Source organism: Vanessa atalanta, chromosome 24 (genome assembly GCF_905147765.1).
Source record: "Vanessa atalanta chromosome 24, ilVanAtal1.2, whole genome shotgun sequence".
Taxonomy (NCBI): Eukaryota; Metazoa; Arthropoda; class Insecta; order Lepidoptera; family Nymphalidae; genus Vanessa; species Vanessa atalanta.
Window position 1 is genome coordinate 5,436,924 of NC_061894.1, and position 288,358 is coordinate 5,725,281.

Sequence of the window (288,358 nt, forward strand, 5' to 3'; positions counted from 1 at the left end):
TAAAAGCTATTTTTAATAAATCTTTTTTTATTTTATGGAAAAAAACCTTACATTTTGTACAAGCCGAGCCGTGAGCCATACTGTTGAAATATTATTTATAGCAGCAGAAGTATATGAATTGATACTATCAAGGTTTTTTAGATTGAAAACTGGCTCATTAATACATTGGTTCGTACTGTTGAAATGATTACAAAGCATTAGTCTTATATATTCTTTTACTAGTATACCAAATTGTGTTTTTAGGGAGAGTGGTTCATCTAATTAAATTCTGATATTATTATTTTTTATAGAAGTGGCAAAAAATGTTGACGAAGCTCAATTAGTGTGATGTACATTATTCTCTTAACTAAAAAAATAATAAGTATTTACCGGTATTCAGTTAATATAAATAAAATAAATTTGAACAAATTTATATTTTAATTTTGAAGTATGTTACTGTCCAACATGATGTGCAATGCCTCTAACTTATTTCTAAAAAAAAAATCTGTTTTGGCGCGTCTCTACTAGGACGACAATTTTACTTTGCTAGATTTTTTTATATGAGAGTTTTGTCTATGGATTGGATAATATCAGATAAAATATACGATCACGATTATTTGGAGTTCTCGCGTGTACCAAGAGTCGATTTCATCGTCTCTGCCGAGGGCACGGTCCTCGGCTTGCAATGTCATAGCCGTCACCTCAACTATACCAATGTACGCTTTCCGAGGGGCGCTGTTGTCGATATATTTTATTTTTGGATCGAAGTTCTATACGCGGCTTATAGAGTTAACTGGCAGAAATCGTCCCTTTAGTAGCGTTATGTCTCTCCAGGCGAGCTTCGCTCTCTTTCTCTTTATGTCTGTCTCCTCCTTCCATTGTATTCGATTTTGTGTAATATTATAGAGACTTATTTTTTGTTATTGTATTAAAGCACACAGGATTTTTTTAACAAAGTTTGTCATTGACATTTAATTATTCTCAAGCGTTGTTAACATATTTCTTTGTGTTATTTAATATAAAATATATATCGAAAGCAACTTCGCCCCAACACACACTCCGTCACGCTACTAATTTTTTTTTATGAAGATAATTTGAATACAGACATCTAGTTATATGCTTAGTTTTCCGCTGTCTCAGTCCCAAACAATGTCGATGTCAAAGTTTATTACGAAAAGTAATTATAAAATTCAGAAATAAAGCTACGGTTAACATTTCGTCTGCTGGTACTGTAGCGGAGTGTCGAGTGGTGTAAATTCGTGAACACAGCCGAGTGTATACTCATTACAGTTTTAATTTCTGCTAAAAAGTAATTCAGTTGGTTGTTTTTTATAGTACTAATAAACATAATTATTTTCAAATATTACACTATTTGATTACAATACCTGATCTGACATAGCAAGGACTAAATCATGGTTTATCTTTATTATAAAAAATCAGCCAAAGTAATTCTAAGCAAACATAGGGAAATTTAAATAAATTTATTAAAGAACTTTCACGTTTCGGTATCTGCATATAAGTTTAAAATAAATAATTGTAATATACAAATACACCAAGGGTTTAAGGTAAATAAATAAAAATTCACAATTTTAAAACAACATTTATTTTTACATACATTAAGTCGGATTCAAAGTACCTGAAACATACTGATTTTTGTGTACACATCAGTTATAGATTATTAATTTCTTGGACAGTAAATAATACATTCCCTTTGCGATTTTCTTGAAACGATAAAATTATAAGCGTTTGTTATTAATAATAATCAACTCGCAGTAAACACTACTATACACGTAAATATTAAAAATTTCATTTTTAATCTTTAGGAATTTCAATAATTAGGTATATTTTTTTAAATTAAATTGTTAAAAATATAGATTTTTTTTTCAGTATATATTTAAACGTAGGTATTAAGAGTAAATACACGATAATCCGCAGTCCGTCGGCAACGAATACAATGTATAGTGCTGTTCACGAATACGTAACGAAAGTGTTCGAGCTATGCTACGTAAAATTTTTATTATTAACTTTTTTTTATAAAATAAAACTACCAAAAATTGAGAGAAAACACGTTTGTGCTACAATGGAAAAAAATCTATGAGCACTATGATTTAAATGCCATCATTTTAATATCTAGAGCGAAACGGATGTGAAGGGCATGCGGACAGCCACTCTCGGCCTACGAGTAAAACGTTACCAAAAATATTTGCGGCGAGCGCTGCACTTTGAGAGTTCGAACAAAAGTTATACGACACCGTCCTCACATACATATTGTGCGCAAGTACATTCACTTATCTACTATGAAAGATATATTAAAAAAGGAGGAATTGTTCAATACTATTTGGTTGTTGGCAACGGACATCAACTACTTATAGTCAAGGAGTCGATCACGCAAACTAAATTTACTTTACGCTACGCAGTACGCTAAAAAGTTGCCTGCCTCGAAGATTTCATAAATAAACGTATCGTTTCCGAACACCGAAACTGAGACTTACTTCATAAAGTTTTACATCTTAGTGCGATCAATACTCGACGTCGACGCTGGCAGTAATCATCTACATATCGAAAAACATACAAAGTATTCTAAACTACTTTATACATACATGACTCACTTGTTATTGCGCTTTCTTAATTGTACGAGGGGCGGGGTGTGTAGCGGGGAGGGGGGGGTCTCTCGAATGACGTCGACAGATACAAAATAACGTCACAGATAATATTATGATTTTCAAACGATATATTTGTTTCTTGGGTTAGTTTACAACTAGAAGTAGTAATTGTTGCGGATTCAATGAATGTGTATAAATCTTTTCGCTACCGCGTATTTTGAGATTCAAGAAGTTCAAAGACAAAAAGCGGTTTTTTTTTTAAATATTTTTTTTTGTTCTTTAAGTATTATTTCGTCAACTATATTCCATGCGATCACGTTATCTGTTCGTACGCGACTAACACACAGTATGTTCCTCTTGACATCCACCCTCATATTTTTAACTGGCCAAATACAAAAAGTTAAAACAAAAAATATTGTAAATTCTACAAAACCTCCATATTGACGTTCGAGTCTATATAAGTGACCGTTATAAGTACTGCTAATATACCTAATGTTAGCGGAGGAAACTACATAGAGCTGTTACGACGTTATTCAACTGTATCGTCGAATCGAAGGTCAAAGATTGACCAAAGATTCTACAATCACTAGGAAATTAACCGGTGTAATCTATATGCATTAAATGTCATTCTACAAAACGAGTCCCCAAAAGAGATCGCTCTTGTGCTGTCATTAGTAGTCACTATAAGTACTTTTAACCAATAATGTCATTGACATGACATTGACATGACATTGACATGACATTGACATGACATTATTGGTTAAAAGTACTTAGGATTCGTCTCGTTTATCTCTAGCCGCGCGCATCAACCAATGAGGGGCGAGTATTTTGCACCCTTAGAGTTTGACTCGTGGAATGGACTAAGTAATCTAACTATTCCCGGTATACAATAAAAAAAATACATAATTAATTTTGTAGGTTGCAACAGCTCTATGTGCACCCTGAAGAACTTTAGGTAGATTACCTCAAAGCACTCCAGCCACTGCTTACATTTGGTAAGTTAAAAACGAGGACCAGCTAATATGTTCACATCCGACTATCAGTGGACAGTAGATCTGCTAGGAAAGGATACCTTCACGAATCGACAGTCTACATTAATATTAAATATTTTTTTGTTACTTTTGCATTCATTTCAATATCGCGATAAGTCTAAAACTTAATTAATTAGCTACCAAATATTATTTTTTAAGTTACATAAGTATATAAGACGCCGTGTTATTTCACAATGATTTCTAAGACTGTGTTATTCGGGAGTCGCTCTTATTGCACATAGTCATATTAAATATATAATAGCTATATAAAAGTATTTAAAGAACCTACGAATACCAGAAACAAGTGTACAAAATAAATAATTAAACACACAACTGTAAAATTCTTTCTTACATCCTTAGTAACAAAAAAAAAAAAAAACGAATTGCTTTTATTTAATTCTAAAAGTTCGTTTACAAACAGAATTTTCATATATAAGAATTATTAAACAATGGAATTTATTCGTAATAAAAGTTTTTATATAAATATTGACAAAATATAAAGGAAGTTTGAGCGACCCCGGCTCAATCGCGTAATGTAACATACTCGTTTAACATACACTATAATTCCCTACTTACAATTAAAATTTTTAAAAACAAGAGATAAAAAAGAAATACGTTTCATAATTAATATATATATTTAAAAAATAATATAACGACACTTTTATCATTACAAAGCAAAATAGCGTTAATTTACAAATTACTAGGAAGGATCAGCTTAATTGTAAACATATTTTGTAATTATATATATATATATTTATATTTTTTTTATATGGTAACATTATGGTGTTTCCGCTAGCAACACTTCATTATGGCACATTACACTAACCAACGCTTCAGCATTGTATATTAAGGACCATATCATTATAAATATAATTATTAATTACAATTAAATAGTTTCATATTCACGAAGCGTGTTAGGAAATGCGAAAAAAAAAAACAAAAATTAAAACTAACCTAACGAATTCTTATCAATAATAAAAGAAATAACGAAAAATAGATCTTTCAGTGTATTTTCTAACAACGCGTATTGTAAGTACATAAACCAATTCTATAAATAAAATATATTTTTTTTATTTATATTAATAATAATTATTTATTTATGTTAGGGCGATAATGTTAGTAACATTTGTACTTAGGGCTAAATATGTCCTAAAAATATATGGGAAATATATTATAAATTAGAAAGAAATGAACAATTAAAGTCAAATACTGCTATGATTGATATTATAGGCACCGTATCGGATACGGGCGGCGAACTCTTTGGACCTTAATATTAAGAAATTTTCATATAATAAGAACTATTCTACAAGTTAAATATATCAAAAGCTTTTCTGCTTTTTCTTGTTATAGTCAAAATGTGCGTTAAATTAAACAACCTAACAAGTCATCTAATAATAAACAAAAAAAAAAGTAAATAAAAAAACTATTACACAATGGAAGACACTTTATAAAACTAAATGTAAAATAAATCTAACAATGCATCCGCAAAATAACGACAGAGGACGCGTATTTTAAAATAGAATAGAAAAAAAAATCTCCGAGTTCAAAAATATACAGACAGAAAAAAGAACAAAGTTCAAAATCGAATCATTGCTTCAAAAAAAAAAAAAAAAACAAAATATGCGATACAAAAATTGTATATTTAACTATTAACGTATACCAACACTCCAATAAACGATTACGAAATAAAATTTGGTCTACACTTGGGTACCACTTTTTCTTTTTTTTTTTAAACGTATGTGCAAACATATTATGTCTATGGTACGTATTTTCAGTTTCAAAATTAAATGTCAAGATATATTTTAATGTCAACGATAAAACAAATAAAAAAAAAAACGTTAACTGTCAACAAGAAGTAAAACAAAATGTTACTATATTGTTTAGTAAAAGCAAAACTGTGCTTTTTCCGTATGAATACTAAATCTAGCCTCCGGTTAAAATCGCTTTACACAATGATCCTTAATATAAAATGGCATTCTAACGCTCGCCAACCGCTTCATTGCTTTTCTAAATACAAATATAATTAATTGTATGAACTCGTTTAATTTCTTCTTTGGTGTTACTTCCGAAATATAAATCATAAAATATTTTTACACATATAGGTACAAGTTTGTAACACGATACCGTATAATCCGCAAATTTATAAAATGTTTATACTATAACGGTGCGACTATTTATTACAAAATGTCGAATAAAAAATTGACTTTCGCGCCTTTTTCGTGGTACAGACTAAATAGTAAATATATTTTTGACGTAAACTATACATTACTTTTTTTTTTGCAAGACGGAGGTGCTAACTAAAACTGCCTTACACATCGAGCCGATGTATTCCATTTTAGAAAATCGAAGTTGCCAGCGTGCTGAACGTTCGGAAACACCATGCGAAAGGAAATCACAGTGACACTGGCCTCCCGGCGGTCGATTTTGTTAACACTAGCAAATGGTACACTGGCCACGCGACTGAATATATATATTATTAAATAATTCTATTATAGTTACCGGCATGTATAAAAATGTAGAATAAAAGTTTTACATACATCTCATAATTGTATTAAATACGTATTCTTTCATGGTATTGTGCATTTGTTTTTTTTTTCTATTCGGTTACAAAATATACGTGCTATATTGCTACACGAAATAATCACCAAAGTATCCATAATTAGAAATAATGCGACTATAACGCCACTTCACGCTGTTCAATCAAAAATAACTCTTTACGTCGTATCGACTTCACAACTTACAATATAATAACCAAAATTTTAGGCAATTGACATAAGATTTCGATTTGTCGTGCGTACATAGCCATACGTAAGATAGATAATACAGGATGTTCTATTAAGAAGTGATGATTATTTGTAAAGGGCCGTGTCTTATCTATCTATATATAGCTTCTAGTAAGTTCGATTGGAAAGGAAACGCTGTATATAGATACAATCAGCGGTTGTACTGATTACCTCGCGACTAGAAAGAGACACTACACGTGAGTGAGGGCTGCGAGTACTTACTACCGTACGACAAATGTAAGTTTTACGCCAAGTGCCGGCAGTCGGGCCTGCTCGAGTCTGTCGCGTGGCGTGGGGGGGTTGGGGGGTCTCTGCTGTGTCGCCGACTGTCAAGCCAGTGTCGGCGCGCATCGCTCTTCTCTTTTATCTTCTGGAAAATTCAAAATAATCATCCATTGTATTCACTTTGGACTCGTATCGACTAATTAATTGCTATTATTATCGACTAATTAATTAATAGTAGGAAGTATAGGAAAAAAACATAATACACTAAGTTAAGATTACAAATGAGGAAAAATGTGAAAATTATAGAATTTTTTTTTTAACAATAACACTTATTTGAAATTAAGAAGTAGGATAAAGTGCACAAATTCGTTTGCAAACAGCTGTATCCGCGTTCATTGAATGCTAACGGTATAATATACAGATATATTGTTGAATAAATATTACCATCGATAATTAATACTAATATATATTGCCGTTGTAAGAAAATTTATCAGTACTGTGCTTTCGTAGAGAACATTTTTATAAAGCTCACTGGGTATGTTCTAGATTTTCTCTATGATAAAATTGACTGCATCAGTCTGGACATACAATGAGAAATCAACATTCAAGATCTCTTGAATGGTACTGGATTCCTTTGTATAACTTGTCTTTTGACCAACTCTTAAAGAACTTGAATCTCAAGTTCATCGATTATGTTAACATATATAAGGAGTCATTAAAGGCTGTGACTTCAACATATTTAAGGTATCACACGATGAGCGCTGTTGCATAAGGGTGAGTACTAATACAATAAAAGAGAAATGCTTCTATTTCGTCACAAAGGAACTGACGGTATCACTATTTATTATAAAATATTTTTTATGAATTTTCCTCCAATCAGCGGCCTTAATATCTACGCTGTGCAGCACGCGTGACGATACGCAAATATCTGCCAAACGATTCCTGCCCCTCCACCATGAGACTGTGATCCAACAATCCAACAATATATCTACCAATATAGGTACCCTGTGATCTTTCTCCGGACCATTTCCATATTCAACCATCCATCTGACTCAAACAAAAGCAGAATTCATCAGAGCACTCATCTCCACTACACCTGTGCAGAACATCTGTCGTATATTCTTTTCGTTCTTACTTATTTGCTCTTAAAAAGGTCAGTTAACGTGTACACTTTTATTGCATGTAATTATGTTATCTTCAAAAATGTATCCTACTGTTAGTTATTTACAGCTTTTTGATAAAAAAAAATATCCAACCTGTAACTGCTTGTGTTAAGCTAATCGTTTCTTGAATATAGCAACTATTTTAGACAAACTGCACTAAAAGTCAAGTCAAGTTTACACTTAAAACTTTATAAAAATATCTTTTGGGGAAGAAATTAAGAACTAAAGTGTAATAAGCAAAAACAGAGAATTCGATCTCGAAACTTTTTTTTTTAATTTGGTAAAAACCGCCCTCACGAACTTAATGAAAACATCTTAGGTATTATTTAATCTGTATTTATGTTACCCTTATATGTCCACAATTGTATATTATTATCCGTCACTTTTTTTGTATAGACGGACGTGTAAATGGACCACCTGACCTCAAGTGATCACGACCGCCCATAGACAATGGCGCTATAAGAAATATTAACCATGCTTTACATCGCCAATGCGCCACCAACCTCGGGAACTAAGATGTTATGTCCCTTGTGTCTGTAGTTACACTGGCTCACTCATCCTTCAATCCGGAACACAACAATACTTGATACTGTTGTTTAGCAGTAGAATAACCCAATGTAAGGGAGAAAATATCAATAGAAAGTCACTTCGGAGACTTTTCAAGCTATACACATTACTGATATCGATTTTGCTTAATTATTATGAAAAAATAAAAACGAAGCCAGTATTTGATTTATCTTTAACACATTCGGCTAGAACTATAACGAGCCCGAGCAGGAGCGCGATACCCACCGCCGTCCCGTTAGAGCAGCTCGTACTGCCGCAGGTGCATGCGCTGGATGATGTCGCGGCAGTCGTTGAACACGCGCTTGATGTTCTCCGTGTCCACCGCGCACGTGAAGTGCGGGTAGCAGTAGTGCTTGCCGTCCCCGCTCGCCGTGCTGATGCGCTGCAACACGCGGGGGGTGAGCGCGGGGCACGCAGGGGGGGGGGGGGGCGTGGGGCGTCGCGTGCGTGCGCGGTACTCACGAGGAACTCGTCGCGGATGAAGTACTTGGCGCGCGCGACCTCGGGGTGGTCCCGCGCGTCGGGGCAGGCGTCGGGCGGCGTCTGGTAGCGCGCGAACTCCGCGAAGTACTCCTCCAGCCGGGACTTGCCCGCCAGCACCTTCTCCGCCAGCAGGTCCTGCTTGTTCAGGAACAGGATCACCGATATCGTGCGCAGCCACCTGTGGAGCGGGACGCAAACACCGACGTCATCGTTGCGCGAAATATTGTCAGTATTGTAACTTCTATTCATTCGTTTAATACTTATTCCTGCTCATATTTCTTCATAGCTATCTTTATATTATGTGAAATTTTGCACAGCTGAATAATGTTTCTAGTTGTAGTTTAAACGCATTGTAAATTGTAATTAGTTACTGCATTTGATACATCTACTTTAAAAAAAATTTAAATGACTCGCTTACATAAACCAACGGGTCTTACGAGATCATTTTTTTATCGGGAATTTAAGTCACCGACTGGCCATCCCATTATGTCTTACCTATATATAAAAAGGCAAAGACAAAAAACAGTAGAGTTACTTTTCTTCGTCTGCTTGTTAGCTGATTTCTTTTCTAAGTAGCTACTGACGAGCTTTATTGTTATCAATAAAAAAAAATGGAAGGAAAAGAAAGCTTTTTTAAATTTGCAACAATAATCATATTGTCGAATTTCGACCAATGTGCGTACAAGTACTAGTAAGTTAAAAAGTTTATTTATACAAGAACACAGTATTTTTTGCACCTATTGTTCCATATACTCTTGAAGAGGTCGAGCGACTCTCTGAGCCGGTTCTGCGTGGGGTCCTCACGCAGCACCATGTTGTAGGAGGAGCAGGCCGTCACAAAGATAATGGCGGTCACGTCGTTGAAGCACTGGATCCACTTGCGTCGCTCGTCCCTCTGACCGCCCACGTCGAACATACTGGAAGAGAGAATAATAAATGATAAATTATGCAAGATAATAAGATCAAACTTTTATACAAAAAAAAAGTACTCAAATATTATGAGGGGTGACACGGATATAAAAATTCGGATCTATATAGAAATGGATACGGATATATGAATAATATTTTACCGGTTTTCGGTTAGTTTTGGTAACGGATATTAGACCCAAAGGAAAGTTTTCGTTTACAATTTCGAAATAATCTGACTTTGACCTGATTTTATTTGGCGATTATTTAGTATTAGGTATAATCAAAGAAAAAACAACTAATAACATTAAAATACAATTAGCTACTCTACCCTGAATACTATCATACCAAATTAAAACTTTCATAAACTATTAATCATTTTCATCAGGTAAATAATCGGAAACCGAATTTCGACTGTGTATAAAAGGACGGCGATAATGGCCCGTAATTGGTGAAGATTTATTATTGTATGTAGTGAACATTGGTTAAATTGATCTCAACACAAGCCGAGGTTGTCTATGAATTCAATGTAAATTTTTAGTTTCAATACATAATATTATGTATTTATTTGTGATTCGGTCAGGTAAATACCCAATATACCACTTATAGTAAATAGGTCCAAGATAATGCTATAGACCATGTAACCGAAGACGCCGCGATCCGAGGGTAGTGTCACTCACTGGAAATTGACTTTGTCGACGACGAACTGCGTCTCGAAGATGCCCGAGGTGAGCACTCGGCAGCGCAGGATGTCCTGCTCCGTGGGCGTGTAGTCGGCGCGCTTTATGATGTGCACCTGGTCCAGGAAGCTGGGGGGGGGGGGCGGTCGCTCGTCAATATTATTTTAATATATCTTGAGGTTTAGGTTTTACTTCACATTAATAATTAAATAATTTAAGACACACTAGGACCAATTATTACTAATTACTTTAAAAAAAATCAATTTAGATTATTATCAAAGTAACTAGGACCTAATGGTCATTATATTAAGGTTGTTTTTACATACTACTTGGCACAGTCGATGAGTTGGTACTCGTTACTGCGCTCGTAGGTGCGCTGCACGCCGTGGTCCTTCCACAGCTCCTCCGTGTGTTCGTAGAACTCTGATGGGTAATCGAAATCCGGTTGGGACGCTACATCCTATAACGAGTTTACATAATCATATTTATTACATATATTACAAACTATTATATTTTTGTTTTCAGGCATAAATAACCAAAGTTATAAATGTTATGTTCATTTAACTCGATATCGCTTGGACATTAAATTATCACGAATCGCCCGCGGCAATACTCGCATTATATAGGCTTGGTAGTCAAAAGTTAGGTATAAAAAAATAGCCTATGTTCTTCCTTGGTGTTGAAACTTGGTTCATACAAAATTTCATCAAATTCGGTTTAGTGGTTTGTCCGTGAAAGAGCAACAGACAGAGAGACAGAGGTACAGATAGTTAGAGAGAGTCACTTTTGCATTAATAATATTAAGATGTTCCGTACCTGTATATAATCGACGCGCGCCTTGTTCTCCGGCTTTTCGAGAGGGATGGGCGGAGTCAGGGTACTCATCGCACCAGTAATTGTCTGGAAGAAGAAAAAACTCATACCTAGAGAATACTGCCGGTATAGTGATCTTGCCATCTGTGGTCAAAAATACAATCGGGAAAATAAAATTATTTGAAATGTTATCTGGCAGGCGAAGAAATGGACTACTTGATGGTAAGTGTTCACTTTTGCTTGTAGACACTGCCACACCAGGATCAAAATGTTATTTTTAATATTCTTAAATAAACAGATATCCAGAAACATATTGTCCATCTATCTTCTCTATTTTACTCAGTGTTAAATTAAATTAGATTGGCTTATTTATAACGTATGAACATAATTATTTGCAGGCCGAATCACAAACAACATTTAAGGATTACTGATTACTATATATAATTTTAATTGTAGTCTATTTTGTAACTTTGGTTTGTTTGTAGTCATTACGAATACAGTTATTTTTTTTTTATACTATACAGCATGCTCTTAATCTATATCCTTTGATCTTACACCGGTTCACATACAAATTATATGGATTAGAAATCATAACTAAACAAATATGGATTTGAATAAATAATTTATTTCATTAAAAATTTTTTTTTTGTGATATAATCTGCACTTTCTTGACAAATATATAAGTCATTATATATTTTTAAAGTGGTTATGGTGAGGCTATCCTCCCAGATTAAAAAACCTACCCGGCTCTAATAACGTTACAATAGTATCTAGATTATAAGAAATTCAACCGACAACTAAAAAAAACACCGTAACAATTATTAGTAATACAATTTAAGTATACGTTTTTATGTTTCTAAATCTTTAAGAGATATTCAGACTTTATTACAAAGTAAATAAAATTAGCAGAATCCAAAAAATTCATAAAGCAGTCCTACCTTTGGCGTCGTTAAAATTTAATTGCTTACTATCAATAATGTCGATTACATTTTTTATCGACTTATTTGATTGTATCATGAGTACATCACTAGAAACTTCAATTCACATACCTTATAGTACCCATGAAATGTGAAAACGAATAAACTGTATATTTAAAAATAAAAATTCAATTAAAAATAGATGTTAATATTTATCAGCAGATCACTCGTGTTAACATTATTACAAAATTACAACACTCTTTAAAAAAAAACACTATTGATTGAATTAAATATTGGGAAAATTGAATAATATAAAGTCAGGATCTCCGCTTTAAGCGATGAAGTGACGTCGCTAGAGACGGAAGTATCGCCATTTCTTTTGCCATCGAGACCCACATTTCCCACTTAAAGCGCCCCCCCCCAACTCATACAACCTAATTCCAGTGAGATAAATAATGACCTCTGCTGTACCTACTATTCATGTCTAAAGAACTGCAAATGGCAAGTCCTCATTAAATACCACTCACAAGTATCGCATCTCGTATATTCTTCTTGATATCCTCGATCTTCTCGCGTCGCTCCTTGTCGGAGAAGCCGTTCACGTGAAGGATTCGCATCTGCTTGACGATCGTCGATTTCCCTGACTCACCAGCGCCGAGTAGTAGCAAGCGATGCGTTGCGCGATATAGCTGAAACATTTTATTTTAATTTTTATTACGAATCAAAATTAAGTCTTTTACAATGAGTTTTAGGTAACTTAAGGATTTTTTCATTTCGCAATTATTTTCGCAAGCACACGTGTCAGCAGTTGTCCCTAATAACTCGACAACGTGAGAGGTCTAGTACTTAAACTCAAGTCAGATCTTATGATGATAATGTCGTCGTGACCGATTTAAATCACGAGGAGGCCAATCTCAAGGGAGGGAGGGCACAAGAGTGTTCGGAAACACAGGTGCACTCTGTATTCCTTCACCTTACCTCACTCTAATCCGACACGACCGGCTTCCGAGGCTCGAGAGTACACTTCCAACTTCTAGACTTTAGGCCATTACTGAGAATTTTTCGATTGTAAAATCTGATTTTTTATGTTATACGAACGTCCTAAATGTGCCTTCAGTGTGTGGCCTCTCGGCTTAGGACCTTCACAACGTCGGGAGTTACCCGACACAGCAAAGCAACAGTGCCAATCTCCAAATCCAGGTGGTCACTGACAATTTCTTGACAGAAAACCTGTACGACATTTACTGGTCCAATTCAGGACTTCAAGATCTACTATTTATATGATTAATTATTAAATTATAATAAAATATATGAAGTATAAAGATATGTTATATAACTGATGTCAGCGAAGTCGTACGTTTCGTATATTATAAACTCATCAGAAGATCTCTTACCTGCTTATCTTTTTGCAGTTGGCGGGTAATTGCGTCACTGCGCCGCTTCTGTGATTTGGCGTCATCCTCGCCACTCTTGGCGCCCGGCGACCCGAAGCAACCCATGGCAGACCACGCCGCCCACCTGGAAAGAGATAAAATCTTTGTTTTAATAAAATTAATTACTTCATTGCATGATAACTATATTAAACTTATTTCATATTCTAACATGATTATATTTGAATATGAAATACCAGACTCATTGTCACAGGCCGTCTCAGCTACAAAGGGTACCATTGAAAATCTGTGGTGGGTTTTGGAAGCTAACTTGGGAGCTGAATCGTGCACCTATTTGGGACACGCTTCAGTTTAGATAAGTAATGTTTTTTGTCGTAAAATATTCGTGTGTCAAAAAATACTTTGTCTTAGCCTCATATTTTTACGAGAATATATGGAAATAAATATATTGATTTTATTTATAATCGACATCGCGCCGGCGGCGAAGGGAACCTGAAACTTTTTTAGAACAACGTATACTCTATTGCGACCATAACAGGAAAAAAGTCAAATAAACAATATTTGACAACTAATTGTCGCGATCTAATTGGTCGAAATCTTGATCAATCTTGATTAATATTCACTATGGATTTGCGAAAAATTTGTGTTTTGAGCTTCGACAAAAATGTTTTATCGGAATTTTGGAATTAAAATAAGTAGTTCAATGCAATAGTGTTGTATTATAAATAAAGATATATTCATATAATCATAAACTCTTAGTAGTGCACAATATAGCTGAGTTATTATCATGAAATACGTAAATCTAAGGTTTGTTTATCTTTTTCTAATTTCCATTTGAATATGCTATAGTTAAATAACCTCCTTGTACCTCTCCTTAAAATATGGGTCACTTTGCAACCAAATAGGCCATTACCAAACTTTTTCTTACAAAGAAAACGATTTAATTTAACATGAACGTGCTATAGATAACTTCTTACTTTCATGTACCTATGTAGTAATAGTTATGTTGAATAACTTTCGTTTTCAAACAGTCGTAACTACGTCGTCAAATACCATGGAGGTTATGAAGATCCATGTACGACCTCATCCGTCTGTCCGTGCCATTGAGCTCGACGTGTTATTTGTAGGCTAGGAGCTCATCGAAAAAAAATACTGTTTATACATTTCTCGTATTTTTTTTTTCATTCCTCTAACTATTCAATATCTTAATAAATTTAAATAAATCTCTTTATCCTTTGATATAAACGTTTTTTGTTTGACCCTTATTCTGCTCGTGTGAAGTCGAGACGAATTGCTAGCTCAGCAGAACTTTGGTAAGTTGAAATCCGTTACAACACGAATAATAAAAACCTTGTTCCCTTACCGTCAAGCCTCAATACCTAAAATAGATAAAATCTGAATTCTCGATACTACAAGCAGTCGCTAATTCCCTTCGGCAATTTCAATATATCGTCCTCTAGAATACGAAAACAATATATTCGACATCTGAATCTCGATCAACGATTACCACTACCCTTATAACTTGATGATTTAAATTAATAATCTCTATTGTTTAAAGAAAAAGTATGACCTTACGAATATTACAGACACATTACTACTTAGAAGTTAGAAGTATGTTTTACAAGTGTGTGTACTTAGTAAATATTAGCACAAAATCTAAACCAATATAAAACCACGACGTTTTTGTGTCTCCATTGAAGTTCGATTTATTGAGTTTCTATTATATGTACCCACGTATCACAATAAGCTCGAAAACTTCTCGACGTTTGCCCCGTCTCACGACCGGGATGTTAATGTTACATAAATTAAAAATGTAACGGTATATTTAAAGGCATTTCTCATATTAATATATTTCTCTCCAGCTAAGCGTGAAGTTATTTACTAGTGTGACGTCATATCACTTGAAGTCAGAATTCAATCGACGCCTTTTTCCTTTACCGGCTCATCGATCTGACTTAGGTTATTGAGATTTACTTTGAAAGCGTATACGTGCAGTATGAATACGTAACGTCTCAAACACGCTTTTATATTCAAGTGATGTCTGTGTTACTTAATTTTATAAAAGTTTTTCAATCTAAACATCTATTTATGTCCTATTACGATATTCAAGAAACGATTACGGATAGTATTGGTTACCAGACGTAATTCAATAAGTGAATAAAATATTTTCAACTCGTTAAAATTGTTAACTATTGAATATATAACATACAGTTAGATATTCCCTCAAAGCGCCACCAACCACACGATTTAATATGATACTGATGATAATTACACTAGCTCACCAAAACCCCTCGAATGACGATTTGATGTAACCCACATCCAGCACAAAGTCCAGAACCGGTTTAATTTTTTTTGTTGTAAAAAACTATCAAATTTAAATTAAAACTTCAACTAGTAATCCATTGATCTTAATCTGGGATAAAATATATTTACAGTCGATACCACGATTTGATATTTATTTTCTTAAAGCCAATCGTCGCCTCAACAAAAAAAAAGTAATTAAAAAACAAACGACCATAGACGCAACCTCTTTTCAATCGACTAACAAAAAAAAAATAGTAATTAAAATCAATAACTTCAGTTTTTACATTTCTTATAACACTAGATAAATTAGATTACACGAACGCGACCTCCTTGACACCTAACGACGCTGAAGGCCGCAGTGTTAAGCTATTAAATACCCATAAACACCACTGAGTTACAATAAGGGCTACGACATACATACATACAAAAGTATTAAAGAAAGCATAAAACGCGACCGGCTCTCTGACTAATAGGGCGATTCAGTCAATCGCGTACGCATCGTAATGCTGCAAATATGCTAATGGACTCATTATGAACGCCTTTTGTTGTATGCAAAGCGATTTCGGTAGCTAATTCGATCTTGCCTTTGGACAGTCCCTGTGCTCGAATATCGTTAAGTTTCGTCGTCTCTCGTCTGGTAATCGTACACACGAACACGTTTACATGTGTACACGTACGTACACGAGTCGATTCGTTTTGAATAAGAAGACTTTGTTCACGAATACGTTGGATATTGACAGACGAACTGTTCATTTAATCCTGAAAATAGTATTCAAATAAAAGACGTATGTCATCTAAGATATTCTTATGAATTCGACGAATTGTTCATTGGACATTCTGCTGTAAAGGCCTTTAGCTAATTACTAAATCTGTCTAAATTATTTTGATGGCTATTTTGTATGGGATGAAAACGAGTGACTTCTGGTAATGATTGAGACATTATTTGGTTCTTTATTGACTTATTGTTCGTCAAAATCTGCCACCGGTTGGCTCTATAATTGTGCGTTTTTGGGTCTACTATTTGATTTCATTCAATCGTGTCTGACTTGTAATGGGACAGCCCATTGGTATGAGTGAAGGATCAGAGCCTGTTTCTATGTTAGTCTTAATAGATACTATTATTTTGTCGTATTGGCTACTGTTATTTGAGAATGGCAACATTAGCCGAAACTTGGAGACTGTTCGGGTACATAAAAAGTTCATTAAAAACGATACAGGTTATTAAATCAAGAAATACAAATTCAAATGAATAAGAAAATAAAGTTTTCAACATTTATTTCAGATTAGTTTTTTTTTTATAGAAATATTTAAATACAACAAAAAGATATATAAAATTTTCCATAAATAGAAGCTTAACTAGACCTATTGTCTAGACAAATCATTGCATTTTATAATCAGACACATGATTAATTAATTAATTAATAAATGGACAAAGACAATAGGATATTTAAAGATTATAAATGTATATAAGACACGAACGTATCATTCTTTTATCCACGACTAGCTGAACCTACGGCTTTACCAGCTCGAAATTTATAAGACACAAACTTCCAACCCCCATTTTAGCTCCTTAGGGGTTGAGTTTCGTAAAATCCGTTCTTAACGGCTGTATAATATCGCTAAGAAATCTAGTTGACAAATTCCAAGTTTGTAGGTGTTATAGTTACTGAGATTTTGTGATTAATCAGGGAGTGGTAATTCGCTTTTATATACATATATAAAATATATATGTATATATGAGACAATGCGGTGGACTGGGTTATACAACATTTATAAAGAAGCCAAAAATATAAAGTCCTACAATTAGTCAGTCCCGTCAATCCAGGGAACTTTAGGTGATGTCCCAAACTAAATGAGCTCGTAATCGTTACTTGGCAAACGCTTGCATTCCTCTCGAGGAGAAGATTTGGAGCTCATTGGACTCATGTAAGTTACCTCACGATGTTTTCCTTCATCGCAGAGCACGAGATGAATTATAAACAAAAATTAAGCACATGGAATCTCAGTGGTCCTTGACTTGACAGGGCCATCTACGCCTTTAAAAATACGCATATTAAAATGCTAAAAGACTGTTACTTTGAATCGGACGACTACATGAAGTTGATGACCGAGGTGGCATCGCTGCCTTAACAACAAAATCATGCATAATACTTTCTTAGTGCCTCTCTACATTAGGAAAAGAAGGTCGCCTATTTTTAAGTCACTACCAGTTAGTCAAATTGTTGCCTTCCTGAAACTAAAAATGACTCAACAATTACCACCGGCCACTGGGTTTCATCTCAGTACTTTATGGCATAAAATATTTACTATAATATATAAACGCCCTGTCCGGGTGTGTACCACCCACTCGTCGGTTTTTCGTTGTTGATTTTAAAGTCGAGACAGTTACACGCACAAGAGACATAAAACTCGTTATAATTAATATACTTACCTCAGATATATCTTCAAAATATAACCATAAGCCCTTCGGCTAGGATGTAGAATATCTGATGAGTGGGTGGTAGCCGCTCATTAGATATTCTACCGCCAACAGCAATACTTACTGTTGTCGTGTTCTGGTTTGGAGGGTGAGTTAGTGTAACTACAGGCACAAGGGCCATAACATCTTACAATCCAATGTTGGTGGCGCATTGGCGATGTAAGGAATGATTAATATTTCTCATAGTGCCAACTTCCGTTGGCCGTGGTGACCATTTAGCATTTGCCCGTCCACAGTCAAAACATCTCATAAATTCCGTCGTTTCATCATAATCCACTTGGGGTGATAAAAGTCATTAGAATTATTTAATACAATAGTATTATCACATACCTTTATCTACTTAATCAAATATTAATATAACTGACTGACAGACATCATATCATCAAGCATATCACTAAGAAAGGTTTTTTCAAAATTCATCCCCTAAGTGGCTAAAATTGAAGATGAAAATTTATTTGAAACCCGAGCTCAAATGAGAGTATTACCAAAAACTCAAATACTTCGGAAAATTCGGCATTTCCTGAATAAAGGAAAAAAAAATTTATATAAACGGAACTATCTTCATTAAAATTAGTCCATATTTCGTTATTTATCAATTAAACCAATAACCACTAATTTCACCAAGCCAGATGTTTCACATGAACTCAATAAAAGTCCGGTGAAATATAATAAAAGAGTTTCACCTTTTATTATAGACAAAGTCGAAGACAAAAATATTTATTCAACGACAATACAGAAGCGTTACGACGAAAACGTAACATTGAGAAAAACCGACGAAAGAAACTCAGCGGTATATTTTTTATAATAATATTTACCATTCATTAAATTATATAATTCAATATTTTCAACTCAACTAAACTAATTAAATCAATCAAAGTCGAACGCGTATTCTATATAATATCGATATATATTTAACTTGCACCCAACGAAGCGGGCGGGTGACGGAATGAAAATAAACAAATTTATTATAGCGGTTATTATTAATATAATTAAATATTTCTATAAGCACATTTGTAGTCTATATCTTTTTTTTTAATTGTAAAATTTGCTTTTAGGAACAAAAACACGGCACAAACATACATACAATTTAGGCTTTTCATATTCATTGACTATCTGAAACTATCGAGTTCGCAACAATTTTACTTTTCGCGTTATTTATATGCCCGTAGTCTATTCCAAACACGAGAGGACAATAGACAAAAAAGCCAACATTTGACATCAAATTGACGCGATATCATTGGTCGAGAGTTTGAATTGTCTCTGAGTTTTGAATGTCAAATAAACTGTTTTCATTAAAGTAAAAATATATACAAAATATTTTTTTGTATCAATTTATAAAATGTAATGCCTTATATTCCGTTTAATTATGTTTAACTTTATTCATAATTGTGTAAGATTTCCGTTAATATACGTTTATTGATCTCATTAATAATTATATAATGTTAACTATATGATTTTATGTACGTTAGTCTTTTTTTCAATTTTAATAATTGTGTAATTAGTATCAGTGGAGACTTAGCTGATGTATGTAATACTGTATATTTTTATTATATAAGTCTCATCTCATTGTTTGTTTCCCTAAAATAGAATAAAACAAATGAAATAAAGTGAAAACGTATAAATAGTGTGACACTACATCCCGTTCCTCGAAAATTATTGGTCTTTTGATAAAAACCGGGCTTCGCTTGGATAAAATAACTAAAACTAAACAAATATAAATTCACTAACTACCGTACACATGCACGAAATTATTATTTGGAACAAACTTTCTGAATGCACCCGTAAACGTCAAACATGGCCGCCCGTTGAACTGTCATGTCATTGAATTTTATGGATTTAATATCGAAACATCTTGATTATACGAACTTTACGTATATATGTTGACGATTAAAAAAAAAACAATATTTTTTAACGATCCATAATTGTGGATAGTTTTCGATCGGGTCTATCGTAGATCGGCACGAAATTATTTATATAGTTTGTACTGTATCAAGTGTCGGGACCCCCTTAAGGGTTACGTGGTAACCGAGGCAGGAGAAAATAAAAACAAACTTTCTAACGCCTGAAAATAGACACGGTATCCAAACCACGTACCTCGCTATACACGAAGCTGATAAGCTAGCCACTAGAACATCGAGGCAGGCATGACTTTGACCTAATGAACACACAAAGCTATTTCCGACTAATTGATATATCGACGTTCAAGCTCAGGCTAAACCACAGATGATAAAAACCTTCAAAGATGAAAATCGAATTTTAAAATTCGTATAAGAATCGTAATATTACTTATAATTTCTTTTTGGTTGATTAAAAATAGTAACAATTGAGTTTCTTGCCAGTTGGTTCCAGCGGTATCTATATATCGAACCGATGGTTTCGAGTTTTATAATAAAATTAACCTTGTAAAACTATTAAAAAGGATATTATTCCAAATAATTTATTTATTTTCGTCTCTGATTCCATATTAGGTCTTGGTCTCAAACTCATGGATCATGGAGTAATAGTGCAAAAACCTTTATTAAAAGTATAACCCCACGCCTTATTGCCCCTACTGGTGACAGGAGGGCTGGTTCATTTTTTGTCCAGAGGATCGGAATTGCGATTTAAGGGGGAAATGCTGCTAGCATTCTTGCCACTATGCTACGCTGTCATGAATTGTACAGTGACTATATTTAATTTATATTTAATATACATATAATATTTAGTAATTAAGGTCTTAATGTTAATAAAAAATCAGTCTACTTGAATTAAGTATATCTCGATTTTGATATTTAATATGTAGATTGGTGCCTTCCAAATTTATCACCCCTTATTAAAAAAAAAAGAGTCGTTTACATAAACAAAAAACCCAAGATGCTGGTATTTATCCCGAGGCAATAAAAACCCAGCTACACTAGAACACTTATATCGTATACGATAACGTTACTCTAGAAATAATATCTCAAGTTATATTTCGTCTGTGCTATTGGTGTATCTAGTCTAGTATTTGGATTTACTTTAGCACGTGAGGGGGGCGGGGGGGGTGTGTGGATAAATTTAACTGATAAAACTTTCTCTTTAAATTAATTAGCTGTCACAGAGACCTACCAATAAATCTACCTACGGTATAAAAAGAATAACATTCTCCGTCCTAGTGCTAAAGGGACCAATATCAATAACCCTTACTTTTATTAATAGAAACAATGAATATATGTTGTTTGTTGTTTATAACACTAGTTGTCGCCCACAGCTACGCGCGCGTTTTAGGGGTTGATCGACAGTTGTTAAGCAAAGAAACTAGCCTAAATCCTTCGTTGGGAGTTCAAGGTTGTTTCATAGAAACATCATACATAGTTTTAGTAGTTTAGCCGTGAGAGCTACGGACAGACAGACAGATAATATTAATATATTATAAATAAGACAGTAACTCTGTCAGACTAGATAAGACTTTTTAGTCGTTTAGCATATTAAAATTCGACTCAGAAATGTACTTAGGCCATTTTAGCACCGGGCCAAAGGTTTCCATATTCAAAGCGAGTAAAACCGCGGGAAGGAGAGCTCGTTACGTAATATAACACATGTGGCTATTGAAATTGATGCGCACGCATCGACGATGACGAAACTGATGAAACGTACTGCATCGCTTATCGCCATGTATGGGAAAGTCACGGCTCTCTTATGTCGGCCCTTAATCTTTTTTACGTCACACGAAACTCGAAACTCGAATAATGTAAGTGTTGTGATTTGTTTAAATCATTGTTGAAGTGAAACCTTGCAACACCGACGAAAGCTAATATTGTTTTGAAGTGAAACTTCTTTAGGACTCGACGAAAATGCGTCGCGACGAAAGTACTAACAGAAAAAAAAAATTTAATCTAATTGCACATATACACGTTTTTTTTTACTAGTATTTATTTCACTTTGCGTTAGTGTGTGTGAGCGAATCTTGTAATTGAACTTTAAATCAATTTTGATATTTGATAAAAGTTTGTTTTAAATTATTGCACAAGAAGATTTTTTTGACGGTTTTATCGACATTTTGCGATATTTTTATTACTAATTTTCATTTAAAATTGCGTCACACGGTACATAAAAGACTTATCGTCAAATGTTGCTAAGTGTATGTGTGTGTATCAAAATTATAATTTTATTATTTTATGTCAAATTTTTAGGCAGCAATTCAAGACCAAATAAATGATTATAAATTTGAAATGGAATTAAATTTCGAACAACAAAAACTAACTATCAGTATTTGGTCATAATGTATCCACAGTCTAACTAGTACGTATACCATTTAAACCTCATTGAGATAGCGGAACTATTAAAGAATGCAAGGAAAAAGTGGGTCCGGCGAAGGCGTCACCACATATCATACCATCAAATTGGACGGTAACGTTACTATGTGTTTATAGCGTAACATGTTTCTCTAATCCCACATCGTAGACGACCAGAAATGACACTACGACATAAAAAATAAAATTAATGAATTTCAAATAATATGCATATGACTACGAAGATATCTTTTAAAATTTAAATCTCTATGTTTAAAGTTTAAACTGTGACACAAAATCCTTTGAATAATTTTCCCGCGTCGCAGTTCGAAAGTGACGTTCATACAAAAAAACACCCCGAAAGTATACGTCAAAACGCATGTTACATTAAAATCCTTGTCATATGTAGTGACTTCGTAAGATATTCTCTTTTTAAATACGAAAAATCGCTTAAAAATAAAACATGCCGAATTATATCACTGTACAGAGTAGATCTCGATCAATTCCAATGAAACGCTTCAAAAAGATATCGTTATGAATATTCCAAGCCTCTGATCAAAAACATTATTGATAAAAAAAAAAAAATGTGAAGCATAAAAAAAAAACAACAGCGTAACATCTTATCTAAAAATACTTCCGATTATTCCGCGGACTCTTGAATGAAGACATCCATTAATATACCGATAAAAATAGACTTATTACAAATACAATATGTTTATCTTTAAACATCGTTGCCGTCCGTACGAAAAGGAATTCTTTATGCCCCTTCCGCTTTGATGTTTAAATTATGCATTTCCAGAAATAAAACTCACTAAAATAGCTCAAGGAATACAATCAAAGATAAAAAAACGAGGGTCAAGAACGGAAACCAGAGGCATGTCAAATTGGCAAAAACTATATATTTTTTTCTTTATAAATCTTAACTTTTTGTGTAAAGTGATGATTTAATAAAATACTAACTATACATCTCGGGTTACACCAATAGAGTAAGGATCTACATAGTTTATAAGGAAAAACGTGGGAAACCAAGACAAAATGTTAATTTTTGGGGCCAGGCACCTTCGCTTACGTAACAGAACTCGCCAAAGTTTCAATCAACAATCGGACGAATGTTTTAATGGTTTAGCAAAACATAGAGGACAAACATACATTACAATTTATTAAGGTTTTATTTTTATTTTTGTCAAGTTAAGATAACACCAAACGAGCCCAGTTCGAAGGTATTACAGCTAATGGTTTTATAATGTTTTACAACTGCGTAAAACAAATTCCAGAGAGCATCTATCTTCTTGTATAATTGGGGCTTAGTGAGCTTTGAATGTGTATTCCGTATCCAAAGGTATTATACCTTATATATATGTTTACATATATGCCAATATTATAAAGTCAGAGTGTGTTTGTTTGGATGCGCTGATCTAAGAAACGACCAGTGAAATGTTTGAAAAAAATATATAATCGCTACGGTAGCTTATTTATTGGGAATGGTTTCTAGACTTTACGACTTCAAGGAGCGGAGACGTAACATTAAACTCGGGGAAAAACTATATGACACAGCTGGAGAGTTAGTATTTTAGAACGTGCTAATTTCAGAAGTTACAAGACCGTAGAGCGTTGAAGGCCTAGTGATTAGAACACCAGCATCCTAACCGAATGATGTGAGTGAGTGGCTGAATTCACATGCTTAATTTCTATTTGTTGCCGATCTAGTGATCGGCGTTGAAGGAAAGTTACGCGTTGGGTAAAAATATGCCACATTAAATACGCATTAGAACAGCGTCGTGAAACAACACTGTCATAATAATTGAACGCGAGTAAAACCGCGAGACAAAGAAAGTCGCCAATAAAATATTAAATTGATACACTCCCATTCCTCGGGATGCCAGTTAATCCGTTGCCCTTGTGCCTGAACTCTCTTCGGTTGTATAGGATTTGCTTCTTCATCTTCCTTCCAAGAGTACACACACTTGTGCTCTATATTATGTCCAGCATAGTGAGCTGGTCTCGTTTAAGAAAAGCTCAGCGTTAGGAAGTCATAATTATTTTATACGCAGGCAAACTAGCTGGTAAAGTTTCCATCGGATGGTAAGGGGTCACAATCATCTGCATACATTAGTCATCAATACGCTATATAAAATTACTGTACAAAAGGTACCACTCAGAGGGGTTTTGACAAAGTCCATACTTATCGTAATCTCGGGCCGCTGAGAATGCGTTATTGATAGGTCCGTGATCGAATAGGCGATGTCACTTTGAAGTGGCGAAGAATTTACGATAAATGTTATCATTCAATTTATTTGTAGTTTATTCGCCCCACTAATATATATAATAGATTTGCGCAAATTTAATTTTAAGCAATAATAATTTTAAATCCATATTGCTCTTAATTTTGTAGTGAATCAGTCGTGACCACCTAGGAGACAGGAATAACTTTTTTTTTTATGGCATTTTTGGCGGACGAGCATATGGGCCACCTGATAGTAAGTGGTCACCACCGCCCATAGACAAAGGCGCTGTAAGAAATATTAACCATTCCTTACATCGCCAATGCGCCACCAACCTCGGGAACTAAGATGTTATGTCCCTTGTGTCTGTAGTTACACTGGCGCCATCACCCTTCTAACCGGAACACAACAATACAGTTTACTGTTATTTGGCGGTAGAATATCTGATGAGTGGGTGGTACCTACCAACTTTCAGAGGACTTTAGTATATCTTGTAAGATTTTTCTAGTGAAGATATTAAAAAACGTAATAAAAACGATAAAAATATTGACAATTTAAACCACAAATATTCTTTATTATTATTAATATACATCCCGTAAATGTACCACTAATGCTCAAAGACTCTCTTGAAGATAAGTTTTTACGGATACACGTGTGGTAGAATTTCATCGCCAAATACGAGATGAATTATGATCATTATGAAAGGTTTAATTTAAAAATAAAGGTTTAATATAAACATAAAATGTTCGATTACGACTCATACACATAACTCCATTACATTTCAACCAATAAACGGCTGATGGATTTTAAAAGTAAAGCGAATTTGGTCACAGCTTTGTATCAGGCAGTCATCGTTGTATTTAAGCGTTATCGTACACGATAGTACATTCAGCACACAGCCATACGTACGTATACAGCCTACACCTTTGATTATCGCTCGCTTACGCGCATTCTACGTCATTATGATAACATAACGAAGATGTAACATCCTGTACGAGTTAACTTAGGTTACTGGCATTGTACAAATAAAATTATACATCGGTAAGGTGCGAGTCGGCCTCCTGCATCATGGGTTCAGTATATCCACTTTTTACGAAAATGATTGTTACATATTATCGTGCTTGAAAATTTAAGGCCTGTCTCGTCAAGTGGATGCAAATGAGGAGCGCATTTACATAAATAAAAAAAAAAACTTCTCTCGGTGTTTGTTTGAGAGAGAACCTGGTCCCATTTATTTGGTCTCTAGATTTTTTATTTTTAATGTATCTTGCTGTAGTTTCACGTATGTATAGGTACTAGACATACAACTTCCGTCAAAGAGACGGAATAGGATTAGTAATAGTTCAACGGTTAAGTACGGAACTCTATAAATAATCTGATTACAATTTGGCGTGCTCGTGTTATAAAACTTATCATTTAACGCCCTTGGACGATATTCAACAAGTTTTTATACGTTTTATGTTATTAAGAAAAAGCTGCTGAATCCAATTTAATTCAAATTAGATGTTTAATATTTTATTTTATATGTCAGATTGTGATGGTCAATCGTATTATGGGTTTTGGATGTAATTCTGAGTCAGCAAATTCTCATTTGATCAAGCTCTTTCCGACTTACTCGGTCCTTTGGCTTTGTGCAGAGATGTTGGATTACTCTACATCTTCTAACGGATTTTTCACGAGCAATGTGTCGAGGAATTATTTTCACCTTCGGACATCGTGCCTGAATTCCAATTTTCATCTACAGCACTTCGATGCCCGGAAATCCGCTACAGCAATTTTAAGGCATTTTCTGCCCCGTACAACAACTCTGTGGAATCATCATACGCCGGCGGTTTTCACCTTCAACAAAAAGATTCTCATTTCTCAAATTCATTTCTTAAAGGCCGGTAATGCCACGGTATTATAGTCGTCCATGGTCAGTGGTAGTCACTTTCCTTCCGATGAGCCGCCTGTTCGTTTACCAACTATCCCCTAAAAAAATTCTGGAGTTAGGAAGTTGATACAATCTCATTCCTTGGAAAACACGTCAAGGCCCTGGTCCTCGGCCGACTTTTCTCGTCATATTGTATTAATGGATTCTTGCCTTTTCTTGCCCTCCCACTTAATCCCGCGTTCTTAAATGGCAACCATAGACATAATTCGATCAAGAAGATCGTTATTATTATTACACATGGTTTAATATTGATATCACAATTTGTTTCGTAGAAAGAAAATTCACAATACTTTAAAACGTGAATTGGCATAATTATAATCATTAAAAAGGAGGATTTACAGAAACAGTATTCCAAATTTAAACGTTACAAAACAAACCCAGATAACCATGACTGAATTTTCACGTACTTAATTTGTGCTTATAATTCATCTCGTGCTCGGCGGTGAAGGAAAACATCGTGAGGAAACCTGCATGTGTGTGCAATGTGTGTGTTGCAATTTCAACGAAATTCTGCCACCTGTGAATCCACCAACCCGCATTGAAGCAGCATAGTGGACTTTGCTCTTAACCTTCTCCTGAAAGGATAGGAGGCCTTAGCTGTTACTGTACTGTTGGTACCTGAATGTACAAAATTGATAGCATAAGGCGGGCTAGCATTAACAATTCATCCGATTTCTTACACACGACTAATTTTCAACTATACGTCCGTATACAAATATGCCGTAAATAAACTTCAGCATGCCACAATTACCGTGACAAGGTACGTGAAGGTTCACCATTAATTACTCATTTGCCTAGAAAGAAATAATATATAATAATATTTTAATTACGAAAATAACTCTTGTCTGTCTGATGTGTTTTCACGGCTAAGCAATACTAGGACTAAGACAACAGGAATCGGTAAAACTTTTTGTATGTTTGCCGCATGTGTGTGTAGGTAAACATACACGCCATAATAATAATCATCAATCGAATCGGATGAATGATTATTTTGACGATTGTTGTGATGAAATTTTGGCGTGTGGTCCTGCGTACGCCAGCAAATGCTGTGAGCGAAAAATGACTTTATCTTTGTTTTCTGCTTTTCATTAATATTTACGTTCTATATGGGTATATAGAACTACTCACTCAATACGAGCGAAAGCGGTACGGATAGCTAATACTTAATAATTTTAATATCATTTTCTTGGCTTACTTCCTGGTCGTGACAGACTTCTGACTTAAACATTAACGACACATGTGTCAAACTCGATTAGGATTCAAGCAGCCATTCCATTGTGCTTGAAGGACGAATAGGCAAACATATATTTTCACATAAACAATACTAGCTAATCCACATGATTTTACCTGCATTAAAGGCCACATAGACACTATCAAAATATTTATAAGCGAAATACTATCCATCACGACATCTCCGAAACTAAATGTCCGATTGGCTTGATATTTAACATAGTTACTTCTTTTGCTACTTAGACGCTCATTAGGAAATACCAACTTTAAGGGGCTGAAATAGGACTGGATTTGATTGAATTTTTTATCCGTAAGAAATCGTTATGGCCTGTCTAAGGCTAAGGATTTTCCAAATCGAACCGGTAATGTTAATATCAGCTTGTCAACAAACAAACAAACCTATCAGCTTTATATTCGCATCGTTATCGTAATAACAAGTAAACGATTTTAAAATAAAATATTCTAGAACGGAATCGATTGAAGAGAAACTACAACAATGGAATACGTGGGAACCGACATCCTAGAATTTAATATGACCGTGCATACACATGATTGATTTATAAGCACCAGTATTTTTTAGTTCTCATCATTAAACCCAATTATCACAACTAACAAGATGAAAATATATATTTTTTTAAATAATAATAGATTTTCCCTCATTACGGTGACTGTGTTTTAACTAATTATAAAATTGACAATGCATTGAATCAGAAAGTTATTTAAATTTTGTAGGTGACGTTTTGGTAAAATAATTCCTACGGTGTTTCTTTTAAACTTCCTCGATCCAGTAGCTTTCAGTTCATACGGTTGCGGATCCTAATCCCATGTCCATATAGTTATTTGACTTTTTTATAAATACATTTTCAGTAGCTACTTATGTTTACAGTTAATCTTTAAAATAAATAATCTACAAAATTTACATCTACAGAAGTACGAAGGTGGTAAAGTACATTTTCTTGTTTCGAAAAAAACGTAAAGCCATGACTAAACCGTGATGTTGTATCGTATGTCGTGTATTGGACAACGATTTTATACGATTTTATACTCTATTCCAACCATAACGGGAAAAAAGCCAAACAAACAACATTTGACAGCAAATTGACGTGATATCATTGGCCGAGAGCTTGATTAATCTATGATATTCACTATAGATTTGCGAAAAAATTGCGGGTTGTACATCGACGAAACTGGTATCGGAATTTTGGATGAAGAATTAAAGTGGAAGTAAGTGGTTAAGTGCAATAGTAGTATAAATAGTATTAAATAGTATTAAAAATAAAGATATATTCATTACCAACTCTTAGTAGTGCACAACATAGCAGAGTTATTAGCAAATCGCATGAAATATTTAAATCTAAGGTTTGTTTATCTTTTTTCCTACTTCCATTGGAATAGGCTATGGGTTTCGACGATACGATATCGCATCGTGATTGTGGCTTTGTATCGTGTGTATGTATTTTGACCCTTAGACTGCTGAGTCTAAGGGTCAAAATACCAGGTCTTTTTTCTAGTCAAGTAGTTAGCCTATTGGACTGTGAACAGAACGCACTTGTTTGAGCATACTCTTGTGCACGTAGATGTAGAAGGAGTTCTTTCAAGAACATAGTAAATAGACCTTGAGATTTACCGTCCTTGTCTGTAATTCCATCAATAGGGTATGCTGGTGAGGATTGTGCAAGCTTGTCTGGGTAGTTACCACTAACTTGTCGCATACTCTAACGTCAAATAATTAGCTAATTCATATTAACTACAGACACAAGAGACATGAACTTAGCTCGTCAGATTGGCGCTACATTGTGGTGACCACCTACCAAATGTCATTTGCCAAACTACCTACCCACGTACGCACTAAGTCGGGACGAGCAGCTTGTAATAAAATAGAATATGCTCGTGAGGTATATAATACTGATATTATAGCTGATACTTGAAATTAATCCCACGTGAATCACTGCATCGGGTCGTCGTAAACAAACTCACAGTGCTGTTTATTTCCCTTCGATTTGATTGAAAGTAGATCATTGTCGAATAATTTTAGTAATAAAAAGTTTTCTTCATAAATAACATCACTAATGAAAAATGAGAAAATTACTGAACGAAATCTTATAACAAAAATTTTTACCAACCAAAGATATAACCGACTGAAATTTGTTCTTCAAATTTAAATGGGATCAAAGCGGAAGTGAAATCAACCCGGCTATCAAAAAATTAATAATCTTCCAATACGATTTCATAAATAAACTTAATTCTGAGAATTGATAATCCCCTTCCTATTTTTAAATTGGTTAAATGGATGTCGCTCAATCTGTTTTATCTGTTTGAGATTAATATTTCGACAACGTATGAGGGATCGCTAGGAGTTGGCACACGTATGTATTTTTCATGGAATTAGTACTGTGGGTTCTTCCTTACTGGTCTAAAAGCCAGTCCTGGTACGGGCTTCGAGAAAATCCGCTGCAGCACATCAATTTCTATACCGTTCAACCGTTCAACTATCTAAACCTACTAATATTATAAATAGGTAAAATTTGTTTGTTCGTATGTAGCCGATAATCTCCGAAATTAATGATTTAACAAATTTAAAATAAATTGCTTCCATGAGAAGCCGGCAAGGGTCGCTAGTATACATCAAGTTTTTTTTCGTATCATATAAGTATGAGATGGATAATATATACATATATTAATTTCATTACTCCTCTCATCTATTTTATATAATTCCTAGTAAAGTGGGCGGATAACAACGGATTCGTTAGTGTGTATAACAAAATAATTCTTGTTTTTGTTAGTTTTCTACACGTTAGGACAACATTAATCCGATCCGGTGAAAACTTTCTACAGCTAATGTTGGCAATTGCCTGAAGGTTTTATATATATCGTATACAAAAACAAGGTAACGAGGCCCTGTAACGCGTGCTTGGTATGAAACAGTACTAATAGTTGAGTTATTTTTTACTCGTTGTAGGGGTTTTCGCAAGCCCGCCTGGGCAGGTAACATCCTCTCATCAGATATTCGGCAACCAAACATCGATGCTTAGTATAGTTGTGTTCCGGTTTGAAGGGTGAGTGAACCAGTTTAACTACACGCACAAGGGACATAACACCTTAGTTCCCGAGGTTGGTTGCGCATTGGTGACGTAAGGAATGGTTATTGTTTCCTCTTGTGATTATAGGTGGTGGTGACCAATTAACTTCAGCTGGCCCATTTGCCAGTCCGCCTACATACATACATACATTAAAAATGCATATTGTATATTTAAATCGAGCCGAGATGGCCCGGTGGTTAAAACGCGTACATCTTAACCGACGATTTCGAGTTCAAGCCCTGGCAAGCACCAATGAATTTTCATGTGCTTAATTTATGTTTATAATTCATCTCGTGCTCGGTGGTGAAGGAAAACATCATGTCTATTCCACCAACCCGAATTGGAGCAGCGTGGTGCAATATGCTCCAAACCTTCTCCTCAAAAGTAGAGGAGAAGTCTTAACCCAGCAGTGGGAAATTTACAGGCTGTTAATGTAATGTAATGATAAATAATTAAATATATACAAATTTTAATCATATCAAAATTCCGCATCTGAGAAAGTACCTCGGTAATTTCAGACATTTGTACAAATTATACATTACTGACGGGTACTTGAAACATCGCTCGGCTTGGGAAAATTATCCACCGTCTAAAGCTAGACAGAACAGATGTAACGCATTCACGCATACCATCTGTAAGAGCAAGGTTCGCATTTAAGATTATTCCTATGTCTCCACCATGACACGATTGCCATCTCTCATGGCTCATGGGATTTTTATAGCTAACATTATAGCATACAAGACTATCGAGTTTCTTATCGGTTCTTCTAGAATATGCACTTTTTATAGCTTTACATTTCATTGAATTATGTAATTACACCTTTGAAAAAGAATTAAGCTTATAGGCATGTTTTGATTCTATTATGTACTAGTCTTCGACGAAGATTCGCTCGTGTTCTATGGGTTGGTTGTCAGGAATTATTCACGCAATATATTTATAAATTATAGAATATATATTATTCTTATGTATAAGCTATATTATTGTAAAGTTTAATTAAAATCTATTTAATATATTTTGCGTGAAAGAGTAACTAACATCCTCACATACTTTCGCCTTTATAATCATCGTTTTGTTTTTTTTTTTTTATGTTGTAGGTGGAAAGCAAGCAGCAGGCTCACCTGATGGAAAGTGTTTACCACCGCCCATGGACATCTACAGCACCGGGGGGCTTGCAGGAGCGTTGCCGGCCTTTAAGAAAGTACGCTCTTTTCTTGCAGGTTCCCAAGTCGTATCGGTTCGGAAAAACTACCGGCGAAAGATGGTTCCACAGAGTGGTTGTGCGAGGCAGAAAATGTCTTAAAAAACGCGCTATTGTATATTTACGGACATCTAGGTGGAATGTAAATATAAAACTACCGCCCGATCGGAAAGTAGATTCTAAGAAGAACCGACTGGAAACTCAGTAGTTACACTTTTCTATCATTTTAATTACAGACACTCCCTGTTCTGTACACATGTCCCTTGTGCCTGTAGTTACCCTTCAAACTGGAACACAAGAATACTGAATACTGCTGTTTGGCGGTAGAATATCTGACGAGTGGGAGATACCTAGACGGGCTAGCAAAAAACCCTACCAGCAAGTAAAATTGATATTATTGTTGTACATTGACTATTTTTTTATTTTCCATGTGCGGTTTAAGTTATATGGATTCAACTTGCTTATTACTTAACAACTTCGAAGTATATTATTTATGTAAATTCCACTTAACTACTAATTAGTCTAATAAGATAAGAAATTATGATTATGCCAAAGGCTTCGTTTCCATATATAACGTAGTACATAATCCTAAAAAGTTTGTGATCTTTTTAGACGTATGAAAGAAGTCAAATAATATGTACACATATTTAAAATATAATATTACGACTAGGAACGCGACTTCGCTAGTCGTTAAGTATTATTGTATAAAAATGTGTCCTCACTTGGAGTTCACGTATGCTTCATATCGAATTTCATCAAATTCGGCTCAGTGGTTTAGCCGTTAAAGAGTAACTGACAGACAGACAGACAGAATCACTTTCGCATTTACAATATAAGATACTAGATAAGTAAATAAGTTACAATATATAAGGCATATAAGCGAAATAGCATTCATCACAAAATCTCCCAGACTATAGCTCTGAATTCAAAATTTGCTATAGTTACTCCATTCACAACGTAGAAGCTGACTACGAAAGACTTTTTTGAAAATTCATCTTTAGGTTGAATGGGAGGGGTAACTTTAGACGAATTTAACCCATTCAAAGTCGGGACAGACAGCTAGACTAATAGCTAACTTATAGAGCAAGTACATACATTATTTATATACCGATTTCTATATATACATGTACAAGAGCCGAGATAGTCTAGTGTATATAGCTCGTGGGTTTTAACCAAGGGTCAAAGGAAACCGTTTTCGTGCCTTTCCGCCTATCATCCTTTCGTGCTCGAAGATGACGGAAAAACTTCATGAGAAAACCTTAGTGTTTCGGATGAATGAACACAATCTTTCATATATATATTAAGTTCAAGAAATTTTAATAAATGAGGCATATTCTGTACAGGATATCGCAATAAATGAGACGTTGTTTGTAATGCTCAACTGAAACGAATACTAAATCGATATACATAAAACTTATACCAGAAGATGCGATGCGTTTCGGACAAAATATTCAACTTTTTTTATATTATTAAATATTATTGCGCTCCATAGTTTCGCCCATTTTGAATTTAGATTATTAACGTGACAAGCGTGAATTTCGAGTTTTCGTAACATATTTCACGAGCATATTGTGTAAATGATTGACCAACAATGAATACTATTAAGTTGTCGATTCCTCACAGTAGAATCTGTATTTTAAATCGTTAGTAACTTTTTAATACATCTTGGAAAATGACTATTCAAAAATGCCTGTAAGAAACCACTTGAACAAAGTATATGCATAAATATTCTACTGGTCTGGGTTTGTTGTGTGAAGTGTGTGGCTTAAGCCATAAGGGACATAACAGTTCAGTTACCAAGGTGGGGATGGGCATTTTACATTACGGTTAGTATTACTAATGCAGTCTATGAACGCTGGATCATTGAACCTACTTGAAAATTTAAAAAATGTCACTGTGGAGCATTGTTTTGGAAGAAGCTCGAAGATCGACCCTTCTCATCCAGCAGCTGGACAATCAGCTGTTCCTTTAAATACTTTTTTTACATAAATAACGAATGATTCATTCGCTCGTGTAGTGACATTGTATTTGTTTATACAGTTATATTTAGAGTATGCAGAATTAATTTTGTGTCTGTTACTATGTGTCTTATCACTTAAATCATTTTTTTTAATAAGTTGCAGCATATTTATACGAATATTATCTTTGGCAAGTCAACAAAGTTGGTGAAAGGTGTGATAAAAAACTGTAAGATTTTACTACAATAAAATGTGTTAACTATAAATATAGTTTTAATTATTATTAGATATTCTTAAGATTCTTTTTCTACTATGTGGGATAGAGAGCATCCATAGTATCTCTCCATCCCATTCTTTCTTGAACTTCGCGCTTCACCTGACTCCACGTTTACAACAATTATATAGCATGTTATAATTATTATGTACTAGTTATCGACCGTGGCATTGCTCGCATTATAAGAGTTGGTTGTCAAGTTTTGTGTATATGCCATGTCCTTCCTTGACGTTCAAGCTTGCTTCGGTTCAGTGATTTGGCTGTGAAAATATAGACTAGAATATAGATTTCGTACAGGTGGTAATTTATCGTTAGATTATGTTTTAAAATTAGCATTGCCTGTAAATTTTCTCACTGCTGGGCTAAAGGCCTCCTCTCCCTTTGAGGAGAAGGTTTGGAGCATATTCCAACACGCTGCTCCAATGCGGGTTGGCGGAATACACATGTGGCAGAATTTCGTTGAAATTAGACACATGCAGGTTTTCTCACGATGTTTTCCTTCACCGCCGAGCACGAGATGAATTATAAACACAAATTAAGCACATGAAAGTTAAGTGGTGCCTGCCTGGGTTTGAACCCGAAATCATCGGTTAAAATGCACGCGTTCTAACCACTGGGCCATCTCGGCTCGGGATGTGTTAAAATGTCGATTCAAAAGTGCATATAAAACTACTTGAATAAATCCGTTTAATTATTCTTTGGCGCAAATATATTTACGACAGATCACAAAAACATAGTTATATTTTGTTGTTGTTGTTTATGAATGAAAATAACCATTAATATAACATATTTGTACAGTCTATAATCGCTTGAGAATTTGATCTCTTTTCCCGCACACTTCCGACACAGTACCTACCGATTTATTACGTCAATCAATCGTACTTACCGTCTGTCTGAATCTTTAGTTAATCTTACGGTTATATCACTGATACGCCATTGATCGTAATCATTAACAGTACCACCGTAAGCTGAAACTAAAGTTAGAAGATAATATGAAATTTACATGACAGATGAATACATTTTTGGGTATTCTACTCATTTTTTTATCTGTATTTTTACGTAGTGTCTCATAATTCCACTATTAGAAAAGACCCATTTGAAATGAGAGACACGAAAATTCATAACCAGATTGTTTAAAATCAAAGAGACGATTAATAGAAGGCCTTAAAAACATTGTTTAGCGGATAATTAGTGAAAGACAGGCGTTATTTCTGTCTGTCTTATTTAAATTGACTTTAAAGAGAAGAAGACAAAGCTTTATGTAACTCTACGCCCCCGTGAACAACATTTAGAGATAAAACCGTTTAATTTTAAGATTTAGACGAAATGGCAGACATAATCAAAGACGACAAGCTAGTAACGAAATCGATAAACAAACATGACACTTCTAATCTCTGCATCAAAAGTCAAAGCGAACGATTACACGCACTTAGCAACCAGACAGGAATGAATACAAAATAACTGAGACTAGGAATTTAACATAACGGGGTAAAAGTTCTCCTCGGATTTCTCTCGGGGGCGTATACATGGAATCAGGTAGCGAATAAAGTACATCACACGGATATATCAAACTAATTACATTACAAAATAAATCAAACAAATTTGTAATAGTGGTTTGATAGTGGTGGAATGGTGTACCAGAATAATTTAATGGATTGTTTGGATTTAAGGGTATACCAGAGCCCTTTTCTAAATTGTAATTTAAGATTACTTCCTAATAAAGTATAGATTCCTCTATATCATGAAACGGGAAAAGGATATCTTCTCCAAATTTCAAATTTCGCCGTCGATATTAATCACTCCGTCAGGGCATATCGTAATTTCTCTTTTTTCAGAGTTTATATATCAAAACATTAGCAGCTGTTACGTATTTTCTTATCGTATCTGATGGTCAAGTTACATATTTTTCTAATCAATGGTTTTGATCTTTTAATTTGAAACCATATGTAATAAAAAGGCAATCATTATTTTCTTAAATATAAAGCCTATATCTGAATAGATCTTTATTGTTTGAAAGGTCAGTGATAAACACGGTACTAGATTTGCCAAGACCTAAGAAAACTCAGACTTTTTACTACACATACTAAATATGCTCATCAGATTCTTTTATGACGCCATTTTAGAAAAAAAAAACGCTCTTGAGCAACAGCAGATCTGATGAAATCTACAAATAAAAATAACAACCCATTAATATCCCACTGTGTGTGTGTTTGTATGTGTGTGTCATCTTATTACTACGGAGCAATTCAGTAGCTTATTTCACAACACTGTGACACTACAAATTAAAGAAGCTTAACTCCTGGAACCTCACGATATATTTCTTTACCGAAAAACGATACATGAAAAAAAAAAAAACAGACACGTGAAAATTTAGAGCAAGGATTCGAATCGCCGTTTAAGATCCTCGTGATATATCCACTGGGTCATATCGGATCTTGCGTTTCGTCTATCGATAGGTACTGGCATTATCAGATATTGATCATGCCTTTGACGATGCTCTTCTAACCGTGGGATCTTAATTATTACGTCCTTTGTGCTGCAATTAGACAGGCTAACTCGGACTTCAAATTAAACTTGTATGCAACAATATTGTAGAAATATGAAGCATACTAAAAAAAACATTCAATTATTCAGACGTTAAAAACAGTCTTACATGTACATACTAGTCGATAGATACTTTTAGATAGACTTTTTTTAGCTTATCACCGTATATATATCACCGTAGAATTGTAAATACCGTTAGATTGTAATCTATCTCGCGAGATTGTAAACTGCCGAAATATTGTGAACGGTAATTTAAGTAAAAATAAAACGTCAAATATTTCGTTAGTTTATGATATTTCGGTTAGGTTCGTAGAGTTTTTATAATTTGACTTTAATTAGCTTGTGTAGATTATAATATACCAAAAAGTAATGCGTTAAATTATAAGCAGTATTTAACGGTTCACAATCTTTCGACAGTTCACAATCTTGCGAGATAGATTATAATCTAACGGCATGTACAATTTGTTGCTGACAAATATACATTATACATACATAGGTATATCACAAGACGAGCAAGGACTTCAAATGCCAATTTATGTTTATATATTTTTATTGAAAAAGTAAATGTGTTGTTTGTTTTTTTTTTTTTAAATCAATAAAACGTCAATTCTATTTCCAATATATGGATAATTATTCGTTTTCTGGACACAGCAGTCAGGGTGGTGTGACGACGGTTAGTCAAGCGAGTGATATTTCTGAGATAAATAACATATTATGTATTATGAACTAGAACCAAAGATTAATCAAATGATTGTTATCGATCTATTATTTTTCTTATTATTTTGCGATTAATGAATAAAAAAAAACTAACTTATTACAAATGCGGACGTCACTATCTATCAGTTCGTGTTTCGAAATTCTGAGATAGATATAGACGGATCTGAATAAGATATATGCGGACGAAATGGAGCACCTGATCACCATCGGCCATAGATATTGGCGCCTTAAGAAATATTTACCATTTCTTACATCGCCAGTGCGCCATCAACCTTGGAAACTAAGATGTTATGTTGCTTATATATTACAATGGCGGATTAAAATCTTGTAGTTAATAATGCAGTAGTTAAATTTTCAGTGGAAATCACGCCGAACACTTAGCTATTTATGTAGAAGAACGTTTGTTCGTATATTTGTTCTGCAATAAAAATTGATTACGTCAATTTTTTTTTTTTTTTGAGTAAAACTTTTTTAGGTGCAATGAGAAAAAATTTTAAAGTCCAAAACAAATAGCAACTGCAAAACCACTGGGCTTAGCTAGCTACATATAACTTTTTACCATATACGTTTTTATATAGTAATAAATAAAAAAGATTAAAAATACAATGTGTTACTAATGTAGACATAGAAATACATAATCCAAAGTTGCCTTGCATATTAGAAACAAATTATCTAGTTTTTATTATATACATTTATCATTATATATTGCTTAATTTCGATATTACTTTAAGATTTAATTTTAAGTTAAACCAGTAGGTGGAACAACCTTTCAAATACTTAAATAGGAAGTATGCAATTGCAAATTTTTACGAAATATCACATTAAGATAAGGACTCGTCTACAATATTCGAAATATTTACAATAAATTAAAAATTATTTTCTTTTCATGTATTTTAATTAAGAACTATTATCAACCGTGTGACCTTGACTCTATATTATAAGTATAGTATAGACTTGTTGTCCCTCGCAACACTTGAACGCAAGGCAAAAAAAATAGTCCTTCCTTGAAATTTAAGCTTACTTCATTCCAAATTTCATCAAATTCGGTACAGTCGTTTGTTTTGACCATGAGAGCATAAAACATACAGACAGAAATACTTTCGCATTAATCATATTACTATAGATTTTTAAATAGAGTAAATTCTTTGATATATTTAGAACTTAGTTAAGTCGGACAGTTTTCAGTTTGAATTTAGTTATGACATAAATGACAATAAATAAACTTCTGATAGCCTTATCTTTGGTCAGCTGTGAGTCATAGATACTTCATTTCTTTTAGTATTTCTCAAGAGTTTTCTTACTTCAGAAATTGATATGGTAACACGCTTCATAACCTTGTAACATGAGACTATATTGTCCGTCAGCAGGAAATATATGGGCTGGGTAATATCCAGTGAAACTTATTAAAATCATTACATTTAAAATTAATTTTATTATTAAAAATTATATTTTTTTTGTTAGTTTTAGATATAGATTAATGTTATTTTAATTATTAGTACAGAACCACCTATTTCAAATTCTGTTAGTTATCACCTACACCATTGGTTGCCTGGAAGCGATCACTAGGTAGCCATAAGGTCACCAATAATGTATGCTCCTTTTATTTAGGCTGTATCCATGTTTTGTATTATATTTTGTCTAAGTAAAATTTATTTTTTTATAATTTAATTATTATTTGTTACTATTTAGTGAATAAACTTCAGACATAAGAGATTACTTTTTTAAATAAATATATTATCACTGTTGCTATATAACTGAACATAATCATAAATTAAGATTTTATATTACAACTAGCTGAACCTGTGGCTTACCCGTGCGAAACTTATAAAACACAAACTTTCAATCCGCATTTCATCCACAATAGGGGGTTACCCTAGGAATGAAGTTTCGTAAAAACCGTTTAAAAAAAAGTAAAGTTAGCCATGTGTTGGAAAGGAGGATATAGGTGTTAGGGATAAAAAGTACCCTATGTAATATTTATTCAGATCTATCCATCCAACACCCATCCATCTTAACTTTTGCATTTATAATATTAGTAAGATGAATATATAACATATATATAATATGAGTTTTGATGTGTGAAATAATTAAAAATATTTATAAATTTATATGCCATAGATAATTACTTTCGCATTTATTATATTATATATGTTTTTAAGCCGTTGTAAAGGTTTATTTAATTCAATTTAGCCTTATAATTATGAATAATTAACCCAGTCGTTACGACCTTTCCAAGAAGCTAAACAAAGTCAGAAAATAAATTGAGTGGATATTAAATCACATTGTCTTTTTAGAATAAACTGATAACACACTCTTTAAATGACAAATTGTCTCACTGACATCATTATTAATGTTCCAGGTTTGAATCCAGCTTATAACAAATGTAGTTATTTTTAAATACTTTATAGTATGATATTAAGATATGTTGATATATAATATACAAATAACTGTCATAAGTAAATTAACTTTAAACATGCAGTTTAAAAACTAATTTATTTATTATATTTATCATACCTTCTTGTGTCACATATTTTTACATAAATTAAACAAATTTAATATAATTATATCATTTAAGGCCAGACAAAGTGAGTTCATTAATATTATGCGTACATATATGAATATCTGGAGTACATGATTTCATGAAATATTAAACAAATATTAGTATAATTTTCAGTATAGAAGAGTTTTAACTGTAATTATAACCATTCAATTGCTACATTGATCTATTTGTTCTTTGAGATATGCTCTTCATCCTTGTTTATTGTGTGTTTATGTTGGTTGTATGTATCAGGTACGCTAAGCACTTACCAGCAAGTGGGAGTGGTGTTATCCACGGTGTCTTGGTTGGCCTGCGAAGGAGACTCGGCTCCCCGCGCGCCACCCGCCACTGAGGAAGCCGTGGTGCCGCTGTGCCCACTCACTGCGCCCACATCATTCACGACACTGTTATTATCTCCACCAAACTGACACCAATCGCATCTCTACCTGAAAACACCACACTTTGATGCACTTCCAATGAGCACTCGAGTGTTCGCGTATATGCACTTGATTCAGATCGAAGACACTCGCGAGATAAAAGACACACGGCAGGGTTGCAAGAGGAGTACGGTGCAACGATCACGCCCAAAATTCACAAATATATCCCTAAAAAATGGCAACCTTCAAATATAATGACCCGACTCATATCGCGAGTCCACCATGGTATACTGTAATATTTATAAACTTTCACGGGTTAATTATAGACCAGACGTTACTATTAACGTTTGAACATAAGTAAAAGATGAGAAAATAATATTTATAAATAGAATCGGAATATTTTGATACAAATCTATATTGGTCGAATAACACTGCATACACACCCCTGATTCGGGTGGAGTGGATCCTCTTCTTTCTCTTAATAATGTTTTTAATATACAAAATTTAGCACGGATTATTTAATAAGACTACAATTAAATGACCTACACCCTGATAACTACAAAGACATTTTTGTAGCAATGACAGCGATCCGTATCGGCTTCACAGAACCTACAGAAAAAATCAACATGTCGCCTACTGTGATATTACGAAAAGGTGTTTTATCATTGCATATTCTGTTGAATAGAGATAAAGGGGCGTGGTCAACTATATTTTGAGATGATGCAAATGATGTTGATATCAGTAATGGTTTGATGATTGATTAGAAAGCCTAATAAATAATTTAATTCACTTTATATTATATTTAAAACATATTTTACGCATATCACACTGATATTGTTTTAAAATTAACAAGTTAAATTTAATTTAATTTACTACTTAATATACTAATAATATATTTGTTAAATTAATAAATTATTATTGAACTAATTTAACAAATTACTTTATATTTATGAAATTAACTAAAATACGTATTTTTTTATAAAAATAAATTATTAACTTAAATAATTTATTTCTATCATTAATAACTTTATCGATATAGGAAATCAAAGATTTTTATTATATCTGAAATAATTCTAAAAATTGATTTTAATTCTTCATTTCAAGAGATATTTCGAAGACTGTCCAAAAAACTCGGTGTTCAAGTCACTACAACCAAAAACAAAAATTATCTTATGTATCAGCTGTAAAACACTGTATTAGGATATGTCATCAGTGACATATTGTACGAATTAAGGCGCGCTTTGCAGTCGGAAATAACTTGTGGATAACTCTTTCGTGATATCAAACAAATATAGTTAAATTGATGAATATTGTATAACCGCCATGGCTACACATAATAGAACATTAAAATTGATCGCTACAAAGTTGGGTGTTGGTGAAGAAGACAAAGTTATTAAGTATGATTATATTTTGTATTCAAATTAATAACTGTTGTAAGTTAGGTACTAAATGAATTTTATTATAACATTACAGTAAGGCAGCAGAGTTCGAACGGTTGTTGCAAACAAAATCTATTGCAGGCAGTAGCATAACAGATACCAGCAAAATTGTAATTTGTTTAGACCTCGCGGCTTCTATTTATGGTTCAGATTTGGACAACGTATGTATAATTTTTAAAGTATATAAACGTATTAGATAATTTAGACTGATAATTTTATTTGAAAGAGACGCTGCCTCGTTGGTTTAGTTCCTAGCTTGTAAGACTGCAGATCCTTAGGTCCTGGATTTCTTTTTCTTGCCTAGTTCTAGAGCCCAGAATATGGTGATTGACAGTGTTTACAATCTGAATTTTTTTTTTATAATAAGAATTACGAGTATTATAAATACATAATCATACATATTTACTTTTCCATATCCTTGAATCTTTCATATGGATAAATCTATTAAAATGATTTCATGAATATGGTTACAACTTTGAACAATGTGTAATTCAGAAGAGCATCTACTGGCTTGAATTCTAAAATTCCAATTATAATGATTACTTTTTCAATCACTATACATAGTTTTATTATTTTTTTTATTTTTATCTTTTATAAAAAATATCTCATATTAAGTCTTATATTTAATTTAGTAGGTAAGTAACAGCCTGTACATGTCCCTTTGCTGGGCTAAGTCCTGCTCTCCTTTGGGGAAAAGTATTGGAGCTTAATCCACCACACTGCTCCAGTGATTATTGGTGGATACACATGTGGCAGAATTTCATTGAAATTCGACACATGCAGGTTTCCTCGCAAACTTCCTTCACTGCCTAACATGAGATAAATTAATAAGACAAATTATGCACATGAAAATTCAGTGGTGCTAGCTTGAGTTTGAACCCAATCATCAGTTAAGATGCACATGTTCTAACCATTGGGCCATCTTAGCTCATTTAGTAATTAATTTAGTAAGTCTTTGATAAAAGTATAAATTAATTATTTTCAGAAAGCAGCTATTAAATACTCGGGTTTGAAAGGTCCTTCATACTTAAACTGTAAAAAAGTTGTGGAAAATCTTCTAGAAATAAATAATGATAAGCTGACCATACATTTTCTATGTGCATCTATGCAATGCACTGGTGTGCAAACTCTCGCTGAGAATATCCTTGAAGAATACCAGAGACAAGCAAAGACTGTGAGTATTATTGTATTTGTTATTAAATAATGATTAATGCGTTTAACTTTATTTCACACACAAACAACATAGTGTAAGCCTATAAATTATTTAAAAACTACACAATATTAGTCACAAAATTTTATATTTCATTATGCTTATTTTTCTTTGCATATTACTGATTTTCTAATATTATTAATTTTTATTGTTTATTTCTGGTCCAGGGGCATAATCTCACATTCCGGCCAAAAACATTGGGCACCAGTTTAATATCAGTAAATCATATCACATTAATTAAAACTATTTAACCAGCAGTATTTTTTTATATTAAAGGGCCCAGTAGTAGTAATTCTACTTTACTAAGACAGTGGTTATATATGGTTACTTATAAGTTTAACTCCTAAAAACCGAGCGGTGACCCAGTAATTAACTTATTTATTGAGGATAGTGCTAATTTCCATATTCCAATCTCTTTAAGATTGCAATGTCCACACCGATCCACAAATCATTTTATAGGAGAAAATTTGTTGACTTCCATGTTAATTTATTTTTATTAATTGTTTTACGTACAATACATTTACAAAACTTACAAAATTAATGTTACATATACTATCCTAAGTGCATCTTAATCCATATATATAAAAGCATAATACCAGTTACTGATTAATAAAGAAATCTAAAAAACAAACACATACAAACTTGAAATTTGGCAGGCATTTGGCCTTATAGGGTGTAGACATCCACTAACAATGGATTTCTCGAAACTTCACCCCCAAAGGGGTAAAACGGGGTTTGAAAGTTTGTATGAAAGTCCAACAGTCGATTAAAGCTAGTATTTATTACACATGCGAAAGTTTTTGGATTGATAGATGTTTATTTCTCAACCATGATGGAATGAAATTTAGCTCAGAGATAGATTATGGTCTGGAGTAGCATATAAGTTACTTTTTACCATGGATAAATGTACCTTACCTCTGTACCCCTCCCCTGCTTCGATTGAATTACATTTTTTTTTTATTTTATCTGCAATCATAAATGGATTGGGTCATATTACATGTACTTGTACCGTGGCAACCGACTGGTCACTCTATAATTTTAGCATTGTTAATTATAACTTCGTTTGTTTTTTATTTTTCAGGAAATTGATTTGAATTTACCACAATATGTATGTATGGCTGTATATCAAGCTTGCAGGTATGTTTAAAATAATTTTAAATATTTTATGAAATATTATCAGTGGCTATGACAATATGTTAGCCCCAAATAACATGTTTTTGAATAGCTGGTGTATAAATTAACATATTTTTAAATATCATACATTAAAACTCATAATAAATTTTGTTTATTAGATAAATAAATTTATAATTTTTACTAGTTTATCATCATAAAAAATTAAAATATGTGTACAAATTTTCTAAAGTTTAAATTTATTGTAAATTCTGTTAAAGAAAGAATCTAAAATAAACTGTTAACTGTAATTTTTTAGAGTTAAGAAAGTTAAGATATCGAAGAGCAAAATAATAGAAAAATCTAGATTAAAATCAGCACAATGGACGAAACTAGATGCTGATTGGACTAAATTTGTCGATGAAAAGTTCGCCACTGTAAAGAAAAGAGGTAGACCACCTAAAACTATAGAGAAAAATGGTGAGCATTACAAACAGAGTTATTATTTCCAAGTGCCTATACTCAATTTCTCAGGACCGTAGATGCCCAGTTGTGGGAAATTGAATTTGGGAAAAATGCCATTGCATATTTTGTAGTCATTGTTTAGTGTTACCTACCTTTTTATAGTAACATACCGCTGATAAACTGATTTGTTGCTAGGTGTACTGTGTTATTTATTTATTTTAAAATAAAATACTAGTATGTTTGTTAATTTAATAAAAGTAATCCTAAATTATATAAATTCAGATGAAGACAAATTAATGGAGGTGGACAGTCAAATTCCAAAAGAAGAAAAGCAATCTGAACCTCAAATAGAACCTTACGAAGACTGGAAAAAACGAATGCTAGAAACTGCTTATAAGGAATTAAAGGAGCTAGAAAAGCAGAGAAACGAGACGGAAGATAACGACAGAGTGAGAAAGATAAAGGAACAGCTGACGTCACCGAGACGATCGCCGAGAAAGACTCCCCAAAAATTTTCGCCTTACAAAAGTCCAGTAAAAGCCTGTAATGGAATAAGGCTCTTGTTTCCTAAGGAGTTATGATCGTCATTTCGTGCCATATTTTTAATGGAAATGAGAATTGTGTGGACTTTTAAACATTTTATTGAATTAACAATTTGTATTAAATTATTTGTTATTTTACGTAATAAATTTATTTGTAATTTTGAGACAAATAAAAAATCTTTTTCATTAATCCTTTTAATATTCATATATTATCTTTATTACGGCATCTGCGTGGCCACGACTACATTTCATAAAATGTCTCCTTTACAATACTTTGTTATAGTCATTTATATCCGCATCGTTGAATCGAATAACACGATCAAATCTAAAAATGTTACCAATGAAGCAATTCGTTTCGACGACCCACACCGACCAACGTTGGCGTATCCAACGTCTCTGGCGTTTCTGTTTGTATTTACAACCATTCTTATTGGCGTATTAATAAGGACGATAATGCTGTGGACGAACATGTGTATTCCGTATCGAGTTGTAATGTTCTCTGTGGGAGGAATTGCAGGATTTTGCGCCAATGTTTACCCATCGTTTAAACCAATAGTCCAAATATGTTACATCGACGTAGACTTGATGCTGTTAATATTTCTACCTATAATAGTCTTCTATACGTCTTATAGTGTCGACTCGCATTCGTTTTGGAAGTGTTTTCCTCAAATATTGCTCGTTGGCGTACCGGGTGCTTTGATGACGGCTTTAATGGCGGCCTTCATGGCTTATAACCTGATCGAATCGTCCTGGAATTTCCCTACCGCATTTTTATTTGGAGTGATTTGCTCACCAATATATCCAATGGAAGTTGTTAAACAATTGAAAGAAATGTCCAAAGGGAAATATATCGGGGTACTTTTGTTGGGGGAAGGTTTGATAGGAGATGCTACAGCCATGATTGAATTTACAGCCGTTTTCGGTTACTTAGCATTGGCTTTGACAGAGGCTTCTCAAATATCCTTATTGCTGCTTCGCTTCGCCGGGGGAGGGGTTTTACTAGGTTTAGTAATGGGTAAGATAACTGCTACTTTGTTATCTATAACGTACTATGACTTGCTTTGTGTGGTAACTGTGACGCTGGCAGGGGCCTACCTTACGTTCTACATCGGCGAGAAGTATTTCTACGTCTCTGGTTTATTAGGTACGGTTATAGCTGGAGTGATGGTAAGTAAACGAAAGTCGACAGTTGCTGGTGATGTCGAACACATAGTTTCACATTTCTGGAATATTTTATCTCATCTCGCCAATACGCTGGTATTCACAATGGTCGGTGTGGTCATATTTGAGAAGTTAAGCTATGTGATCAGCGTTCGTCAAGTTTCGTTAATATTCGTCACGTATACAACTGTGTTCTTCTCGAGATTACTGGTTTATTCGATAATGACTCCTATTTTAAGGCATATAGGGTATGGAATATCCTGGCAACATTCGATGGCTTGTGTTTGGGGAGGGCTGAGAGGTCCGTTGTCGCTTTGCTTAGCGTTGATTGTTCTCCAAAATCCTGTTGTAGCTGATGCTGGGGAGGTACGAATGGTTTTGCCTTATTTTGTCTGAAACTTATATTGAATATTCCAAAATTTATTCATAGCATTTTTTAACTTTTTTAGATATTTATAATTCAAACAGCAGGTTTAGTTATATTATCTTTAATCGTGAACGCAACGTCAATGCAAAAGGTGCTGAAAGTATTGGGGCTAGCTGATATATCACTCGCTAAGAAAGCCAACATGACAAACAGTGTAAAGCGCATCATGGCTACAAGGGATCGTTGTATCTCCATGCTGAAAATGGACAAGTTCCTCACTGATGCTAATTGGGATCTCGTGCAAGCAGGTGGAAGATTATTAGTTATATTCAAATGTTAGAAATGACAATCAGTAAAAAATTGTAAATTTATTTATGTCTAAATCATCATTATCAAGTATCTTGTCTTTTACCAAAAAAAAAATCAAGTCAAAGGAGTTTCTATGCCAGAGGACTCCATAGTAATAATCAGAATATACTGTAATTAGTAGTTAAGCTAGTTCAAGAACTCATTAGTGGTACATCAACTAACAGAACTCGGCAGAAGTCCTGCTCTGTGTCTTTTTGAGAATAGACTACGACAGCGTTTGACCGATCACCGTAACAGTTGGTACATATATGTAGTTATTCATGACAATGTCTTGATTATTTTTAATTAATCTAAGGATTCGATCGACTAACAACTAAAAGTGACCTTAAAGGTACAACGATCAAGCATCCGTACCAGATTCAGATGTCACGTGATGAAGACAGCGAAGACGATACTTACATGGGCTACCACTACACCACTTGTCCCGACTGCGAGAGGGAAATACCTAACGAGCCGACGAAGAAGGAGTTTGCGGAAATGATGAGGTACGTTAGTCATTAAATTGGTATTGTAAATTTGTTCAGAAATATTCATTGTGAATCTGTGACTAGACTGTGGCAGACTGTAAATTATAGATTATCGCATTTTTTTTTAATAATTATACTGAGTAATGGGTCGTGCTACGCGTTCGTTAAAGGAACGCTTAGGTAAAGTAGCTCGATAGTATTATTACAAGGTGGTACTTTGTGCGAGCCCGCCGTCTGGGTAGGTACCACCCACATATTCTGCAGGTAAACAGCAAAACTTAGTATTATTGTATGCCAGTTTAAAGGGTGAGTGAACAGGCATAAGGGTCATAACATTTTATTCCCAAGGTTGGTGGCTCATTGGCGATGTAAGGAATGGTTAAATACAGCACCATTGTGTATGGTCGGAAGTGTCCACTTACCATCAGGTGGCACATTTACTCGTTGACGATAGAATACGTGGAAGTAACAGACGATGTAAATTGACGTTTCATTTTAATTAAAACTGAAATCCTACATTTGTATCCCACTTTTGTATTGTTTGTGAATGAAAAGGCTGGGCATTTCCTAATAATTTAATTGTTAAATAACTTTACGCTACGTCACTAAATATTATCACCGCTCATAACAGTAGATTCCAAATAAAATATGATTACTTAGGGAAGCAAACCAACGTGTACTTAAAGCGATGAAAATCTCTTATTGGCGTCAGTATGAGCACGGTAAGATAAGTAAGGATGGTGTGAGAACACTCGTTCAGGCGGTGGAGATAGCCGCTGACGCTGATGATGGAAGGATTAACTTGGAACAGTTGGGCACATTGTGGAAACCTAAGGTAAGGATTATTACATCTAGACTCCTATCCGAATGAAGAGCATAGTTTAGTTATCGAGTTCTCGTTATTAGAGCTTAAAGTGAAGAAAAACATCACGAATTGTACCACATGTCTTCGTCGGATTCTTTGACTTGTCTGATATTCGGGCAGCTTGACGATGATAGATTTATTTCTATTATAGATCTATAGTATATTCGATTCGAAGAAGGAATAAAAATAAACTTCCTTTAGTTTAATGTATACCACGTGTTTTACGAATATATCTTTATTCATAATACAACATTGCTCCACTAAACTACTTAAATCCACTTTTATTTTACTCCCAAAGTTCCCATCATAGTTTAATCGATGTTCAAAACGTCATTTTTTCCAAAATCCATAATGAATAACAGCACAAATGACATCACGTCAAAAGTTTTTGCTTTTGTCCTCTTCTGGTTGGAATATACGATATTTGTGAATGCTTACAACTTAGCTTCTTCTTTTCTCTCGTAGGCCCACGCGGTCTGGCTTCGACATAAGCTGGTGGACATGATGATGCCTGAACAAGCGAGTGCTCAGATCCCGCGTCACCAATGGCGTCAGTGGTGCTACAGGCTGGTCTCAAACATTTGGTTCGATGGCTTCATATATATGATGATACTGTGTAACACGCCGGTCATACTGAGCGAAGTTATGTTGAAGGCGCCGGTCTCTTCCGGTATTGTATATGCAATTAAGGCGCTCAACCTGTGAGTTACTTACTAATAATATAATTATTTTATTAAAATAACTGTTATTGACGTGTCACTCTTATTGGTTGATCTCAAATTTGCCCTTGGAATTATACTCAAAGATCGCATAAGGGAATTTTACTTCAACATTTTTCTAACATATAAATTCAATTAAAAAAATCGCAATTCTAATATTAGTATGGATAGGAAGATTAATTATAATTTTAATGTAATTTTAGATTCTTTTACATAATATATGTAATTGAAATGATTGTTAAAATGCTGGCTTTAACCGTTCGTGGATATTTCAAATCGCATTGGAATAAGTTGGACTTCTTCATAATTCTTATGGCAACGGCGGGTTAGTGTTTATTTAAATCTGTTGAGTCGATGACTGGTCTGAGTTTGTGGTCTTCTGGGGGACTTTTAATCTTACTTATACTAGAGCAAGTTATTGTTGAGGGTTAACAGACTTAAATATGGCTCTCAGTGCCTTTAGAAGAACTTATCTATAAAGAATGAAACGAATAGTTGGTACGTCGGCTTGAGAGTCTAGACTGTGACCATGCTTAACCGATCATTATAAACGTTTGCACATAGTTCTCCGCTAGATGGCGCTTTAGCAAATTATATCGCTAAAGAAATCATCATTACAATAGTATACAGATGTATAGTAGATTGTCAGATAAGTTGTGTGCGTGTATTGAATTATGTGTTTAACTGGTTTCTCAGATATATTTAATAAATATTTATGTGATTTCAGATTTAATTCTGGATATAATAGATGCGGTAACAGCCTGGGATAAGTGGAACAACTCTAACTCCAGCGTACTCACTGCTACGAAATTGTTGAGGATGCTGAGATTTATTAGGCTATGTAAGCTGGCCAGGTAACAATCAAAATAACATATAATAATATAATAATATATCTCATTTAATAAAAAAAACTATATACTACTACTACTATAACTATATATGTACCCAAAAGATGTAGATTTCCCCACGATATTTTCTATCGCCAATTAAGAGATGGAATATAAATAAGTGTATTTGCTCTTTGGATCTTCGATTAAGATTCTTTTATTTTATCCCCATTTACCATAGTGAGTGGTGTTACTAATTAGCTAAGAGCCCAGTGGTGAAAACGTGTGCATCTTAACCGATGATTGCAGTTTCAAACACAGGCAAGAACCACGGAATTTTCAGGTGTTAATTTGAGTTTGTAATTCATCTTGTGTGCGTATGCGAAGGAAAACATGGTTAGGAAAAATGCATGTATCTATGAAATTCTGCCGTATTTTTATCCACCAACTCGAATTGGAGCAGCCTGTTGGAATAACCTTAGGCCTTTCCCCAGCAGTGCGACATTTACAGGCTGTTGCTTTACTACAAGAGGTCCTATCCATAAGGATTTGAACAGCCGTTATTGTTTTAAACATGTAATTATTGTCCAGTGCGTTACATCACCAGTGTTTGTTTAGAAGCGTGTGACATTAAATGTGTTTATTTTTTGTAGAGTATCAATTCCGAAAGTAATGGCGTATATAGATAGAATGATTGATATACAATTGGCGTTCGGATATGACGTTGGGAAGGTAAGAATAAAAATAAATACACCCAATATCATAGGCTAGTTGATGGTGAGTGGTCAGTTGTGTATATGGTACCCATGTGACTTGACTTAATTGTAGAAAACTAGTCAACTAATAAGTGCATATTCCTAATAAAATGCTTCAGGGTTTTGTAACGGGTGAGCAGGAGGTCTGCAACCTCCTCCCACAGTTGGTGGACAACAAGCAAATACAGGAAACCTTGTATAACAGACTAGAAGGGGATAGGTAAATATATATATATCAAGATATATATTTTGAGTCAGTGTATATTTGATGCAAAACAAAATATACTTTATTAATAATTACTTAACGAGCAGTTTTGAATCGACATTTTACAACATATTTTATTGGAGAACCGTCACGAAACTCATTAGTTAGCGCTAATTAAAAAGGAGATTTAGTTTTTTATTATATACGTATGGATGGCTCAATAGACCACCTGATGGTAAGTGGTCACCACCGCCCAGACATGGTGGGTCATAGGCTGTAAGAAATATTAACAATTCCTTACATCGCCAGTGCGACAACCTTGTTAACTGAAAAAGAGATATTATATCCCTTGTGTCTGTAGTAACACTGTCTCACTCCCCCTTCAAACTGGAATACAATGACACTAGGGATTGCAGTTTGGCACAATAATATCTGATGAATGGGTGGTACAAACCCAGGCGGTCGTGCACAAAGCCTTAATATCATTTGACGACCTCTGTCGTCGAGTAGTGTGTACACCAGTTTACATGGGTACGCCTCTCCGAGGTCCCAGGTTAAATTCCCGGCCGAGTCGATGTAGAAAAAGTTAATTAGTTTCCTATGTCGTCTTGGGTCTGGGTGTTTGTGGTACCGTCGTTACTTCTGATTTTCCATAACGCAAGTGCGTTCCAAAAATTGGTTGCTTAACATAACTGTATTTGACTAAATCAAATACAGTTATGTTTATTAAATTAGCCTGAGCCGAGATGGCCCAGTGGTTAGAACGCGTGTATCTTAACCGATGATTTCGGGTTCAAACCCAGGCAGGCACCACTGAATTATCATGTGCTTAATTTGTGTTTATAATTCATCTCGTGCTCGGCGTTGAAGGAAAACATCGTGAGGAAACCTGCATGTGTCTAATTTCAACGAAATTCTGCCACATGTGTATTCCGCCAACCCGTATTGGAGCAGCGTGGTGGAATATGCTCCAAACCTTCTCCTCAAAGGGAGAGGAGGCCTTTAGCCCAGTAGTGGGAAATTTACAGGCTGCTTATGCTTATGCTATATGCTTATTAAATTAACTACTAAGCCTCCACAATGTAATGTATATAGTTTAATATTTCCCTTTGTAGATTGACTGTGACCCGTCAGCTGGGATTGTTGCAAAGAGACCGTCCGTGGACTGCCATTACCGTCAAGACGAGGCAGGCTACCACTTCAACTTTAAACATTATGTTGCTCGATGCGATGCAGCTCAAAGAAGAAGGTTAATATGATATATAACAGATAAATGTCATATTTTTTACAACTTACAATTTTTTTTAATAATTCAGAACAGTTGCCAGTTGTTAGCGGAGTACTAGTATATTATATCATCAGATCAGAACGATAAAATGTAGAGAGTAATCTTCCCATTAAGAGGACTACAAGAGCTAAGTGCCCTTGAGAATCGCACGCACACACTTACAAAATCGACAAAAACGGCAAGCCCGTGTACTAAGGGTTAAGCGAGGTAACGAGATTACGCCCAAATATTCTAATAGATGGCGCCAAACCGAGCGACGTAAGATCAATCATAAATCTCATAAAAAATAGATAGGACAACAGAATTATTTTTATTTCTTTCGATGTTAGTTAACAAATGATTATAAAATAAAACTGATTCAATTAAACTTACAATATTTTTATTTATATTTTGTATACAATAAAATAGACAGTTAGTTTTAACCTTTTTTTTCTATTATTTATATTATTATACCACAATTAGTATATTATACTAAATATTGAAACATACCAATTTTTTACATTTTATGAAAGTTTAATGATCTATTTATATAATAAAATCGTAAGTGTTCGAAATCTGTAGTGTAGTGACCGTGGGGTAACATATAGCGTAGTATTTGTTCGTTTTATTAATATTGGTTCATAAAGAAAAAATATATATTCAATTTAAAAAAAAAAAATCTAAATATTTACTAGAAAAAAATGTTGTCAATTCGATTTGGTTGAATCATTGATGAATGAAAGGTTAATCATAATAGGTTTAATCATAAATCTCATAAAAATAGATAGGATATTAGAATTATTTGTATTGCTTTTGACTGTTATTCGAAAATGATTAAAAAATAAAACTGATTTAATTACTTAAAATATTTTTATTTATATTTAGTACTACAAAAAAAAAACATTTAGTGTTAATTTTTTTTTTAATTTTTTTATTTAATTTCACTTGTATGTATTAATGTTATTACATATGTCCTGGAATCTTGGAATAAATATTACACCCACTTTCAGCTGAAAGTTGGCACACATATTTAATCTCGATGACAATGCACGATTCATGAATTGCTGCTATATTCAATCCAATATGGCGGACGTTACAAAAAAATTTAAATTTATGAAATACGTACAAATGACACTTCTATATATTCTAGTTCTCTGGTTCACAACAATTACATTTTTTTTGTTAAGACTTTACTTTTTTTTATTATTATTAAAATTAGTTCATACATAACTTTAATTCTTATTATAAACAATCGATAAAATTAAACTCTTACGCAATATAAATAGCTTCCGTGTTATTGTTTTCGACTTTCTTTATTCTGTAAAAAATAAATATATGTTAGTAATTACATTTTTATTAATTATAAAATTATGTATTTAAAAAATATGTATCTTAATATGTCATAGTAGTTATAATGAAAAAATAATGCTTCGAATTCATGGGGATCGAATGTAGTCACTTGATCCCCATGAAAGTCAATTGATGTTTTCCTTCCTTTGACCAAATACTCTATCGTAATTATTAAGAATGGCTCGAAAAATCTGATTATATGCGAACTGATTGCACATTTTTCTAATAGATGTTTTCAATATTCATAATTTATAAAAAAAAAAATATGTTTACTAATTAAATACTCTAACCTTTTAATATCGTTGTATGTATGTTCGGCGCTTGATTTATATAAACGTTTTTTAGTTTTCCTCACGCGTTTCACTTTATTTCCCATATTTACACAATTAAAATTTATAACAAATAATATAATAAAAAAACAAATGCCTAATTACTACTACACTATTTTAACTTAATATATTTATTTACAAGAAAGAATCAAATTATTATAAGAAAACATGAAACAATGAATTTACAATTAAAATTACAAAAAAATATCTCGTAACGTAATGAATGATGCGGCGAAAAGATCGACACGTCTGTATAGCATCAGGCCTCGGCCGGCATTGTCTGTACACGGCGTTTACGCACACATGCGTACGCATTTTGCTCGAAAATAAGAATATCGGATTTAAAAAAAATCTATTGATTTTACTAAAAAAGTGACACCCAGGTTAAATAGTATATAGCTTGTAGAATAATCTGACAAAAAACCAGAATTATGGAACGTATATAAGTATAGTTATTATTGATTAAAAGATCCTTTTAGAGGTAACTTTGTGATTTTTTTCTATCGTACCAAATTAATTACATCATGTTTTCAAAATAACAAATACTTAGCATGTATCCTGAAGGTTATCATATATTTTTTTCATTTGGTTTACTGCATTGGATATACTTTTTTGCATTATAAAACTTGCATTTAGCTCATGTAGTCCCCTTAAGTAAATACTCTCTGCTGAGCTAAGACCTCTCCTCCTTAAGAGGAGAAGTCTTTGAACTTATTCAATAACACCATTTCATCATTAATTTTATTTAAAGCACCGATTTGCATTGGAATAAGGACTTTAAATCACCAAAAAATCACTAAAATGAGTCAATTGAATTGATATAAGTTTCTTGCCAGTTCTTCTCGGTATAATCTACTTTCCGAACCGGTGGTAACTTTATATTTAATTCAACAGTGTCTGCTACTCGAATAAAGAATATTTTGATTTTGATTATAATCTCAAATTATTAATAATTATAATGAAAATAATAAACGCGTTTAGATGTAATGAATGAGTATTGTGATTGAATGTATGTATTTATGTACGAAAGGAGATTGCGTTTAAAAGAGGGTAACAGCTGTTGAACGGAAGCTGTAGACTATTTCATTTAAGAAAACAAAATTTTTAAATATTATTTATCATTGTCCTACATTATATATGACCTAGGTTTCCTAGACGAAGTGGAATATCGCCTGCTAGTTAATGCTATAGAGGACAAAGTTCAACTGTGTCGTCACAAGGGTAGCCTAGTGGCGCCCTCTTCCCCGGAAGTGAGTTTGAAGTATTTCACGCAATAATCATGACATTTAGTAGTTAGAGTAATGGTTATTGGTAAATTGTCACTCTCATTGAAATTTGAAGAAAGCTTGGAAATTTTGGAAAGTAATTATAAAGAAATGTTCCTATAAAATTTTGTCACGTCAAACATGTGTACTAATACATTACACTGTATGTGTAATGTGTAATTTTATTGACATAAAATCGAAACATAATAGTTGCGCTTTAGTCCTTTTCGTAACTAGAACAACGTTCCAGATGCGGTTTGGTTGAAGCTGGATCGAAATAGAAGGGAACGTATCACAGTCGTTCTAACTTGGTAGAATAATTTGTATGTGAACGGTACCCTGCCGACTTTAGTGTAATAGGTTAGCAGAGGGACAAATAGACCACCTGATGGTAAGTGGTCACCACCGTCAGACATTGGTGATGTACGAGATATTAATCACTCCTTACATCATACCAAAGCGCCACCACCCTTGGAAGCTAAGATTTTAGGTCCCTTGTGTCTGCAGTCACTCACCCTTCAACAACACTAAGTATTGCTGTTTGATGGTAGAATATCTGATGACCAATGACCCTACCACCAAGTAAAGGACTTACACAATACCCTATGACAGTATTATTTGCTGCAGACCCAATGTAACATAACTCAATACAAAGTTATGGTGATATGTCCCGTAACTCGGGAAGTACGTGTAGCTATAGGTCCAGTACCATTGGGGCAATTACTTTTAAAGCATAGCAACCGTTGCTATTGAATATTTGTTGTCGATTTATATAAAATCAATTAAAAAAAACAGTATTATGGACCTACGCAGTAACATTATACTCCATAATACTGATTTATCGATTTCAACATTTGCCAATCCGCAACAAATATTTGAAAGCAACAGCTGCTATCCTCTAACCGTAATAACCTCACTGAACTCATTCCGGTCGTATGCTGACCGTATTTTGGAGAGTGAGGGAATAGGACGTGCTCTTGTGTGCATGATGCACACCACGTTTCCGTGTCATCATTCTCATATTGATTTTAGACTCAACTCCGCGCCGTGTCCTGGCTCCAAGGTAATGAGAGGGTCGCGGATTTTTTCATAGAAAATTCAGAGATTCACAACTACAATTTTAACGACATACTTGTATCGCGGGGTGAGTTTTCGTTTAATAAGACTTTAAACAGATACTGACACTACATTTTGTTTTTATTCAGTTTTATCAGTAAATTAATATTTAAATTATGATTATAGAATTTATTTAATATTGTTAATCTTTATCTTTTTATATTCTGTGTTTACGGTAACACTCATACTCAAAACCTATAAAAAACCAAACATCAAGTCCACAATTATATCTTATTAAAAAAATAATTTTAAAGATCGATTGAACACTTACCATTGGGTGATATTTTGAATTATTTAAAAATATACATAACAGACAAACTAATCAGATCGAAGATTATTATATATAATCATGTATGAAAAGTACTAAACCAGTATACTCAAACTTTGCCTAAATTATCAGCGCGTTTTAGGGAGACGATTTTAGTCTATACATCATACACAGATAGACAGACTGTCTACTGATGGTTTTGCTTGTACATAAATAAAATGCCAATATGTTTACTGTTTCTCAAAAACAGGAGATCAACCGAGAGGCCTGTACATCCTAGTATCAGGACTCTGTGAAGCGAGCTACCTACCCCCCGAGGGAGATATGGACGAAAGCTTACCAAATTACGAATTCAGAACCGATCTGAAGTTTGCAGAACCTAGTAAAGATTATATTGTATCGGGGAATGCGATTGGAGTCTTAGGGGTTAGTTTCAGAATTTAGGTTTATTTTAGAGACCTATATTTTGCCATGGAGCCGTTTCTAACATACCCTAAGGTATGTTAGAAACGGCCCCATAGGTGTTACTATGCCTTAAGGTCATAAAGTTTGACAAATATGCTAAGGAAGATTTGAGGCGTCTAGCTGCTATCTAGCTCTACGCCCAGTGGGTAAAATGACAACAAAATTTACTTAATTATTAGGCTTAATGCAAGATTCGTCTTCGCAACTACGACAAGATTGTTGAGTTCCTTTTCAAAGCGGGTCTGAGTCTTTGTCTGAGAGTGTATTTGTTCCCTACAAGGGATATAATATCTTAGTTCTGGTAATGAAATAACGTTGCATTGATGATTTAAAGTGAAACAAAGGTTAATATTTTTTATCCTTATGGTAGTTACTACTACCATGAATTGTCAGTACTCCTGCCTATTCACAAATTAAATTGAATTGTATGTACATACATGAAAGCAAGATTATCTGTTCATGGGTTCAAATTTTGTTTATATCGTTCTCAGCTTGAGTCCAGTCTTGTTTGAGTTATCAGTAAAAATTACAAGGGGATTATATTGATAAATATAACTATATATCTTTGTTGAAAATGGTGAATGGTACTTTGTTGTAAATTTTAGTCAGCTGGACAGTATTACTTAAACACTTCTTGTTTAAGTAATTGTGTTTTACTTTAACTTGATATAAGAATGTTTGTAACTAGGTGCTCACGAATCGTCCGTACAGCTACACGGTGCGCTGCGACTCGGCCGTCCAGTCTTATTACATCACGATGCCAATAGTTAAAGAAGCTTTCAACCTCGCACCACATCCTATAATGGGGTAGATATCATCTAAATCTATCCACTTTTTGCGACTTTTCGGGGTTCCCTGCTACTGATTACGTCAAAATAACCCTTAAAATCCAACGGTCGCTTAATTTCTAGGGGAGTTAAACGGGATATCGAGATTTTTCAATTGGCAGTTACTGATTTAATAAAAGTACGGTCAGCACAAAAACTTGCAAATTCTCTAAGACTTATATTTTTTTGTTTTATATTTAAAATATAAATTTCAGTTTGGAAGCAGCAATGTGGCGTGAGATCGGCATCAAATTGTCAGTGATGATATTACCCACAGTGCCAGCGTACCACGGCTGGTCGATAGAAAAGATTAGTATGCGTCTGGAAAACGCTTTCGTGCCGTGCCTTAAAGCTTTTAAGGTACGTTGGGTGAAAGAATTTTATCGACACCTTAGGTCGTTGTCTAATTTCAAATTATTGGGTGGTATAGACTTTTATTGTACTCGTGTGAATCCGGGGCGGGTAGCTAGTCCTATTCGTACTGGCCCTTATCGACTTAACATGATATAAAAAATAAAAATTCAATGAATATTTTTCAGATATTTATAGTAAACGAGCTCATGGAAGACATTATTCTGCTGGATGGCATCTGCCAGGACACGGCCACCAGAGAAGTGTTCCAACCACCTTGCTATATCCCAAGGCAAGATATCAATTTTGCATATCAATTATGTATTTTTTTACCAAAATTAAATGGTAAAATTCTTTATTTAGTGGATTAGTCCTGATAATGTCGGTGTATGACATTTAGACTAAAATGCTTAGTCGGCTCTTATAATACGCACGGCCTTTATGGTTTTCTATGAGAAACAAGAACTCTAGAAGTCAGTCAGTGTGCCCGCTTAGACAAAGTTATTCTGACAATAAATATAAAGGTACAAGGTTGCTTAATTTGTGGTTTATCGTGTTCGTCGGTTGAGAGAAAACATCGGCATGTCTCACCCTTGTAGCTGCGTAGTAGCAAAAGCTTTCAACCTTCTCTATAGAAAGAGCTATTGGGTTATTGCAGGCTGTTCCATGTCTTCGTTGTGTTTCCAGGACAGTACATCGTCTGATATTTCCGAAATCATCGCAAATGGTGGTGAGTGGATCTTGCCCCGAGACGAAGCTGTTGATAGTCCCCGCCAAAGACACAGATGAGCTCGACATAATGGAAGATGAGATAGATGATCTGCAATGTGAACTTGTGAGTAGGCTATCTGGATTTGCGTAAATCTTCTCTGTGTAGCTAAACTCTTAAACGATTGGACCGATTTTGGTGATATTGTTTGTGTGTTTTTGTTTGGGTCCACGGGTGGTTTAGATTAAACCCAATAGGTGGGAACTACTACGGGAAGTAACTAAAGATAATGTATACATATTGAACGGCGCCTCAAACTAAACACTTTATTAAGTTTTCGATACATGTTTCTTTTATTTTTATAATTTTCTCTCACAAAGGTTGCCTAAAAGAGATAGCTATACCTCGTGCGGTACTGATGTTACAGTATGATATTACGTTTGTGTGCAATGAAGTTTATAAACATATAATTATTAGGCTTATGGGGTCGGGGGTGGTATTAACTTCTACTAGTATTTTCCAAATAAAAGACATTCCTTTCAATTACGTCCTCTAAAAACACACCCGTTTGAAAGGTAGGTAAATTAAGGAGAAGGGAAAGGGGTGATAGTGTAATAAAATGTGTCCGCATGTCAGGTGTCGAGCGTGTCGTCGCGCTGCCTGTACCACCGCGCGGCGCGCAAGCTGTCGGTCGAGTCTCGCGGCAAGAGCGCTGTGCGCCTGCGCGCCAAGCGCCGCCGCGCCCCGCGCCGCGTCAACTACCGCGACTCCGTGTGGGGGAACAAGATCTGTGAGCCGGCCTATTATAGAATAGTCACTCATTTATATACACAATGGAACATAACACAGATAATTAAAACACAGGAATCAGAAACGAGCGCGATTGAATAAATTGCGATACATATATGTACTTAACAAAAGACAATGTTTTTTTTCTAACGCTTGAAATTTAATAAGTATCAATTTTGACGTAATTTAGACACAAAAACTCAGTAGAATAATAAAATAAAGATTATGTAATGTTCATCAGCATCAGCATCAGCGACTGTCACGGTACCGTCGATGGCCGGCGCTCAGAGTGAAAAGGAAATAAGCTCTAAATATTATAAACCGAGCTTCGTCGATATGGTAAGTTAACAGAACGATTACGATCGAATTTTTTTTTTTTTTTAAGTTGTTTTATTATTTTAGTTTTGTTCTCTCTGAAAAAAAATGAAATTTAATGATGTTCTAATTTCAAAAGATTATTTTTTTTTTAAATAAAACTAGTTTTTTAACGGATTTAACCGCGTATATTAATTATTTTTAACATCCCGACGTTTCGAACACTTTGCAGTGTTCGTGGTCACGGGCAGACTTCTTCTTCAGAGTCTGATTTTTATTTCAATGTGTAATAATCGCGAAAATCTAAGACAACATTATGTGAACCAGTACGGACTGGAAACATCAAATAAAATTCGCCGGTTAATTTTTTTTTCTTTTAAATTAAACACACTATACATATAAGCATACTTTTTGAATATATTAAAATGTACATCAAAATAAAAGTATGTTAAGTGTGTCTTTATTCTGTCTGCTGATCGCTGCTTTCTATGACTTGATACTTGAGTATTTCATCATTGCCAGTATATAAAAATATTTTTATTCTGTTTTATTACAGCCAGAAAAATTGGAATCTACGAAACCAAAAAGTGAGTAAAAAAGAGATATTAGTACATATAAACATTAAACTAATTAATAAATTTTTGTTTTGAACATCACAAGTAACTGGCAATGATATATATTTTATGAATTTGTATACCTTGCTTTTCTTATTATAAATGATAATATATTTCTAAAAACGGTAGACATTATTTAATGTATAAATCTTTTCAGTACTATTCAATCCATTAAAATATTAAACAACGTTTGTTTTGCTTACTTAATTGTCGCCAGCGAATTCACTTGCGTTTTAGAAATTGCTTGTAACATGTTAGGCATGAAAACCTTTTTTTTTTGTATCAAATCTCATTAAATTAGCTTCAGTGGTTTGGCCGTGAAAGAGCAACAGACGGATAGACAGACAGAGTTCTGAGTTACTTTCCCATTTATAATATTAGTATAGATATTATTGATGTTTAAATTTATTGTATCTTCAGATAAAGTACGCTTTAATGAAACTATTAGAAACTTTATTACTTATGTGTAATATGTGCATCAGGTGAGGTGAAACAGCCCTACTCGTTGGGGTCTCCGCACCCATCGCAATCGTCTTCAATGCCCATACAGTTATCTGAACATGAGGTAACTCTGTTCAATTTGCTTTTAACATGACAATGGTGACACTTCTCTTGTATAAAATCTATGGTCAATTTTAATGGAAGTAGGAAGTAAAAATAAAAAATCTGAATAACCTGTGGTAATCGTTCTACGAATGTCGTCTATGTTGATATCGGAACTTTAGAAATAAAATTAAAGTCGATAGTTAACTCGAGTAGTTAACTCGAGTGTATATTGTATTATTAATAAAGATATATTTATCGATAAGTGTTTGTAGTGCATAATATAGCTGACATATATTTAACCAATCGAACAATCCGGCAATTGGAATAGACTATAAAATAATTTTGACAAAATTTAATCGATTGTAAACTATTTTCTCAAAACGAGCAATAATATTTATATATGTCCATCTCTTTCTAACGTGTAACGCCAGAAAGGATAGTTCGAAGTTGTACAATTTCGTATAAGGTATAATAACTGATTGACACATGTGTGTGCGTGAATCTGATTGTTCTATTTGTAAATAATTGGTTAAATAAAATGTCATACAATATTTAAATAATATCCGGGGATTCATAGTGAACTATTGTTATTTAATATTTTCATTTGCAGATTTACAACACGATGCTGAATAAGAACAAAATAAGAAACTCTGATATGAATAGTAAATAAAAGTAAAAAAATATATATATTTGTTTTATTTATTTATGATATATACGCTGTGACACTCGCGTTAGATATCATTGAGTAACTATTCAGCTTCTTGCCGGTTATTATCGGTAGAAGCTACATACAAACGGTAGTTTTATTTTATTCAATATATTTCGGAAAAATGGCGATTCAAATTTTTTTATATGGCCTTGTTTGGTGGACGAGCATATGGGCCACCTGATGGTAAGTGGTCACCACCGCCCATAGACAAAGGCGCTGTAAGAAATATTAACCATTCCTTACATCACCTATGCGCCACCAACCTTGGGAACTAAGATGTTATGTCCCTTGTGCCTGTGATTACACTGGCTCACTCACCCTTCTACCGGAACCTTTAACCGGAACACAACAATACAGTGTACTGTTATTTGGCGGTAGAATATCTGATGAGTGGGCGGTACCTACCTAGACGGGCTTGCACAAAGCCCTACCACCAAGTGAATTTGCTTGTTAAGTTTTGATTTTATCTGTCATAAAATATTATGGCACCTTACAAACAAAATATTTTTTGGTAATAAGGGCTTGTAATTTCAATACAGATTCTATACGCAGTACATACAACATATTCAATATTTCTTGTTTACTCCAAAGTGATATACCGTTAGACAGTGTTAGGAAATTAGGAATATGTCTAATTAGTTGCTAAAAAGAGTAATTGTCTATGAGATGATGAAATTAATAAAATACTTAAACGTCATTGTATTAAAAGCGTTGTCATTATAATAAAATTATTTCTCAAACAATAAACCATTTTATTCTCATAAGCATTACCCGCTTACCGCTACTTCCCTTTTATTTATTTATTTTTCTTTTAGTTGAGACACAAACTGTACAATGTAACAAATAAATAATTAAGATATGAAACGGCCAGGTTTCCACATTTGCACAGAGTATACAATAGCGTGATAAAAAGGTAATTGAATTAAATTTAAAATCTAGATTGTACCAATTAAAAATACAATAACAAAACATCACATGCGAGTAAATAAGTGATGAGATGTATAATATTTTTATTCTTTTCGTTATAATCGGATAAGGAAAGGGTTTCGCCTGAATTCAGAGCCGTCTCAAGCTATACTGGGGCCCTTGGGCACCCATAAATTTGGGGCCCTTTTGGTAGATATTTACTACCATGTTACAAATATATTTGCTTATAGCCAGGCCTTAAGTATAGTTTCCAATAAACGGTGCGGTAATTTTCGTAAATTCGTAGGAAACTGATTGGTTGTACAATCTTATGGCTATTTTATAGTATATTTATTTCTATCATGAAGAGCACTGTCTTTCTACTTTTAATAGCGACTGTCATCAATAGCCTTTTTTAATAAATATGTTAGTTATTTCTTTCAAATATATCATTTTCGAAATTATACATAGTAGTCAACGTGAGCACAAACGTATGAAGGAAGTTGTTGGGCCCTCTCAGGATGGGGGCCTTGGGCAAGTGCCCCATGTGCCCTATAGTAAAGACGGTAATGCCTGTATTATCTTCGTATGATGATAAGTTTAAGTGTGAACTGAGTTTTGTGTGCGAGTTTTAAGAGATATGTAAAATACAATTTACTGTATAGAATGTATTCCTGACACTTGAGTTTCTGGTATGGTTCAACTAGCATTTACAGATTATTCCTCCAGAGTTCTTTGGCATAGACACTACTCATACAGCCTTCTGGCGTATTCTCTAATATGAGATCATAATCAAAGACAATGACAAAAACATAGACAATTTTACTATTTTTTATTAATTATATTCCTAACCTAGAAATAAAGATATTATAATTGCGTACCGGTGGCATTAAGCTCTTGTCGGTCTGTAGGGAATTATTTTTCCCAAGGCTAATATTGTCGCTTAATATAGTAAAATATACACATACTGACGCAATATTTTTAATTGATAAAATAGTTTTTTCAATGATAAAGTTTTTAACGTCAATTATTTTTACGATTAACAAATATTTGTTGTCAATGTAACCTTCATAGAACTAAACACTTTGCGGCACTGGCAGTAACTTACCAAAGATATCATATACTCGTGACATTTATTAAACTTACGTCACATGTATTAGGAAAACCACCAAACGTCTTTAACTATAAATAATACTTAGGGGTGTTTTGTTAAGCAACGCTGTGTCCTCTTCTTTCTAATGTTACATCAATGATGAAAGAACGGGATGGGTAAATCGGTGTTTAAGTCATCACCAACTCTTTGTTTTCACTCTTACGTCGTAAGACCGTTTTTATTTATACTATACACCAAAAGCATCTTGTGAGTTCTTAATAATTAACATAATATTATAATTAACATACATAACAACAATAACATTTAAAGTCTAAGATATTCAATCTCATATTGTTAACAATTTCATTGTACAGAATAGCAAATGAATTGTACGCGATATTGCTATTTTTTAGAAGAGGGCTTAACAAAAGCTAGTAACCTTTTTTTGTCAAATTAGGTCAATAGTTTATGTGACACATGTCATATATAAGACATGCGTATTTGATGAAACCTTTCTAGGTGATAACATATATAGGACCACAGATTATTGAAGAAAAATATTAAAAACAAGACGCTTCATATTAACAGGATTTTGCACCTATTTGCTTGATTGTATGCACTAATAGGCGTGCTCCGTCTTTTAACAGACTTTATTACAGCCAGGTTTCAAAATTCCCGTCTATGTTAAAAATACTTCTTATAGGTAGCGACTGCGCCACTATTCAATAATAAAACATTACAAAATCAACTAATTTGACTTAGGAATACACGGGACGTCACTGAATTGACACAGATATCAAAAATGGAAGCAGAGAGATTAATATATTTAATATTTTTTATTGTTGTACATATTTATAGACTAAAAGGTTAAAAACGTTTTGATTATAAATAATACTTCCTAACTCACGACGACTTTTTTGTTGAGGAAAAAATCTAGTACATAATAGTGCCGCAGTTAGACATAAAACAAAAAAACATTCTAGTTCTTTCTTTTTACGGTCATAACATTTAAAAAATATAAATTGCAAGTTAAAAAAGTATCCACCTTTGAAGGTATCTTGATGCGTATCAACTGGGGAAAGACCGGTTAGGTCAAGCATGACTGTATTGTTAATTTCAAAACTACTAGTGGCTGAATAAGATACGATTCTTAACAAATTTAATAACAAAATGCCGTAAAAAAAGAATTTGACGTTTGTAGACAGTGCATTCAAGCCTGAATTCTCCTTAGTCCTTTCAAATTACATGTTTGATATAATAAGGCATTAATAGTTTAAAATAGAAACCACTGTTATAATAAACATTTTATGTTTTTATTATTTTAAACAAATTAAATATAATAATATCACAGGTACAACTTTTTGTCTCCATTTTTGAGAGGATGGTTGTTTACTGCATAGTAATTACATAGTTTTTGTTGTACCTACTGACAATTTGAGTACCTAACTATAAAATTATAATTCATAGATATCTATTTTTAAAATGTTAACAAGTAACTGCTTCAAATTCTTTAATGTTACACACATAAAACAAACAAATAACTGTTTTGGACCAATTGTGACTAACTTATATTAAAATTAAATAATAAAAACATGTAATTGAATAATTTTTACGACAAATGCAGCATTGTGTAAAGCGAAACAAGCGTTCTAGTGATCTTATAAAACATATTACTTCTGGGTCGCCTCACAAATTGTCCAATACTTTACGCTCGGTATGTTTTTGTACTCAGAACTAAGATGGGTCTGGACTGATGAACCTCGTTTTTTAGACGTGTTGCTCTTTGTCCGTCATCTCCTAACAACAACTTATATTATATTTTTTAATTAATAATAGCAGACATCTTATTTCGTTTATATTTAAATGGTTTTTTGTGATTTAAATTGCTGATTGGAAGCTAGGTACTAATTGGCGTGTTTTAACACAGGCAATAAGCCAGCTGGGTACTTTATTACGCACATAAAAGTACTATTTCATTAAAGTGTGTTTATACAATTATATTACGTGATACAGCACAGTTTAATATCATAAAATCTGGAAACGCTTTAAATCGTAAAGTTCTGCTTTCTATTTACACGACCATATTATGTACCTCGTCAAGGAACGCGATACAAGCTTTTATTGGGTTTAATTATTAAAGGAAAACTAATTAAGATATTTTTTAATTGATTAGTGGAATATTGGAAAATTGAAATAATATATTAAAAATATATAGAACTAGCTGAATATTGCGGAACCCGCGCGAAATTTATAAAGCACAAACTTCTCTAGCCTCGTTTTACCACCTTAGGGGTGGAATTTCGTAGTCTGTTATAAGAAACCTACCTGCTAAATTTCAAGTTTGTAGGTGTTATAGTTTTTAATTTCGTGATTAATCAGTGTGTGATATTTCGCGTTTAGATATATATTGATAAATACGCACAAGACTGATGTTTATTTTATTAGAAACAAAGACAAAGAAAAGAATTATAGAAGAAAAACTTGTAACACCAAGTTTCCTTCTCCGTGAAACAAAAATATAAAAATTTATAAAATCACTCAAAAGTATTAAACTTTTCGACGTCGGTTTACTATTTGCACCCCATGCATGTATGGCAATTAAATTAATATACTTTTATCATGTACTTGGAGGAAAAGATTAACTAGGTACATCATTCTAGCCGGCTTTTTTCGCTAATCTACGTTCTGAACACATGGTAACATCTAATATATATTAATCATATTAAATGCTTCAAAAGGGCTTGTAAGAATCTTATAAAATAAATGTATTTGGTGAAATTGTTCTCAGCTGACGATGTAGAGGTGTAAAATTCGCTAATAATTAAGAAAATATTTTAGCAGTGTTGATTTTGAGCGACGTACTGCGCCCCTCCTGTTCTTCAACTCCAATTTCTAAAATTATTCACTTATAAAGATTTTTATCTGTACAGGAAAATATATTTTTTAAGTTAGTTACGAAACAAAAGACACGTGATTTGTGATTCTGCAAGTAGGTTTTTTTGATGGCCTATGTAGGTACCATACAAATGAGATAATAAATTGTGTGGTAACATTACAAGCAAAGGCTTTCGTAATATTATAACATTCATATCAAAATGTTGGTAAGGAGAATAAAATAAATTAGAATATTGTATTAATTAAGGGGCAAGATCCTGAAGTGTTTTATCGAGTATCACTTAACTGGTACCTCTAACATAGTTACTTTTTGTGGTATAGGTAATGGTCACCAACACCCATAGACAATGAGCCGCTAACTTCGGGAACTTGTGTATGCAGTTACACAGCCTCACTCACCCTTCAAACCTGAACAACAACAATATTAAGTATTTCTGAAATCTGAAGAGTGTACCTACCTTGGACGTTCACAAAGCTACCACCATGATGATGTTGAGTGGTAAAATCTCGGAGCTTTGACTTGAAGGGCTGCCATTTAATCAGCAACAGACTCTAGGGCCGGAGCGGAACGATGTATCGGTTCAGTCTCGTCATTTAAGGTATGAAGAACGGCATCACATACTTTTAAATAGTCAAAGAGCGCCCAAAAACTAAATTATAGCAGACTCTGCTGGATGAGATCTTTATCGAACATTCTAAGGCGTTATAATAGTGATGGATGACCAGTGATTAGAACACCTTACATATTATGAGTAATGTGAACTTGTTGCATCTATATTCCACAGTAGCTCTTTTCAATAGAGACAAAAAAAAACAAAAAACAATACAGTCAGCAGAAACCAATATTCGTAACATAATCCTATATAAATAGCTGTTCGACCTTACAGATTTAAAGTACAAAGGTGCACTTCTACTTGAACAGCAGGACAACACGCTATACTGCATACATACCCAGGCTGAGATGAAATTCCTTACCTCGGATGGGTAGTTGTTGAGGTTGAAGAGATTTACGAACAGCATAGTAATACCTGTGCGTGCTACTACAGTGATACTGAGCGATGCTTAAAATATTACAGCTTCACAACGTTGTCCACACAGTCGTTGTACAACATTAAACAACTTGATAAAATTAATATTTGAAAATAGCTATTCATTAAACCGATAATAGAGGAATATCACTTCGCTTCTCTTCGAAGTATGCCAAAATAGAGGCGTCGCGATGTTTGAGAACATGACCCAAAACGGTGGGCTATAGACACATCATCTTCTAATGCATCGCTGGCGGAATTCACAGCTGTAAACGTGTATTATTTATTATTATAATTATTAAATAGTATTCTAATCATGCAGTTAATAATATATATATTAATAATTAAATTAATTAAAATAATATAACCATAACGGTCTATATGTATAACTACTATTAGTAGTTATTTAAAACACGTGTAACAGTATACTTACTGTTGAGATTAAGATATTAGAAAAATAAGATAAAATAGGTTAGCAGTTCATCATTTACTTCATTAAAAGACAATATAACACCTCGCCTTATTGCCTCCACTGATGATGATGATGGGAGGGCTGGTTCGTTTTTTGTCCAGAGGATCGGAATTGCGATTCAACGGGCGAATGCTGCTAGCATTCTTGCTACCATTCCACGCGGTCAAGATTTATACAGTTACTATTTTTGAATTCATATATTTAAAGGCTTAATGTTAATAATTTATATGTAAATAAATGTTTTTGATTTTTAAATTATAAACTTTTGATGCAAGTTTGTTAGATTAAGCTATAAGGTCTGAGAAAATACACTTGGAAAATAACTTTGTTTTTAAATTATAAGAAAAAAATATACCTACGTATTAATGTTTACAATATTATTCCAACCATAAGAGGAAAAAAGCCAAATAAAAAACATTTGACAGTAAATTGATGCGATATCATTGGTTGAGAACATGATTAATCTACGATATTTGATGGCGATTTGAACGTCGACGAAACTGTTATCGGGATTTTAGAAAAAAATAGTTTATATAAGTAGTCAGTGTTGTATTATAAATAAAGATATATTAATCATAAACTTTTAGTAATGCAAAATATAGCTGAGTTATTAGCAAATCGCTATGAAATACTTAAATGTAAGGTTTGTTTATTTTTATTCCTACTGGAATCGGCTATATGCATATATGCTGTTGCATAGCTTTCGGAAAATTTGTTCGTACCACTAGTAACGGATAGTTGTTCTTTATTTAATTTTAGTTAAAAAGTTACTTTGATTTAGACTAAATGTGTCATTTGGTTACTTAACTGTTGTAGTCCATTAATCCTATCACTTGTCTTTATATAAAAGTGTAGTTACGTAAAAATTTTAATGACGAAACAAATCAATCAAATTTAAACCTTATTGTTTCAATCATTCGGTATGTAATCAATGATTATGCAAAACTGTAGGCAACAAATGGGTCACCGGGAATGTTTATTGTTACAGTAATCCGAGTTGTGGGCGTCCATCTTGGATTTAACGCTTGAACGAACCAATCAGGCGTAAGAACGGTCTGGGCGGCGCGCACGCTTGGATTAGTGCCAGATTTATCTGTTAACTGTTAATTACTTTCGATTTTAAGGGCATACAGTTTAGATTGTAGAGTTGCATAGACACAAACGTTCAGTAATTATTGTTCAATTAAGACATTTATAGAAATTTTACTTAGTATAAAGTTTCATTTATTAGCTAATAATCAATAATTATAAACTGAATAAAATAACACTTTGGTCAAGAATTTTCGATGATAACATGTCATAGGTAGTATGTTATTATGCCGCTGTTTCAAGTGGTTTAAACAGAACGCTATTTTTAATTTAAAATTGTACATGAATCTATTTACTTAGACCGTAAACTATTCATAAGTAAAAAAACTACATGAATTGGACTCAATTGAGTATGATGATATTATTCATTTTAACGACATTATTATAATGATACCTACTTATACAAAATTTGCAACTAATTTATAAGAAATCAAAAGTGATTCAACAACCTCAAACCCGCGAAACATTCGAAAAGTGGCATTACATAAAGATTTAAAGAGAAATTTGCATCGTTTATGATTTTGTATTCGCTTTAGTTGCTGCACTTTAATAAATCGCGCGCTCAATTTGTCTTTTGTTTTATTATTCGTTGATCGGTTTCAATGTTAAAACAAATTTTCAGGGAAAAATACGTACCTAATTAGATTTTATTCCAATAAATATATAATCAAAATCAAAATAACTATTAACAAATACTATTTATTTTTGAACATATACGTGCAGCAAGAACATACAACCTAGTAGGCACCTAGGTACCAATAATTGTTTCATTATAAAGCAATCTGTAATATCAAATTGTGTTTATTCGTTTTAATGTCGATTGCTGCTGATTTATTTTGCAATCGTCATTTTGTTCACTCATATTATAAGTATTTGTTTCTTAATAAACGCTTGACAGGAAATTGTAATTAAAAATAATAGCTATATTTATAGACTAAGTAACTTTTTTTTATGTGATAGGTGGCAAACGAGCAGGAGGCTCACTTGATGGAAAGTAACTATCACCGCCCATGGACATCTGCAACACTGCGGGGCTTGCAGGTGCGTTGTCGGCCTTTAAGAAAGGAGTACGCTCTTCTCTTGAATTTGTTCGCTGTTGTGGATTTTCGGATATCTAAGTGGTGTGGTTGAAACTTGGAATCAACCCGAAACCTTTTCTAGGATAGATAGATACTTCAATTGGCTTTTTATATTCAAATTTATAATCATAATGTAAAAACTTGTATTAGGGGTTGGCTATCTGGATTGGAAGGATCGACTCCTCATCATTAGTGTTCAAGCTTGCTTTATACGAAATTTCCTCCAATTCAGTTTAGTGGTTAGGCCGTGAAAGTGCAACAGACAGACAGTTAATGTTACGTAAGTATTTATAATATTAGTATAAATAATAACTTAACAGAAAGAAACATCTTTTTTATATATTATGGTTTGTTGACATTTATACTGTTCCAAAAACAGGTAGGTAAGGTACTGCGTCATAGACAGAGGCATAAAAAAATGGATCGCATTTCATAAAATAAAAATGTCAATTCACCTACAAATTATTATTAGTAGTACTTATATAAACGTGTGGTCAAATATTATAGATAATAGATATCAGCTATAGGTAAACCGATTATAATTATATCTATCTTCCTTGTTGAATGATTTCGCGCTGGCAAAGTGAACAGCAAGGAAGGAGTTTTTTTTATAACTAAACCTAAACTTAGTAAGGAACATGAATCGTATGGATTTATATATAAACCAATATATATGACAAACATGTGCAATAAATATTTAAACATCACAATTCGGTATTATATATTATACTTTAATATGTCAAGTAATCGTATTAGAAGCAAGGTAATAAAAATAAAAATAAAATGTATTTCTGTGTAACAATAAACAGTTTAAAATTTAAAGAAAACGGCGCTGTCACTCAGCTGACGTCTATTGTTGGGGTCACACAAGGTCTCGAATTAAATGAATTACGCCAGTAGGTAATTTACTTTACTCATGTTTAATAATTCCGAAGCAGATCTATTACCTGAATATTTTATACGTAAATTTTCAGCCTGTCTGTGTGTGTATGACGCTTAAATAAATGAACCTACTTGCGTTAAGGTAGGAAAGTAGATGAAATGAAAGCAATTTCTTTGAAATAGTCGAAGGCCATCTTAAGTTATTCCCACACGTATACGAACACGAGGCACATCGCACATGACAATAGTTAATTAATAGTTAAAAAACACATTAGTTAATAGTTAAAAAAACATATTAATTATACAAATTTAAGTTTAAAAATATACTCGGATTTGAAATAAATATGTTCCAAAATCGAAAACTTAGTCTACTATTAGTAGTTATTACTACTTATGTATACTACTAGTACTATTATTTGTTTATAATTTTGTATATAAAGGTCCTAATAATATATATTTATAATACAGAGGCATAAAACAACTACCTACCCTCATAAACGCATGTTATGTCGACACTGCTTTCAATAATTCGACATTAAGCTGACAACAAAATCAAATACCACTTTCCCTCCATAACTTTAACAAGGCCGCGGAACTATGAAAGCAATGTATTAACACGTTCACAACAATATCCACCGTCTAGATAAAAACCTTCACAAACAAAATAATCTATGACATTATATTGACGAAATAGTACACCGTGATGATTTATTGTACATTGCAACTTTAATATACTCAGTGTATTCGAAAAATTGAGTTCGAAAGGCGTTTTATTGTGTGCAAGGCGTAAAGTCCGTCGTGACGCGGCAGCTATCTCATCAATGATAATGCACGGTTTGGCAACGCCGCTTCGCTCACCTGGCGCTTACCTGCGCAGTGTCAACGCGGGGCAAGCTAGCGGCAGTCGATCCTCCGATCCGACAGGCACGAACGTGTCGACTTTAGTTTTTAAAACGTTTAATTTTATAAATATTTACAAAATATCCATCAAAACTTGCACTTCATCACACACATCGTACAAAGTGAAATCTGTGACTGAAACGAAAACTTTTCAAGCGTGTCCGGGCCTGGGTTGAAAATACGAATCTCGAATCGGCCACTAACGAGCAGCCATTTGACTTTCGAGTTTCGGGTACGAATTCGTGTATCAACCGAATGTGATGTTAATTCCAGATTTTCACTTACGGAAACGGCTTACGTAGACGACTAGCGGTAAAACGCCGCCCGCGCCGCACGCGAGTTAAGTAACCGTCAGGTTTCTAAAGTGCTTTCGGAGTCGTGAATTTTCGTTTGTTCGGGACTCGAAACTATCCCGTTAGTGACATTAGTATGCGAGTGAGCTGTTAACTCGTCTTATAATTGGACAGTGTGGTTGAGAGTGCAGTGAGACAGTACATGGCGCTATGATTAGCGGAGGTTGGGTATGCGCGTTGCATGTCCGGACCGCGGGTCTTGGGGGCGCCGCGCTCGGCTCCGACGAGGAAGAGATCGTGTACCTCGCCTATGTCGTCATAGACGTCCTTACTAACCAGGTAAGACAATAAACTCGATAACACCTTCAATTTGGACAATTACTACTTGTCTGTTGTTAAACACTTTTGAACTTGATTGAATTGTCAATTACTGTCGATGGAACTTCAAAATATAGTAAAATGTGTAAATTGTCTTATAATAAAAATAAACTGAATATGTAATTTTTTGTCATACTCTTCGCTGCATTTTTTAATTATCACTGTAAAAGCAATTTAGGCAATATTTTGCATATTGCGTTTAATGCTTAGAATACATATATAAAATTACGTATTTACAAATTAAAGAATGCCATTTTAAACATTATAAATGAATGACTAAACCCGAAATTTATTGAGGATCCTCAATATTACATAATACCTATTTTAATAACAGAAGCACCAACACAAAAAAACTGGCAATAAATCAGACACCATCGTAATGAGCTTCTTAAAGCGAAATCACAGTCTGTAAAGATAATAATTTAGGAAATGAAGTAAAATATTAACAATCTTTATAACGCCGCACATTTCGGGATAATAAGATTCAACATTATAACTTGAATAGTTTATGTTTTCGAGTTAAACAAATAACATACAATTAGTTGTAGGTTGATATGATGTCGCGTTGCTCAGTATTATTTTATTTTAAGCCAAGATGACGTTCTTGGTAATATTGCGGCCTGAAGGTCATAAGACCCTTCTCATTAAGGAAACAATAGTGACAATCGCATTTCTCAATCAAAAAGATTGCTCAAACGATGATTACTGATTAATGACGCACTAATAAGGAATTAGGTACATGTTTTTGAATTGATTAATGTACTTAATTTAATTTTTTTCGCGTGTAATTTACTAATAAAAATTACCCATGTTTTTAATATTCCATATTAAATTTACTTCTGAGTCGATGATAGATCGATAAGAAACTCTGTTGATTCGTTATATTATTAATAACTTGATTAAACAAAAAAAAACGCATTTTTTATTATAAACATGTAATTATAACAACCGGACGTATTTCGAGATCGCTCTGGACCAAGACTTGGTAATCGTGTGTACCTAAATTTCTTGCGAAGCAAAAATTTGCGTTAATGTTCACAGAAAATCATTTTACTGTAGACAGGTAAGAAAAAACAAGAACGTACTTCCCGAAAAGATTAATTTATATACATCCAAAAGCAAAATTAACATATTATTTGATTATCTGTGTTTACTTCAGTTTTAAAAACTTTTCAATTTAGACAATTAAAATCATGAATTTGCGAAGAAAGATAGAGAGAAAAATTTCTAATTATTATGGTGTGATATATAATGTCAGTAAGTATAGATTTATTTTAGGTATCTATGTTGACGAAATAATCTGTGTTCACTAGGCGCAACTGAGCGCCAATAAGCAAATAATTGTATTGACATTTTAGGTATAAAACATGGCCGTTGCCGCAATTATGACCGCTCGCAACTGACAAGTTCTACCTGCGTTTGAATAATAAAATAAAATTAACAAATACAGCACTTCCTTCAAGTCTCGTTTTGTTTTATAACAAAATAAATATTTGCCTTGCACTGCATCACAGTGAGATAGATCACGTTTGTACAATAGATAAAGTTGTTTGTTTGTTGAAATAAATAGTAAGTTGTAAATAGTTACAACGCACGCTTTATCTTTATTTGTATGAACTTTTAAGCACTTCATTTAAGCTGATAAAAAGTGGCTGAATATAATCGAATCTTTGCCTATAAAAATAGACAATAAGTAAAAATAATTAAATACAGTCAATTAAATTTTAAAATAGACCTTGTTTAGACTGGAATACAAAAATCGAACAAATCATTTTTTAGGATCAACTTGTATAATCTGTGGGGTTGCATTTACGTTTATTTTACTGAAGTAGCGGAATTTGATGACATATAAAGAATATTATATTAATAAAACAGATGTACATACAAAGCTTATTTGACTACGCTGCTCATTATGTACCTAGTTTTGATGGATTTGATCTGAAATGCATGTTTCCTTACGATGTTTTCCTTCACCGTTAAATACTACTGCCATATATACTATTGCGTTCAATAATACCACATCCTTAATTTTTTAATCGATTTTTTTTTATTTTGTTATTGCCCTTATATCATTTTGTTACTATTGTCAGTATGCCTCAGTATGATTAAATCGATGTTATCTTGACAGTAAAATGTAAACCGAAGCATAAACTCATCAATAAAGTTTCACTCAAGCGTTACTTACAGAATCGCTGCATTTTATTAATTAGCTCATACGTAATATTTAAATAAAAGTTTGATTATTTCATAATACATACATTGTTATTTTCCATTTCCTTTTTTTATTATTATATTTTTATTCTTATTATATTTGATATTATAAAGATTAAATGGATGGTAAATAATGATTGAATCCATTAATTTATACCACAGAATAATAATAGTAAAATAAGTAGCACAGCCCCTGATCCTAAAGAAAGACGCCATTTTGTATAAATGCACTTCATACACGTCAAGCTTAAATGCACGCATTACAATTGTTTGTTTATCAACCCGTGGTCAGACAAAACGGTCGCTAATAGTAAAAACATAACGCTATTATTTTTAATATGATGCAATGAAATATTTTTCATCGGTAATAACGTATTAAGTCAAACACCCCTTTTCGTAATTTGAATTTAAACAGTATAAGCTTTAAGCGTTATTTATTTAAAATTAAATTAATTTATTAAATTTCATTCTGTCTGTTCAGCCATTTTGATGTGATTGATTAACTTAAGGGGGTAAATGGGAGGTTTAGCTTTGTATGAACAGAACTCGCAAAATGTCGGGACAGACAGATGGTTAATAATAATAAGTTTATATAAATGGTTATATTCTCGCAATGCTAATGTATTTAGCAAGAGCTGGTGGTTCATACCAACAGGTGGATATTGGTCCATCTGTCTTCTTGTAAATAAAAGAAAAAAAACCCGAAAAGTTCCGTGGCACGACTCACGGAAACATTTAAAAACATCCTTGGAATTACATAAAACTGAAAAATTGTAGTTAATTCGTATTACTAAATAGCACAGGTATTTGTTATATGTTTTGTAAATATAATAGACAGGATAAAATGACTATTTACTTGAGGGAAGGGTTTTGTGCAAGACCACCTGGACAGGTAACAGACCAGAGTGTGAGTGTGAATCAACCAGTGTAATAACAGGGACAATACATTTCTGTTCCCAAGGTCGGTGGCGCATTGGAAATGTATGGAATGAATGCCTATGGTCGGTGGTGACCTCTTACCATCAGGCCCATTTGCCAGTCTGTCTACTTATCACATAAAAAAATACTTATAAGGAGGAGATAATAGGAGTTTGTTTTTACGCCAAACTAACAAATTTACTGATGTTTTTTGTCCAGAAAATTATATTTGAGAATATTTAAGTTATGTACCGAAAGTGTTGCCACAGATAAATTATATTGAATACTTGAGTTGAGATAGAAAAGAAAATCAAATTGATACGGAACCGTAATGCTGCACAGGTTAAGAGGAGTTTTGGAAAGCCTTGAATTTAGAACTTTTTTAAGGTTGGTTCAGTAATATTTCAAAATATCCAATTCAGTAATACCAGAAGCAAAACGCCCTTAAGGTCATGTAACAAGTATTTTTGTTTTTATTAAATTTATTCTAAAGTTCCGTGTTATAAATAAAAGTAACGGTTTTTTTAAAGGTAAAGGTCACCTGTTGAGGAGAAAGGTGCGGAATTCAATACACCGCGACACTTCATTACTCTAAGGTTCATATTATACATTTATACTGTCATGTAGGATTTCTCACTATGCAGGTATCAGAAGCCATTTGCCGATAATCAAGTCAACGATCTTAAAATTCACTTCTCAGCTGGGATCTCATATAACAAATATTACTTTGTCATACATTTCTTTCTTATATAAAGTACATCGAATGCTTTAAATGAGAGTAGCAATATTTTGCTTATTAGGGGTTTCGACTTCGGTTTTTGTGTACGACGAAACTGATACCAGCCGATGATGTAAATTATGCATTAAAATGCGTTGACATCTTTACCTATAAATGTTGTTAACGAGCTGATTACTTAAATAATTCTGTCTCGTTCTTTCGAACGTCAAATCAATAATGATAGAAAAAGATGAATCAATAAACAATGATTGAAGTTTACCGGTGTTAGATTTTAGTGACGTCATTAGTATTCGGATGTTTGGAACTGTTCGGATTATCCTTCTCGGATGTTTTGTAGTCGGATAAAATATATAAAAATTCGCGATAACAATTATTATCGATCGATAATGTTCGCTGATGTGAACAACTGATAAGATTATTGTGTGAAATATTACGATTTTATATGTTTTCTATCACACTTGCTTGACTAATAGAACCCCCACCAGAATGTCTGCTAGTCATATCCGAATTGTATAATCTTCACATTGATTATGAGCCGGATTAAACCGGATCAGAAAGTGTAGTCTGCAGTTCATAGTGATGTAACGTCAAGGGATCAAAATTTCTTAATTATTTCTTTCAACTACCCACATAATTTATTTTTAGGAATACACAACTGTGTTATGAATTTACTAGTCGCTCAACTTGGTTTCATTCACGATAAACATCACTTTCTCAAGTAGTAACGTTCTGTATAAAAAATAGACTATTTAAAATCCAAGCAGATCCGACTAGCAGTTCCGGAGATTAGCGTTTTCAGGATAAACTGGCGTTCAATTAAACTATCTTCATATTCGTTAAGATATAAAAGTAAAATTATATTTTTATGGTATAGGTAGGCTGACGTGCAAATGGGCCATCTGATGGTAAGTGGTTGCCACTGCCCATAGACAATGGCGCTGTAAGAAATATTAATAATTCCTTACATCGCCAACCTTGAAAACCATGATGTTATGTGTCAGTAATTACGCTGGCTCACTCATCCTTCGAGCCGGAACACAGGAATACTGAGTACTGCTGTCTGGCGGTAGAATATCTGTTGAGTAGTAAGAGTATCTACCCATACGGGCTTGCACACTTAGTATATGTATTAGATACTATTAATTGTTTACTTTTCAAAAAATAATGTTTTAATAAAAATTATATTTCTTAAAACCGAAATCTTACTCGTAACAAATAGTTATTATGAATCGTGACTTGTATGGAAACCATTTTTTATACGAAATGATGTAACAGTATGTTGACGTAAATATGTCTATAAGTTACGACGACTGTCTATAATGAATATATTATCAAGATTATTTACACTGTGCTATGATAATAACTCAATATAATACATTAATAATTGTAAAAATAAATTAAGATGGCGATGGCTTTCTTCGTTTATCCTTAAAATAAACGCAATCAATCAAAATTTTCGTGTCAAATTGTATTAATTTGCACGCAATAAATAACCTTTTGTTCGTTTTAATTACGTTATTAACATTATGGACAGACAGACCAAATGTACAGATTATATAAAATTCGACGACGATGTTCATGGTGGCAATAGTCCTGTGACTAGCGGAATAATAATTTGACGTAACCGAGTGATCTTATACAGCGTGATATGAGGTGTGATAATATTGCACAAGTTCACCCCTCCTGGTTTTGTTACGTAATCCTTCACTGAATGATTTATTATAAAAACAAATGATGTCTTGTCTCAGTTTAAAAGAGCATCGGTTTGTATTACATCCCTTGGGCTTAGTCCTTCTCAGCTTAGTGTTATGATCAATCCGTTCGACATTAATCCATACAAAATAATTAATATTGTCATGTCTAGTAAAAAGTATTTTTTGATTTGTAAATAGATAGAGAGTTGCGTTCAACAGCTATGATTAATTATTATTCTAAGCACACCATTAGCATACTAAAAGGAATTTTGCGCCTCAAAGTGTGTGTGCGATGTTCAATTTTTGTTTGCTTTTCATTAAAAGCGAAATTAGGAATTCTATTGTTAGTGACGAAACGATCGTTCCTGAACACGACCGGAATACACAATTAATATGTTGACACGCCTAAGTCAGAACACCTGATATCTTAGAAAAAGCACCGGTCCGACGGATAGTGGAGAAAATAGTTTGTCGTTATAGTTAGTGTGGTAGTTTGTTGCATTGATATTTTACATATGATTAGATATAGTAAGAAACGCCACATTTTTCTTATTTTAGAGTATGAACCTTCATGACATTCAAATTAGCTTTTTTATAAACGTAAAGACAACTTTAATTCCACTATTTATTAGCAAATGAAATTCAAATTCGCTGTCATAGGGAATCCTTCAGGGCATTTCATACAAAAGCAGCGAGTATTTATTGTCTTCGAAGTTGCCGAAATGTATATCGAGGAAGTCAATATGAAAACACGGACGGGTGTGCTTAATGAAACATGACATATATAAATATAAATTGACTCTATTTTAAGAAATTATATCCACAATCAAATTATCGATTATTTAAATATTTTTTATCTAGATAAATATAAAAACTTACTTGCGAACTCAGCTGGCATTTTAAATTATAACCTTTGCCTTAAAACACAATTTAAAAAAAAGCAATATATTCCAAAGCGCGTCATTAGTGTTAGGATGTATCGAATAGAGTATTTTGTTATTTGTTGGTCATAATAAACAGTAAAGGCATATCGAATAATTAATCAAATACGATCGGCCTTCACATATCTAAAAAAAACATCACACATTCCAAACTTCAAGTTCAACCTTAATCAAATGCATGGGTTTTTATTAACTTGTCTCGACTGACTATCGTACTACTTGGTCTTGCTCACTGGATTTCTGTCATGGCGGCTCATATCAAATAACATCCAACTACGTAGGCCATTTTATATAGAGTGATTAGTATAAAACTTAAAGCAATAACTTTGGATTGTAAAACGAAACTGTTGAGAAAAAAAGATAACTTAGAAAACATGAACTAAATCAATTACTCAACAGGCTATCAATAACTAAATATTCAAGAAATAATCGACTTACATTTCTAACATAAGGATCCGCACGCGTTTGACCGTAATTGAAGGATAAACAAACGGACATACTTTCACATTTATAATACATACCATTATTTGTTATTACATAAGTACTATTTACTTTAATAATAATAGCTATAAATAGGAATGCTAGGATTATTTACTCGTTGAATGGCAATTACGTGTCTCTGGGCGAATCACCAGTGAAGGCAATAAGATAAGGTATGATATGTTCTTGCCCTATTACTCGAAGGTACTTTAACCTTGGAGTCATCAGAGCTTAAATTACAAACGGAATAATTATATAATTTGGTAAAAGTTAATTCCGTGATCCATAATATAGTCGGACCTTCTATGGTTTAAATAATACCCGAATCTTAGTTCTTAAGATTAGTGCGTACAAATTGCGAATTCAAAAAAAAAATACATGTGCGTCTCGGGACGCCCGAAAGAAGTGATGACTTAAACTGACCAAAATACGGCTAGCGCTGTGGGTAGAGTGAGAGAGAAGAAGCCTACCTACCGCTGCTGTATGCGTAAGAGAAAGGGAAGTCCGACAGACTGGCGCCGTAACGCGTTACGTAACGAAACGATATACGGAGGGTATATCGTTATCACTTCAAAAAATATATGATTTTCTTTTTCATACGTCCTATTTATATCATATTATTATATATTCCCCTTAAACTTAAGGGGAAGATCTATAAGACCTGCTGTTCTATATGGATCAGAGTGTTGGGCCACAAAAGGGATGATTGAAAGAAAACTGCATGTAGCGGAGATGAAAAAGTTGAGAGGAATGTGTGGTGTTATGCGAATGGCTAGAGTAAGGAATGAGTACATAAGAGGAAGTCTGAATGTGGCACCGGTAACCAAGAAGCTATTTGGAAATCTGCTGTCATGGTATGGGCATGTTATGCCGAGGAATGAGGACTATGTTGTGAGGAAGGTCTTGAGCATTGACGTGGATGGTTGTAGAGGTAAGGGACGACCAAAAAAACGATGGATTGATTGTGTGAAAGAATGTAACTTGTGAGATGACGTCAGACATAGAAGTATGGAAGAAGAAGACATGCTGCGGCGAGCCCAAATAAAATTGGGATAAGGGAAGGAGGATGATGATGATGATAAAATTATCTCATATTATTTCAAGAAATGTAACGACAATGCTTCTAAACTTAATATGATATTATCTCTCTTATTGAAACAACAGTTTAAATATTATAAACCGACGCTAGATTTGAAGTTTGTTTAATAATATTCCGTAAAGATAAAATGTCATGTCGAAGATAAAAGAAAATTTAAAGTTTAGGTATGAAGCTATAACACTATATAACAATTAAAGTTAATTCATTCTATATAATAAGTAGATTGAACTTTTGGATGCAGCATTTGCATATTTTTAATCTGTGATAGTGTAACATTATCGGTATTTTTTATCTGTATCGACGTTTCCCATGATTCATGTAGTTAGATTAGGAATTCGATTACATAATCACAATAAAACATTTCTATCATAATAATATAAAAATATTTTTTATCATATAAATTTTATCCGAGCCGAGATGGCCCAGTGATTAGAACGCGTGCATCTTAACCGATGATTTCGGGTTCAAACCCAGGCAGGCACCACTGAATTTTCATGTGCTTAATTTGTGTTTATAATTCATCTCGTGCTCGGCGGTGAAGGAAAACATCGTGAGGAAACCTGCATGTGTCTAATTTCAACGAAATTCTGCCACATGTGTATTCCGCCATCCCGCATTGGAGCAGCGTGGTGGAATATGCTCCAAACCTTCTCCTCAAAGGGAGAGGAGGCCTTTATCCCAGCAGTGGGAAAATTTACAGGCTGCTAATGTTAATGCTAATCATATAAACTTTATAACAGAGGTATTTTTAATTAAACACATGTTGTTGAGTGTCATATATGACATATATGACATATATGATGAAACTTATAAGTTTAAATCTCAAAAAGTATAATATAGTGAACCGATTATCCATTGGATAAACCTCAACTGAATCTTAACCGAAAGTTAAAACCGGATAAAATTATAGACTATTTGTGCTTATATAATATGTTATATCTTATGTTTTGAGATTGTTTATTATATTTTGTTTTCGACACTGAGAGGGGAAAACATCTTGAGGAAACTTGCATATATCGAACGGAATTCTTCAGTGAATTTCACAGTGACATAGGGTGTTGATTCAAGATTTATAAAGGCATTCGCTCAACTTCTATCTAAAAAAATCAACTCTTCAACTATTTCCAATATGTTTTATGTTTCCTCACTGATTGCTCTCAATGGAATCCACGACCCAAATTGTAATACCTAAGTTTTATCGATGTGTTAAAGGGGCGTCTGAAATGAATCAATTAGTTCTATGTATCTAAATTTAAATACACTATGGATAAATCAAAAACGATATTCTTGCCATATTCAAAATAATTGAAGGAACTTATCGAAGGTTGCCAATATCATTACTATTTTTTATTTAAATATCTTTTAAGTCAATCACAGTAAGAGTACATAAACAAAACATAGGCACTTTAAATTTACCTGAACCCAAGACTGATTTTATAAAAAAAAGACAACTACAGAATTTTAATTTAATTTTTGTATTCGACTACAAGCCAACAGAATAACTGAGTTTATATAATTAATTATATTACATAATTGATCATAAATGTAAAGACTTTTCATGTATATAAAAAAAAAGCTTTTAATTATATACGTCCGGTCATCTACCACTGAAAAGATTTTGTTTTGTTTATTAATATAATAAAAAATAAATTATTAACACAAACAAACAAAAAATATCGTATTTTTTTTTCATTGTAATTACAAAAGGTATTAAACGCGTTTATAATTTAATTTTAAAATGTATCTTTAAGAGGCCGTGCCTAAAATTTGCTCGCTCAATTTTATGTGCCTTCAATGCTCGGCTTTATTTATGTGCGCGCACGCACACTGCTGCATATCGAGTGTAGTGTTCGTGTAATTTTTTTTTTTGATTATACGTCTTCTATAGATAATCCACATTTTTTGAATATAGAGTTTATTGACAAATAACTTTGTATTTGTTAAAATTTTTAGGATGATTATTGATATTGTTTATCTAATTTAAGATAATGTTTATTTATTCTCTTGCCCGGTCACAACTCGATCGGTCACGATTACTTACAAAGATTGGCGGTTAAATAAATATTGTTTTTACAATGCTGTCTTGTTCCTTACTTATAAACTTTTTTTTAAACAGGGTTTAGTTAAACAGATCTATCTCTTTCTGTCCTCATTGGTTGTACATTCGAGAGAAGGAGACGGCATCTTTTGGCATCAGTCTCCAAACAATTTTCAATTTCCTTTACGATGGTCAAACGTCATGAGTTAATTTTAAGAAAAAGTGTTATTGTCTATAACGTCTTCATAATTCACAATTGTTATTGAAGGTAGTCCAGCTACATGAAATAAAATCAATATTTAAAATCAGACTTCATATTAGAAATTTCTATTTCGCGTTCTTACAAGTGAAACTCAAACTTGACAAATACTTTCGTTTGGAAGTTATTGGGTCAATTGGTGTAAATGACTCATTTTGACCCTTATTGAAAGGGATTCAGGACTCAATACACAACGACATGGCTTCGGTGTAACGGATGTACACTTAAAAAATTCCTCATGGTTTCCTCACGATGTTTTCCTCAACCGCTGCGCATAACATGAATTGTAAACACTAATTTAGAACAAGTTGACAATATTCATTGTGATTGATTGATTTGAACCAGCGACCTCTGGTTAAGCTACACGTGATCCGTTGGTCTATATTTACTGTTCAAGTGTTGTATTAAAACTAATATAATAAACAGGATAGCAAAGATTTTACGTTAATTCCTTGCTACTTAATAATCTATGGCATATATTTACTATCGTTGTGTTCCGGTTTGAAGGGTGAAGGAGCCACTGTACCTAAAGACATAAGAGGTATTACGTCTTAGTTCTCAAGGTTGGTGGTGGACTATCTAAGAGATGACTAATATTACAGTGTGAATATCTGAAGGGGATTCCGATCATTTATGAGGTGGACCGTTCGTCAGTAACCAAAAAATATCATCAAATATCACACAATAATTTAACAGCGGTCAAGAAATAAAGTATTCATTAATTAATTAAATTAGTACTTATGTCTTTCAAGTGTTGCTTACTTGCAACTGTAGTTTCAACTTAATCACTTATCCGAGACTGTGCGTTTTTTATTGCTCTGTAAAAGGCTTCCATTATTATTATTTTGATCTTTAGGCGTAATGAAAAACGTACGAATATTTTAACGATATTCCAACCTAATATAAGCCTTATTTGGCTTGTACTAGGCATCAAATTGTTGTGGTTTCATCCGTCATGTGATATACGTACAAACTCGTTTTATAATCTAGTTTGAAGACTATTCACACTTGAATCACCATGGAGTTTTAATACGTATTACTTTACGAGCGTTTCTATTGAGAAGTTAATTTATAATAACCTACAGGTTGGAATATTTTTCTTTATTTACATAAAAAAGAGTGTTATTAAAATTGTACCCAAAACGTTTTAAAATTGGTAATCGTTTGACAGTTTATGAAATCATTTAAAAGCTCAGAACTAAATAATTATATTAAAGTAGGTCTTAGAAACTAATAACTCAATTTATATCGTGTTTTTGTTCTGTCTGTCTAATCTATCGTGTAATTAGTAGTTCTGCGCTAATTATGAAAACCCGACTTCCACGGCGTTGCCTATAACTCTACTTGTCATTTACAAAGAAATAATTCTCAGACGTTGTATACCTAGACACAATTATATATTGGCGGTTTTTTCCCGTTTAGATTAAAAGTCATAGGCATAATGCATACATACAGAAATATGTCGTGACGTAACTGACACTTATTATATATGACCGCTGCCGTACTAAAGGGGGGCGAATTCTACGGTTACAATACGTTATTGATCCGTCGAACTTTGACTATTCCTTACAAAAATAAACTTCCATTGATATGTAAAGTATTTAGGAGTACGATAGCTTTCCCTATTCTATTGGATCTGTGATCGTTGTCTGAGTGCGTTAGATAACAGGCCAGATCATTTTTAATGGCATATGTTTATTCAAATACCTATTTCTTTATCTTCGAAACTACTGATCCAAATTGCAAACAATAATTAGCAATGTTAATTAGCAGAAAACGCTTAAATGATATTTTTATTATGTCATATAGGAAGGCGAAACGGCAAATCACTGCCCATAGATCGATACTGTAAGAAATATTAATAGTTTCTCATATGCGCTACCAAACTTGGGAACTAAGATGTCATGTCCCCTGTGTCTGTATTAACACTGGCTTGTACCTATCAATCATTTATATTTTATCAAAATTTTTAATAAAAAACTCGCTACTGATTATTACCTGTTATAGATATATATCGCCGTGGTAAACATATCTGTACATTTTTATTACCTAATCTTAAATAAAGTTTTCATGTATCAATTATAATTTTCGCTATGTCGAAGTAAAAAGCTGTCTACCAGACAGATATATACCTAATATATAATATAAATAAAATATAATAAAGAATGACTTATATTCCTATTTACCCCTCCTTTTAGGCTTATCACTTGTGTTAGGATTTGGGACGACTATAGCCCAAGGGGTCAGGATCGATAAAAATACTAATAATAAAGTACTTTGGGAATTAGATCAAAGTTAAGGCATCATAATTATATATATGTGCGTAAATAATTCTCTATAACATAATACTGGTATACACATTACCATCATATTAATTATTTTTGTCACTTCAAGTTCTGGCAATACCAGAATTGTGTAGTTTAAAAACGGGTTTCTAACAATAGGTTGGCGACTATAATTTTTATAATTATAATCTCTGATATTTCAAATGTATATCTTACAGCGCTTATAACGAGTTTATGCTACGCAAGATGTCAGTCCGACTCTTTGTCTTACTGCCTGTATTTAAGGTTGTACAACCTGAGGTCTTAGACTCAAATTCCGGGTCGAACCATTAAAAATGTTAAGTATTTGCGTCGACTTCTCAGTATCAGTTGAGAGTCTTCGAATTGACGGTGTTCATACTCGAGGCGCGTCAGATTAGTTATCTCATCGGATCATAAGAGTGCATTCACACAGTTGTGCTCTACAATAAAGTTCCGCGTAAACGACTAGTCTCACTTGTGAATGGATGGCCGAAATCGTTCAGCAGAAGATCGACATTTCTTTTGTTCGTAAGTGGATTCAGTGCAAGTCAGGAGTGACACCTGACACTAAAAAAATATGAATACCAAATAGATAGAAATGTCTGCGCCATTATATTATATCTGTTCTTTATGCATGAGATAACTGTTACTTATCTTAAAGTTAAATTCGAAACGAATTAACGGTATTTTTAACTTGATTTATTTGTAACAGAGTTATCACAATCGAAATAAATTACGAGGTAATTTAAGGCGCTTACCGTTGATAAAATACTCGAATAAACGTTGTAATTTTGATGAGTACCTACTTGCACAGATTATACAAATATTAATAGGTAAGCATTTTTTTTAATGCCACATAGGTTGGCAGACTCAACAATGACATTGACGGTGTAAGAATTCCTCATATCACAAATGCGTCACCGATCTTGGGTACTGAGGTCTATACTGTAAATATTATGATCCTCTGCCCAAAGGTTGCCTGGAAGAGATCGCTGCTGACCGATAAGGCCGCCTGTTGCACCTCTTGCATCTTTGTGTAGCAATATTGTAATTTTTAGTTTTAAGTTTGGGTACAATAAAGAATAAATAAATAAATACTGGCTCACTAACTTCAAACTGAACACACAGAAATAACAAACAGTGCTGTTTGGCGGTAGAAGAATATGATGAGTGGCTGGTACCTACCCAAACGGGCCTACACAAAACTCACAAAGACTAAAATGTGTTATTTATTAAGTTACACGTAGATGGCAGTGAGTGTTTAAATGCTGTCGGTGTCTTTATATATTAATATTATAAACGCGAAAGTAACTCTGTCTGTTACCTCTTCACGCTTCCACCACTAAACCGGTGGTAACTTTTAATTTAATTCAACTCTGTAACATATTTCAAAAGTTCTTTTATGAGCCTGCTTGAATGAAGAATATTTTAATACTAGCGTTCAATTAGTCGTAATTTCGTAATCGTCAAAGGTATATAATATGCATTATACCATCAATTTATAGGAATTCTTAACGACAGATTGATGTATACAGAACCTGTCCTTTGTATAATTAACTACATGACCCTGATTTAAAACCTTCACAAGTTCCAAAAAGGTTGCAGTAAAATAAAAACTTATACATAATTAAGCAAGATCAAAGCTCAAATAAGAATAAGAAAGCTTTTGGCTTTAAAACATCTATCTTTCAAATAGCAGCTTTCTAGAAACTGTAGTTTTGATTGTTTTGAATGTTCGTAACAGTAGTCAGGTGACATTATTAAGACAGAAACTAGAAAAATATAGCAGTTTTTACAATAAATTAAATTAAATTAAATATTGGACAACATCACATACATTACTCTGATCCCAATGTAAGTAGCTAAAGCACTTGTGTTATGGAAATCAGAAGTAGCGACGGTACCACAGACACCCAGACCCAAGACAACATAGAAAACTAATGAACTTTTTCTACATCGACTCGGCCGGGATTCGAACCCGGGACCTCGGAGTGGCGTACCCATGAAAACCGGTGTACACACTACTCGACCACGGAGGTCGTCATAAGGACTTAAGTACCGAATTTTAATGGAATCCATCGTATCGTTTGCGAGTTATTAATCAACAAACATACTAATTTGTAATAATAGTAGGTACCATTTAGGTATATATACACATACCAATATTTATAATAACAAAATCGGAAAAATATAGTAAAATGTAAGTTAAGTAAAGGAATTTAACTTCACCTAATTGAATAGTATAGAAACAGCTTGTAAATGCCCACTGCTGGGCTTAGACATTCCTTTGGAGAAGATTTGGATGTTCTTGGTTGTTCACGATGTTTTCCTTCATCTCCTTGCTCATTGGGACAAATCAGGACCACTATATAAATTGTAAACACTCCACACGAAAAAAAAAAAACCAGAGGTTCTTCTGGGTTTGAACCCGAAATCGTCGGCTAATATCATGCGTATATGCAAGGGTCATTGACATCGACTTTATATTTAGTCAGATGATTCCATATGGAGAATATCAAAAGGCGCACAAAACGGACCACATAGAACGAGACGAAACGACTTAACGACCAATACCTGTCTTTCTTGTAAGGCACACAATTGAACATTCGTTGTATATCTTCTACCGTCGTATCTTTCTAACAGCTGGGAAGTTTTATTTCTTAAACTAAACATACCTTTGATTAACTACTAAAAAAGCTACTAAACTAGGGCACTAAGTTACCTCCTTACTTGAGACGAGATGGCCCAGTGGTTAGAACGCGTGCATCTTAACCGATGATTTCGGGTTCAAACCCAGGCAGGCAACACTAAAATTTCATGTGCTTAATTTGTGTTTATAATTCATCTCGTGCTCGGCGGTGAAGGAAAACATCGTGAGGAAATCTGCATGTGTCTAATTTCAATGAAATTTTGCCACATGTTTATTCCGCCAACCCGCATTGGAGCAGCGTGGTGGAATATGCCCCAAACCTTCTCCTCAAAGGGAGAGGAGGCCTTTATCCCAGCAGTGGGACATTTACGGGCTGATAAAGCTAAAAAAAAAAAGTTACCTCCCTAGGTCCTGTAAATACAATAACTTAGACACTTCAAACCGAAAAGCAAGTATAAGTATTACCGTTTGAACGATAACAGATAACGCTATAAATGTTATCCATGGTATGGTCAGGTGTCTGTGAAATAAGTTTTATATACCAAGGACAAAATTGAGAGACTTCTTATGTTATAGAGATATTTATTTCTTGTGAATGCCGTTTCTTTGATGGTCGTATCATGTATATTTATGACTCCAACAAAATTGTATACTCTCCTGCATAGTTTTAGACCACACGTACTAAGCTGAGATGGCTCAAACCTTATACATCAATATTAACCGAAGATTACGGGTTCAATCCAGACAAGCACCTCCGAATTTTCTTGTGTTTCCGTTTATAAAGTACATGAGTTCTCGTTGAGCAAGGTCTTAAATTAATTAATTAAACGTGAATTTGTGAAATGAAAAACCAAGTATGTATAACAATCACCTCCCAGATCCTCTCTAAAGGAAGTCTTAGTCCAGCAGTACGTCAAGTGGTTGTTACTTTACTATCCAAACAATTCTGACCAAAGACAAGTCAAAGATATTAACTTTTGATAGGATAGTTTGCCGTTCGATTATTGATAACTTTATTTTATTAATAAATACCGGTTATTCGTTAAGTTAATCAATTTCATGAAGTCAGATATATTCCTCGGGTCAATGGTCTTCTTTTAATATAGATATATTAATTTTTTATTTAAATTTTTCTTTTCTAAATATGTTTTCGGATTTTTATATAAACTTGACAAAATTTTATAATAAAACTAGCTACCCGACTCGGCTTCGCACTGGTGCAATGCTGATCAGTCATAAGACAATACTAACGGCTGTGTCCCTGCGTTTTAAATCTGTAATATCTTCGAAAATATGCCTTTAAATTACATGCTATAAGGACCATATTAATCTATATTAAATGCACAATGTATTTAAGGTAATTAATTGAATAAGGATTAATGCTGTATTGCTTAAAATCGCTTCGAAAATAAGCCATTATGTCTCGTAATAAGAAAAGGATAAAACATGGTTATTGTGGGTTATTGTCCACTTTTTTTTCAGGTTTACAAAACTGTAGTAAATTATTTTGTTCTATCTCGTAGGTTGTGACTCCTAACTAAGTCTACTTGTCTGTCTATTGCTTTGCTTTTTCACTGCCACACCACTGAACCGATTTGTTGAAATTTGGTATGAAGCAAGATTGAATTCCTTCTACTTTTTGTGCGTAATGCCTGTAAACAAATCCATCAAAACACAAGCGAAGTTGTGGACGACAACTAGTTGACAATAATATTTAAAAGATATACGCAACAAAATGTACCACGTACCACTGTAAGTCGAGAAACGAAATAGACACCAAATGTACAGAAAAGCAATGCTGAAATTTATTCGTTTAATTTTATTGTATATAATCACAATCTACAAATATATTGTTTACACACACAGGTAAAACACGCACACACATATATATAATGGTTTTCATAAATCTCACCATTACTTTAAGTCCACTTCCAAAAGTCTAAACCTATTGAAATTATATTCAAATATTTGTTTATTTATATTATTGAAATCAAAATTTGAATATATAATTAATAAACAAAACAATAAACATAACGTAACAGCATATATATACAATTTTTTCTCTACTAACAGGTTATTTTTTTATACCAAGATACCAAATAAATGAATATTCAGATGAATACAGATAAAAAAAAACACGCATTTTAACCTCAAATTAGATTCATATTAATTAATAGGTTCCATTTAATTATACGATTGCATTGTTTTTTTTTCCAATTTCAAGGCTAAGAACTTAATTTTAGTTATACGAGCTCCTCGTTTAATATTTATCTCATGTATAATCTGATGCGTTATCAACACCGTGTATTATAAAATAAATAACAACATTATATTGTGTAATTAAAACTGTATACATTTATAGTATCCTTCACCGCAGATCACCGTGTTATATGCAATCACAAAGCACTCGTAAAAGTCAAGCGTTAATTACACCCAGGCTTATATTTGTACATTAAATCTTCCAACGAACTGTAATGTTTGACTTTATAACTATACACTGTATTACACTGTATAATATCCTGCGTAAATTGGACACATTAAATCTGAAAAACGTACAGTCCAGTAAATATACATTTCTATGCCGAATGCCAAAATCCAATATTGTGAGATCGTTTCAATTATGAACTCATTTGTCAGTTTTGTATCATTTGACGTCTCACTTTGGAGTGTAAGAACATAAACAAAAACGGAACCATCTGATTTCCCCTTAAATTCCCCCAGTTCTCCAGACTATCTTATATGATCCCATTTAAATGTTTCAGACTTATTCTATTTGTTTCCATTAATTCTATCTCCTCAATAAATGCCACCCGTTGTAGAGTGCATGCTTCGATAGAGAAAGATTTAGTAGAATAAATACGGTGCTATCTGCCAAATTGTTCCAAATATATTTCAATGTCAGAACTTTGTCTGACACGTAGAGGAAGCGCACACCGATGTTGACCACAAAATACTTCCCTTTTAACATGCAGCATTTGATCCTTAAATTACTTGAATGGTATCTCTCATGTGTGTTCATTCTAGGTCACTGAGAAATCCTGCTCTGAGTTTGGTACATTTCTTCAATACTATATATAAGTTAACAAAATTTACATGATAGTAAATTGTCAACAACGCAAATAAACATTAGAGTGTAAGCCATACTAAATATTCCTTACATTTCCAATACGACACCTACTTGTGATCTAAGATGTTATGTTCTCTCTCGCTCTTCAAACTGGAACAACAATACTAAGTAGAACAACACAACTTAAACTACTTAGTTAGTCGTTGAATACATCGGTCGAAGTTAAAATCAAAGAAAGTAAGCTAACGCAACAGCAGGCAAAGACCAACATCTTAATTCCCAAGGTTAGTGGTGCAGTGGCGATTAATAGGTTACTGGTTTATATTTCTTACAGTGGTATCTATAAGCGATGGTGCCACTTACCAAAGTGGCTTATTTACAAGACTGCCTAGATAGTTAAAAAAAAGGATATCCATTAATAATACTTATATTTAGTTTCATAATGAATTTTATTAAAATATACATAACGAATGTAACTAACCCTGCAACGTTAAATTTAACAATTAACAGTATTCGACATCTGTCGAGGTTATCTCAAAACTGAGGTCTTACAACTGGTATGTTTACTTTTACAGGCCTTCGCACATCGCTCCCTTCGCTCTCAACTTTAATATTCATTAATTAATAACAATCTTGTAATCGTACAACTTACATACGATTTCGCTTGTCAAATTATTTAGAGAAAACTATTTAATTTTAATAATTTTATAATGAAAAACATGCGTGCCTGACAATAGTCGCCTGTGACGTCATCTTGGTAAGCACCGCACGCGCTCATTGGTCAAATTAAATAGGGCGCGCTTCCCCGACTTCCCGTTACAGACTTCCGTCCCTTCAATTGTTTACGTTCGGATAAACTAAGTCAGCGTTCGGATAATTGAGGGCTCAACTGTATTAATTTTTGTAGCTAGGCATTACAAAACAAAACGTCTACACATAAATTTTAATAACGTATAGTTGTACTGATGTACCTCTCACTTAATAATAAAATTATTGTTTTTGGGACGTGATGGACATTGAAAAAAAAATATAGGTGATACATTTAGATGGCGTATTAGTGGTACATAAAATTATTCGTTAACTAACTGCGAGCAGAGAAAAGATTATTCACATGAGATGACGTTACAGAAAAAATAGTATATGCTTGATACACGTACAACTTTATGCAGTGTCTCGAATGTTGGGGTATCTTTATAAGGTCATACCTCAATGGTACCTGTTTGAGTTCAAAAAGGTCCGCTAATTAGCATGTTGCTTGGTCGGACATTTAGACCTCTTATTGTGAGCAATTGCTAAAGGTTTTCGGTTGAAATTTACCATTAAAATGTAATTATGATATCATGATTTGTAAACAGATTATTTTTATTAACGGAAAATTACTTTAGAATAAGGTATTAAGATTTTTAACTTTGGTAGAAATGGTAATTTTGTATTATAGTGGTAAGTGGTCACCACCGTCCACATTAGTATGGTCAATGTGCCATCAACCTTGGCAACTAATGTAATGTCCCTTGTCTAGGCTGACTCACCCTTCAAACCGGAACACAACAGTATTGAGTATTGCTGTTTGGTGGTAAGTTATGGGTGGTGGATAAAGTTATTTGTTAACTAACTTCGAGCAAAGAAAAGCTGATTCACATGAGATGACGTCACAGTAAATAAATATTTGTTACACACGAACAAATGGACAAATAGAGTTATTTATTTTCGTTCCATCTTTTCCTCCATTAATATATTCATTTCCTTGACAGCTTTTATAAATGTCTACAACGTTACGACATATCTGTTGAATAGTTTAATTATAATAATATGGTAATGCCGCCATTATTATGTGGACAACGATCGCGGTAAAATATTAAGATCAAAACGAAAGTAGTTATTGTAAGGTTTCACTGTTTGTGGGGACAGTTTTATTACACGAGTGACATGTTTGTTCGTTACGTGTCGATGCTGGATAGTGAATGTTGAACTGGCACAGTTTCCTTTTTTTATGAAAGCTCGCCACCACCGACCATAGGCAATGGCGCCGTAAGAAATTTCAATCATTCCTTACATCCCCAACACGCCACTAAGTTATTATGTCTCTTGTACAAGTAGTTACACTGGCTCACTCACATCAAATCGGAACACAACCTTAGAAAGTCTTGCTGCTTGGCGGTAGAATATTTGATGAGTGGGTGGTACCTATCCAGGCGGGCTTGCACAAAGCCCAACCAAATGAGTTTCCTAATAATGAGACAAAGATATGTATACAAAATAACCGCCCGCTTCGCTGGGTGTTAAATAGGTATGGGGAGGATCAATGGATTTCAAAAAAATAATGTACAACCAGCCACAGACGATTCGGAGTGGTTTGGTTATAGTAACACACCGATACGTACTGTGGTTTATATCTGAGAGTGAAAAATGTTTAATGAGTTTTTTTTATAATAATAAACTCAAGCCTTGCCAAAACGTCTTAGTGCAGAAAACTTAAATTTAGAAAATAGGTTTCATATAATTATTATTTAATTTTTATTTACAAAATGTATTATTTTCCGCGAGGTAACAAAAATAAGATAAAAAAAATTTAAACTAGATTATATTCGTTATGTCATATTAAACGTAGAAAAATTCTTTCTTGAACAGATCTTGGAGACCTTCAATCCTAATTAATTTAAAAAAAGATTTATGTATAGTTATTTTGTCTTCTATTTTCAAATATTTAATCATTGATAAGAGAAAGAGATGAATGTGTACGTAATGTTTCATCCTTTACCCATATGCGTTTAGGATATAGGTTCCATAATATTACGCCCCTTTTATATCTAATTACACTGGCTCACTCAATATCACGGAAATATTGTAAGCAATTCTTAAAACAAATAAATACATTATACTCGTTTGTAAAACACTATTTACAAACAGTGATTACATCATATTGACATAGTAATCTTTGAAGAATATTGTAATGTATGTTTGCTTATCAAACTATTATCACAAATAAGTTAATTAAAGTTAAAAGGGTTATTTTTAGCCTAAAAGATCTGAATTGTAATTCAACGGGGAAATGCTGCTGCAATCTTGACACCACAGAGCAACTGAGATTTTCTTGCCGTTTCTTCTTGCTAGAGACTGCTTTCCGAAACGGTAACGGTAGTGTTTAAATATTGACGATTCAAATACGCTTTATTGTAAAGTTTACTTGAATTAAATACATTTGATTCGAATCGAAAGCTATTAAACTATATAAACCGCCAAATCTCAGTAATCTGAACAGTAATTCGTTGCATAATAACTCTGAATATGTCATAAGAAATATACATAACAATTTAAACCCTTCAAGTTGACGATAACAGTCATCATTGTAAATGGAGTTTATTTATTAACGTAGCATATAGTCTGGGATGTTGCTCTTATACTAGACATATACACACTTATAACATAAAATAACACAAGTGTTGTCTTGCGTAAGACTTATATACTTCCGCGATTATGCATTGAATATGCCAATACAAGAGCGATACTTTAGTTAAACTAAAACCATATAAATATATTTTAAACTATAATGATTAACAAGAAATCTATAATTATTATTATTACTATATAATATAACAATTGGTGTTTCATGGGTTTTTTTAAGTGTCTTTAAGTTTCATCAAAGGTCATATAGCCTATTCCAATGGAAGAACAAAATTAAACCAAAGATTTACGTATTCCGTGCGATTCGCTTATAGCTCGGCTATATACACTGCTAATAGTTCTTGATTAATATATCTTTATTTATAATACTACACTATTGTATTTAACTACTTATAACCACTATAATTTTACTTCTAAAGCTTCGATAACATCTTCGTCGACGTTCAATATTCTATTTTTCGCAAATCAAAATGAATATCATAGATTGTTCAAGCTCTCAATTTGCTGTCAAATGTTGTTTATTTGGCTTTTGTCCTCTTGTGGTTGGAATAGACTACAGACGCAGATCGCTTTCGTATGATGGCGTAATAATCTGTAAGGTATAATTTCGTATCGCTCTAGTGAAATGTTAAAAACTGATTTTGGTGTGAGTATCATATGTACGTTATTGTTATTATTGTACTCGATAACGGATATCGTTTACTGAAATTTCACAAACGTGTTCTGGTGAGTTTCGACTTTGTTCGTACCGAATAGCTTTGCTATATACAATTTAGATAAAAAATCGAACTCTTAAGTAGGTACTTACTTGATACCCTGGTAGTCTTAGGTCAAATGTATTCGTCGTCCAAAGGTACTTTTTTATAATATAATAATTATCTCTTCCTTGTTCATGCGATCCTGGTAATTTTACATCAAAAAATTATATATATTTTTTTATTTATTATTTCTTGATATTATGATGTCGCCCCAGCTTCGCACAGGTGCTATTTATTAATAAAGAAAATTATATGATAATAATTATATAATTTATACCTTATAGCAATCAGAAATTGTGTAGTCTTCTGCTAGTGAAAAAAGAATTGGATCATTAATTGCCGGGACTACCCCTACATACAAACAAAAAATTTAACCTCATTGTAATAATATTAGTAAACTAGATATAGATTCAATTTGAGTTATATTTTCAATAAAAATTAGGAAATGAACTCACTTTCACCGCTAAGCGGAGAGAAAGCGACAATAACCTTATGTAGGTATTAAATAAAAATCTGTAGTAACACTTGGTCATACATACATACATTAAAAAAGGAAAAAAACATTTCATAATCGCCTGGTCTCGTACTACGCCGTAGTATTAATAAAGATCGCTTAGCTTCTAATACTAGGCTAGCATAAGCGCTTATTCCTATAGTAACAAAGCATATTTCAAAACGTGACACAAACTATGTACTTACAATATAATTATAAATGCCTTAACCCTTACCCCGACGCGGAATAGTTGTTTTTAAAGTGTAATTAACTATGTTTTTCTCACAACTACGGTGTCAAGGTTTCATGACATTGGCTGTAATGGCGGCGTTAAATATATTCTGTAATACACGTGTAATGAACATGGATTTGTGTCTATAAATATTCAGTTTTGTGAAAAAAAAATATACACGATAATTAATTTAAACAACGGCGTTATTGAAACCTCTTCCTCGTTCATGGTACCCTGGTAGTTTTCGTCGTCCAAGGTACTTCTTACTTACTTTTTTATAATATAATATTATTTATAATTAATTATCTTCTTCCTTGTTCACACACTCCTGATAATAATTTTAAACCAAAAAAATAAAATAATATATATTAGTATGTATAATACTTAGTTAACATATAAACACTAGATTATCTTGTAACTAATGCTATAATTAATTTGAAGTGAAGTTTATTTATTTGCATACGTCAGCAAACGTAACTATAACTAGTGCTATACTAATATTTATAGTTAGTGACATATACAGACAATTACAATTAAATAATCGTCATGTCTAACAAGTAACAGATTCAGTTTACAGCAGCTGCTAATCGATGCAATTACAGCGCTTTAATGGCGCTTTATGACATTACTTTACCAAACATGACCGCTTTATTACGCTCTGATTGCATGAAAATAGACCGGTTCCATGGTGTCATTGGCTAAATTAGCGAAACAATCTTTTGATACAGTTGAAAGTCAGTATACGAAAGTTGTATTTCATCGATATTATTAATAAAAAATATTATTCACAATTCTGATATTTTATCTGTGGATACGAGACCCGTCCAAGGGTTCTTTGGAAAACTTCAACGTTTTTTTAAGATATAAATATCATTGGTTTGTATAAAGTCATAATTAGCTGTTATACAATATATAATGAATGAAACCAATATTCTTTCTGACATTAGCAATGAATACATTAAAACAATTTCTAAAAGATATGACGTCATTTATTGATTGCCTCGTTTCATTACTTGGTACAATATTTTTACAGTTAATATTAATAAAAAATACCAACAATGGCTTATGAATATATTAAATATAAATTAATATCGCTTGTACTACATTCGTATTGCAATGAAATCTCGTTACCAGAATGTAATTTGAACGTAGCTGACCCTCACAAGGTTGTATACATTTCCACGAGGGGCGAAACCTTTTTATTTTTTCTTTAACGCTGTTAGCGATATTAATTTAACAAACAAATTTAGCACCTACAAAACTAATTGGATTTTTTTTTTAACCTTTTTCGGCTGTTTGCCATCTTGACTACTAAAATACTATCGTCAACACAAATATCCCAGGTGCACTCTATATTCTCCGCGAACATAGTGGTCACGCGTTACAAACAACCGCCATATTGAACTTAAACATTTAAAGAGTTAAGAGAACAAAATATTCTTATTTAAATTGTCTTTGGTACTAACTAATAACCTTTTTACCTACTTAGGTACAACGGTTGTTTATGAATTAATTTTAAATCTATAAGAGCGTTTCCTACAAACTGAACGTAGAAAGTGACCGCTCGTACAATTACCAAGGTTACCATTAAGTTTGCGTTCCCAAATTTGAAAACGTTTGATTAAGTTGTCGTCGGTGTAAACGAGACTTTAATGCATGCTCAGATTCGTGTGAGAACCGCTGACAAAAAAAAAACATTTCGTCATTACCTTGAAGAACTTATTAACTGCAGATGCGGTCGAATATTGCATGCAATGACGGAGCATAACCGAAATTGGCCGTGGTTACGTTGAATTTCATGAAATTGTACTCCTAAATTAGTCTTATATCAACTCACGTTTGACACTCTCGTTTTACTGGTGAAAATAAATTAAATTGCAAGTAAGTGCTGTCGGGCTATGAGTTCAAAGTAAATGCAGTTTGACACTCTCGTTGTACTGGTGTAAATAAATTAAAAAAATTGCTTTAACTTCAAAATAAATGCATGTTTGCTTTTTAAATTACCAATGCAATTTATAAAATATATATTTAAATTTTATGTTTGAAATGACGATTAAAATGACAAAAAAAATAGTTTTTATCGTCATCAAGATTTTTATAATAATCCGGAAAACTCTCCGTAAATAAGATTGTGTATATTTTTTCATCGTTATTGTTTTTTTTTTTTTTGTTTTCATACTCACAATATATTTTTTTCCGTAAACGATATCTTAACTTCAATTATGTTAATTAGATAAGTAACAACAAAAACCCGTCGAACCAAAAAATTTTACAAGATTATTTTACCTTCCGTAGTAATATATAAGTGTAAATTACAAATTATATATTGATACTAGCTGCTCGTCCCGACTTCGCTCGGATATATTACAGATTCTCTCCATAAATTATTTTCACGAAACCAGCACAACGGAAGCCCTCAAAAAGAATAACTTCGCTCTTCGCTCCTATTGGTCGTAACATGATGGTATATAGCCTTCGTCGATAAATAGCCTCTCTATCACTGGAATTTTATTTCGTATCGTACCAATAGTTCCTGAGATTTGTACGTTCAAACAAACAAACTCTTCAAATTTATTACATTAGTATAGATTTTTCAAACAAATAGTTATATAATTAATAGTTAGAAAAAGTGTCAACAATTCAGAATTTGAAGTTAAAATTTGAATTTAATAATATTCCCTTTTCATATGAATCTTTGTCGCGTCAAAAAAAAGTAGCGTGTTCTGTGAAAATTTTAACCATTTAACTGTCATACTTCATTAGATACAGCCGGACGGACTGAGGAGGCTTAGTAATAGGGTCCCGTTTTACCCTTTAAGTACGGTACCCTAAAACGGTTGCCGTCCTATTTAGGCTACGATTACATCGAATGTAATTATTACTTTATATTTAATAATAAAATTTTAAACAATTACTTGCAAACTTCACATTTAAATCAAGGTTAATATAATTATTTATTATCTACATAATTTTGTTTAAGGTCGACTCCTTAACTTACTTAACGTACAATTTGATTAAGATTCTAATTATTAAATATTAATTTCACAGGTTAATTTTGAAATAATCCTATACAATTTTAGTCTCACGTTTATTTTGTGTAGAAATAATTTAAAATAATAATTTTTGAGCAATAATGACGTTATATAAAATAATAAACTATTATATTATTTTAGCTGGAATTATGAAATATTTTTTATGTTATATTTATTTACAGTATTTATTTATTAGACAATAAAGAATTGTGTAAAATTTATTGTCTAATAAACAAAGCCGTTTGAAAACATAAATCGATTTAATAGCTTAAAATACATATACGTATATTCAAAGGCTAAAATTATTTAATAGTCTGCGGTACGTAAATTATTTATTAATAGATGAAGCTAAACACAATGACGCGGGAAAGTATTGCTAAAAAGACGAACAAATATAGTTTTCAAATGACTGACGGAAACATTTACTATATATACTTTATAGAACTATTCCGTAATACCAAACTTGAAACTTACGGCAGACGATCGTGAAATATATTTACTTTATTTGCTATAGTTTTTTTTTTATGATATAGGTAGGTTAGGTAGTGTAGGTAGTAAGTTGTCATCTCCACCCATAGACAATGGGGCTTTTAGATATATTAGCCATTGCTTACAGCGCACCAACGTTGGGAACTAAGATGTTATGTCTATTATGCCTGTAGTGAGCCAGTGTAACTCCTTAGTTCCCATGGCCGGTGGCGCATTGGCAATGTAAGGCTAAAGTTTCTTATGGCTGATGTAAGACAATCGTGTGTGCTACAAGATATAGCTTGTCAAATTTTACGATTCTAGGTCAACGAGAGGGTATAGGTTTTGAATTCCTTTGCGAATGTATGGGAAGTGCGACCTAAAAGGCTTATTTTCAAAGCTCCAAGGGACCGCAGCCCTCAGTATTTTGTATTATGTTCAACTTTATAATTCTACGCGTCCCTGAAAAAAGGTCTGACGGACGGGTCTTATAAGGGTTATCTCCTTTAGAGGCACGGAACCCTAAAAAGCGACAGTAGCCAATAACAATTATACAAAATATTGCATATGTTCCTAAAGTACATGTGTGTGTATTATCGGTTAATCTGATCTGAAATAGGAAATTACGTCATTGGAAAAAGAAGATTCCAGATATATGACAATTTATTATTAAATGACAAATGTATTCGAAGAAAAAAAAACTAACACATATTAAAAAATAAACATACAGAGATATCAAATCCGAATCAAAATAACACCGGTTCAGAAACTAGATTCTACCGAGGAGAACCAGCAAGAAGCTCAGTAATTACTCTTTTCCACAATTTTAATTGCAGAGTATGTCAGTAAAGTACAATTAAATTTTTATATAACTTGACTAAAAATCAATACCAAGTCCAAGCTTTTTTATCTTTAATTTAATCTTGTATTGAGTAATACGCCTTATTTATCAATGTTCTTTGACATGAGATTTAATTGTATATGTATATATATTTTATTTACCCAATCAACGTTTGACAAATGAAAAATTACGTGATAAACACCCAATCAGCGATTGGGTGGCCATAACGTTTTTTATGTTAAACAGCTTCAGAAACCGGTCTTTTGGGAGAAATATTGGGTATGTTAGAAAGTTAAATATCTAGTGTCGTGTAAAGTAATTTATAATTTCACATTTGATTTGTAGTAATTAGTTTAAAAATCGCGATATTATTAGTTCGAAATTGCAAAAATATATTTACAGAAATTTTGTTATTTGTCAGCCGAGATGGTCCAGTGGTTAGAACGCGTGCATCTTAACCGATTTCGGGTTCAAACCCAGGCAAGCACCACTGAATTTTCAAGTGCTTAATTTATGTTTATAATTCATCTTGTGCTCGGCGGTGAAGGAAAACATCGTGAGGAAACCTGCATGTGTCTAATTTCAACGAAATTCGGCTCATGTGTATTCCATCAACCCGCATTGGAGCAGCTTGGTGGAATATGCTCCATACCTTCTCCTCAAGGGGAGAGGAGGCCTTAGCCCAGCAGTGGGAAATTTACAGGCTGTTTATGTATGTATGTATAGTTATTTGTCAATTATTTTATATTAATAATAAATTTTATTATATTCGAACAAACAAAGTGAAATTCGTATTCATAATATTAGTTCGAATGCACCAAAGGAAAACAGCATTAGCATTTTTTTTTTGGCCATAGGCCAGTGGAAAATAGGTCATTAAAAAAAGTTCGACGAGCAAAGTGTACCAAGAACTGCAAATAAAAATATTATTTTTATATTAAATCTATGTATATATCGGCTTATAATTTGTTTAGTTAAGTGTGAGTCGTTAAGAGCGACCACGACTCACGGACGCGTCAGCATTATCAGATAAAAATTTATTAATATGAGAATATTATTTTGTTTTATCTGATTAGATAACCTAACAGGATTTTCTGTTTATTCTTATTCGAATACACGTTGAAGTGATTTCTTTGTATTCGCATGTATTTTCCGTAAAGATTAATAATATTATATTGTTTTGAAAATCACACAAACAGTTATAATTTATTATTTCTCAGTAAATAATTGTCTCAGTGTCAGAGCAGTTAATCAGGGTTCTATTCTACTAGGGCGTCACGGTGGCATGCGAAAGCGATCCCGAGACTGAGAGGGTACCTGTTACCGGTGGTTTTTAGTGGGTATTCCGGTGTAACACAGGTCCGGTGCACCGGCGATCCCCACTTCAACGTGGGGGAAACGCGAAAGGCGTTACAACACCATTGTCTATGGGCGGTGGTGATCATCTCCCCAGGTGGCCATTTGACCGTCCACGTATATACTAAAAAGAATAGGAAAAAAAAACTGAACGGCAACAATTACGTTCCGATTCGATTACGATAAACTGTCAATTTTTTTAATAGTCCTGGTATTTGTACCCAAAAACTTCGGAATTAACAACTTTATATGATTGCACCAAGACTAGACAGACAATTAAAACTAGTTTTACTAAGAAAAAACATATCTGTGTAGTATATATTTATCTAGTAATTGATTGTTAAGATGCAATAAATAACACCCGAAGTCAAATCAGTGTAACATAGTGGCTGGGCGGTACGATCGCGTGCGCGTGCGCAGTCATTTCCTACGATACACTGGAATTACTTGAAAATTGCGAAACGTAACGAGGCCAGGTTACGGAGAGGTGTAATTTAACAATAACAAAAGTCTAGTCTCGATGTTTCCTGTAACTTAGCGCGGTAATACTACACTTAACATTGAACTATAACCTCAGCAGCTGAAGGATATCTTTTATAATTGCTAAAGTATCTTTGTCTGTCTGTGACGTTGGCAACATTACGTCAAATATATTAGGTAGAATTTTAACGTAGGCTACTTTTGCTAATAAATAAATTTGTTAGAGTTTGGAAAGTTTTGACATTTCTGAAGCCCCCGGGACGAGACAAGATCGAGACTTCTAACTGTTAATTATATTTGTTAGATTTATTGTCCAAATTAGAATTTTAGTAATAATCGACATTTATTTTGACAGCCGAGTTGGTCCTGTGGTTAGAACGCGTGCATCTTAACCGATGATTTCGGGTTCAAACCCACGCAGGCACTACTGAATTTTCATGTGCTTAATTTGTGTTTATAATTCATCTCGTGCTTGGTGGAGACGGAAAACATCATGAAAAAATCTGCATGTGTCTAATTTCAACGAAATTCTGCCACATGTGTATTCCACCAACTCGCATTGGAGCAGCGTGGTGGAATATGCTCCAAACCTTCTCAAAGGGAGAGGAGGCCTTTAGCCCAGCCGTGGGAAATTTACAGGCTTCTAATGTATTTTATTATAAATAAAGTTTCAATACGAATATAAGAACTATAATAATCGATGTAAATGTACATATAAAGAGTTGGCACGAAAGTGTCTGGCCTCGACTTGAAAGGCCCGGGATACGAAACTATTAAATATGCAAAAGTACCCAATTTTGATTACTTACCTTACAATATATATGGACCCAAATACATATATGTATACAATTATATTGTAAAGGATTGGTAACACATGTTTATGTATGTATCTTTTGTTTGAGTGTATGTAACCGAACTCGTCCTAAACGACGACGGATTGGATTGATGTCTGGTCACTATGAAACAAATCATTTTTGCCTACGGATAGTAAACAATTGTCTACGAGGCGTAATTCAGAAGCTACAATTGGTTAGATACTCACAGATCTGAAGACCTACCTACTTGCTTGCTTGCGTGTAGACTGATTTTATTATCAGTTTTTTTAATGATTTTTTCTTCTTTATTGTCAAAAAGTACCAGGGCAGTATAAATGAGGCAGAAACTAAAAAGGGCGCTTTGTATAATTTCCTGTTTGATTTATTAATTAAATAGAGAGAAATTAGGATTCAAGAACTATTAATTATCATTTGTCAAGAAGTAGATACTAGGAGAGTATAAATGGGGCAGAAACTAATAAGGGCGCTTTGTATAAGCGCCTGTTTGATTTATTGATTTCAATAGAGAGAAATTAGGATTCAAGAATTATTATCATTTGACAAAAAGTACCAGGGCAGTATAAGACAGAAACGAGTACAGGAACTAGGTACTCGTATGAAGTGTGTCGAGTTAGCTTCGAGAACCTGTCTGAATGATACCTAGAGAGCTATTAATTAAACTTAATTTACATCGCAACATTCCTAACATACTTCTCGGATACACGAGTTATTTTTTTCAAAGATCCGGTCTCGATTACAGAGAACTTTACTTTAATTAGACATCGATAATTATTCATTGCCTACAATACACATCTAAGCCTATAAATAAATTTATTTTGAATAATTTTTTCACGGCTTTATAAAAGTTACAAGGCAAATTACCGTGATTAAAGTAATATTTCATGCAAATTAATTAAATTCGTGTTTTTAAAATAAAAGTATTTATAATTTAAATTAAACAAATAAATTAATGTATTGTTGAAAGGTAGGTATTGTCATTAATTTTGCTTTAAAGTAATGTTAAAAAGCAGACGGTCATATTATCCAGGGGATGGAATTCGAAGATAAAATTCGATGTGAATCATATCTATTGATATTAAAAACTGAAATTAAAATTCATAATCGAAACAATATAATTAATGTAATAATTAATATCAAAATAATTCCTAAATAATAATCATTATTATCCTTCAAAATTTATAGGAGATACATATAACATTAAACATAGTATCGGATATGGCTTCTAGCTGTTTAATTTCTTCCTTTTCATTACACCATAATAATAAATAAAAAAAAATGCTTAACAAATATACCTAATATGTATTTTTCTGCCTTCGCTCGCACACTAACAACTCTTGTAAGTACAGCGTCACTCATTCTAATGCACGCCGATACTAATTATTATGCTATCGAAACATACTGTTCCAAATTTAAATAAATCAAATTTGTAATTCGAACGTCATAACATGCAACTAAAATAAATATTATAAAATAATATTGACCACATGAGCTCTATGTTTTTCATACAGTATCTGGATACAATGCTGCGTAACATTAATTATTATGCCTAATTATAAAATTAAAGAAGAAATGTTACGTACACAGTCAATTTATATATTAAAAGGAATAAAAACATAATTTAAAATGTCATTAACGTTAAAGATGCATATTAAAAACTTTTTTATATGAATTAAAATAAAAGATTTAAAAAAAAAAGAATTAAATGCATAAATATGGATACATATGCAAATTCTTTAGACCTTCAATTATGCTTATGCTATAAAAAAATAAGCTGCGTTTATATAATTACTGCGTTATTAAAAATAAAGGTACATTTATACGTACGTTTTTATTTTTATTTTATTTTTTTATCAAGGCAACATTTTTTGTTAATATAATGACCAAGTAACCAAAATTATATTTGTCGAAATCGAACGTAAAACATGAAAATGGCTTTACAACGACGAACGTTTTCCCGCCATTGTCACCACCGGTGACATTTGACCGGCGCATGCGCAATGCGTGTCGCGACCTATTACGTACCTCGTTTTACATACAATAGCTAAAGAAAAACGCTGTGGGGCAATACAAAGGAAATCGGTTGAAATTTTTGTCTTTTTGTTATTATTAAATATTTTCTAGTGTAGCTATTCATTTCAGAATATTTTTAATCAATTTATTTAGCGATGTAAAAGCCTGGCACAAGCTTAAGGCTTGATTTAGTTGGTCATTAGTAATATTATTAATTCCTTTAAACAAGCGTTTCCATCATTAGTAAAAAAAAAACAACATAATCAAATCATAGTACATAATAAATATTCAAGATTTATTTTAAAAACGCATCCTGGAATAAATTAATAAGCTGTGTTCAATTTAACTTCAATAAACTAAAAATATCAACAAGTTAATGATATCTACAATCGGCCATGTTGTTTTCAATTGACACCAACATGCGATTGGTCGTTCCCGCGCAAGCGCAGTGGCTGCTATCTGATTCGTTGAACGGAACTGAAATTAGAAACGAGTGAGATCCAATTCCACTGAAGTTCGTTTTAATGAAATAGGTTAAAGCGTATAATTTATGAACTATTATTCCTATATATAATTTAAAATGCCTAGATTATACATAAACGGCTATTACTTTAAACTAATTTTATGGCACTGATCTAAACGTATAGAGCCATCAGGTTTGTTTATATAAGTAATATTTGATTGATTTAAAAATAATTAAAATAAATCAATATCGCCCTAAGATAGACTTATTCCTTAGATATCTATATATATTGCATATTCTATAAATTTTATGAAGCAAAATAGCTTTCGGCTTTAATGCGTATCAGCGCTAAATAATTCTTAACCATTTAACGAAATAGGATGCGATTTTCGCCAATATACAGAGCGATAAGCGAGGAAGTTTTGTATGTGTTATTTATAAATACTTTGTGTAAAATGGCTGAGCTATGACAGTGTTTTATACAAAAAAATGTTCGTACGCTTACATGGTCAACTCTGGTTATCTTTTAGCCACACAACAACCACCACACTAAAACAATAAACTAGAACATTCTAGGTCTTTAAAAGGCCACTAACATTAAGAACTAAGACGTAATATCCCTTGTGCCTGTAATTTCATAAGCCCACACCATCTCTAAACATATACATATTAATATTTCTTGATATAAATGTATATTTAAAGCTTTTGTAATTGTTACAGGTGATAGGAGAACGGGAATACGCAGTGCGACCGACGAGGCGGCCATCAGAGGAACTACAGACAGGTCAGCCCTTGGACATTGTGGTGCAACAAGTGAGTACTGTTTAAGATACTTTAACTTTACATATTATAATTAAATAACTATGTATTATTTCACATGTTTTGTACAAGAATGAACATTGTGATCGATTTTCTAGTTTTCTTAATGAAAGTTACCTGGAAGAGATCTACCGTCTACGTAACCGAGTCTCTTTTGTAAGCGTCAAAGTTAAACTATTTTCCCTTCTGTGTTACATGTACATTTTTGTATACTATGTGCAATAAAGAAAACATAAAACCCGCTGCACAGGTATCTAATCGAGGAGATCACCTACAGCAATGCTATTCAGTTAATATATAATAACATACGACATACAATTTGAATTCAGGATGTAAAAAACTTTGTGTGCATCATCCTTTTAAATGTAGATGTATTTCTAACACGTGTAAGGTTCTGATAGATATACTTGTTAAATTTTTTATGTATTTTGTATAATATTTAAAACGTTGCGTTTTTATCCGATAAATTAATATTTCGATTATTGGATGTTAATTTGACTAAATTTGCGATAGCCAATCAGAAGCGTTCGCCAAATCACAGCGACGACTTCATCATAGTTGAGAACGGCTGGATAACGGCAGGCACTCTGGTCTGAGCGCTCAACGAGAACACAGCCATAAATTGTTATAATATATTATAATTATAGAAAGTAATTACGGTGTATAATTGACTGATCTAACACCCCTTTACACGAAATAAACATAGAACCGCGATCGTTAAGATCCACCTCTTCCATCCACTGTGCCATCTGTTTTATATAGTAACACTGAAAATAATTAAAGAACTTTGTATGTAAATTGTTTTTTTTTTGCAGTTATAATTATGTATGCGCGAATGAAAACTGTTTTAACCTTGAATTGTTTATAGTAAAAAAAAATGCTGCGTTGTAGGTAAAAGTGATTATAAGTTATAACTGAATTAATAGTCTATACTAATATTTAATAAATAAAAAAAATACATATGTATATATAATATATGTATTTTTTTTAAGACGGTGTTGCCTTCATAAATAAACGTTTATGTTGATACCGTTTTATAAAGAATTTATATTACTTGGTGGTAGGGCTTTGTGCAAGCCCGTCTGGGTAGGTACCACCCACTCATCAGATATTCTACCGCCAAATAACAGTACTCTGTATTGTTGTGTTCCGGTTAGAAGGGTGAGTGAGCCAGTGTAATCACAGGCACAAGGGACCTAACATCTTGGTTTCCAAGGTTGGTGGCGCATAGGTGATGTAAGGGATGGTTAATATTTCTTACAGCGCCTTTGTCTATGGGCGGTGGTGACCACTTACCATCAGGTGGCCCATGTGCTTGCCCGCCAACCAATGCCATAAAAAAAAAAAAATTGTTACGTGTGGCATCCCGCGATCGTTTATAAAAGCATGTCGAATACTCTACTTATATTTCTTACTCTTCATCATAATTCGCTTCCCCTTATATCATATATTTATCAAATATATACATCGATTTTAGAGGGACAATTTGGTTTGCGTGTAAAAAAATATATTATTCAAGCTGTTTAAATGACATAATTTTTTTCAATCTCTTTGTTATTCTAATAAGGGAATAGGGATACTATTTATAAAGTCGTGCATACCTACAGTTATACAAGTTTTACAGCTAGAGAATAACGGGAAAACATACTTTTTCCAGCCACAGACAAATATATTATACCTCCATATATGTATATGTTTGTCTGTGTTAATTTACCTCAAAATTTAACAGCACTAAAATATATACCTTCTTTGCATATATGACCTTTTATTAATGAGAAGATTTTGCTGATTCCTATAAGCTGTTCCATGGCGACTTGGCGAAATTAAGAGCCGTGATCATGATAATTTAATGGTGGAATATTTAATATAATCTTAATGTTAAGGTAATTAAGGGTATGCTAAATATATATACTACTATACTATATACTAATTATATAAATATAATATAGTCCTACAAGCATAGGGATACAATTTTTGCGTAGGTACCATCCATTCAATGGTTAATATTTCTTACATAACGATCGTGATCAGTCACGAAGTGGCCCTTTTGCCCGACCGCCAACCACTGCTACAAAAAAGAAATGGGAATCACTACGTCGATTCTGTTCGCAATGACGTGCGACATCAATATATCCGTTACTAAGTATTTCTCCATAAAACAACAATGTATGCATGTAATAAATAATAATTATAAATCAATTTGAAAAGGAACTTTGACACTAACATGCATAAACAACACGACATGCACTATGAGACAATTTTAACCGACATTAATTTTAATTATCATTTTATATACATTGTTTCGACTGTCGCGAAACATGTTAGTAGTTTCTGCCCGCGGGACAGGTGCTAGGTACAATTTTCCGAGATAAAAGATAACCTATGTGCTATTCCAGACTACAGTCTATGTCTGTGCTAAATTTCATTCAGATCTATTCAGCCAAAGCTTAAAATTATAATTAAAATTTCATTTAAACACGAAAATCGTATATCGGAGATATAATTTACAAATATATGTCATATAATTTGTTTTTAAATATATATATTTTTAGCAAGACCTGTAGTATTATTATGTAATATTAAAAGAACAGTTCATATTTTTTTGTTTTTAACTTTTATTTTTTAAAGTATTTTTTGAGATTAATTGTTCGCTGCTACTTTAGGTGTGATGTATACTTTGTCAAATTTGAAACGAATATGTATCAAGATTTCCGTTAGACAGAATTGTTTCAACCGACATAAATACTATAGAAAATCAATGGCATAGTATAATTATAGCGACAGCAATCCTGTTACATAACATTATGAAATATAGTCCAATCGCTAATAGTAAGCGTGGTTTTGGAACAAAGTTCTTCTACGCGGCTTACAGTAGCGTGAACTGGCAAATAGTTATGGCGTCTCCTGACGATATTACCCTCTCATTCACTTTCTCTCGGTCTCTTTCTATTATATACGGTTTTATATGATACGAGTTGTCGCCTGTGCCTTCGCTCTCGCTTTAGGGGGTTGGTTGTCATGTGTTAGCCAAAAAAGGTAGCCTATGTCTTTCCTTGGAGTTAAAGTTTGCTTCATACTAAACTTCATCAAAATCGTTTCATTGGTTTGGCAGTGAAAGAGCGACAGACAGACAGACAGAGTTACTTTCGTATTTATAATATTGAGTATAGAAGTATAGATTATATGAGCTCACTTTTTATTATTATTTAACTTAGAGCGAAAGCAACTTCGTTCCAACCGGGTGACCCGCGACACCTTCTTTGTTTTAATTATCTTTTTTGTGGACCAAAAACAAAAAAACAATCGTGGTTATAATAATACTCCTGCACGTCCCGTTTTGGTTGGTACAAAGAGCGCGATGAAGTCACCGGCGTTAAGTTAGTCACTAGTGCCTTTATAGCTTTTAGAAACAAAACCAGGATAAATATGCAAGTACGTATTTATTTACACATGGAATAAAATTGGACTGTCTGTTTGTAATATTAAAATAACTGCCTATTTTGCTAAATGCATATGTATGTATACACGGAACATATACCAAAATAACATTTGTTCAATTTTTATCTGTGTTTATTCCGGCTAATCTTTGGAACGGCTGGACCGATTTGACGGGACTTTCACTGGCAGATAGCTGATGTAATAAGGAGTAATTAAGGCTACAACAATAACTTATTACTATATACACAAATAGTCGATTATCGTTCTTATTTACTGTTTAACATACATGCGCTACTGGGAACCTAATTTCATGTCGGAATTTGGACGATTGGAATTTCTATGGCACATGTTGTACAGACTGATGTTACTGTGGTGACCAGCGAATATTTTTAATCTATCGTCGTCTCGGTTTGAAAATTGGGTGATCAAAAATAATATTTGAAATTTGAATAGACCTAAAGCACGCAGAGAAAAGATCTACAAGATTCTCTATTAAATAGCATTATTAATGTTCAGTGTTCCTATTAGATTATTTTTTTATATGATACACGTAGGCGCACGCGCATATGGATTATCTGATGGTAAGTGATCACCACCGCCCATAGACATTAGTGCTGTAACAAATATTAAGCGTTGTCAATGCGCCACCTTGGGGTTAAGATGTTATATCCTTTGTGTCTGTGTAGTTACACTGGCTCACTCAACCTTCAAATCGGACTACAACAAGACTACGTATTGTCGCTTGGCGGTAGAATATATAATGAGTGGATGATACCCACACAGAAGGACTTGCATAAATCCCTACAACAAGTAAAACTATTAAAACCGTTTTACATAATAAAAAAAAAGTCTTCTCGTATATAAAAATATATTATATTACTACACAAAAACATGAAGTTCATACAATATTTAATTATTAATATTTTGAATTGTCCAAAAATATTTTGAACCCCAAAAATCTAGAGTCTGTCTTCGATAAAAAGTTATTTATTAAATATTATAGAAGCAATTATACATAATTATAGTTATTAAAACATTTAGCATTGAGGTCTGGAGCAAAAACATTGATGTAACATATCTAGCGTAGTATTATTTTGCAAATACAGTCAGCAAAAAAAATATTACCATTATAAAAAACTGTTTTTTGAATAAATTCTTTAGGATGTGATTCTCTCATTTTAATAGGATGTTGAAATTAAAAGTGTTGTTACTATGCGTGGTATGTTATATATATATTTGCGGCTTGCGTCAAATGACACAAAAATAATTCGTATTCAATAGACTGCGTCATTATACTACATTTAGATGGGAAATATTATGTCGTTTCGAAACAAAGGCTTGACACGATGACACAGCAAATGGATCTGTATAAATATTTTTATTCTAACCGTACATTTATATCAAAACGTTATGTCGAAATTTTTTTTGGAGACTGTACACTTTTTGAGGACGTGTTAGCTAACGGATTGATCGGTTTTAAAATAATTATAGTAATTTATTTGGTGTCGATAAATTAAAAAAATTACATACATATACATATGTAGATTTATATGTTTGTAACTGGTCACATATTCTACCGACATATATAATTACTAGGCATGGGCCGAAATTAGTTCTACATTCGGTTTTATCGAATTTTGGCAACTCGAACCGAACATCGACATTCGGCTGAAATTCGGTTATATTGCCGAATTTGAGATTTAGATATTGCTCTGATCAGTATCTAGGAGGTTATTAATATTTTCAAATATATCGAACAAGGAGATCATTTAATTTTTACCAAATTGTAAGTTAAGGTTTACTTGTTCTTCACGACGTGTCACTTTCGAGAAAGCGAGGCGAAATTGAACCGAAGTTCGGCCGCGTGTACCATAAATTACAAACAAAATTTAGAATTAAATTTATCTATCTATTTTTTTTTATCTATGAATTACTGTATTAAGGGAGAGTGCAGACATAAGATTAAGATATTTCTTAGAGTACTATGGGTGGTAATGGTTACCCATCAGGTGCATCTATTTGCAAGTGTAATTTCTAATTTGAGTTAATAAAATAAATATAAATCTATCCTAACTCTGGGATAAATATGTCATGGATTTAAGTTTTGCTATCAAGAATATTTAATTTTGACTAATAACGAAATCATGTTATTTTTATTATTGACTATAAAAAAATTAAAACGTAAACAAGAACCAGTAAATCGTTCCTTATTACACGTTTATTTATGAGAAAGTTAAAACTGATTTAATTTCGATCGCGGTACACGTTACAGCGTTATGTTTTGGCCCACATGTGTATGGGTTAAGTATATCATTGCGAAAAAAAAAAAAAAAAACTTTCGAAACCTTATAATTATCTGTTGAAAATCAAAATACGAGTGCAACGGTCGCTCATTACGTAAAAAAGTGCTCCACTTTTTTCTTAAACCTTCATTATCTCGAATCAGGACAGTCAGGTTTCTAACTGTTCATGAAAAAACCTGTAAGGAAATCGGCCGGTCGATTTAAAGGCGCCATTTTGGACGCATGTTTTAACTTTTTCGTTCAAGTAACAGCCAGTCATGTTTACCACTAAATATATTATAAATTTAATTTTAATGACTTTTAAAAATATACTTCTAAGAGCATCGATTAATTAATAGATACAATTTATTTATATACATATGTACACCACTCCACTTGATGGTAAGTTGTAGTGGAGTCCATACGTGACTGTATGTCCCTCGACATACAGTCAGGGAGAATGAACTGCACTAATCGCCCTAGGAACTACTTACTAGGACTAGGAACCCAGGTTATTAGATGAGAGGGCACGTGTGCTGGGAAAAAAATATATCTTAAGTAAATATAATATATTTAACTGAAAATAAGAATTGATAACATACAAATATGAATTCAAAAATATATACAAATACGAATTCAAAAATAGTTGCTGTCAAAAAAAAATCTTGACCGCGTGGAATGGTGGCAAGAATGCTAGCTAAAGATTTTTTTGAATCGCCATTCCGATCCTCTGGGCTAAAAACGAACCAGCCCTCCTGTCACCAGTGGTGGTGTTTTCTTTTGATGAAGCTTTTTGCAACATCACTTCAAGGGCCAAGTGTTTCGACAGCAAATGAGACAATAAAGTAATTTGAATATCTTAAGTTAATTATATATAAAGAGATCGAAGTGGAAATATTCACTTCTTGAATATAAATACAAATGTTCATAGGTATGAAAGCAACCATCCGCCATATAAATAAACAATACGCAATATTTATTATTAATAGTAAATATTGCATCAGTTGTCCGTTCAACATTTATATTTATTATATTTATATTCAAGAAGTGACTATTTCTACTTCGATCTCGTATACGTGTAAGTAAATTTTTTTCATTTCATTTATTTAAGAATATTTAGTTATAATGGACATTTATGATATACATACATACATACATATATATATATGTATAAGGTAGGTATATGTGTACCGATCAAGATTACAGATGATAAAAAAAGCTTAAATCTAAGTGATTTATATGTTTATATATACCTACATATATATTTATTTCTTGAAGAAAAACATTTCAGTGGCATCCATTTTGTCGTAATTGACTTTTGATATTGACTCCTTATTACCGTACGCATATCGCCATTAAAATTGGGTTTTCTAAACAGTGATGGTGGGTCACCACTGTTCGTAGATATTGGACGTTTGTACAGTAAGAAATATTAATAATTTCTCAAATATTACCAACGTACGACACTCTTTGGGAACTAAGATGTTATTTCTAGCTCACTCACCCTGCAAATTGTTCATAACGATACAAAAGGGTGGTACCAACGTGCGTACAGACAGATTGCAATCGGTTTAGTTTTAGTGGCTTTGTGTAAACTGTCGAAAAATTACGATACACTGTAACTTTTATAAAATATAAAAACTAAAATCAATGTTAAAGCAATTTCACCGTTATTTTTAACTAGGTGTATTAAAAAAATTAAAGACCTTGTCAAAAACATTGATAAATAAGGCGTATTACTCAATATAAGATTATATTAAAGACGTGGACTTATTATTTATTTCTACAGCATATATATAAACTCAATTGTACTTCACTGATATACTCTGTGATTAAAATGCTTGAAAACGAGTAACTACTGAGTTTCTTGCCGGTTCTTCTCGGTAGAATCAACTTTGCGAACTGGTAGTTTTTAAAAAACTTTAATTATGATTCAAAAGTGTTTCTATGAGCTTACTCGAATACTTTTGACTTTGAAACAGTTATTTATTGGTAAATTGATAATCAGAAGTCCAAAGAGCTGCCGTGCATATCATTTTCCGGTGACTGATCTCAAAATCATCTCAAATATTAATTAAAATATATTAATTATATAATTAAAACGCACAATTGTACAATCAAGGTGATTTTGATTATTTTTGTTTCCTCCAAACTTTTTATATTCAATATGACATTGAGATAAATATATATTAAGAGGTATAAATAATTTGGACTTGATGGTAGGGCTTTGAGCAAGCCCGCCTGGGAAGGTTACACCAACTAATCATATATGTATACGGTATTCCGGTTTGAAGGGTGAGTGAGCTAGTGTAACTAAAGGCACCACAGTTTTCAAGGTTGGTGGCACATTTCTTACAGCGCCATTGTCTATCGATGGTGGTGATTACCATCAGGTGATCCATCTGCTCGTCCGCCTGACTATAGTGTCCTAGCTTCGCACGCCCCTGTAACTCCCAGTCAGCACGATTACGCCATCTTTAACCTTTATTTTATTATATACATAAAGTAATTATATATTTCCTATTTCATATCGTAAATGATCTAGAAATATTTTTTCAGTTTTGTAAAAGGGGAGTTAGGTTGTATTTATTCATCTCTACCTTGATGTTCAGCCATCGATGAATACTTAGCTTTTTTTTAAATATTAGTTTTATTATAATATAATATTACCCAAATGTAATATTTGTATAATTATAGGCATATAATTTTAGGCATAGGTGGTATATCGTTGTCTAAGAACCAATTACATTAATTCTTACTTTCAAGCGTACCTTTGAAGTCGGTTGAAATTTTTCTATAAATATCTTGTTCAAACGTTCATACAATTTATATTTGACTAATAAATCAACGAAAACAAATTAAAGAAAAACAATCGGCAGTTATTACAAAAATTTAATACATTACAACTGATACTAAGTTTTTATGATGTTTTTAAAATATATTTTCCGCTCATAACTGGTTATATCCAGTTTGATCGGTTACTTTAGATTAAGACCCACGTTATTCCGTCACATTTGACGTAACTACTGAATAATGGTTCTAATAAAATAAATAACTTATTTGTTTTATGTTGATACTAAAACGTATCTTCTTCTTAATACGTTGAATGGCATTTGTATCTTTTTGGACCTGCATTATGTAATTTTTCAAATACTAAATCGAAGGCGATGATGTTTAGTGTTATCGGTACTTTTGGGTTGTAATTGACTTTTGATTCGAAAAGTTATTGGAGTAAATATATATTTATTTTAGTTGGTGGTAGGACTTTGGATAGGAACCACCCACTCATCAGATATTCTACCGCCAAACAACAATACTCAGTATTGTTGTGTTCCAGTTTGAAGGATGAGTGAGCCAGTGTAAAAACAGACACTACGGACATAACATCGTAGTTCCCAAAGTTGGTGGCGCATTGGCGATGTAAGGAATGGTTAATATCTTACATTCTTGCGCTATTGTCTATGGGCGGTGGTGACCACTTACCATCAGGTAGCCATAAAAAAAATTAGAACCAAAACACAATAAAATGAAAAAGTTTAAGGAACACAGTTTTGTTTGGCTTGCTGTCGATGTGGCTTCAAGCGCTGATATTATTTACGCATACGTTTACTATTCCTTCTCACACACTAAGACAGATGGGACACGAGCAAATAAACCGGTGGTAGCTTAACATAATACCACTGAACTGCAATTGAATAGTGAGCGAGCCAGTGTAACTAGAGACACAGGGGACAAAGTCTTAATTCGCATTGGCAATGTAAGAAATGGTTCAAATGGCTTATATCTATGGGTTAACCACATTTATATATTATCAATATAATAATTATAGTGGTATTTTTTTAGCATCAGTATTGGTATCCTGAAATAAAACATTCGAAACTCATTGTAGAACACGAGTGTGACATATCAGGTGAGTTACGAAGTTAAATCTTATAGAATTGCAGGCCACATATTTATCATCCTTATTATTCAAAGCCTACTTGAATAAAATATATTTTAATAAATACCTCGTTGTTAATGTACGGTTTATAATTATTATTTGTATATTATTATGCAGACAACGCTGTTAGTATTATAAATGTATTGACTTATAACATTTAACTGTTTAATTAAAATGTTAAATAAGTTTTTGTTACATAAATTGAACCTTGTATCGACGATATACAACGCTTCCGACATGACGATAAAAACCGCAGTCTTCCTGACAAGCATTCCTTTATAAACATATAATATTAGTTAAACCGGATCAGTTCATTTACATTAAACAATTCGGTACACGTTACAGAAGTAAAACGTTCTTGCATCAGAATACCGTACTAACAAGAATATAATACTAAATATTAGATATTATACAAATCACCAAGACCTTCTCCTCAAAGGGGGAGGAGGCCTTAGCCCAGAAGTGGGATATTTACAGGCTGTTAATGTAAAAAAAAATGTAATACAAATCACTACATAGTATAAAACAAAGTCGCTTCCCGCTGTCTGTCTGTCTGTCCCTATATACGCATCCAAATCTTTAAATCTACGTAACGGATTTTGATGCGGTTTTATTAATTTTATAGATTCAAGGTGAAGCTTTATATGTATAATACATGCATAATATAGTAGAGAAACACTGATAATTTTGCAGGTTTCAAATGTCATCTATATGCAAACGCTGGCTGAATCATATGAGATAGATAAAAATAATGTACTACAGCATTGTACAACTTAAGAAGGTCTACAAAAAAGTCCGTGATAGTATATCTCAACTCTTGGAGATAACCCACAATAACCATTTATTTATTTATTAATTCGTTGTGTAATTTCAAAGATCTAAGCATACATAGGGACAGACAGCGGTGAGCAGCTTTGTTATACTATGTAATCATCAGCAGCCTGTAAATTTCCCACTGCTGGGCTAAAGCCCACCTCTCCCTTGAGGAGAAGGCTTGGAGCATATTCCACAACGCTGCTCCAATGCGGGTTGGTGGAATACACATGTGGCAGAATTTCGTTGAAATTAGACACATGCAGGTTTCCTCACGATGTTTTCCTTCACCGCCGATCACGAGATGAATTATAAACACAAATTAAGCACATGAAAAGTCAGTGGTGCCTGCCTGGGTTTGAACCCGAAATCATCGGTTAAGATGAACGCGTTCTAACCACTGGGCCATCTCGGCTCTACTATGTAATGAATAAGGCCAATAAATAAATATGGAGTTAATTAAATATGAACGTAGAATTTCGTTACTAAAGTATATAACTTTTTCTTATTATTATTTATATATATAAAAACGAACAACACTCAGTGATTAATCACGAAACCTCAGAAACTATAACACCTACGAGCTAGAATTTTGGCAGTTAGGTTTCTTATAGGATTTAGATACCCGCATCCGGATTTTACGAAACTCTACCCTAAGTGGTTAAAATTGGGGATTGGAAGCTTGTGTTTTATAAATTTCGCGCGGACAAAGCCGCAGTTTCAGCTAGTAATAATAAAAAGTAACGCAGTATATAGTCGCACACAAACGGAGAACAGCGGCTGAAAGAGCAGTCTTGTCGTTTGCCGTCGTGGTGTACGAATATATCTGTTTTATATTTATAATAAATAAAATGAAGCTTATACACTCAACAAACTCACAACTCAAGAAATGAACACATTTGCTTATGTAAATCTTAAGAGATTTCTAAGAGCTCTAAAGGTAACTTGTATCCGTATGTTTCCGCAACACCTGCTCAAATAAATTCTTCTGCAATTGCGTGAGAATACACGTACTTGTAATAACAGAGTGCGGTTCGAACGCGATCCGTTGTGTTAGTTTGCAAAAAATAATTTTACTCGAACGGGAAATTCATTTTAAACAAAGACGTAAAATAATAATAAAATACATTAATTGGAAGATAAAAATGTAACAGGAGATTAGTTAATACGAAAAAAGGGAAAATGGAAAATTATATTTCGAAAAGTTTCGTAACTCTTCGATCTAGTTACAATGAACTAACTTAACGAGTTTTATTTATTTATTGGCATACCACTTGATGTCCACTCCTAAGGTCTTTAGAACAAAACATAATCCCATAATTGTTGTGTAGAAAAACACCAACATTATTGTTCTTTTTGATATTACATAGATAGTTATATACTGTTGATTAGTTATCGCCCGAGTGTTACGTGTTTTTAGTGTTTCGGGGTGAAGGGGGAGGGGGAGATTGTGGCCTATTATATTTATTATATTAGTCTAAATTATGGAATTCACCTCGAATATTATATACAGTATATTAATATATCTTAATTGTGTTTATTCTTGACAATTCTTCCTTCGTTCGGATTCTTTTTTTATAACACATATTTTTATAATAATTCGCAAAAAAGCGCTGCGCTGGATAACTGTATATTTGGACGACATTATAACATCTCTCCGAGGCGAAAGTACATGAACAAAACAGTGAAAGGAAGTGCTTAATAATATCAGAAAGGAAGGAAGAAATTACGACATTAATAATGAAAACTATATATTAAAATTGATGTACCAATAATGTTTTAAAACTTTCCGTATGTTCCGTCGAAAATTATTTATACTAAAGTTAACAATTCGTAAATAACTCTGTATGTATTTTTGTTACATACTGCACTAAACCTGACATCGCACAACCTTGGAAACTAAGATATGACCTACCAGTCAGTTCCACGGGCTCACTCTTCAAACCAGAGCCCAACAATAATAAGTATTCATTTGAATAGGTGGTAGCTACCTAGACGGGATTGCACAAAGTCCTGCCACCAACTAAACCTTTCAAACGTACTCCAAGTAGGGTTATGTTTATAACCCATATCTTCAATACTTCCTCATAGTGTCACGGTGTATTGACGTGTTTCATATTAACTTAGCCGAGGCTAAAATTAGCCGTATCCGCTATACACACAGCAATGCTATTAACGTAAACGCAGTTACTGTAATCTAGGTAAGTGCTGTTTACAGAAGTGTTACTTTGCGATGCTATAAAATAAAAGCTCTAAACTCAACGGGGTCCTACTATACGCTATACCTGCCGTAGCTTCGGGTAGATTATGGGTACGTATGTGGTATAACATCATTATACTCCTAAACCTTCCTCGTTAATCATTTTGATATATTGTTAGGAAGTGCATGAATAGTTCTTAGGGTTCCGTACCCAAGAGGTTACTAACTTTATTACTAAGGTTCCGCTGTCCGTAAGTCCGTCCATTTGTCACCAGACTGTATTTCATGAACCATGATAGTTAGACATTTGATATTATCACTGATGATGTAGTATTTCTGTTGCCGCTATAAACAGAATAAAATACTTTTTAATGTGGTTTCCCACACAACGGATATGATTTTTTTGCCGTTTTTATCGATAATGGTACGTAATTGTGCGTGAGTCTTATTCGCATTTAGTCGGTTTTTTGGGTTTTCTCGTCCAGACATACAGACTGACAGGTTCATCTTATTACATGTTCGGTATAGGACTTTCATAAATGTATTGATGAATATTATAATGCGTGAAAAACAATCATTTCTTTACCACTCTATCTTCATAGTGTAAAACAAAGTCACTTCCTGCCGTCTGTATGCTTACATCTTTTAAACTTTGCAGCGGATTTTGATGCAGTTTCTCAATGAACAGAGTGATTCAAGAGGAAGGTTCATATGTATAGCGGAAAGCCAGCAAGTTTGTTTGGTCAACATCTTGTATTATTTCGTGAATATAGCTGGATTATCGTATTTTTTAAACTATTTCATAGGCGTCACCATCCGTCATCACCTTGACAGCTCAGATTTTTTGTTTTTAACATGACAAACAGCGATTGACATCACTAGCGCCATCCAGAATCAAATCTCAGAACTAAGTGTTTACAATCGAAGTATTTAATTATCTAACGCTGCGACATATATAATAAATGCATATTATAATAGAGAAAAGCCGACAATTTTAAATTTCCTAACCGAAAAAAACAAAAAAAAAAAATTCTACGTTTGTTCTTCAGTCTAAAAGTTGTATATAGACCATTATTGTAGCCCAAACGGATATCTAGTACATTATATATGATGACTATCTGAACAATTTCGATAATTTTTTGACAAAAATATTTTATCGCTTTTAATATTATCGCTATCGCTAAGCATGTACAACGTGATCATAAAATTCTTTCAACTTCAAGCACAGGTGCCAGACAAGGCATTCGCTCGCATCCCGGGGAACCAGTTACTCCCCGACTTGCGTAACCGCAGGTTCGATGCCCGATCGAGTGCATTTGGTAAACTGTTGATGTTATCTACACTGTAACCGTTTATTTATAACATTACATCGATGAAGTGTTGCTAACACGATTAGCGCTAAATAAGCGAAAAAATATTTCTTTTATCAAGGAACAGTTGAGATGTAAGCTATAGGTACGAGTATGTAGTTAGTACCCGCTCCGGCTTCTCACAGCAATTTATTTATACAGGTCATTTAATTGATTATAACAGGCAATTATCCGACAGCCGAGATGTTCTTCGGGTTCAAACCCAGGCAGGCACCACTGAATTTTCATGTGCTTAATTTGTGTTTCGAATTCATCTCGGGCTCGGCGGTGAAGGAAAACATCGTGACGAAACCTGCATGTGTCTAATTTCAACGAAATTCTGCCTCATGTGTATTCCGCCAACCCGCATTGGAGCAGCGTGATCGAATATGCTCCAAACCTTCTCCTCAAGGGAGAGGAGGCCTTAGCACAGTAGTGGGAAATTTACAGGCTGCTAATGTAATTATCCGATTTTTTTGGTTGCACTTAATTTGGAATCGGTGATCTTGTACAGATCGATTTTAAGAGTCAATTCTTTCCGAAAATTTTATACATATATAATACTCTTTATTGCACTGAGAAATTTTACATAGTAATTTTACTAATGAAATTATTGTTCACAATGGCAGGCTTATTTCTAAAAGAAACTTCTTCCAGCCAACCCACAGCTGTAAGAGATAGTGTTATGTAGCAGGTATTTAAATTATAATTAAAGAATAGTAATTTTATTAAATAGATTTTTATTTGGAATTGGATTAGTTCCTTCTACATACAAACAAACAAACAAACAAACCTATTTATAATATTACTAAAGATTTAACTTAATTGCATGTTTAGACAGACAGACTTAACAGCCGAAACATCGATTATTATTAATGATATGCAATTTAAAATATCTTGTATTCTTAGTTTAGCTTTATCTCTTTTGAGTTTCACATCAGACTCCAGACTAATATGTGAAAATATCTTTGTCTGTCTGTACGTTACATTAAGTAGTTACATTTATATTGAGATAGCTTTAGACTTAGAACATTGACTAAATAAGAAATCAGAAAAAAATTGGAAGCGAGTTGCTAGTACCTTTTTGGTGATATACATATATAGACGTTTTTGTACGTGTGTATGCCACTGAACCCCTAAACGGCTAAATTGATTTTGATAAACTGTCTGTATTTGAGTATATTGGACCCTCCGATAGCCCTCTAAGCCCAGGCTCTAAGTTATTTAAATTAAAAAAAAAATGCTTGTTTCATCCGTACAAATTCGGTATGCATTATGTATGAAATATTTAAATGGTTTAATTTTTTTTTTATGACATTCAAAATGCGAATCGCTAATCCAGCAATTTGTCAAATTATTGTCAAAATTTTGTAGACGTAATTATATGTTATTTTCTACCACAGTAAAACTAGACTTCAAGGTTATCCCAAGACAATGTATTATTGTTTTCAGTTCTAGACGTTGATGTATGTCGTTGACCTTGCTCGATTGGGCGTTATTGATAAACATGGCGCTCGAAAACCTCACATCCCCGTATCCGTTCAGCACAACGTCTCGACCCGCATTTTTCGGCGGGAAAATTGCATCGCGATTTGTGCGTAATGATTACATGGAATAATCTTTTCTCTTTGTGGTTGTCCTTCAATATATACGATTTATATGGGCCGTTATTCAATTATTTATTGGTTACAAAAAAAATAAGATATATGGAATAAAGTAACTGTGTACATGAGTTGTTTATTTTAGTGAAGAATAATACTAACAATTCATAGTTATTACTTTTTGTCTACGAATTCTTGATAGAAACCTGGAGTGTAGTCCATAAGTCGCTGGCGTGCCTTCAGAATTGATTTAGTTAGGAAATATATTAGGAACCGAAAAAAATATATATTGGTACAAAATTTTTGTATGAATATGTTTTCTAAATCACGCTTACGTTTGGTTCACTCCGGTATATATAGAGGTCCCGACTTTTCAAACACGTACAACCCCAACGATTATGTTCTGAGCCAAGGTGCCACCTCACACCCTCAAGACGAACGTCACTCGAGCCCGAAAGGGTTCACCTCAAGGCTTTAACGTCGTCAACGTTCGGTGAAGCTGTAAAGGCCAGTAGGGCCAACAGCACTACTTTAAAAAGATACAAAAAAAAACAAACACGTACAGTTGATATTTTTTGAAGTGGTCTTTTGGATCGCCAGTGGAAGTAAAGCCGTGATTAAATTCCGACAGGAAGACATATTAATTATAAAATAGAAATTAAAATTGCCCATTAATAATAATAATTGCCAATAAGACTTGTATCCTTGAACCTAAAACTTAGAAAAAAAAACATCGTTATAAAAAAAGAATTAATTAAATCATCTGAGACAATGATAAGAGTAATTAAAACACAATATAAGACTGTCATTAAGGCTCATCACACTGATGGAAGGTCGACCGCTTTTTATTCCATACTTATAATTGTTTTATCAATGTACGTAGGTACATTATTGACATTACCTATCCGCCTATCGGTGGGAGAAAGTGCTTCGAGCATTTTGACATTACATAGACCGTTTTCTGTGAAAAATTATCATTATAATATATAAATACACGTCTGCCTGTCTGTCTGAACGGAATACGCTCGAAAAAATAGTATACAAATTTTGATACGGTTTTAATCAATTAACGGAGTGATCCATTAGAGAGGCTTATGTAAATTTGCTGAATTGTGACAATGGTTGTTGAAGATGCACATGCTTTTGAAATCATGCCGACTTAGAGGTTTGAAGCGCTGCGATCACCAATATGATACTTGCGTAATAACGCCACCTCAGCGTAAAAACTCTGCGAATATAGAATAAAAAAAATTACAAAAATTGTCTATGGTCTTTTTAAAATATTATTGACATGTCAGTTTTATTTGGGACTGAGGATTCACACTATATTTGTGGACACAACAGGTCCACAGAGAATACAATCCCATATACAAATTATGTTGAAAATAGTTTGCATAGGTACATACATATAAACTCAGCGTGAAGATTTGAACATATTATGACATTATTTTGTATACGTTTTTGACCATTAAAAAGGGAATATCTTTGACTTTTTATAATATTAAAAATATGAAATAAAACTATCATTATTCTTACGTAGTCCGGTTATTTATCGAGGAATGCTCGACAACTTCCGGGAAGACTACGGTTTCCCATCGTCACGGAGCGGACGCGATTATCTCACGTCGCCGACTGTTCTAGTAGTTTCGATTAAAAAATAAACTTCTTTGTAATGACAAAAGTACTAAATCAATAAAGCTTATACCAGAAGTTGCATCGCGTTTTAGAGGTTTTATTAAATAATATTATTATTTATTTACTTGGTGGTAGGGCTTTGTGCAAGCCCGTCTGGGTAGGTGCCACCCACTCATCAGATATTCCCCCACAAAACAATAGTACTCAGTATTGTTGTGTTCCGCTTAGAAGGGTGACTGAGCCAGTGAACTACAGGCACTAGGGACATGACATCTTAGTTCTCAAAGTTGGTGGCGCATTGGCGATGTATGGAATGGTTAATATTTCTTACAGCGCCATTGTCTATGGGTGGTGGTGATCACTTACCATCAGGTGGCCCATATGCTCGTCCGCCAACCTATAACATAAAAAAAAAATAGAGCTCTGATTAGCTGATTCACCTGCTTTAAATTTTGACTTAACGTGACCAGCTTGAATTTCATATTCGTGTATTTACGATTAAATTAACTACATAACCTCGATATATAGAAATGATTCTATCGTGATTATAATATAACTGCATTAGAATATAATTACATAACTCTTAACTTCCTAATGGTTACCTATAGACGAAATCGGAAACGCCATTAGCCTAGATAAGCTTATTACTACCGCACTAACGATCATTTAAATATCTATTTTTAAATAACGACTCTGTCCGCGTGGAATCAACTCTAATATCTATATGGCGTTTTATCTATTTATAACTTAGGACTTTAGCAAAGATTAAAAAAGAGAGGGTAGTTCTGTGCCCACGTGCACAGGCTCATCTGTTGGTCTACCGGCGAACTGAATCTGTGTGCCAGTGTTATTGATGATGATTACCAAGGGAGGGGTCTGCGTGTATGTGTCGGTTTTTCCGAACAGACTTGGCAACCTTCAAGACGAGAGCCAACTCATACCCTAAAGACCGGCAATGAACCTGCAAGCCAGCCTTGCAGAACTCCATGGACAGTGGTAGTCACTTTTCATAAGATGAGCTTCCTGCTCGTTTGCCACCTATTCCATCCAAAAAGATTTATTTTGGAAACTTTGCCGTAAGTTCCATATACGTACGTATCCCAATAAAATAAAACATATAAATTCTATGCGATTAAAAACAGCTAACATTAAAAATATTACACAATTCATGTCTCTCTTGAACTTTGTGTAGATACAAGCGACTCTTTATTTATGCTCATGCGCGTAATATAAATGTACGTCCATAAAACATTGCCCTCGGTCACCCTTTAACACGTGCAGGCGCAGGACTTGCCTTTATTATAAGCTAACTGAACAAGGAACGAAACAGCGCGCAACGGTGCAAAAATCATACTTAAAATAAACACATTTGAAAAAGTACCGTTGACGAAAAAAGTAACTTGGATTTATTAATATATATATATAATAATTTGACATTAAATAATATTTTCTTTGACTTATTATTTAAGTTTGACAAAATTGTCTGTTGATTTTTAATTTAAAACTCTTTGGTTTCCGTTTAAACTTTACACAAATTCCATTCGTTCAATACAATTATATACTTACATTTTTGCAGTCGGTTAACAATCGTCATTTCCGAATTCTATTATCTAGGCAGAGCCGGTTCAAACCGGTTCGTTCCCTCGCCAAACATGGCTGAACCTGCCGGTGGGTGAACACATAACTGCGCTATTCACCGCAATGTGACGTCTCTTTGAATTAACTTATGCGTCGTTATACCGATAAAATATCACATTACAAATGTATTTCTACCCGACTACGGCTTAGCGATGTACCTACATGTGTATACTTCCTTATGTCATTTAATATGAAATCAATGGATGAAACAGAATATTTGTATTCCAAGTTTTTGACATCGCTAATATCAAATGATTCTAGTAGGATATTCGATTGTATAACAAAATACGGCAAACCGTTTTACACTTAGCGAATTAATTTAAAATAAATATTAATAAATAGGCCTTTTTTTTCTTTTTTCTGGCTTTTATTTGTGCCAAAAAGACACAGATTATTTCGCCAATGTCACGTGCGATGGAGAAGACATAAATAGGCCCTTATATACTGTACATGATTATATGAGATGTCAAAATAGCTTGGATTTAGTTCGTTGATATTCATGTATATATTAAATATAAAATATAATCAATAATTGTCTTTAATTACTTCATGTATATTATATCGAAAGGGGTTAGGCATCAACCCATTATCAGAAATTATGATATCCGAAATGTAAGTCTATTCGTTCAAGTTCGTAATACCTCTTTTTTGATATTCCCTTTTTTAGCATTAGCAGCCCGTAAATGTCCCACTGCTGGGATAAAGGCCTCCTCTCCCTTTGAGGAGAAGGTTTCGAGCATATTCCACCACGCTGCTCCAATGTGGGTTGGCAGAATACACATGTGGCAGAATTTCGTTGAAATTAGACACATGCAGGTTTCCTCACGATGTTTTCCTTCACCGCCGAGCACGAGATGAATTATTAACACAAATTAAGCACATGAAATTTCAGTGATGCCTGCCTGGGTTTGAACCCGAAATCATCGGTTAAGATGCACGTGTTCTAACCACTGGGCCATCTCGGCTCATATTATATTCCCTTAACTATGACATTTTCGACTGTCAAGTTTTGTCTACGTCATACGTCGACGATGTTGCCATGTACGATAAAAATAAATAAATCCTAATTAAACTTTTACACTTCGACATATATATTTTATTCATGATAAAGCTTATTTTTAGTTGTTTTCGGTAGACGCTATATCCGATTCAGAATAAACAAGATGATGAAGTCATGTTAATAGTCCAAATTTAAAGCAAGTGGTGCTGCGTACAAGCATACGTTCCAAAACGCGTCGCATCGTCTGATGTATATTTTATGACTATTGGTTTACTAATTTATTGGTTAAGCATTACTAATATATAATGTCATTAATTAGTATTGATAAATTTGCCTTAGTAATTTGTAAAAAGACGCTTGATAAGTGCTCGTATAAGCCGAGTCAAATAAAGTACATCATTATTTTGACTTTAGATTTTGTCGAACTCTCTCGAACAATACCGTTTGCGTAAAGATACTATAATCCATCATGGCGAATTCAACACGACAATTTTCATATTATTGAGTATATATTAAAATATATTCAAACTTCGTTGTGAATTTTCTTGTAATTTCAATATTAGCATGTGAATTGGGTTTCAATTGTAATACACAGATGCCATCGAAACTTCTCACACAAAACTTTTGTTCTTTTTTGTAGTTATTATATTGTTATTTAACATCTTATATCTTTAAAATTATTATATATCTTCGCTGAGGTTAAGTTTTTAAATAATACAGAAGCTAATTTAAATCTACGATCGTTTCAGTTCGACGAGTTCGTGCGTTCGCTACAAGTGGACCCTCACTCCCCGCTCTTCAGGCTCGTCACAGACGGACAGCCGCCGCTCAGGTGAGTCTACATTAGCATAATTTTATTATTAATATTTTATCGACATTACATATGAAAGAGGTAATGTTTTAATTGTTTCCATAGAAAAATCCCGCAGATAATCTTGCATTTGCTTATTAATTAATTTTAAACATAGTAATTAGCCGAGATGGCCCAGTGGTTTGAACGCGTGCATCTTAACTGATGATTTCGGGTTCAAACCCAGGCACTCAATTTTCATGTGCTTAATTTATGTTTATAATTCATCTCGTGAGCGGTGGTGCAGGAAAACATAGTGAGGATACCTGCATTTGTCTAATTTCAACGAAATTCTGCCACATGTGTATTCAATCAACCTGCATTGGAGCAGTGTGGTGGAATATGCTCCAAACCTTCTCCTCAAAGGGAGAGGAGGCCTTACCCCAGTAGTGGGAAATTTACAGGCTGTTAATGTAATGTAATGTAAAAAAAACATAGTAATTAGAAATTTAAAAAAAATAACTGTTAGTTCAAGGGTATTGCACTTGAAAAAGCAGGAATTATTTATGAGGCCATTGGTAACATCCTCAAAAAATAGTTAACATTAAAGCGAAATATCTGATTTAATTTGTAAGGGTTCATAGATGGGAACTAACGAACAGTGATTAGAAAATCACTAGGAAAGCTGCACGTATAGGATGAAAATAAGTTACTTGTATATACCAACCCGCATTAAAGTGGCGTCGTGATATACGTTCCAAAACTTCTCAAAAAGAGGCCTTGGGTCTAATACAATTCACTTATTTTGAAACGAATAGTGATCGTTGGGGTCGATCTCTCTAAACTATTCCCAAAAGACGTCACTCGTAAGGCAGATGTTTGACCAATCATTTTCCACAGCCAAGACAAAATCAAAGCCAATCTCTGAGACTATTATGTTCAAACTCGAAAACAATGTCGCTTTCATTATCGTATTACTTTCTGTCAACGTCGTAATTGTAACAAACCACAAATCAGAATTCACGTATATATAATGAGTTCTATTTAATAATGATTGAAGACGTTTAATACAATTAAACAACACATTTGCGAAGAATTTTTTTTGCGTTGGGGCAAGGTCGACAAGGGGGTAAGATCGTACCGATGGAATTTATGATTGACTAGCTATGCCCGCGACTTCGTGTGCGTTTGAATTTGTAAAAGTTTAAAGTTGAAAAAGTTATCGTACAGTTATCGCTGTAGCCTTAGTTACTCCTTATAACATCAGCTTTCTGCCAGTAAATGTCCTGTCAAAATTGGTTCAGCCGTTCCAGAGATTTGCCGGAACAAACAGACAGACAGACAGATAGAAAAAAAATGTCATTTTGGTATATGTAACGTGTAAACATATGCATTTAGTAAAAAGCGGTTATTTTAATATTACAAACAGACACTCCAATTTTATTATATGTATAGATTTGAGCGTGTTTATATGTGTTATAATAATTTACGAGTATATGTATATGTATATATTTTGTTACTGCATAAGTACCTAAAGCAATTGCAAAATCCCTTATTGTTTTTTTTCTTATGCTAAATGTTGTCTGTAGGAGATTGGTTATAGCAATTAGAACTTTTCTTTGATGTAAATTTATTTACATACGAATAATTATTAATATCAGAGCCATAACTATATACTAATGAGAATTAAAAATAGTCACTCTACAAATTATAACCTCGTGGAATAGTGGCAAGAATGCTAGGAGCATTTCCCCGTTGAATTGAAATTTATTTGATTATTTTATGTGCAATTAATACGACTTTCCTCCTTTTTCGTCTTCCTTATTATTGACCATGTTCTCCAAGCATTTCAAACTAATAAAACTGCTTGTATTGACTGGAGATCATGTAAAAGATAGAATCAGCCGCAAATTCGATCGATACGGTCTTCCCCCTTCCGATATTATCCTAACGCACCCTTAACCAAGTTTATGCGCGCGCTCAGTCAAACAGCTCTGTTTCAGACTGTTTGACAATAACCTCGCTGGATCTATTGTCAAGTAATAAGAGCGCGTGTATTACGCTGTAATTGTCAGTGAGCTGATAACTGTAATCACTACAGGCCAGATATTCAGTGCGTTTGCAATGATGGCCTAATTTATATCTAAACAATTGCCGATGTTCATGGTCATAGGCGATTTACATCCATTTGACAAATTGAAAAAGTATATAATAATCACAGTTAACACGGCAGGTATTGTGCTCCAGAAATACTATAATAATATATTAATTTGTATTAGATTTATATTTAATATGAATATATATTATCTGTGTATTTATGCATCTGTCATTTCGAGTGACACACATCGCGAAAGCGCGGGAAAATAAGATTTATAAAAAATATAAATAAAATAAAAATTAGTGAAGACGGTGTGTGACATTAAAATAAATGTGAACATTACAAAATTAATTAATATTATTATTTTATTTTTCAAATGAAATCCGTTCGAACCCTTTTGGAGTAAAATCAAAAGGTCACATTTGAAAGATTATTTCAAGTAACAAAAACTGAAGATGTAGTATATCATTATTTGAGAAATAAAGTTGAAGGCGGTTTTATTCTTCAATGTAACTTCTAAATATTAGGTAACTTCCAATAATAGGTATTCTGTTTAATGTTTTTTTTTTTAATTAAAAAAGTTAATAACCCCAATTTTTTGGGACCACTGATATTTCTATTTATCCCTCCAATTAAGCTTAGCTTGTGCTAGAGTTCTGGACCATAAGAGCACTAGGGCTTAGCTTGCCCTATTACCTCCACTGGTGACAAGAGGGCTGGTTCGTTTTTAGTCCACGCGGTCGAGATTTATACAGTTACTATTTTTGAATTTCATATTTGTATATATTTAAGCACTTAATGTTATTATTTCTTATCTTAATAAATGTATTCCAAAAGTTCCGATTTTTCTTATGTATTTTATCGAGTAATTCTGTTGTTATGCGGTTCATATTGTGGTGCGGACGCGTGCACATCACGACGCCATTCGACCTACCGATGTTTCTTCTATAAATAACGTAACCTAAGTGAAAGCGAGATGGCCCCGTCGTTAAACGTGAATCTTAGACGAAGATTGAGGGTCTAACCCTGCCCAGATGAAAAAGGTCCATGATGAAAAGTTTCCACTATTTTTTAAAGTAAACCGTATAAGCCAATATCGTTACAATCAAAAAAGTTTACATTTATAACAACGAATTTGACATAAAGTATGCGCCATATAAAAGATAAACTATTCCTTTTTTTAATATTACAAAACGTTCTATGTGTTTTTTTTTCTCTAATCTATTAATTATATATGTATATATATATTTTTTTTTTCAAATATGTAACATGCATTTTATACACACGAACGTTCAAAAATCACCGCGCCTAGGAACTATAAAAAACCTATAATCCAAAATTATACATGTGCATACAAACAAGCGATTGACCCCCAGTTTAATTATACGTATATGATATATGTAGATAGTAATCTGCCCCCTACATCCGGAGTCAGTGCTTACTGTGAAAAGATTTTGTTATTTCCTATCGGCACTTGAAATCTATTGACTATTTTTGTTATTTAAAATTTTACGGTCTCGCCCAACGAACTGTTTGTTAATTCTATGTTAAACAACAATGGCTGTTCATTTATGTATATTATATAGTGATTAGAATAAGTTATGTGGGTTATTTTTGGTTAAAAGAGGTCTGGAGACTGGCAATTAAATTTCCTAATCTTAAATGGTCACTATCTTAAATATTTACATTAATGCGTCTCCAACTTTGGTAACTAAGAAGTTATGTGCCTTGTGGTCCTAGTTACACTGGCTCACTCACCCTTTGAACAGGAACACACCGGTCAGTGGCTGTTACCCACCCAGACAACTGTCCCTACCGCCAGAAAGTAGAAGTACCAACTAGTAAATATCCCTGTAGTGGATAAATGCCGCGATTCCTCTTAAAAGAGGGACTGCAGATTATTCCACTACGTAAGATGAACATATATGGAAAACGTAGGTAGATTAAAATTCACGCGAACTGTGTCGCAATCTCATCTTGTTAGAAATATGAACAAAAACGGTGAATGTTTATAAAACCACAGATTATAAGCAACATTAAGTACAGTCAGCATCAAATGTATGTACATATCATGTCATGAATATTTTTTTTTACATATTTTATAAATTTAAAATCTGTGATATACTAATTCTATACAACTTACGTGTAAAATTTATTATCTTGTGATATGCAGTACAATTATTATTTTTGATTAGCTACTATTAATATATTGATAATTATCTGCAATTACGAATTAATTTAATTTGATAATAATTCCATTGTATGTGATTATCTTTATTTATATACACAATATTCGGTAGAAATACGAATCAAGGTAAAAAATAACTACTGTACAAATGATAACCGCGTGTTTGCTAGCAAGAATGCTAAAGGTATTTCCCCTATAATCGCCAATTGATGTATCAAACAAAAAACAAACAAACAAACTAACCGTTTGTCACCATTGGAGGCAATAAGTCAGACATATAACACTCCCTATGTTGTATGTCTAACCATTACCGTCTTTACCATAAGACACATGGGGCACGTGCCCAGGGCCCCCATCCTGAGAGGGCCCCGAAGAACCAAAAATTTACCAAATTAAACCAAAAAATATCTAGCAAAAGGGCCCCAAATTCATGGGTGCCCAAGGGCCCCCAGCGCAGCTTGAGACGGCTCTGTGTCTAACTGTTAACGTCCTTCCATATGCTTTAACGTAAGACGAATATATGCGTCGTCGAAATTTTACAAAGAGATCGTTTGTGTTCCCCTTCTCATTGCTATCAGCCATTGCTGTGATGTCTGACATTCTCGTTTAGCGGTGTTTGATTATCGAATCGATGGTTAAAATGGCGCCGGCTCTCTTTTCATGTTCCGTGTAGAACATGTAACATATTGGGGAGATCTGTGCCAGTATTATTTTCAAATAATACGAGCTATGGTTAATCTATACTATATTCATACTTATTATAAATTCATACATATTATAAATGTGAAAGTAACTCTGTCTGTCTGTCTGTCTGAACCAAAGTTAAACTCCAAGGAAGGACGTAGGCTACCTTTTGTACCTAACACATGACAACCAACCCCTAAACCGCGAGCAAAGCCACGGGCAACAATTATTTATAAGTTACAGCCAGTTTACCCAAAATTGTACCTTCGACTGTACTAACTACTAAGTATGTATGTGGTAACTTTTTTGCGGTTACACGTAGAATTAGCTCAGCTCTAGGTATAGCTAATCGGGATAACATATACGATTATATTTATAGCAATGTAACATAATGATAACTGGTCAATGGTCATATTTTAAATTTTGATACTTTCAGAAGTATCAGCCATTTTCTTCAGGGGAAATTCTACTAACAAATCAATATTATCGTTATTACCATCGAATCGAAATGCTGTCGTTGTTGTGATCCAGTTGCCGTTTGTTCGAAGTTGGATCGAAATAGTATCGGAAACGTATCGTGTCCGTTATATGTCAGTAGAATTGTAGGGTTTCGCAACTATGTCAGTGAGCGAAAATGACTACCGCTACTGCAATATTGACTAATTTTTTTGTCATTTAAAAAAATACAGTCCGCAAAATAAGTTGCACAAAGACCATTACGCTAAATAGGTGCAATTACGTTAATCATCGCCGTTTAAAATTACGTAATATTTGTGGTCGATGATACACACAGCTAGAGTAACCCATGTTGTATAAAAGAAAAATTCCATTATATTGAAACAATAAATAGAATCAATCAGAAATACACTAGAGAAATATTTAAAATAAATTATATCATCACTTTAATAACAATTATGAAATGAGCTTTTGTTTATCTTCACATGTTAATATTTAACGGCTTAAGCCAGATAGAGCTCGCGGAACATTATAGTGTAGCAACAAAAGCGAATACAAAATCTCGGTAGTGCGAAACGAGAAAAAGAGTTCATTTTATTATGATTATTAATTATTATTCTGTACATCTGTTTAATGAAGGCCTACACGTAAAATTATCGGCGTACTTGAGCATAAGTGACGCTCGTAATTTCAAGATGTCTTAGTGTGCGTGAAATGACTCATTTAAGACATAAGACATAAAATCAACAAAAAAAAAACGTGTGCGGAAACGCCCCACGGCAATGATAACTTAAATTGTCCAAAAAACCGCTAGCGCTGCAGTTTAGAGAGAGTATGAGCCAGACACACTGGCGCCGTTACGCGTTACGTAACGAAGCGGTTTACCCTCCCATAAGAAGCTATATATAGTTATGCTCGCTGAAATTTTAACATGTAGTAACGCGTCAGTTAACAGATCTATACCGGGAGTTCGTATTCGCTTTTATTACTACACTATAATGTTCCGTACCGCCTTTTAATAAACTTTAACAGAAGGTTCAAATCATAAGAAAACAAACCAATTCCCAACTAAACAAATATAATTTGAGTTAATTTAATTCGTCTCAGTAAAGATATGTTCACCTTAATGTAACCTGAGTTGAATAATCTCTTTTGTCGCGCGTGACCGAAAAACGGCTCCATAATCATCATAATATTTATGCTCGAAAGAATCTTAAGTTCTTTTAAATAACTATGAAAAGTCCTATTAACATATTTCATATCGAAAACATCGTGCGTCATCCACGTTCCTCATGGGATGGTTGTTATCAGACGATAACAATGTTTGTAAACCGAAATACAAAATCTTGATTTCATAGATGTAATCATGCGATTCTATTTGTTCAGATATTTCCATGCTTATCTAAGTTCCGTCAGTTCTGTCGACAACATGAATACACCAGTTCATTCACTTTAAATTCACAAGTTAATCCTTTGTTAAGTCCTTCTGATTTCTTATAACGATGAGGAAACCTTGAAAATATCTTACTTGTTGGTACGGGTTTGGCGTGGCCGTTTGGTTAGGTACCATCCACTTGTCAGATATTCCAACGCCAAACAGCAATTAAAGAATGAGTTTCATTATAATTACATGCACAAGAAACATAACATCTTAGTACCCAAGGTTGGTTCTATGGACAGCGGTGACTTACAATTAGGAGGTCCATTTGTCAGTCAACTTTCAATAATGGGGAGGATTGAGCGAGACAACTAAGGCTTAGCTAAATAAAATATTATATCACGACACGATCAAATTTTAGATAAGTTTACAAAAGCCTTCTGATCCATGCTTTCGTTTTAGGCAACTTAATTAAGCATGTATCAAACTACCTTCAAATGTTGAAATAAACATATTGCCTGCTGAATAATTTATGAGTTCAACGACCTTTTTTGCAGCGATATTTTTATGTATACATAATAATATATAACGTTACACTGATCAGATAGTCTGGGAGAAACCACTTGTAAGAGACATGACAGTAATTACAGGTCCAAGGGACATAACGTCTCTGTTTCCAAGGTTGGTAGTACCAACTTAAAAATTAAAAAACGTTTAATATTTACAATGCCAATAAATAAATAAAAAATATTGGACAACATTACATACGTTACTCTGATCCTAATGTAAGTAGCTAAAGCACTTGTGTTTCGGAAAATCAGAAGTAACGACGGTACCACAAACATCCATACTCAAGAAAAGTAATGAACTTTTTCTATATCGACTCGGCCGGGAATCGAACCCGGGACTTCGGAGTGGCATACCCATGTAAACCAACTACTCGACCACGGAGGTCGTTAGTCGGGGCAGTGGTGACCACTAACCATCAAGTTGCCCATTTGCCCAACTCACCGAAGCTATAAAAAAGTTCCGGTTAGAGGGGTGAGTGAGCCAGTGTAATCAGAGGCACAAGGGACATAACATCTTAGTTCCCAAAGTTGGTGGCGCATAAATGATGTAAGGAATGATTAATATTTCTTACAGCGCCTTTGTCTATGGACGGTGGTGACCACTTACCATCAGGTGGCCCATAAGCTCGTCCGCCAACGATTTTCATAAAAAAAACTGACAATTTATCTGCCACATTTATCTCTTGCCTTTATTTCCAGACAATGTCTCCATCCAGAAGCATGCAGCAAGGAGCTGACGCTACCGACGTACTACGCCCGTTTCCACGACTTACGCAAGGAGTACGTGCGCGCATACACTCTGCGCGCGGTGACGCGTGCTCAACCCGCCCCTCCGCCGCCCGACCACCCGGGCTCTATCGTCGACATGGTTAACTGTATCCTTTTATAACACTTTATAAGAACAGCATCTATATTTGCTTAAGAACTCTTACTATTAAATTGACATCAATTAATAAGAGCAAATGTTCTTTAAAAAAAAAATTGTATTTTTGTTCCCAAATTTATGACCCATCCATTATTGAATGGCGGGCGAAAGTATTGCATTAATGATTTTCGATTTCACCATTCGCCTATATACGATCGCTTTTTGTAAATATAGAATATTACGAATATAATTACGTGATTCAATTTATACATGGACAGACTTGCGAGTGTGTGTGTACGCACTCACGCGCACGCGTGTATACACGAATAAGCTTTTATGACTTATGAGTATACATTTTGTTACATCAGTTCATAAAGTTTATTCATGAAGTTACCACCATTTGACAATTACTATTATAGAAAACTATCGAAAATATTCCATAAAGTATAATCGTTCTCGCAATTATAAATATATTAGACAATCGTATCGAAGTAATTTCGTTGTTAGATAAAAATATTATAATTAAATAAGTTAAATTTATACGGAAAACCGGATCCATGGTGGTATGCCATGACGTCATGCGGCTAAAAATTGTTAAAGAAATAAAAAATTGCCATGATAATCGAGCAATTAATATTCAAACGAAACTTTTGATACAAAATTACATTTAAATCTTCATATATCACTGTTGAAATTACATATTTAAATATTCAAGAGATTTTGTAACAAGCTTTAGAACCTTCACACCTCTAATAGGTACAGTGCGATACTTGAAAGCTTCCTGTAATTCGCACATACTTTATCCGATTACAATATATATATTCAAGAAAACGACTCGTTTTTCTTATGGTAGAATTGTTTACGAGGCGTAATTCAAAAGAAAATTTTGAAGAACGTTTCGTAACTTTCAAAGTCGAATGTATGTGATAAATGATTTAATGATATAGTCAATATGTTAATGTTAATAGTCATACATTATTATATAATATATTATATCTAGATAGAGCTTCATGCTGTAAAAGAACCAAAACAAACAAGCCAACTTTATTACCTTGGTGTGCGTGACAGCTACGCTTGACTCTCACTGAACATCACACTACTTTACTAGGGCGTGTACCTTTTATGTAGACATAAATGATCAAAAGACGAATTTAATTAAGATACGATAAAGAACTAATCGAAACGCACCGCTAAACACAACTTTCGTCAGAAAGTAATATGCGAAATTCACTAACTATATATATATTTATATTCCAATCGAAGAAGGAATAAAGATAAACAAACCATATAATTACATATTCCATGCGATTTGCTAATTGATCCATATATTACAACAAACTTGTACTTGATGAATATATTTTAAGTTATCATACAAGACTATTCCACGTAACTACTTGTATCCATTGAAATAAAACTAGTTTTTAACGGATTTAATCGCGTATATTAATTATTTTAACATCCCGACGTTTCGAGCACTTTGCAGTGTTCGTGGTCACGGGCAGACTGTATATGGTACAGTTTTATTTCAATGTGTAATAATCGCGAAAATCTAAGACAACATTACTTGTATCCACTTTAATTTGTTTACTAAAATTCCAATAACAAATTTACCGACACTCAAAATAGATATTTTCGCGAATCCATAGCAAATATCATGCAATATCCAAGCTCTCGACCAATGGTATCGCGTCAATTCGATGTCAAATGTCTTCATTTATCTTCCCTCTTGTGATTGGCTACATCGACAACAAGCTTGATGTATAAATCTGTACTAGAACTTTTAGCGAATTAAACTTTTCATCAGATAACCTTGTTGATATTTGCACAGGAATATGACCCTTATCGTTTACAGATTTAGGTATAACACCGTATACTGGTGAGAATTTTTACGCGGCAGAAGTCAAAGATATGGCTAGTATTATACAAAGGATAATCGCGGATGGTAAGTGCACTACGTTCCTTAATATTTTAAATATTTAGAAATAATATTAGCTATTTAAGCAATCCATTTATTTTTGTATAAGTATATATATAAATATATATTATTAATTTTAGTGTTGGTAGTACTTTGTGCAAGCCCATCTGGATAGGTAGGTACCATACACTGGTCACAAATACACCAAACTAATATTTTGTATGACCATCGGTTCATGATAGAAGGGTGAAATAAAAAATGTGACTGCACAAGATACATAACATTTTTGGCGTTGTAAGATTTTTTTTTCACGTAGCCAATGTCTATTGGCGGCTGTGACCACTTACCATCAGCTAATACATTGGCCTATATTATATAAAAAAAAAACAAATGTGTTTAATTAAGCCTCTGCTTAAGAAAAAATGATGGCCGACACGGGATGTCTTCCAGATGTTAAACATAGAAATGTATGGTTATTAAAATAGCCAATAGCTACGAAAGTAGATTAGTCTGTCTGTTGCTCTTACACGACCAGACCTCTGAACGGAATTAAATTAAATTAGGTAAGAAGCAAGTCTGAACTCCAAAGAAGAACGAGGCTACTTTTTTATTCCTAATATGATGTCCACAATACAATAGACTTCAACAATAACACTAACAATAACTTTTTATTTAAATATTTAAAATGTTGAAAAAGAGTAACTACTGAGTTCTTCTCGGTGGAATCTACATTCAGTACCGGTGCTAGCTAGCTTCACTTAATATAGTTTATTAAATGACGATTCAAAACTGCTTGTAGCCGCCCATTTGAATAAAGTATATTTTGATTTTTTTTTTCTGTTTCAATGTTTTTACATTCAATTATATATTTTATAATAACATGTTATAATGTAAATATTAAGTAATATTAATACTTTACTAACTCTAGAAAATTATTAACTTATTCAAAAGTTTAAAATTTGTGTATTTTTTCTAGGTTTCAGATTAGAACTGCCTGAGACGATCGACCTTGTTTTGGAGACTGGAATTTGGTAAGTCTATCCATTGATTGATTACTTTTTAAATTAAAATTACAGGAACTGAAGCATACGTGTATATATTTTTGTATTATTAATAAAATTAATTTGCAATTCAGTTCGCCTGTAGAAAATTTATAGCAAAGTATCGTTTTAAAGCTATATTGCTATTTTTACGTATGCTATAGATTTCATGAACTAAGTTTAAAAAGTTACATCGAGCTATGTACGAAAGAACGATATAAGAAAAGATTCTTATCTCTAACAATTTGATTATTTATTATGTAATGGTTAAACAAGTAATATATCATATATATGTTCAGAAAATAATCTTACTCGCATGCAAGCATGCCTTAAGTTGAGTTCCTTACTTAAAAGATACAATTAAGGCCTTAAGGTTTACGACACTTAGCGCAATATAGAGTTAATTAAAGTGAAACAGCAAGCAAGTTTTAGTTATATATATATACAACAAACGAGCTGATCTTAAATCAAAGAGCTTAGCTCTTTAATTTAAAATTCTACATAGCCTGCTGAAATCTGATACCTTCCGCAGTAGAAAAAACTAAAACTACTTGATACATCTTTATAAATTACAAATATATAGTTTATAATAAGCGTCAATAGCGGCTGACGATTCTAAACCCTAAGGCTGTCGTCGTCCCCACTCCTAACACAAGTGTAAAGCTTAAAAGGAGGGGTAAATAGGAATATAAGTAATTCCTTATTTCGTTTATCATACTGTAACGTAACAAAATAATATAATTTACATAAACAGTTTGTTACTTCGTAACATCCTTAATTTATTTCCTTTTACATTTACAATATTATTCTTTTTAATTTTTAATATCATAGACAATTTAACATTCTTTTTTTAAATTCACAAATACAGATGATATCGCGTTCAATTGTTAGTCATCCTGTGAATATTTACGTAAACAGTTAGTGTGACAGATTAAACACTCAATGCTCTTGTGGAATAAACTTTGAAGTATTTACGTGTGAAGTATTTATCGGACGATCGACGTAGAGTGTATATTTACTAACGTTTTAAAAAAAGACGTCATGTTATACAATTTGTTATCATTCATTAACACTGTTGTTATTATTGAATTAAAGTTAAATTATAAAATTAAACCATAATATATAAATAATTCTTTAATAGTTTCTTCGCACAGTTTTTGTAACAGCAGTTGAAACTAAACAAGGCCGATTTCAATTAAACTTTGCGCATTAAAGTTTATGTTTTAGCGTTTACATAACTGGTATTTTTCTCGTTATGTCGATGTGAACCGGATATGCAATATTAACTATGAAAAGTCCCCGATAAATACGGTAGCAACCGTAGCAACCGCAAGCAAGATGGCAATGATTTCATTCCTGTACCGTGAAAACCACATTGTCTTATCGGATTATTAGACCGAAGGAATAGAGAGTGCACCTGTGTGCACACACACACACTCTTGTGCAATGGCTGGCTCGATCAGGATGATATAAATACAATCTTTATGAACGATAATAGTAATTAAATAAACATTAGCAGTTGTTCCTATTACGTATTTGGTTTGGTTACTGAGTGGTTGAATAGATCTCAGCTCTATCCCAGTCACGAGTGACCTACGGTTTGATCTTTGCCCCCGACATGAAATCACGACTAAGAATGTTCCATAGTTTACGCAAGCTAGAGGACGCCCGGACGATTGATAACGACTATGAATGAAGATATATTTAGATATATATATTATATTTTTCAATAATTCACAGCCGTCCATCGCACCTTTCAAGTATTGTGTCTGTGCGTGTGTGTGTTTTCTAATATAAGCATAAAAACACGATGGTATGTGGTCAAGATCTTTGTTCGAAAGATGGCAGCAATGTTTACGCGCAGTGGTGACCATTTAACATTTGGACGCCCAATTGCTCGTCTTCCTACCGGTGCCATAGTAAAAAATACAGACGCAAGCTTGCTAGAGACACCCAACGTGTTAGAAGACCATGAAGCCGTACTGGAGTATGGGTTCAATTCAGTCATCTTGTCAAATCTCTAACTTAATAACAAAAACAATACATGTTTCCACATTGTGACCATAATCAAGGCTTAATACATGCTGTCATGGTATTGGCATATTATGCGGAGGACTGAGGACCGTGTTGTGAGAAAGGTTTTGGGAATGGATGTGGATGGATATAGAGGTAGGGGACGACCAATGAAACTACGGTTGGATGGATTGTGTGAAAAACGATATGGTTAGAAAGAATGTTACTTGTGAGATGACGTCCGACAGAGAAGTATGGAAGAAGACATGCTGCGCCGACGATGATGATGATGAATCAAGACTTAATACTCTACAAATAATCATCTTTGTTAAATTAAATATAAATATTGACGTGATTTTCGGTGCACAGCTAAATAAAAACTATTTATGTCTAAAGTCTTTTATGCCTCGTTGGCTAGACTAGAGAGATATGACTAGTTCATAAGGATGCAGACTGATCTCCTGTGTTCAAACCCCGAATCGAGCCAATAAATATAAAAAATACTAAGTGTCTAGGAGATTCTATAATTGGGCAGAGTGCGTACTTGTTGTCGGTTGGTTCTCCAATAGGCTTCTAAAAAGCACCAAGTGCGTAAATAAAATTGTAATTATTTTACCTAAATAATTTTATATTAAATAAATTTTTATTAAAAATTGTTTCGCATGTAAACATATCAATATTATTGTAAACCATTAACCTAAACAAATAAAAACTTGCATTTGAATATAAAATTATCATTTACATTACACATTACATTAGCAGCCCGTAAATTTCCCACTGTTGGGCTAAGGCCTCCTCTCCCTTTGAGGAGAAGGTTGGGAGCATATTCCACCACGCTGCTCCAATACGGGTTGGTGAAATACACATGTGGCAGAATTTCGTTAAATTAGACACATGCAGGTTTCCTCGCGTTGTTTTCCTTCACTGCCGAGCACGAGATGAATTATAAACACAAATTAATCACATGAAATCAGGGGTGCTTGCCTGGGTTTGAGCCCGAAATCATCTGTTAAGATGCACGCGTTCTAACCACTACATAAAATTCTTAAAAGTAAAATTTGCCAAAAAATCCTTCGAAAGCGTAATTAACCTCGATTCAATTTTCATCCGAACCCTCGCCTTGACCTACGTCACCTCAACCATCACTACAAGTACTATATATAAGTATACGACTAGTTATGACAAACAGTCACGTTAGCTTCACGTTACGCGTTTATCTTAATGAGTGATCGTTTGTGTAATATCCCATTCATTCTTATCTATTCACATCCTCTAATAAACTTTCAAACTGCGGAATCTTTAATCTCCAGCAGTTACTACAGTTTGCGATTTCTTTCGCTTAAAACCTTCATGCATAATATTTTTAATCTGTAGAGTTATTTTGTACGAACAAATTTCGAAATTATCGAAAACTATCATGAAATTAAAGTGATATGTGACGACTTCTTATAATTATGATATTTAATTTTTAATTTATTTAAATTAACATTGATTGATTGATTGATTGATTAACAAGAATTGATAACAAGTGCTTAAATATACACAAATATGAATTCAAAAATAGTTACTGTATAAATCTTGACCGCGTGGAATGGTGGCAAGAATGCTAGCAGCATTTCCCCGTTGAATCGCAATTCTGGGCTAAAAACGAATCAGCCCTCTTATCACCAGTGGTGGTGTTATACTTTTCATGAAGCTTTTTGCACCATTACTCCAAGGGCCAGTTTTTTCCGCAACAGCACCGGCTCTTAACATTGTGAAGGGTACATATATATATATATATATATATCACATGTAGCTGGTTGACGTAAGTCGGTTTTCACTATGTTAAGTGAGACACGAAGTGGATTTTAAAAGAATGGAATTGCTGTAAAGTATATTTACATAACAGTAATAAAGACAAAAATGGCAGGCAGTGGGGCATCGTTGATAAAACGTGCTGATGTATTTATGTTACAACAATGTTTATATAAAACGTAAAAGATACTGCTCTACATAGTATAAAAGAAAGTCGCTTCCCTTCGTGTACGCTTAGATCTTTTAAGCTTGCTTCGTCAATAAACAGCGAGCAAGGGGAATGTTTACGTGTATACAACATGGATATTGTATTTGAGAAAAGTCGATAATACCAATTTTTCTAGTCGAATAAAAACAAGATTTTTTCTTCTTATGAAACAAATTTTATTTATACATACATATACATATATATACATTTGTTCTTTTATTTATAAGTTGTATGTCGACTCTTATTGTGGTTTTTTTTTATGTAATAGGTAGGCAGACGGGCAAATGGGCCACCTGATGGTAAGTGGCTACCACCGCCCATAGACATTGAGGCTGAAAGAATTAATAACAATTCCTTACATCGCCAATGCGCTACTAACCTTGAGAGGTAAGATGTTACGTCCCCTGTGCCTGTAGTTACACTGGCTCACCCTTCAAACCGGAACACAACAGTACTAAGTGTTGCTGGTTGGCGGTAGAATATCTGATGAGTGGGTGGTATCTACCCAGACGGGCTTGCACAAAGCCTTGGCACCGAGGAATACATGTAAGACAATAAAATATATTTTACCAAATATAAAAAATACATGAACACAATACTTAGAATAAATCAAAGCTGTATAGACTACATCCAAGCTCAAATGTCCAAAATACTTTTTTAAAGTCACAACAACTTGCCTGTCGCCTGTTGTTTCTGGTGCAGCATCATCGACGTAAAACGAGATGCGCGGGAGATGCATCGAGTTATCCTTGTAACGTATAGGCGATAGGTATTTATATTACGACAATAACATCAAATCCACGCTTGCCGCGTCAATAGAAGCGAGTGAAACTGCGAAGCGTGGCTATATAATAATACTAACTGAACCTGCGGCTTTACTCCCGTGGTATTTATAAAAAAACAAACTTGCAAGCCCAAGTTTTACCCTCTTAGTGATGGAGTTTCCTAAAATCCGTTCTTAGTGGATGTCTACACCCTATAAGGAACCTACCTGACAAATTTTAAGTTTGTAGGTGTTACAGTTTCTATATATATATATATAGAAACTGTAACACCTACTAAAGAAATATATATAGATTATATACTAAAACCTTCTCTTTGCGTTTTCTGATATAAATTAAATTTATATATTAGCATTATTTATTATATTTATTATTATAGCAGTTATTGAGCTTGATTAAGATTACTTAATTGCCATTGCCAGTTTTAAAATAAATCATCAATAAATAAATTCTGTCACATAAGCTAAACTCCAAAAAAGGTTCAATATGATAACCTCTAACACTATTAAAAAAAAGTCAAACATCAAACGTGTCAGTATTTTTTGCTATCGACGAAAAAAAAAACGTAAATGCAACCGAAGACGATAAGTGCTGACTTGTAGAGCTGAGTAAACAAGACCCGTACCAAGAAATCAATGCAGCCATGCATCGCTATGCTATCGTTATTCATCGTTAGAAGCGCTTTAACAACAAATGAAGCGCTTTGTGATGCATTTGATACTGTATAATGAAACGAGAATCATAATAAATATAGCATTATATTAATAATCCTAATATATACTATAATATACTTTGAAGTTAAAAAAAAAAATTTAAAAGTAAATATTTTTCTAGTTACTTAACTTATTATTCGTAACTTACTTTAACGTTACTCGTGATAACGGAAAAACTATTTTATCGTTTAAAACGTGTACTGCAAGTAACAGGGAATCGTTGCACACTTCGAACTTGAAGTGTTACACTTATTGTTGTCACAAAAAAACGCATGAGAAAATTTTGTCTAACCCCTGGGAAGGTACCATACATTCATCATATATTTTACGGCCAAAAAGCATTACTTTGTCCTGTTATGTTTCGATGAGTGAGCCAGTGTAGCTACAAGCACAAGGGACATAATGACTTAGTTTCCTAGGTTCTGTGGCGCATTGAATATATAAGGCTTGGAGATGTACGATTAAAATTTCATACAATGTATATAATCGCTTGTGACCACCTACCATCAGGTGGCCCATTTGCTCATTCATCTATCAAAGTCATAAGAAAAAAAAACTGAATATCGTATCTCGCTGAAATGTTCAAAACCGAATTACGTTGATACGCTATTTTAGACTTACGCTAGTAGACGCGTGTATCGTTTAAATTTTATAATTGTTTATAATCAATGTCGTATATCACCTTCTGTAAATAACGATCGTGTGGTGTCAGTGCCGAGTCGTTACAGAATGTCAGAGGGGCTGGTTGGTTTGAAGTATCAGTGAGCCAATGCAATTAACATTCATATAGGATATAAAACGCATCGGGGATGTAAGGATTGGTTTACAATTCGTGGTAAAAGTTAACACATTCTCCTGTTGTGGTTTCAAATAAATATTATACTAAATTTGTTGAGGATTCTCTGTAAAATGTATGTATCTTCTGAACCAGAATCTTGTAAAATGGCATTTCAATGGTAAGAGCTTATTTGAATAAAGTATAATTTGTTTTTTATTGATGTTATACGTAATCTTTCCTCCTTCCCTCTCAGGTCCCCGGAGTGTTTATTTCCGGACTGATATATTTTTTGACGGTCAATTACCAAGTGCAACCCATTCAAATTCAATAAAGAATTTGACTTTACATGAGATTAACTGTTATTATTTATAACCATTAAGCGTTCAAAAATTATGAAAAAACATTAATTACGAACTTATTACAAATTTTATTAGTATTTATTAAATATTCTTAATATGAAAACGTATTAGTACATTTTTAGTGGTAGTTTTCGAAGAGTTTTGGTGTTACTAATAGAATTTAAAAAAATTTATCGCAACATGCTAACTCATGTCTGTGTATATGGTCGGATTTTGTCTACAGAGCGAACACTAGTAGTATGAAATAGCTATTTTTCATGCCAGTTCTCAGACCGACTTTCTTGTCCGAAATTATCAATCCAAAAGTTGTAAAGATGTACATCAATAAAGTTTATTTAGATTTAGTAGTTAGGGTAAGACATAAACTTTGCACATAAAATAATATTTTTTTCAACTTAAATATAAACGAAACAAAAACGCGATATTTCCCTAGTGCTAATTTATTTACCCCAAAAGAAGTCTCCACCCATTCCATGTCCTAAGACAGTAACTACTAAAATAAAGTTATAGTATCGATTGACACAGACGTGAATCTATATAAACTAAATATATGTCATAATTCAAACAAACATATTGCTTACATATTTATATAGTTCCCTTCGTTATCAGCAAAGAAATGAAACTAAGTTACTTGGTACAAGTCATATCGACTCCTGCGCAACGGCAAGCGTCACTAATCGCATTCTTAGCCCGACCGTCGAACCGTGCGGACGTCTTTTTAATATTTCAACGCTTTCTTATCAAATTTTCACGTTACCACCACATGAGGTGAAGTGGAAAAAAAATCGCGCTTAATGTGTTTTTAAGTTGACGGGCTTGAGTGTTTGTTCTGTGATATTCTTTTGGGACTAGCTTTTATCACTCGTCGAGAACTTCAGATAAGGAGGTGAGTTCTGATAGCTTTAGATAATTAGTTCGCCTCTCTACTGATATTGGATTTGAAATGCCTATTTATGTGCTTAAAGAACACTTTGGAATTGTTTTATTTTAAAATTAATGTTCTTCGTCTTAAAACTAGCATCGTTAAACATATATGCTAAATAAATAGTAATTGTTTTGCCATTAGTTGATTCGTAATTTAAATAATATATTACATAAGAAATTATCCCAAAGTTATGAAAGTGGTATTCATATCCTGCTGATTAGAATTTTTGAAATATGTTTTGAGACTCAATATTGAATAAATTGAATAGTTTTTGCCACTTGTTGATGTAACTCCAAGTCCGAACAAACGAATTGTCAGATTACGTGAGAATATCTCTGTAAACAACAGAAGTGCTCGCGTATATTATGCAAATCGAATTTTATAACGAGAAACTATCAAACAAAAACACGATCCACGAACCCTAAAAGCGCCGAGGCGATTGAAAACAATAAAATCCGAATAATCTTAACCCTAAAATGTTGATTTACGAACGTCAACGTAGCCGTAACACGACACCCCGAGCGGCTCCTAAACTCTCATTACAATACCACGTTTTGCAACGTCAAACGGCTGTCGGAAACAAAAGGGACGTTTACAATCAACGACACGATTCGCATACGACATTTTATTTATTTACATTTATGGCAAATTGACATAATATTTGCTCAGTGTCACATTCGATGGTTTCAATGTTTTTTACTTGCTCTAAGTTTATTTTAAGGTTATTATTTATATTACACGTTGGCGTTTAAACTTTATAGCTCATTTAAACGATAACGTTAAATAAACGTTAATAATTACGAATTTGTCAATATTTGCTTTATGCAAGCCCGACAGTACCTTTATGAGTAGGTACCATCCATTCATCGGAAGTTCTGCCGCCAAACAGCAGTACTTGGTATTTTTATGTTCCGGTTTCAAGGGTGATGTCGCAAGAGACATAACATCTTAGTTCTCAAGGTTAGTGGCGCATTGGCGAAGTAAGGGATGGTCAATATTTCTAACAGCGCCATTGTCTATGGGCTGTGGTAACCACTTAACATCAGATGGCCCATATGTCCGCCTAGCTATTACACAAAATCAAAACTTGAACATGACCTTACAATAACATAAAAACACGAATTATTTCGTACAAATGTCAAATGTCACGAATCTTGACGTGTGAACGGTCTTTATATAAAATCGTAAACAGAGACGTAATGCTAGGCTTGAATTTTTTTCGCTGAATCAAAGCGAACGTGTGGCAAAGATATTATCGCTATTGAGCAAGACTGTGACGAATTGTTACGATTAAAATATATACGAGTAATAATACGGTTATTATTCTAAGATTTACTCGCGTTCGAGACAAATGACTTCAATTAGCGGTACAGCCATTGAAGCTAAATTATCACACATTAAAAACTTACATATACTTACGATAAAGAATACTCTCTTAGAATTGTTACCAATTTCGACTTTCACTTTATATTCCATTTGAAATATTTACACGTGTATTTGAATTAGGTGCTCCCTGTCAAAGAAATATTAACCACCACCAGAATCTTGGTTTGTGCCTGTTACAACGGCTCATTCGTCCTTTAAACCGGAACACAACAATACTGCGTATTGATGTTTAGCTGTTGAATATACGTTGAGTGGGTGATACGTAACAATATAAATAAAAAACAGTATGTATGTATGTATCTAAATAAATCAAGGACGTGATTTTTCATCTATTTCTAATTATTTTCGTATCGATTTGAAATTAAGGACGTTGTTATTTTAGGTGATAATCTTCGCATATCATGAAGCAAATTTTCCGTCGTCTGTACGCCGAGATCTTTTAAACTATGCAACGGATTTTAGTGCGGTTTCCATCAATATTTATCGCGATTCAATACATTGTAGCAGAGAAAAGCTGAGAATTATAACATTCCTAGCCGGATTAAAAACGAGAATTTTTGTTTTTATGTTTGCTCTTCAATCTAATAGATTTATATAGAGCTTTATTGTACCCATGTGTAGCCGGGACGAGTAAATAGTAATATCATCATAGTCATATCATATGGCATAATTCAATCGATTTTATAATAGAAGAGGGCTAGATATCGCTCTGCAATGACTGACTTAACCTCAAATTCGGCCTCATTTGTATTTTTTTGAAGTCTTATTTACTCACAAATAAGTTATTATTTTAAACAATAATTTACTTTTCGTTCATTCATTGAGAACTTTTATATTTCGTGTTATTTCTTCTTTCCTAAGATTTGTTTTAAAAATATACTATTTGTTTAATACATGCAGTGCGTCTCTGTGTCTGCTTGTTGCTCTTTCACGTATCAATTTTTTAGTTAATTATTAATGATTAGGTATGTGAATTAAATTACTTTGTGCAAAATTTAGCCGTGACGATATTAGTTTGCTTTCCCTCGGTAGCCATATCACTTTATTTCACTGAATTTTTAGTGTATTTGTAAATATCACTATCATATCAACCTAATAATAGTTTACGGGCCTAAAGATGTAAAAAGACGCAGGATCGACCCTGGCCGCTAAGCTTAATAACAGGGTTAAATAGGAATTTAAAGCCACCGGTTCGGAAACTAAACTATACCGCGTTGAAATTTTAAATACAGCGTATGTAAATGAATTTATACATATTCTGCCTGGAAGTCAACAGATACTATCAGAGTCCACGATTTTTTATCATTAATTCACTGACTTCGCTGTGATATAGACACGATAGCTTAAAATATGATTTTATTACGATATCGTGTGATGCTCAACTTCCATGGTATACATGGCGTGAATTGTATAAAAATAATACCATATGGTTTGAGCAGAAACATAACCGTGCCATTGTCTGAATGTTTTGGCGGGAGTATCCGCGCTCGTTATTGTCGAAACTTCAAACGACTATGCCCGTAATTGTTTAAATAATAATCATTCTAACAATTCTCGATTCAAATATACTTTTTAATTGATATGAATGACAGTTTAGAATCCCAAAAGGACGGATCTTTGCGCACATTCTTTTGTCTTTTTTTTTTTTAATTGAATCTTAACAAAGAGTACGAGTATGTATTGTTATATAATATTATAGTAATGCAAATCTAAATAAATATTTTTATTTAATTATCTGAATAATGTTTATACTAACGGGTTGTCGAGCCGCCTTCCCTTGCATTTTTGGTTGCTCGTCAATTTTTAGGCTAAGGTATGTAATCCATGGCCTTCCATGGAGTTCAAGATTCATATAAAATTTCATCAAATTAATTTTAGTGGTTTTGCCGTGAATTAACGACAGTTAGATAGTTACTTTCGCATTTATAATGTAAGTATACCTACTAATAAAGAAGACGAAGAGTTAGTTTGTTTAAACACGTTAATCTCTGGGTACATAAACAGCTCCACTTATTGATAAGGTTAAAGGCTAAATAAACTTTGCGTTACGAAGCACGTGGGCGAAGCGGTAACGCTGTTGAAATCTCACGGGGAAATTGATTATATAAGAATACAATAAGTAAAATGGGTAAATGACGACCTCCATGGTCGAGTAGTGTGTACACCGGTTTTCATGGGTACGCCACTCCGAGGTCCCGGGTTCGATGTCGATGTAGAAAAGTTCATTAGTTTTCTATGTTGTCTTGGGTCTGAGTGTTTGTGGTACCGTAGTTACTTCTGATTTTCCATAACACAAGTGCTTTAGCTACTTACATTGGGATCAGAGTAATGTATGTGATGTTGTCCAATATTAAAATATATATATATATATAAATAATATAATGGAATTCCGTTCGATCATTATATTTTCAATTTGGTTTATTTAACTAACTTTTAATAAATTCTAATATCGTTTCGATTCGAAAATGTTTATAGTATGTGCGTGTTTTTGCATTTAAGTTAGAAAGGTCCCGGGTCACACGGAGATATGAGGATTTGCTATCAACTTGACATTGACGATATCTTGAAGGAAGACGTTTACGTAAAATATGACATAGATATATTAAACATGCAATCTGTTACTAATTTGCAGTCGATTTGCTTGTATATGTATTTTATTGTAATAGGTATACTCTACTCCAACCATAACAGGAGGAAAGTTAAATAAACAACATTTGACAGCAATTTGACGTGATACCATTGGTCGAGAGCTTGATTAATCTATGATATTCACTATGGATTTAAAAAATATTTGCGTTTTGAACGAAGCTGTTATTGAAACTTCGGAAGCAAAATTAAAGTTATATACGGATACAAGCATTTAAGTGAAACAGACATATCATTAAAGAATTGCTATTTGTGTACAATATAGCTGAACTATTAGCAAATCACGTGTCATACGTAAATCTGAGGTTTGTTTATCTGTAATCCTTCTTCGATTGGAATAGACTATTGTTACATTTTCAATATGGCGGATCTTGTTCAAATTAAATTTGATTTATTTTTCTGTCGCATATCTGTCATTATCGAAGGCATTTCATGTCTTCGAAAGAGAATATCTAACAACGCTAAAGATCTTGTATTGCTCAAATCGCGTCGTCGCGTCTCTTGCAGTTGGAAGTCTATTGGTTTATTTTACCTGGATATAATTCAATAGATTTCGTTATGGTTAAATAAATCGACACGATAAAATCATGTCATGTAAGTCCACCGGTGTGCAGTGGAACAGCGTAGCCCAAAGCCAATGCTAACCGTTGGAAAATTTCATTACGAATATTCTAAAATCGATTCTCAATAATTCGTTGGTATTTTTTTTGACAATCAATAGGCAAGTTTAATGCTTCTAAGTTGAATAAAGATTTTGAATTTGAATGCAATACACAGTCAGAGTTTTACGACGTATTCATGACGCCGGCGCGGCGTGACCGCTCAGTAAGTACTCTGATAAAAACGGAATTATCGATTGGAAACCTGTGATTTTTAATTTGATATTAGTATCTAGGAACATAAAATTGTATTTTTTTATCTTTTTTCACTTAAACATATATAAACTAATCTTGACCTATTACATTAACAGCCTGTAAATTTCCCACTGCTAGGCTAAGGTCTCCTATCTCTTTGAGGAGAAGGTTTGGAGCATATTCCACCACGCTGCTCCAATGCTGGTTGGTGGAATATGGGGCGTCAACTAGTATTATATATTATATAATACTAGTTGACGACCGCGATTTATCTTAGCTTTTAGGTGTTGGTCGTGATGTGTTAGGCACAAAATTAGCCTATTTCTTTTCTTGAAGTTTAAGCTTGATTCCGTCCAAATTTCATGATTGTTTTTGGGCGTGAAAGAGCAACAGACAGACAGAAAGGGTTTCGCATTTATAATACATATTGTTATAGATATTCGTATAAATGCTGATTTACTTTTTTTTAAATGTTATTTCCGTATCCGGCTAGCAGCACTTTCCAGAGTAGGCCAATGTACATAGGCAACCTTTATGATATCTTTAGAACAAAAAAAAAGTAATCGGTGCTGAAGATATCTCTATCAGCAAAAGATAAATAGCAAATGATTAAGTTTGGTTTAGTAATTAAAACATAATCTAAATAGTTCATAATGCGCATGTTCTTAATGAGTGAGCCGACATGACTCAGTGATTGGAACATGTGAATCTTATACAAAGATCGTGGGTTCAAGAAACTGGACTCAATGATAAAAGACAACTTACAGAATGAAATCTGCATGCGTTGGATGATAAGTCTGTGTTTACATATTATTGAAATAGAAGGTAGAATATCCAATTAGGCCTCTTTTCTTAGAATTGAATGCGAAGACCAATAAATTCGCATTATTAACATATTCGATAGAAATTTTACTTAATAAGACTTCGTGTAACCCGTCTGGGTAGATACCACCCACTCATTATATATTCTACCACCAAACAGCAGCAGTTAGAATTGTCTTGCGCTTTGAAGGATGAGTGAGTCTGTGAAACTACAATCTTAGCCCCCAAGGTTGGGCTTTGGCATATTTGAAATGGTTCATATTTCTTACAACGCTCAATTTCTATGGTCGGTGGTATCCATCTTACCATTTGTCCTTTGACCTAACTATACTAATAAAAAAGTAAAATCTGAAAATTTCGTATAAAAAACTCAGTAGTTATTCCTTTTACTAAAACGCATATTGCCATATTATAACTTACGCGACGTTACGAAAACATAACAATCTACAGTCCGTTTAGAAAGTAAACGTTAACAAAATCATTTATATAAATAAAGAATTAGTTTATCTATCGCGACGATAAAGTAAATTGATTAGTTTATTAAGCTCGTCGTATCAGTAATTTATTTCGATAAGTAACCGCGACTAACGTTTTTAAATATGTTAAATATTGATAATGTTTAATAAATTACTTAATATACAGATTGCGTATCCAGGTGAGCAGAGTTATGTGTTTTTATTTTTAGAATCTATCTGTTTTCATCACCAAAATTGTAGTTCATTAATGTCTGTAAAGTAACGATAAACGAACCATAGATTTACATGAGATATAGATTAGAATCTTACAAAAACTACCTTCCTAACTTCTATAGTCCTAACCTGCCGCCGGTTTAAATGAAATCCTTTTTTAAATTCACATTTTTTTTTAATAATGATAATTATTTTTATGTGCAGCTATCCCATAGTCACTGGGATAAAAATCGGCTTACGCTATTAATATACAATATCTTCCATAAATGTCCCACTGCTGTGCAAAGACTATAGTCTTTGCACAGCAGTGGGACATTTATGGTATGACATCGTATACGATGTTATACATAACTTAAAAAGCATTTCAAGGATGAGTAGGACATTATTAATAATTGTAATAAAAGTGTCAATGCATTTGTAACTATTCGGGGCTATATAAGCTATTGGGCTATTTCGCCAATATTGATTGAGTTTCTTTGTTGCAGCTCAAAAGACGATGATATTGACGGAAACTGTATAGTACGAGCTCGAGGTCTCCCCTGGCAATCATCAGACCAGGACATCGCTAAATTCTTCCGAGGACTCAATGTGGCCAAGTAAGTCATATAAATACTGGTAATATGAATATAAATGTAATATCAATAATTACTTGGTGGCAGGGCTTTGTGCAAGCCCGTTTGGTTAGGTACCACCCACTCATCAGATATTCTACCGTCAAATAACAGTACACTGTATTGTTGTGTTCCGGTTAGAAGGGTGAGTGAGCCAGTGTAATCACAGGCACAAGGGACATAACATCTTAGTTCCCAAAGTTGGTTGCGCCTCCTCTCCCTTTGAGGAGAAGGTTTGGAGCATATTCCACCTCGCTGCTCCAATGCGGGTTGGTGGTTGGATAGTTCTTTGGTCGTTGCTAATAGACTTTGTAAAATTATGATTAAAATATGAACGTATTTGAATAAAGGTTGTTTTGTTTTTGTGTAGGGGTGGAGTAGCTCTGTGCCTCTCCCCTCAGGGTCGACGCAACGGTGAAGCGCTCGTCCGCTTCGTGTCGCAAGAACACAGGGACATGGCGCTTAAACGGCATAAGCACCACATCGGGCCGCGGTACATCGAGGTGAGCAAAGTTTGACTAGACCAGGAAAATGTATTTTGTCTGCAAAAATGTTAATTTTGGGATCTTTTAAGCTAAGTCGGAAATTGTAGTTAACTTTAAGTCTTAAAGTAATTTAAACGCCTTACTGTATAAAGGAATGTTTGATGTCTCTTGTGAAGAAGTAATAACTTGAAAACGTACTTATTTGCGTTTTGTAGTCATCTATGTAAGATAAAATTTAAAAAATATTGAATATCTCGTTCAGGTGTACCGTGCCAGCGGCGAGGACTTCTTGTCTGTGGCAGGTGGTGCCACTTGCGAGGCGGCCGCATTTCTGTCACGTGGGGCGCAAGTTATAGTTCGCATGCGCGGCCTGCCCTACGATGCGACTCCGCAGCAAGTTGTGAGTTGAAGTATTTTACAAAATAAAGTGTTGCCACAACATAAAAAATACTTATGTTTACGACAAAAAGATTTGCATATAAAAAATATATATAATATAACGAGCTGTGCCCGCGACTTCGTGCGCGTTTGAGTTTAACAAAAAAGTTATTATTGTAGCCTAAGTTACTCCTTATTACATCAGCTATCTGCCAGTGAAAGTCCCGTCAAAATCGGTCCAGCCGTTCAAGAGATTAGCTGGAACAAAAAACAGGCAGACAAAAATTGAAAAAAAAAATGTTAATTTGGTTTATGTACCGTGTATACATACATATGCATTATATAAAAAGCTTTTATTTAATATTACAAACATACACTCCAATTTTATTATATGTATATAGATTATACTTAAAAATAATAATTTGTACATGATTTCGTATTTGTCTTGCTGGTCAAAATATTGGTACATAAGATCGTTCTAATAAGGTATGTTTTATAGCTGGAATTCTTCTCATCTGGTGATGATCCAGTCCAAGTGCTCGATGGTGCTGAAGGGGTGTTGTTCGTGAGGCGAGCGGACGGCAGAGCGACGGGCGATGCCTTCGTACTTTTCGCAAAAGAGGATGACTCGCCGAAGGCTCTCTCGCGACATCGCAAGCTTATAGGCGCAAGATATATAGAGCTATTCCGATCTACTACAGCAGAGGTCCAACAGGTGAGTTTTTGATAGTTTAAATATTGGTAATGTTTCCAAAAATAATCTTTTTATATCGAGCCATTCAAGCCATTGGTCAGATTTATTTTAACGTTTTATTTAAAATTGTAACTTGTGCCTTCCGTAACGAGGCTCAATTCCCCGGCAACATTGTCATCCTACTGCAAAAACTTCAAACAATTTGAGAAACATAATTACGGTAATAAAACGGTATTTGTTTTATAACATTTAACTTAACAAACTTAACTTATTGTCAAAATTATTTTTTATGCTCTTATGTAATATTAGACCCTAATTTTTAAGGTGTTCGCCTTACTTAAAAAAAAAAAAAAAACTTTTAAAACAAGCGAGTACTTCGCGAATTAATTCAAATTAGGAACTCGCAATGTGCTTATAATTCAAAAAATATCAAATTATTATTAAACAACAACCTTGTGACTTCTGTAAGTCGTTGTACAATGTCATTTACTATTGTTACATTATCATAATCACAGATTATAACAATAGATTGAATGACTGTTAATAATCATTCTTTATCTGTGCTCTTGAATTTCCTAACCTATTGATAAGTTTCAATCAAGTGACTTTCATATCAACGGCGGGAACAATGTTATCTTGATTTTAAAATTGAGGAAAAATCAAATTAAAATTACTACTATTAAATTAATATTAACTTAATAGATTAATTAAATTATTGTGGTAGGATAGGAGTTAAATAACAAAGTCAAATTTTTTGAGTGATAACTTCTCATGGTAGGATAAACCGCTTCGTTACGTAACGCGTTACGGCGCCAGTATTAGTAACTTAGGTAACTTTAGGTTCTCTCTGTCGGGCGTCCCGAGACATACACGTATTTTCTGATTTTCTATACGTAACGTTTGAGCAAAACGCACAATGATCCGATGCAAGTGTTTCAACCACAGATCAAGAGTTGGCTAGATACAGCATTTTCAATCGATAGTACGAAAACCGATCGCGTCAGCTTCTTATGCCCACGATGACGTCACCCATACTTGAAAATCATAAAATGATTTTAATATTAATTTGAGCGATATAATTACTTATCATTGTTAGGTAATACCTCAGTTTATTTACTACCTTAGAAGAGTTTTTGCAGTTTATAAAGGATACACGAACACGAACTAAAATAGAAGTCCGTCATTTGTACACATACATGTATGTGTTTTTATACACATATCACAAACTTATCTAGTTTTTAAAGATGAGTAAAGATAGATTTACTCTATTCTAAAAACGCCTTGTTTACAGAATTTATAAAACAATAATTAAAGTTAAATCGTTTTCGAACCGGTCGTATCCAGATATTTATTATTTACGTCATAAAATTGGACATTTCATTCACACGAAATCGATTTAAATGTTTTATTGCCGTTTCATATCTCGCTATTCACATAGAAATGAGTGTTACGCGACATTTCAACAATATAAATAGGCCCTTATAGGAAAGTTTATTCGAAGTTAAAATCAAATTATTGATATCAACATCCAAATGAAACAGTGTTGCCATATACCACGGTTATCATTTATTATTTTTAAATATCCATTAGTAATAATTGAGGAACTGCCTATTTGCATTAATTGCATTAACAGCCTGTAAATTTCCCACTGCTGGGCTAAGGCCTCCTCTCCTTTTTGAGGAGGTTTGGAGCATATTATATGGAATACTCATGTGGCAGAAATTAAACACATGCAGGTTTCTTCACAATGTTTTCCTTCATCGCCGAGCACGAGATGAATTATAAACACAAATTAAGCACATGAAAATTCAGTGGTGCCTGCCTGGGTTTGAACCCGAACTGGGCCATCTCGGCTCTTGATATTTCTTTATTGAGTAGTTTGGACCTTATTCAACTTATCTGGTCCAATTCTGGTTCTGCTACACAAGTGACAGATACTCATCCATAAATTCCACAGCACATAAGGCATCAAAGCCATTAGGGCAACAAATGGTGCAAAAAAATAAGAGAAAAACAAATTAGCAACGATACAATAGAACCATATGACAGAGCGAGCACGTTGTTTGTTATTATAGCAAAAAGAAACAAATGAACTCGTGTGTCAAATCACGGGGAAGTCTTAAATTGGGCGAAAAAGCTGTGCAAAAACAGACCATTAGGATAGTGAGGTAAAAACTCCCTTCGGCCTTGGACTGCGACCAAGTTACGATTAGGTATAATGACAATACAAACGTACAATACGAGATCGTTTATTCACACGCGAGTTGTGCTCTAACAATGTTTAATGTGATACTTTGTGGTAATTTTGTTACTTCTTATGTTCAGCCTGCCCTTGGAGCACATGGTAAGATATACGCTCAACCACAGATACACATAAAGAATAGAATGGAAAATGCTAAATATGTAACCTTTTTCTATTAAATTTGTAAACAACGACAACATTTACAACCTGTAAATTTCTCACTTCTGGGCTAAGGCATCCCCTCCCTTGAGAAGAAGGTTAGGAGCATATTCCACCACGCTGCTGCGGGTCGGTGGATACACATGTGGCAGAATTTCGTTGAAATTAGACACATACAGGTTTCCTCACGATGTTTGCTTTCACCGCCGAGTACGAGGTGAATTACAAACACAAATTAAGCACGTAAAAATTCAGTGGTGCTAGCCCGGATTTGAACCCGCAATTATTGGTTAAGATGTACGTGTTCTAACCACTAGGCTATCTCGGCTCTTTATGAACAAATTGCTTTAATTATTTAACATGTTTACCGTTTATAAATGTGATCATCGCAGGTACTTAATCGGTCGCTGGAAACCCGGACCAGCCAGGCCAGCACGCCGTCCACAGCGAGCGCGCCCGCCGAGGGCCTGCTGCCCGTGGCGCTGGTCCCGCAACACGTCATCACCTCCGGCACCGCCAAGGACTGTGTGCGACTGAGGGGACTGCCTTACGAAGCCCAAGTGAGTAATTTATTATTACAATACAGCGTTAAATACACGAGCTTCTATGATCAGAGAAGTCAGTCTATTTCGATTGAAATGCAGCTCAAAAAAATGAAGTCGGCATGGTAGACTTAATAGATTTAAAGAGAGTGTAAGAAGTGTGTCTATGTAGTATAACAATTCCTGCGCAGTCCACTTGGATCCATTGAGAAGCTAGGATTATTGTGCTTTATAAGCTCCTACGTACAACAAGCAAATACAACATTGCCGTATATCAATAAAATATTGTGTTGCTGAAGTGTCATTAATTAATTTAATTATTAATTAATTGTCTAAATTATATTTTTTTTTTCACAGGTTGAACACATACTGACATTCTTGGACGAGTTCGCGAAGAACATCGTGATGCAAGGCGTACACATGGTGTACAATTCACAAGTAAATATTTTTTCAATATTTTTCTCGCGATTATGGGACGAAGCCACACAAAATCAATGTATAGTACAAAAATAACGAACGTCTTAAGTTTGTAGAGAAAGATATGAATATTTAAAAAAAGTTCAAATACTTATTTTATTAGTAGTATAATATAGTTAGTATTATATCCATTGTTGATAAAAGATGTCTAGCTTAGGCACCGGTTTCATATGCAGTTGGCTTTCGATAAGAGAGATTTTTAGCACTTATATTTAACCAGCGTTTCAGTAAATAATAACATCAAATCTCTGGTTTTTGGTATGGTACCATAAGTAAAAAAATCTGCGGTTTTTTTAAATAATTATTTACGAATTAAATTAGAAGTAATTGCAGTTCTCTGAACAAAATGAGAAATATATTAATAACAAACAAATCGACGGATTCTCACAAAATAGTTTTGCATAAACTGAAAACCTGTATCATCCAGGGCCATCCGAGTGGTGAAGCGTTTATCCAAATGGATAGCGAAGCCAGCGCCTTCCTGTGCGCGCAGCAGAAACACCATCGGTACATGACCTTCGGCAAGAAGCAGCGGTACATCGAGGTAACTTGATCGACCTTATTACGTTGCCACCCTCACGCGCAGCAACGAATCGCTCACCGTTTCCGCCGCCCGCAGGTGTTCCAGTGCTCCGGCGACGACATGAACTTGGTGCTGACCGGCGGCGTCACCCCCGCCACCTCCCCCAAGGTGCTCTCCCCCGGTACGTTGCTCTCCCCCCCGCCGCCCGCGCCCCGCCTCCTGGCGCAACACATCGCGCACCAGAACCTCCTGGCCCGCCAGCACGAGAACCTGCTGCTGTCCCTGCGCCCCCCCCTCGTGCCTTTCCTGCCCTACATGCGCTCGCCCGCGCCGTCCTACCCCGGCCTGCCCATGCTCCCGCAGCCCTCCATGCTGCCCACCAAGCGCACGTACGAGCGCGCCTTCCCCCCCGCGGACGGCTCCCCCGCCAAGCGGCCGTACGCGCTGCCGCCGCAGCTGGCGCCGGCGCTGTCGCTGCCGCTGCTGTCTTACGCCTCGTCCGCGCCCGTGTTCTCTTACGCCAACTCCAGCCCCGTGCTGTCGTCGTACAGCGCGCTGCCCGGCCTGCCCGCCGGCCTGCCGGGCTACGGCACGGCGCTCTCCGCCGCGCTGCCCGCCTCCATCTCGTCCCCCTTCCCCGCCTCGCTGTCCATGTCCATGTTCCCCACCTACCCGTACTACCCCGGCGTGTAGGCCCCCGCGGGGGACGCGATCGGCCGGCGGCGCCGTCGCCGTCGAAACGACAGGGTATCGAAATGACAATAAGCTCAAATAAACCGTAGTGTTAGTGCCTTCGCGTTAGCGTACACGTACCGAGTACCGATATTTTTACTTAAACGTAATGTTAAATATATGAATTTAAGAGATCGACGACTTCTATATCGCTTCGAGATATGAACTGTGGCAGTTTTTGCAGCTTCTTTAGGAGTAAGTTTACGTCGTAATCAGTTGTTTGTTGATTATATACCGACTTTAATCATTGTTGAACTTTAGATATATTTTTAAGTGAACCCGAGGTTGTTTATGACAATTAACGTTTATTGTAAGTTTGCTTTTATCCGTGGATCTTACGCGTGATCGTTGATGTGATTTTGAATTTAGACATTCCACGTGCAATGTATTTGCCGATTTCGCAAGGCTGATCGAAAGTCTGAGAAAGTAAATTTAGTACTTATCCAACCGATGGAATAAATGTTTAGGTACTTAACTCGTTCCGATATATATCAGTAACGCACCTGTGTTTAGTTTTACGTTTTGTTTTTTTTTTATATTTTTGTTTAGATTAATTCGTTTGTTGACGCACTGTTAGTGATGAATTTAATTATTAATTATGAGTATGCTTTAAACGCGATTTATTTTAAAGAACTCGTGTGTTAGTCGGCGGTCGATGTTTCTGTAATATTCGAGAACGTTCGAGAATGTTCCTTCCAGTGTCATTCTCCCTTCCGTCCTCCCACAACTCAGATCATCCAAATTAACCTTTATATTTAATAAACACGATAAATCATTGTTCGTTACCTCACACCACATAATTTAGTTTATATATAAAATTATGTCTATAACGTATTTTCAAATAATAATTAACGATTAAATTTGAAAATATGTTAATTTAAATAATAATTAAACCTATCATTGTCTATGGTGTTGCCATTGTCTCAAATTCACTAGGTTGGGGGCTTTAGTCACGATTTGGTGTAATGGCTAATATTTGTTCTGTCATATATTATATAAAGTACAACTTTGACAGTTATATCTAACCTCTGGTCGATTCAACGATATCAAAGTTTATAAAATAATATAAAATTATAATGTGTTAATTTCTGATCATTTTACACTACGGTTAGTAGCTCGTAGCATACACTAAAATCAATTCGAATAATAAACCTATATTGTAGGTTATTTTATTATTATAAACTGGCAACATTAGCTACAACCGTGGAGTAATTTGATTATTCAAAATATATATCCGTACGGGTTGTGTTATGGAAAATGCGCATGGACTTTGGATATAAACGGTAAGTGTTGCACTTTATGAATAAAAAATATTAATAACGTGTTCCTCAGAGAGTCGGGGTTGGCATGGATGGTTTTATTAAGTATCTATATTATGTGCATGGACGACGATGATTATTTCGCTTCTAGCGTTCGTTCGCCGTTTTCCAGAGCACAGCGCGGCCGGTAGTATCTGTATGTTATTGTTTAATACAAATGTACACGATTATAGCTTTATCTTGGTACTCTGGATTATAAACTACTATCATAGACGAACATTTTTACCATATATTAAATCAATCTATAAAAAATATTTAAAAAAAGTTAAATCGTCATAGATTGTATTTAGTTTATGCTAGAACTGTTCACAGTGTTCCTATGACGTTATAAGCCACGACGGCTGGCCCCTGCTTTATAATGTTAAGGAGATTAGGGCTTAGTGTCTTCCAATAGTCGATAAAATGGTAAGTTCCTCCAGTCATTTACACGCACAAGCTTCCTGTCTCCCTCTCAAGCCTTCTTTCGCTTTATAATTCTTTGTTATTCTACTGGACTGGGATATTTCAATCTTTTTATACTTTAAATGCATATTAATTGTCACTTTTCTAAACATTAAATTAGTTTGAGAGCAAAAACTCGTAAATAAATATTCAACCAAAGTGAAATTGACATTTGCTGTCATATTCTACGCTATTGTGTAATTGTTGGTGACTTTATAGATTGTTGCGAATAAAAATTGATAACACTTACACATTTAAAAAGGGTTTATATTTCACTATACTCTATCTCATTAAACTTGTCTATGTGTAGAGTTGTCTTTTTATATAATCTGATTGAAATATCTTAGCGTGTAGTGACTGGGGGAGGTGGTGTGAGGAAACAGTCGTGTTGATCCAGATAAGCTTGTTTAACCTTTGTCGATCTTCGATTTTGAACTTTATGTTCGCACATTAAGGTTTAAAATGGTGATATATTGAACTCACTCTCTCTTAATACTGTAACGGTGACAATAACGCTAAACCAAATCATATAACATAGCAGATATTTTATGAAAATAACGAAAAAGTTTTTATATGTTTTTGATGGAAATATTTTTATTCGATTAGCGTTATTGGTCAGATTCGAAATAAATATAAGTTAAGAAGAGTAACATACGTTAGATGTAAGGTATTATAAATCGAGTTTCTTTTTTTTCTCTAATGATAAATGATCCGTTGATTCCATTATGAGTTAACATTATACTAGTTGCCTAATTTTAGTTGCGTACTTTTAATAAATCAATACTTTTCCGTGTTAGAAATTGGTTATTGCGTTTTTCTGCTATGTGGGTGATTGTGCTATATCTGAGTTAAAGTTGGCTGTACGTAGTACGTGAACTTGTGAAGGAGGGCTAAATAATTCACTAACACTAGCTTCTACTTGTCTATGGTCCAGCGAGTATTGTATATGTTTTACTAACTAATCACGATTCGAGTCTACAATGCACGTTGTATATGGTGCGGCACTTGTGGTATAAATATATATAAATATATAATTGCTACAGAAACCGACTACTATATTCGTTAACATAATGGGAACAATACTATATGTTCTCAACGGACTTTATACAAATATAATTTAAAAACAGACACTGCATAAATCAAAATTTACTTAATATAACATTATGATTAAGTGTTCATGAGTTTTCATTTACGCAGTGAAAAAAATATCAATAGAAAATTTATAATATCCATTATTTCTTAACCTTTACACATTATATCTTAACCTTTCTTCACAAGATAACAAACACGAATAGCACAATCATATCCGTCTCCCCTCTCCTAACATAGCTTAGTATTTAGTACCTTCTTTAGATATTAAAATGTCTAAATAAAAGCCTTTGGGAAAATATCAAACGGTCAATACGAACCGAATATAAATCGTTTCTAATTAAAAAGCACAAAAAAGGCTTCTTTAAAAAAAATCATGACTTAATGTTAAAGGAGAATATTTAACAAAAATTGATTTCTTTCTTTTAATTTTGGTGAAATTATGTCTGACTGGGATGAAAATTTTAAGCCCAGGTTTGAGGATGATAAAATAAAAAAAAAAGTGTTATATTGTTTGAAATTGGTTAAAAATTCTCCTTTAATAATAAAAAAAAGACAGTCAACATTAATTATGTGCTTTCTAAAATGCATGGAAACTTCGGTGACAGACAGTTACAAATCTTGTAAAATGGGAAAACTCAGAGCTTCAGTGTGTGTAGGAAGTTTTTGTGCTTTCTTAGAAGGAATTAATCGGATGTCATGGGTTAAGGTTGCCCTGAATGTTACACCAAGTAATCATCACAGTAACGAGGCGTAAGTATCGACTATCATATGTTGTGGGATCACATCAGTTGCGCTCCTTCCTATTCTTGAGTATCGCATTTATTTTGAGAGCGACTTCAACTTCAAACTACTATTTGAAAATGGGGGTATTCATTGTGGGAAAATAAATCGCTTCCTAAATTAATATTTTTAAAGCGCGATTTGTTTAACTGTCTTTAGTTCTTTCATAATTTAAAATAGAGATAGAATGATGATATTTATTAATAAAAAGTAGTTGAAGTCGCATAGAAGTGGTGCTGAGTACATACTAGGGTACTAGGCCAGCATAAGTTTGGTAAAGTCCGCAGACTAGCTTGGTGGTTGGCGGCATCGGCGACGTGTGTAACAGAGTATTGGTGTAAGTTGCGCACTGCTTTGGTGGACTGTTAATGCGTTCTGAGGCCCTGGTGAGTGTTCATCGATTTAATTACATAACCAACATTGTGTATGTCCTTCGGTCGTAAGTATAAGTGTTTTGCTGGAGTTACATTTGTAATAAGACGTGTCATTTCATACCTACAGTTCTATTCCGAAAAAAAACTAAGAACTCACCTCGTATCTCATTCGTGAAATGTCAAAAACCGTGATATGATAGATAAGTAAGTGTATTCGGTAAGTGCAATAATTATTATAAAATAATTGTCGTATAGAACCGACATTTTACGATCGTGATCCGTGGTGAGTTTGTACGTAAAGAATAGTTCTACTTGTGTTCATCAACATATTATCTTAATATCTATGAATATTTCAGCAAAACATTTTTCAAATTATGTATCTATGGGTAATTTTCACATGTATCTATTGTAACTGAACAGAATATTTAATGATCATGGGATAAAAATATAACGAAAACGTATTATTTATCTAAAAAACAATCACAATATATATCGGATTAAACGCATTCGGTCCAGTACTTAAAAGATAATAAGTATTACATACATAGAATGGCTTGTGACAAAAGTACGAACCATACTTTATAAATATTTGTGACTAACAAACTGCATGAGTAACTTCAATCGGCCTAAAGACAAATGAATCATTGATAAATAATTTTATTAATTACAATGTAACAAAGTTCAATTCGATTTTTAAATATAATTACTAAGATTTAACGGTGGTAAGTCTTATAATAATGAAACATGTTGCGTAGGTCCGGTGACGTACTATTACCCAGCGATGGGACCGACGTTACCGCCGCCACTCGTCTACTGGGGCTACCCCACGCCGCCAGTGTCGCCGGCGCATTACTACCATCCGCCGCATCATCCCCAAACTATGGTAAACTTAATAACTACGCTAATAATCTTTTCTCAAACCTTTGTCCAGCTGAGGGACATTAAATGACTGATATAAAAATATAAGGATAAGCTGGAAACAGTATTAATGTAAATTTATATTATCATTTCCAAAGATAATACTTGAAAGAATAAATTATAACTAAAATGTTGTGCTTTAATTACTGTAATCGATTACTTTGAGTGTAATTTGGATAGCAATGAGGTATTTTGGATTATAAAAATATCTCTTAACCACAGATAGTACTGATTATTGTTTATTCCAATATCAGGAGTTAAGATACATAAACAATGTTGACCTTGAATTGACGTGACGTCATTAGTTAAGATTTAAATAATCTATGGTGCCCATTATGAAAGCGGTTTTATGAAAATTAGGCGTTTGCAATGTTAGTGAAGTTGATTTTGGAACTTTTGGAAGTTAAATTTGGGTATATATAGTTAAGTTGTATTATAAATAAAATTTAATTGTGAATCATTTGTAATGCACAATATAGCAGAGTTAGTAAGTTACATGGAATAAATAAAATCTAAGACTTTCTTTATCTTTACTTCTGCCATTGGAATAAACGTGTAGTCTTTATATATTGTTACTTACTAAGCGCTTATTGTATAACATAACAATTAATATATCCATTTTATTTTTCAGATACCAGAAGTAGTGTCAGTAGGTGGGGGATCACCGCTCCCCATCCCACCCCCAGCCGCTTGCCCCGAATGGCCTATTTTCATGGTCAATTAGGTGATATTTTAAGATCGTCGAATTTATATAATTCTTCGTTATCTTTCAAAATTAAGTCATATAAAAAATGATATGACGATATCGCTCAAATTTAGATCATAGACGCTTAGTTATATCCCAATAGATATAATATAATATATTTCTAAAATTGTAGAAGCGATAAGCTCTATGCAATACCGTAGTTTTCCTTACAAACCAAAGTGTTACAAATCGCTTATGTAATGAAACGTCACATAGATAACGCAAATATATTTAAATTTTTAATCTGCGTACAAAGAATATTTAACGAATCCACGTTATACATAAATTAAGAAATTTATTTAAACATTTTTAACTAAATATTACACATAGTCTATATATTATTTATCAGAAAAATATCTTCGTAAATATATATTTTTTTCTATTATAACTTTTGTCTATTATCGTCTGTGGTCGTTGTTTTTTTTTTTATTCTTTTTACGAAATTCGTCTTCTTGTGCACATCTACGGCACACCTTTCGAATGGTATAACTTTCATTCCTGTTCATTAACAATAATTTAAAAAAAAATTCAAGTTCAATTTTTCGTAAATATTAAAAAAATATATGTTAGTCAAAAATAAATCGCAGCTTGCCAACGAATTCATGAATAATTGATATTATTTCAGTCAATGAACGGCTCAAGTAACGTGATATTATGATATATTTCTCATGTTTTAGGTAAAACTATCAATGTTACTCGTACCCGATGAGTATTTCGTTTTAAGATATGAAGTTTTAACGTTACATAATAATTGTATCGCCGCGTGTTTATAATGTTCATTTTAAATATTTTATTTATTGTTGATCATTTGGAAAGTAAGGGAGGATTTTATTAAATGAAATAAAATAATATATTCTTAGTTTAAACTATAATATGTAATAGGTACACCTATTATGCAAATAATTTTCTATTTATAAACATCATTTGACGTATGGCGCCAATTAAATTAAAACATTTAAAAAAAAAAAAACAATTGTTAAATTATTGTATTTTTTTTTAGTTTATTAGTCATCATTTATAACGTTTCTCGAAAAACAGTGATATTAAGGTGCTGATTCACGTTTTAGCAAAGAACCAAATATCTACTTGTAATCATTTATAAATTTAGTGTAAGACAACGCTCAATTAGTTTAGAAAATAGAAATAAAATTAAGACAAACAGAACTATATATAATGCCATAAGGTTAAGTTGACGAAATCTGACTGTTTACACTTTATTTTTTTTAATTCGAAGTTTAAAATCTTTTTGTGGTTCTAGATAAAGCAATAATAATAATAATTCGTCAAAATAAGTAAACGCGTAAAACAAATATATACAAATGATTTAACAGTCATAATATTTAAATTTTAATTTTCTTCGTCATTCTACATCGACGTTTCATGTTTAATTTACTAGGTTTTTTTTAAAGCAAATTAAGTAAAAATTCGTAAAAAACGGTTATAACAATGTTAATCAAAATTATAAAATTCTATGATATCGAGTCACCCCAAACAAATCTATTGATTTACTAATGAAATCAAAACAAATCACTTATAATAAAATACAGATCGTTTTAAATGATTGCAAACAGTCACAAAATCATTAATCTCATTAATTTAAACAAAATAGTGTAATTTAGTGAAATACTTGATGCCCTACAGCTATAACAGGATAAATGTTAGTGTTAAATTTAGTTTTTTCTATTTAGTTCAAGAATCAGCATAATACTAATGTTAGTTGAATAAGGTATAAAACAACAAAATCAAATGTCTTCCGATTGTTTTATAAATAATGTATCTTTAATTCGTCACTTGTGATAAGATGAATTAGTATAATACTATTAATATTATAATAAATTAATTTAGAATATAGTTAATATAGAAATAGTAAAAAAAATCAATTGGATATCTTTTTTAATTTGATATTGAAAAAAAAAACTATTTTTATGTCTCGCTATTGCACGGAATTCTAAAAACAGAAAAAAAAACTAATACGTCATTTCGGCTAAATAATAAAAAAAAATGAATTCGTTTCCGTTTTAACAAAGATTTTTATTTAAAAATAGTATTTAGTTGTTAAAACATTAGGCAATAAATTTAGTGCCTTGGAACCCTCGAATCGAACTGGTAGCTCTGGAGTCATATTTAGACGGTAAATTTATGCATCAAAAATCTACGGGCTACATCCTTGCCATAAACAAGGCCTCTCCAATGCCACTTTGATTCGAGTACTAAGCATGATGGTCAGTTTTAGAATAATTACTAATTCTCGTAATGAACTAGGTTTTTCCTAAGTACATAAATAACATCACGTCATTATTATCTAAATAATAAGTTTTAGGAAAATATAAAGAAACCTAGTGATTTTATCCATGACTTCGAAGCAATCATGACTATATTAATTTAAGTATTCTGTTATTAAAAAAAAAAAAAAAACATTTTAAATAATAATTATCGTTAAATCTTTGTTAATCATATTCAAAAATTTAAAAAAAAAGTTTTGTTTTAACTCTAGGAGTATTTAAATATTCTATATGTAATAATCAGGAATCGAATCTGATTGTTAATATTTAATATATTTACCTAATAAAATTATATCATTTAAATATAAAAGTATGTATTTTTTTTTTATTTTTTTATTATAAAAATATATTTATACTGTTATCTGTACCGAAATCACAGGAAAAAAATGTCCAGTGAGTTCTTTGTTAAGTGATTTTATTAGCGAAATATATAGAATTGTTACCTATGATGTATATGTATTCATTTATAAAAAAAACATTGTTGAATGACAAATATATATATTTTAGTGTGTATGTCATACCACACTCAAATAAAAAAAATCAATGAAAATCACTATGAAATGATTAAAAAATTTTTTTTTTTGGTTTTTTTGTTGTGCTGTGCACATAATTATTATGCCAATGTCACTTTAGGAATTCTTAATATTTAGCCGCGTTATTTGATTGATATAAATTGAGTGTGGTAGAGACTTTGACTTATTGTTAGATTAGTCAAAATAGATGTGCAATGTTTAGAATTAGATTTGATCTTTAATACCAAAACAGTTTTGGTTTATTATCATACAAAGTAGTGAATTGTTTTAATAAATAAATTAATTATATGTGTCTTTTTATTTAACACGAATCTTTACCTCTTTTTTTTATATTTTAATGGAAATTAAAAGAATTGTATTTGATTCAATACATGCAGATAGAGTTAATAACTAAAATTTAAGAAAAAAAGACTTCGAAAAATCCTGAACGTTACAGATTTGCGTGATTGGTTTCCTTCTGCTTCTTTAAACTAAATCAAATTTGATAAGACGGGATGTTTACTATAAATAATACTGTTATAATAATTGAACACCTTAGTGAGATACGGTCATATATCAATCTCTTTGTAGCGTTTGGTATACATCTGTATGCAAAAAAATAAAATTTTGAAGGTTATTTGGCAATTTCTTGTACTGTCAGTGCTGGATTGGTGCAATTTTGGTATGCTCCAATACCGAAACGATATCGACACATTTTCAGCGACGCAGTATGCTGTCCCACTTAGCAGTTCAAATATTGTAGTATCAATCATTCTACTTAACTTGAATCGAATCTAATAATTAACAGTTAAACGTGAAAACGCTTAACGAAACACTTGAATTAAATTATTACTTATTTAAATTTAATTTCTCTGGTAGCACAAAAATGCGATTTTATTCATATTAACGCACAGAGCATTCCTGAACACTACTTATATTGTCTTCCTTTCATTGTAAAAATATACGTGCTATTCATATATCTGAGACATGACCAAGGCCTTGTTTCCCTTCAAGCTTCTCGCTCTAGTTTCTATCTAATTCGTAATTTGATTTATATATTATGTTTATCATAATTATGCTATATATGCACCTACCTTTTTCTTACCGCCACCTTAAGGTTGTCTGGAAGAGATCTCTGTAATAAGGTCTGCAATAAAGCCGCCTCTTGTGTATCTTACTTGAATGTGATTTATTGACGTGTTTATTGGTGTACAATAAAGAGTATTTAGATTGATTTTATTCATGCATAACTATATTAACCTAACCTAACATATCAAGAAAAGGACTTACTGCATTATAAATGCTTTAATACGAAATATCATAAATATAAGAAGGGCTCAAGAACTTGTTTTAAAATACATTTTTAAACATCTTTATTTATAACGGTTTAAAGAGGCGTTTCAAAAATTCGGTTACAGAACTGTCTCAAACATTTTACAATAAAAATAAGGTTGTCATTGGATAGTCAACGTCAAGGTGTAGTGTACTTGTGCCAACGAATAAAATAAAACACAAAATCGAATAGTTTAACTTTTATTTGTTAAGTCACCACACTTAGTTATGACACATACGGGATGGAAATCTTATTTTACAATTATAACTAGCAATCCATAAAAAATATTGGAAAGAGCAGGCATCGAACATGAATCAAGACACGTTACACCGACAGATATTTTACAGCGTTCAATGATTAATAAAATATAAAACCTAAAGGTAATAACCCGCCATGAACACACGGCATAGTACACACATAAGTCACAGTGCGTCAAGTATTTTAATTAAAATAAATAATATTCGCAGACGTTTATTAAATTAAAAAAAAAAAAACAACCAATATTTTTAAACATATATTCGTTAAAACACTACGTGACGTATATTTGAATTGTCGATTTGTACAAAACAATTTATCCTAATGATTAATGTTAGAGGTACATAATTAAGTAACAATATAGTTTAAGTAAGCGCGTATTTAAAGGTATTTTATACGTATAACTCGTTCCAACGGCAGGAGCAATGACAAAAAACAACTTTGACCTTGAAAACCACAGATAATTTATTTAATGTCAATTGTCACATGGAATAAATTATCTGTGGACATTCATTATGGATTCGTAAAAATGGACATTTTTTATTAAAGTATATTTAAATTATTAGGTAGAAATGCTATATAAATAAATACACATTCATAAAGAACTGTTTGTAGTGCTAATAGCTTAGCTTAGTAAATCACACGGAATATGTAAATTTAAGGTTTGTTTATCTTTACTCCTTTTCATTGGAATATTGTGTGTATGTAATGTTACGGTGTAACGCGTTACCGAGTGAGTGTAAACACTTAAAACATACGAGAATTATAAATTTGATAATCGTTTTAAAATAAAGACACAGTACGAACCCATGAGATACTCAGACTCGTATCAACTACCACGATTCTTCGCCAAGAAACTGTGTTCAAAATCTTGACAGTAATATTATTTGTTATTGAACAAATCAAAATGGCGCTGGTTCGAATCCGAGTTAAATCAAAATTCACGTTTGTCAAATTTACAACCCGAAAGTGTTATTTACAACATGAATACTTAAAGTAACGCTGAGTTGTCGAGACTGGCAGGATACATTGTTCGAAAAATTAAAGCAAAATTCGGATTATCCCCTACGGCTAGTTGAACTTACGATAAAAAAAAGCAATAAAAAATCTTGTAAACCCACACTAATTCCATCACAACCTCCTAATCTGATCACAGCTTTACTTACCACAATTTTTACATCTATCGTTGGTTCTGTACGGAGCGAATACATTTTAAATAAATATATCATATTGAATTTGAATGGATATTTTCGTTGGTCAATGGAATTAATATTATTCGATTTATCGAGACACATGATAGTCGAAGTTATGACGAATTAATGGTTTTCGTCTTGTGTTCAGGTAAATTATTCAAAATAATTAACATTTCATCATCATTCATCATGTAATTTTATCATTTTTTTGGCAAAACGAGTAGAAATTAAAAATGCCATTGTCAATTTTACAACACTGTAAACTAACTATTAAAGCATAAATATTATTATACCAATAATAGCATATACCTATAGTTTACAAACCAATTCCTAGATCATAATTACGATTCACAAATTAAATTCAAAATCAGTTTTTTCCTTCCATCCGTACCGTAGAGTACGGTTCACAAAAAAAAAAAATCCTCCGTACAGAACCAATCACTTATAAACAGCCGATATCAGTAGAGAAATAACTATACAAGAATTATATTACTACGTTTCTCGAAATAGAACTTTTGATCTCATGATATCGCTTTCGTGCGTAATAAAAAAATATATAGATACAGATAAAAAAAACAGCTACAAAGTAAAATCGCCGAGTTTTATCTCTATTCAATATTTACACACGACTATAAAAAACAATGGCTACACTTCAAATTGCAAAAGCTTACCTTTGAATGCAATTGATTTTAATATGCGCCCACTGTACTTATAATATTAAAAAACAGTTATTATGGCTCATTTCGTATACCGATATTTATATTTATATAATACACTATGGTCTATTCTGTGGTAAATATCAGACGAAAATCAATATGTTTTCGAGATTAACCGTTTTATTATCTGAAAAGATGAATAATCTTTGAACGCTCATTGGTCGTTTTTTGCGACTGCAATTGACCAATAGCCAATGAGATTACTCAAGTCACATAATCTGTGTTTAATCGACGTTTTAGAAACTGAGCGTGAGACGAACTTAAGCACACGATTATTCCTCTGTGCATTTTATTTTACCAAATATTCGCGTTGATAAAAAATATTTGCAGTGTGTGGCAGCACCCGACGGTAAGTGGTAACCATTGGATAATTACAAATCACTGTTTCGGGTATGTTGTTCTCAAATTTATGAAGTATGTTATTACGTTGATTTTCGTGAATTCAATGGGTCAGTCGCCCTTAAGACAATTTAGTTTGATAGTTTAATATTTCTAATGCACCCAACTATTCGTTTTAAATACACGTCGTAAAACTAATTTCTCACATGTTCAGCTCAATCTCGAAATGCCTTATACGCATAAAATAGAATTCAATCCACTGATATTATAATTACCATCATACGAAAATATCGTAATTTAAAAAGATATTGTGCATTTAAGGGGCGTTCGAGTATTAATTAGAAATGATAATAAAATAATAATGATTATTTTTAAGTAGGAAATAATTTCATACCGATTAAATGAGGAGACGTTTGTTTTTGTAATGCCTGATTTGTATAACGACTAAACCAATATACAGTAAACTTATACCAGAAGATGCATTGCGTTTAGAGGGAAGGTTCGCAATGTCACAGTTGCATTTATCTCTCAATTCAACACAATTAAAGCGTGATGTCCTTGTGTATAAGAGTTACCCCGACTATTTATAATGTAAAATTTGGATGTATTCATAGATTTTCATATTTACTCATAAACAAACATATAAATGATAATATAAGTGATTAATTAACTACTTAACACAAAAACGCCCCTTGTTTAAGTTGATGCAGTTACATACATAGTATTCAATCGTTTAAAATTAAAAAAATAATTTTCAAATGGTCCGTATAAAAAAATAATTAGTCCTTCTTCTATCATGGAATGCTTACATATAATATAATTGTCAAAGATTAAACGTATATACAACGATTGTACTGTAATGTGTACTTTTAAATTTAATAAACATAAACGACTTTGTCTTTATATCGCAGCCAACTGGTTATATTAGCCATTCAATTAAACGACTAGCCAATTTATTAAATGGCGCTGTTTAACCAGCGGCCTGAACGACACTCAGCCAATTAATCTTCCCGTTCCACAACACAAACGTGTCTGTTTCTGGTGGGTGTTGCGCATCCCGTAGCGCCGATTGCCACATCGTTTCGAAATTGTTGATAAACAAACTAATGTTAAAGTTAGAATTACGATATTTATTCAAAACTTAAGATTAGGTAATTTTAAACAGATGAGAGTCAAACAGTCAGTAAACATAGTTACCTAATTCTATAAACAGAAGACGAATCGGCTGAGTGTCGTTCAGGTCGCTGGTTCAACAACGCCATTTAGTAAGTGGCTAGTCGTTTAATTGGATGGCTAATTTAGCCAGTTGCCTGCGACATATACGTATAGTTCAGGGTTGATTCAGTAAACAATACTGTCTCCCTCTCTCGAATGTCAGAGCAGTAATGTCAGACAGAGACATCATGTTTAACCAAACGCTCATTAAACAACGCTTACATCGAAGGCCGAAAAAGTTTAAGCAAACACAATTGTTGATTTACTCATCCAATAAATCGTCGACCATTTTCATATCGATACATAAGAAATGAAATACTCGTTCGTTTTTAATATCAATTATAAGTTTTCCATACATGTACAGTCAGAGTAAGAAAACCTTCGTCAGTTTTCAAATTCATTCCTTTATCAAGCCATAAACTCCTGGTAAATTTTGAAACTAAAGCACTAAACACAACTGCATATAAAATTAAACTAACATAGTATGATAACTGGCTTCATAATAGTGTACATAGCGACGCAATATGTCATGTTCAATCGGTAAGGCAGATTATCGTGCATACTGAGCACACGAAAACAGACCTTAAGGTGACGAACCTTTTCTTACCCCGACAATACATTTCGTTCAATATATCGATAACACCTAAATAACGTTAAAGCAGCTAGTCAAATATCGAAAAAATAAATAAAGATCGTAGACGTGATACGAGAGTCGATCAATCAATCAATCAACAATCCTCGCGTGTGTTATATTTGAGTTGTGAAATTAACAAAAACGAATCCTCAGTCATTTCTACTCAAGATCATTGCAAATTCTGTTGTACACGGTATCTATACTAACTCGACCAGACTATGAAATAATTGAAATTATTTGAGCCGTACGAACGTAAAAAATCTCTCGTCTCGCCAGTTTGTCCCGGCAGGCAGGCTGGCCTGCACTAACACTTCGCCATATTATGGCTCACATGCCAATTCTGCTAAAACTCAGAATGAGTTGTAAGTATATATATATATCGGAGCGTGGTTACTTTAGTTGTTAATTTGGATAATTAATGAATCGAGTAGTTGGCAATAATGTTTGATGGCTGATTTACTTATAAGAGCGGGTCACCCCGAATGGAGTTGTAAGTGCCATGGCAACGCGAGTCGTTATGTTTTGACAAGCTTCTCGAATGCGATGGTTGCTTGCAAACCCATTTGCTCTTAATCGAGATGAATTATTGTAATCCTTTGATATTATTGTGGTGTACGATTATTGAATCATTGAATACAGTGATTAGACGATATTAAATACCTTTTATTTTATGAATATCTCCATTGCACGCCTACATAGTCTTACAAATGTCGGATCAATCCCCGAACCCAACTGTTCGGCATCCTGCTTCTCCGACATATATATTATATAGCTTGTCTTAAAAATCCAGGAGGAATAGTGGGTACCAAGAGATAAAGATATAATAATTATATCTTTTGGTACCCACTATTCCTCCTGGATTTTTAGACAAGCTACATGTTATTAAGTAACGGACAAAATATATGCGTGCACGCAGTGACGTAGTATGTGTGCGCACGAGTTGCGTGTCTGTGTCTATTGTGTTTGTAAGTTGAAACTTTACTATAACTTAAGCGAACCTGTTAAATGTTATCCAATTTTTGTTTATTTTTCCATATTTATTTATGTGTCTAGTTAAATTTTAGTCCAATCAAATTAGTTAAGTTTAGTGTACGTACAACAGTATTGGCAACATTTTGTGGTAATCGTAATAAATAATGTTAAGTCCTATTTCAACTGCAGTTGTGGCGAATTTCGAAAATAAAAAAAAACAGCTAAAGCAAGCACCGGTAGAGGTAGAAAGAACTATTTATAGACGTGATTTTTTTTTACATTTAGAGTACGCAAGAAATTTATAAATTTGATCTTAATGTGGATTTATTATATAAGAAAAGTAAAGATATTACTGTATCGTTCATTGGCTCCTATACAACTTAAATAAAAAAATAATAATCATTGGTTTTTGTACAAAAAAATTATATAAAAAAAAATCGTTGTGTTAAAATGTTTTTTTTTTACACATCGATTATCATAAATCCACACTAAGCGCTACCCTATTCTATAATCTATGGCAACATCGTCTATACATTCGTCACTTATCTGTGACAGTAACCGGAACAACAAGTTGTACGTAACAGCCACACCGTAACCCCTCTAATACTCTCCCCCACCTGAAAAAGATAAAAAAGACAATTTAAACAAACAAAAGTCATACATAACAAACTATTCGAATCGATCAATACATAGTTTTATAGAAAATGTTAGAGAACAATCTCACAGATAATATAAATTTGAAAATTTGTGTTCGCAAAGCGCCACACACCTGTGCTATTGTACGTTCTTTAAATTTACTTAAGTCATAAAAATATCTCCTGCGATGTGAGTCGGTAACAGTTCGGAACGTTTAAGACATGTACATATAGCAAACCTGAAGCGAAACACTGCGATGAACAGCACACTAGACACGTCTAACGATTGCCAGAGTGTCAATGTCATAGTCCCCGTGTGGATCGTCTATAGGAGTAATACAAATAGATGGGATATGTACTTGGAGGCGGCGGCGGCCTAGTGGAACTCCTTGAGGCAGAGCGCGCAGGACCAGGAGCCCTCGGGCGGCGTGTCGAGCGGCGGCGCCAGGCAGTACATGTGGTAGCCGCGGTCGCAGTCGTCGCAGAACAGCAGCTGGTCCTGCGGCGGCCGGACGGATTCGTTTTATCGTTATTCACATAATATTATTTTAATATTATACTCCGAATTTCGGACGCCGGAGAGACGGAGGGTACCGGTCGTCCTGAGCACCGACGCATTCACGTAAATCACCCTCACACTACATGTGGTATAAAGGCGTAATGCTTTTGTTACTCCAATATTGTATTACGACTCAATACGCACGGGAGACGTGACGTATATAGTAGTAAGCAGCCACTATTAGAGACTGTTAAACATAACAAGAAAAACTTGAACGTCTGTTTTTGAAATATCTATTGTAAATTAGTATACAAGTTATCAATAACCCTGTACATACATTTAAATACATTAGCAGCCTGTAAATTTCCCACTGCTGGGCTAAGGCCTCCTCTCCCTTTGAGGAGAAAATTTGGAGCAGATTCCACCACGCTGCTCACATACTGGTTGGTGGAATACACATGTGGCAGAATTTCGTTTAAATTAGACACATGCAGGTTTCCTCACGATATTTTCCTTCACCGTCAACCACGAGATGAATTATAAACACAAATTAAACACATGAAAATTCTGCGGTGCCTGCCTGGGTTTGAACCCGAAATCATCGGTTAAGATGCACGCGTTCTAACCACCGAGCCGAGATGGCGCAGTACATACCTACATACCATATATTGTGACTCATTACATAGGCTCTAAACTCACGTCATTGTCGCTGGTCCCGCATACGGAGCAGCACTTGCACTCGATGCACTGCCATCGATACTTGCGAACCGACACTATCATATTCACCGTGAACTGCAGGCAGGTGGGGTGACCTGGATACACGTCACACGGTTAAACATCACAAACAGTTAGTGTAACCATTTAAATTAAAAACAGAAAACCAACAGAAGCGCATGCAGCATGGCACGCGTAACGAGCGAAACCTTCTCGCGTCGAATTCGAAATTTAAACTTCACACGCAAACAGGTTTCGCCTCAACGAACAAAATATATAGAAATTTTCACTTACTGTCGGGCACATTACAGTAACTCACGCGTACTGGCATCTCCGTTTTATCGAAACGTGATTCGTTTTGCGTTAAAAAGGTAAACAATGTGCCGAACAATAGTGAAAATAAACAAAACCATAACAGAGGGACACGAAACGACCGTATTATTCGAACGTTATTCATTTAAAAAGTATCACAATATGTTTGTAAGGAAGTGCAGTTCACTATTCTTCAGCACAGTTATATAAATAAAAATCCACAAGTGAATTTAATAGCATACAATTTTAATATATATCAAACATTTTTCACGGTGTTTACAAAATGAACGGGTACGATGACTGACGTATCGGCCACTTGTTCGTCGGACGACTGTCGCGCAACCGAATTACTTCACTATGTAACATAGTTTGCTATATATATCTATGTATATATTCGTCGCTTATCAACGAGTTGCGCAAAAAAACAGCCGCCCGGTAAACGTGTAGCCTTACATATACAGGGTGTAGTAATATATAAAGAATCTTAACATTATCCTATATGCACTTCCGTACTACCATTTTTTGATACTTTCGATGAAACTCAGAACTATGATATATTTATATATTAATATCTATATATTATTTAAACAATAGTACTGTCCATTATCTTTGTGTACTGTCATGTTTATTATATTTATGATATTAACAACAATAATTATTTAAAAAAGAAATTATCGTGACGTAGCACGACACGTTATCTATCTAAAGTATATAAAATTTGGTTCCATTATAATTACATAGATTATAATAAATTCATATCGATTAACGAAAGAAAATTTTATTGTATATAATTCAAACTAAAGTATATAACGTAAATAAAATTATTAAAACCGACAACATTGCTGTATTTATAAATACTCTGAACATAGAATTTTTGGTACATAAAAAAAAAAAAAACAAAGTACACAGATAAAATAGGAATCGGAATAAGTATAATGTACCACAAGAGTTGTTACGACATCATAACATACTAGGTTATCGAAAAAAGTTACACTATTACGGTTCATTCCACGAGTCGAACTCCTAGGAGAAAAAATATTCGCACCTCATTGGACGAGTAGACATAGAGTAGCCGATTCCGGCATGTGAAACAATCATGAAAAATTATCTGGCTAAACGAAAGTCACGCGTATTAACCAATGAGCGCAAAAGAGACATTTCAGTTAGGAGCTCGATTCGTGGAAATCAAATAAGATTACACGATTATACAATTAAATATTAATATCGTCACGAATTCAATGTTGTAGCAACTCCATGTACTTCACTGCATATTCCGATCGCTGCTGATAAAGCGTCCAATAAAAAAAACCTTGAACGTCAATACCAAAAACAATTCTAATACGACGTAGGAACTGAACACAAAAATACATTAAATCTGTTTGTTCTGAGAGCTAACACAGGGTGTTCGTTATAAACGTGTACCATTTAAATTAATATCTCGATATATTTAATGATTACTAAACTAATAACATAACTAATATGAATAAGCTTATATATCAACATTCCGATATAAACATTTATAGAATATAGCCACGTTCGTATCATAAAATTTGGTTACTTAGCTCTTAACTAATATATATTTAAAGTTAAGCATACAACACATTCTGATCGAAACAAAGTCACAAATGAAAACGATAATAAACTATAGGAATGATAAAATACCAAAACTTATTTATATATAAAAGAATTTAATAAATGACAATGCTAGATGCGTGATACGAAATTAAAAATAATTGATTATATCTTCTCCGTACATCTATACTATATTTTTTTATAAATATTCAATTATATTAAATACTATATTTTACAAGCAATAAAGCCACTAGTTTTTAAAGGTTTTTTTTTAATCAGTAGCGAAAAAAATATTAAATATAAAACAAATGTTAATAAGGCACTATTATATATTATGTTACGCCAATTATTAATATATATACATATGTATATATATCTAATAAAATTTCTGTCACAATATCTATATATATATAAAGGAATATTAAAACTGCCCCGTTTTAAGGAATTACTAGTATACCTATTTACCCCTCCAATTAAGTTTATAGCTTGAGCTAGAACTGGTTACGACAATAGCCCAAGGGTCAGGATCGAACCAGCGACATTACGCCATTGCCGCTCGAAATGTGCTGATCAATTAGATATAATATGTCGTTTTTGACTATACAAAGGACTTCAATAATATATCTAGCATTGTCATTTGGTACAAATCTTTGGGTCAAGCATTTAAGGTGTTTATATAAAGGCACTTTTAAGCTCTAAAAATGTGTATTGCTTCCTTTCCCTCCCCTAAAGGTAGTGAGTGTCGTGACGTCACAAACACGCGTTTGTTTAGAAACAAATCATAACGAGCGATCAACAAAAAAAAAACTAGTAAGATAAACTAATCTAAAAACATTTGGAAATGCTACATTAATAACAACAAAACGAATGATTCGATAATCATAAGTACTTTTGCATTGAATATACACTAAATTTTTGTAATATAAAACATGTTTTATAAATTATTATTTTTTTTTGATGATATATATTTATTATCACTATGCGATTTCACTAAGAAATAACTTAACTTTGAAATATTCAACTTTTTACGACATACGGCGTCACAAACGCTGTGTAGCTGGCGTTGAGTGTAAAACTGTTCCTCTCTTTCTGCCATCGTCGATTTCTAATTCGAAAGAAGAGGACACAACACTGTTTAACTTATCACCCCCCACACAACAATTATATAGAACCGAAAATGTACTCATTTAAACAACGATAAATATTTTTTATATAAATTTAGCTTTTGCATGCAGATTCTATAAAGTATGACAAAATCCAAATAACGGATAAAATGTAAAGGAAAAAATTCACGTTCGATTTAGAACTTTATAAAAACGAATTCGACTGCAGAATCCCCACGACTTAACTAGACGTCCTCTACGTGATGACGTAACGAGTACGCTGTCGCCGCGGGGCGACGCGGGGCGACGCGGGGCGGGGGAAGGGTATCGCATTCCAGCGAGGTCTCTAGTTAAATCGCATATATTGTTTCTAATTCTAAATGGAGGTTTCAATATAATCAACAAATCGCAAAAACGAAATATAACTATTAATGAAATATTTAAATCGTCGAATGAAGGCACACATTCCACAGAAAGGAAGACTAATGAATGCCTTAGAACGTTCACCGAATACGTAGCAACAAATGACGTATCTCTTTGGTCATTCGGTCCGAATCATTTCTTTATATCTCAATAAGAAGTGAGGCAATATACATATACTATAATTTAATCCGATTTCAGTCGAAAACGACGCGAAACGAACCATGAACTCATAGTTACAACTATAGAGTATAGTCCATAGACATCATCTGTGACGTCACTAGAAATTTAATATCGTATATGGTAGGAAATTGCCGCCATATACATTCAAAATAAAATAACTTCTACGTATCCAATAATATTCTTTCATTCCGTGAAGACGTTCAATTTTTTTTATTCCTAAACAAGTACAACAGATAACACATAAAAATACGATTATTTGGCATCCATCGTCACTACAAATTCAACATGGCAACATTAAGATCACAAGTTCGTTTAATGTATACCCATTAAAGATATAAGTACCTATAAATTTAGATATGTTTAATAAAGATAAACATCTTTCATCTTTTAAAACAATACACATGTATATATTTATCGAAAAAAATGTAAATATATCTATGTTTTATTTGCATAGCGAATCATAGGGTTATAAAAATTTTTCGTGATATATGTTGTCGCGGATTTCTAAATCTATAATTGAATTAAAATATATAAATGTGGCGTACACCTTATGAACACGAACTAAACTGTCCTTTCTATATTGTCATTCAAATTTATTTAAAATATATTAAAATCTCTTTACGATAAAAATATTTTTCTAATAAATAATATCTACTTTTAGAAATACAATTTCGATATGACAAGTTAAATATTCTATTAAAAAAAATATATAGATTTTAATTTTTTTTTTTTTTTAAATTACGACTTTTTTGGAATGTGATTTAATTAGATTTGTCTTCTCATGATCCAAAACAAAGTATCGTGTACGCCACAGAGGGATCACTACAAGCTTACTAAGGTTGCTAACTATTTCATTGTATAAAATAAATAATATGCGATAACCGAAAACATTGTCATTTGGTAACTAAACTATTATTGATACTAACATTTAAATAAAAACATTCCCTTTGACACATAACATAACACGAAAAAAAAAATTGCTAAAATTTTTCCTCGTCCTAAAAATTTCAAATCTATCTAAAAAAATATAAGTAATATTCATGTAATATCTGAATCGTAGATATATAAAATAAGAATCATATAATTCACATCTATATATTAGAACGTCGAAACGCGTAGATATGTAAATATATCTATCACTATAATGATTATGACTTGGAATGTAAGAATAACAACATTAATCTAACACAAGCAAACCTCTTTGGTGAGAAGCTATGAAAAAGAAAACACGTTTGTGATGCAACACGCTTTGAGACAACACACAAAGTAAACGTGGGCCTGCGAACAGTCGAGCCCCACCGCTGGGACGCGGCATTCGACCTCACAGTCATAGCCGTAGTGCAGACGCATGCGAAGCGTCTCAGTTCCCGGAGCCGTTGACGAGCAGCTCGGCCGCGTCCCGCGCGGGGCTCTGGCGGGAGGAGGGGGGCGAGGTGGCGTACTCGCAGTTCTCGAGCAGCCTGGTCTGCGAGGCGAAGGTGTCGAAGTCGTCCGCGGGGTACGACATGGAGGTGAGGATCTCGACGACGCCGTTCAGCTTGATGTTGTCCCTGAGCGGGCGGTGCCGCTCGCACACGCGGTTGGCGAGGTGGTAGCATATCTTCCTACCGTTCCGCGGCGGCCGTCCGCGACGCTTACCTGACCGTCCGCAGTCCGAGCAGCTCACTAGTTCCTCGGGCGTTCCCGTCTTCTTGTTCTGCCGGTCGTCGCCGAGGCAGAAGTCGCAGTATGGTGAGGGGGATGCCTGTTGAATATCCTATGAGTATTTTGCTTCATAAATAAGAATACAAGTATTTTTTGATTGCGTATGAATATAGCTATTATTTAAAGAGGGATTATAAATCGACTCAGTTCGGTGTCTATTTCTGACAGTGGTCTATGTTTATTCCGAGGAGGTACCTACCACCCATGTGGCATCGATACCTAACTATTAAAGTGAGTATATTAACAGAATAAAAAATGTGCTTAATTTCTTATAAGAGGGTGGTGACCACTTACCCTCGCCAATAAATAGCGTAATGCTAGCTAACGAACATTTATCCCAATACAATCGGACTCGAAAGCCCGTGCCTTGAGACGCACAGCAAGCCCGTGTACCTTGGTGTCGGGCTCCTTGAGGTCGGCGGCGCTGGTGGTGGGCGCGGGGGCGGGCGCGGGGGGCACGAGCGGCGCGTGCGCGGAGTCCGACGACGACGTGTCGGCGGACGCGGGGCGCGGCGGGGGAGACGCGCGCCGGGGGGGCGGCGCCGCGCCCGCGGGGGCCGCGGGGGCCAGCCCGCCCGCCGGGGGCGAGTTGGCGGTGGTGGAGCCTCCTTCGTGAACAGATCGAGGAGGAAACGTTACTACAATATTCGTCATGACTCAAAAGATTTCGCCCACTATGTCTTTCGTGACTGATGAAATTCGAAAGGAGTTACTCGTGAACATAATTTTGTACGCACGCACGTACTTAGAAATATAGCAGTGCTCGTCCGAATTGAAATTTCCACATAATAGTTTACATTTACCATATTCAATAACGATTGTTTAATCATTTACGATTACAACACTTTTCACGAAGCTATTTCGTTCTAGTTCAGGCATAAAACCTATACTCGACTTATCAATTTAAACACTTAAGTGGTCACCGAGTATGGATCCAAGTCGAAGGGGCGCGTTTAAACTTATTTTTGACAATAGGCATATGACGACCAAAATTATGAACGAATGCTCTGAGTATTTATATTATAGCATCTCGGATCCACTCGGGGCCACCTCGGTGCAGCTCACCCGTGCCGGCGGGGTTGTTGAGGAAGGTGACGTAGCTGTCCTGGTACTCGGTGGCGGGGGGCACGACGGCGGAGGGCGAGTGCGCGGCGCGGCTGTCGCGCGAGTCGTTGTCGCTGCCGGGCGCGGGGGCCCCGCCGGGCTCCTTGTGCGTGTGCGTGAAGTGGTACGTGAGGCCGGGCCGCGTCTTGTACTTGGCGCCGCAAACTGCCGACAGAGCTCAGTGTGGGCGCGGGACGAGCGATCGCTCGGGACAAGGCATGAGCACTTACCGTCGCGGTGCCTCCGTCTCGCTCAGCTCGATTGCTTACCACTCTATTCACTAATTGAGTGCAACAAATTTTAGTAGTAAAGTATATGGGTTAGGGGAGGCCTACGTCATCAGAACAGAGCATAGAGGAGGCACCACGACGGCTACCGGTGTAAAGACGCGCAGTTCCATAATTATCCGTCATCAATCAATACCTTTGTCTACAAACTTCAGTTATATACGAGCGCTCAGTGGGGAATTTAATTTCTGAAATTATTGTTGCAAAATCAATTTTATAATATTGATACTACGTTTCGAAATGACTGAGATGTTGCGTTCGTATATAAATGTTTTTAATTTGACGGCCCGTCGTGATAATTCTATGTTCAGTTCTAGAGGACGCAGGCTCCGAGGGTTGTATGATTGATGACTTCAAATCAATGGATCTGCCCTCTGCTAGAAAGACATTTAACTGTAGTAGAATATATTTTGCTAGACGACCATGATCATGACATTTCTCCTATACTCTATGATCTTATACAAAAAAAAAGTTAAACTATCATTTATGTCTTGTACAATTCTGTTGGTCTTAAGATAAGTTTAATATAAACGCATTTCTTAAATAATCATGTAAATAAATGCCAATACACGGCCGTTTAGCTCGAATACAATCGATGCGTTAAATTTACAAAAGATACCTTCAAGATCCAAACATTCAAAGTCGAATCAACCTTAAAAGTAAAAACCTTATACGCATTGAATAATTTTATTTCTTATTTAACATAAATATTCTTGTATAAATTCATAACAATCTTTGGGTGCTAATAATAGTTTGGATCTAAGAATAACATCGAGTCCTAATACTTCACTGCATTCATTACAATAAATATGTTAGCCGATAAAAATATAACAATGACTAAAATTTTATCCCAAGTCTTTGACGGTTGAAGATTTTTAATAAAAACTATGGCAAAATTTTTTTTGAATATCTTCAATGTTGATTTCATTATATTTGTATGAGTTTTATCTTCATTAATATAATCAGTATAATTTTTCATCATTATTAATAAGTTGGTACACAGCAGATACGAAACAACACATATTGAGCAGTGTTAGTTATGTCCTCTTTCTATGACTTGTACGCTATGTTTGGGATGGCGTATTTATTTAAATCCTGACATATGGTGGTCTAAAGTTTATAATTCGAGATTATATATTTGTACCCCAATTCATCTCATCCCGTTATAAAAATGCTCAACACGTCCCATTCGTAGCCAACTAGATACCAATATGCTTTTGTCAACTCAGTTATGAACCTTCAAAGCGTTAAAACTATTTGAGTGATTCACGAGCAAATATTATATATATGTAATTGTACAAAAGATCAACGAAACAATGACATAAAAACATACAAAACTGAATCGATTTCATTCATTAATATTAAATAAAAATGAGATGTTTGTTTTTTTTTTTCATACAAACTAGTGAAATGGATTAAATAGAGTTAAAACGTAGACTTTAATTGTGACCATAGAACCGTCAAAGACGAGAAAAATACTGATATCTCCAATCCGAATACAAGCCGACTTACATCGCAGCCCGTGCTCCGTTAACCTTTCAAAATTTAGATATGTACATTTCAAACGTTACCAAACATCAATTTTACATTCGTTATGGAAGACTAAACAATTTCATTATACAGACAGAAATTTCAATTATCATCAACTTTTGCATACCAAGCCAACGAGATTTCTAATACTTGCAAAAATCCTTCCAAAAGTGAACATGAAATTTATATCTAAATTCAAGATTTAAACATCATGGAATTAAAGGTAATTTTCATTGAACTATCAATCAATGAAAAGGTTTCCCGATTTACGAGTCTATCACGTGCCTTACGGAAGACCTACATACGCAAAATCCGTTCTATATCGACCAATGAAGAACCTTCGAGAGCGCTGCTCCTTTAAAAGCAATATTATATTTTATTTTTAAGTTAATTTTGAATGAATGTTTATTCACTTCCACGTCAAAATTGACTAGCACACACAACCAAAAACAGTGCATAGCCCAACCGAATAGCCCCATTAAAAAACAAACCCTATCGATAATATCTCAACGAGAACATCATACAATCAGATAATGTCATTTTTGGAAGGATATTCACACCAATACGAACGAGCACTTTTAGCACAGACATAATATCCAAAACTTTAGTCATTGCTGAAAAAAAAAAGAAATTAGTCAATTCCTAGATCTTAAGAAAAAAAAAATTGAAATAAATAGAACTATCACAGACACATGAGTCATACACATACGAAAACGATTAGTGCTCTGAGATGAATATTGTGATTATACATTGTGATTCATAAGACGTTTAGGATAAAAATGTGTAACTTATCATCGAGCTAAGAATGACTTGCCGTATTCAAGAGAATCTCATCGACCCAACGATCGTACCTTTGTCTAACTAGTCAGTACCCAGTAATAAAAAAAATAATGCCCGTTGAATAAAACATACCTACACGTTGTCATTCCTAGCTCAAATCGTAACTAGTTTTAAAATAAACGACAATAAACATTTTAACGAGACAATGTTAAATTTTCATAGTCTATAATGTAAAAATATTTTCGATTTTTTTTTGTTTACGTATTTGAAACTCGTGACATTTGATTGTGAAAATTAAACATCGGATTACTTGCGTGGTTAAATGCAATAGATTTGAAAATTGGACGATACAAAGTTCAACCCTTATCGCCAAGGTTATAAGCAGGAGACTAGGGCCTCCAGTCTGGTGGTCTGTTGAGGCCCCGATAGGCGTGAGCACAATGCCAGTAATTTATTTAGTAAAAAAAATAATTAAATAATATTAGGAATGTCCCATTACAAGGAATCTCCAATTAAGCTTAAAAATTGTGTTAGAAATGGGGACGACAATAGCCCAAAGTAAGGTATGGATCGATCCTGCGAACTTTTACATCGCTAGGCTTCCCTTAAACCTTTGCGTTACTGTAGCTTTTTAAGCATCTTTTCGTATTTTTAATTTAACGAAGAGTTTCAAAATATCATTGAATTTTGATGTTCATTGTCTCATTGAAAATGTTCCAAAGTCGATAAAACAATAAGTCATACCTACACTAAGCTACGAAATTATATGTAACAAGAACTACTCTACATTTTCAAACGATCGTTACAGTTTAGGTGGCAGTGTGTATATATATACTTTTTATTACAATTATTTGGTGTTCTATTATTTCATTTCATTTCATCCCTTATTCTATGAAAAGATTAAGACATTTTTGAACTTTATTAATTGACAATACTTATACATTGCCAAGTATAACTTCGAAATGTATTCGAACGAAACTATATCCGAAACGGAACGGAGAAAATCTTATAAAAAGATGAATTACTCGTAAAACAAATCGTATTCGATTGAAATCTGAGTCCTAATTAAATATTTAGTATTAGATATATTGGCCATGAAAATATTTTAAAATTAATCTAAGACAAACTCTTAAAAAACAGCATTGAATCGATTACTTATCTACAATTAATATGTGACTCTAAAACTAGTCTAAAAGATTTCCCTAAAAGTCTATTTAAATGCAAAACAATTGCAATATCATTCATTCACTCGATCAAAACGAAATCAAGGATATTTTCAAAAACTATCATAGAGTTTAAATTACAATAATTCGACTTATTATCGAATTTATAATTTATCAATAATCATTTAGATAGTTGTTTTTTACTCCCCGAGATTCACTTACTCACTAAATATTTTACATAAAAACGTACACAACGATTTTAAAGGCATTTTCATTAAACTTGCTTCCTCATATGAATGCATAAACATATTGATAAACTATTTAATGAACATCAGCGCTTCTCAAAACTGATTACATATAATGTATGGGTTGTGTAGCATCGCGGTGGGGGGGGGGGGGGCGGTTGGGTGTATCGTTTATGTGACGTCAGAGATACAATTTGTTAAAATATTATGTTATATTTGTTTATTTTCTGTTTATGAAATATAAAAATAACCAGGCTAGAGCAAAATAAAATTAGAGAAACGCCGTGTTTATTATTTATGCATTCATTGTTCCTATTTTTGCTACTCAAATACCGACCAATTTTATAACCTATTAATGTGTAGTAAAGTACAAATTGGTCCGGCGCAGCCAGATCTAAAATCTATATTCAACGATCCCTCCAATCATATAGCAATTAATTAAAATAATAGTAATTGCCTTTTGGTGTTACATTTTGACATATCGTATAGTACAGACTATATTACTCAAAAGATTTTTTTTTAATATATTTCTGGCTTACATATGGTCTCACTCCTGAGCCAGATTCAAAAAAAACGAGTTAGACACAAACGGTACAAAGCACACTAAATTGTGGAAAGAATTGTATCAGAACATATAGTACATTATATTATAAATGTGGAAAAAGTATAATAAGAAAAAGTTTAAAATGAGAATAAAATAATATTTTAAAAATAAAAAAAAGTCGTTCGACTTGTTACTATGTTACACAAAATATTATTCCTTTGATATTTAAATACTTATATATATTTTCATAACGATTGCTCGCTTCCTCCTCTAAATATGACTACATTCAAATCTACTCGGTTCGGATATATTATGACGACACTAAAATATTCTAAGGCATTTATACACTTAGTCAAATCTAAGGCCCTGTTGACACTGTACATTTACTATATTGCTAGTCTAGCGATCGGTTTGCCAAATAATACAGCTACGTTACGTCGTGGTGATGGGATCTATACTAATATTGATTTCATTTTTTGTTACTCTCCAGTATTAAAAATACATTATGTGAAGACTTAATGTTTAGGTGACCCAGGACGTATAAACGCAAAGTGAATAAAGGAACACTATTTATTTTATAAGATACATAGCCTGTTCCGATGGTAGGAGAAATTGAGGCAAGCAACATTGAACTTGAGTTGACATAATTCGTCGAGGACGATTAGCGGGGGTTTTTAATGACGACGAAGTTGAAGTATCCAGGAACTTAGGAAGTCAAATTCAAGTAGTTAAGAGGAATAGTTATGTAAAAATCAAAGCGACTTTCTGACGTACAAGTGAGTACAATTTGAGACTCAATTCACAGGCAATTCGACTAATTCTACTAAATTGTTACAATTTATTTTTTCCGGATATCACTCGACATCTTACCTGGGTCGCCCGGATCGTTAAGTCTCGCTAAATAGATATCTAACCTATGATGATGAACTCTATAACGTCTATGTATGTATAATTGAGCAACTGTTCTATTTATATTTATATTTCTACTTTAATCGATTTTTTTTAATTTGTGAAATTTTCATAATGAATGGTCATATGAATAGCATTTTATTAACTTATGGTCATTATTATAAAATCGTTCCCTTTGAACAGTTTTCAAATCTATATATAATTTTCGCCTTATGTCAAAGTATATATCCCAGTACTGCACAAGGACCTCCTTTAATAAGACATTTTCCTGTTTTGAGTCCATTGGTTTTTGCATCTTTCAAATACCAAATGTGTTTGCAATTGGGTACATTTCAACCCTTATCCACGAATAACCCTTAAGAAGTAAACCTATTTTAGATTTGAAATCTATGTATTCCCAAGACAAATATGGTTTAATAACTTAACCCTATTAAGTTGAAAATTAGAAAAATAGGTCCAAAAATACTCTAGATTTTAATAAGTTAAAGAGAACAATTTTACAAAAGTGACCAATGGTATCATTATCTGTTTTTTAAACAATATCTGTGGACTAATGGTTATTTACAATTATTTGGCGAACATGTGCTTTGGCTATTTACGTTGATGAGATTTTAAAATTAGAATGTTTTACTAAGTTGTAACATAACATTATAGCATATTTAAATGACATAATGACAATATAATAATTAAAATATTACAGTTTTTTGTATACATTGGAACATTTCGATTCGACACCCCAACTTCTAGGTTTCATAGGAAAACATTCAAAAATTGAGTAAAAAAATTATTTTAAAGTATACATTTTTTTATGTTTAAATACAATAATACCTTAAAAGAAACCTATTCCTCATTAAAAGTCACTTTTTTCCGCTTACTGTACTGTTACTGTTATATATCTAATATTACACGCCAACTTAACCCTCAAAGCGATTGTATTTCCAAATCAACATATCTTTGCCAGATTCAAATATGATCCCTAAGGTTTTCGTTTTATGTTTGTTTAAATTTAATTATAGATAGTAGGCATTACACGGGCAGGATCTTAGGTCTAAGCTAGTGTTTCCTTCTACCGGACTTACGTTCACATCCAAACGGTTTCTCACTATCGCCGGGAACCTCGTAGGGTAAGAGACTACCTTGACCGGCGCGTTTACGTCCGCGACCCTGGAATTTAGTGTATAATATGTTTAAATTATTTTAATCTATACTAATATTATAAATGTGGAAGTAACTCTGTCCGCCTGTCCGTCGATTATTCACTACCAAACCAATGAACCGAATTTGATGAATTTTGGTTTGAAGCAAACTTGAACTCCAAGGAAGGACATAGACATACTTTTTTGCCTAACACATGACACCCAAACCCTAAAACGCGAGCCTTTGCTCACGTAAATAAATACAAGTTGTCGCAAGTGTATTTATATATAAGGCCACAGATCCCGAGTTGCTGAGTCCAAACCCCCAGGTCAGCGAGGGTCAGCTGACGAAGTCTGGAAGTTAAGTGTAGGGAGTGTGCTACACTCCCGTGCCTCGTAAAACACGTAGCTGTTGGTCCTGCGCCTCTCTTTCCGTTCGTGTCGGATTTGCCGTCCCATCGGATTATGAGACCGAGAGACTGCGCCTGCGCTTGCGCATACACTTGTGCACTATAATATGACCTGCGTAGTTAGCTGGTATCATTGGTACCAGCCATGACCCAGATCGGCCAGACGACATTATTATCAGGACCATCTAGTGACAGGTAGTGGGAGTAGTACAACCACCTGATAGTCATTGGCAAGGGAAGCATTGTATTGCTGATAGTAAGATTACCATTTATTTGTAGTATGGACTAGACTCAAATATTCATATATTTCAATTAACCCAATTACGTGGGTATGTTGTTAACTAGAAACTCGTACCGCTCGTCCGCGCTTGACGGGTGTGTCGTCTGGCAGAGGCTTGCGCACCCGCCCTCCGCGCGAGCCGGGCCCGGTGGGTGCAGCTCCGCGTCGCTTGCGCCGATTGGCATATGTGTCGTCGTAGTAGTCCTCGTCGGACTCGGGATCGGGCTCCTCGCCCGTCTCCATCTCCTCCATCGCTAGCTCATCATAGAACCATTCCTATAAATGAAAATTATTATATTTTTACTATCAACTTTACTTAATAAATAGTTTACAATATGGCAAACAATTTTAAAAGAGTTTTAAAGTAGCCAACCATACTGGAGATAGTTGGAGACTAAAGACTTATAAGGCTTTACTGGCAGAATCTAATGGAACACTACTAATAAACTTTCTTAACTTTTTTAAAGACAGAACACGTAAAACTTCCTAGCTTGTGCTAATAAAGGATTTTTTTAACAGAAAACCCAAAATAAATTTTTTTTATTCCTCCAACTCTGATTTTAAGACCAGACTGACTAATTTTTCCAATGTGTCCTTTGTGTTAATGATGGAGCAATTAAAAATACTCCTGCATTTTAAGAATGACGTGCTTGTACAAAAAAAAATGTTTTTATCTAATAATTCATTCTTTTACCTTAGGGTCATCTTTAGCAGCACTCTGTGATCCATCTCTACTGTCGTCCCCCATAAGTCCATCTGGTATACCAGAACTGTTTTCTCCTTCACCAATATTTTCTGTTGCATCTACAGAACTCCAACCCCATCTCGTCGAAGACATTGTTAAGTATTGGCGGCGAGCTTTTCTCCACCTACGAAATAAAACAATACATAAATTTTATATATATGATATATAATATAAATTTAATTGTAACACAACCTGCATGTCAGATGCTGAGTTTGGTGGAAATAAGGCCGGGAACAGTGGTTACTTGACATTCTAAATGCTTTATTAAATAAATATACATAATGTCAACTCAAGAATTTGCTCAAGCACACTTGAGTAAGTAGTATTTTAGTAAGTAGGTAACTTAGTATTGTTGTGTTCTGGTTTGATGGGTGAGTTAGCCAGTGTAACTACAAGCAAAAAGGACATAACATCTTAGCTTCCAAGATGTACGACTTACAGCGGCAATATTATGGGCGCTGGTTGACACTTACCATCAGGTGACCCATTTATCCGATTGCCTACCTACATCTTTAAAAACAAGTGGAAATGATAACTATTCTGTAATTGGAAAATGAAATTGGCACCTTTGTGAAGGATATGTGTAGAGTTGTCCTTCTCTTGCACCGGGCATTCTTTGTTTTCTGGTCATGAATAAATTGGAATGGCTCTGTGCGACACCTGAAACAATTGTAACAATAGCTATATATTAAAAAGTATAGGATATATTTTTTTAATTTAATAGATTAAATTATAACATCATATTTCATCACTTTGTGTATGGTAAGATTCCTACAAAATTGCATTAAAAGTTCTTTCTTAGCACTAGTTTATGCCACTAATTTTCCGAAATTTGGCTTTCTAGATTCAATAGTTCAGCTGTGCATAAAAAGAACTATTCAAATTGACATGCTATAATTTATAATTTCAAACATATAGAGAAAACTGCTAATATAACAATAATCTTCTGCATTCATAAATGCATATGAATTATTAAAAAATTGTATAATATAATAAGGATTAGTGTCTAAGACACAAGCTCGGCTTAGTTGAGGTGCTTGGAAAAAATTGAATAAGTATAAATATGTAGATTAATGTTTGTTGAATAAAGATAAAGATTGCATCTCATTCATGAGTTCTTAGTGTTCTGAAGTTGGACAGTAAATTTCAGATATGTATAGCCTATAGACAATTTGGATACCAAAGCCATAGGGTAGACCACAGAGTCTGGTTGCCGGTTCTCAGTAGAAACTTGTTTCCCAACAAGTGGGTGCTTTATATATAATTCAACACTGTGACTTGACTGTTCAAAATTGCTTTCATGAGCCTACTTGAATATAGAATAATTTGATTTTAATTTTTCTTTCAGTCTAAGAGGATCAATAAATATATTAATTATAAATTTGGTATTTACAGACTTTGAGGAAAACAAATTGGCTGCAATTGACTGACATATATTTCACTACAAATCATTTAAAAAAAAAAAACACTTTTTATATTTTTATCATAATTCTGTAACTACAAATTCAATTAAACGGTTTCAAGGAACTCAAACTCACTCACTGTGAAACACAGTTCATCAATTAAATTGGATTTCCTTTTACAAAATATCTGTAAAACAACATAACTTACCGGTTTGGGTGTCGATAAAGGGCATCCGCATCCTTCTTTCGGCACATAATCGGGAGTTAAATGTAGACGAGTTTTCAATTATTTCTTTATAACTAGGATCATTGAGAAAACTGCAAACAAAATGAGTTAAAAACATCAATAACAAAACATACGACAACACTACACAGATTCTAAAGTAATGTTATTGTTTTTAGCGAGCACCATATCAAATTTCATAAATTATATTAAACATACTGAAACAAACCTTTCTATTTTTGTTAAATTTGATGGATTTACAACTTGGATCTCCGCGGCCGCCATTTTAATGTGGAGACGCCGATCGATGACGTCGTCGATCGTACTTACTATGACAGACGGATCAATGTGTCAGGTGTGGTGAGTGATGCATGACATTTAAGTTAGTTTCCGGTTACTGGCTAGTGATGTACGTATGCCGAAAAGATATATATTTTTATATATTGAAGGCTCAGATATCAACATTAAAAAAATACATATTGAAGTCAAATAATTTAATTGTAATATATGATATAATCTTATAAAAGCAGTCAAATATCTAAATAGTATTTTTAATAACATCGGAAGCAATATAGCAACACTGTATATAACGTCAAGCTTGTGACTGGTCATCGGCGGACGAATCGTGGAAGTGGCGCATTTTCAGTAATTGGTGATTGGAGATCTCCAAATATTACACTGATTATTGGTTCCTGTGTTTTTAATAACTTTAGCCGCGGCTAATGTTTTATTATTGTTCTAAAACATTATTTGATTAAAAATAAAGAGTTTATTTTTCCGAGGTCGTCAGATCGTCGCATTAAACAAAGATGTCCGTGTGCTTCTTTGTGCCAACGTAAGTTCACGTACTCGGCTCCGTATTTTTAAGTTATGTTTATAAATTGTTACATAAATAATAATATTTTAAAATATCTGAAAAACTTATTAATAATCATAAAAACTTTATCGATGTAATGCATCTATATCATTAGTGACGCGTGTTACAATCAGAAGTTAGCTGCGACAAAAAATGCGAAAATTTTCTTATCGCAGTTCGTCGAGCCTTTTTATAAGTACCTAAAATATATTTTTTCCATAAATTGGAAAGCCCTCTGCTGAAGCTGGCTATAGTTTTAATTGCAATTTATTCCTTAGATGTCTATTCAGTATGTACCTATTTTTAGCTCATATGGCTCAATGGATAAGAAAGTAGAATTGCCTAAATATTGTACAAGTTCATATTAATCTTAGTTGACATTCCTATTTACGTATTGTATATTTGTGTGTATGTGTAAACAGTACATTGTAGAATTATGATTTGTTATTAATATGATCATTGAATTATAAGTATATTAATTTTACTAAGTAATTATTTGTACTATACTATACTTTTTATCACATTTTTTTTAATAAATTATTTTTCTAAATCTCAAAAAGGTATAAGTTGAGCTACTCTCCCTTATACTTGTTAAGAGATTACCTGAATCATAAAAACATATCAAACTATCACTAAAAATAGTTTAAAATACCTTAATTCAAAGTTAAATATATGCCCAAAAAAATATCTATTAATAGGCCCTTATGTGGCTTAAGTACCTCTTTATTGATTTTGCCTTTTAATAAATCTATTCTGGAGATACGAAATTGATCTTATATTGATTATTTATAAAGAACTTCTATTAAAATGTATCCAAAAGTAATGTGACATTTTTTAAATTTTAGAGATCAAGCTGGCTCTTCGGCTGCATCAGAGGAGCAAGAAACAGATTGTGGCGAAGAGACCGTCCTAGATAACATACATAACACATTACAGGCATTCTGGACTAAAGTTAACGATGACATGAAAAAGATTAATGCGGTAAGACTCATATGCTGAAAGATTGCATAATTGCTGAATTATATTAAAAAAAAAAACTTAAATTGTTTTATTAGAAATAGGTAACTTAGTTTCTTACCTTCCAGTCAGAATGTGCATCTTAAGAAATGATTGCGGGTTCAAACCCAAGCAAGCATCACTGAATTTTCATGTGCTTAATTTGTGTTTATAATTAATCTCATGCTCGGTAGTGAAGGAAAAAATTGTGAGGAAACCTGCATATGTATAATTTCAACAAAATTTTGCCATATGTGTATTTGCCAACCTGCATTGGAGCAGTGTGGTGGAATATGCTGCAAACCTTCTCCTCAAAGGGGAGGAGGCCTCAGCCCAGCAGTGAGAAATTTACAGGCTCTTAATGTTGTAATGATGTTTTTGAGTTTCTTACTGGTTCCTCTCAATATAATCTACTTTTCAAACCTGTGGTTGTTTAATATGTAATTGAATTCTGTAACTGATTCAAACATATCCAATTAAATTTGTGTCTATGACTGTTTATTTTACAAATAATAACTGCCCACATAAATTGTAGCTTTTTTTTTAATAATATGAGTAACTACTGTGTTCGTATCAACATTTAACATTTGAATATTAAATATTTCTAGGACGACTTTAAAACCCAAGTGCTACCACTAGCAAGGATCAAAAAGATCATGAAACTAGATGAAGAAGTTAAGATGATATCGGCAGAAGCTCCAGTTCTATTTGCAAAAGCAGCAGAGATTTTCATCCACGAACTGACTCTACGAGCTTGGTCGCATACTGAAGATAATAAAAGAAGGACATTACAGGTATATATTATATTAAAGTAATTAACAAAAAAAATGATTTGCATAATTCTTATGAAAGTACCGCTTACTTTTACAGAAGAATGTTTTTCCCAAATCATTACATTGCCTAAAACAAAACAAAAAATAACGATTTTAATAGTTGTAGCCAGAATCTTGTAAAATCCCACTACTTTAGTGCGAACATCAAAATGAAATTTAAAATAGTATAGCCACTTGGCTATAGTCTCTTTGGAGAAATGACTGAGGCGGGGTCACTGAAGCTGCACTCAATTGGTCCGTCAGTCGATGCTCGTCGTCCATTGGACGCTCACTTGTCATTCGGCGACTGTTGATTGGCCGAAAATGTATATGCGCGAACTTGCCCCCACTACTACCCGTGCTCACAACTCACAAACTTAGCGTTAAATTAAACTATCCTATTTAATAAAAAATGTGTTACGATTTGATTGTCATGATTAACTCGAAGAAATTATTTCGAGTTATTTTGAATTTTAACATTGTGTTCTTTCCAGCGCAACGATATAGCAACGGCGATAACAAAATCAGATCAGTTCGACTTCCTTATAGACATAGTGCCCAGACATGAACTGAAGCCGAGTAAGCCTAGGGAAGATCCACCCCGAGCTACGACCTCAGCTGATCAGGTGAATACCAACTGCATAATTATATTTATTTTTGGTTTGTTTATACATAAGTAACAATAAAAAAAAGTAGTATAGATATGTCGCAGCCAACTAGTTTGATTAGACGTTTATTTAAATCCTTAACTCCTTTACTAAACGGACGTAATATTCAGCTAATACATCTTCCATTTGTAGACTGGACTAATTTGCTTTAGACTAACCTAAAAGTAAAAATAATATGTTGGTTAGGCTAGAACACAATTATTTGGTTAAATAAATGTCTATGAATTAAACTTTTGTTCAGTTCAGTTCAATATAAAAACTTGCGAATCGAGATTTTGTAGACCTCTGTTTGAACAGCCCTGCTCAGTAAAAAGGCTAGGCTATTCATTTGATGGCTAATTGAACTACTCGTCTGCGACTGATAATATATATGACAAAATGTGTAAATTATATGATATAAAAGTCTATATGAAAACTTTGTTCTGGAATCTGGAAACAAAAACTACCTTATTCTTTCGTCCTTTATGTCGCACGCATATGACACTCATAGCAATTAGGCATGTGTTCGATATATCGAAACACATCTAAAATCAGATGACGTCGGAATATCAGATGTCATCGATTTGATGTTGAGGGGTTACTTCACCGCATCTAAAAATTATGAGTATCGTTCTGGTACGTCAAAGCATTCAAAGTACGCTAACATTAAAATCATGAAATATTCACCGTCTCTCTTTCACTTTACAGTAATCCACCTGTGAGAAAGAGATGAAGCGAATGTCAAACCGATTTTTATATCGTATTCGTTTCATCTCTTTCCCACAAATCGTACAATGTAAAGTTAAACAAAGACAGGGCGACATCTGAAATCGGATGTCTTGATATTTAATCCAAATATCCGTTACAAAACTGATGTCACAATTGAATTCCATATCCAGTTGGCGCAGCAGCACCAGGCCACTATGAACAACCATTCTCAGTTCGTCATACAGCCGTGCGCGCAAATCGTTCAGGTATTTTAACAAAAGTTGATTTCTAAATTTTCTCTTTTAAAAAAATTACTTCGAAATTTCTCTTATATAAAATGATAACATATAAATGTGAATCATATAACATTTCAGCAGTCATCAAGTGCAGCGGCGACCACCACCTCCAGCCAGCAGCCCGTCACGCTTGTCCAGCAAGTTGTCACTTCCTCCGGTGAAGTACAACCTTTACCGGTAATTTTAAAATTTACTCAAACTATGATAATTATAATGACCTCTTGATCAAATCTTGGCTATGATATTTAAGCTATCTAGGGATATATTATAATATAACCCATCTAAGGAAATCTAATCTTGATTATCTATTTTATATACTTTTTTACAGATTCAGTTAACCCAGGCTCAGTTGAATATGATCCGGCTACAGATACAAAATAATCCGAACCAACCCATCGTTATACAAGCGCAGCCGCAACCGCAGCAGTCGCCACAGATTATACAAGTATACAAAACTATATAAAAAACATTATCTATTCGCATTTTTTATACTAATTATTAATTGAGATAACTTGCACCTGATATTCTAGTTTCATATTATTATTAAAATATAGACAAATGCCGAACAACAAAAATTACTGTAGACTATTAAAGTCCATTCCACAAAACGACCTTTCAAAGGAAAACTGGCATTGTGTGCTCACTGGTTAATTCACGTGATTTACATATTGGATTCGTCGCACTTATCCCTAGCTGCGCGCATCGACCAATGGAGTGCGAGTATTTAGCAGGAGTTCAGCTTGTGGACTATAGTTTTTGATATAGTTTGCTTAATTATTTTCAGGTGTCTTCGCAAGCTCCACATCAACCACACCAAATATTCCTAGCCCAAGTTGCACCGGATGAGACATAGTATGACAGTGATTAGTGATAATATGAGATAAGTGAACTCTGAATTGATATTCAAGTGAAGTGATGTGAACATAAAAACGAAAGTTGTAGTGTTTTCAAAATTGTACATACAAAAATAATTAAGATTTTTGCCATTTTTTGGACTAATATGCTGTTAAACTAAAATGACGGGAAGAGGATTAATTTGTCTAATCAATTATGAGTTTTATATTTACAGTTACATATTTGAATCGTGTTTTAAACAGTTGTTTTATCTCTTGACGATATTTGCACACCACTATCTATATTTATAAGTGAGCACAATGCATCTAGAGATAAAATGCCAGTATTTTAAAGCAAAAATCTTCTCATGTCTAATTTTGGGAATCTTTTAAATAGTTATACAGTGTTTTGTTATTTATATTTTAAGAAAAATAAATAAATATTACTATAAATTTGTAGGTTATTTCTTACGTATAATAAACAATAATAATTTAAAACAATTTATTCAATCAATTTTACATATTATTTTAAAGAAATATTAAAATTTAACAAATTATTAATAACAACTTAAATAAATCTTTGCTTAAATAAATTTAAAAGAAAAACATATATTTTTAATAACTCACTTATAATTATAATTGCAACACTATGTGTTATTATTATATATTAAACCAATATTTTTGAAATTAATTACAATTAATAAAAAATATATATTATCTATATCATATTATCGGATATCAGTCCGACCTCTTTATATGTTGCATGACCGATTGTATATCTTCCTTTAGTAATGTTACCATAACCCGTTTCTCTTTGCAGTCCTCATGGATAAGATATTGTGCCTTTTCTTTGAGATCAGATATAAACTGCTCATCGAGCTCCTGAGATCTAGGAACCAAATTAATATAAAATGTTATGGTTATGTTAATGTCAATGTACAGTTTGATCTATTTCTATTGCCTATTCCAATTTCCAATGTAAGTAGGAAAAAAGATTAACAAGCCTTAGATTTACGTATATCATGCGTTTTGCTAAAAACTCAGCCATATTGTGCACTACTAAGAGTTTATGTATCTACTTATTTCCACTTTAATTTTACTTCCAAAATTCCGATAACAGTTTCGTTGGCATTCAAAACGCCATTTTTTCATAGAAAATATCATAGATTAATCAAACTCTCAACCGTCAGTTCAAAATTTGCTGTCAAATGTTGTTTATTTGGCTGTTATGGTTAGAATAGAGTATATATCATATTATAATTTATGGCAGTAGTTCTCAATCTATGATATAAATCAATCTAATCTATCAACAAAAAATAACGAATCCGCTTAAAATGTTATCGGAATTTAAAAGCTATTTTAAAAGAAAATTTTATAAATAAAATTTATACGAGTTAGTAGCTTGTGCCCACGATTAGTATATAATATTGTTTTTTTTTATTTTTTAATACACTTATATTTGCTAATGATTGCTTTTTGTCGTAGGCGTCTTGAGATGTCAATATTTTATTATAATGACAATCTTAACACAGGAATACGTCATAACCGAAATAACTATGATATAAGGTAAGGAGTACATATTTAATGACACAATGTGGGTTGGATTTTTAAAATCAACGAGTAACCATAAATGCTAACTAGATTCCCATGTTTCAACATTATTTTTGTTTTATTGTATGTAATTTCTAAACGTTCAATTTACCTTCTGTCAAAGTTAGCAAATTTCGTGTCCATTACTTTGACTACCTCCGACATCACCTCCATAGCAGTCTCTTTGAACATTTGGTGTCGTTTCTCCTTCAACTCTTTTAAATGTTTCTGTGTCTCCACGAACATACTTACAAATCTGTAAAAAAAATATGTCAGGTCTTTTAACCCAGCATATATGGCGAAAGCTTTTCTCTGGCACTGATTTTAAAAATAATCGCGAATATCCATACTTTAATGGACATCGTGATTATGTTGAAATAGTTATCTAAGTAGTTTTGAAAATGTTTTTCGTTCAAAAAACACTTTCATCCATAAGTATGGGTTGTATCAAGTAAAGGTATACTTTATTTAAGATCTCTACTAAGTATTTTCAAATTCTCCTTTTACAAGTTTGGTACAAATGAAACTATTGATGCTGTACTGTGTTACCACACCATTCAATCCATGGTAGACCTATTACATTGACCAACGTTTAATGATTTGGTATTTTGTAGTATATGTATACGAAAAACTGCAGACCGACTACGTTTGTTCCATTCTACCATTGCCGATCGAGAGATTGGTGGAGGTATCTTAAAGCACTTTAGTAGAGCTTCCCTCGTAAAAAACTTGCAAAATGACAATTTAAAAGTGCTCGATAGAGTTATCGCCCTTATGAATTCTATCGAGAAAGAACCGGCTAGAAACTCAAAAGCAACTTTTCCATTTAATTGAAGTTTATAATAAAATATTTTTTAAACATCGGCTATGAATTTAGTATCAATAATTATAAACTTACTTTTTACTTGTTTTGTGATGAATTTCAACCAACGTCGTGTCTAACTTCTCGATTATATTCTCCAAATTATCTTTCAGAGATAAATCCATACTTTCCTCTGAAAGATTTAAATTATTATAAACAAACTGTTAGAGGGTATGCGTAAACAACTCGTCGATTTTTTAAAAGATTTTTCCTTGTCACATTAAATTAATCAATCCATGTATGTTTAAATTGAAACTGCTTAGAGAGGTTAAATTTCAAAGTCGAACTTGTTTACAACTTTTGTATGAATCGTTTCCAACGCACGAATGCGTTAAAACGTGCTTTGATTAAATGCAGCTGGAATGGCGTTCGAACTTAGATATAACTTATACATCTATTTTATCACATGATCACAAGTTACAATCCAGACAAGTTACACTGAGCTTCATTGACATCGTTAGAAAGCCGGATAAATTCAGCTAATCACGTGTTTATCTAAATATGGGAATACTCTCCAAATTACTCTTATTAAAAGGAAAAATTACTGCATTTTAATCAAAAATGCCATAATATACAAAATAAGATCTATTTTTAGTTCCCAAATTCAGTAATTTTCAAGAAAATACTATACCTGTGCCTCTAAGTTGCGCACGTTCATTCCTTTTCAGCCAATCTTGTATACTAGAACAAGTTGGACCGCTTTCAGGAACACTCTCTGTACTATTGTTGTCATCAATTTTCCTCATTTTCTTGACTTCAAATACAGGAGATGATTTCCTTTTACCAGATCTCTGATCTTTTAAATCAGTCGAAGTGCTGATTTTAGAACTACAAGAATTATTTTCATTGACATTTTTGTTTTTGCGCAATTCGTATTTTGGCGGTTTCGGTTGAGAAATGTTCGGTTTAGATATTTCCTTCTTGTGTGTCATTAAACTTTTAATGTGGTTAACGTAATCGTCACCTTGAGACGAAACCGATTTTTCTTTGACGTTTGATTCCCCGAACAGTTTCACTGGAGATATTATCGACTTGTAGACTCCCTTTGTAGTCTTATCTTTAGTTTTTAGATTCAAATTCGAATCGTTGTTACTTTTTCTCGTACAACTCCTAGTTTGACGAACAGACATGTCACTGTCTGAACTCTGGTGGGATCCAAAAACAGAATTGTAGCGTGGTGGTAACCATTTGCTTATTTCCTTTGCGGACAGTCTCGGTATAGATACAGAAGGAGATTTTTCAAACATATTGGCTGATGCTCCAACTGATGATTTTTCAACATTTTTTATAGCTTCTATTGATTTACTAGAATTATTAGAACAGTTATTGTATACTTCGTTTAGTTCATTTGTTAGTTTAAATTAAACTATCCTATTTAATAAAAAATGTGTTACGATTTGATTGTCATGATTAACTCGAAGAAATTATTTCGAGTTATTTTGAATTTTAACATTGTGTTCTTTCCAGCGCAACGATATAGCAACGGCGATAACAAAATCAGATCAGTTCGACTTCCTTATAGACATAGTGCCCAGACATGAACTGAAGCCGAGTAAGCCTAGGGAAGATCCACCCCGAGCTACGACCTCAGCTGATCAGGTGAATACCAACTGCATAATTATATTTATTTTTGGTTTGTTTATACATAAGTAACAATAAAAAAAAGTAGTATAGATATGTCGCAGCCAACTAGTTTGATTAGACGTTTATTTAAATCCTTAACTCCTTTACTAAACGGACGTAATATTCAGCTAATACATCTTCCATTTGTAGACTGGACTAATTTGCTTTAGACTAACCTAAAAGTAAAAATAATATGTTGGTTAGGCTAGAACACAATTATTTGGTTAAATAAATGTCTATGAATTAAACTTTTGTTCAGTTCAGTTCAATATAAAAACTTGCGAATCGAGATTTTGTAGACCTCTGTTTGAACAGCCCTGCTCAGTAAAAAGGCTAGGCTATTCATTTGATGGCTAATTGAACTACTCGTCTGCGACTGATAATATATATGACAAAATGTGTAAATTATATGATATAAAAGTCTATATGAAAACTTTGTTCTGGAATCTGGAAACAAAAACTACCTTATTCTTTCGTCCTTTATGTCGCACGCATATGACACTCATAGCAATTAGGCATGTGTTCGATATATCGAAACACATCTAAAATCAGATGACGTCGGAATATCAGATGTCATCGATTTGATGTTGAGGGGTTACTTCACCGCATCTAAAAATTATGAGTATCGTTCTGGTACGTCAAAGCATTCAAAGTACGCTAACATTAAAATCATGAAATATTCACCGTCTCTCTTTCACTTTACAGTAATCCACCTGTGAGAAAGAGATGAAGCGAATGTCAAACCGATTTTTATATCGTATTCGTTTCATCTCTTTCCCACAAATCGTACAATGTAAAGTTAAACAAAGACAGGGCGACATCTGAAATCGGATGTCTTGATATTTAATCCAAATATCCGTTACAAAACTGATGTCACAATTGAATTCCATATCCAGTTGGCGCAGCAGCACCAGGCCACTATGAACAACCATTCTCAGTTCGTCATACAGCCGTGCGCGCAAATCGTTCAGGTATTTTAACAAAAGTTGATTTCTAAATTTTCTCTTTTAAAAAAATTACTTCGAAATTTCTCTTATATAAAATGATAACATATAAATGTGAATCATATAACATTTCAGCAGTCATCAAGTGCAGCGGCGACCACCACCTCCAGCCAGCAGCCCGTCACGCTTGTCCAGCAAGTTGTCACTTCCTCCGGTGAAGTACAACCTTTACCGGTAATTTTAAAATTTACTCAAACTATGATAATTATAATGACCTCTTGATCAAATCTTGGCTATGATATTTAAGCTATCTAGGGATATATTATAATATAACCCATCTAAGGAAATCTAATCTTGATTATCTATTTTATATACTTTTTTACAGATTCAGTTAACCCAGGCTCAGTTGAATATGATCCGGCTACAGATACAAAATAATCCGAACCAACCCATCGTTATACAAGCGCAGCCGCAACCGCAGCAGTCGCCACAGATTATACAAGTATACAAAACTATATAAAAAACATTATCTATTCGCATTTTTTATACTAATTATTAATTGAGATAACTTGCACCTGATATTCTAGTTTCATATTATTATTAAAATATAGACAAATGCCGAACAACAAAAATTACTGTAGACTATTAAAGTCCATTCCACAAAACGACCTTTCAAAGGAAAACTGGCATTGTGTGCTCACTGGTTAATTCACGTGATTTACATATTGGATTCGTCGCACTTATCCCTAGCTGCGCGCATCGACCAATGGAGTGCGAGTATTTAGCAGGAGTTCAGCTTGTGGACTATAGTTTTTGATATAGTTTGCTTAATTATTTTCAGGTGTCTTCGCAAGCTCCACATCAACCACACCAAATATTCCTAGCCCAAGTTGCACCGGATGAGACATAGTATGACAGTGATTAGTGATAATATGAGATAAGTGAACTCTGAATTGATATTCAAGTGAAGTGATGTGAACATAAAAACGAAAGTTGTAGTGTTTTCAAAATTGTACATACAAAAATAATTAAGATTTTTGCCATTTTTTGGACTAATATGCTGTTAAACTAAAATGACGGGAAGAGGATTAATTTGTCTAATCAATTATGAGTTTTATATTTACAGTTACATATTTGAATCGTGTTTTAAACAGTTGTTTTATCTCTTGACGATATTTGCACACCACTATCTATATTTATAAGTGAGCACAATGCATCTAGAGATAAAATGCCAGTATTTTAAAGCAAAAATCTTCTCATGTCTAATTTTGGGAATCTTTTAAATAGTTATACAGTGTTTTGTTATTTATATTTTAAGAAAAATAAATAAATATTACTATAAATTTGTAGGTTATTTCTTACGTATAATAAACAATAATAATTTAAAACAATTTATTCAATCAATTTTACATATTATTTTAAAGAAATATTAAAATTTAACAAATTATTAATAACAACTTAAATAAATCTTTGCTTAAATAAATTTAAAAGAAAAACATATATTTTTAATAACTCACTTATAATTATAATTGCAACACTATGTGTTATTATTATATATTAAACCAATATTTTTGAAATTAATTACAATTAATAAAAAATATATATTATCTATATCATATTATCGGATATCAGTCCGACCTCTTTATATGTTGCATGACCGATTGTATATCTTCCTTTAGTAATGTTACCATAACCCGTTTCTCTTTGCAGTCCTCATGGATAAGATATTGTGCCTTTTCTTTGAGATCAGATATAAACTGCTCATCGAGCTCCTGAGATCTAGGAACCAAATTAATATAAAATGTTATGGTTATGTTAATGTCAATGTACAGTTTGATCTATTTCTATTGCCTATTCCAATTTCCAATGTAAGTAGGAAAAAAGATTAACAAGCCTTAGATTTACGTATATCATGCGTTTTGCTAAAAACTCAGCCATATTGTGCACTACTAAGAGTTTATGTATCTACTTATTTCCACTTTAATTTTACTTCCAAAATTCCGATAACAGTTTCGTTGGCATTCAAAACGCCATTTTTTCATAGAAAATATCATAGATTAATCAAACTCTCAACCGTCAGTTCAAAATTTGCTGTCAAATGTTGTTTATTTGGCTGTTATGGTTAGAATAGAGTATATATCATATTATAATTTATGGCAGTAGTTCTCAATCTATGATATAAATCAATCTAATCTATCAACAAAAAATAACGAATCCGCTTAAAATGTTATCGGAATTTAAAAGCTATTTTAAAAGAAAATTTTATAAATAAAATTTATACGAGTTAGTAGCTTGTGCCCACGATTAGTATATAATATTGTTTTTTTTTATTTTTTAATACACTTATATTTGCTAATGATTGCTTTTTGTCGTAGGCGTCTTGAGATGTCAATATTTTATTATAATGACAATCTTAACACAGGAATACGTCATAACCGAAATAACTATGATATAAGGTAAGGAGTACATATTTAATGACACAATGTGGGTTGGATTTTTAAAATCAACGAGTAACCATAAATGCTAACTAGATTCCCATGTTTCAACATTATTTTTGTTTTATTGTATGTAATTTCTAAACGTTCAATTTACCTTCTGTCAAAGTTAGCAAATTTCGTGTCCATTACTTTGACTACCTCCGACATCACCTCCATAGCAGTCTCTTTGAACATTTGGTGTCGTTTCTCCTTCAACTCTTTTAAATGTTTCTGTGTCTCCACGAACATACTTACAAATCTGTAAAAAAAATATGTCAGGTCTTTTAACCCAGCATATATGGCGAAAGCTTTTCTCTGGCACTGATTTTAAAAATAATCGCGAATATCCATACTTTAATGGACATCGTGATTATGTTGAAATAGTTATCTAAGTAGTTTTGAAAATGTTTTTCGTTCAAAAAACACTTTCATCCATAAGTATGGGTTGTATCAAGTAAAGGTATACTTTATTTAAGATCTCTACTAAGTATTTTCAAATTCTCCTTTTACAAGTTTGGTACAAATGAAACTATTGATGCTGTACTGTGTTACCACACCATTCAATCCATGGTAGACCTATTACATTGACCAACGTTTAATGATTTGGTATTTTGTAGTATATGTATACGAAAAACTGCAGACCGACTACGTTTGTTCCATTCTACCATTGCCGATCGAGAGATTGGTGGAGGTATCTTAAAGCACTTTAGTAGAGCTTCCCTCGTAAAAAACTTGCAAAATGACAATTTAAAAGTGCTCGATAGAGTTATCGCCCTTATGAATTCTATCGAGAAAGAACCGGCTAGAAACTCAAAAGCAACTTTTCCATTTAATTGAAGTTTATAATAAAATATTTTTTAAACATCGGCTATGAATTTAGTATCAATAATTATAAACTTACTTTTTACTTGTTTTGTGATGAATTTCAACCAACGTCGTGTCTAACTTCTCGATTATATTCTCCAAATTATCTTTCAGAGATAAATCCATACTTTCCTCTGAAAGATTTAAATTATTATAAACAAACTGTTAGAGGGTATGCGTAAACAACTCGTCGATTTTTTAAAAGATTTTTCCTTGTCACATTAAATTAATCAATCCATGTATGTTTAAATTGAAACTGCTTAGAGAGGTTAAATTTCAAAGTCGAACTTGTTTACAACTTTTGTATGAATCGTTTCCAACGCACGAATGCGTTAAAACGTGCTTTGATTAAATGCAGCTGGAATGGCGTTCGAACTTAGATATAACTTATACATCTATTTTATCACATGATCACAAGTTACAATCCAGACAAGTTACACTGAGCTTCATTGACATCGTTAGAAAGCCGGATAAATTCAGCTAATCACGTGTTTATCTAAATATGGGAATACTCTCCAAATTACTCTTATTAAAAGGAAAAATTACTGCATTTTAATCAAAAATGCCATAATATACAAAATAAGATCTATTTTTAGTTCCCAAATTCAGTAATTTTCAAGAAAATACTATACCTGTGCCTCTAAGTTGCGCACGTTCATTCCTTTTCAGCCAATCTTGTATACTAGAACAAGTTGGACCGCTTTCAGGAACACTCTCTGTACTATTGTTGTCATCAATTTTCCTCATTTTCTTGACTTCAAATACAGGAGATGATTTCCTTTTACCAGATCTCTGATCTTTTAAATCAGTCGAAGTGCTGATTTTAGAACTACAAGAATTATTTTCATTGACATTTTTGTTTTTGCGCAATTCGTATTTTGGCGGTTTCGGTTGAGAAATGTTCGGTTTAGATATTTCCTTCTTGTGTGTCATTAAACTTTTAATGTGGTTAACGTAATCGTCACCTTGAGACGAAACCGATTTTTCTTTGACGTTTGATTCCCCGAACAGTTTCACTGGAGATATTATCGACTTGTAGACTCCCTTTGTAGTCTTATCTTTAGTTTTTTGATTCAAATTCGAATCGTTGTTACTTTTTCTCGTACAACTCCTAGTTTGACGAACAGACATGTCACTGTCTGAACTCTGGTGGGATCCAAAAACAGAATTGTAGCGTGGTGGTAACCATTTGCTTATTTCCTTTGCGGACAGTCTCGGTATAGATACAGAAGGAGATTTTTCAAACATATTGGCTGATGCTCCAACTGATGATTTTTCAACATTTTTTATAGCTTCTATTGATTTACTAGAATTATTAGAACAGTTATTGTATACTTCGTTTAGTTCATTTGTTAGTTTATTGAAATAATCTTTCATAGATTGATTTAGATCCTGCGTTTCTAAGCCTCTAGGTAGTACAGATTGTTTTAGATGTTTTGTACTTGGCGGTGATTCATCACAGTCTCCGTGTCCTGTTATCGGTGATTTTCCTATCGTAGCTATTGTCCTATCCGAAATTAAATCGACGCGATCTGATATATTAATTATGTCAATATTTGATTCAGATCTGTCGTTAATAGTATCTTGTTTAAATAGTCTCTTCCAATTATTATTACTTTTATTTGTTTTTATATGTTTTCCAACTTTTTCAGTTTTATTTTTATTTACAGGTGTGAAGTTATATTGATTTTCATTAACATTATTAAATTCGTTTGTTATGTTTAATTTGGGACTGTTGTTATTATGGTCTAAATCTGACAATAAATTCTGGGTATTGTTTAGCTCTGATATATCTGGCATAGTACCGTCTCTGCATATATCTTTAAATTTCTCAAGCATCAGTACTGAAATAGATTCATCTGCATCTTTGTTTTCCTGTTCTCTTTCAATAATGAGCCCTGGCAAAGGACTTTCTGTTTTATCCCTATCACTTATATCTGCAATTATTTTATTCGGTCTAGTTTTTACTTTTTTCAAAGATAAATCTGTTTTATTTCGCTTAGATCTCTTCTTCTTGGTGACTGTTGTGTTTTCATCTATATTTTCATCAGCTATATATTCCATTTGTGGCTCGAGGTGAGACGGTTCCGGGTCAACCGGTTCTTCATTCTGTTGTTCAATTATTAAAGACGTGTTAAACATTTCTGGAGCTGCTTTTCTCATTCGTTCATCAATCATCTCGTTTTTCGGTTTCAATATTCTCGACTTTCGTTCATTTTTCTTTGTCCTCTGCCGAACGTTTTTGCGTTTCATGTTTTTATTATTTTGTTCATCTGTGGAATCATTGTTTAATTCAGAATAGTTGACCTTTGCATTGCTTCGTCTACGTCGATCTCTTAATTCTATATTACTTTTAGTTGTTGTTCTAGAAAGATTTTTTACATTCTTTTTTATTTTAAAATCCTCATCCTCACTATCGCTGGTAAAATTATACACAGCATAATGTTTGTTTCTGGTTTTTTTACTAGCTAAAACAACTTTTTCTTCTCCTTCTGTGGTTTTTTTGAGGTTATCAAACATATCATTCATGTTTTTAGTTCGAGGCGAAAGCGATGGAGCACTCTTAGATTTACGATCACGTAATTTCCTTATCGACCTGCGACGTAAATTCTCTATATCCTTGTAGGAGGTTGCCAAAGATTTGGGTGTTTTATCATTTCTTTTAATACCGGATAGAATAGTATCTTCTTCAGTTTCAGATACATGAACACCAGTTCTTTCATTTAACACGTGATCGTCTTTTGGAGAATACAACTTTCTTTTCCGTTTTATTAATGGAGTTTCGGAATCATCTGATTGTTTTAGATCGGGATTATTTCCGTTTTCTGTATCTTCCATTACGCTATCTCTTTCTATTATGGGGGACATCCTCTTAACTATCGCTGTATCTAATTTAGTTTTCTTTCTGCCACGCGTTTTCACTTGTCTCTTTGTATTTTTAAACTTAAGTTTTATTTCTTTGATTGGTTTCCGATTATTTTTTAATATTTCTTGAGTTTTGTCTTGATGTGCGACAGTTTTATTTAACACTTTTTTATTTCTTGTATCATTATTTATTTCTGCATCATCATTCAAATATTGGGAACAGTTTTCAAAGTCTTGACAAACAGTATCAACAATTTCATTGATACATTCAATAATTTCTATTTCATTGAAGTCGGCTTCTTCATTCATTATAGGACAGAAATCGAATGATTCACTTGTTTCCGAACTTGTCTCGTTTATTTTCTTAGCTAACGTCGGACTTATGACCAAATCACCGTTCCTGTTCTCTACGCAATGCTGCGAGAAAAACTCTTCTACAGCTTGAATATCGTAAGTTTGCTTAACAACGGAATCGTTGATTAAGTCTTTATTTCTAACGTTAACAGAATGTGGAGTGTCTTCAATAACTTCGGTGTTCGATTCATCGGTAGTGGTTGAATTGTTAACTCGTTTTGACTTTTTATTTATTCTAGATTTTTTAACTTTAATTGTATTATTTATAAATGGTGCATTTTCTTTCACACGATCGTTATCCTGTGAGTTTTTTTCGCTTGTTATGATACCACTGTCAGCTTTATTGTAATTAATGTTTCGTGTAGAATTCAAAGCTTCCTGTGCTAGCATATTAACTATGTTATCTGTATGTATATTTTTATCCTTCGGTAAACGTTCCAACGTGTCATTTATAACAGAATCACTAGCAGATCCTATCGTAGCTACGAGAAGACAGCTGATAGAGTTATCATCATCGTTAATTACAGGGGAAATGCATAGAGTTTTATCATCTCTCTTTTTCAAACTTTCTGTATCACTTAGAGACGTCCTATCTACACCGGTCCTGTACTTCTTATGACAAACGCCGTAGGGCCGAATTTTCAGTGTACTTTGAGATGCATTCGATCCATATCGTTCGTCTGTTTCGCTTACTTCTGTAACACTGGATAGTTGTGGTAAAGCGCAAACACTCACTGGTTCTTTATCGAATCTGTACCCTGGGAAAGCTGTTAGTTTTTCTCGTAACTGAAAAAGGTAACAAAATATTACAATAACATTATAGATGAAATATTTACGATTACATGTAATTTAATATGAAAAAACATAAAAGAAAGTTTGATTTGTAATTATTTTTAATTTCCATGTTTTTACAATGATAACAATTAGTTTGACCGAAGACCGATTTTGACTGTAGCCGAACTTTCGTTTTTAACCGGTTATCGATATAAGATCGAAGCCGAAAGTTTTATAACTCCAAGACATTCAGTTCAGTTCATTGGATTAGTTTCATAATGTTTTTTTAATAAAATACGTATGTACACACGTAGTGTATAAACGATATATTAGATTATTAAATTCACCTAGCAATTTATTAAAAATACTATCACTACGAAATAATGTCAATAAAAATATATCTTTACTTCGCAATAAGTTCCACTTTTTCTCAAGTGGTCACACTATTAAACTTGCAAATAAACTCTTACAAAACTTTAGTAAACTAATGCATTTTTTTGTACCGAAAAAATGTACCAATTTATACCAACAGCTCAAAATTATTTAACTTGTCATAAGATAACACTAAGTGATGTTCGCTGCAGAACATTTGTACGTAGCCTTCTCAAGAGCTTGTTAATTAAAACTCTATTGATTAGATAATCGAATGCATGTACAAAGTTGTTTTGTTTTGATTTATTACTGGCGCAACTGTGTGTACAGTGCATAGCCTACATTATGACATCGCGGAATCGTAACAGTTCGTTCAATTCTAGCAGATACTAGACACCTTCAACTTCGGCTAAAAATTCGGCGCATTTTGGCCGAAGCCGAATAAGTGGTTTCAGTCGAACACTAATATTAACGTTTATTTATATTATAAAGGATTGCTTTTTTTTCAGATATGAGATCTTCCCCTACCTTCCCAATTTTCCAACTACATAAATATTTTTTAATCTCGAAAATATTGTGAAATAAACGTAATATTCACCATAGCCAGTGAAGAAGTCGACGCGGTAGATGGTGACTGCCATGAGACTGGGTTCCTGGGCCTGATTATGTAACCTAAAGATAATATATTATTTAAATATATCTATTATACAAAATTTAACATAGTAATACCTCCTTAGAGAGCGAAATAAGGCTTTTCGGTAAGATTATAATTGCTACAAATAAAAAATTCTTTAGATCTGTGTTGGAATGATAAGCTGACCTTGAAACATTGTACATTGTAAACATTGTACATTGAAAACGTAAATCTGAATACATAATACAAAATTGAATACACAAATATAAATAATCTGATTGGATTAACGAATGGATGAGCGAAGCCAGGGCAGTATGTCAACTAATCACAGATTTTCAGAAATCATTAAACAAAACTAATTTGAATTTACACTCCATCAATGTACTATGAAAGACTTTTATTTCAAGCTCTCGCCCAGCAGTGCCTACTTTTCCGTTCTCGACAAGACTGATAACCAATTTCGCAGTCGAACATGTTCAAGAGCCACTGGCACGAGTGCGTTCCAAACGCAAAGTTTATTCGCTAGTCGCTCGTAAACCGATGTAACGACATAATTATCCAACACTGTCGGAAATACTTCAGAATGCGGACCAAAACCTTACAAGATTTCCGAGACACGATAATTAAAACTTTCTAACGACCCGACCTAGGGTTGAATTTTAGGGTCTGTGGCCATATATACCAGCCAATAGGCTAACGATACTAAAGGCTAATCAATAATATCCCATTGAGATATCTATAGAGTTATTCTGTCAGTTATATTGACAGCATTATTATTCTCAAAACTTCTCTAAAATAGAGTAAATATTACTAACACTCATGGACGTACCTGAATGTTTTCCGCGTTGAAAATCTACAGGATGTGAGAATCTCCCTTCATCTCCCTACATCAGAGACAATTTACATTATTGACATATGAAATTAGATAAAATATCCAACTACCCACATTTTTTTTGATACAAGAAAAATATTTATTTTTAACGTGCCCGATCAAAAAATTTAAAGCTCATGTCAAATAAATTTTGATAAATGAGGCATATTACTCAATACGAGATTATATTAATGATAAAAGTCGTGGACTTAGTATTTATTGATTTATAGTCAGGATATAATACAAAATAATACTGACATACTCTGTAAATTAAAATTGTGGGAAAGAGTAACTACTGAGCTTCTATGAGCCTACTTGAAGAATATTTTGTTTTTGAATTTTTGATTACTATCGGGATATTAAAATTATTTGTAAATCATAGAATATATAAAATGTAAACAAATGTTTGAAATATACATATGTGTACAATCATATTTACATCATGAAATAATTTATTTAATTTCTCTATGGAATAAATAAATAAAATTACAAAAAATAGTAACAAAAATGTGTTTTTAACCATTTCTTTTTGAAAAAGTAAGGAAATTTAACTCAAAGTTAATAAAACATAAGTTACTAACTTAGTTCTACTTGGTATATTATTTTAGACTAAGAAAAACTATATTTTTATTCCCTCGTTAGGCTAACTTGCTGTCGAGCCACTTGATGGTACGAGAAACACCTTCAAACCGCAGCAGCGGTACCAAGTATTGCTGCTTGGTGGTAGAATATACCATGAGTGCGTACCATTACCCACGGGCTTAAAAAGTTTAGTTTTTACAACTTAGGTAACAATATATATATATATTATATTATAATAATAAATTAAAAAATAATACTAACAGATGTATCTGCCCTTCGTGCTCCTTCGTGTTCACGCCGAGGTGATAGCTCCATACATTTTTTAATATCTATTAGCAACTGAAAAATAAGTGTTTTAATATTATGTATATATTTTTCCTCTTATATTGGCACTGCATTGCCAACTATGAGATCACACCCGTAGTGCCAGTAACTACACCGGTTCACTCAACCTTCAAACCAAAATAACCATCCAAATTTTGATAAGGGTCACCAGCACCCATAAACACTGAAACTTTAATCATTCCTTACATCACCATTGCGCTGCCAACCTTAGGAACTAGGATGTTACTCCTTTTGTACGTTTATAGTTTAAATGGATCTCATTCGACCTCCATACCGGAACATAACAGTAGTAAGCACTCTTGTTTGGCGGAAAAAATAATTATGCATAATTGTTGCAGAACAATTAAGCCCTAGCTCATGAACTAGATGGTTAGTCCGAATGGTAATATAAAATACCTACCGTTGCACAAAGCCCTACCACCAAGCATAATATACCACCTACAGCTAAGTATAATAGACAACCGACCACCAAGTATTATAGACCACCGACCACCATGTACATTTTTCAGAATAAAATATGTAACTTCTTAATAAATAGGAATCAACTCACCTGATATTTACTATCAAAGATGTTTCTCAAAACTCTATCCACTCTTCCCAGATCACTTCTGCTGCTTATGGCGATCGTGACGTCACAACCTTCTAGAACATTCGACGGGTGCATACGTCGAGGGTCCATTACCGTCAGCGTTATGAGAATTTCCGAACCACTAAAAATTTTGTTTAGATTATATAGGATGTCCTCATTCACAAATTCTACTTTTATTTATTTTTTGGCCATCATCTTAGGTGGAATTTAACAAATAATTCAAAAAAATCTCACCCGTGCATTTGAACGGTATTTGTATTATCTTCATTAATAACTAACGCATCGCACAGAGACAATGAACTGCCTAAAACTTCTAAAAGTTTGGGTTCCAAGATCATGGATATACATTTGCTACCAGTATTCAGATCAATCCAATAGTCTTTCTTATCTGTGCCCTGAAAATATCCGGCTTGAAGGATCAACTTTTACTGTAAACTGTTTACTGTACAACCCGGGAGACTTAAATGGACACTTCACGCTGATGACGTCTATAGTAGACGCAGTGTCCGCGAGGGGTTGCGGGACGGAGCTCATTACAGTGAGGTGTTTCGTTAAATCTCACTTGTTACAGTGTAAAGTCTGAACTAAAGAAAATAAAATTATAACTATTAGATTGAAGAACAACCAAAATGAAAAATTCTTGCTTTTTCTGTTTTCAAGACAAGTTGAAACTCTCAGCTTTTCTCAACTATAATGTACATGTATTATACATACATATAAATCCTCCTCTTTTATCACACTATTTATTGATGAAAACTGCATTAAAATCCGTTGCATAGCTCAAAAGATCTAAGCGTACAGACAGCGGGAAGCAACTTTGTTTTATAATACATATAGAATTTTTACTTACAGATATTAAACATATTTTTCCTACAGAAAATTTTCTGCAAAGCACCGAAGTGATATCATCACTAGCTTCGTTGAGTGCATTTAGAAAATCCCTTGCATCCTAAAAGAAGTAAAGGAAATAAGTTAACGTCTACCGTTACCAGAATTAAAAGTGTGTCACTAAGGTACATGTATACTTTTTATTACTCTTGGTTAATTACCCCAAACACCCAGTTCTACTTTTAGTTAACATAAGACTCTTTTATCAAAGCCTATTTTAATTTGTTAAATTAAATTTAAACATTACCCTCAAAAAGTTTTGCCATGGTCGCCTTAAGAATATATCAATGGCTTTACTTCCATGTAAGCTACTTGGAAACCATTTAGTAGATGCATCCCTCCGAACTGCTAAATCTTGGCGGGGTAGAAGCCATCGTAATAATGTTTCAATTATGCCATACTGGGTTCTCAGATCGCCACACGATACCATTATTCTTGACAGTTTTATGCTATTTTAAAATAAATATATTAATATACAACAACTGAATTTTATATCATGAATAATTCAAATTATTCATCATTCATAATGAATGATATTCAAGGAGTAAAACTTACAAATAAATTTCAAATTTCATTTTCAGTCCATATCTGACTTCCCTACTAGACTCTGCACAGAATTTGTTCAAACACTGAATTATCTTGTATCTCTGGGCTAGGTTTGGTTGATTTCTAGTTGCTATATCTAATAAACATTCTGCTGTTTCTTGAACTAGGATATCATTTATTGTGCGATTTTTTAAACATATTTCCTAAAAAATAATTTAATGTAACTGGTACTGTTGTTATGAATAATTAAATATTATACACTTAAATATTTCTTTATCTTATGACAAATTTGTTTAGAAAAATTTAAACTTAATCGCTTGAAATAGCCAACTCAATACCTGCATAAACTTCAATAATACGCTCAAAAAATTCCACCAGTGGTTATTGTGCACTATCAGATGCTTGCGAAGAGCATCCAGCCAATATTGCATCAAGGATATTAGCTCTTTTCCAAGCAGACCCCATGTTTTGGACGGTGGCGTTTGCAACATAAGTTCAAGTATTTTTAACGCCGCACCATTTTCATCACACTTATTAAAATACTAAAAGTCATATTTATAGAAGTAATATTTTAGTAGTAGGATTAAAAACAGAAGTTTACACAGTTTAAATTACTTACTTCTATTTCAATTGATCTGATTTTATTTAATGCGAGAACAGTCGACATGTTGAATTGAATTTTCGAGTTTGAAAATTTTGTTATTAAATCCTGTGTTGCGGATATATAATCGTTCAGATTGTTCACATTTTTTAACAACTTGCTAACATCCATTTTTTCTTAAAAATTTAAATTATGATACTTCAATAAAGTTGTTTATAATTTTTAAGACTTTAAAAATCCATATTTTCCCGCTAAGAAATCAAGAAAAGCAAAAATAAAACCATAGACATAAGTGACTTATATCCTATTATTATACGTTTTTTTCTCAGGCAAGACAAATGACAACGCTTAAAAAAACTTATTTAATTATCCTATTATGTATAGGTGCTGGTACTTTTTAAAACTACGACCAAAAAAATTAAATCCGTTGGTAATAAGGTATAGATTTTTTCAATATTATATAATATAATTTTTAGCCACAATTAATAGTTATTATTAATCATGGATGGTTATGGGCAACTTCAAATGTACTTAAATTAAATAATTAATTTAACGATGATTTATCAATTAAAAAAATATAATTTATCAATTAATAAATACATGGTGGTATCGATCAGTAATTATTTCAATATATATTAATTCGTTATAAATAACTATTTATTATGTGCTCAAAAATTAAAACAATAAATTAATAATTTTATATGGTAATTTAAATGCGAACAGATAAAATGGTACACGACAGCTTTTCATTTTTGCCCTAATATTCTAAGAGCAAGTAAGTATTATTTCCATATAAAAATAATTATTTACTACAATAACAATATATATAAATTTGCTTGCATTGTTATTATAATAGTTGTAAATTGGTATGTTTATACAAATCCAAATTCAATACTCAATGCGAAATGTTTTTACTATGGCAACACTGATATGCGACAACGACTTTCCAAGTCTTCAGAAATGACGGGCGGCGGTTGGTTCTATTGGTTGTGTTATATGGTTCATTATAAATTTGTGATAAAGGCTATCGAAAAATTATGAAAAACATTGAGATAGTAAATATGTCGTGATAACGTATGGTGAATCATACGCGTACGCATGCACCTTGTCTGCCACTTCGTATTTTATTACTTCAGTGTTATGATCGCATCATAGCGCACGGTTCTAGACACTCGAAACCAGTCGATATTATGTGGCCCGAACGTGAGAACGACATAAGAGTTTTACAATTATGATGCCTATGGTGTACACAGTGTATGGTTTTGCTATATTTTTTATGATTGCGTGGATTTGTTTGTGGTTAATTCATATAATGGCTCTGTCATATTCGAAGTGGAAATTGCACCGGACTGTGGACCGGTCGCCACCGGAACAACCATATCTCGGAGTTTCTATCCTGAAGCCTCTCACCGGAGTCGATCCTAACTTGTTTTCAAACCTGGAAACGTATTTTACGTTAGACTACCCGACCTACGAGTTGCTCTTTTGTGTGGAAAACGAGCACGACCCAGCTGTGATGCTCGTCAACAGTCTAATGCAGAAGTTTCCTCAAGTGGATGCAAGATTATTCGTAGGCGGATTGTGTGTTGGTGTGAACCCTAAAATTAATAACATGCAGCCGGCGTACTTGGCGGCAAAGTATCCGTTAATATTAGTGAGTGATTCTGGTATCCGCATGCGAGAGGACACATTACTGGACATGGTCCAGCATATGAAGGAAGATGTTGCGATTGTACATCAGTTGCCGTTTGTTTGTGATGCCGACGGTTTCGCGGCTGTGTACGAGAAGGTGTACTTCGGCACAGCGCAGGCGCGTATGTATCTCGGCGCCGACTTTCTCGGTATCAATTGTCATGTTGGTATGTCGTCGCTGGTACGACGATGCGCACTGGAGGAAGCCGGTGGCCTAGCAGCATTCGGCGAGTATTTGGCCGAAGATTATTTTATGGCCAAGGCTGTTGTATCTCGAGGATGGCGTATGCGTGTAGCATCGTTGCCGGCACAGCAAAATAGTGGCGCGAAATCGGTGGGTGCACTTCAAGCGCGTCTCAAGCGCTGGGCGCGATTACGTATAGCGATGGTGCCGACGACAGCTCTACTAGAACCGCTGAGTGAGTGTCTCCCCCTCGGCGCTGGCGCCGCATGGGCTGCAGGAGAGCTCTTCGGTGCGGAGCCTCTACCCTTCTTCTTAGTGCATGTGCTAGTGTGGTTCTTATCGGACTGGTTAATGTTGCGTTCAGTGCAAAATGGCTCACCTCCTATTACGAAAGTTGAGTTTCTGCTCGGGTGGGTGTGGAGCGAGTGCTGCGCGCCATTTGTGCTGGCTGCGGCACTGCTTAACCCTGAGATATCGTGGCGGACTCGCAGTTATCGACTGGACTGGGGCGGCCGCGCCCATGAGCTCAAACCAAAACTTAAATTTTGAGCCCCATACCCTCCCTTATTGAAAGCTTTAATTTGATGTACGTAGTTTATGTTACATTATGTATGTTGAATGAGTACATTTTCAGAGACCCTGAATTTGATTGAATGTTTATAATTATTATATTAGTATTAAGTTTTTGATTTTAATTATTATTTATAATTTTGAAATGAATGGTGGATACTTGTTATTCTTGTTTTAGAGTTTTGTATGTTTATAGATTAAAATAATTGTCAGCTGTTGCATAATTATTTTCTGGTAGTTAATTGCCAATAATGATCTGCCATATTGAGTTTAAATTTCATGTACATATTAAATTAATAAATGAGCGAAAAAGGTAACTGGTATGTGTATGCACTGTGATTCATTCGCTTATCAACAATGAATAGCGAAGATTCCTCACTCTGCTCACTTGAATTTTTAAAGAGTGAATCATTTTTTGTAACGCTGACCTGCTTTTGCAGTAAGTACAAGTTTTATTGATCAAGAACAAAAGGCCGACATTCTCATCACAAATATGTATAAAACTGTAATTTGTAATCATTGCTTATTTTAAAACAAAAGTACATTCTATATAAAGTACAAAACAAACTCTTGTATTCATTGTTAATTTATTCGCCTTTCAAAAATTACATTACCAATGTTACTAAGTAAATAAAAAACAACTGCAATTCTAAATATGAGTGAACAGGGTTTATCTCTCTAATAATATTTTTTAATACTATCCAAGTTTTTGAATTTTATTTTTTCTGTACCTTTGGACTAGGAGTGTTAAAAGAAATAATTATCTGTGCACATTGGAAATGGGACCAAAAAGGTTGAATTATATTTTAATGGTAAAAAATTATTATAAAAGACAGTATTAATTTCTCATGTGATTATTCTTTTTTTTTTTTTTTTCAATGAACGGTATTGAGAGAAAAGACTGTATTTTCTAATGTAGCTGTGTCCAAAGGTACTTAATTTTGTTGTGATTATATTAAGAAGTTTTATTCTTTTATTTTTTGGAGGTTTTTACTGTGCCATGATTACTTGCTTCGGTTCTATGTATGCATGCATATTATTCCTTGTGCATAACTTCACTTTGGGCTCTAAATTCACAGGATATGAAATAGGCCTTAACCAACTAAATTTTATAATGCATTTACTTCAACGATACAACAATACAGGCATAATGTTGTAAAAAATATGATAATTAAACTATTTTGAGTCTTTGTTTCATAGTTGAAGATATATTATACTGAAATTTTAAAGCTGACTTTTCACTATGATGTATAATATAAAGTAATAATACACAGTTTAATTTTACATAGAATAATATACAAATAAGTTTGAATATATAGTCCAGTCCATGTATAACACATATTTTATTGTTTTATGTTATATTAAGCTTATCGAACCCACACACCCTTTCATGCCCGTATTAATCTTGCTTGTTATCTGACAGAGCATTGTATATATTGCTGGTTTTACGGATCAAATATATTATCTCTTAGTGTCTTAGTGGAAATGCCAATCATATGTGATGTAATTTATATCTAGGTTGTAATGTATATTATATTTATTAGTGAAAAGCCAGCTTATGTAGACATCATAAAGGTATGCAGTCAACTCATATTACTCATTTGTGGTAATTTTAAATTGGTAACCTTGCGACTCGCCTTCTGTCTAATAATTTACATACATAACATATAAACTGGATTTTCCTGTCCAATCTGTCTAGCCCTCAATGAATTGAAGTGTCATAACTAATTTCTGAAAGAATTTTAGTTGTATGTTTGAAAGACAAATTAAATATATATAGTCAAAGAATTTCATTCATTGCTGTTATTTATTTTCAAAAATACTATTGACTTTATATGTCCCAATCAACTGGTTCAATTAGCCTTTGATTAACAGCCTAGCCACTTTATTAATAGAATAAGTGCTTTCGTGAAAATAAGTTTAGTTATCAAGAATTTCGATCTTCCTGAGCGTTTTACAGGTACTGCTGTAGGACCGACTAGGTCACATAGATTTAGAGAGTTAATAGAGTCGTTATTTAATCACTCAATTAAAAAACAAATGAGGGTAAACAAGCAAATGAACCTATTCTATGAACGGAAGATGTATTGGCCGAAGGCATTTAGATGATTTAGGCCGCTAGTTGAACGGCGTCGCTTAACCAATGGCTAAGAGTTTCGTTTTAATTTTAATTTCTGTTATTTAAATGATTAATTCTGGCTAATTAAGCTAGTTGCCTGCGACATACACTAAGTATTGCCAAACTCGTAAATGGACGCTATACGAACTATTCCTAAAGTTCAGAGTACATAGTAATATTAGATAATTTTATATCAAACGCCTAATCGAAATTAAACGATGATTTAATGTGTTGATGAGGGTATTAAATATCTATTTGATAAGCCTTTCAGAAGCTAGCTGGTCAATCTTTTAGATTAGGTCGATTTTAGTTGATGTATACATATAAGCATTCCTTTTATTTTTTGATTGACCTTGGGCTCTAAGTTTCCAAGTCTCTAAAATTCCGTAACGAGGACAACGCACGTAAAATCTTATCGCTTATATAATCAGCGGTAATCTAAAATTTGATTCTAAGTTTCCAGTTATCATTTTATGAATATCTGATTTGTTTTAATATAATTTTGTTGAATGGATATGTTCAATCATGATAAATTATTTGAAACATTATACTAAAAAGATGACAGGATAATGGGAAAAGATGGTTGACTTTCACAGATTGCTCTTACACTAATGTACTTATTTCATTGAATATATTGTAGATATTTGTAACAATTATTACTAATAGATTTCGAAACCGACAAAGTAGAAAGTGACAGAATCAACAAAAACTAAAAAGTACGACCGTTTCATTAGAAGTTACGCAAACTGTAAACGAAAGAACTATGAAAAATTTAATTTCAGTAAGTGTAAAATACAATTGCTAAAATTTTTATTTGTAGATATGAAATTATAATTTAAAAAAAAAAAACATGTGGACTGTTACGGATAATGCCTATTATAAGTCATAAGGTTTCTTTTTAATTCGAATTTTAAATTACTTTTATTCTTGGCATTTGAGATTAAGGTAATGAGATAATTACATATTGAAAAAGATATATTTTTCTTTAATTATTGTTTTAGCAAAAGCAAAAATATTACGACCTAGCAACGGCTACATTAGAAAAAAAATTATTAATTTTTAACAATTATTTGTACGATATCAACGTATATTTTCATATGATTTTAATAAAATAATAGAAAGTCTTATCGTAAAAAGGAATGCTTTATATGAGAATAGAGTCTGTATCAATTATTTTGTCCAATTGCTTATTTTTCAATAAACATTCATTATATTCAATTTATTAACGAGATGTATTAATAACACAGGGTTTGGGGCGAACTACAGTCATAGTTAGATACAATATTTGCATTGTTATTGTTACGTAATACATACATCGAACCACTCAGAAAGTCGATTCTTATTGGATTCATACTCAATCCCTTTTTAATCCTTTTATATAAACATAACGCAATGTAAAAAGAAAATACTTTAAAAGGACTCGTTTGATATACGTATAATTAGTTTATTATATAAATTTATGATTACGTAAAATGACATTTTATCGCTAGACACGTTTTGTTCTTAAAACTTCATGTTATTAAAAAAACTGAAATAAATTTCAACGAACGAATATATTTCATTTGTTTTTCTTTCCGCTAAATTGATGTAATAGTGTTGTTAATACCGATATATACAACTATCGATAATAAATAATTGACACCTCGCTAATGTTAGAGCAAAACGTCGTGTCTAAAAAGAAAATTCAAACTATAAAATTCTTGGTAATAATATAACGATAATCACGGCTAACGGCATTATTTATAAATTAGTTTAGCGCTCGTGTTTTCTCTTCTGTCATCATTTATTTGACCCCCTAAACAATAGTAAGAGGTAATTCCGTTAACTATCAGTTACAATGGATTGATATTAGAAATATGAAAATTTTATTTACTAATTTAAAAATATATATATCAGATTTTATGATCTGCTATGGATCTAATTAAAGTTATAATTTAAAATACGGCTTTTGCTCTAACAATAACGTTTGTAAGTTTGCGCGAGTTAATCAAAAAATAATTTGACATTTAAACTTTAAAAAAGAAATATATGAACTAAAATTATTAAACAAAAAAAAAAAAATTATAAATTCTTGGTTTAAAAAAAAATACAAGGCCACGGGTCAGAAGTGGATGAAACTTTGCTTCTTAAGCGTCGTACTTAAATCGACCTTGAAAATAAGCAAAAAAATTTTCCCTTGGTTAACTTGTGTACGCGTACGCGTGTACGCGCGCTTAAAACTATCCTGTGACTTTAAAAATTTCTGAGCCTCGCTAGTATTATATAAATAACCAGTATATGCCTGAATACAGATCAATACTCAAATGTATAATAAAAAAAATAGTACCTTAAAATTATTTCGCTTGTTTTTGGGGCCATATTACATGTTTATTTAAATAGAATTGGTACATTGATAAATTACCGTCTTATGTCTTTTGATATTATATTTTGTTGTAATCAGAGCTGGCTTCTGCTATTCTGGATATCTTCCTTGTTATACCAATGACCTTGTAGCTGACGGACGCTCACGAGGCAAGTTTAGCCCGTACCCAGATGGCTAAGGCTTTTCAGGAAGAGCTCCTATTCTAGCTATCCAGGAGCTCCAGATTTAAAATATATATTTTTAAAAATCGCTTTTATTTGGCATTAACTATGATTGCATTTTATTGTAAATATTTGAAGTTGTTTATTTTGAAATTCATTACGAACAAACAAATTATATTGGTTAGGGACAAAACACCGACACCTTGAAGTCGAAGCAAACAGCTCAGCTCACCTGAGTGGTTTTTTTGTCTAATCTCTCGATTGCTTACCTTTTAAGCCCATATGAGCAGAGCGCCTGGATCGCTCTCATCAAAGCCATCTCTGATTACAATAGTTTTATTGCTTATATCATTTTCATAGTTCTGGGGACAATTCTACTGACAGAGCGTTACTTTATCGTAAATCGTTGCCGGTTTTTTTTCATATTATTTAAATGAATTATTCACTTTTTTTTAAATTCACAATTAGCTTTGGCTTTGACCTTGTGATATATGGTAACACCGTATTCTATTAGATACAGAATAGTCGAAGATTGTAATAGAATCGGGAACGTATCTTCAACGATTTAATAAGTAGAATTGACCCCCTGGTACCGTTTACAATTGTACGTATTCTATTAAAATATGCATAATATCACATGCGGATCGAATGTAGAATTGATGTAGAATTTGTGTATTGTACCTGATAACGGCGACTTTTAATAAAAAATATCAGTATGTTTGGAATTTATTTGTGTATTATCTCCTTACCAATAGCCTGTAAGTATATTATTTATCAGATTTTAATTGCGGAGTAAAACAAATTTTCTTTCTATATTATTGAAATATTTATTTGGCTGTGAGTTTTTTTATGTTATGGGTATTTTTTATAGTGTAGTTAGGTGGACGGCGTTGGTAAGTGGTTATCACCGCCCGCTAGACATTAGCATTAAAATCATTCGCTATATCTACAGCGCGGAACCAACCTTGGGAACTGAATTAAAGATGTTATGTCCCTTGTGCCTGTAGTTACACTGGCTTACTCACTCTTCAATCCGGAATACTAAGTATTGCTGTTTGGGAGTACAAAGTAATGAGTGGACTCCTACCCAGACGTCCCAGGGATTGTGGGGCGATAGCTGCATATAAGAAATTGATAATGGTCTCATTTTCCAGTCGTAGATGCGCAGTAAATTAAAGAGGATTCTTGATAGCGTTTTACTAAATTGTTACGAATTAACAAAGAATTTCTTTTCAAAAAAGTTACTGGTCGGTTAGAAAATAATTAAAAACGTAAACAAAATGAAACTAAATTGCTTTCGACAAACTCCAATATAAACTAAACTAATGTATACTACCTATTTAATATTGAAAAAGTAATTTAAAAGAGGTTTCATCGTTTTGGTGCCAAATGAAGATGAGCGACTAGTTTTGATTACTTTTTACTGTAAACTTTAGAAGGAAATGAAATCAAAACAAATCTGTCATAGGTTTCTAAATTCAAAAAAATATTTTGAATAAACTCGAAGTTTCGCGGGAGACCCTTCACTATGAATGTATCAAAAACTTCTGTACTGAGTATATTAATTATTCAAGTAGGTAATTAAAAATCAATGGCCGCCGTTGATATTATCAACTGCATCGTAGGTTCACAAAACAGTTTATATACTTATTGATTTTGATTTTATATAAAGATTTATATAATTTTTTTACAATAATTCATATAAATTTTACAGGAACTAAGTTGTTTTTTTGTATTATAATCACACTAAGCCTCTATAGTCTTGATTATTTATTAATATTCCATATACCGAGCCAAAATGGCACAGTGGTTAAAATATGTGAATCTCAACGATTATGGGTGCAAAGAGAAGCGCCATTAAATTTTAATGTGCTTACTTAGCTTTTTTAATCCACGGATCGATGGTGAATGAAACTGGCATGTGTCGGGTGAAAGTCTGCCACTGGTGACCAATTACTGGTGCTGCTTGGTGGAATATACTCCGAGATTTTAAAAGACACTTAATGACTGTTACTTTACTATTTATACGTATTAAGGGCACGGCATAGACGTTACTTACAACACTAATATACCATCTAATATATGTATATACAAATATACAAACATATAATAAATATTGATGTAATAACACAGAAAATTACAACGTTTTTTAATTAATTGGATATATTAATAACAATTTCCTACGATATTATCTACGATAAATGTGCAGACACGCAAATTAGGCATTTCGAATAGTTACAGATAAATAGTTTTAAAATGACTTAATGTATTTAACCTTGAAATAACTTGCGTTTGAAATAAAACTCAGTTAGATACCGTTTTAAAACCTTGTATACATTGAAACTATACATTTAAATACTTATATAGGTATTTATTTATTTTATTAATCCAGATGAACAGACGTGCCCCTTTTAGTCTTGGTGTATTTGGTTTTAAAATATTAATGTCCCATTTAGAACATATTGAACACAACTTCAGCTCGAAATCCGGATAACACTGGACTTTCAATAATTGTAATGGTTTAAATTTGTGTTTATAATTCAATACGTGCTTGTGCGGTAATATGTGATGAAATTGCATGTGTGTGCCACATGTGAATCCAACACGCACTGGAGCGGCATAGTTGGAATAAACGCCAGACCTGCTCAAAATGCGACCAAAACAACTACACCAGTGGGACATTTGCAGACCACTTTATTTTTAATACTTCTTTTAAAATTGGTATACCATTACAAAGTATAGGGAGTACTGTCGTACAGTACTAAGGTACACCCACGAAAATATACTGTCAAGTCATAGATTAACTGGTGATTGGGTGCAGCCCTTAAATGATTAGGAAATTTTATAATAATTTATAATTACTACGCATATGTATTATACAAAATAGGTATAAGATTTTAAAAGGAAAATTCATTTGCAAATCGTCAGCATTCCAAGTAATAAATAATAAATAAAAAGAATTATTTATTATTAGGAATGTTGCGTATTTACAAGTAAATTTTAGTGCTTAAAATTAAAAAAGATATTTGTCCTGTTCTGATGGAAATTAGATAAGTACTAAAAATTCATACGCTCGCTATTGCCACGTTTATGTTGAGTTTGTTTGAGATGTTTGCGTAATTAAAGTTATTACTAAAAAAAAAATGCAATGCAACGTATGGCGGGATATTAGCTCGTAGTAAATAATGAGTATTGAGAATGAGATAAAAATCATAAAATGTTTTATTTTTACATTGTTCCAAAAATCAAAGAATGTTTTTCAAGTATGCTTTTACAAGCGCTTTTGAATCGTCATTTTCAGATTTGTATGAAATGTAAAGCTACCATCAGTTCGGAATGTAAATACTACCGAGAAAAATCCACAAGAAATTCAGTAGTTGCTTTTTTATAACATTTCGCGTACAAAGTTATGTCAGTTAAATAAATACAATCAAATTGATGTATTATATCCTGCCTGAAAGTCAACACGTAGCTCCACGCTTTTTAATCATCTATACAATCTTGTGTTGAGTAATACCCCAGGAGGGTACCATCAGCGACTGCGGTGGAGAATCCCTCTCTGGGCATCCATGCTCAGGACATACACCACCTGAGCAGGGATGCCCAGGCTGCCCTCCGAATTCTGGGGGGGGCAATTTTGCGCTCGCCACTGTTCGGGGCAAGCGGAGCAGGCATCATAAGGCAACCCCTACCACCCTCACTGTGGACTTCTGCAACATAAGGGGACTCAACTCGAACTTGAACGCCGTCCACTTTCACCTTGAGACGGCGAAGCCGGCCTTGCTCTTTCTTACCGAGACTCAGATATCTTCTCCTGCCGATACGACTTTTCTTTCCTACCCCGGGTATAAATTGGAACATTCCTTTGTACCACGAGCTGGGGTGTGCGTTTACGTCAGAGATAATATCTGCTCTCGACGCCTCGGCAGCCTTGAAGGACAGGACCTATCAATTATCTGGCTGCGTGTAGATTGTGACGACCATCCGCGAATCTACGCTTGCCTTTATAGGTCCCATAGCGGTAATGCCGAAACCGACCGACTGGTTGAGCACGTCCAAATGGCTACAGATTCCGTACTGCAGCAGATCCCATCCGCAGAGATCGTTATTCTTGGCGATTTTAATGCCCACCATGCCGAATGGCTTGGATCGCGCACTACCGATCATGCGGGTAGATCTGTTCTCGACTTCGCTTTAGCATATGATTTGACACAACTAGTCCCCTCGCCAACGCGAATACCAGACGTGGAGGATCATACACCTTCCCTGTTGGACCTTCTGCTGACTTCCCATCCGGATGGCTACCAGGTTATCGTCGAACCCCCTCTGGGCTCGTCGGACCACTGTCTCGTCCGAAGTACAGTGCCGGTTGCGCGTTACTCACGACCTCGTTTCGTGGGCTGCCGCCGAGTGTGGCACTACAGGTCAGCAGATTGGGATGGGATGCGGTCCTTCTTTGCATCCTACCCATGGGGGCAGGTTTGTTTCTCGCCGGATGATCCGAGTGTTGTTGCTGACTCTGTTGCCGATGTGGTACTTCAGGGTATGGAACTATTCATTCCGTATTCTGCGGTCCCCATCGGTGGCAAGTCCCAGCCCTGGTTTGGTCGTTTCTGCAAAACGGCTTCACGCAGAAAATGGGAACGCTACCAAGACTGGGCTAACGCATCAGCGTCTCGTGATGTAAATACCAGCGCAATCAGAAAGGAATATAACTCTGCCTCTAGGTCCTTCAAAAACGTGATTGCTAAGGCGAAGACGGAGTACATTGGCAGAATTGGCGAGAGACTGGTGCGCCTCCCTTCAGGAACACGTGCGTTCTGGTCTCTCGCCAAGGCTGTCTTAGGGAATTTCTGTCAGCCTTCCTTACCATCTCTGCACAAGGACGGTGAGTCATTGGCCCATACAGCGAAGGAGAAGGCTGATCTTTTAGGCTCTCTCTTCGCAGCGAACTCGACTCTGGATGACCGAGGAAAGTCACCACCAACAATCCCGCGGTGTGATACCACGATGCCGGAGGTTAAATTTCGGCAAAGTGCAGTTCGTAAAGCACTTCTTTCCTTGGATATTCATAAGTCGAGTGGACCCGATGGCATCCCTCCAATCGTGCTACGGACTTGTGCTCCCGAGTTGGCGCCGGTCTTAACGCGTCTTTTCCGGCAATCCTATGCATTCGGCGTCGTCCCGAACTCCTGGAAGACTGCTTTGGTGCATCCGATCCCTAAAAAGGGCAACCGCTCAGACCCGTCCAATTATAGGCCTATAGCCATCACCTCCTTGTTCTCCAAGGTAATGGAGTCCATTATAAACTGCCAGCTCCTGCGGTACCTAGAGGAGTACCAGCTGATTAGCGACCGCCAGTACGGTTTCCGTCGGGGTCGCTCAGCCGGTGATCTTCTAGTTTACCTTACTCATAGATGGGCGGAAGCAGTTGAGAGCAAAGGGGAGGCATTAGCAGCCAGTCTGGACATAGCGAAGGCCTTCGATCGCGTGTGGCACAAAGCGCTTCTTTCGAAGCTTCCTTCCTATGGGCTTCCCGGGAAATTATGCAATTGGATTACCAGTTTTTTGGCAGATCGGAGCATCAAGGTCGTTGTCGACGGTGCATGCTCTGACTTAAAATTCGTCAATGCTGGTGTTCCACAAGGCTGTGTTCTATCACCCACTCTGTTTCTTCTGCATATCAATGACTTGTTGCAAATCAGTAACATTCATTGCTATGCAGACGACAGCACCGTAGACACCTCATACACCGGCCGTGCTAATATTTCTCGGGAAAACGTCGAAGAAAACCGGAACAAACTTGTATCTGAAATCGAGTCTTCGTTAAACAAAGTCTCGAACTGGGGTCGGCTAAACCTAGTTCACTTCAACCCCAAAAAGACGCAAGTTTGCGCGTTAACTGCTAAAAAAACACCATTTGTCGTATCTCCACGATTCGAGAACATTCCGTTAGCCGCTACAGCTAGTATCGGAATACTTGGCGTTGATGTTTCGAGTCTCGTTCAGTTCCGCGGTCAATTGGAAGGCAAAGAAAAATTGGCATCAAAAAAGCTTGGTGTGCTCAGCAAGGCAAGACAGTATTTCACGTCGGCCCATCGTCTAAGACTATACAAGGCGCAAATTCGGCCTCACATGGAATACTGCTCTCACCTCTGGGCGGGTGCTCCCCAGTACCAGCTCCTTCCATTTGACCGTATCCAACGTAGAGCGGCTCGAATTATCGACGATCAAGCCCTTTCCGATCTGCTTGATCCTTTGGCTTTGCGTAGAGATGTTGGATCGCTCTGCATCTTCTACAGAATTTATCACGGGGAATGTTCCGAGGAATTGTTCGAATTAATCCCGGCTGCTGAATTTCACCTTCGGACATCTCGTCAAAATTCCAAATATCACCCGCACCACCTAGATGTCCGAAAATCCACAACAGCGCGATTTTTAAGACATTTTCTGCCTCGCACAACCACTCTGTGGAACCAGCTTTCGCCGGCGGTTTTTCCGAACCGATACGACTTGGGAACCTTCAAGAAAAGAGCGTACTCTTTCCTGAAAGGCCGGCAACGCACCTGCAAGCCCCCGAGTGTTGCAGATGTCCATGGGCGGTGGTAGTCACTTTCCATCAGGTGAGCCTCCTGCTCGTTTGCCACCTTATGACATAAAAAAAAAAAAAAAAAATATGTTTTATTTATTAATGTTTTTTTTTTTTTTAACAACCGATTTTTTTAAATTAAATTAGTTTTTTGAAATTATCAACTGTCAATTTTAAATTGACATGGTTATCTTTATTACTATAAGTATTTGAAACGGGATATTTACCATGTTTTTTTATTTTTATTCGAATGTACGAATGAATCTACGAATCTCGTGAACAAGACATTCGTAGATAATGTCGAAATATCGAGCTCCATCAAATAAAAATAATAAACATGGTAAATATCCCGTTTTAAATACCTACTTATAGTATCAACTGTCAAAGTTGAATGTACCTGTAGATTTTTTTTTAACTTCTCGTGTAAAATTATCACGACTAATGCACGATATTCAACAAAAAAAAATCGATAAGGTTGATAAAAAAATGTATACTATTTAACAGAATTTATTTATTAGCCCGTGCTTTAGTAAGTCAACCCTATTATTTACTATTTATCAATCAACATATTATCTTAAAATTTCAAAATTCAAATCTTGGTCATGATCAAATAACAGAACACTCATTAATTTAGAACATTTAATATGAAGCAGCTTTACGAATTGGAAACTGTCATAAATAGCCTTGACTTAGGATTCAGGTTATAAAAAATACCATTTTCAAAATTAATTAACTTATAATGGAGTCATATAGGGGACGAGAGTTTGTACAGAAAGTGAGTCATTTTTTAGATTAGATACTTACAAGTAACGTTGTGTATATAGTCAGTATTCAGGCGGTTTTATTGTCGCGCCCCATGAGTACTAAAAGGCACCGGCAAACCAAGTTACCCAAACTTAATTCAGAAAAGTTGAATCATCCAGAAATGCCAACGGGAAATCCGACCGAGCACGTAGTTAGTTATAGTTTTCCTCAACACATAACTAATAATGATAATGATTGTGTGGGTATTTTCAGTTTGCTGACTTCAAATATTTTCAGCTTTCAATTGTATTATGTTCAACGAGTATCACTATAGTTAAGCAGTATGACGTTTGGCGAGTGTCAAGCGTAGCTATGACGCACACCAAGATAATAAAGTTGGCTTGTTTTAGTTCTTTTGTAGTGCGACACTTTATAATGTAATATATAAATAAACTTTTTTTTTCACATTTTACTCAAAAACAAACTGTTTTTTTTTTTACTTTTACGATGATATGATGGATTTAATGTTTTTTTACTAAGAACAACACATACATGTAAAAAATATAAACTGAAGTTATAAGCTTAATAATAAAATAAATATGAATACTTTCTAAGAAACTGGTCCACTCTTCTAGTAATCCTCAAGCTAACTCAAAGACTGAGGCTTGCGGTTCAGATAGGCAATAAAGCAAGTGTCCTAAATGCTAGACATAATACCACAGGACAGGATAATCTTGCGGATAGCGTATTTTTTTTTTAATTTAATTATATTAATTAGCCGTTTATTAGTAATAAGCTTTATTTAATTTAGTTTAGGTTATTATTTTCCTTGCATATTTTTTTAGGTTTATGTTTGTTATTAAATAGGCTATAAAAAAAAGTCAAAAGTATCAGTAAATCTAAAGTATTCATCTAAATAATGCAAAAATAATCCTGCACGCAATGATTTTTTATTATTACCTGCACGTTAATTATAAATTTTTTTTTTTTTTCTTTATTTAAAGAGTTTTTTCGTTAAAACGAATATGCCACTCTGTAAAATGAACAATAGAGTAATTAAAGTTAAATTAGTTAGTACTACTTATAATATTACGCTATCCTTTCTATTATTAAGGCCGATCTTAACTAATTTTATTAATTGAGAAGCTTTCTCTGTACTGGGATCAGCTAAAATGCTATTAAGGTATCCCACACAAGATTTTAATTGTGATACAAATGACATATTTTGTCTATAGTCCTCGTTCCGGGCACATTCCATTATAATATGGAAGGCATCTTCTACCACGTTGCAAGATGTACAATTCGGGGAATTAACTTTTCTCATTAAGTATGCGAACTTATTCAACGGAATATGTCCGGAACGAAGACGCATCATGATAGTTAAGTCTGATCTATCAAACCGACTGTTATCAATCCAAGATGACTTAGGGGGCTGAGGCTGGATCGTTTTATACCAAATACCTTTCTCTTTGGATCTTTCATCAAAGTATTCCTTCCACAAGTCACAGCAAGATTTTTTAATAATGTATGTGTAATCTGAACAAGAAGGATGTAAATCTACTTCAATGCCATCATTACACGCTTCTCTTGCCAAACTATCCGCTTTTTCATTACCGCCTATACCTACATGTGACGGTATCCACTGTAATATAACTACCTTAGATGTAAAGTGCAATAGTAGTTTCAGTATAATATAGGCTATCGGGATGCCTCGAAAAGTCGAGGTACACCGAGCCAAGTGTTGAAGAGATGTTTTCGAGTCTGTAAAGATTACAATTTTATCATGATCTATAGTCTCTATGTACGATAATGCTTCAGCTATAGCGAAAAGTTCCACATGCATAATAGATAACTCATTTTTAATTTTGAATTTAAAACCATATCCTAAATTATCGTCATAAAAAGCAGCCCCTGATCCATCTTTTTCTTTAGATCCATCTGTAAAAATTCGGTAATAAGTTTTATATTTATTCAAGGTTTGGGAGCATATCGAATTTATTTCTGAAGAGTTATAGTTACGTTTTGGTTTAGAAATTTCATTTATAAATTTAATATTATTTGAAAAATCTATATTCGTAATCCAATTATCAAAAGAAAACATTTCTAATTGATTAATACTGCTAGGTGAGATATCTTTAAATTTTTCATAAGTAACTGCAAGTAGTGGTTTTTTCTTATGTCTCCAGTAGTTATTGTTGAGAAGAATAACTAGATCTTTTAATACTTTATTTATTTTGTTGCACTGAAGAGATTTGACTTTAAGCATATATTTTGCAGCCAAGAATTGTCTTCGAATAAATAAAGGTTGTAAGCAGAGTTCAGATTCCATTACATGTATAGGAGTTGACTTTACAAATCCACCTATAACACGCATAGACTGGTTTTGAATTTTGTCAAGCTTATATAAATGTGACTTACAGCTATTATCGTAGAGGAAACTTGCGTAATCTAGTCTGCTTCGAATAATAGATATGTACAGGCGTCTAAGGTGTTTGGGGTGTATACCCCAACCGGGTCCTGATAATACTTTGAAGATGTTCAGAAATTTCATAACTTTGTTGCTAGCGTTATTAACATGTTTACCCCATCTTAAGCCACGATCCAGCCACAGTCCCAAGTATTGAACATTATCTACTAATTCTAAATTAATACCATCAATTTTGAGATCAGTATAATTTCTTACCGATTTAGGCTTTCTAGTGAACATACATACTTTACTCTTGAGTGGTGATACTTCTAAACCTATATCTAGTAGTAATTTAGTGATAACATTTAGTGCCAGTTGTAAATCTGACACAGCTTTGCTAACGTCTTTACATGTAACAAAAATGACAAAATCATCTGCGTACTGAGATATACATATTTCATTGTTAAAACTCTTACAAATATTAATAGTAGCGACATTAAATAAAAGTGGAGAAAGTGGATCTCCTTGAGCTAAACCACATCCAGTAAATCTGCTATTCGTGAGATTATCAGTAAGTGTAATTAATCTTCTTTCTTTTAAAAAATTCCACAAATATGTACATAGCCGAGACCCTATTCCTATTTTATCTAAAAGTAATAATAAACTGTTAATATTGACATTATTATACGCATTATTTATATCAATAAAACACCCTAATGTAACTTGACCTTTGGTAAAACCTATTTGAATCTTTGAAACCAAGTAGCTTAAACTGTCAATGCAAGATCGATACTTTCTAAAACCAACCATGAACGGTGAAAACATATCGTTTTTTTCTAGATACCACTCTAAACGCTTATTGATAATCATGTGAAATATTTTGCATAAGCATGAGATTAATGCAATTGGTCTAAGTGAAGATAAACATGAAGAATCGCGACCAGGTTTCGCAATCGGGTGTATACGAATATAACGCCATTGATTTGGAATATAACTATACGTCAAAATTTGATTATAAAGAAAGTTTAAAATACGTTTACCATTAAGAGGCAAATTTTTAATCATGGAAAACGATATGTTATCACATCCTGGGGCTGTGTCAGAAGATTTTGTACATTTTTCAATTTCATGCAATAAAATAGGTGATTCCAGTTTTACATTACAAGTTGTAAATAAAGGTTGTTCAGGCATAACATAATCAGGACTGATACTACATAAAAGTTCATACGCTTGTTTCTTATTTACATATCCTTTCGGACTTTTGTACCCTTTCACCCATTTCATCTTCCACCACATCTCATGTGTAGTAGTAACATGGTCTATTGATGAACAAAATTTATGCCATCCTTCACTTTTAGCATGCCGACTGATTCTTTGAGCTTCACTTACTTTTTCTTGGAGGACAGTCAAATTATTTGGTGTGGGATTACGTCTAAAGTTTCCTAAGGCTAATCGACGTTCAGCTACTGCTTTTGATAGGTTGATATTCCAATAATATTTCGGAACGAATACCACACCGGGGTTCTGACAAATTTTTATAAAGGGTATATATTTATCTGCTGCTTTGTTAATTTCCTTAACAAAACAGTCATAAGCATCTTGAAAACTGTCGGGCAATACAAAATTTGCGAATCTATCTTCAAGAATCTTGCTATATGAATTCCAGTCAGCCTTTTTAAAATTTCTCTTTTTTATAAAAGACGGCTGCAATACAGAACTGGTTGATATTTTAATAATTATGTGATCACTTCCTAACGTTTCATTTAAAGTGGCCCAATCATACTTTACTGCAACATCAGAAGTGACTATCGAGATATCCGGGGAGGACTGACGAAGTCTTCCATTTACTAATTGGATACGAGTTGGGCTGTTGTCATTTAGGGTAATAAAGTTAAGACTTAACAAGGATGCAAATATTTGGTTGCCTCTAGCGTCATTTCTATTTGACCAGGTAGTGTGATGCCCATTCAAATCTCCAAGTAAAAGCGTTTTTCTAGTAAATAGTGAGAAAAGAAAATCCCAATCTTGTTGGCATGTTCTAACAGAGGAAGGGCAATATATTGAAACTATATTTTCTATTAGTTCGCAGTTAAATACCTTAATATGTAAGACTTCAATGTCACTGTTGTTGCTTCTTGTATCTTGTACTTGAGCTGTAATAGAATTTTTAGTCAATATAGCCACACCACCATAACCATCGCTCCTATCCTTACGGAAAATATTATAACCGCTAATCCTCACATTAGAATCTTCGTTTAACCATGTTTCAGTTAATGCAGCAATATGAACTTATTCTATTGATAACAGGTGTTCAAAAGATGTTAATTTATTTGTCAAACTTTGGCAATTCCATTGGACAATATTAATTGTTATGTGTTCGTGTCTGCTACTATCCATGGTTTAATATAAGCAAAGAAAGGCAATTCTATTAAATAATGTCTCACAAAGGAACATACTGAATGAAGTATTATTTTAAGGCATGCTTCTATTTTTTTGTCTAAGGTTAATTGTTTATCCCACAATATTTCTCTGAGTTGTTTAAAAATTAATTGCCAAGTAATCTTCTGTTCAAAACTAGTGTTATTTATTTCTGTGTTATTTGTATAATTGGTCTCGTAATCACTTTCTGGTTCTGGTTCATGAATTGTATCAAATTTTCCTTCTAAATTATTTCCCGAATTCGTTTTCTTTTCTTTTCTAGTCTTCTTTATACATTTCTTGTCTTGGCGTTTCTCTTTATTAGAAGTATTCTTTAATACTTGAGCATACGTCTCTTCAGTCTGTTTAAAACATGGCTCAACGCTGTCTTGATTTTTATGTGAATTATTATCGTCATTTCTATATGTCATAGGAGGTTGAGAATTATTGATTCTATCTATATTATATCTTGGCTCTGGAGGGACATATATAGTTAAAGCTCTTTTGTAGGTACAGTTGAATTCTGCCATGATCTCTCGAATACGTTTCTCTTTAATATAAATCGGGCATATACGAGCCAATGTCATATGTTTACCATGGCAGTTATTGCACTTAAAATCTATCGTGTCACAATTAGCATGAGAACCACCACACTTAGGACAAATACATTTATTTGATGGACACATTTTGATTGTGTGTCCATATCTCCAACATCTAGAACACTGTGTAACTGGGTAAAGGTATGGGCTGACATTAGTAACTGTATCAAAGATATAAACTTTTGATGGTAATGAAGTTCCTTTAAAACATATTCGCACGGCCTCAGATGGTTCCCATTGACCCGTAGCTTTATTTCTATGCTTCAACCTTTTAACTCCTGTTATCTCCATATCGCATTTTAAACTGTCTAATATTTCCTCCTCGGTAATTTCTAAATCAATGTCTTTGATGACTCCAAAAGATTGTGTAATTTCAAATGTTTTTTGGCATTTATATCCGTTTTGTTTAAAAAAAGTTGACTCTAATAATTTATCCGCACTGATTTCATTATTAAACTGTACTACTACTTTAAACGCATTTATATATTTGACCCTCGTAATGTCTTTAATATTTTCTGATTTCAAAATTTTAGCCAATTTAAACTGCTTAGGTAATTTTTCTACTGACGTAATACTAATTTCAAAGTTGTAATTCGAAATTCTATTCGAATCATTCGTACGAGCCACTTTTCCACGTCTTGTAACAGTTAACCATAACTCATCCTGATCTGTACGTCTATCTCTTTTATTGGGTCTTATTATATTATTTTCACTTTCTGATATCGTATCTCTTAATTCTTCCATGTCGCATATTCTCACATTTTCACTATCCCTCATTATCCCACTATAATCTTCCATCAAACACTCCACAATTTCGTTTTCGCTCAATGGCTCATCTTCATTCGCGATGCTAGCCATTTGTTAACAACATAACTAGGCGATAACGCTTCAATACAATCGAGCGGATCAATTTAAAACCGGTTTACAATTAAACAATACGCGCGTCTCACTATAGCAAGCGCCCGCGCGCGAATGTCATTATAAATTACTAAATTTAAAAAGCATAATATTTTAAAAGTATATTAAAAATAACTGATTTAAAAAATCATGGATAATGCACTATTAACCGTGAAAAATAACTCCATTGGGGTTTTTTTTTATTAAAATGTTGTAAATGTATCAAAACTTTTTGAAGTCGATGCCAAGCGCAATTATTAGAAGTTTATAATATATTTTTAACTTTTATTGGTGTTATTATTGCCAATAAATATATACTTGTTAAAATTGATAACATGATGATATCATTGCGGTCGTATACAATAATCACCGCAAACGTATTAAAATATATTGTGAAAGTTGTGTTGGTTTTAGTATTGCACTATATTAGCGCTGCCCGGCGGTTTCATCTCCGTTTTAATCAAACCCATTTCAATCATTTCATACTGTTTAACACAACAGTACAATTTGACAGATTGCATGACGTTTATGGTTACCGGTTTAGAGCTACGACACATAAATTTGTAGACTAAAAATCAATAAAATAATCATACTAATACTCGTATCTGATTAGCACGTGTAATTACACGTATTAATTAATAAAACTTACATGATCTATAATATAGTTAGATAATATAGATAAAATTTAAATAATATTAATTTTGAATTATTTTTTACAACCAATTACGTTACAAAACTGTTACTGATATTATTTATACAGTTATATTATATGGACAGTGATTTATGTAGTCTGACGTAAGTGTCATAATATGTACTGGCTATATGGTATATGGTATGGTACTGGACCCAGAAACTAAAATAAAATCATTTAGAATATATTTTAATAAATCAGGACCCTTTGTTTGTATTGCATAGTTAAAAAAAAACTGCACTATATATACATGAAACTAAAACTAGAAAATTAAGCGCGTTTCGAAGATGGTTTTATAGACAACATACGGTTAGGCAGGAGAACATCTGCCGACAGCTTAGCTCGTATTCAATAAATTGTTATATTGTTCACTTGTAATGTCTAACAGTATATACTAAAAGTTGGTTGCAGAATAACTACGATACTTAAAGCAATGAAATTTCGGTTTTTTTTTTTTAAACCAATGCTTAATGAATGAATGAATTATGGTCCTTAATCTTATCTTAAGTTTGTGTTGTTAACTACAAACTTGAGAGTTAGTTTTAGTTCTAACAAATAGTAAAGACCTATAAGTTTTCTCTCGAATGCGCTGTTTTACTTCGGAAAACTCACAAGTAGCTTAAGTGGGAGAAAGAAAGTACGCATAATTTTTTATTATATTTCCAAAGAGAATACGATACTTGTTTGTATATCTATAACCGGCAATCTAGACATTTTTTTCCGAAACGTTTCGCCTAATATTTAAAACCGGAAAAACCGTTGGTCAACAATTTGAAGAACAACCGTTTTTTTTTTTATGTTAAACTTTTTCCAACCAACTGTCATAGTTCGAATTTTATCATAATCTTTAATAACCTCGAAAAGTTTGCATTACTTATCATGAAAAGTCAATATTTAGCTTAATACGACATTAGTATCTCCTATGTTTATTTTCACGTGATCGTTACCGATACATACTGTTATTTAAACTAGCACGGTTATTCGACTTTTAATATTAATAAAATTTGTTTTTTTTTTTGTTTGTTTCGAAATATAAGGTAATTAATAAAAATATTAATGTAAATTATAATATTACCAATAATAATATATTGCAAAGGCTAAAATATACAGACATTAAATAAAAAAAAAAAAGTCATTGTATATAAATTACCCAACGGTAAATTCATGAAGGGACGTGAAATATTCATCTCAAGTTAATGTAATTATTTATACGACCAATGTATAGCTGTTATGTAAAAACAAACCCGAAACTCACCGCAGAACACGTTTGTGAAATGACAGAATGTGATATGCTATTGAATGTAGCAATTTAATCAATAACATTTAAAGGACACACGCATCAGAATAGAGTATAGCCGTTTGTTTACAGAATTTTATAAATGAAACGATGTAAGTTGTTAGAGACACGGCTGGTGCGAAAAAATATCTTAACATACTTTACTTTATCGTGTCTACTTCCGACAGGGTGACTGAGGAAAAATTAAAAGTAAATTTTGAGATTTTATTTTTAGCGCATTTAAATAAAGAGTTTTTTTTTTATTTTTTTTTTAGTAATTAAAATCGTATTCGTATTCTCAATAAGTCATTTCATTTGATACCCATATTATAGGCAAGCACTAAAAACTTACTCCGTCCGGTGTATTGGTTTACAATGACGTCACTTTTTGACTTATTTTAAGTAAGCCTTTCATTTGATACCTATATTATAGAAATGAATTTAAAAAATATATCCGCCATCTTGGGTATTCCGCCATGCAGGATTTAGAATGACGTCACACAGTTAACCAGGCATTGTCATCCAAACTGAACGTGTGAAACAAAATTTTAGCTCTCAAGCTCGGTTGAAGATATCTGCTTCTAAATTTAGTTGTAAATAAAATCTTGTAAAAATTTGATGTTCGACTTGACTGCTTGGTTAGGACTTGTACGTTATTTATGTGTAAGTTTAAGTTTATACATATCAACTCAATTAATAATTAATTTAATATATTCAAACGAATGACACATTGCATTTGCATAATAAATTATCGAACGTATATTATATATACATTTGTGAAGTATCGAATTCGCGTTTATCCGAACTGTATAAAGTTACAATTAAAAACGAAACCAAAAATTAGGCAGATAGCTTAAAATAGTTGTTGCAAAATACATAATACTATTTACATATAAATACTAATTATCGGACGCAACTTCGTTCGCGTTTTATTACCTAATTGTCAGGTGATAGGCATAAAATGTCCTGTCCTTCCTTGGATTTCAAGCTTGCTTCATACCAAACTAAATCAAATTCGGTTCCGTGTCGTGGGCGTCGAAGAGAACAGAAAAACAATGTAATTTCGATTTTTTTCGAAAATTTATAATATTAGTATAGGTATAAAATAAAAGATAGAAAGAATAATATGATGATAAATACTTTAGTTTGCCATTGTAGTGAAGCACCACCGCTCATAGGCATATTAACCAATGCGCCCTAACCTTGGGAACTAAAAGGTTATGTCCTCAATCATTCTTACACTTTCTTAATCATCAAACCGGAACACAAAAATACCTATAGCCTATTCTAATGGAAGTAGAAAAAAAGATACACAAACCTTAGATTTACGTATTTCATGCGATTTGCTAATAACTCACCTTTATTGTGCACTACTAAGAGTATATGACTGATATATCTATTGTACTTAACCACTTATTTCCACTTTAATTTTACGTCCAAAATTCCGATAACTCCTTCGACGACGTTCAAAACGCCATTTTATCGCAAATCCGTAGTGAATATCTCAGATTAATCAAGCTCTCAACCAATGATGTCGCGTCAGTTTGTTGTCAAATGTTGTTTATTTGGCTTTTTTCCTCATATGGTTGGAATAGTGTATATATGTATAGTATTGCTGTTTGTTACAACAATATAATAGAGTATCTACCCAGACTGGCCCGCACAGAGTCCACCACCAATACCAAGTACCACCAAGTAAAGATCGCGAATTCTTCTGACTTATTTTCTGGTCGTTTTTTCAAGATTTCTTTAGATGAATTTTAAACAAAAATGAATGGGAAAACATAGACTTAAATACGATATCTTTGAGACCTACGCCTTGTATCCACTGATACATAATTCCATCGAATTCACATAGTAACTATACCTAATATTAAATTGTTACCAGATGCTATTGATTTAGATACGAAAACATGTTCACAAGCATTGTATTGACATGTATTATTACATATATGGTCTTCTTTATAGAACAATAAGTTCTATAATATGATCGTTCACATAAAACGATTCATCTTGCGCGCGTTCAATAGATGGTATTGTGTTCGTATTCTATGAATTTTTTATTTACTTTGAGCTCACGCGTCACGCGTTTCGTACCTATTATAATATTTACAATAATTTTGTTTTCGATATCATTATATACTTTTATCGTTAAAATTTTTTTATTATACATATTTCGGTGCAACGAAATGTGTAATGTTCGAATGATATTGACGCAATACCGTCTCATATGACGCCACGTGTCACTTATACTGTTCGAAATTGCACGCGCCGTAAACGTATAAATTTCTATATACCCATTTACTTCCGTAATGTAAATGTATGTATATATTATGTTATTTATTTTCATTGTAGTCTTAACAAAAGGCACTTACACGTAATGTTCACATATAAATTTGCGTTATATCGACTTAATACACAAAAATATTTACGGCAGTAACTTCATACGTATTTAAGTATGCCCTTACAACTTTAATATCGTCATTTAAGAGTATACTACATCAGTTAAGCTTGAAATGTGGATTATATCAAGAATAACCGGCTAGAAACCCAGCAATTACTGTAATCTTACGCCATTTTCAAGACGTATGTTATTTGTACAACTATTATTAATTTACAACTGTATTGAGATAATTATTAAAATATTGTCTTATTTATACTACTCATTAAACAATATAGTAATTATTATTACATAGTCCTTTGTCATATACTCTCAAATATAATACTCGAAGACAATGAGATTTTCCTCCTTTTCAATAATTAATATGTTCCTATTAATAACATACACGATTTATATGTGTAACAAACCCATGTTACACATAATAGGTATAATGAAAATAATAATTAATGAAAAATAATTGTTCTCGTAATTCCGAACTGAGAAACCTGTGAAATTATGAGACTATATTTACTCAATCGACGACGAATAGTTCGTACATGATTAGAACAGACTATTAATTTTAAGAATACCGTTGAACCTTCCCTCCTTTTCAGGTTTATTTATTGCCCAGCGAAGGAGTAGCACCTAGTGTTTTAAATTTTGTTTAATGATATCAGTAGGCGGACGAGCAAATGGGCCACTTGATGGTAAGTGGTCACCACCGCCCATAGACAATGGCGTTGTAAGAAATATTAACCATACCTTACATCACCAATGCGCCACCAACCTTGGGAACTAAGATGTTACGTCCCTTGTGCCTGTAGTTACACTGGCTCACTCACCTTCAAACCGGAACCCAACAATACTGAGTACTGCTGTTTAGCGGTAGAATATCTGAAGAGTGGGTGGTACCTACCCAGACGGGCTTGCACAAAGCCCTACCACCAAGTAAGTCAATTAAAAAATGTTCTTGAAATATTTAGATTTAAAAATGAACAAAGTATATTTTTATTATAATTGTAATAATAAATGAAGTGGACATAATGTGAAAATGTTTCCGGGGTAATATCAGAGAATATCTTGTTCCAGGAAAAAGCATTGTATCTGCGGGAACAAAGCTCGGTATTACGACGCTAGTAGAAACTCGCTGTTTCATAATGTTTGACCTTTTAACCGTTCTTATACGTCACAGAATGACTCGAACTGCTCGTACATACATGTAGACTGTATCTATATGTACGCCATGCGAAGTCACGAGGAATAGTTGATAAGAATTAAGTCTGGTATTTCATCATCCTGTTTGTGAATAACCTGTTTTAACAAATATATACATAATTAATTTATACAGTAAGAAATGTTTTACTTTAAACGACGACTTAAAATATTGAAAAGTAATCAAATAAAAATATTTTGTATGTGACCTTATATTCTCATTGATTTAATGTATATTCACATGGATGGATATAAATTTTTTGAATATCTCGGTTGTTTAATGGTTATGGTAGGCCGCAAATTCTGAGGTCTTGGAACCAGACCCCTTTTTTATCTCGCTGGAAAAATGCGTTACGCGTTTCTCCCAAGTGGAAGTGGTATGTGGGACTCGCTGATTCCCTTGACGCCGAGTGCGCCCAGGTACACCGGAATACCCACTAAAAAACCAGCGGTACCCTTTCGGATCGCTTTCGCATGCTACCGTGACGCCCTGAAATTTGGGCCTAAACCTCTAGACCAGGACAATAAAAAGTTATAAAAAGTATAAATCTTGACATAACACATAAAACCTTTGGTCAGCGGCGTCCAAACTATTTCCGGTGTACAATTTGTCATCCAATCGGGTAATAAGAGCTGGGGTATCCAGGGTAGGAGGCTAGCAACTTATATAAGTATGCGCCCACACTTGTCCACTTTAATATCCTGCGTAACTACTAGCCTCCCTTGAGAATGGTTGACTTTGGCGGAATCAATACGATGAGACATGGTACTTTTGTACGTTTACATACAAGGTGACGCGTAAACTATCACCGTTATTATTGAATAATGTTATATATAAATAGGTATTTCATTAAAATCATATCCCTTGTTAATAAATTAAGTTGTTAATTTTGTTATGGGAAACTTTTTTTAGGCTTGGCACAGACTTATAATAGTAAATCTGTATATATATTTATAGTTTGGTCAGACTGGCGAATGGGCCAAGTGATGATGGTGGTCACTATCACATAGGCACTGCAAGAAATAACCATCTCTTACCTCATTAACGCACCACCAGACTTCGAACTAAGATGTTATGGCCCTTGTGCCTGTAGTTACACTGGCTCACTCACCCTTCAAACCGGAACACAAAAATACTAAGTATTGCTATTATGGCAAAAAAGAAACTAATTAATATAATTTAACAACGACACAGACAGTAATTTTTGGAGAACTTATAATTAACGTAACATAAAAAAATTGTGATCTAGCTGTTTTTTATAATCTGTGATTGTACCAAGACCTTGCATAAGGCTACCACATCCTATATGTTATAAAAACTTTTCAATAATCTATCTGCTCGTGTAAGTAGTAGATTTTCATTAGACATATAAATCTTAATCACAATGTTCTTCACTCAGCCCGATGAATTAACGACACGACCTCCGTGGTCGAGTAGCGTGTACACCGGTTTTCATGGGTACGACACTCCGAGGTCCCGGTTTCGATTCGGCCGAGTCGATGTAGAAAAAGTTCATTAATTTTCTATGTTGTCTTGGGTCTGGGTGTTTGTGGTACCGTCGTTACTACTGATTTTCCATAACACAAGTGCTTTAGCTACTTACATTGGGATCAGAGTAATGTATGAGATGTTGTCCAATATTTATTTAAGACACTAATTGAGCACAACTCGTTGATGCTTGCCTGGGCTTAAACCCGCAATCTACAGTTAAGTTTCATGTGGTCTAGCCTCTGTGCCATCTCGGGTACAGTCATCATAATCATATAAGTCGTAAGACGTCCACTGCTGAACATAGGCCTCTCCCAATGACTTCCACCTTGATCGGTGAGTAGCGGCCTGCATCCAGCGATACCGCGCGGACTACAATACTCCTCTTATTTTAATTTTAGATTATAATCAGCTAAGCGTATCGGCTTCCCACGGACACAATAAGGGTATATATAAAACTTTTAGACTCAAAAACAAACAAAAAAAAAACCTTAATTGTTTCCAGCTAATTAATTTAAGTGCTCAACTTTTCTTTTTATAATATTTATATATACATATATATACCTTTCACTTATTTACTTGGTGGTAGGGCTTTGGGCAAGCCCGTCTGGGTAGGTACCACCCACTCATCAGATATTCTACTGCCAAACAACAGTACTCAGTATTGTTGTGTTCCGGTTTGAAGGGTGAGTGAGCCAACTACAAGGGACGGTTTTTGTCCAAAGGGACATCTAAATCTTAGTTGCCAGGGTTGGTGGCGCATTGGTGTTGTAAGGAATGGTTAAAATTTCTTACAACGCCATTGTCTATGGGCCGTGGTGGCCCATTTGCTCGTCCGCCTACCGATATCATAAAAAAAAACTTAAATCATTCTGATTTTTAATGAACCGCAATAAAATCCGATGCACAGTTTAAATATCTAAGCTTACAGACAGCAGATAGTGATTTTGTTTTATACTAAGTATATAGAGATATTATTGTAAAACATAGCTTATAATTATGTTAATTGGTGCTAATTAATGTTAGTTTAAAGTAAACAAAATAAACTAGTTTTAATATTTATGTAATATTTTCTGTCCGTGGTGTCGCCCGCGCGAAAGGGAAGGAGGAGGGGGTCGTGTAGGTGTTGGAGATAAAAAATCCTATTATGTGTGCTATTTCAGAATATTATCTATCTCTGTGCCAATTTTCATTCGGATCCGTTTAACCATTCATGCGTGCAAAGGGAAATCTTATAATTTATAAAGCATTAAATCCATACAAATAAATATAATTGAATATATTATTAGAACAATATAAATTGTTAGGTTTTGGATTTTAATTGTGTTATAATAGAAATATGATAAGGGTAAATCCGCATGGCGCAGCTAGTTTATGCATTCAATTGGAACTGAATTTTCACTTACGATCTTTCGCATTGCAACAATTGCGATGGAAGTAACAGGAAAACCCAGCACACATCATTTTCTTAAGCCGAAAAGGCCTTGCTATAAATAGCTAATAAATAATGAAACATTACATTACCTTAAAAAAAAAATGAAATTCAATTACATTGATACTTCTTTCCATGTCTCATTAGGGTTATCGACATTCTAAATATACAACGAGACACAGACCTAAATATATACAGATAAAAAAAATTTACAAGGTTAGAGTCCAATTAAAATTTTTATAGTCATCAAAAATCTTAAAATTGAAACTGAAATGCTGCCAGGAAATAATAACATGCAGGCACATGAAAAATAACATAAATCCAAATAATAGAAACACATCAAAACTACGGACAACACGTCTGTTGCGTTAAAAAAAAATATTTGAAAAAATAAATAAATTATTATACAATGTAGAACTACTCACAAAGGGGCGAGTGTCCACGTAAAATTATCGGCTTGGATTAAGTACGAGACGTCTCAGTATATATGAGGTGATTAACATAAGAGTAAAAAACATTAAAAAATACAAATTAAATTATATTTGTAATAATTAAACGATAACTTAACGGGGAAGGCGTACATTCGTGACTTATACTTGTTTCTTTATACTTAAATATTTTTAATAATAGACGTATAATATCATAAATATTTCATGTCGCGCCAGTGCAAACCAGTTTGCGCAGGCATACGTGTGTATGCGTATGTGTATGCGTGTTCATTCTAACGCTTCTTTCACGCAAAACCTATAAGCGTGATTTCTTCGCTCATTGTATTAATGTATTTGTGATTATAATTTTCGACGATTGTATAGGTATTACGTACGCACGCATACCATAGTTTTCCATTATGTGGTTGGTTTCAAATTATGCATAAACTGTAATTACACTAGCGAACATCTGAATCGATTTCTGAGAGCGGTGACCGCTTCAATGTTTTCACGTCACTGTGAAATCATAACATATGGCGTTATGCACTAGCAGAAATAAATTCAATGTGGCTGTCTGTAGACGGCCGGACAGAAATCAAAAAGGCGCCAAACCAACCTTATTCCAAGACGATCTTCCAAATGTCCAAAATTGACCATATGTTACTGGTAAGATCACAATTAATTTCCTCCGTACCCAAAGACGCTTGCGAGGATTGTCTCCATGGCAGTGACATAAGAAGCCAAGGATACAGGCGTCCATGCGAAGTACATTGACTTCCTTTTGCCATTCTAATATGAAAAGGTCAATATAATTTACTAAATACATAAATTAAAAATTCTGTTCTAAAATGCTATAAATAACTAAACGCGTAGGAAACGCGTAGCTACAAAATGGCGAGTATTTTTATTTTATTTCAATATAGTTTGCAAAGGTCAGAAACCAGTCTATCTCGCGCGGATCACTGGTCGCACAAACCTGTTTTGAATTATAAACTATATAAAAGTTAGTCCTTTTTGCGACAGACATGATTTTTATATGAACTGTTGGAATTTTAAGCCAGAGTTGAACCGTTAAAAGATTAATCATGCTATAAGTTAAAATTATGTAATAATAACAGATAATCTACAAATGTATTAAAGTACTATTAGTCAGCTAAATTACGACCTTGGTCTGTCAGTCTGAAAATCGTTTTTAAAAAATAAACACATTACATACGTTTTTATTGTTCTTTGTTCAGGGTCGTGAATAATAAAACTGATCTGTTTTAAAGTGTTATGAAAGTGGTAATAAAATTTTAAATTTAGACGTCTTTGTCTACGAATATTTAATTTCAATTACATTTATTAACTATAAGTTTCTGTAATGTACGTTTTTATTGCCGGAACTGGCAGTTAATAAGATAGTTTTTTAGTGTATTGACGTGGTGTATGTTATTGATAATAATTTAGTAGTGGCGACTATATTTTTATTATTCTGAATTTAAGTTTTTCATAAACCTATATACTATATAATAAGATGGAAGCCGCTTTCCGAAACGGTGATACTCGAAAGAGTTGATATATTGACGTTACAAAAAATGTTTTATTGTAATGTTCACTTGAATAGAACTAATTTAGGTAGGTAATGAGTTTAATGATTCGATGAACGAAGACTATGACCAATCGATGCGGAATCGCCCTTAGATGTTTAAAAGCTATTCATTTTTGAAGTCCGTTGCTCCTTTTTTATATAATCTAAGCAATTTTTATGTAAAATTGCTTTCTTATGAGTTAAAAGGCCGGTAAGTAAAAATAAATAACACTCTACACACAGGTTTACAACGAAGGCCTTTTACAACTATTTACTTGCTACTACTACTCGCGTCGTTATCAAATTCGATCAAGGACAACGATATTTTTGATAACCTATTTAATCTGTGTTTGAACTTTGAAGTATTTACACACATTTTTATTTGTGTGCAGTCTACGTGGACAAATGTAATATCCTTTAAATGTCTCAATGCTAGGTTAAGACCTCTTCTATTAGGGTGAAGGTTTTAATACTTATACGCCACGCGGCTGCATGGTGGTTGTTTTTCTTATGGTATAGTTTGGCGGACTAGCAAATGGGCCACCTAATGATAAGTGGTCACCACCACCCATAGATGATGGCGCCCATAGAAATATTAACCATTCTTTACATTGCCAATGCGCTACCAACTTTGGGAACTAAGATTTGATGTCCCTTGGGCCTATAGGTACACTGGCCCCTCACCCTTCAAGCCGAAACCCAACAACACTGCTGTTTGGTGGTAGTATATAGATTGTATAGAAGGTGTATCTTCATGAGTTAATAGATCTATATTATACTTAAATATTTGTAATCGGTAGGTACCATCCAGACGGGCTTGATTGCTATCGATCTAATTCATGTCGATAATTTAAATAAATGAAATTAATTTGACACATTTTAGTATTATATATTCATGAAAATTCTGGAAGCCTTCAGAGTTTCTGTAATTTGATAAAAACTTCATTTGAGCGATCTTATGTGTACTACGAAATTACATACAAGGCGTCCAAAATACTTAAAAGAGATTGTTGTGTTGTGAAGTCTTATTATTACCATCGTAGATTATTGACACGATTTGCTGAATTATTTACGTACAATTTCCTGATATTGTACAGATTAATTAGTTTAAACTGAAGTGGCAGCCTCTAAATGTCCCACGGCTAGACAAACTGCTTATACTAATAAATATACATTAGGTAAATGCGTCTTTTGATGATATCGTAGAAACACAACACTTTATAACTACCGCCGCTCATTTTTAGATTAACAGTATCAAAAGGGACTAAAGGTATGGTTTAAAATATATTCCTTCTATTTCACCATTGAAAGACGCATTTGCCTCTATAGCCGATTTAAAAGCTTTGATTTAGTATTCGTTTATTTTAACAAAGAATTAATTTAATCTATTTAATTACATACGGTGAGTACATTATACATTTGATTGAAAAGAGTAACTATTGAGTTTCTTACCGGTTCTCCGCGGTAGGATAAACATTCCAAATCGGTGGTAGCGTTACTTGTGTATTGAATTTCGTCTTGTAGATCGATTCAAATACGATTGTATCGAATAAAATATTTTTTGTTTATGAGTAATGAATAAAATGCCAGTGTCATATTATCATGATATATCTTTACGCTCCTATATATCTTAATAGTAGATATGCACATAATGCGAGGTTATGGTATAGACCCTACATAGATCTAATCAAAGACAATTAGATGTCCCATAGACAATTATTACATTTTAACAATTCAGACGTATTCCTCAGACCAAATTTCTCTTAATAAAATTAAAATTAAATTAATTTAATTGCTATCTACTAATAGCTTTACTGAAATAAGGTGAAATAATGAACGTTTAATTATCACAAGGATAAAAACAATATCAAAATGTCGTTAGCAAATAGAAAAGCGGCGTTATCTAGATAATTTATTTTATTTAATTGCACTAAATGAAGGCTACTCTTTAAATATATATACATTTTTATGCATATGTACATGCATTATTTATTTTCGGCAAGCAAATTAGAGGCGACATAGTCCACACGTTGACCTTAATCGTTTAAGGAAAATTGGATTTTGTAATTGACCTCGTCTGTTTTAAAAAATAATAACCCACATGACTTAGATGACGTCGCATCCGTATAAACCCTTACGTAGTAAGGTAAGTAAAAAGCTCTGAAATTTTGTCCTTTAATAAAAGAACTTCTGGTCTGTACGTAAATTAAAAAAAGATGTCAGATAACTACATTAAATAAATTAATAAGCGATAAATGTCCAACTTCTTAGCTAAGACCCCTTCTCCTTTCTCTACTACAATGGGTTGGTGTGTAGTTGGATTCACGAGTGGAAATTTCTTTACCGCCGAGCAGGAGATGAGTTATTAACACTAATTAAGCAGATGAAAATTCAGCGGTGATTGCCCAGATTTGGACTTAGTCTTTCGGTTAAAATTCACATGTTACATATCGGTTCTTATTATAATGAGGTGCTTGTTCTAATACTGTTGTCAAACAAGCATTTAAATCAAATTTTGTACTAACTGTATGAACTATATAACTTAGATGTCCTAAATATTTGGAAGCAAAACAAAAGTCAATCCCTCGAAGTCTGCCTCGTTGTTCAAATGAGTTGCTTAATAACGCCGAAAGTCACGAGGTCCAGGGTCCAAATCCAAGGTTAGGACAATTAAAAAGTGATTGCATTTTTCTGCCAAGAAATGTTCAGTAGAGTTCAGTGTTTAAATTGGTTATGTTAATACGTCCTTGAAGTAGAATCACGTGAAGCTTAAACTCTTTCTTATCTTGTTGGATTTGAAGAGAGATTCGCACGCAGACGGGATAGTCTCCCCTGATAAATTGCCAGGAGAAAATCATCAACAGTCACTAAAATGGCTTATATTTTTTAACCTGTAATATATCGCGCTTTGATTGTGCAAGGGATGGTTAATATTTCTTAAAGTGTCAATGATTATGTTGACACCATCAAGTGCCATAGTAACATCTACTTACCAGTTGGCAAGCAAACTCAGACCTATATTTACGTGTGTCAATATTTACGTATTTCAATAAATATATCTTTGTAATTTACATTACAGTTAATACTTTATCTCGCATTTCTGTTGACGCTCACAATATCTGTGACCACTTATGATGATGTCGAGGAGGATAATGGTGTTTTTTCTCGGACATATATATATGTCTAAAGTCACGGTAACTTCAGGTAGTTTAAGAGCCTGATTGCTATCCTATAAAAACAGAAGAATTTATCACGGGGAATGTTCCGAGGAATTGTTCGGATTAATCTTGGCTGCTGAATTTCACCTTCGGACATCTCGTCAAAATTCCAAATATCACCCGCACCACCTTTCCGAAAATCCACAACAGCGCGATTTTTAATACATTTTCTGCTTCACACAACCACTCTGTGGAACCAGCTTTCGCCGGCGGTTTTTCCGAACCTGCAAGCCCCCCGGTGTTGCAGATGTCCATGGGCTGTGGTAGTCACTTTCCATCAGGTGAGCCTCCTGCTCGTTTGTCACCTTTTGACATTAAAAAAAAAAATCGTAATATTATCATACGTGAGTTAGACTACCTATTAATGTACAGGGTCGGCTTAGTTTAGGTCAATGCCACATTTGAAACATTTCAAATTACATAACCTACAAAACGAAATCGATTCTTCATTTCCGTGATCGAAAGTGGTGACTGAAAATCGGCTGGCATCGTCTGAAGGTCAAACGATTTAATATTCATTTACACTATTTCTGTTGCATGCAATTGTTACGTTTTGTTTTTATTTTGTTGCTGTCTCACCACGATTTTGTATTGATAATGCTATGTTACTGTATTTAACTATATATGGACAAGCACGTGAATCTATTCGGAAAGTATTCATCCGATACTGACATGATGCCCTTTGGGGGTACTGTCAAATTTTCTATATACATTATACATGTATAAAAGCGAAATACCACTCACTGATTAATCATGAAATCTCAGAATCTTTACACCTACAAACTAGAAATTTGGTAGGTAGGTTCTTTATAGACCCCTAAGCGAGTAAAACGGGGGTTGGAAGTGTGTATGAAAGTCCTATGTTTTTGAAGTAACTTGAAATTTAAAACGTATGCTCTATAGATGGTGTGGAGGTGCACTAATAATGTATCTTTAGAAATCAACCCCTCTTGGGGTTAAAATATGGGATGCTAGTACAATATATATCTTATTATAAACTAGTTTATCAATTGAAGATTTATCAACAAAAAAGCCTTAACTATATATAAAATAAGAATTAAAAATAGTTACTGTATATAAATCGTGGAATGGTGGCAAGAATGCTAGCAGCATTTGCCCCTTGAATCGCAATGCCTTCGGGACAAACAATGAACCAGCCTACCTGTCAACAGTGAAGGATTATATTGATTTTTTCAACTAGTTTTCTTGTTAAGGCTTTTGTATGATTTAGATATAAAAAGTATCCTATGCCCTTTGGGTTCAAGTTAGCCTCATTCGGTTCTGTGCTTTAACCGTGAAAGCGTACAGTACAGATACTGAGACAATCCTACAGAAAATTGTAACATTTATTGATAACAAGTACAAGACATTTTTGACTTTGCCGTTTCATAAATTCAAGTTATTTGAAAAAAAAATACATTAGTAAAGAAGGCATATTATTCGATACAAGATTATATAGATTATAAAAAAGCGTGAAGTTAATGCTTGTTGACTTCCAGGCAAGATATATTACATTCATATATTGTTCCTACCGTCATACAGTTCACCTAGTACGGAGGGTAATATTCATCGAACTTGAGTTGCTTGGCATTGCTTTATTTAAATTACATTATATTTTTAATAACTTAGAGTTACATTTTCTATGTAAAAAAATTGTTATATGTATTTATTGTAAATATTAGCACTAAGCTAAGTTGTTAATGGATTATATAATTGTATTTAACTAACATGACTGTATTTTTAGATATTGAAAAAGAGTAACTATAATTACTGAGTTTCTTGGATCTACATTCCGAACCGGTGGTAGCTTTACTTAATATAGTTTGTTAAATGACGATTCAAAGGTGCTTGTAAAAGCCTACTTGAATAAAGTATGTTTTGATTTTGATTGATTTTGATGGAATTCACACTTGTCCATATTAACAGTCCGAAACGTGCGAAACTGTGTATTCATACGATTATGTTATATACATACTTATATCTTTATTTGGTGATTGGGCTTTGAGCAAACCAATCTGGATAGGTACCACTCAAACATTAGATATTTTACCGCCAAATAGTAATCCTCAATATTGTTGTGTTCTGGTTTGAAGGGTAACTGAGCGAGTGTAAATACAGGCACAAGGGATATAACATATTAGCACCCAAGGTTGGTGGTACATGTAAGGATTTTATTCCTTGGTTTTAGGATTTTGGTTTTTATTTTTTAACAGCGCAATGTCTATAACAAGTGGTGACCACTTATCAGGTGGTCTATTCGCCCGTCCGCATACCTGTTAGAAATTTTTTGTTATTATATTACCCCTAGCATTAAAAAGGACTTAAACTTTAAGTATACTCAAATTTAAAATAACTGTTATGCAAGTTTGCGAACATTTCACGGTAAAATTACGTCTCTGATTCTCTGGGTGAAAAAGGAACCGACCATTCTGACCAAAGGGAGCCAAAAAGAGAGTCTTATATGTTTTACCGACTTGGCAGTCTACTTACATATTTTAAATAAAGAATCCTATATCTAAATAATACTTATTTGAAAATAGTTATAATAACACTAGTGGGTCTTCTGCGAAACTTCGCGTTCATTCAAAAGATTTTTTACGAAATTCGGAACCTATGACAAGTTTTCTTTTTAATTTAATTGTAAACTGCAAGTCATTCACCTACATTTGGCGCTAAAATAATAAAACCTTCTTTAAATGTTTTTTTTTTTTAAATATCAAATAGAATACGTCAAATTTAAGTAGATTTACGTAGTTAAGTGAAATATTGTTATATTAAAAGTGAAGATATATTAAACAAGAACTGTTTGTAGTAAATCATAAAGCGGACTTGTCAACAAAACAATCGTGATATTGAAAAGTACGGTTTGTTTTGGTTGTTTCCTATTCCCATTGGAATAGAATATAGTTAGTAGTAGTTAGTTAGAATTAGAGTTTGTCGAAAACAATTTACCTACTCTAATTTTGTTTACGTTTTTCTTTTTTTCTCAGCCGTAGTACCGCTCTCTAACCGGCCAGTAACTTTTTTACGCTCTCTAAAATTAATTGTTTGTTAAATCGTAACAATTTTGTAAATTGCAATCAAGTATCCTCTTTATTTTACGGCTGGAGCCCTTAAATTTAGACCATAACCGATTTTTTATGTGTTTATCGTCCCATAATCACTGGGACAGAAATCGGCTCACGATATTAATATACGTATTTAAAATATATATTATATTATAGATTAAACATTAAATAATAACAAAAATATTTTTTATCTTCTACACGAATTAATTTACGTAATCGAGATACGAGATACGATAGTCAATAAATTGTCACAAAGATAAAATAAATTCATACAATTCGAGTAAATATTAATGTCATATATATAAACGCATATGTTTTTTTTTTAATTTACTGTAAAACGTGACTAAGGACACGTGCATGCATATCTTCATTATTCTTTTTTTTTTTATTTAACGTATATAATACTTATACAATTTGATTTAGATTTAAAAAAAGACTAGAATTAGCCCAGATAATAAGTAGTTTATGCCCTCAAGGGCCTCAGTAGATCCTTTGCTCCGAGATATACGGTTAGATTTGGGAAGGATAGTCCGTCAGTTTTTCAACCCGTCGCCTCAACTCGCGTCGCGTCCACCTGGTCTCCGGGTGTAAAATCACACTTAAAAATGTATTTCTGTAAAGAGTATGTTTGTATTTAAATAACTATAAATTCATTTTATTTAGTTTTTAATGTCTGCTGGGCCTAGGCGTCCTCTCCATTTAAGGAGGAGGTTTACGGCTTACTCCACCACGCTGTTCCAATGGTGGCAGTATTTCATAGTAATGTGTCTTACATGCAGGTTTCCTTAAATTAATTGGTACTTGCCTGGGTTTGAACGCATACTCATCGATTAATATGCACACGTTCTAACCACTAGACCCATTTCAGCTCCAATTTTCATTATAATTAATAATGTACCTAACCTAAAAACGTCGAAAAAAAACTATACGCAATTATATATTATCTGTAACAACAAATTTTGTGTCAAATAATTTATTATTTAAAAGACAATCGTTTCATTAGCAATGTATAATTTTGTCGTTGGTTTTGTAAGAACTTTTAAGATTGTATAACATTATCGGAACAAACAAAGGCTCAGTCTAGTTCAGCCGCTTGTACCCATTGAATAAGTACGTAAGTAATTGTAATGTATTCATAAATTAAACACACTAAATGTACACATCGTCTAATAAATAAATAATAATAATCTTTTACACACAAACGTTCCTTAACCGTTTTCTAAGAATCTGTTGTAAAAGCGAATACATTGTACCAAAATGTTTACGAAAGAAATAACAAGCTGATGTTTGTCCGTTACAGTATATAGAAATATATTTATATGACAAATCTTATTATAAAATATATATTTAGCTATTTATTACAAACTTGGATTTAGTATATGAATTCCTCGAAATGCCTTCTTATTGATATCGACTGTACTACAACCGGCTGTCTTGGTATGGGCATGTTATGCGGAGGAATTAGGACCATGTTGTGAGAAAGGTTTTGAGTATGGATGTGGATGGATATAGAGGTAGGGGACGACCCAAGAAACGATGGATGGATTGTGTGAAAGACGATATGGTTAGAAAGAATGTTACTTGTGATATGACGTCTGACAGAGAAGTATGGAAGAAGAAGACATGCTGCGCCGACCCCAAGTAAAATTGGGATAAGGGCAGGTGGATGATGATGATCGACTGTACTATCCCAAATGTCATAAAGCAGGTGGTCGAATTTTGACAATTAAAAAAAAAAGTGTAATACTTCTCTGTTGATTAGAGATTTTTGAATTTGAATACATTGCTACTGTAAAAAACAAATGCTTAATATATAAAAATGCAGCATTTTAATTAAATAATTACCCAAACACCGACTCAGTAATTAGTCAAAGCAACTGTAATTTCAAAGTGCTCCAATTGTTTTTGTACTAACAATGGCAGACTATCATTACTGTGCTTAATAATATGTCGGTACAAATAATTAAAAAAATAAAAAGAAAATTCACGGAATTCAAAACATTAAGGTAGGTAAATAATTAAAAAAAAATACATTCGTGCGTAACCCAAGGCGTAAACGTATACAGCCAAGGCAGGGCTCATTTATGGTGTGGACTTTATACCTTTACCCTTGTTAATGTTTACGTGCAAACGTAAGGTACCACCGGATGACCTATTTTCTATCCTTATGGTCATTAAATAGTCTTATGTTCCACAAAGTATAAATTTCCATATTTCCATTGAACCATAGATACTTGTATATCTTTTATTTGATTCTTCTGACGTAAGTATAACGAAAAAAAACTTTTCACAGAGTTTTTTTTTTAATGATTAACAAAAAAAAACACTTTATTAAAGACAGCTTTGTTCAATGTTTAGTCATTCATAGTATAAATTTCATTCGGGTTTTGGCCAAATCTTTACTAGATTAGGCAAGATTAATTAATTAATTATCAATTACCTTATATGAGAATACCGATAGGCAAGATATATTTCTAATATATTATAATTTATTACGTGTGTACGTAAAGTAATGTTACCTCCTGTAAATATCCAACTGCTGGGCGAAGGTCACCTCTCCCTTCTGAAGTAAAGGCTTTTTATGACATAGGTGGGTAATAACATCGGAAAGTGACTAACAACACCCACGGACATCTACAACACCTGGAAGCATGTACGTCGCCGGCTTTTGAAGAAGGAATAGACTCTTTTCTCGAAGTATCGGTTGGGAAAACCCGACGGCGAAAGCTGGTACCACAGGTTTTGTAACATTCTACCGCACTAATCTAATGCGGATCGGTGGATAACCGTGTGACAGAATTTTATTGAAACTGGTCCGCGAACCGCCTGCTTAACAGTTCAAATTCGAGTGTTACATAAGTGAAAGAACTGAGCATTACAGTGCGTAATGTGTAATGATACAATTTGTCCGACATTTTAAAAACAACTGACTCAATAATGAACAATGCACGTCAGTCAATGAGGCAGTACTGTAACGTAACGTTCAAAATCGAATATCAGAATATTACAAGGCGCATGCTACCGGTGAGTGTTAGGGGCTAGTCGTCAGCTGTTAAGCGCAAAAAGTAGTAAAACCTTTGTTCTACCTCGGAGTTCAAGCTTGCTGCCAAGTTTCATCAATATCAGTTCAGTGATTTGACCGTGAAAGAGTTAATTTATAATATAGATGTAAAAAGAAGCGAGTAGTAGAAGTAAGTGATGAAACTTGTATACGTAATTTAATAAAAGTGCAGTACTAGAACATATAGTTTAGCAAAAGTGCGCTGCTTTTAATAAAATTAAAACATAGTATGGCATTGCTATTTATTTTAAAAGAAGCATTTAGTAGTGCAAAAAGCTTAATTAAGTGTCATATCCTATCTTATAATGTAGTTCCTTAGGAACGTAATTATTGTTGTCATTAAAATGTATCAAATAAAAATGCATGATATGAAATTACGAATTATTATTTATTTCGTAAAAACATATTAAAAAGTATAACACCTCGCCTTATTGCCTCCACTGGTGAGTTGGTGAGTGGAGGTCTGTTCGAATTTTGCCAAGAGGATCGAAATTGCGATTCAACGGCGAAATGCTGCTAGCATTCTGCTGCTGCCACCATTCCACGCGGTCATAATTCATAACTATATAACATATATAACAGTAACTATTTTTAATTCATATTTGTGTATATTTAAGGGCTTAATGTTAATAATTATTATGTAAATAAATGAAATTATAATATAGAAAACGATAATTATAAAAATAAAATTAATTCATCAGTACCCGCTAGGTTGGTACTTGATGAACCAGGAAGTTTTTTTATTAAAAATATATTGTATTATTCACAACAAAAATGACCTATCTATAATTATGGATTATATACCCAATAAGATAAATATATTTTGAAATTGCTCGTTGGTATACTGACTATATAAAGCCCTTGATCCCGAGATCCTGTGTTCAAACTTCAGGTCGTAATTCCAGGGTCTAACTTCTCAGTACCAACCCGAAGTCTTATGATTGGAAGTGTTAGTCTTGCGCATCGGATAGGAAGTACGAGTAAAGGCGTTCGTCCTGCGCGAGAGGCACTTTTAAGAGCATGCACGTCTGTTAGTGCACAAACTTGCACTATAATACGTTTCGTACATTTGTCTAGTTGAGATTTGTTGTCGTGATCGTAATTGGCCAAGACATTATTATCAACATTTCTTTAAAACAATAAAAGTCAAATAAACAAACGATATGACCGTACAATACACGTCGTCGTTTTTCTAAAAGTATCGGAAAGTATCTAATATAAATCTGATGACATAAGCGGGTTTGCCAATGGTTTATCTACGGTTAGCTTACTGGTCCCTTATGTCTGTACACTGACTCACTCACCTTTCAAACACACACGTATTGATTAGTAAATGGTACCTACCTAGACTGAGTAAATCTATGCATACGTCTCATTTTTACCAATGCAATCAGTCATGAAAATAAAATAGGACAACAGGTATTTCCTTGGAATCAGAGATTGTCGGCACTTTTGTATTTAATCACGTCCCTCTTTATAATGTTAGAATGACAACAGAACAACACGAGAATATTATATGAGAGCATTATTCTCTACAATCGTAATGGGACTGTTTTACAAAAGAGGATAAATGTTTGCGGTAAATAGTAATCACAGTTCACTATGAGTATTGCATTTTTCATTAGCGAGGTTTATTTTATTTTTTATTTTTTCATTTAGTAAACAATCTGTACAAGATTAAATAAACTGAAAAGGAACATAAAATTAGATCACATACTAATAATAATAATTGAATAATTCGTACAATGTTAAAAATTTGCGACGAGTAACAACAGGATTACATGAAAAATAATAACAATGTTTAACATATATACTATAAAATATTAAAGTAATTACTGTGAAAAGTTTTTTTTTAATGATATATCGCCAAAAGACATAAGCGTTGTAAGCAATGTTAATGGCTGAATGGCACTTTTTTCCGAAACTATAAGAACTAAACTGTTGAAACTTGATAAGTAGATGTATTCTGTGAACCGCATTAAGATTTTCACAAAAAAAAAAACAATAAATATTCGGGGTTCCCCATACGTAGAAATGAAACTCAGAATTTTTTTTTCACCAAACCCAAACGTCTATGGATAGGTCTTCAAAAATAATTTGAGGTTACTAGTATCATTTTTTCTAAACTAAATAGTTTGCGTGAGAGACACTTCCAAAGTGGTAAAATGGGGGTCCCCGCCCTGTAACTTCTAAAATTAGAGAATGATAAAATTACAAAAAAATATATGATGTACGTTAGTATGCAAACTTCCACCCAAAATTGGTTTGAACGAGATTTAGTAAGTAGATTTTTTTTAATACGGCATAAATCGTAAACCGCAATTTACCTTTCATTCCAAAGATACAACGAACTACAACAATTTTTATATTATGTGCTGCTACGGAATCTTTCATGAGCAAGACCGACTCGCACTTGGCCGCTTTTTTATATCTTGTGTTCTATGTGTGAAAACTTGTAATTCGTCTGAAATAAATGTCATTACATTTATTTCACTTTGTCTAAACAATGCCATTACGTAAGCTAAGTTTTCCTTAAACTAATTTAAAAAAACAATCTTATATTATTATTATATATTTTGTCGGTTAATTAAACTTAAAAGTTATATAATGTTAACGGCAAGCCTTAATAATTTCACGAGTTGCTATTCCCGTGAGTTTTATTTTGATAAATGTAATACTATTCGCACAGTGTCTGTTTCGACTTTTTTTATATTCAGTTCTGTTGCAGCAGTGTTGCTTTCGCATTTAAAATATTAGTACATACGTAGATATAGTACTTATGTTTCTTGATTATATTCAAGTAATCTCACTCTGTTCATTATCATGTTTCCAACTCCGCAAAGTCAATATATCCTTATGGAAAAATATTCCTTATTGTTATAAAATAAAAAAATCCCGCAGATAATTATACAATTGACAATTATCAATTTATGTTGATATAAAAATCATTAAGAGATAAGGATTATTCTAGGTAAGATAAAGGTTACTTATCGATGATAATAAAACGTGTTGTATGTTTGGTTTTTTTTACGTAGGTTCATAGATTAAATCTGACTAAAGTCCGACCGCTGAGAGACTGAGTTCCTTACAGGCTCGTTATAGAATGGACGACGTTGAATGGTTTCGATATAAAGGTATGCGATAAAATTATTTATCATATCTTCTGCTTAGATTATTTCTATATCTATATAAAGTACAGAAGAACTAAAACAAACGAGCCAACTTTAATATCTTGATGTGAGTGACAGTTACGCTTGACACTCGCCAAACGTCACACTAGTAAAGTAGAAACATTAATAGTGTGCGTGTACTGAGCGGCCAACCGTTGGACACTATTTTTTTCGACGCGTTCTTCGTTTTTATAGTTTATCTTGACATATAAATAATCTTTTTCGATGATCTTTTTAGTAAATTAAAAACACCGGACAAGAGCGAGTCGGACTAACGCACAGGGTTCCGTACCACCACACAATACTGAAAAAATTACCGGTTTTCAGTTTTTTTCCTGTATTTGTGGGTCCTGCTTAAAGTCTTTGTATGTTTGTCTTTATTTAGCGGTCGCTCCGCCGAGAATAAGAAAAATGTCAACTGTTTTTTTTTTTTAAGGTAGTTATGACAGTAACGACTTTAGTCAGTCATTATGTTTTAAACAAGAAAATTACTCTGTCCGTCTGTTCTCTCATGATAAACCATTTAAATAATCATTATCAAATTTGGACATCGAGGTTACCTGGATACTTCAAAGATACTACATATCACGCGAAATCAGACGCAGTGACGTGAACATCTAGTTGTAAATAATTATAATGGGTACTTAAATTGGTAATAAAGATGGAGTCGTGTCAGCAACTTGACAATGGGTAATGAGGACGTTCTTGTCGTTTCATCTCGATGGATTCAAATTCCTAAGCTTCACTTGTGATAAACGTGTAAAATGATACATAAGTGCCCTTAAGAGATTAGTAATTATTCTATATATAGTCTACGTACATGAGGTATCTATGTGACAGCGTTTTTTTTTATCATACACGGTGTAGTAGGCAGAGACCTTAAAACATACTGACATAATTAGAATATTTAAACGAGAATTTAAATTGTAACAGCGTCGCTATTCACTTTGCACTTAAATAAATTAAATTATGAAAACATTTTTTTTTAATTAAAAATCGGTATACTTTTGAGAATCGGATGTTCGTCCGTCTGTCCACAGATTTTCAATAGTCTACAATTGTCCACCTGATCATCAATCATCACCCCCAAAGAAATCAATGCTGTAAAAAATACTTATACTAAACCGCTAATGCTCTTGAATGCATTGTTACGTCCCTTGTGAATGTCGTTACACTGGGTAACTTAGATACCATTGTTTTCAGAACATTGAAATTAATATGATTTTTTTCTATGTAAAGGAGTTTAAAAGAAAATCACTTCCTACTGTACATTCCTTTAATATATAAAAATAAATTATTTTTATTTCACTTCAGCTAAATAGTATCATAAAGGATTGAATCAGATAAGATATAAGTATTGACTCTATGAATATATAAGATATATTATAACATAAGGAAAAAGTTATCGAAAACCGAAGATCACTAATACAAGCCGCTCAACATCGTTTTTTTTTTTTAGATAGCTAACAGGCCTTAACCAATCGAATAACGTCTTTGATTGATATATAGGGCTATTGATGATTCCCGTTAGGAGGTCATAGGATAGGGTAGGATAGAGAGGATAGGTGACTATTCCATTAACCCTCATATCAAGCGTGGTGGAATATGCTGCAAACCATCTCCTCAAAGGGAGAGGAAGCCTTAGCCCAGCAGTGGGAAATTTACTGGCTGCTAATGTATGAAAAGGGGTGACTATTTATGATAATTTTAACAACGTTATGCAGAAGTGAACCATTTTTGAGTTATCACGTTTTTTAGCTTTTTTCAAAACTAGTCAAAAATGTAACTTCAATGGTTTATTTTCATCATCTCCAAATCGGAATACAACGAATTACCAATAACCCTGTATAATTTATAAGAACATAATTCAACTTAATTTTATTTTCAAAATATGTAATCCAAATATGCTTACAAAAAAAAAATATGAGAATATACCTACAGACAACATTTATGTAGAAATGTATATGATTAATATTTACTGATTAGATACTTAGGTATTAAAAGTATTTCCAGTATTTACTTCATTGAAGATACTGAAGATTCTATATCTAGTGTTAATGGCAGTGACGTCAATCTCAATTTTATATTTAGAACAGAATATTTCCGTCATCGCAAGTATGAGTGTATATCATCTGTTGCAGATTATTAAAATACCAGTAAAACAATCGGCCGATGTTATCTGTCATGTTTTTCATTCAAAAATTCTTCGAAAAGCGCTGCATCTTATGGTATTATGTAATACAAAAAGTCTGCTTTTTATTGATAAGGAATATTATTATAAAAAAACAATAAATCTTAATATTCATTATTATATTACTAGATTAAGGCTCGGGTTTAATCACATTACTAACATAACAACATAGTGAATCTGTTTATTTGAAAAGAGTAACTAGGCGCGTTTTTCGCCGTTTCTTCTCGCTGAAGGCTTTCCGAACCGGTGGTAGTGTTTAAATATTGACGATTCAAAAACGCTTCAAAGTGAAGTTCACTTGAATAAATTACATTGGATTTGATTTGAGTATCTTTTTTTAAAATTAAATTTCTTACAAAATTAATTAAAAAGTACACCTTGGCATTATAGATATATACCTTGGAATAAAACAATAATAAAAAATACATCAGTGAGAGCGATTGTTTATTGATTATTATAAATAATTAGCGTTCTTGCGGTGACGATTTTTTACAATAATTTTTGTATTTCTAATGTAAATAACTGTAATTTTAAAATACTATTTAATTAATGATTTCTTTTGAAATATTACGTCATACTTTGACAGACATTGAAACAAAAAAAAAAACTAAATTATAGATAAGTAGTACCTGAAGGCAATAAATTTAAAAGGAAAACGTCAAAACGGAATGGATCAGAATTTCAATCTTAACCAAAGGTCGTAGGTTCAAATCCAAGTACGGGTACATCACTAAGTTTTTGTAACTATAATAAAATTATATTTCGTTGATGAGTAAAAACATCGTAATACAAACTCTAGTTCCTCTATATCATAGAACAAATAATTGAACACTATGTTTAATATAAAATTATATAACATTAATTAATTAAATAATAAATAAAAAATTAGTCAAGTTTAATTACAGGTCAAAATTAATTTTAACTGGTAACATACTTAAATATACCTTTGAGTTGTTAATAACAACATTAGGTTTGTTATATTTTCTTTTAAGAGGACGGCAGCCGTAATCTTCGCACCACCCTATGCCCCGGCGAAGAGAATCATTTGTCGTCCCCTCCGTGCTCCGTGAACCATCAGCGAACCACAGAGAGGCCGCGGATATGTTATATCAAAACCGTTATATAACCTCTCCGATCTGGAAAGGTAGGAAAATCAATTGACACCCAAATAATCCAAGGAATCTTTCCGATTTTTCCGAATTCTGTTATATAAAATTTGGTTATGTGAGTATTTATCGGTCCTATGCAACTTAATTCAGTTTTCAAAAAAATCTTTAGTGCGTATGTAATACCTATTTTCCAGATAACACGCTTACAGAATTAAAACGAATATATTTATAAACATTTTTCTATTTCCCCACATATATGGGACTCGTTGGTACTTCTTCCCGGAATATTCCCCAAATAAACCTCCAATGACCCAATAACCCTTGCGCACGCTACAGTTAAACTCGTTATCCTAACTGAACTAACGCCTTTAGTTCTAAATATCTTTATTTAAAGTAAATATTTATATATATATATATATATAAAATAAATACCCCCCGTAACATAATTATAATAGTTCCAATATATATATATATATTGGAACGAATAAAATTCTAGGCTGAATGTACTGACTGAAATGAAATGAAAAACATACCCGTAAAAACTTAGATACAATATTTTAGCGTACAATTTTGTTTCTTAAGATAAAATGTATTAAGTTCATATTTGAACACACAGCAATTTGATAATTATTAGATTTTTCTGTTTAGAAATTTACAGGACATTTTTTGAAGATAAAAAATTTGCAAATGCGATCTATGTAAAAGGTTTTCTTGTAAGCTATATTTAAATAAGCAAAGACATAACAGTCCAGTAGCTTATATTATTTTGCACTACAAAAGAACTAAAACAAAGCTTTATTATCTGTGTGCGTGACAGTGACGCTTGACACTCGCCAAACGTCATAATATCTATTACTTTAATGTTTATTTACATAATGGTCAACTGTTCGCCACTATTTTATTCTCAGCTTTGACAGTCTATCTAGACATTTAAATCCTAGGTTCAGTAAATTTTCACTTTTTTTTTTGAATTTGGCTTTTTTTTTTAAGTAAATTAAATTAAAGTTTAATTTTTTTATTTAAGGATCTAATGATGAGTGTGATAATTGTTTCCTTATTTTAAACACATGAAGAAACCGATCATCATTACATTTGACATATATTTATCACAGGTACAGAAAACGACACCAAACACTAAACCCACCCTCCAAAGCCGAGCGCGGAAACAAGTGTTATATAAAATAAATAAATAAAAATGTGTTTTTACCAAAAAACACGATTTACGTATAAATAATTTCCTATTATTATTAATACATCGTTTTCTGATTATCTTTTAGTCACTTAACTATGTCCGAGTAATTAAGTATGACTAAGAAAACGCTGAACTAAAATGTATTTACCCAAAACGATAACATTGTTGTGTCATTTTGATAATTTTATTATGTTACGGGGGGTATTTATTTTCTTTATATTATGATTCACGATAGATTAGATATGTTTAAAGATAAAAAATCTTTTTAATCGTCATTTTAAATAACTGTACAAAACATAAAGTTATCACCGGTAAATAAATTCTACCGAGAAACCGTCAGGAAACTCAGTAGTTACTCTTTTCCAACATTTGAGATACAGAATTATATGAGTTAAATACAATTTAATTTATATAGAATATCCTGCCTCAAAGTCATCAAGTATTACCTCCACGCAATTACATCATCCATATAATCTTGAGTCGAAAAATATGTTTTAATAACAGTACACTGTATTGTTGTGTTCCGGTTAGAAGGGTAAGTGAGCCAGTGTAATCACAGGCACAAGGGACATAACATCTTAGTTCCCAAGGTTGGTGGCGCATAGGTGATGTAAGGAATGGTTAATATTTCTTACAGCGCCTTTGTCTATGGGCGATGGTGACCACTTACCATCAGGTGGCCCATATGCTCGTCCGCCAACCAATGCCATAAAAAAAAAACTTATTATTTGAATGTATAAATTGTCAAAGTTAAAATATCGTATATAACATAATTATTGGTGGAATTTTATAATAGAAATTAGGGCCGGATCTACCATATGGCTTTTTGGGCTTCAGCCCAGGGCCCCGTGAATTCAACGGGGCACCAGCTAAGTCAAGGCAAAGTCAAAAATAGGCGATAACACGAAATAATACATAACTTTATTAAATTAAACAGATCGTATGGTTTGCAGTCCAGCGAGTCCTGCAATTAATCAAACCCATTCAATTAATTTAATTTAAGCCTACGTTCAGGTATGTCTTAGGTGGGCCTAAGTAGTGTTAACCCATTGCCCCCTAAACTTACGGTCCGGCCCTGATAGAAACGAATACCTGGTTCCAGGAAGGAATAACTTGACTATTACGGAGTCGGAAACATAGCGTTATATTCTTATCGTTTCTCTTTCTTACCTTATCTAATTCTATGAACACGGGATGTCTTCATAGAATTATAAATGATTCTGATTTACCAAATGATCAATGTCATTATGTATATACATAACATTGTTGTAAATATATCGTGATGCAACTATAAGAATTTTTACTTTGTTAAAATCATGGCAAATCGTCCACATACCGGCAAGCGCGTAGGGCGCCCCACGCGAGATGGACGGACGATCTGGTCAAGTCCGCTGGGTATCGCTGGATGCAGGCCGCTACTCACCGGTCAAGGTGGAAGTCGTTGGGAGAGGCCTGTGTTCAGCAGTGGACGTCTTACGGCTGATATGATTACGATGATGATGAAAATCATGGCAGGCAGGCTTCAACTCTAAGATTATAAATAACCCGTACAGCTCTCTTTTTTTAAATGAAAACAGACTCAATATTTGTGGCGTTATTCCAAACTAATATGCTGCACTCGGTGGAAGGGATCTGTGCAAGCCCGCCTGGGTAGGTACTACCCACTCATCAAATATGCCACCGCCAAACAGCAATACTCAGTATTGTTGTGTTCCGGTTTGAAGGGTGAGTGAGCCAGAGCTAAGGCATAAGGGACATAACATCTTAGTTCCCAAGTTTAGTGGTGCATTGGTGAAGTAAGGAATGGTTAATATCTCTTATAGCACCATTGTCAATGAACGGTGGTAACCACTTACCATCAGATGGACATAATACTATAAAAATAATCAAATTATATATTAATATATCCGTTAGTTGTCTAACTTCTCCAAACCCTTATACTGGAAACCTGAGTCTTCCTGTTAGGGACGATATATCAAATGCGTTCCACCCGCGTGCTGTACAACCTCAGTAATCTGCACTTACGGCTTGCACCGAGTTGATTTACGAAATAAAAACATATGTGTTGATTGAACCGTTGACTAATCAGATGCCTGACGTGCCTAGCGTGTAATTGTGAGCAATGAGCTTGATACACTGCCAACCTAATAAGTGAGATGACAATAGCGGTGCTGCCTCATTCTCGATCCACTCAGAAACTGACGTCGACGTCTTTATCGTTTAATTGAATTGTCGTATACCAATGGAATTTCAAAGATGATATCTCTAATTATCATTCACCCAATCGAAAGTCGCAAATTTATTGATGAAATGTCAATCTGGGCACAGACCAATCGCACGGCTGAATCACAAATAAAAATAAAGAATGTCAATTATACAAATTTGATGTTTAAATTGAGTTTAAATATCGAAAATAAATTGTACGCTACTACAAGTGCTTTTTTTTTTAGATTTGATACTTCTCTATTAAAACACGCGTTTATTTAAATTCTATGGATTCGTTTCATATAATTGTCTTTTTAATAAAGTTTTGGATCCTAGGACTAAAAGTTTATATGTGTATTGCGAAGTCTCAAAAAATTTTAAAACTGAATGTACAAAATCTATACGAATATTACATATAATGCGAAAGTCCTCTTCAAGATTAAACTACTGAACCGATTTAGATGATCTGCTGCGGAGTTCCCGGGGAAGAACATGGGCACTTTTTTAATTCACCTCTCGAAGGCATAAAGGGGGTGAAGTTTTGTGTGGCATGGGTAATGTTATGTATATATTGGTAGTACCAGATACGTTATAATATATAAACTCGTACGAGGCCCATATTATGTACCTTCCTACGAGAAACAATACGAATTACATTAAAACGCTTGCTGCGTTTACTAAGCAATATTTTTTTGCGATAACGTATACGCTCTGTCGAAATTGAATTGAAACGATGCATTGGTCTCGAGTGGCCGTGACACCGTATGCAGTATCCATCTTGAATTTCTAATTGCACACAGATTTATTAACGATAAAACTGCAGCGAGATACATTTTAGTATATATATTCAGCATTTTATTTAAGTACTTATTTAAAATAAGCAGGCTGGTTGACTAACAGATACTCTCTATAGATGTAGTAGATGTAGTATTAGTAATATTAAGCGTCCTATATATCGTCAGTGCGCCAACAAATTTGGGAACTAATATATGTCGCTTGTTCCTTATTGTTGTTTAATAAACATAAGTTAAAGGACAATGACGAGATATTTTAGAAGGCGTCTTCGCATTATTGACAGTCTAGAGTTTATATGTTTTTCGTTAATTGTTTATTTGTATTTTTTTTCTGTTGTTTAATGTAAGGTAAACTTAACACGGTCGTCCTCCTTATTCTAGTTTAATATTCAGGGAGTGAGACATTATGACGGACAGGTTTTCGCGTAGGCACCTACTTTGTCATAGACTGACGGGTTACGGTAATCCAACAGGAAAGTTAACACAAGGTAGTAACTTATAACGCAAATTATATAATGATTTTTTATACTAGAGTTTAATCGTGTCTGAGTAGGGGTGAGACTGGGTACGGTTGAAACAATTTAGCTTTTATCGCTTATAATTTTGCTTATTCATTAACCAAATATGGTTGTATCATTACAGTTACTATGTTTAGAAATATATGAAACTAGTTGTCGCCCTCGGCTTCGTTCGCGTTTTAGGGGTTGGTAGTCATGTGTAAGGCAAAAAAGTAGCCAAAGTCCTTTCTTGAATTTCAAGTTTGGTTTATACCAAATTTTGTCAAATTCGGTTCGTTGGTTTGCCAGTGAAAGAGTAAGACTGACAGACAGACAGAGTTACTTTAGAATTTATAATATTAAGTATAGAAGTATTGATAAAAAATATATACATATTTGTTTCAACCGTCCCCATGGCATGGGCGGTTGAAACAGCGATTGGGGTCAGTTGAAACACGTACAAATACTACAATAAATACTAATGAAACATGCTTTATTTATCAATCTTGGGAGTGCTTTTGGTAAAGGAGGTGCTTTTGCCACCGGAGTAAAGACGATACAATCATTAGTAGCTTGTGCACTTGTAGACGGTCTTGGTGTAATTTCTTGACATATACGGATGCTATCAAGTTTAGGTGATGTATTTATAGTGTCCCCAAGTTCTTGAACGTTTATTTGCTGGATTATTGGAACTGGTGAATCATAGAGAGCTTGTTGTCCAACTCTTGTCTGAAGAGAATACTGTAAGTTTTCAGTTAAATGAGAAGGCGATAACGGTGGTGTTTTATCTTTAGTTAGATTTTCATCAGATATAGAAACAACTGCAGGATTAATATAATTTTTATGGATTAGGTCGATCTCTGTTAACAAATTCCGGTTATATGGGCAAATACCCGTTTTTCGAATGTGGCTTGAATATTGGAATATATAGTGAGTGGCATTACAGGCGCTACAATCTTCGGTATATCGTAGATTGACATGGTCAACCGCTTCTTCAGTCTTTCCTCCTCAGATGAATTACATTTAGCTCGACAAGTGAATTTCTCCTCTGTAAGTCTTCCTCACACGAACTCTCGGCATCTACAGAAGATAAACATTAATATATTTTCTGTTTCAACCGTACGTACCCACAAAAAATTTTTCAACAAGCCCACTTTTTTTAAAATATACTTTATTAATACACTAAGAATAATCACTGTCCCTTATTCTACAAGCGTCATAATAATCGCAAGCACACACTTAACACATTCACTTACTTTTGAGTGATAAAAACAAGGTGGCATCCTGCACACAACGACAACGTGCGAGAAACGGCGCGGTGATTTAATGTTTGGACGTGCCGTCCACTCGGTTTTCCCTTTGAACCCCTTACTCCCTCCGTAACCGTATACGAGATATTCGCTCTGTTTCAACCGTCCTTCGTTTCTACCGTACCCAGTCTACCTCTACCAATTATATTTATTTATATCGGTAACGATACGTAACGATAACAACTTTGACAGAACCGCAACTGAATCGATGCCTTAGTAGTATAGACACTCAGCTAAATGCCAAGGATTACGTTTCGATTTGTAATTATAAGCTGCAAATTTATAATTTCCGAGACAAAGGAGTCTAAGGTTGACAAACTTTCTTATTCTCACGGAGTATTGACATTTTGTCAAAAAACCTTATATATTTTATTGGCACAACTAAATGATCAATTTTTTTGTTATATTTTGGCGGACAAAGAAATGGTAAGTGATCATCACCGCCTCTAAAAATTAGTGCTGTAAGAAATATTAGCCATTCTTTACATCAACAATGCGCCACCAACCTTGGGACCTAAGACGTTATATCCCTTGTGCCTGTAGTAACACTGGCTCACTCACTCTTTAAACGGGAACACAACAATACTAAGTATTGCTGCTTGGCGGTAGAATATATGATGAGGGGGTGGTACCTACCAAGACGGGCATACACAAACCCCCCTACCAAGTGAATTCCATTATTCAATATAGAAGCACTACTCTCACTTGTCAAATGAAACACTACCACTTTTTCGGTTTGGAAAAGAAAAATACCCTAAGAAGAACCGGCAAAAGAAACTCAACGTATTTTTTTTTGTCAATTTGCGATTATTTATAAATATTCAATGTCAAAAGAAATAGCCAAGAGGCGATCGTTTCATTCTATTAGTGACTAGAATCTTGACATACGTAATATTGTTAAAACTTTTGTTTAGTAATGGCAATAATTATAATTTTATTTAAGGTTGTTTTGAATTTGAATACAAGATGGGTAATATCAATAAGTTATTATCGTAATATATTCTCATTCGGCCTTGTGGAATCGCACCAGATATGCAGGTGACGGTAAAACCACTTAACTTTGAGTTTTATACACTAATAAATATGATTCATAATGGCACGTAAATAACTATGTCCAGTTATCTTTATAATAAAGCACTCGATTCTGAATGCCAATAATGAAATGCACATGAGTAACTTCCTGTGACGCTCTGATGCGCTTCCGTGCGTGTTGCTTAAAATAGGAACAGCGGGAGTTGATCCAAAATTTTTGACATTTCTTATCAGCATACGATTCTATTTTTAAACGTTTTGATTTTGTACAACGAATAAGATCATAGTGTTTCATATATTGACTCGACTTTTTAACGAAAGATCTTAATGACTAGATTCACAAGATCTATGCAATACGAACTATAACATAAAATAATTTTATTTTTTCGAAGAATTTTTAATTAAAAATACTGACCATAAATAGTAAAAAAAAATATAAGGTTGGGATACATTGTACAGCTTCAATTGAATAGCTTTTAAATTGACATTTAAGGTGGTTAAAATTTACCGCAGTGTGTAAAAAATTTCAGCTACAATGCCTTAGCTATCCCGCTTAGTATTTGGAAATCAAACTAAAATAAGTTTTAAGAAGGAAGGTCTACTTTAGATCCATCATAATGATATTGCGTATCATCAAAGACCGCAAGCTCTTACTTATCGGAGACGTCAATCAACTCCAATAGATTGACAGCGACAATCTCCTTAAGTTAACATATATTCGTCAAAATTTCTTGTTCAACATTTCACAAGAATCGTTTTGCACATACATAGGACCAATGGTCATCCAATACAATAATAAAATCCCTACATCTAAGCCATTACAGCGGCGTTTCGGGCTCTGTACTGTAGGATTCTGTACTTGATATACACGCGAGCGGAGAAAGAATTTCTATAGACCGCAATGGAGAAAGATTCAACACCCTCTCAATACATGAGGGACTGGCACCAGATTACGAGACGTTATCATGCTCAGATGTGCGAGAAAGCTACATTCAGGCCCACTAAGGAACCTAGAATCTGATGGAGACAAATAACACCCACATTTCGAATGAATGAAGATGTCTTCTGGGATCTATGAATCATAATGCAATATATAGAATATTAAAAAAAAAAATCTTACACCGTAAATTGTAATGCTGTCTGGTGATAAAAACATGCAGTTACATTTTCAAAAATAAAAACAATAAAAAGATAAGATACATCAAAGGCACAGACAACTGATCTGTGGACAATAAATATAACAATTTAAAAAAAAGTTAAAATGAGAAGAAAGGTGAGTTAAATGAAAACTTCACGAAAACCGTAGCACACGTTCAAGGTGACGTTTATACAATGACACGTGAATTGCTGCCGTTGAATCTAGTCGTACCGTGAAACGTAGCACGTTATGATGCCGTAACGTGATTTTTTAGAACTTGTAACGTTGATTTCGACGTCATAACATCATGACGTGGAACGTTGCGAATTCACTTATAGGTGATATCACAAATGAAAAAATAAATAACCCTGTCAAAATGTCAAAAAAGTAAAAGTCTATAGATACCTTAATGCTTGACCAAACATTATCCTCCATTTTGAGGAGGTTTCTACACCTCGTCAAAATGGCTATAATCTCTAGCTTATTCCATTATTCAGCTCCAGTTTGGTCGCTCATGCAGCAGATTTCCATCCGGCACAACTTAACCAGAATACTCATTGCACAAGGAAATATCCGGTTCACAGATAGGGTTTAAATATACATTATACATACATACAATTTTTGGCAAAAATGACACGCACTACCCATTGGGCCATCACGACTTTTGCTAATTTTCCGTGTAATGAGTGAGTCATTGTGTTTAAAGATAGTAAAGATGGCTGTGACAATGAACGTATTATTTAATATGTATTGACAATACCGACGGGCAGAGTGACTTGACATTAAAAAATCCTTATCTAATTTTGTTATCCATAAAACATCGATGAGTCAATTTCTAAACGTTTTTTATATACTCGGCTTGAGCTTTGTTTACAACTGATTTTTATTTCATCAATAAAAAAAATATACTAACAGACTGTTAATTTCCCACTGCTGGTGCAGGTTGCAGCTGTAAATAGAAATGCAGTTTTCATCACAATGGTATCCACCACCAAGCACGAGATGAGCTATAAGCACAAATTAAGCACATGAAAATTCAGTGGTGCTCGCCTGCTGTTGAACTCACAATCATCGGTTAAAATGCACGTGTTCTTATCACTGGGTCATCTCATCTCTATCTAATTATAAATATATCTGAAATATATTTCAGGTGTAGAGAAGATTTATATCTTCAAAGATAGGTATGTAACTGTACTCTTCTTAAACGGTTGAACTGATATCGATTAATTCTGTTGTTTGCTACAAATTTGGACCTGTAGGTGACATCCGGAAAAAGTCGTGACGAGCAGCTAGTAATATCTAAACATATGTTTCTCAGAAATTGAACGGACATACCCTATATGTTATATCTTTTATAGTGTGTTTTACAGTTCAGAAGTTCCATCATACGTAACGGTGTATCAAAACGTAGTATGATTGTGTTCCGGTTTGATGGCCAGTGTAACTATAGGCACGAGGGACATAATTACTAAATCCCAAGGTGGCTTATTGGCGCTGATAGGGATATTTAACATTTCTTACAATGCACAACCGCACGAAGACAGCATTCTTCGTGCGGTGGTGACCACTAACCATCATCTCATTTGCCAAGTACTTATTTTCAATATAAAAAATACATATCTTGGTACATTTTGGCGATTTCATTGATCACAACATATTGCCGTAATAATATCACAAGGATATAATTATCAAAGGAATTTCTAAATTAAATGAAACCTTGTCCGTGACCGTGTTAAGCGTGTTATTTAAAAGCAATTACTTTTAAAGGTTAAGAATCACTAGGTAACTGGAACGTCGCCAAATATTTATTGCTCCCAATCGATAGTGAACGTCACGATGGAAAGACAAATGTCGTAGCCTGGACTAATTACAAATGGGTTAATCTATACTTTAGAGATTACACTTAATATGGTTAAGGGGGTTATCAGTTAAACAATGTGTGTTCCTTTAAATGTCAAAAAAATGCTAAGCGAAAGAGGCTTTCAGTAGTTTCATATAAGGTTTAAAAGCAAATCCTTAGGAATAATGACCTAGTTTTTGTTAGAAATTTTTATAGTGAATAAGTACTATATAAATCTATACATATAAGTCAGTCTATACATATAATGTCTGACTGACTGATGAGTTACGTTATGACGTGATCTCCGAAACTAGGTCTGATTGGCTTGAAATTTTGCATAGTTACTCTTTTCGCGACGTAAGTAGTAAATTTAAGGGAGGTTGGAATGGTACATACGAAGTTATACCAACTTTGTATGAAGTAAATTTGTACAAAGTCGGGACGGATCGCTAGTTGAGTATATAATTTGTTTCATACTCGTTTCTCATCTCTAGGATAGATTCTTGTAAGGTGACAGATCACGTGTTTTTAGTTTCGAACATCATCTGTCTTGCTTTACCATTTTTTAGTGGCATGACATGACAATTGGTGTTACGGCATAGTGTAAGTCCATCTGGGTAGGTACCACCCATATATTTTGCCAACAAACAGCAATATTGTGTTATGGTGGACATCAAGGAAAAGTTAATACTTTTTACAGCGACAATGGCTATGGGCACTGGTGACCACTTACCATCAGGTGGCTCAAGTGCATGTTCGCCCTATATCATACATAAAAAACCGTAATTACTGATTTGACTTTTAATAGACACCCTTCATCAATCAACATTAATATGTAAAACCTAAAAATAAAAATAAAAATAAAAGGCAGACGGAGGGCACGAAGCATAAAAGCGAAGCAACAAAAGCGAACACAAAATCGAAACCGAATGAAAATTCCCGGTAGTTCGAAAAGATTTTTTCTTAATATACATAATTACATAATGTGAAATAAATTAAATTTTCATAAATAGACGATTCACCTGTAAATTTTCACTGTTGGGATATTGTTTACCAATTGAAGAGAAGGTTTATGAAGCAAACAAACAGAAATAACGAAAACAAATGGACACATAAAATTATCTTCATGTTGGTACTAACTGCCCAATAAAAAAATATTATCTTGCCGATACGAACGTGATAAGTCATGCAGCAATATTGATTTATCAAATGTTATAAAACGATATGGAAAATGAAGTGCTCTAACGAGGAGGACAAATCGATATGTTGAACAAATGAGAAGGAAACTTTTCCGGAAGTATATTGTACATTTACCGCGTAGTTGCTGATATCAGAAAACAAAACTATGTATTAGAGAATCAGTCCAATTTATTCATAACATTGCTAGGCCATTAGCTACCGGATGGTAAGTGGCTACCACCGCCCATAGAGATAATTTACATTCCTTCCTTACATCGCCAATGCGCCATCAACCTTGGCTAATAAGATATGTCAATTGTATCTATGTTATACTGGCTCACTCACCCTTCAAACCGGTACTAAATATTGCTGTGTGGCGGTAGAATATAATTAATATAATTGGCTTAGGTGGTTCCTACTCAGACGGGTTTGCTCAAAACCCTACTACTAAACAAGTCTAATAATCTCGTACAATTTTTAATACCGTATAATATTATATTCATTACTGTAAGGGTAATTGGCACAGATCTACTCAAAGATAGCCTTCTGGCGTGCTGTCAAATGTTATAGATACTCTAATCAAAGACATGAAGTTGATCCAATCGATAATTACTACGTTAAGAACTAGACTAATGACAAGACTCATTAAGCAGTTCCTTCGAGTTAATTACAGTGCCACTGGTTATGTTAATGAGTACCTTGGTCGAATTATTTCTCCTAAAATATCTCGGAGGAAATAAAAACCCGAAATAGTACAACATGGAAAAAAATCGGATCGCTATAATAATTCAGAAATATTCTAAGAGATTATTAATATTATGAAATCAAATCTTTCTACGTGAAACATTGTGGAAGAATGTACATCCTATGTACCATAACATAGTACATAGTACTACGCACGACACTCTTAATTTTCTGACTTCGTATCTGAGAAATCGAATTAAAAAATTAATGTAAATGGCAAGAGATCTCCCGGAGCTGGGGTTCCACAGGGATCTATTATTGGGCCATTCTTTATTCTCATTTATGTGCCAATAACTTACCGTTAAATAAAAAAGAACTGAGTACATTCTCCAGAATGGAGAAGCATTTGACATATTAGATTTATACATTTGCCTTTACTATATTATAAAATATTATCACAATAGAACAAAATAATTTAAAAATCAACTCTATCTTTTCTATGTTAGACAGTTTTGCTTTATATAGTTGAATTTGAATCTCTAAATGAGAAGTGTAAGATTAAAACATAATTACTTTTTTATTCTATGAACATAGAGTAACTACTCCTCGCCGGTTCTTCTCGAAAGAATCTAATTTCCAAGCCGGTACTTTCCAAAGCTTTATATTTGATTCAACACTGTATCTAACAATTAAAAGAATTGAGAGAATAATATATATCTTACTAGTAATTACGTTTTTCTTTTTAGGTTTATCAACCAATAACAAATCATTATCGTCGGACGATTTTGCAAGAGCGGGACGGGAGAGCGACATATACGCTATCCCGCTCTCGCTTTGTATATACGAAATGAAGTATTTTGTTTGAATTACTTAGAGCGCGTCTTTGGACGGTCGTCTGAAAATATTACAGAAATCGTACAGGTCGTCGAAAAAAAAGAAAACAAGTTAAAACCAGAGGAGAAAATGTTACAGAACGGTTTTAGCTTTTTAAATAGATTATTAACAGTGTCTTCATAATTTTGTGTTATTGATTTCAGTGTGTCGTGTGCATTTATAGTACTGATTACTTCACATGTAGATATTCAGCTTGCTCCTGTGAGAACACGTGTACGTCTTGCACTATCAAGCACCCACTTATCAACCTTATCTTATCAAGTCTTCGTTAATATTGCTAATGAGGAAACTTTGAGAGAAAATTCATAATTTTCAGTATCTCTGTCACAAACTTTTACTGACGGTCGTAATGATAATCGAAATCCTTTTAAGATAAGATCAAGATTTAACATGAATCATGATATCCAGTGTGCTAACATCAATCAAAATATTGACGCAATAACATTTTAACAATATATCTTTGGAAGTTTGATAGTAACGATTTCTTTGTTAATAAGTATTTAATTCTAGTAATAATGAAATAATTTTTTGTTTTTAGATATTTAAGAATTATTTTTACTAAGGCTAAATTTCATGACCGCTTGGAATTGTGCCAAGAATGCTAGCAATACCTAGTTGAACCACAATTTTGATCCTCTGAGCGAAAAATGAACTAACCCTTCTGTCTCTAGACAATCAGTTACTATAATTACTCGACGGTCTAAATATAATAAATATTTTTTTTTATGTCATCAAACATAAACTGTTTACTATTATTTTATATGATTCTAAATACAAAATAGATTAGTAGTTCAGACATTATATACAAAAAAGGCCGAGAAATGCTAATGAACCGAGACCTGTATAATGACTTATTTTTCAGTTTCGCCCTCGATATCACAATAACCATTAACGGTAGATTAAAAATTTATAGGACCTAAATTGTAGAGCGTAAATGAAGCAACAAAAAAAGTATTTTATCATATTTCTCGTATCACGACGCACAGCTGTGGCCCAGTGGCTAGAACGCGTGCAATCGATGATTTCGGGTTCAAACCCAGGCAGGCATCACTGAATTTTCATGTGCTTAATTTGTGCTTATAATTCATCTCGTGCTCGCCGGTGAAGGAATACACCGTGAGGAAACCTGTGTCTAATTTCAACGAAATTCTGCCACATATGTATTCCACCAACCCGCATTAGAGCAGCGTGGTGGAATATGCTCCAAACCTCCTCAAAGGGAGAGGAGGCCTTAGCCCAGCTATGGGAAATTTAGATGCTGCTAACGCACATAGGACATCGAGGTAGACAATTTCAAGTTAACCTTTTCTAAGCCCTCTCTCCGACATATCCAAAAATCAGCCTTTTCGGTTCATTTGAATTTCCAAATGTCCATAATGAACTATGGCTAAACATGTTTTATAACAGTCGTTAATAGCCCGCAGAGCTCAAGTTGTCAAGACAGACCTTATACCAAAATCATGTGTTATTGAAATATATTTCCAATTATTATCAATTATTTATTGATCTATTACTCGGATTCGTTTTTCTAGGGTCCCAGGTTATTTTTTAAATATTATCATGTCATTTTTACGAATTTACGAAGTATATTCTTCGTATTATATAATACGTAATAAATTCATTAGTAAATTTATAATACTTCGTCAAAACAATTTGTTTTTATTTAATCAATTCGTTCAACACTGAGTAACTGTACGAGTACGTGCTAAAAATATTAAATAACGTACGTATGATTGCCATATGTGCTGTGGGAGTCGTTAAGGGAGCATCGAGAAGTATTTTAGTAATTTGTAAGATTTAAAAAACGAATCTTCACGGCCACTATATATTTTTTTAAATGTATATTTTTTTCAAGTATCAAACAAAGTATATCTCTTTAATCGTATTTTTTTATCAAATAGGTACGTCATAGACAATTGGACAAGTATTTTTCCTATTGAGTATACTCGTATATCATAGTACTTCGATTGTTTTAATAAATAAAAAGCTTGACATTTCTTAGCATCTACCGCCGTCGTGTTGTGTGACGTGTTATTTTTATCATTTTTATGACAATAATCTATTTAAAATCTATATAATATAATAATATATCTTTACAAAAAACTCATCCATATTTAACTTTAGCGGTGGCTTAATTCTGTGGCTTCGTCAAAAGTAAAACGTAAATCTCATTATGACATTAGTAAGAAAAAAAAAAGTAAAATGCCATCAGCTTAATATAACTAATATCGACAATATCTTATATACTTGGTGGTAACTAGTAGGGCATGAAACAATCTTGTCTGGGTAGAGATAGGTACCACCCACTTATCACATATTGTACCGCCTAACAACATTGTTGCGTTCCGGTTTAACGGGTGAGTGAGGCAGTGTAATACGCTAACAAAGGACAAAGGACTTAGGTTGGCGGCGCATTGGTGATGTAAGGTGGTTAATATATCTACAGCGCCAACACTAACAACCAATATATGTTCGTCGTTTCGATTCTGATTACCAAAAGTAGCCGACATCGACATTGGTCCTTCTAACACCAAAGGCGGCAGGCCCATAGCAACAACGACTCATCAATTATAGACAACAATTCCCGACACGAGGACATCTAAAAAATTATATTCAATTCAATTAGTTGTCATTTATAAATTATTACGAGGTTTTCCCCGTTGATCATCATGACATGCCGTTCATTCGTCTGAAGTTGTTGTTCTAAATAATGACTTGCACATTTTATTCATGCAAATCCATAGAAATTTAATATTTAAAATTATTTACGAAAACAGTAAATAATTTTATTATATTGTACAGATTTAAAATTAACAAATTAGGTAAATTTTAGAGATGAGTCGAATGTGGATTGAATTGAATAAGAAATTCGGCCGAACCTTCAGTGAAAAAAAAAAATACAGACGAATTAATAACCTCCTCCTTTTAGAAGTCGGTTAAAAAAAATGCTGAAGTTCGGCCGAACTACGATTTAATTTCCCCGCGCTATGTCGACAACATCACGTCGTGAAGTACAAGTTAACCTTAACGTACAATGTGATAAAAATTAAATTATCTTCCTTCTCCCATATATTATATAATATACAGGGCTATTTGAAAAACAGGAATACACTAGATACTGTAGTGTTCAAATGTTCAACTTTTTTTGTGGGATCAATGTTAAAGAACATACTAAATAACGGAATACAGATAAAATAAACAAGAAGATTATTTAATTTTCATTACATTGTAATTTAATAACTTGTTTCTACTAAAATAAATGGCTACGACTACATAACGGCCGTGTTTCGTTTTACAATTATGATCGATAGTATGACCTAATCCTTTAATGTCAGTCAAAATAGTGCAAGTATGTATTTTAATTTACTTTTCTCTTGCTCCAAATCTATTTATTTATTCAAACAGTTTACAAATATAATACAATCACAATATACATTAAAATTACGGACTTCACAATTTTGAGCTAGATTACATTCTTAAGCATGTGCACACGGCTTAGTATAATGCAGTCAGGTGCTTTTTTATTATAATCAAAAATTAATAAATTACAGTAATTGGTACGGAGTATGTTTGAATCCCATGAAGGGACATAGATAAAAAATATTGTTTGATATAACAAATACGTAACGTTTTTTTTGTTATCTTATGCTTGTATTGATTGGTAACGTATAACATATCTTATCTCCTGGAAACTAGGAAGGTTAGTTAAATAACCTAATGTATCTAAAAGGGGAACGAGATCGTTGACACAGATTGTAAATATAATGGTTGCTTTGCGCCATTTAACAGCGGTGCCGTGCCCCCGTGGGTCGTGTTTGATGCTACATTATAGTTTTACCGCCTAATACATCTATACCTTGTAGTGTAATACATTAAAAAAAAAAGAACAATCGTCTGTCAAAGAGTTGTTTTTTGGCGCGAAGTTGGCGTGATTCGGACATCTGAGTCATATTAATTATTCCGCTTTAATTGGCTTATGTTATTAATTATTATTAATCATTTAAAGTATTAATGTTTGTATTGATTGTTAGTTGTTATATATAGAGTCATAGTCTTTAGTCTATTTTTAAAAAATCATCTTTACTTCTGGTCGGTAACAATAATATTTCCTTTTTCCTTTTTTAAACTAGACTGGTATCCTTGTGTGATTGCACAGAGACAAAGAAATCTTCCGTTATAAAATATTAGTGAAGATTAACGTTGTACATCTGGTGGCCATAAGAATATATTTTCGTTTTAACTACTCATCCTGAGTTTGCATGTAGTTTATTATTTAAATTAAAATATTGCGGTGGGATTGTGGCAGAACAGAATAAAGTCTTGGCCTTTGTACGTTTTGGAAACTAGGTAAATTAACTGTCAATTAGAGATATCTAGTTATATATTTTTTTAATTGAATTAAATTATAATATATATGATTATACAGCAATCTTTGTATTTAAACCAATTATTAGTTTAATAGCCGCGAATTAAAAAAGTTTTTTTTAATACATGTTTATATAAATCCAAATTAGTCTTATTTTTAATTTTTTTACAGCGTTATCTGGTGTTTTATTGTATTTTTAATGTTATTATATTAACGTTCATACAAGTTTTAGATAAGATTTAATTAAATTAAGGCCTTAATTATATATAAATAAATATTTAAAATAGCTACTATGCAAAGGAAGGAGTCGAATGGTAGTTAGAATGATAGCAGGATTTGTCCGAAGAATGAACCAGCCCCTGTCACAATTGAACGCAATACGGCAGATTGCGTTACTTTCATGTTTACCATATTGGCCATGTATATTACCCGGTATGCTTATTCCATTGGCTTACAAAGCACTTTATAAAAATCTTCCATCTAAAATTTGGGCTTGCGAACATGAGTGCTATTAAATAAGCAGTACGGAATCTATTGTGTACGAGTCTTAACCGAGTTTCACCTTGTACATCTTATAAAATGTTTAAACAATAAAAGCACTCAGTAAGCAATTATGTCAAATGCACTTGAAGTGACTTGAAGCTACGAGTTCAAGTTTTAATTGACCTAGTAAAAGTATATCTCAATATAATAATTTCTATTTAGCAATAAGAATTTTCGGACTAATAAATTTGGAATATAAACGTGATGACGTCACAAGCGCATACAGACAAACGCACGCACAGTCTCGTGAGACAACAAAGAGATACTATAAATGTTCCGAGCTGTTAACTTCGCTTGAAATTTATAGTAAGATGTCCGATATGTTATGACACATTATCCTCTTCAATACCGTACCTGATTAAACAAATTCCAAAGCCATTCCAGAGTTTGTTTGAAAGCAAGATTATAGTATAATAAACATTTTCATTTACTTGTTTTCAATGAAAATATATTTTTTTTTATTCTAGTATTTTTAAGGGGCCTTTATAGGCAGCCTATATGTCGTCCCCATCGTTACACGCTAAATTAAATTAAAATTCTTTCAAAAAGTTTGACTAAATCATTTTGACAGAATCATTAACAAATTCATAAATTTTAATTGCTGAAATACTCGTAGGGTTACTAAGGATAAAATTAAAAGCACCAATAATGTAAATATGTATGTTTCATTATTTATTTTAATATATATGTACCGGAAGTTAAAAAATAACTGAGAAGATAAATGATAATTCAAAATGGTTCGATAATCACACGTCACGTTGTCGAATTAGCTTCGTTAATGCGATTATGATGGTATCAAATGATATTAGATGTTTGTGTATATACGAAAATTCGTCACCTTACATTTGTTGAAAAACTTTAGTAACGCATTTAACTTCGTGGATGACATTTATGATGGTTTCAAATGACACTCTATTAGATGAGCAATGCTACGAAAAATCTTAGCTATCTTTTTCAAGACATCAATGATTGCAACAATCATTTTCATTTATCATCATTTCAACAATATATAACTTAGCTCGAGTGTTCATCAAGGCAGTGCGGTTTTTCCTTTGTTATCTTTAATTTCTATTAATGCTATTACCGATTTTATTCAAATTTCTAGTCAATGTTTATGATCAACAATTGTATCACCAATTTTGTGTGATGTCGCATCGCCGCTACTAGTAGATCGGAATAGGGCTGGTATTTCCGTCTCCATTAAAATCTCAGGCAATAAAATTTTTGATAGCCGTTATATGCGTTATGAGCCGAGATGGCCCAGTGGTTAGAACGCGTGCATCTTAATCGATGATTTCGGGTTCAAACCCACGCAAGCACACTGAATTTTCATGTGCTTAATTTGTGTTTATAATTCATCTCGTGCTCAGCGGTGAAGGAAAACATCGTGAGGAAACCTGCAGGTGTCTAATTTCAACGAAATTCTGCCACATGTGTATTCCACCAACCCGCATTGGAGCAGCGTGGTGGAATATGCTTCATATCGTCTCCTCAAAGGGAGAGGAGGCCTTAGCTCAGCAGTGGAAAATTTACATGCTGTTAATGTAATGTAAATATACATATGACTGAGACAATTTTAATCTTCCTATAATATCCTTACTGCGTTATAATAGTGGTGGTCTATTAAGTACAAAGATATTGTTTAGAATCTTTGTCTTAACTTAAATAACTTATCATAATTTAAGAATATTAATGAAACTTACAAGAAGCTAGTTCTGTCATAATTCACAAAACTCTTCAACAACATTGTCGTTTAAAATAAATATTCTTGTTCAAATCCTAATTCTCCCACTTCTTGATTATGGTGATTCTCATACTGATGCTAGACATAGCTTCTATCAGACTGATTTCGGGCCACGTCTTCATCCCCATATTGGGGGGTAGTGCAATATTTCAAGTGTTAGGTACTTTTTTCCGGGATAAAAAGTAACCTGTGCTGTGCTGTAATGTGCTATTTCAGACTATCTTCTATATCGTTCAGATTCGTTCAGCCGTTCAGATTCGTTCTGGCTTTATTGAGTAAGAAACATTCATAGAAAAACACGAAATTAGTGATCTCATAATTATATTAATATTTTTGGGATATTATCATCATAATATTTAAATAAAACTGTTGCCCTTTAGAGAGAGCACCCCGGCTACAATGTCACACAACCATATTTTGGATGGAACGTGTTCAATCCAAAATATTGTTGTACGTCTTATAACGTATTTATAAAGTATAATAAAAATATTTCTGATTAAAAAAGTAAATGTCGTCAATATTCCAAAGCTGAACAGTTATTCTACTAGGCTACTGATTTGGACAGGATTAAATTATGTAAAGCATTCGTGGACTTCCGCTTGGATTTTCCGATCCTTATTAATTTCTTTCTCGGCGTGTAGCACCTACCTACCTACCATTTCGCGCTTGCCGAGGGCGAAGCAGCTGGAAACAGTTATTAAAAACAAAAAACACTTTCTTTATCAAATCTTATCACTATTTGTGATGTGATGTGATTTTTTGTGAAGTTATGTCTGGTTGTATATCGATGATAAGATTAGCCGAATTATATCAATTAACATTAATCTCTTCAATTATTTTTAACTTCCGGTTCAGTTTACCTACTTTACACATGGAAATTAAAACATTACAAAATGATGTGTTAAAAATTATAGAAATAAATAATGTTTATTTATTTTACCGGAAATTAATAAGATTAAAAAAAATCAAAGTGAACTTACTATATATAAAAGGTAAGCTCATTATACTTACAAATGTTTATAAATTAGAGACAGACACGTACAATCATTAAAAATTTAAATAACTAAGTACATGAAGATAAACAGATTTATTTTCATTTAAATATTTAAACGCATACAAACTTTATCGTAGGAATATCATCCATTACATTTATCCAAATATTCAATCATATGTTCTCGTACAAACCTATTCCGTTAATACCAAAGACACCTGATGCTGAGGCTGCTGATCATAAACTTGAAACTTGGAAGTAATAACGGCAGGAATAGCATTAATAAAGATTAAAAAGAACAGAGGAAAAACCACGCTACCTTGAGGAACACCCGCGCTAAGTTAAATAATGTGGAAAGCGTTGGCGTCCTCGAAATTAAATGCCTCACTAGAGTTGTTAAACAAATGTAAGGTAGCGATTTTTCATTGAATGGTACATCTATTATTATTTGAAACCATCATAAACGCATTAACGAAGCTAATTCGGCAACGTGACTTGACATTATCGAACAGTTTTGAATTATTATATTTTATCTTTTCAGTTATTTTTTTACTTCCGGTACATAGATACTAAAATTAATATAGAAACAAGATAACAGAATTATACATAATTGGTGAACAAAACACATAGATAAAACAGTTCGATAATTTTTTCTTAACAAGAATTAATCATTATTTTGATAATAAGTGAATTATCGAAACGTGCAGAATAAGACGCAATAAATTATTACGATTACTGTAAATCGATTTCCAATATCGACGAGCTCTACTGTTCAACAGTTTTAAGACATACCCTTAAAAAACATACATTTCATTTACATTACATAAGCATCCTGTAAATTTCCCACTGCTGGGCTAAGGCCTTCTCTCCCTTTGAGAAGAAGGTTTGGAGCATTCCACCACGCTGCTCCAATGCGGGTGGAATACACAAGTGGCAGAATTTCATTGAAATTAGACATATGCAGGTTCCCTCACGATGTTTTCCTTCACCGCCGAGCATGAGATGAATTATAAACACAAATTAAGCACATGAAAATTCAGTGGTCCCTGCCTAGGCTTGAACCCGAAATCATCGGTGAAGATGCACGCATTCTAACCGCTGGGCCATCTCGGCTCATATAAACAAAACATAGTGTAATAATAATTACAAAGATAATACCAGAAACAATATTAATCGATTCAGAATCCCTTTAAAGAACGGCAGCGCGTAGAAGGAAGACGAGACATGCGTCGTTTGATACCAAAACAAGAATTAATGTGGCGTTCACACACACGAACACTTAACTATCGAAGGCTGGGAACTGTTATTGTGAACCTGTATCTACACATAAATATATGAACACACACACAAACGCAACTGGATACAAATTATGATATATTTTTTTGTTATTGTTTTTGAAATATGAACTTAGTTGCAGTGTTTTTTAATAAATATTAAATATCTTTCGTTAAAGGTAGATTACGTATGCAATTATTTTGATTGATATTCATTATGTAATAGCTAACTTTATAATCTAAAGTAAAAAATATAGTAATACTGTAAGTAAAAACAATATCCCTTAGCTGGGCCAAGTTCCTCTCCCTTTAAGGGGATTGTGTGAAAGGTTATTCCAACATTAGTCCAATGGGCGTTTGTGGAAACATATTTGTTAGACTTTATCCCGAGCATTTCGGTATCTTCGCGTGTTTTTCTTTCAGCGGCATAATTTATAAACACAAATTACTTTATTTGACATGAAAATTATGTAATGATTGCTTACAAGATTCGTGTTTAACTATTTTCCTTTCTTTACTTACAGGATAAACCGTTAAAAAGATTTGGAAATAACTCCAGAGCTTCTTCTCAAAGGGCGAGGAGGCTTTAGCCTAGTAGTCGCATATTTAAAAGCTGTTTCTTTACTTTATTAACATTTAGAAAGATACTCAAGCTAGATGGAGAGAAAACAAATTATGTATGCGCTCTGCTCGGAGGGTTTAGTGCCCTATTCACTGGGCCCTCTCGGCTTTATTATCGTCTATTAGCCGAAATTAAAAAAAAAAATCTTATCTAAAATCGAGATATGTTGTAAACTTTGCCAACATTTATTAGCAAACAAATCCTTTTTTTGGTAAACGTTTTAAATTTTATATTTACGTACGTTACAATATGTATAAATATGAATGAACGAATGGACATTCAAACATACAGTATAGACAATTATAATATATTATTTTTTAATATATATTTATAGGCAGACGAGCAAAATGTTCCAACCATTGTTAAGTGATAAATATTAACCATTCCCTAGATCGCTAAAGTCCACTAACCTTGGTAACAAAGGTGTCATGTCCCTTGTCCCAATTAATTAAAGTATACCAGTGTTATGATATACACTGGTTATACTTAATATTACTTGGCTGTGATGCTGCCAAACAACAATACTAAATAATATAAATATTTGCTGTTTGGCAGTACACTGTCAGGCTAATTGGTGGTGCCTATCCAGATATGTTTGCACATATGTGATTACACTTTATTGATATTAGAACAATATAGCTAGGTATATTGAAAATAAAGTAACATTATTGTCTAATCAGAAGCCTTACCGCAAAAGAACGATTTCTTTCAAGAACCGATATTGTATTTTGAGAGTATAATTTAGTACATAAATAATATAAAATTATTACATACGTTCGAGATAAATGAATGTACGAATGAATGGAGTAAAAAAACAAGACTTGAATACTGGCAACGAATCAAGTCTGCCGAAAAAATATTAATAAAAAAAATTAGGATAAGACATACTCGTAGATACAAGATGGCGTCATAGTTTTTATTACTAATCAGATTCTTGAAATATAACCATCAACTTTTTTATCCAAAGAATAAGCAACAAACTATAATATAAAATATATCTATATGCTTGTATATCACAAATAAATAACATAAAAAGCGACTTCAAAAAAAAGAAAAAATTGTTTTTTTTTCAAACAGACTATACAAGAAATGGTTCGTTTTCATAATTATACATTAATTACTCCTTTGATTTCCTTATAATCACTCTTCTACGAGGCGAGATTCTGCAGCCACTGTTAATTTGCTACATATGGATCTGAAAGCTACAAATAGTAGGGTAAATATATAATACCAGTTTTTTCTGAATGTAACCAACTTTGTATTACCCTGTGAGTGTACGCGACTGACAATGATAATTGCCAAAAAAAACATATTGATTATATTTGACGACATTTTTTTATTAGTGTCTGATGGGCCATCTGAGGATAAGTAATTACCATCGCCCATTGACTTTGGAACTGTAAGAGATTACCACCTCTTATCCTCTTAAATACGCCACCAATTGGAAGTGAAATGTTCTGTCCCTTTAGGGTGAGTACCTTCGAACTTTAACACAATAACACTTACTAGGCATTATAGTATGTGATGAATCGGTGGTACCTACCCTGGCAGGTTTGCAAAAAGCAATGCCACCAAAAATAACTGTAACCTTATTAACCAAAATTTAAATGTTTAGATGCTCTTGAGTAAATATCTGGAATACGGGTTGCTCAGTCCTTTGAACAGGTAACCTAGTTTATACCGACCGAATTTATTTTAATTTTCAAGAGTGCTTTTCAGCTAGTAATAGATAGAAATGTTAATTTTAAAGCTGGGATTACATATACAACATATATGAATAAAATATTCTTAACGTTATTTTAAAGTTACGGTAGAATGGTTAACAAAAAGGCGCGAAAAACTTTTGAAAGAATATGACACATCATTATTTAATTTTTTTTTTACAAAGACACAATAACATTTAAAAAAAAGGTTAATGTTAAATAAACATGTATGATATGATAATTAGGCTCTAAGGAGGATTAGTATGTCTTATGGTATAGAAAAAAAAACAAAGACAAAATATAACGATATCTTTTCCTCCTTAAATATGAAATTTCCGAAAATCCTTCTTTAGCATATGCTTACGTTGTAAAATAAATCTATGTTTTAATTTCGGCTTTCTAAATTCAATAGTTTTGACGGTGCGGTCTTTCTCCCTTTATTTCTAGTGCGTGATGTTCTATGAGTGTATGTATACTTAATCAATAGAAACTGATAAATAAATTAACTAACGCAAAAAAAATCTTAATCCGACTAGTAATTACTTAAATTAGCGCATTGAAATATACAAACAAAAATCCTTTGTAATTTCAATTTATGATAAATAGATTTTTAATTACATTATTTTTATTACTATTATAGATCGTTAAAAAATAATTATTTTTTATTCGACAATATATATTCGCAAAATTTCATAAGCAAGATATTTCGATATTAAATCCATAAAATTCAATGACATGACAGTTCAACGGGCGGCCATGTTTGACGTTTACGGGTTATGTTATACGTGGTTTCTGAAAAGTTATATGTTAAATGAAACATAAATGATAAACCGTATTCGTTTAGTTTAATTTATTTTACCTGAGCGTAGCCAGATTTTCATCTACTTTAAAAATAATTTCTGAAATTGCGAGATTATGAAACTACCGGACTAAGCAGACCGAGAGCCGACTTTTTAACATAACTTTTATAAAATTAACATTACGTGCGATCCCTGAAGGTACGGTAGCCCTACAAGAGGAGGAAGTTAGGTTATAATTATAAATCAGATATTGTAAACTTACGAAATAGCCCTTTCAATTTCTCTAGTTTATCGTAGAAATAGCTTATTATTGTGAACAAATTATTTTCTGCAGTCAGGACTATGAGAATTTGTCAAAAGCGGTAGATTTGTCTGTGGGCGAATGAAACAAATTTATACTAGCTGTCAAATCTTGCGTAACAGACAGACAAAGTGTCTTTCAAATATATAATATTAGTAAAGATTAGTAGTTAAACAAGACAATAACTGATTAGTTATAAAAAAAACAATTGTTTGTATCGTATTCATTCCTAAAGGGCTACTCACTGTGCGCACCCCCCCATTACCACAATGTATTAAAAATGCAAGCGATTAAGTCTTTGAAAATTTTCAGCAGAATAAAGATTGGTTAGAATACGTGCATCTTAACCGATGATTGCGGGTTTAAATGTAACACCACTGAATTTTCATGCTTAATTTGTGCTCGTGCTCAGCGGTGAAGGAAAACATCGTGAGGCAACCTGCATGTGTCTAATTTCAACGAAATTCTGCCACATGTGTTTTCCGCTAACCCGCATTGGAGCAGCGTGGTGGAATATGCTCCAAACCTTCGCCTCAAAGGGAGAGGAGGCCTTTATCCCAGCAGTGGGACATTTACGGGCTGCTAATGCTAATGCTAATGTAACGATCGCTTTCGAATTACCATTTTTACGATCGATTTTAGTCACCGCATCCAGCTCGTCACCGGAAGACAAAAGTCGAAACCTACTCTAATAAGGCATTTGTGATTTTATTCTTCTGCGGCCTACACGATTTAATATACACAAGGTCGATTCTAACAGTGCGGAGCCTTGCAACGGATTTATTTCATTGTCTCCAAACTTATATTTGTTGTGGAAACTAACGCGACAGAAATTAAACCTTATTAAGTTTTTCTATTTTATTTATATTAAACAAACCTTCGTTTTCCCAATAA

At 33.5% G+C, this 288,358-nt stretch overlaps 8 protein-coding genes and 1 long non-coding RNA gene across 14 annotated transcripts; 5 read left to right on the top strand and 4 right to left on the bottom strand.

Annotated features, from left to right (window-relative positions):
* Positions 1-4,225: 4,225 nt before the first annotated feature.
* Positions 4,226-41,263, bottom strand: LOC125073569 (guanine nucleotide-binding protein G(s) subunit alpha). 3 transcript variants are annotated; one of them, XM_047684432.1, is made up of 11 exons: positions 41,090-41,263; positions 40,539-40,715; positions 13,545-13,668; positions 12,678-12,839; positions 11,237-11,320; positions 10,747-10,880; positions 10,421-10,549; positions 9,572-9,751; positions 8,814-9,012; positions 8,577-8,733; positions 4,226-6,766 (listed from the first exon to the last, which is right to left on the bottom strand). In XM_047684432.1, the coding sequence occupies exons 3-10, from the start codon at positions 13,647-13,649 to the stop codon at positions 8,587-8,589; spliced, it is 1,140 nt and encodes a 379-aa protein (XP_047540388.1). In that variant the 5' UTR covers positions 13,650-13,668; positions 40,539-40,715; positions 41,090-41,263; the 3' UTR covers positions 4,226-6,766; positions 8,577-8,586. The 3 variants fall into 3 exon arrangements, with proteins under 3 accessions (XP_047540388.1, XP_047540391.1, XP_047540390.1); XM_047684435.1 differs by having other exon boundaries at positions 41,193-41,252; XM_047684434.1 differs by lacking the exon at positions 41,090-41,263 and having other exon boundaries at positions 40,539-41,024.
* A 594-nt stretch (positions 41,264-41,857) lies between these two features.
* LOC125073456 (origin recognition complex subunit 6) lies at positions 41,858-45,576 on the top strand. The gene is made up of 6 exons (XM_047684294.1): positions 41,858-42,043; positions 42,120-42,246; positions 43,071-43,259; positions 44,377-44,432; positions 44,725-44,885; positions 45,153-45,576. The coding sequence occupies exons 1-6, from the start codon at positions 41,970-41,972 to the stop codon at positions 45,449-45,451; spliced, it is 906 nt and encodes a 301-aa protein (XP_047540250.1). The 5' UTR covers positions 41,858-41,969; the 3' UTR covers positions 45,452-45,576.
* A 91-nt stretch (positions 45,577-45,667) lies between these two features.
* LOC125073531 (sodium/hydrogen exchanger 10-like) lies at positions 45,668-62,039 on the top strand. Its single transcript, XM_047684392.1, has 22 exons — positions 45,668-46,939; positions 47,023-47,248; positions 47,641-47,794; positions 48,437-48,611; positions 49,107-49,342; positions 49,564-49,685; positions 50,088-50,214; positions 50,841-50,919; positions 51,062-51,162; positions 52,263-52,396; positions 55,240-55,343; positions 56,391-56,502; positions 56,993-57,168; positions 57,896-58,014; positions 58,250-58,394; positions 58,574-58,677; positions 59,073-59,220; positions 59,731-59,884; positions 60,131-60,222; positions 60,755-60,785; positions 61,295-61,377; positions 61,969-62,039. The coding sequence occupies exons 1-22, from the start codon at positions 45,668-45,670 to the stop codon at positions 62,026-62,028; spliced, it is 3,954 nt and encodes a 1,317-aa protein (XP_047540348.1). The 3' UTR covers positions 62,029-62,039.
* A 10,363-nt stretch (positions 62,040-72,402) lies between these two features.
* LOC125073587 (RNA-binding protein fusilli) lies at positions 72,403-168,140 on the top strand. Of its 2 annotated transcripts, XM_047684466.1 has the most exons (16): positions 72,404-73,043; positions 106,576-106,668; positions 127,320-127,402; positions 135,433-135,608; positions 137,451-137,540; positions 138,490-138,544; positions 153,011-153,121; positions 153,507-153,639; positions 153,884-154,021; positions 154,499-154,714; positions 157,487-157,654; positions 157,994-158,074; positions 158,541-158,657; positions 158,733-158,817; positions 164,130-164,257; positions 164,924-168,140. In XM_047684466.1, the coding sequence occupies exons 1-16, from the start codon at positions 72,915-72,917 to the stop codon at positions 165,014-165,016; spliced, it is 1,896 nt and encodes a 631-aa protein (XP_047540422.1). In that variant the 5' UTR covers positions 72,404-72,914; the 3' UTR covers positions 165,017-168,140. The 2 variants fall into 2 exon arrangements, with proteins under 2 accessions (XP_047540421.1, XP_047540422.1); XM_047684465.1 differs by lacking the exons at positions 164,130-164,257; positions 164,924-168,140 and having other exon boundaries at positions 72,403-73,043; positions 158,733-161,932.
* Positions 168,141-174,364: 6,224 nt separating this feature from the next.
* LOC125073578 (zinc finger protein ubi-d4) lies at positions 174,365-192,713 on the bottom strand. Of its 3 annotated transcripts, XM_047684451.1 has the most exons (12): positions 192,619-192,713; positions 192,375-192,484; positions 191,330-191,423; positions 190,713-190,887; positions 190,094-190,294; positions 189,272-189,356; positions 182,696-182,899; positions 182,024-182,238; positions 181,565-181,670; positions 176,322-176,434; positions 175,483-175,622; positions 174,365-175,105 (listed from the first exon to the last, which is right to left on the bottom strand). In XM_047684451.1, the coding sequence occupies exons 1-11, from the start codon at positions 192,672-192,674 to the stop codon at positions 175,500-175,502; spliced, it is 1,482 nt and encodes a 493-aa protein (XP_047540407.1). In that variant the 5' UTR covers positions 192,675-192,713; the 3' UTR covers positions 174,365-175,105; positions 175,483-175,499. The 3 variants fall into 3 exon arrangements, with proteins under 3 accessions (XP_047540407.1, XP_047540405.1, XP_047540404.1); XM_047684449.1 differs by lacking the exons at positions 174,365-175,105; positions 175,483-175,622; positions 176,322-176,434 and having other exon boundaries at positions 180,980-181,670; XM_047684448.1 differs by lacking the exons at positions 174,365-175,105; positions 175,483-175,622; positions 176,322-176,434 and having other exon boundaries at positions 180,980-181,682.
* Positions 185,672-187,328, bottom strand: LOC125073580. The gene is made up of 2 exons (XR_007120045.1): positions 185,993-187,328; positions 185,672-185,942 (listed from the first exon to the last, which is right to left on the bottom strand). It is a non-coding gene; the product is annotated as an uncharacterized LOC125073580 (long non-coding RNA).
* A 287-nt stretch (positions 192,714-193,000) lies between the features above and the next one.
* LOC125073579 (nuclear transcription factor Y subunit gamma) lies at positions 193,001-197,962 on the top strand. The gene is made up of 8 exons (XM_047684452.1): positions 193,001-193,224; positions 194,091-194,226; positions 194,850-195,035; positions 195,548-195,679; positions 196,600-196,674; positions 196,783-196,881; positions 197,033-197,149; positions 197,489-197,962. The coding sequence occupies exons 1-8, from the start codon at positions 193,199-193,201 to the stop codon at positions 197,555-197,557; spliced, it is 840 nt and encodes a 279-aa protein (XP_047540408.1). The 5' UTR covers positions 193,001-193,198; the 3' UTR covers positions 197,558-197,962.
* A 203-nt stretch (positions 197,963-198,165) lies between these two features.
* On the bottom strand, positions 198,166-215,489 carry LOC125073532 (putative uncharacterized protein DDB_G0282133). Its single transcript, XM_047684393.1, has 18 exons — positions 215,337-215,489; positions 215,056-215,259; positions 214,727-214,920; positions 214,419-214,620; positions 214,134-214,232; positions 213,518-213,678; positions 213,245-213,404; positions 212,611-212,688; positions 211,726-211,780; positions 210,861-210,934; positions 206,530-209,902; positions 205,935-206,031; positions 205,149-205,292; positions 204,195-204,335; positions 200,621-201,294; positions 200,026-200,122; positions 199,240-199,383; positions 198,166-198,426 (listed from the first exon to the last, which is right to left on the bottom strand). The coding sequence occupies exons 1-18, from the start codon at positions 215,487-215,489 to the stop codon at positions 198,276-198,278; spliced, it is 6,201 nt and encodes a 2,066-aa protein (XP_047540349.1). The 3' UTR covers positions 198,166-198,275.
* A 797-nt stretch (positions 215,490-216,286) lies between these two features.
* On the top strand, positions 216,287-223,131 carry LOC125073293 (ceramide glucosyltransferase). Its single transcript, XM_047684063.1, has one exon. The coding sequence runs from the start codon at positions 216,550-216,552 to the stop codon at positions 217,741-217,743; it is 1,194 nt and encodes a 397-aa protein (XP_047540019.1). The 5' UTR covers positions 216,287-216,549; the 3' UTR covers positions 217,744-223,131.
* Positions 223,132-288,358: the final 65,227 nt, after the last annotated feature.

What these genes read in the sequence shown, in the direction of transcription:
- LOC125073569 (XM_047684432.1), bottom strand. Translation starts at nt 13,649, where the DNA reads ATGGGTTGCTTCGGGTCGCCGGGCGCCAAGAGTGGCGAGGATGACGCC. An exon ending in CGCGCGTCGATTATATACAG is followed by an intron (nt 10,881 to 11,236) that starts GTACGGAACATC and finishes AACTCGTTATAG; the next exon opens with GATGTAGCGTCCCAACCGGA. An exon ending in AAGAGTATATGGAACAATAG is followed by an intron (nt 9,013 to 9,571) that starts GTGCAAAAAATA and finishes CCCGCTCCACAG; the next exon opens with GTGGCTGCGCACGATATCGG.
- LOC125073532 (XM_047684393.1), bottom strand. Translation starts at nt 215,489, where the DNA reads ATGGATGTTAGCAAGTTGTTAAAAAATGTGAACAATCTGAACGATTAT. An exon ending in GAAAAATATGTTTAATATCT is followed by an intron (nt 213,679 to 214,133) that starts GTAAGTAAAAAT and finishes GGATATTTTCAG; the next exon opens with GGCACAGATAAGAAAGACTA. An exon ending in TCAACGCGGAAAACATTCAG is followed by an intron (nt 210,935 to 211,725) that starts GTACGTCCATGA and finishes TATTATCTTTAG; the next exon opens with GTTACATAATCAGGCCCAGG.
- LOC125073578 (XM_047684448.1), bottom strand. Translation starts at nt 192,674, where the DNA reads ATGGCGGCCGCGGAGATCCAAGTTGTAAATCCATCAAATTTAACAAAA. An exon ending in CTTTATCGACACCCAAACCG is followed by an intron (nt 191,424 to 192,374) that starts GTAAGTTATGTT and finishes CAATTGTTTCAG; the next exon opens with GTGTCGCACAGAGCCATTCC. An exon ending in GAAACCGTTTGGATGTGAAC is followed by an intron (nt 182,900 to 189,271) that starts GTAAGTCCGGTA and finishes CTCTGTCGGCAG; the next exon opens with TTTGCGGCGCCAAGTACAAG.
- LOC125073531 (XM_047684392.1), top strand. Translation starts at nt 45,668, where the DNA reads ATGTCTCCTTTACAATACTTTGTTATAGTCATTTATATCCGCATCGTT. An exon ending in GAGTTTGCGGAAATGATGAG is followed by an intron (nt 47,795 to 48,436) that starts GTACGTTAGTCA and finishes ATGATTACTTAG; the next exon opens with GGAAGCAAACCAACGTGTAC. An exon ending in ATGCGATTGGAGTCTTAGGG is followed by an intron (nt 57,169 to 57,895) that starts GTTAGTTTCAGA and finishes GTTTGTAACTAG; the next exon opens with GTGCTCACGAATCGTCCGTA.
- LOC125073293 (XM_047684063.1), top strand. Translation starts at nt 216,550, where the DNA reads ATGATGCCTATGGTGTACACAGTGTATGGTTTTGCTATATTTTTTATG.
- LOC125073587 (XM_047684465.1), top strand. Translation starts at nt 72,915, where the DNA reads ATGATTAGCGGAGGTTGGGTATGCGCGTTGCATGTCCGGACCGCGGGT. An exon ending in TATCGTCGACATGGTTAACT is followed by an intron (nt 135,609 to 137,450) that starts GTATCCTTTTAT and finishes TATCGTTTACAG; the next exon opens with ATTTAGGTATAACACCGTAT. An exon ending in GTTTTGGAGACTGGAATTTG is followed by an intron (nt 138,545 to 153,010) that starts GTAAGTCTATCC and finishes TCTTTGTTGCAG; the next exon opens with CTCAAAAGACGATGATATTG.
- LOC125073579 (XM_047684452.1), top strand. Translation starts at nt 193,199, where the DNA reads ATGTCCGTGTGCTTCTTTGTGCCAAC. An exon ending in CTACGACCTCAGCTGATCAG is followed by an intron (nt 195,680 to 196,599) that starts GTGAATACCAAC and finishes TTCCATATCCAG; the next exon opens with TTGGCGCAGCAGCACCAGGC. An exon ending in AGTCGCCACAGATTATACAA is followed by an intron (nt 197,150 to 197,488) that starts GTATACAAAACT and finishes AATTATTTTCAG; the next exon opens with GTGTCTTCGCAAGCTCCACA.
- LOC125073456 (XM_047684294.1), top strand. Translation starts at nt 41,970, where the DNA reads ATGGCTACACATAATAGAACATTAAAATTGATCGCTACAAAGTTGGGT. An exon ending in GAAGAAGACAAAGTTATTAA is followed by an intron (nt 42,044 to 42,119) that starts GTATGATTATAT and finishes ATAACATTACAG; the next exon opens with TAAGGCAGCAGAGTTCGAAC. An exon ending in TAAAACTATAGAGAAAAATG is followed by an intron (nt 44,886 to 45,152) that starts GTGAGCATTACA and finishes ATATAAATTCAG; the next exon opens with ATGAAGACAAATTAATGGAG.